The sequence below is a fragment of the Bactrocera neohumeralis genome, chromosome 3, assembly GCF_024586455.1.
Source record: "Bactrocera neohumeralis isolate Rockhampton chromosome 3, APGP_CSIRO_Bneo_wtdbg2-racon-allhic-juicebox.fasta_v2, whole genome shotgun sequence".
NCBI classification, from domain to species: Eukaryota; Metazoa; Arthropoda; class Insecta; order Diptera; family Tephritidae; genus Bactrocera; species Bactrocera neohumeralis.
This window is the reverse complement of record NC_065920.1, coordinates 5343760-5587552: the sequence shown is the minus strand read 5'-3', so window position 1 is coordinate 5587552 and position 243793 is coordinate 5343760. Positions and strand designations below refer to the sequence as shown.

The window sequence follows — 243793 nt, the reverse complement described above, 5'->3', positions numbered from 1 at the left end:
CTTCATACATTTACATATATATACATAATTACATATATACGGTATATATAGCAGAGTTCGCGTATGTGCGCGCTTGCCCCAAGTGTCTGCAATGAGGCATTGCCGCGTCTGAAGTTGTTAACTTTTGCCGCTGCTCTGTTCTGCGGTTTATGTTGTTGTTGTTGTTGTTGCAGCAATTGTAGACTTGCATAGGTCGCTTTGCCTGTTCCCAGTATTGTTTGTGCTGTTTTGGTTTTTTTCTGGTCTTGCAACCTCCACCATATGCTCGTATGCTGCAAGTTTGATGGGCCTGATAGGTCTTTGCCCTTTGTGGCATATGACTTTTGTGTCAAGTTGCACTTTTGATGTGAAAGTTATACGAAAATATCCAAAGTTGCCAGCCGCGCAAAATATGCGACGCAATCTATGTGGTTTGTCTATAGTTTCACCCACATTTCATTTGCTGTGATTTGGTGTCGCTGGAAACTCTTCCCTTCTTGTGCTGTAAAAAATGTGCGAGCGAATAAATGAGGTTGAGACGAAATATCTCCAGTCTTCCAAAATAGTTTGCGTTTTTGTATCTTGCCTACAGCGTCATTATGACTGGACCACCTTAAAAGTTTTCGACAATTTCGTCTATCCTCTGGAAATAGTCTTCATTGCCAACTGAGGAATCTAATGTGGAAACCACTTTTATAGCAATTCACGATAAGAAATCGTGTTTGCTGCTGGTATCCGTAGGTAAAGAATGCATTACTCAATGCGATAAGTCAATTGGTGTTTCGTGGATGGTCGTGAATTATTTGTGATCAGTTCAACTTCATTTGAAAATAGTTGTAATCGCTATTCCTTCTTTATTCTTGTTGGTCTATTGGTCCTGGTTATACTACTTTTATAGGGTCCTTAATGTCTCTGTAGTGAGAATCCAAAATCAGACATATCATCATACCCTTTCGGGATTAGACTCGACTGTCTGGATATAGAATCCAGAATCGTAGTAATTATATTTAAGAAATTAAGGAAGCAACCAAAAACTATGAAGTTTTCAAATATGATCCCAAGTAGTGAGGAAGGGTTTTGAAACAATTCTTCATCAATATAAGTTATATATACACTCATTTGCCATTATGCGAAGAGCTTTCACGTTGCGCAAAAAACTCGAGTTAAGATCTGAGTTATGACAGCATATCTTATTGAGAGTTTTAAGAAACTCTAAGTGATTTAAGTTCGCCATAAACTCGATTTAAGAGCTTAAGAGTTTATGAAAAGTTAAAAAATGCACTTAAAGGGATTTTAAGAAACTCTAAGTCACACACAACGCGCTGCAAACTCGAGTTTAATACTATGTTTTTATGAACAATTGATAAATTATCTTAGTGAGGGCGTTTAAGAAACTCTGAGTCATCTATAAGACATCATAAACTCGTGCTTTAGACTAGCGTTTATGAAAAATTGACGAATTGTCTTAAAAAAAATATTTAAGAAACTCTTTGTAAATATTTTTATGTAAGCAACTTTTATGATATACTTCTTCTTGGAAAGTTACGAGAGTTAAGCAAAAAAATTATAGAATATTTCGGGTTTGTGCTGGCGTGTGATGAACAATTTTATTATGATTGAAAGTAAAAACTTTTCCACCGTTTGATATCTCTCTGTTGCGACACAAGCATGCAACGTCAGCTAACTGCAACATAAACGATTTCCAATATTTAAAAGTACACCGAGTTTAAAACAGTTTTCATGTTTCAAATGCAATAAAAAATTAACACACCGACAAGCATCTGTCCAATCAGTTGATATTCAAAACTGAGAGCCACGATCGTGCGGGATTTTATTGCCGATAACATATGCATTTAAACATATTTATGTTTGAAAGTACATAAAGTGACAGTTTTTCTTATCTCTTTGTGTGTTGCTGTTGTTGCACATGTTCTGCTTAATATTTTTTTAAAAGGCGCTTAACATTAAAAAGTGCATCTGCTGCCGAGCAGTTGTTGCACGAATTTGTTGAAGTTTTATTGCCGCACTTTATGGGTTTGCGACAATTGTGCCTTTTAACAAGTTGAAAGTGAATTTTTAATGAGAGCAAAGAGGGATATATTGTCACGTTTAATGTGTTCTAAAAATGAAAAATGTGATCTGTCGATTCTCAAGCAAAGAATGGAATTTAGAGGGAGACGAATTGATATAGAAATACGCTTATAGTTATATAAAGGAATAGAAGTTAAAACTTGGAAAAAAGTTTATTTGAGAGAAAAAATGGTGTGTTTTTTTAATTTAATATTAAATAATAGTACACCTTACAAAAAACTGCTACTAAATACAATCTACAATCGGAGTGGGTAGTTACCACTATGAAAGAGGCTGTGTAAAAGAGTAATGTATCTACTGCTACTTTTATGGCAGACGCATTCGCTTAGAAGAAGCTGTAGTGGTCAGGAAGCCCAAAACTTTAGCTCATGAAAGTTCCCCACAGTGTATTTTGATCCGTCCATAAAAAAGCCTACCGCATATCTTCTTGAGCGCGTTCTTTCCTCCCTCGATTTCCTCGAAGTTATGTTAGCTGTGAAGTGACAGCCATAAGTTCGGCGACCTGCTAGTCCAAGTATTTTAAATAGAAATGTCCAGGTTCACAGTCATCTAAGTTCCCAGATTCTTTGAGTCTGAGGGAAGCTTTCACAATCATACATTTCATGGCTAAGTGCATCGGTGCTATATGAGTTGGTGTGGTTCATAGCACACCACAAATGCTGAAGGGAGTAGCTCGCTGAACACTCGTCAATTTTTTCATGCGTGTAGTCTTCTCCAGCGCATTCTACCAAACAAAAATTCCCCGTAAAACATTATCCGCTTAACTATGCTTTCATAGAGCCAAGGATGTTCAAACCCTTCAATACAATTTATTCAGAAGTCTAAAAGAAACTAAAAACCCTTAAAAATTAATAAAAACTTAAGTTTTTGCTTAAAGATAAACCCTTAAAACACAATTTCGTGAATAATAACTGGTAAATAAATGCGCCATAAACAAACTGTAAAGAAGACGGAAATACAAATATCTTTTGTATACGCAAAATGTCAGCGGCGGTGAGTAAAATGTAGGAAAAAAGCAATTTTCAAAACTTTTGATAAATGCCAAATATATAGACGAAAGCAAGTGTGAGCTTACCGAAGTCAAAACTCGTGTAAAACATAAAAAGTATCTGCCAAAAATGATTTCTCTGCGTTGAGTGCGCGAGCGAGCGGACATAACTATGCATTTTCACATGTTCTACACAAGCTAAATATATTATATGGTCATCTACATAAGCCATATACTTATACATATGTAGAAATATATGACAAAAGACAACAACAAAGAACGCCGCAGTAATAAGGCTCCCGAATACGCAGCGTCTGCCGGCGGAGGGCGCGCACACATGTCGAATGCCGCTGACATGCAACAGATGTGTGCCATCAACGTCAGTCGCAATCGTTTACAATAACAACAATCAATTTTGAGCAATTCGACGACAAATAATCGTGAGCAACAAGCTAGCATTGCACGAACAATTACGACAAGCAATGACTCCAGTGGAATTATCGACATCATCACCCACACCCCGAAAATACCGAATGTAAAAACCAACAACAGAAACAAAAAACTGAAATTAAACTCTACTGTGAAAGAGTGGCCGCAGCAATAAGTGCAGTGATAATGATCGAAGAGCAATTGGAACAATCATTTATACGCGCCTCCCATTCGGTCGGTCTTTGGGGTTCGTGCAGTGAAATAATCAAAATTACGTTGTGGAAGGACTAATTGTTCGCATTCTAATACAACTACAAACAATTTTTCTAATTGCTTCATTTTCTAAAATCTTCAAACGCACGTGTTCTTTAAACACACACACCAATACATTCTCATCACACTTAACCTAACTTCGACGCCAAGTGAGTAATTTGGGGAAAATGTTGCAGCTGCGTTGGAATGTCCTGTGTTGCACGTTGGTTGTGGCACAATTGCTTTGCCACAGCGTTGACGCTATGAAAGGTGCGTATGACACACTCGTATATACTTAGTTACTAACGCATATACTCATGTATTTACTTAGGCTTATCTTTACTATTCAACAGTTGCATTTTATTTATAGTCTCGATACATCATTGTAACCCCAAATAATTTCTTTCTAATGGGTGAAATCATAAAATTAGAAATTTGAGTGCTTTGTATGTAATAATTTTGTTGTAGAAATACTGGAAGACCGTGTTTTTAAGGTATACAATTTCGATGGTAATTGCTTTAGGGAAGAGGGTAAAATTTTTTTGATTAAGAAATTGCTTTCTGCTATGGTCTTCCAGAAGCTACGGCACGAACTCGAAATGAAACAAATGTTATGAATTAAAATCTCTTTTCCTTTTTGCCAGGAAGCCACATATTCACTTATATTGTATCAACAGTAGGCGCCTTCAGTTCATGCTGGATTGTAGGGAATCGAAAAAACTGGCAGTCCTTGCTTCATCTTTGAGAAGAGTTGATCATATGAGCCATTCACAAAGCTAAACTTTTTCTAAAAACTTTAGGATAATATTTCGCAGTATTAAAGTTAGTAATATCACGTCTCAAGTATGCAATTTTGTATATGTTTGGGCAGCATTACTTCTATAGTGTGATCCATTTCGAGGTTCCCTGCTTTTTTAAAGATAAAATACAGAAACTTCAAATTTAATGGGGAATTATTATTATCATTCGAAAGAACATTTTTTGGCATTTATTTTTTGAAGATGATCTCTTTCAAATGTTGGCCGCAGCTACGTCTCAGATGGTCCTTCCGTTGAGTCCAATTTTCGATGACTTTTTCGAGCATTTCGCTTAATTTAAAAATATTCAAAGCGGGTTTTATGTTAGTGCTTTGGTCTCACAATCCAATCGTCATACTATAAAACAGGTGTTCCCAACAACTGTTGTGAATGTGATGTTTAACTTATGGAACCATACGATTTTGAAGTTAATAAAAACTATAATTATGATCTCTCGGAATGGCCAAAGAATAGATTGATTTGAAACTTCTTATTAATTGGCATAGACACCGCTTACGCGATTATAGCCGAGTTAACAACAGCGCGCCAGTCGTTTCTTCTTTTCGCTACGTGGCGCCAATTGGATATTCCAAGCGTAGCCAGGTCCTTCTCCACTTGGTCCTTCCAACGGAGTGGAGGTCTTCCTCTTCCTCTGCTTCCCCCGGCGGGTACAGCGTCGAATACTTTCAGAGCTGGAGTGTTTTCGTCCTTCGGACAACATGACCTAGCCAGCGTAGCCGCTGTCTTTTAATTCGCTGAACTATGTCAAGGTCGTCGTATATCTCGTACAACTCATCGTTCCATCGAATGCGATATTCGCCGTGGCCAAAAAAAAACTCGCAACGTCGACTCATCAGTTGTTGACATCGTCCAAGCCTCTGCACCATATAGCAGGACGGGAATTATGAGTGACTTATAGAGTTTGGTTTTTGTTTGTCGAGAGAGGACTTTACTTCTCAATTGCCTACTCAGTCCGAAGTAGAACCTGTTGGCAAGAGTTATCCTGCGTTGGATTTCTAGGCTGACATTGTTGGTGGTGGTGGTGAAACTACTTTTTTATAATTAAATGCACTTTTTTAATTAGAAATCACATAATGGATGGAGTTCCTTAAACTTTCTTTCCGATTGCCTTTGATTGCAAATCAAAGAATAATAAGTAGAATAGAACAATAAACCTTCGTTAGGTAAATGTCGTTATCGTTACAAAAAAAAATATTGACAGAGGATAGGGTCTGTCTCACAGTTTATTCCTATTTACATACCCTTTTATCCCACTAATATAGTAGTAAGTCGAGCTAAGAAATAAAACCCCATTTACTTTTCTGTCTAGACTTGGTACAAAACTGCCGGATGTCGTTCAACTCATAATATGTTTGAAGGCCTTTCTGCTAATATTTTAGCTGAAAATATCATTCGAACTATTAGCGAAACCTAGGGATCAGATACATACGACTTTTCACGTAGAGCCAAAGCTTCCTGTTCTCTCACTTTAATTTCCATAAAATATGGAGCCTTCTCAACGTCGCTGCATTACAAAAAGTGCAGCAGTAGTGCAATTTCGTGACTTGTTGTTCTTCGTCGCTACCATTTCCATGTAAACAGCGCTGTGAGCATTTCTTTGTGCACTTCGACCAGACTTAATGCGAATAAATAAATTAAACCGCATCCAAGCAATTGTATTTGTTGGTGGTACGCTGTTGAGTTGAAAGTGGATGCGATTATAAGTAGGTACTTCAAAAGCTGAAAAAGAAACCGTTGAGGGGGTAAAAGAAATTAAAAAATATATATTGTTTGTTTATATATATTAGGGTGGGTATTAAATCGTTCATTGAATAGTTTTAGACCATCGTTTAATTAGAAGGGAAGTTAAAGTTGAAGGAGATTTTTTAATTGGACAAATTCGTAAACAAAAGCAAGAAAATACGAAAGGAAAATACCCTTCACAGGTACATTTCTTATAGCATATCTTTATCTGGATTTTGATCGATCTGTTTGTATGGCAACTATATCTTATAGTGGTTCGATCTGAAAAATTTCTTTGGTAATTGTAGCACTGCCTAGCGCAATAATTTTTCCAAATTTCCATACAAAGACTTCATTTAGATCAATCAGATTGTATGACAGTTCTATCCTACAGTGGTCTGAAACCGGCGGTTCATACAAATGAATAACCTCTTGAGAAGAAAAGGACGTTTTTAAAATTTCAGATTGCATATTTACAGACAGACCGGCATGGTTAAAGGCATTCAGCTCATCATGATGATCACTTATGTATATGTATACTGTATAGTCTCTGACATTTCCCTTTGGGTGTTATAAACTTCGTGGTAAATGTCGTCAGTTGATTGGTGTTTAATATTGAGACATTTGTTGTATCCAATACAAATGAATATTTCTTATAATGGATTTAATCATAAGGTCGTAGGATGACCTGTTAAGTACAATAAACAACCAATAGAATTTGAAAGTTGTCATGTTAGTTCAAAAATTCGACCACATGTTATCAAACCTCTCATGAAACAATTCAAAATATTTTGGTTGCAGGTTTGTGTATGAGTCGATACCGGGCTTAGAATATATCATCCTTAAATACCTGACTTATAAAAACAACATACCATAAATAAAAGTCATTGCTTGATACCCTCATTTACTAGATTTGACTGCTATTGCCGTCTCCCGGTTTCCGAAGCTAAATATCTGCTTCGAGGAAAGCGTCATAAATTTTGAAAAACATGGCAGATAACGATTTCAAAAATAAAATTGAGGTGAAAATAACCAGATTTACTTGTATATATATGGATATATGTATATCTATATGCAAGTCCATGAAATAAATAAAATCAGACTGCGCCACTGATTGCCAACATCAAGATTAGCCACGCCAATAACGAGCCTAGTTGCGATGAAAGCAAATATGCAGCAGACAACAAGCGTAGCGTTGCCACAGTTAGACGGATAGACAGACGTTGCAACAGATTAACATACAATGCACATACACACGTACTAACAGATAGACAGACAGCCAATCCGCTAGCGACTTAAGTGCTGTGACAACGCGTCGTGCGCTCGCGCATTTTTCACGCCTGCCATTTGACTTGGGGTGCACGCCACTTTCCACAGCTGCAACAAAGCCATGAAGACAGCAATAAAAATCAAAATGGCAATAACAACAAGCAACTGGCAGCAAGCGGCAAGCAACAACGCGCATTTGCATGCGAAATTTTCTTTAAATAAAGCGGCGAACGAGCGGCTTTTTACTGCACTTTTGGTGTTGTTGCTGCTTTCTTGTTGTACGCTACTCTTTTCTCCTCTTTTCCTGTGCATTTCATGCGGTTTTTTATGCCTTGTACATTGTTGTTGCTCGTCGTGACGTCACTCACCGCAACTGTGCGCTGTTCTATTGGCGATGAGTCATCGGTGTTGCCTACAAAAGCCAAAAAAAAGAAAACAACACTGCTGAAATCGGCCGGCAACAACTTGGCAATTTGGCGCGTTTCGGCCAACTTTCGAGTGCCGTTCCGGCCGGCTGTGCGAATTTGCACGTTTTGCCTGATTTCCTTTTAATGGTCGCTGCGGCGTTCTATTCTTGTAATATTTTTAATTTTTGGCAGCTGCCTTGTTGTCGTGTGTCTTCGTTTGTTGTGCTGTCAATTTGCTTATATTTTTCTGTGTGGCATGAGTGTACAAGCAGCCGAGTTTTATCTGTGTGTGAGTGTTTGTGTTTATGTTTTTTGTTAAATCAGCGCAGCGTGCCAATTTCTGCTGATGACCAAGCGGTCGAGGAAATTCGACGCGCCGCTGTTTATTGTGCTCTAATTTATTTATTTTCTAATATGATTCTAAGAGATAATAAATATTACTTAATGAATATTTTGCTTTTAAGTTGAGCAAACATTTTATAAAAAAGCTGTCACCTACATAATTTTTGTCATAATATTCATAAATAAAAGTTTTCAGTAGACCTTTCAACTAAATTTATGTTTTTTATTGGACTAACAACTAAAGTTCGTTGGACATCAACTCAGATTATGACGCTGCTACGCGAGTTGTTCGACGCATATTTTGTTGTGTGATAGATTTTTATTCAAATCTTGCTAAGCGTTACAACCCTTTTTGGGTTATTGAAGAGATACCGTTTTTTGTGGTAGAAGTCTGCCAATATTCGTCATATGAACTAATTGAGACTATGTTACACCACCTCCGTACATTATTGGTTAGAAATGCACACCAACACTTCTCGGGACATAGATTCGAGTCCTGTAACTATCAATACACAAAGTGCTGCTTCACCGCTATAAAAATAAGTAATTTTGGCATTGGTTTGCGCCTGGTAATGAAAATGGACGACCTAAAAGAAATTTGCGACTAGACACAGGGTAACAATTTTATCATCATAATAACGCTCGGTCTCTTGTTTGTAACATCGGTTAAAATTAACTGGAAAGCAATGACTGGTAAGTTCTTAATTACCCGCCATATAGCCCAGAACTTGCCTTTTTTAACTACTATTTGTTTTGGTCGATGCAGAACGGTTCGCATCAGAACAGGATATCAAAAATCCGCTCGGTTCATTCTTGGCCGCCAAGTCGGCGAATTTTTTTGGGTGGGGACGCAAAAATAAGCCTAAGACTGTTATTTTAATAATATTTACTTGTTTTTTGCTCTAGACTTAAGGAGATAGGCCAGTTTATGACTTAAAAAAACGATTAATTTAGTTTGTTGATTTAAAGTATAGTTTAGGATCCTAAAAACAATATTAATTTAGTACAAAAGTGAAAAAATGCTGCCTGCCAAAATAGCGTCGAAGAAAAGGTGACTGATCTTTGGCACTTTAACGAACTTTAAAGGAGATTTCCTCGAAACTAAGCAAAGGCGGCCGATCTTCGGCACATTAAGGAACCTTAGAGAAGTTTTCCTTGAAAGTGCTGTTTTCGAATAGGACGACGAGGCGATGGTACTCAGAAACTATCGCACGTATCCGCCGGATATTTCGACTGTTGTTTTCTAATAAATTTATCAATAATATAAACTATAGATAATATATTTATAAATAAAATGTGTAAGTACTCTAACTATATCCCAGGATTTTTAAAAGTCCACCGCTTTACGAAAAATGTATTTAAATCTTTTTACTCTCTTGCCTTTTTTAGGTAAAGATACCATTTCTTATTGCACTCACAAAACAAGTGTTTTAGAACCACCGTCGTTCTTCGATATATTTTGAAAGGCTGTGGCCGAAGATTGTCCAGGAATCGCTTTTAAATGTCAATAATCAATACAGCCAAATATATGTTTCATGAATCTTAGAACGAGCAAATTCTTTGCCTTTATATACAAAGTAAAATAATCTTTGTGGGTTCTAAACTAGAATAATCTCTTCAGGCATGTACCACAAATTGGACTGCAAGAATAGTTTACATACCATTTATTAACAATATATAACTTTTTATAACAATATTTACTTATACCTTTGAAAAAATCGAAAAAAATTATTCATATTGCTACAGAGGTAGTTGTCTTAGCTTAGCGAACATATCAACCAATGAAAAAGCTATAATATTCATATCATACACGATCTTTTGCACTATTCATGCAACGAACTTCATCGCAACTTGATGCTTTAATTTGCATTTCATCAACATTTTTCCTCGCTCTAAACCCAAAACTCTTCGTGTACTCAGTGATTTGTTAAATTATGCATTCGGTATAAAATTTTGTTGTTAAACGATCTTTATCTTTACAAATTAACTACTTACAACTTTGATATGTGATAATTTTAGAAAGTTAAACACTTATTGTGTATAAAATTAACGAGCAGAGTTTTCACTTTTTTAGTATTAACTAAATAAACAAACAAAAAACGAACAGAAGACATCTAGTATATTGTAGGCAGCTTAAAGTTGGTTGTCTTGCAGTGTCGCATAACATCCATAAATAGCTGGCAGATAAATAGAGATTCCCACAGCTGTCACCGGTAAGCGTGCTAAGCTCAAAACGCCGAAAAGTTTTGTTCACCATAATTGAGAAGCTTGATTTGGTGTGGTGTCAATGGCGTGACTGCCTCATTAAATTTTATGTGCAAGTCGTTAAAGTTGCACCATGTAAATGCAGGCAGGTAAATATATGTAAATTTGAATACACAAATGTTTGTAAATAAAATAAAAAAGTTGCGTATGTATTTGTGTCAGAATGCGTCTGCTGTCTCCATGTGTTTATTTCGAATATCTCAACTACGCGCACAATTTTCCAATAAAATACAAACTTTTTCGATGCTTTTTCTAAATTTAGCTGGCCACGGCTTGTAGAGAAAACGTGAGGCTTTTCCATAAAAAAGAGCAAAAGAACTGTCACAGTCGCTCCAATTTATTAGCCATGACTCAAGGCATTTAGTCGGTACAATAAATAAACAACTTTATATAAAAGCAACATATCTACCATTTTTGGTGCTTAATTAGCGACAAAACATTGTATGAACTCCGGCTGCTTATTGACAACAAAGCTGACACGTCGTGCGGCGCGTGAAAGACCAAGCTTTGAAGGCCTCACCATAATGTATGAGCAGATGGAGAGGCGGAAAAAAGAATAAAAATAATATCATAATTCACAGCTAAGAACATTAATTAGTGGCAGTGAGCAGGTACAGTGTGTGGCACATAAGACAACCATAAATACATCTATATATATACATATGTACATGCAACTGTATTGATATTTCTTTTGTGGTGTGTTGCTCAAACGTCAAAGTATTCTCAGAAGTAAAGGAAAAGTATTCAGTAAGTGCAGCAGTCATAAATATATTTAATGTCTTGCATATCGGTATGCATTTACGCTCCTTAATATATAATACATATAGAAATGTATGTGTGTTAGTATTTGCTTGGATATAGGGTAGCGAGACAAGTTCACAAAGGCTAATGCATGGCGCGGTCGGTGATTATGAAAAACGTCTTCTTGGCGAAGCTTTAAATTTTCATTTACTAGGAAAATCAACTCATATACATACATACATACAGACAAATACATATATATATATATATATATACTTAGGGCGCTTAAAAATAGAATAGCGGCGTTATAGTGACATACAAAATTTTCTTGAAATTATTTTTAATTGCTGTTCACCTGAATCATTTCACTCAGCTGCTTCCTAGGATTTTTTGTGGGTGTTTACTGCTTATATGCTTCGTATAAGGTCTAGTAAAAAGAAACACATTAGTTTTGCAATAGACGGCTTTAGCAAATTGTATCTGGGATGGAATAATTGCGATCGTATCACCAGTATGGCATGAGAAAGATAAGATTTCATACTAAAAAAAGTTCTCAGACAATATTATGACTACTACTTCGGGTATTGTTTGAGTACGCGGAAAAGATGGACACCATTTAAAGTAAAATACTGTTACAGCTTTTGTCTACAAAGCCGAAAACGTATCCCATGCACATTGCTTCGGAATGCCAATTGTCAAAAATAACGATAAAGTAATCAAAATTGTCAAGTCCGATCCTTATATGAGTGCTGTTTCGATTTTTCTGAAGCTAAACTTTGCACAAAAAGCCATTTGGAACCTTTAAAAAAAAAACCGATACAAAAATAACTTCGATGCATCAGCACGACACAAGTTAGGTTATGTTAAGGGCCGATCCTAGCAGGAATCTCAGTTGGATAGCTTAGAACGCCTGTCGGTTGTGTTATCTAGAACTCTTTGCAACACAAGTTAACACAAAAAAAAACCTCTTCGACCGAATTTCTGTCTGCTGAGTCGCAAAATCGATTCATTTCTGAGCCGTCTGCCTGTTGCTGGTGGATAAATGTGGCGAGCGCCTCAGAGTCGCGATCGAAAAGCGATGAACTAGTAGCCAACATACCTGGATTGTCGGTTAAGAAACATTGTTTGAAGGGATTGTCAGGAAATCATTTACTATGGCTACTGCTCTCTCTCTTAATTCGGACTAGTGTTTTCAGCGATCGAACCGTCTGAGGATTCCATCAACCACCTAAAAGCATCTAGCTTTGGTATTTAGTAGGGGATTTGTGTTGCATCATGACCACCCAGAAGCTCCAGGAGCTTGGTTGAGAATTTCTTATGCATTCACTTTATGGTCCGAATCTGGTATGAAGTGATTACAGCCTGTTTCTGTCGTTTTGGTGAAAATCTATTGTCCCAGTACTTGTTAGTTATTATCCAACAAAATGGCGTATCGGTATATACGTACCTTTGTAGAGGTATGCCTGTTCTATACATGATTTTAGTAATTTTTTTTTGTAAAATATTTGTGTTGCATACTATTTTCGTCAAAATGGGTCTCACTTATTATCCCTTCATTGTCGTAAAATTGCTTTCAGGAGGGCCTTTTCCAGAAGTTTGGGGGAAAAAATAACAGAGCCATTTTCAGAGACTATGATAAATGCAGAAGCATTCCGAAGTCAAATTCACTTCAACCGACCTTATCTAATTTTAAAAAGTTAATCAGATCTTAAATCGAGTTCGCAATAAGGAGTTAGTTCGAAGTTAACTTACTAACTCCATTTATACAACGTGTTTCTTATAACTCACATTGGTGGATGCTGCGCTTATCGTTAGCTAGATCAGTTAGACGGCTTTTTCTACACTTCAAGTCAAGTCTAAGTAGACTACTGCTAGGCTTAACCATTCAATTAAATATGAGTAACACTTTAAATTAAACAAACAAATGCTTTTCAACTTCAAAATATCTGTCAACTGTCAGTATATGCCTGCTCACTGCACCCACAACATCTATCAGCAGAGCAGAAATGGGACGCAAACGCAGCAGTCAACGTCTGGTGCAAAAACAACGATTTGTTGAAGTTGCAAACTAACATGTGGAACAGTAAATGCAACGGCTTGTTGAGTTTTTACACTGTAGTCTTTACGCTTGCCGCTCAAGCTTGGACAGCCGGCAGGCTGGGAGCCAGTCAACCAGGCAATGACAATTGCTTGCAAATAAATACACTCCACAGTAAGGCTAAGCGCAGCTTTCTACACATATACATTCATACATGCATATAAGTTATCGATATAGTACAATACATACGAATACATGTATATGCATGCAACTCCTACTGGCCGCTTGTTGTCTGTCCCAAGCCACTTATGCAAATTGAATTTATTATTTTGCCACTTCAACATTGAGAGTGGCGCACGCATTTCACGAAAATATTTCTCCACTATCAATTGCGGCGCGTCCAGCACTTCATTTGTTATTGTCGCCGTCACAGAGACCGCCTCGGCGACTGGTGGCGCGGGCACTTTTGTCACCCACAATGCTAACGCCAACACCGAAGTCGTCGTTTGAAGTGCACAATGTTGGAATTGTCAGTTCTTATCGTCACTTCGTGTGCCAGACGAGACAAAAAATGCATGTCGGTATGTCAATGCGAGTGTGTGTATGTGTGAAAAGTAACATGCACATTTGTGGTATGTGGCATGCGGTGTGTGGCATAGGCTTAGCAATCATTTCGCTAGACATGTGTCCTGCATATGGTTGTGAGGCATAGTTTGTGGCGTAGGAGAATCGGTATGTAAACCAAAAAATTTAGATAAATATGTTGCGAATTGCTCGGCAGCAAGTCATATTTCAAACTTGCGTGAGAATGAATGTGGTAGATTTCACATATTTTTTTTGCGCTCTGAACATGTTGCACAGAGTTTTTACCATCTATGTTAGTTTGTAGCATCTAAAAATATAGAGATAGATATAGATTTATGTATTTTCAATGATCAGGTTGGCAAATCAAGTTCGATTCCGGTTGTTGGTCGGTCCATAACTTCAACACGTGGCAACTCTCATTTAAAATTTATATAATAGGCCTTTTAAGCCCCCAAATACCGAATTTGAGGACCTCAATCCGTTGGGCTGACCTTATACTGCAAATGTGGGTCAATCTGTAGATATATTAGTAAAATGAAGTCGGCATATTTTATGCACAATAATTTAGTCTGATACTGAAAATGGTTCAATACTTTCCCTAGACCCCACATATCATAGTATAATGATTGTGGAACTTTCGTGTATGTCAGTAAATACTTAAGAGAACTTAGTAAAGGTATGAGTTACACCAATTACCCCATATAGGGATTTTCAACAGGGCACTACAAAAATATGCCGATAGGGACAACGAAGGACAACATATTTTTTCCCGCACTTTTGATATTTTTCTTGAGTAAGGTTTATCATTTTATCATGAAAAGATATACGATCCAACAACGAGTCGAAATCATTAAAATTTACCAACCAAATTCCGCGTCAGAGGCCTCAACTTTAAGAGCTACATACTACTAATAATGATTATCGTAACTCTAGTTGACTTCTTGTCGAATATCTCGGCTAAATAGCCAGTTATTTGAATAAAATTCGGAAGAAATATGTTCTAAAGCATTTTACTTTCGATGGCAAACGTACATCCATTTATTTGTTAGATTAGGTTAGGTCAAATTACATAAACAGCAAGTTTCGGTTATAAAATTCACTTTCAAGTAGCGAGGAAGCGATTTCGACTTGCGTGCTACTTATTGCTCTCATTAACAAGCTAAACAAATGCATCTACTTAATTTTGTGAAGTTTCTATTGTTGTACGCTTAACAAGCGACTCTCTCAAACAAGAATTGTTTATTTATTTTTGCTTTAATGTGGTATTTTAAAGTGTTGCATGCAGCTGCCTTATGCCACTTATGTTGATGCAGTCACTTCAGAGCAAATGTTATGCTGGTTTTATGCCGGCAAATGTCAGTGCAGACAAGAGTGTTTCGGTAAAGTAGCACGCAATGGAGAAAAGTTGCGAAATTTCGGCGTGTTACTTGAAAGCCGCGGATTAAGTGTGATTTATAGTTGTTTGCTGCAAAACACTGACGTAGCGAGGTACAAGAGATTGAATATAATTTGAATATGTATATATATAGAGAGATATATTTTTAGATATATCCTTATATATAAAAATTGCGTATCACGTTGTTTGTCCGCGATGGACTCCTAAACTACTGAACCGATTTTAGTAAAATTTAGCACACTGTGTCCAGTTCGAACCAACTTAGAAGATAGGATAGATATTTTCACTGGATAGATATTGTAACGCGTGGCCGGATCCACTAGTACATACATATGTATGTATATATAAACTAGTAGATCCGGCGCCACCTTGCTGTGGTGTATATTTTATACTATTATTCAAATAATAAACTAGTCAATACAGTGAAATTTTTATTTTCGAATAAAGGCGAACACGTTTTTAGCGGTATAAGAATCCAAGGATTTTTAATAGAGGTTTAATTTAAAATATATTCATACAAATAAAATTATATAATATTTCGATAAAAAAGCACAATTCGCCATGATAAAATTTGTGGTTCCAACCTTCATTTGCTTTCTGAAAATCTACTAGGGTTCTACTCGTTAGTTAATATATTTCTCGCTGCGTAATTTGAATCTGATATTATTCATTGCATCTCATCGAAATAGCTACCAGAAGGTTAATGCATCTGAGATGCAATCTTACCCTTGCCAAGATTAGCCCTTTATTTTGATTCGCTGAGCCAACGACATATTCGAGTTGCTGCTGTTTCTAGTTTGGCTTAGGTATTCTATCTTGCCTTAGAATACACAAAACGGGAAGCCAGAAAAAACTTCTGTACTTGGATCCCACGTCTAGACAAAGCGCAATGAACTCATCACTGATCACCGTTTCATTTCAATTCTCGCTAAATTATCTGGATGTCGCAAGCGGTGAGATACGCGATGAGTTTTTTAGCCGTGATTTTGCAAAGACCGGCCAGTGAAGGCATAAGTGTTAAGATTTGAGTGAGTTTTATCATCCATAGATTAAAAATTTTTCCGTGTCAACACTGGTTGATTCCAGGCCTAGGCCAGTTCACTTCAGTTGGATATCAGATGCTGTTAAATCTAAAGTATTTAACCTTGATAACGGAAAGTTGAGATGATTATACAATAAAAAATGAAAAGTCTCGCGGATACGCATAGGGTAATGAACATTTCAAATCCCTACAATTAGGGAAACGAGAATCAAATTGCGGACGTAGATCCAACTGAAGCACATACGATTAACCTTATCACTGATTACTATAAAAATTCAAAACTCTACAACAACAACAACATACACTATGTGACCTGGTGGGCTTTGGTGTCAAAAAAAAAGAGAACAATTAATGAGATAACGAGAAACTGACGATTATTTTTTCCCCAGAAAACTGGTTTTCGCACGTTAGCTCCCTTTTCGTAGACCAGGTCACATATTTACATATAGTATAGATAAAATAATATATTGTTCTTTAATATACGCTATATCCAATGCCATATCAACTCACTAATGGTAACTCTAACCACTTAACCATTTCAGTTTCGCTCTTCGGCGATGGCTACATCACGATGCCGCTACAGGAGGCCAAAATGTCCACAAACATACGCGTGAAGTTTCGTACACAACAGGAGAATGCCTTTCTATTTCTGGCCGCGGGACGCACCGATTACTGCCTCATGCGGCTGGAGGGCGCCACAATTAGCTTTACCTACAAAATTGACCGCGAAGTCATACAGGTAAGTTGGCATATGCGAAATTACCTAAATATATCACAATTTCGCTAAAATACTGCTGTCACTCCTACAGCTGCGCTCGCCAAAGAAGCAGCGTCTAAACGACTTGGAGTGGCACGATGTGGCGGTGCAACGCTATGAGAATAACATAACGCTGCAGGTGGATGGCAATATCATGCGCAAAACGCTGCCCGCCGAGATGTCCGCGCTGAATGTGCACTTCGGCACATTCCTCGGCGGGGTGGGCGATTTTCCCGCTGAGTATTTGACTGATGTGGTTGGCTTTCGAGGTTGCATATCGGATGTAAGCGCTTCTTAACTGTGTGTAATTTAACTTCTAGCTGCTACATGTGCATTGCTTATTGCAGGTATTTTACAACAACATCAATATCATTAAACGCGCCAAAGAGCGCACGGGCCACACGACCAGCATCGGCGTGACCTGGACATGCAGCAACGAATTTGATGGCACCATAAAGGATGGTATTAGTTTTCTCAATGAAGACTCGTTTGCTTTGATGTCGAAAGAGTCGAACGCTGCCGGCGAGTCGTAAGTGAAACTTGCGAACTTTATTTATATGCTTTTTATACAATCACACATTCTCTCTTTCCCAGTCTTGCAATGCAATTTCGCACCATGGAGTCGGCCGGTGTGCTCTTCTTTAATGGCGGCTATGACTTTGTGCTGCTGGAAATCGAAGAAGAGGCCATTAAGTTGACATTCAATAAGGCTGGCAGTCTCGTACAGCTTTCGCCCAATCAAAGTGTCTCCGACGGCAAGTGGCATCGTATTTTATTGCGTTACAATGCCGCCATGGCGGAGCTGATACTCGATGAGGTCGTTTATAGCGGCCTGCATGCGAATGATACTAAAGCCACCATCAATTTGGAGAAGAGTATATTCTTTGGTGGCGTACAAGAGGATATGCGTAGGCGTTTGCTGAATAAAGGTCTGCTTGTGAATGACCTCAGCTTCAAGGGTTGCATGCGTGGTCTTCAAGTAAATAAGGTGGACTTAGGTTTTCCGCAAATGAAGGTGTCACATCATTTAGCCGTAAATTGCGTTTGGAAGTACCCGTGCGTGGAGCACAGACCATGTTTGAAGAGCGGCATTTGCAATCAGTATGGTGTCGATGAGTTCATCTGCTACTGCGACCAGTCTTATTGCATCAAGGCTGACTATCAAGGTCCTTTTAAGGTAAATCGGAGCAAAAATTAAATTTTCGTACAAATATTTACTTTCTTCACTGCACAGATCTTTACCGAAACGAGTCCCGAGCTGGAGCTGCTCTACGTGTCTCCCATGCAATTGCTCGAAGGCGGTACCGTCTTTTTGTCGCCACATTTCATTGATGTGCTCATTGATAAGCGCAAGTATCCCAGCCTAACAGACACCTCGATTGCATTCCACGTGGTTCAACAGCCAAAATATGGCCAACTTTTACAGTTCTCGGTTGAGAAAAATAATTTTGTGCAGAGTCGCACCTTCAATTTGGTCGATCTCTCCACGGACAAGGTGAAATATGTGCACAACGGCATAGAGAACTTCAACGATCATGCTACGCTGGACATGCAGGTGTACGGCGATATACATAAGATACCAGAGAATATTTTAGGGAAACATCGCTTCCTTCTGCACGCCAATGTTACGCCCATTAACGATCCACCACAACTACAAATACCCATCAACAAAATTTTGCGCGTGATCGAAGGTATTGAACGTGTTTTGGATGTGGATCTTTTCAACATTGATGATCCCGATAGCGTGGCAACGGCTTTAATTTATACTATAATGCCTTCAACGAATCCCGCCGAAGTATATGGCCGCTTTGTCGTTAATGGCATAGCAACGATGAGTTTCTCACAAGCCGATGTCAATGCGGCGAAGGTCAGTTTTCTTTACAACTCAACCACCACCGAGGCGTTCAGCTATCAGGTGCTCTTACATGTCTCCGATGGCATTGAAACGAGTGATACTGTTTATTTGCCGGTTTCGGTACATCCATTGGAGCTACGTTTGGTCAACAATACTGGCTTGATCATGATACACAAGTCCGCATTGCCCATAAGTTCGGCCAATCTCTCGGTTGGCACCAATACTGCGGATGAGAACATCGACATACGTTACGATATAGTGAAGCCACCACAATATGGCGCTATACAGCGGTTGCGGCAGATCGATTCGTCTTGGGTGAATGTCGATTGGTTCAGCGATAGTCAAATGTTGCTTGGACACATAAGATATGTGCATGTCTCAGAGTTTCCATGGCAAGATGAGTTTAAGGTGAGTTGGTATAAATATTTACCCAAAACAGTGTAGAATGCGCTTGACATATTTCTCTCAAAGTTGTCTGAACCTCATCAAGATTTCGAGTTCAAAACTCCAAATTTCGAACTATTTAAGACCGACCATGCGAAAGATGGCGCAGACTTTTCAGGAGACCGTTAACGGTTTGTCTAAAAGTCTTTGCAAGAAATTTTCCCTTACAGCTTAGCATCTCACGAAACATTGCAGACTCAGAGTCTCTTTCATGGAGAGAGGATCGACTAAGCAAACACTTTTTTGTAGACAAAATTCCCTCGGCTGATTTTCACCTAATTTTATCTTACTTTATTAATTACTTTATTTTATCTTAGTTTATTGCATCTTACGGTTTTGTGACCACACAAACATTTGACTTCCGCATCACCTTTACACGTCTGCGCATAAATTCTGCGAAACCTTCAAGCGTCATGGTTAACGGCACGCGTGAATTCATATTGACCAGCGACGTATTGACCTATGAGACGGTGCCGATTGACACTTTTCCACGGAATATAATCTACAAAATAGTAAAACCAACGAAATATGGTGGAATCTTTGTCGAAGGGTCGCGAAAATATGCAAAGGTAGGTGGATACACAGAGTTTTCGATTCTAAGCGATATATGGGTAATTGCTTTTCATATTGTTTCCAGGAAATGGACTCCTTCACCCAACAAGATATTGATAAGAATCGTATACGCTACAAAACACATCTCACCAGCTATTCCAATTTCATAGATTACTTGGAATTTGTGGTCTCCGTTGCTGAGTGTGACGACGTAATCGGTCGTCTGACAATACGCTATGCACCACTCGAGTCGAACACAGATAAATTGACTTATCAGAAACGTGAGATACTGCTGGTGCAAGAAGGTGAACGCGCTCTAATTACTAAGAACCACTTTGAGATACGTTTTAATCTCTATGAGAGTCTACAATTCACCGTGACTGAAACGCCCAAGCACGGCACACTTTGCCGCTTTGATGAGCCATCCGCGAAAGTTATAACGATAACTGAGTTTACATTGGAGCAATTATTTTTGAATGACGTCTACTACTGTCATGACGACACTGAATCTACTGAAGACGCTTTCGATCTGCTCATACTCTCCACCGATGGCACAGATTTGCAATTTGTAGCCGACATTGATGTACGCATCAAATTGATCAACGATAATGCACCCTATCGCACGGCGGAACGTGTTTTTCACGTGGTGCGTGGTGGCTACCGCACCCTCAGTCCCGACGTGTTGCAGTACTTGGACGCCGATGTGAATACAAACCGTTCGGATATTTTGTACATACATGTTTCGAGCACGAATGGTGCCTTCTACAAGATGGGCAATTTCATAGACACCTTCAGTCAGGATGACATCACAAATAGGCGCATAGCTTTTCAGCATAAAGGACCCGATGTTGGCACGGCATCATTTATAGTGACAGATCGTCAGCATGAGGTGAATGGTTTGTTGGAGGTGCATGCCTCTGATCCATTCGTATCAATGCTGCCGACGAATGCTTCGATCGTGCAAGAGGGAAAATTTGTTATTTTACGCAATAAAGATTTTATATTGGAGACTAATTTGGACATGAAGTTGGATGAGATCTATTATGAGGTGATCAAGCCACCAGCTTATGGTATACTCATGTATTTGGGCAGATCACGAAATGGTGGTAATGATACTATGACGGGCCAATATAAATCAGCGAATCTGACCTCGCTCACTAATTTTACACACTTGGATATTGAGCGTGATCGCTTGGTCTACTGGAACACGGAGATTGCGTCCATGGACAAATTGCGGTGAGTAGTGATTTCTTAAAATCAATTCATTTTACCGAATTTGTTTCTCCCACTTCAACAGTTATCGCGTGCACATCAAAAACATCTCAGCTGAGGGTGAGGTGATCATGCGCATATACCCTTCAGCCTACTGGGAACCCTTGCAGGTGAAAAAGAACCAAACGCTTAATGTGGAGGAATCTACGAGTGTGCTGATCTCACGCGACGTACTGGAGGTATTTGAAGACAGTTGAACATAATTTATTTGGGTTATTAAGTATATATTTTCCTATCTTAGGTCGTTCATCCCAATATCTCTCCGGGTGACATTACATTCTTGGTTACTTCTTCACCAATGCATGGCTATTTGGAAATGCAATCCATGTCTTTCGATGATGAATACAACTGCAAGGTCTTCGATCAGTCCGCAATAAATACAGAGAAAATGTTCTACATACAAGCCGGCGTTAATCAGTCCATGGACTATTTTATGTTTGATGTGACAAATGGTATTACTTGGCTGCGGAACTTGATGCTGAAAATTGTCATCATACCAGAGAAGCTTTATATGCATACGAATGTGGTATCCGTTGTTGAAGGTAAGAGTTTTGAGAGGAGATGAAGAGGTGATCGCTTCAATAGTTTAGTTTTTCTCCAACGGTCTAAACGAGGATACTCACGACACTCATTTACCAAAGTCCGACAAAGTGTAGATTTTATTTTGCTTTGGTAAGACCGGTCTTTTTATGGCTCAGGTCCGTAAATGTATACAACAAAATTTTCTTCTTAATACCACGAGCGTTGCCTTAACGAAGACTTTGAGCTAATGTTTTCACTGAAAATTTTAAAGATCAGTATCTGAATTGTCACCACGCTCTGCGACAAGGGTTCCATACAAATATTTTTAGATTTGCCAAGCTGAAAACTTGAAAACCCAAAGTTTTGAACAAACTCTTTGCATTTTCAAAATCAATAAAAAGTGTCTTGTCGACAAATAAAAACATAACTTTTCTCTCTTTCTCAAAGGAAAAACGGTCCAGCTGAGCTCTTCGGACATCCAGCCTTTCTCCGAGTATTATCGTGGCAAAATACTGGAATACATAATAACTATAGCGCCGACTTCGGGCTACATTATGGCAGCCAATTCCAAGGTGAAACGTTTTACTCAAAAACAACTGGATCAGGGCAGCATACAGTATTTCCATAATGGCAATGAGAATGCGACAGATGTTATGACATTATTAGCTACAGCAAGGAATAAAGAGAGCGTGCCATTCGAGTTGGAGTTCTCCGTGGTGCCGGTCAATGACGAACAGCCGATGGTGGTTACAAATACCGGACTGCAAGTGTGGAGTGGTGGCAAATACATCATCAAGTACACAGATCTTAGTAAGTTTTTTAAGATTTTTTAGATATGTATCTCTAAAAGTATCTCCTTATAGTGGCGCAAGACTACGATACACCAGCTGATAATATAACCTTTATCGTCAATTACATTTATGGTGGTTATTTGGCCAAACGTGGCGATTTGCAACAAAAAATTGATACTTTCACTCAAGCACAAATTAACAACGAAGAGATTTGCTTCATACACGATTCAACATCGCGTCGCAACGAAATGTCATTTATGGTCACGGATGGGCTCTTTAACACCACCGATCAATTGTTGAATATCGCCATAAGGCCTGTAGAGATACTCGAAGAGCGCAACACGAATTTGCATGTCTTTCCGCTCACCAAAAAGCAAATTTTACGCGATCATTTATATTTCCGTTGCTCGGATGAAGGACGTGATATTTATTATAACATAACAGTACCGCCGAGTCTGGGACGTATAGTGAATGAATATTCAGATAATGGTTTCTCGAAGGAAGTTACCGGCTTCACACAGAACGACATCGATAATGGACGCATTTTCTACGAGCACACTTCGGTCATAATGGAGTTTCGTATAAACGATTCGTTTTACTTTGATGTGGTGGTCGATCGCAGCGATCGCTTGCTGGATCAAAAGTTCAATGTGGAAATATCCGTTTCTTCGGGTGGTCTACTGCGCTTTTTGCCCGTCTCGAAACTGCAAGTGGATGAAGGTGGCTCAGTGCCAATTAAATTGGACTTCTCTAAGATTTTGGAGTATTTGAAAACACGTGCTGGCATAAATAATCCCGAGTTATATATTGAGGCAACTCAAAAACCTATGCATGGCAGCATTGGACTCGGCCATGAGTTCAAAGCGATGCAGACTTTTCAGCCAAGCGACTTTTTGACTAAGAAAGTTTATTATATACACGATCACTCCGACACGCTGGATGATACGATTTTAATGTCGGTGTATCTATCGCAGTACTTAGCGCAAGGGTAAGTGTATATCTGAAAAATAAATTTTATGTCTTAAAAATAATCCAAAATCCATTTTAAATTTATCGCTCCACGTACAGAAACATTTTTCTCTGCAATCTCACCGTGCCGGTCTCCATAAAGCCGATAAACGATCAGCCCTTCACACTCGTTACACATTTTCCACAGATGACCGTAGTGGAAGGTGAAAACCAAACGATTACGCGCAATATGTTACTTACCGAAGACAAGGACACACCACCCGATGAGATCGTCTACGATGTGATGAGTGGACCGACGCTTGGTGTACTCAAGAAGATCAATAGCGACGGGCACGCCGAAGATTTGCTGGCATATTCGAATCAGTTCACACAAGCCGATATCAATAATGGACGCATTGTTTTTGTTCACTTCGGTACACCGCAGTCAACCACTTTCTGCTTTACCGTCTCTGATGGACAATTCAATCCGGCTTATGAGGTGTTCACCATCAAAATTGCGCCCATCAGCTTACTGCCAGCAGACTACCAATATCCGGTGCTGGTACCGCAAGGCGCCACCACTACCGTTATGAAGCTGGAACACATCTCTTTGCGCACGAATGTGCAACAGGCACGCCTGTCGTACAACATCACTAATTCACCACTATATGGCATAATCGTTTATAAGCACCAGCCCACACTGCGCTTCAACCAACAACAACTGGAGACGGCACAAATCAATTACATGCAAACGGATCTGAATCGCTCCAATGACACCTTCCAAGTGAGCGCTTATGTGCCGGGCACCATATATACCGCCACGGTGGATGTGTTGGTTGCCGTCGAGCCGGTTATCAAAATCACGAATATCTCTATGGTGAACGAATTGGGCAAGGTGCGCTTGCAGTCCGTGCTCGTCGCCGATAATCCACTCTCGCTGAAGTTGAACAAATTCAATCCGAAATTTGTCATCACACGCATGCCTATCACCGGCCAGCTACGGAAGATTATACGTAGCACTGGCCTAGCGCCCGAGTCGCAAAACGAACGCTCCACCAATACGTTTTCGTATAAGGAACTGCGCAGTGGCGTTGTCTACTTCGTGCCGAACGAAGCGGTGGAGCTTACAGTAGAGGATATGGATTACTTTGAGTATCAGTTACACATTAAGACCGTGCAACCGGCACAGAGCGTAGTCCATATTGAGTATCGTGCGCCGCAGGACACCAGTGGCAATAAAGTCACCATGGCCAGTAGCGAGTTCAGTTTCAATTACGTGGCGCTGTTGATAGTGCTCATTGTACTCATAGTCTGTATCTTGGTGGTGATGTTGCTACTCAAGATACGTTACCTGCGTCGCGACAAAGCCGACATTTCGAAAGATCAACCACCAGCTTTGCCTTGTCCGCCCGATTTGACTTCAGTTAGTCCGCAACATCATCACCACCACCATCATCATCATCACTACGCCAACTCGGAGGCTGACTCAGTGCCCGCTACTGGCGCTTCCACGCCACTACCCGGTTTCAGTAACATACCACATTGCAAGATTATACCAGTTGAGTCTTACAAACATGACTATCCCGACTATGATCCCGACGAAGGTGATGAAACCGATGATGCTCAGCAAATGATGTTGCCGCAGCGTTACAATCCCTATCACATGGAGAATGATACGTGGAGTTCATCGTGCGATATGGCCAATGATTTTGGTGGCTATTCAACGGTACCGCAAAGTAGCGCGCCAACAGCAACACCGCCCTCAGCGCCGGCTAGTAATCCGCTCTTGCGCAGAAACCAGTACTGGGTTTAAGTTACGATATATGTGAGGGAACTGACTTTAGAATTAAGGGTAGTACGTGCAGTCCATGGGTGGTCCAGTGCCTTTTGAGAGTTTCATAGTTATGTAATATAAATTATTCGATAATTGAGTACTTGAGTGACTAATAGCGTTAAGAAAACTTTGTAGAGCTAGAATTTTATACATATGTTTACAAATACGAGTATACTCCCATATTTATGTTGGCCATTTAACTTGCCAGGTCTTATGTAAACCCGAAAGAAGTGTAACAATAGTTTGTAGTGAGTTGTACTTAGCTACAAGTCGGCCATATATTCGAAACCAAATTTTTTTCTAGAAATTCTGTAGAATATACATTGATTGAGTCGAAATATACATTCATAAATATTTATATACATACCCATGCATACATATTTATTAAATAATAATTGTAAAATACATATTTTTTCGTACAAAAAATTGTCTCTTTAAGTATGCGAAATATTTTTAAGTACTGTAATGTTCGAATCTATAGAAAAGTAAGTTTATGACAATAAATGCATTTCTTTGTGTTTTCTTAAAAAAAATAGAAAATGGCTTTTACTTTAATCACTCAAACAGTAGATAACCGATAGATTAACCGGTAATGGAAAGCAGTTAAACCTACCTTTCTCCAGTTTTTTGGCCCTCGAACTTCGCTAAATATTTAAATGTATACTTGAAATATCTCGCTTGTAGCAGAAGTAGAATAACGATAGATTTTCAAACTCACTCACTCACTCACCCCACTCGGTGATAGGTTTACGGTCGATAATTTAACAGCACTCAATTGTCAGTCGACTGAAAGCTGCTAGCGAAGCGGCAGAATTCATAATGACAAAACTGAGACTTTTTCAATAGATTAGCTGTCCGTCAGTCCGTACAATAAAGGTGACTTAAATGTCCTGTTCCTCCCACGATGTAAAACCTTGCCGGTGGTTCCGTGCGAGAGTTTTGAGTTGGGAGTAGATTAGGTTAGGTTAAAGTTTCGCACTCCGGCTTTCGATGTTTCCTCCTACTATAAAAAAGTAAATTCATTTCGTGAAGCTATTTCAAAAGCCAACAAATCTATGACCTTTGACGAGCTCAGGGAAAACAATAACAATACGAACTTGATTGAGGTTGTGTTCAAGAAATACAATTTATAATGTGTGAAAAGCAAAAATAAATAATACAAATGTTTTAAGAATCAAAGACCGCTGTTTTCCAAAGTTATCAAAGTTTACTTACCGATATGAAAGATGGCGCTTTTTAGGGGTTTAAGCCACCCCCCAACTGTAAAGGATAGGTGTTAAGTTTTTCAAGTGTTCAAGTAAAATTTGATTAAGTTGGTTTACCCCAAAAAATTAAACTATTTCGCTTATATCGAGCTGAAAGTATTTATATTGAAGTTTGATTTTCTAAGAAATATTTCAATATTTACATAAAGATATTTCTATGTAATATAAGAAGAAGAAGAAGAAGATTTTTATACCAATCGTCGGTACTTTAATTTAGCAATGAGTCATATCGACGACAATGAGGGAAGCGAGAACTCGAGGTTTGGTAGTGTCGAGACTTTGTCTACTTCAATAAAGACCAAAATTAGCTATCTACGTGCGACACGTGTACACATACATACATATGTCAAAAAGTGTCTCTCATTGCATTTTTGCCTCGCTTCGAACGAATTAGTTTACGTGCTAACGCTGATAAGCAACTGTAGCAAAGTCGGAGTGAAGTAATTAACGCTCTCTTGTTGATTCGAACCATACTTTGATTATACTACAGCTGTTCTTACTTGAATGTCGTTCTGCTAGTGAGATGTCGTTTGTCATAAACGCGATCTTACTTTCTTTGCTTTCCTTTCGATTCGTCCGCAAAACGTCACTCGAAGCACGAGCCTCGGCTTTCGATCATTCCGCAGGTTATGCGTATATTCATGCGCGTCTTTTTAATTTATTTCATGTCTATAAGTCTATTGTTCCAATATACCGCTAGGTGCTATTGAGGCGATGTGATCCTTATTTCTAAACATGGATCCAGGGGCCTTAATCCTACGCCTACAGACCGCTTTACAGTCTATTAGAAGGTGTTCTGGTGTTTCAGACTCCAAGTCGCAGAACCGGCAATTTGCACAAGCAGCTAGGCCCGTGTTAAATAAATGCTTCTTGAGCTTGCTATGGCCAGTGTAGAAGGCGACAAGTAGCCTGAGTTTTTCCCTTGCGAGATTGATTACATACCTATAACATACCACATGCCATAACCTTTTGAGGTTGTAACCACCCATTGACCACTTTGCATGGCGCAGGCCTGGAGTTATGGCCAATGCCTCTCCCTACCCAATGCTTCATTATTACGTAGCAGCTCCTTTATGATGTGGGGCCAACCGCTATGAAAGGTTCCGGTCCTACCATGTTGGTGGATGCTGCAGAACGTGGATAACTGAGTATCAAATATGATAGCACTACAGCTCTGAGTTATATTTGGCGACCAAATTAGCAAGCTTTTGCTATTGTAAATAAACATAGTGATAGAAATTCTAGCTTCACTTTTCGATGAGTTTTTCGCGTTTAATGCCTAACTGTTAAGTACACAAACCAAAACTAGTAGAGGTATGTGTGACGTATATAAATTTACATATTTTTGACAATTAGAGCAATAAAAGAACTTGCTTTATGAATTTATTTGATGAATTTTGAATTTTCTTACGGAAAGTGCTAATTTTTTTGCAAAAGTCGTTCAAGCACAAAACTCATTTCTCATAATCAAAGAGTATAATTTTATTAAAATATCTGTTATATCTAATATATTGCTTATCCGTAAGTACATAGTATTTAAAATGGAAGCAAAACTTACTCGCTACTTTTAAAGAATTAATATCACTTACAAAATGGACGTGATGTTTTACAGTGCTTGATTAAATCAAATCAATATCTCGAACCAATACAAAAAATCGTTATTAGTCAGTACTTTTTGGGATTTACATCGATAATTTACTTTGTAAAATCCTACTTAAGTACTAAGTCAGTTGTTTAATACTTTCTCAATGATGTTTACGTTGCTAGTTCAATTGATATCTTCTCCCTTTTCCTTCATTCTTTTAAAACTAAATAAATTACTAACTTTAAGTACATGAGTATGTGATTAACGTCAACACGCCAAAATATGAGTCATCGATGATTCTCACTGAATTTGCAATAGAAAAAAATATTGAAAAATTTAATTATTTAAATATATGCTATGAAATTGCTTAGCTGAACCGCAGCTTCTATTATATTTAGGGAAATTTCAGCGATTATTATAGTCATAGATTTTCAACGGGTTTTCGCATTATCATCATGCTCACGATCAGTTACACGCTGAGCATTTGTGCGATTACTGTTTACGGCAAGGTGCCATCACTACCGTTCACTATTGCGATTTTCAAATATAGATACTTTTTCAATAATTACTTCAAATATGCAAAAAAAAATTTAGTATTGCTATTACAATACCGAAACTGTGAAGACCACTGTTCGATCGATGAAGATCAAATTTGTGCATCGCTAGAAGTTTCAGCATAAACAAAAAATGTTTGCACTAAGTTTTGAATATTGAATATAAATTACTTTGCCTTAATACAATTTCGACAACAACCACAACTCCCACGTATGTTAGATAGGATCAAAACGCACGCACACTGCCATTTGGTTTCTCCGAAACAGGCGTCACGGCGAGCGCCTGATTATCATATGAGTATTCACCCGTCACAGTTGTTGACGGAGTGCTGTTCTCCGCCGGATAGCGCGTACTCACTGGTGTAGTCAATGTCATAACCGAACCTTCGGCACCTAAAAAAAGGAGAAAGGTAATTATAGAAAAGAATTCAAATGAAAATTTCTAATCTCTCTACCTGTCACACTGTAGATCTGCGATGGCGCCCGCTCCATAGCGCCATTTATGGCCATCACATTCGGTATTGTGGCACCGATGACCATGTCTTTGCTGTTCACTCCAGCGCCGGCTGCTTCATGGTGTTTATGCAGCTTCTTTAGCAGCAGCGCACAGAAACGTTTGCGTCGCAGCCAGCATATACATTTGTACATGTATCGTGCAGCGATGAGCGTGAGCAGCACGATCAGCAGGATCAGTATGGTATTTTGCTGTTCGTGTATGCTGTGTATTTCGGCTTTGAGCGGATCGTATATTTTGTAATCTGAAGGAGATGAGTTGATAAATAAAGTGAATGTTAGTATGTATGGAGATACCAAAGGGAACAAAAATAGTTTTCAAATGAATTAGTGCTAAGTTGGTAGGACTGTCCTTAATTACTATGCCAAATATGAGCGCGATCTGTTAATCAGTTTGTTTATAATAGCTGCTTAAGTCGGCACACCTCACCTGAGTAGTGCGCTATCATTTTAACATTGGATAAAAATATCGGAGAAAGATTTTGATCCAAATTTCGTATTTCTAACCGAACTTCGTGTGTGGAATCGTTGCGAATGTTGGAAAGGCTTACAGGGATTCAGTTTTATCAAAAGCACAAGTCTATGAGTGGTAAAAAACCTTCAAATAAGGTCGAGAGATCATTGAAAAGATACCCCGTTCTGGACGACTTCCGACCTCTGATGAAAATATTAAAAAAGGAAGTAGATGGCGCTTGAAAATCGTCAGGCAAGATTCAGAGAGATGGCAAAATAGCTTGATATCTCTCGCGCGTCCGTTCGAATGGTTTTGGTGGATATTTTGGGTATGAAACGCGTTCTTGCTTGACTCGCCCCGATTAATCTACATTTTTAATTCAAAAAGATTACCGAACAGGTCTCTTTGGACATGCTTGATCGTGCGAATTCCAATTCCACATTCATGTTGAGCATTATAACTGCCGATGAGACATGGGTTTATGGGTTTAACATTCAAATAAGTCAGCAATCATCGGCATGAAGGCAAAAAACGAGCCGAAATGATGATTTTCGATATTCGCGGTTTGGTGCATCATGAATTTGTTCCGGAGGGACAGAGGGTCAGTAAGGAGTTCTATTTGGGCGTATTGGGGCGTTCGCGTGAGAACATCTGTCGAAAACGCCCAGAATTTTGGAAGAATAATTCACGAATTAAAGCGTTGATAATCGAACCACGATAACCGCTATCGAATTTAAATCCAAAAATGCAATAAATACCATCGATCAACCACTAAATTCAGCAGATTTGGATCCGTGACATTTTCTCGTGTTCCCCAAACTGAAATTGCCGCTTCGTGAAACCCGTTTTTATTTGATCGAAGAGATAACACAAAATTAGTGGAAGGCGATCTCAAAAAGTGCTTATGAAAAGTGGGTGGTCATCTTTGAAGACACCAAATAAATATTGATGAATAATTAAATATTTTGCTTGCTATACAAACTGACCGACCAAAATCAAGTCCTTGTATTGAAAACTATTTATTATAAAAAATGGAGTCAATTGGGCCAAACTTCGGATTTAGGATCACCATCGGTCGCATTGGGTTTTCTGAAAAAGTTCTAAGTTGCCTCCAGTTTCCACCATAATATCAACAGTTTTTTTTCAATAACTCTAATATATATTTAAATGAGCCTGAAAACGTTAAAGTTGATTGCTTTTGCCTAACTCCCCGTTTAAATTAAATTTAGACGATTTTACGACTCAAGACTTTTCCACTCCCTTATACCATCTACAGTTTAAGAAATGGTACTATTTTTCAAAATCAGCAATTATTTAGAACTGCTGCTAAGTTCAACTCAGCTTCTACTATATATTTATAAAAACGACTTCCGATTTTTCACACCTGTAAACTTCGCTTCCTCACTTTGCTGCACTTGCAAATTCTTTCGTCATGATGTCATTTGCTCTACCGGTTTGGCGCATGGTTTTTTTTATTGTTTTGTTAACAGATAACGTCAGCCGTTGCACACAATGAAAAGTCAGTTATTAAATTAAAAATAATAGTAGCTGTAATTGTTTTAAAATACAAATGCAAATTGCAATTTACACACTCCCAAAGCTCTTCTGAAGAGTGTTCTGCGAAGCGTTGTCGTGAAATCATAGAAAAAAGGTCGCACAATTTTGCTTCAAAAAGCATGTTTGCATGTATTTATAAAGCACACCTATCCACTATATACAAGTATGTTTGCTTTGTTTATTTGTTGTTTATTCATGCACTTGCATTTACCTATGACTTTTTGTTGTTAACGGCAGCTCAAATTGCATTGCACGCCAGGCGGCAATTTGTTTGCTTTAGAACTTATTTTTCCACTATTTTTTATTTTATTTATATAATTTTTTATCAAGCCGCATTATTTGATTTGCGCTGCAATAAGAAAATTGATACAATGAAATGTGAATTTTTTCACGTATTAAATTTAATTAGATTATAAGGCATTATGCACGAAATTTAACGCTAATTACCTCGAGATTTCATAGGAATAAGTTTTAGTTGTCAAAAAAAAAAGTTACCTTGTTAAATTAAAAAGTTTTCCAAATAAGGACTTGAGTTTGATGGATCAGTTTGTATGGCAACTATATGCTGTAGTTGTCCGATATTGGCGTTTTCGACAAATAAGCAACTTTTTGAGGAGAAAAGCACAAAGAATGAAAAATTTCAGATTGACATCTAAAAAACCTAGTACCTCAGTTTTTCAGATGTCAATCTGAAATTTTTCATTCGCAAATATAGAGACGAACGGACTGACGGACAAATAGGCGGATTGACAGGCAGAGTGTGCAGAAGACTCTGAACACGTACTCTATCATTGCCCTCGGTTCAATTGAAAAGCTGAAAAGTACACCTGGAGGTAGTCTCACGGGGGAAAATTTGACTGCACTTATGTGCGAGTCCTCTATAAACTGGAAAGCTGTCAGCGAAGCGGTAGCTCTAATTATGACAAGACCTAGACATTTACAACAGATTAGGCGTCAATCAGTCCGTACAATAGAGGAGACTTAAATGTCTTCTTTTCTCCCATGAAGTAATGCTTAATCCAGTGGTCAGTGGGATAGACATGAGATGGGAGCAGGTTAGTGCAATAAGAGCTCCCTTGGATTTGCCAAGCGTTCGAGACAAGCAAATCGAAAATCGGTAACAATTTTTCAAAGGGAACGACACCACTAGCGAGTTCTCAGGCGCATGCGCAATTGTATTGCCCTACTTTGCCTTTTTTTTCAGACCAAAAAATATTACCGTAATCTTTTGGTTTCGTGCAGCGTCCATACAATTATTCATATTATGTCATTCAAAATTATGAAACTGATCAAAAATCTGTAAAACAAAACTGGACAAAATTGAAGAGAACTAATATACTTTCTTCTGACTACTGAAACTAAAATACATTGCAAGATTTAGCGTGGATACTTCCACATTTAGAAACTCATAAAAACTTTAACACGAATTTCTGGTAACGGTCTCGGATAACTAACATGTAACTTAACCGGTAGTTGACTTTCAAGGAAGCATCCATTTATTTTTTGTATCCTCATCAACACGCTAACTTAGTTTTGCTTTCACATAAATATTTTTTGAAATAACAGCAGCGCTTGAAGAAAGCGAAATGAAATGGTAACTCCTTAACGATCATTACTGCGTCCACCCCTTTTTTACACCATCGAATACATATGTAGGTATGTACCATATAGTATATGATATTACCGAAGGTGGTATGACTGATCTTAAACGCTAGTTAAAACCTTAGGATACATAAATTAAGGATCAATCTTTCACACAGTCGAGATGGGAGATCTTCAATGCCTCAAAATCTTCAAACTTTAAAGAAAATTGACAGCTGAGTTTCTATCCAGCTTTAAAGGAACCAAATTTAAAACATTATTATTTCCACATATGTAAGTCCACTTACCGGCACATTCCCTTGCACAGGTGTCTGCATGGAAATTTTGCGATTCCGGATTACAGATGTATTCACATTGATCACAGCCTTCGAGGAAGTTCGAGCAGTACTCTTCAACTGGTCTACAAATCTTGCCATGACAATCCTTGCTGGCAGCCGTTTTGCCACCCGAAGCTGCCTTGGCGACGGCCAACGAAGTCGGCAGCAGCAGTGAGGCAAAGCGCAATGCCAGCGCACTGGCACTACAACCGAAAGGCATGTCGGCAGCACGAGTTTATTTATGTTCGCGTTTTATTCGCTTTTACTATGCTTTTTTCTCACTCAAGTGTATTTCCGTTGTGGGTTGTTGGTTTCTCATGTACTTTTTTGTATACTTTTATTTGATTTCTCTATTTATTTTACTTTATCTGTTTTATGGCAATATTATTTTGCAACTTTTCTAAAATGGCAACGAAAACAGCTTTTACGATTTGTTTACTCGCACCTTAACAGCCAACAAATAATTATTAAAAGAAGTAAAATGTGTTGTTGTGCGGCCTGTCACGAAGTCAACTTGCACACTTACAAATGTAAGTGTTTTTTCTTTTCAGTTTTTTCTGTAAGTTTGTTGTTGTTTTTGTATTCTGTTACGTGCACGCGGCAACTGGTTAGTAGAGAAATGTGTAAGTGGTTAATTGGTTGGCTGTTAAACAGCTTGTTCGGGCCGTTGTTGGTTGATAGCAAACCGGCAAAGATGTCGATGACTCATATGCAATGATCAGTGAGTGGCGAGCATTCTGAAGGTCTGTACACACGCATGGCGCATAAAAACAATGCTATGCTGCGGTTTTACCAATTGGGAGGTGGTTTTGTATATGCTATATATAGGTAAGTATGTAGTACAATTCTAAGAGCATGTTTAGGTATGTTTGTGAAAGGCTGAACGGATTTATGTGTAAATTAGATATTTCGGGTGCTCTAAAATCTATTTTTGCAAATTTGTATGGTTTGAAAAATATTTTGAAGCTTCTTTTGAAAAGAGTGCAACTTGATCGGTTACTAGGTAATGGTATTGTAAGCAAAAAAAAATTCTGTATTAGAGCTGTTAACAGTGTTAGGTGATATCAAGAAGATTATAAAAAAATATTAAGAAGGTTTTGCTAGTAAATTTTGAGAATTTCTTAGGCATTTTCCATTTCTTCTTAATAAATTTCTCAGATTAAAATGATTTTGGATTTCATGGTAGAGTAGGACTGTAGAAAGATCGATTAATTACGATCGAAAAATGATTTCATCGAAATTCTTATTGCTTCTGAAACACTTAGTAATCTTAAGGGCTACAAGTAAGAAGTTAGTTACATATTTTTCATACTTCTAGCTTAATTGCATGCATCAAATCTTCTCTAAGGAGAGTAGAACTGTGGTTAGTATTTATTTTTATGAACATTTGGATGATAAATTTGATAAAGAAGTCAAAAAGATGTTGTTGTAGTTACTGTTAATAGAATTTCGAAATAGTATGTTTTGTGTGTTCAAAAAACGATAAAGTCACCAGGGGCGGATCCACCGGGATCCATCATATATATCCAAAACATATTCTGCGAAGAAAAGTACTTTGAGTGGTAGGTACAAAATTTCATGGTTCGATCACAAAAAAAAAAATTTAAAGAAATTATTTTCTTAAAATAATAAATTATTAAGATCTTTAAAATTTAGCTATTTATAAAGCACATTTCCTCACTCAGAAGCACGTTTACTTCGAAACCCATTCAAATATATATACATTTGTGTGATATGTATAGATTTTCAGCGAGATGAGGTGAGTCCAATTAGTCATATCCGTCTGTCTGTCTATCTCATTTTTGAGATATCAATCTGAAATTTCGAGTACGTGCTTTTCTTCTCAAGAAACTGCTCACTTAACGAAACCACCGATATCGGACCACTATAGGGCATAGCCGCCATACAAACACTTTATTTCTTATATGGAATTTTGTTTGGCGAGATATTTTAGCAAAATTTGGCATGAATTATTTTCCAAGGCAACACTACAATCTCTGAATATATTGTTCAGAGCCTGCCATTACATGACATTGCTGCTTAAAATCAAGTTTTAGTATGGGAATTTTTTATTTATGAAGAGTATTTTAGTGCAACTGAAATTTAAGTTTATTTTATTTGTTTTGAATATAATTATACCGAAATTGTAAACTTAGTACATTTTAAATTTTTAATTAATTATTTCATTTTCACTTATACATTTTACATAATTAATTTTTCCACCTTCACGCACCACTGGCTACTTTACATCGCGCATTTACGCAAAGCAGAAACTGGTTTAAGCGGTTAATGGCGAGCTCAAACGCACTGCCAATACACTTAGCCAACTTGCTTGTACACATAGGACCACTTTTCAAGTTGGAATTCACTAATTCAGAGTAAAATAAAACTTGCGCATTTCAATTTATTTTTCGGTTAGATTTTAAATCTTTTAATTTTTCAAATTAATTATTTCTTTTATTAAATTATTTTTATTTAGGTAATTAAAATTAGTGGTTGCTAAAATTTCTGTCCACACATATATTTACACACTCACATATTGCACGCACTTTATTTACCCGCTACTAGTGCCCACTTTGAGCCAAGCTCAGCCAACAACTAAAGGTGTCGTATTTAAACAACAAAACTTCACTTCTCTACCGACTTTTGTTGGTTGTGTGAAAACATACATACATATCTACGAATCTTACGAGTGTAGCGCTCAACGATCGCTTGTTGTTTTTTTTTTATTTTAATGTGGTTTACTAATACAAACACATATGCGCAATTGAGTACCCTGTAGGAAATCAATCAACTGGCATAAAACGTGAAATGATCTGCTCACCAAAGTGTTCTCTCAGTAAATCCATTGACTAATGCGATGTGCAATAAGTGGCGCCGTCTTGTTGAAACCAAATGAAATCACGAGCTTCAATTTCAGGCATTAAATAATCGGTTATCATGGCGCGATAACGGTCGCCATTGATGGTTACGTTTTCTCTCAATTTTGCAAAAATGTGGACTGATGTTTCCATCGACCCACAAACCACATCAAACCATTTTTTTTTCTGGATGAAATGTCAGCTCTTGAAGCTCTTCAGGTTGCTCTTCGTCCAAAATGCGGCAATTTTGCTTGTTTACATACCCATTGAGCCCGAAATGGGCCTCATTGCTGAACAAAATATGGCTCGAAAGCATTGGATCTTCTTGGAACTTTTCAAGAGCCCTTAGAGCGAAGCGATGTCGCTTGCAAAGGCCGAGCGGTTCCAGTTCGCGCACAAGCTGCATTTTGTACTCTTCGTTTCATACGTCAGTCCGTGTTGCTTCGAACGGCGTCGAATCGACTCTCCACTGTCTTCGTGTACACTCTCAGCTACGGCTGATATACCATATGTTCTTCACTGTGTGCTGGACGGGGTTTATTCGGCTGAATATTATCCAATAATGAATGCTTGGGCTCCAGATGGGTGAAGGTGTTGTCAATAGTACGCTCAGTAGGTCGATTATGTTGACCATAAGAAAACTGAACAAAAAAACCTGACAGTTGGATACGACTCTCGAGTTATCTGTCTAAAAAGGCTATTGAAAAAGTCCTTTACTTGATTAAAAACATTACTATTAGAACACATATTTACGCATAAATAATATTATTTCACTGAACAATAAATAATCATAAAAAATATTATGAAATCTTTCCTACTAAGTGCTTGTAACTAACATTCATTACTTCTCCTCTGCATTTCCTAAAGAGCATCTATGCATTTGACGTTTGTTTGTCAACAACAATAGTCAGGCAATACAATCGGTTTGCTGCCAATTCTGTCGTTAAACGAGAGTCTACGGCCTTTAACGGCCAAGTGTTTCATACATATGTTGGTATGCTGTTGTTTATAGGTAGGTAAATGTCTACTTGAAACGTCAATGCGTTTGAGTAACTTTCATTCGTTTGAGTTAGTTTTGAGCTCAGAGAGAATTTTATTGAAAAAATCTGTATATACATATGTATATATGTATGTACTGAGACTACCTTATTGACTACCTGTTGCTTAGTGCATAGCAAAAGAGTGAAGTACTTTGAAAAGACAACAAGTTGACTCACTCAATTTCAGTTGAAAGTTAGTTAGTGTCATTGCTAGATTTTATTATTTGTATGTAATAAAAGGCGGAAGAAATTGATAGGACTTTTCTGAGAAATTATTAAATTACATACATATTTTAAATAACTTATAAATAACTTAACAAGTGATTTTTTTTACTTCAAATTCTTGTGAATACACGAGCATCTACAAGTATGATATGAGTAGTTACAAATGTAGAGGAGTTGGCTGTATGCCTCCTTTCACTCAAAACTGGTTTTCTTTAAAAAACAATGCAAATGAGTTTAAAACCATGCACAATATATACATACATACATAGTTATTCATATATAGAGGTAATGCCAACAATTATGAAAACAAATAGGAAATGGAGACAATGGCCGCACCACCACATACGCATTTGCGTAGTACACTCTACTCCAGCGCCAGTTCAGTGCTGCCAATGCCAAAGCCCGTTTAAATGGTCGTCTAAAATGGCATCATTGCATTAAGTACAGTTTAGAAAGCCTTTTATTAATAGGTAAACGAATCTTCTATAGTGTTTTCAACACACAATAAACTAGAAAGCGTTTTAGATGCACTTCTACACAAGTTCCCTTGTAATAATTTTATTATAAAATTTTGGTAATATAAATATTAGTATTTCAAGTCATCAGCACAAAGGAAATTTTGTTATCAAATAGCTGAACGCATTACATTGCCTTCCAAACTGTAAAATTTTGTTATAAGTTCCACTGACAGTGCTCCCACACTACTCTAATTTGATTAATTTTGATCTTAATAGAAATAATAATGGCGGAAACTATTTTATAAATTCAACATTGAGCTGATAAATATTTTTAAAATGTACTTCGAAAACTGAAACTGTATATACATAATTATGTATCTCAAGTCGGGCAATCAAAATTATATATTCTGGGTCGAAAGCCCCAGCAGCCAGTTCCCTTAGTTTCCGAGTCTGCCTGTAACTTTATTTACAGCTCATATTTAAATAAATAAATAATATTATTTTTTATAAATAAAACATGTCGTTTGAAACAACATGCAGAAACTTGCACTGAAATTTTGATTCAACAAACTCTCTAGTCCAATAAAGTCATGATAAAAAATTCATAGTTTTAGTGATTAAACTTGGTGTATAAGGCTGCGCAAACTTAGGAAAGAAATCATTTTACAAAAATTTATAAAAAAAACTATTAAGTGGCAACTCTGTGCAATTAAAGTGGGCATTTTTCTTTCTCTATTTACATTTTCAAATATGTTTATTTTAATATATAATAAAAAATGCATCGCATGAGAAAAAATTATAAATTAAGTGGCAACTCTGTGCTATTTCGGAAGTCAAATTTTTCTCTCTAGCTCTGTACTTTCAAATATGTATCTTACTGTATTTAATTAGAAATCTAACGCATTAGAAAAAAATATAAATTAAGTGGCAACTATGCGCCATTCCAGAGAGCAAATTTGTGTTTCTCTTAATATTTTCAAATATGCATCTTATTACTATTTTAAATAATGCCAACATTTTATGTTATAATTTTACTCTATCATATCAGAAAAAAATATAAATTAAGTGGCAACTCTTAGTTCTTCCAGTGCACAAATTACGCTCTCTACACTTTCAAATATGTATGTTATTACTACATTAATACGACAACAACAAACTTTCCAACGACAATACAATTCACAACACACACACTTACACATACACATTTTACTCATTTTCTTTGTTGTTGTTGCAAAATTCTTGTGCCTATGTTTTTGTTTCGTTCAAAACAACACTCGCGTACACCATGAATACACCTCGTTTGTATTTGAGTTAGGCACTCACTTAAGTGCTTGTTGTTGTTGGAATTGTTGGCAGTTGGGGCAAGCGGTGTGTGGTGACGGCGGCGGCGGCAGTCAGCATAGCGCTGAGTCCACCGGCCATCCATCCAACCATCGCCGAGCATTAATTTGCGGACGTGTGAGTGAAGTGGTGGCACAACGGTAGTGGCGCGCTAGTAGCTGGCGAGTAAAAACAAAGTGCATTAGAGCAACGGACGACACACGGCGAGGAATGCAGCTGCTGCGTTACAGCTGTGAAAATACCTCAGTGATTTCGTTTGAGTTTCAAGAAAATTATTTTCATATTTTCTTCTTTTATTTTTGATTGAAATAAATGCGTTTGGTGCAAGTGTGACGGGTTTAAAGCGAACTTTTGTGGCAGAAGTGCTGCGAGGCAAAGTGTAAAGTGAAGAGTGAGTTGAAAGTTCAGTGATGAAATTAAGATTAATTGAGAACCATACGCACTTGATTGAAGCAATTGCTGGATAAGTGTGTTGTTGTTGTATTTATTTTTTGTAAGCGGCCGTTGCCTTGGTCGAGTGCATGAACGCTTGAAATTGGAACCGGGTGAAAAATAATGAAAACATTGCTACCGTTAGGCGCATAAAAACGCAGCACGCGAAAAATATAACGCTAAATTCAATGGAAAAAGCAATTTTGAAAACTAAACAACAAACGTTTGGCGAAAGTGTGTGCAGCGTAAAGTGCAAAGCAAAGCGTTAGAGACGGGCGTGGACTAATTAAAGAATAGTAAAAGCAAGAAAACACCCTACACGGGTGCACTCCTTATAACATAAAAGGGTATAAGAAGATCTTAAACTAGATTTTGCACTGTCAACTTGTATGCCGACCAATTTGCTCAGAGATAATATAGCATTGTTTAAGGCAATAATCTGTGCCAAATTTCGTAAAGATATCTTTCCAAATAAAAAAATTTTCAATGCAAGAACTCGATTTTGATCTATCAGTTTGTATGCTATATGATATAGCGGTTTCATATTGTTGGTGCCGAACAAAGAGCAGAAAAGAACGTGTGCCTAATTTCAGTTGGATATCTCAAAGACTGAAGAACTAGTTCGCGTGTATACAGGCTTACAGACAGATATGCAGAGAGACAGACATTGTTCTGTTTGATCTTTATTTTTTGTTGTGTTTTTTTTTTTTTAATTTGTTGTTAGTACTGCCATTAAGACCATATCAACACAACATAAACGGCGCTTGTGCACAAAGCCGTTAAAGACACTTTAATTTCACATATTTACACGCATTTATACATACATACACATACTTACGGCATTTATGTAGCGATTTAGTTCAACAGCAACACTTCCGTTGCTTCCAATTTCGAGATTTTATAATAACAACAGCAACAAAAACACATGAACTGTGGCTTCCAGTAAACACCTGGCTTGTTGCGGCGATAAACCGCCCAAATACATACATACAAGCAAGCATACATGTACCCATTAGACGACAAAAACAAGTTCATTTATAAACACTTATAATATATACAACAACAACAAAAACATGTATTTATGTATGTCGCGCTCCACACTCAAGTCGCCCTGCTTTTGCACGCTCAGCGTCGCTTTGCTTTGCCTTTGAGTGATAGCTTTCAACAAGTCGGTAATATCTGCTCTTATAATCAACCACACACCGGCCGTGTGTTCTCGTGCGATTAGCATCTCTAAGCTCGCGGAGCGCCGCATTTTTCCTACATTCGTCCTTGAGGCGAATCGCTCTCAAATTCAAGCCACAACACAAAACTGTTTTGTGTCGCTATTTTTTTCAACGTAAGAAAATTTGTATTTCTCTATATTCCTTTCCAGTTCTTAACCTGTTTTCTAAAACACTACAACTAAGTCGTTTAATTGTGCGAGTTGTTGTGCAGCCGCATACATATCTATATGCTATTTGCTTTAATTTTGCTCATCGCCGGCGAAATTGTGTATGAAAGCTTGAAACAAAAAGGTGAAAAATGAATAACTTGACAAAAACCGAATTATTACCAAAGAGCGGGCATGTCAACGAAGGTGAGTGGATGCGTAGTATATTGTATATATTTATCTCACAACAAATATTGAATCACTTATATAAAGACATATGTATATCATAAAGTATGATTTAGAAACTTTGAGATTAACAAAAAATTTGAAAATTTTAAATAATAAGCTTTTTCCACTTTTTTGCTGCCCTCTTGAATCAGACCTCTACAGATTAAGCTGCTTCCTTAAAATAGCAAAAGCTTTTTTGCTTAATCTGACGTCTGACCTCCAGGTATTCATTGACGCCTCTCATTATAAATGCATTATATGGTTTCCCAAAAGAGTGTCGTTAGCCAAAAAATTTAAGATGTTTTCTTTCGAACCGAGTGTAACAAGTAGAATAGGAATAAAAGAATTAAAAAAAAACAAAAGCCATTAAATGATATAAGTTGTGGTTAAATCACTCACTTCTCAATGGCTGTGCGAGTTTTTCAAGACTCAATGAAATTACTACCATTTTAAAATTCCTAATCCAAAATAAAACAGAAATCTGCGGTTTACGCTTTATGAATAAAATCCACAAATATTTATGTACAAATAAAAAATATGAGCTTTCTTTCTCTTTTATTAAAATATTTGACATTTTAAATATTTTTTAAATCGTTTAACTACTCGCTTTTTATAAGTTATTTATGCCAGTCTAGGCGATTTGTACCAGTTAAATGTTCGATTCGCTAATAAACATACATAAGAAGATTATTTGGCAGACCTTCTGCTGTCCTTAATGGAATATTTTTGGTATACCCAATACATGTTTATGATTTATACCAGTTGAATATTCGATTCACGATCTTTCATGACAGTTAATAAACAAACAGAAATAGATTATCTGCTTAAAACTTTCATTTTGTTAGGTTAGTCAGGCGGTTTATATATGTAAGTAGAGTGATTGATTCACAATTATTCTTCAGTTCAGAAGCACGAACAACTGGATTATACATATTACAAGAGATTCTATTTTCTTATGCCAGTCTATGTGATTTATTGCAGCTGAATGTTCGATTCAGGATCATCCATGCCAGTTAGGAAACATGCACAATTTGGTTACCTGATAAGAGCAACTGTTGACATAGCTTGATATGAATTTTGTTATACCACGTTATGTGATTTATACCAGTTTATGTGATTTATACCAGTTTATAATTCGCTTTATGACTCATCCTAAGACCAATATATCTAAATGATATATTTGGTGATTACAGTTTATGTTATTTATACCAGTTGGGTGTTCGATTCACGATCTTTCCTTGTAGTTAATACAACTAGATTAGCTGTTTAGAGTTTATGTTGTCCTGGCATGAGCTATATTTGATTATACTAGTCTATGTGAATTATAACATGAAAATTTTTGGGTGAACCCAATATGTGATTACGGTTTATACCAGTTTGGGTGTTCGATTCACGATCCTCCATGCTAGTTAATTCAACTTGAAAACCTGTTTAGAGTTTATTTCGTCCTATCATGAAATATAATTGATTATACCAGTCTACGTGATTTATACCAGTTTTTTTCGATCCATTTACTTCCGTGGCAGCTGATACAACTGAACTCGATGCCTAGTTCCCTCATTAAAATATGGAAATTCAGAAATGTCCATCTTAATAAGTCGACTGACGGTCTCCGCTTAGTGAAAGTTATACCTCAAACTCATTCAGCCGTTACCATAACTTCCAACTGCATGAACTTATCGTCGAATCATATTCGTATAAATAGGGTCTCTTGCTCTCACTCTCTCCCTAACCACGCACTATTGTTCGAACTGCATTTAATGAGCCTTCCCTTTGAACTACATACATATTTTAATGCCAACACCTCTTCTATCATTATATTCGTACAACAAAAACTAGTAGCTCATAATTGCATGTGTAACATTTTTATCAAATCACAAGCGAAACAATCACAAAACATAACAACAGTTAATAACGAAAGACTGTTTTGCAACTTTCACACCGCGAACAACAAAAGATGTGATACTAAAATTAAACATGTATGTTCAGATATTTATACGTATGTATAGTATATACTACGTTATATACAAGTTGTATATGAATATTTACATATTTAATGAAAGTGTAGACTTAGGCAGCCGAAAGCAATTGGAAGCTGCCGGCGATGGAAACAAACTAACCAAAAAGTTGTTTGATGTTTTTTAAAAGTACAACGACTCGAAAGTACTGGAGGCTTCATTAAATATGAATATGAGATTGCGGAAATTTTGAAGATTGTAGAAAATTTTGTTTACTTCTTGCTGAAGTTACAGACAGCTGAGTGAATTAGCGAATTAGTTACCCTGTGTTTAAGTATACATACATACCTACAATATATTTCAATTTATGTGAATAAATGGGAAAATCATACCCAAATTCGACTTTTATCTCGCAGCTGTTTATTTACATTCACATACATAACAAATTTTTAACAAAACTCCGTAAAAATTGAAAAATGTATATACCATTTAGTATGTATGCATGTATGTATGTATAAAGAAAGAGTAACGCCAAGTATACAACTTTCCATTTGAGTATTTCAACACTTCTGTATATATATTCATATGACTATTTATTTATTTATCCCTCTATAGACTGATTTGTTTGTTTATCTGATTGTAACAAGCGGATTCATTGTCAGCTTTTCGCAATCGTTTGTTGAGTTAGCTGTTTTTTGAGTTTTTATTCCAAATCAAATACGCTAGAAACCTCATTAAATTGTGCGAAGAAGAGGCGCACAAACGAGAAATGATGATAAATACATGAAGCAGGTACTAAAAAGCAGAGAAAAGGTACAATCTTCTATAAGAGCGTACAGCTGCCTTAACAACCGCGCCGTTAGTTTCGCTTTCTCCAGACTGGATAAGGAAGCGAAGCAAATAGGTCTGGTAGTGAACGAGGGCAAGACGAAATATCTACTGTCATCAAACAAGCAATCGTCGAAATCCAATACAGAATAACTCTTTCCGACGGGTGTTACTTCGGACCGAGTAGGCAATTGAAAAGTAAAGTCCTCTCTCGACGAACAAAAACTGAACTCTTTAAGGCACTCATTACCCCATACTATATGGTGCAGAGACATGGACGATGACAACATCTGATGAATCAACGTTACGAGTCTTCGAGAGAAAGGTACTGCAGAAGATTTATGGTCCTTTGCGCTTTGGCCACGGCGAATATCGCATTCGATGGAACGATGAGCTGTACGAGATATACGACGACATTGACATAGTTCAGCGAATTAAAAGACAGCGGCTACGCTGGCTAGGTCATGTTGTCCGAATGGACGACAACACTCCAGCTCTGAAAGTATTCGATGCTGTACCCGCCGGGGGAAGCAGAGGAAGAGGAAGGCCTCCACTCCGTTGAAAAAACCAGGTGAAGAAAGACCTGGCTACATTGGAATATCCAATTGTTGGCAAACAGCGTGAGCGTACGCCAATAAGGAAGAAGAAGGTACTAAAAAACGATTGCATATACATATGTTAAAAATAAATAAGTATATGTAGATACTTTGGAAGATTACATGAAACGTAAAAACGATCACGTTATAAGATCGATCCATAAAAACCGACAATGGCTTGTTTCGCATCATCCACCTAGCTACGACTAACGTGATCCAATGAAGCTTAAAAAATGTTGGCTTAAGATACTGGAAACCAGTTGAAGATAAGCGAGCTGGCTGAGTCAATAGGCTTATCAAAGGCCTTGAGGGTGGCATTCTCCTAAAAATACTTGTCGTGGAAATAAAAATGGAGCGTTAAGAGCAATCCGAAAGAGTTTCTATGCCTTTTGATGAAAGTCCAAGAAACATAATTCCATTATTCCAAACTCCAGACATACTTCAAGCGGTGAAGCTCTTCCGAAAAAGATGAAGGCATTTCTGTCGGCCAGAAAAGTGGTGGTCATCGTTTTGTGGTATTGACAAGGGCAGATCTAAATCGATTACTTTTAGAAGTCCACAGATGTTACCTGGCGCTATCTTCAGATATGGATCAAGTTAGAGATGACACCCAATTTTAGTTATAGATCCTCATACAGATACCGATACATATCGTAGCTACATACATATATACACCATTTCAGCACCACAGCTAACTTAGAAAAGCTCCGGCACTGCCGCGTGTGGAATGTTATTTTTAAACTAATGAAGTCGTGCGATGAAGGCGCCAATCAATGCCATGTGGCACACACGCACACTAGTACCACTACTAAATGCCTGCCTGTGCATGGTATCTACAGCTGCTTGCTGCCATTTTCCGCCTCATTTTGTTTTAATGCAACAGTTTTGTGCACTGAACGTAGCGCTGATGCTGCTGCAGTTGCTGCTACTGAGGCAGTTGCCACAATTTGCTGCAAAGTGCAGTGGCACGAGATGATGTGTCTACAGCTGCCGCAGTTGCTGTTGATGGCTTTGTCGTACTCATCAACATTGTTGGCGTTGCTGCCACTACCGTAGTAGTTGTTTTTATGTTTGTTGTTGGCATTGCTGTGCTCCTATATTGCTAGTTGCATATTGCGGCAACAAATGCTTGATTTGCTGCCAAGTTGGTGTGCATGCGGCGCACCGCTCGGCTGACGGTTACTTGTTGCAAACAATGCCAATAATTGCTGTTTCCACCGCCAACAGCAACAGCAACAACAGTGTGTGCATAAATGGTGGCAGCCACAAAAAGTGTTGTGTGCTCAACGGACACTGTACAGTTGTTGCGGCAGCATCTGCTGTTATTTACTGCAATTACTGTCGCACATATGTGCATGTGGTTGTTGTTGTTGTGTTTTTTAAAGTTCCCTATCATTTTGTGGTTGCTGTTGCTTTTTTTTTTTTTTTGCTTTTTCGACTTACTTTGGCCGCCGCTGGTGCAACGTACTGCCTCTGCAGCAGTGTTTCAACGGCTGCTGCATTTCATAGTCCACACGTTGTTCGGGTTTTATTGCATGCAACAGCGCGCTGCATTGGCTTAGCGCTTGATTGACAGTCCCTCTTGCTGTTGAACGTCCGTCCAGCTAAGCGACCCACTATGCCCACATGCAACATGCTTCACTTACGGCGGCAACGAATGATTCATTTCAACACTCCCGTTTGGGGTTTAGCTAGTTTTTGTTATTATAATTTTTATTTCGGTCGCAACAAAGACGATTCTACATTTTGCTGCACTTTCATGCGCCTCACCATAGATATAGTACATCCCTTACACTGCTCTGATTTAATCTCGACGAATTAAAAGCATCCACATGTGCATAGAAGCATGGAATTGATCAAGAAGCTTACATCTGATGTTAATTTTGAACTTCTGCCTTCAAAAAACATCAATCAAATGACGTATCTGGAATTCTTCGAGTGAAAAAAGATCAAAATAAAATATTTATAACCGTTAATTTTTATATGTTTGCCTTAACCACAAACAACTTCGAAACATCAATCAAATATTGTATAGAAAAAATAATTTTCTGAATTTTTGGTAAAAGAAGAGGAAACATTGGCTTCAGCTGCAGCGAAGCGATAATATCTTTCACATGTGCATATGTTATAGCAACTATTTCTATAACTTGTTCTGAAACTGGTGCCGGTAACGCCACAGTCGCTAAACAGCTAGAACGTGTACAACGCGCGGCTCTCGTTGCGGATCTCAATGGTCCACTACGTACGACACCACCGATCGGACTGAATGCCATTCTACATATAGAACATCTGGCTAACAGACTTCGGAATCCGACTATTTATATATCATCTCGGAGAAGAGCATTTCGAAATCCTCTCACACTTGGATTACATTCTTGGCAATTTAGACCACTCCGCGCTCATATGTAGCACCGAGGGATACGTGGGTGTGGCGGAGTCGGTGGAAAAAAGAACAGTGAACTTTTTCGCGGAAGAATTGATAATCAAGAGGAAGGTTGGAGGAGGAGTCTTCTGTCGTGAGCTTTCAATCAACTCTTCTTTCAGACTATCAGATCGCGGTAGTGCCTTTTAAGCAGAATTGGCAGCTATTAAGGTAACAGCAGCGGTACTTAAATGAAGTGTGGACTCTTTTAGGAAAGCATACATCCACTCCGATAGCTGAGCTGCTATACAGACCTAGAGCTCGCTGACAGTGAGCTCAAAAGTAGTCAAGAAGTGTATGATCTCACTAGCTGTAGCATCAAGCTAATTCCATATTAAACTTGTCTGGGTGCTCTCGCGATGAGGCTAAATATTTTGAAGGAAGCAATTTGTCAAAGTTGCATACAGGAAGTTGAAGTCCAGCTTTTGCCAGACTAAGGTTGAGGCATCTCGGTCGCCTTTCCTTCTACCAACCTGCAGAATTGGCTGAAGTAAACATAAGCCGCCTTAATACATTTATGGGTGCCTCTAGGCGGTTTGTAGAAATGCGACGGTCGTTTTGACTCATATCTATGAGTTCTTGGCATGACTACGGACAGGCGTCTCTAACTTTCCAAGGGTAATTTGTCCTGGTCTCATGAAAAAATAGCGTTTTTACCCAACCTAACCTTACACAAATATTGCTATATAAGTTAAATACAAGACCTAAATGGGGAAGAAAAATTTAAAGAATTCGCTAATACCAACTCCGGTCATTTAAGTCATCTAAGTGCTTTCCTGAGATACTACATGGTAAGGTATGGAACCTAGACGAAAGTACTGTTACCTCTATTTACATTTAAAACAATTTAGATTGGTGATTGTGTCGAGAATTGATGTTATCTATTGGCATTCCTATTGGTACTTAATAAAAGAGACTGTAGGAACATGATCGGAATACTAACTGGTCACTGTCTTGTGGCGCCCAAACCCGCAAGGGGCTGACAGATCGAGAAGACTGCAGGAAATTCCTAGAACAGGGCATCAGGGTATTAATGGAGTATCTCTTGTGCATTTGTCTCGCATTGGAAAGTCGAATATTTGACCATTCGCTTTTTAAAGCAGGCAAAAAAGACAATAGCAAAAAATTTTTCGCTTTTCGCAAAAAACAATAGCAAAAAATTTTTTCGAACAAGGCTATTCCAGCATTTCACATATCTACATAAAACGCTTAGTACGCTGTATTCTGTAGGTATTAGTATTTAAGTATGTGCATTAGTCTTCGTCGCTGCAAAATAAGAGGGCAAGATGTAGAATTCTACTAGCATTTGTTAATCGATTGCCATAACCCATTTCATTGAAATGCCTACCATGGCTGTCACGCTGTACTTGACACTTGCCACTTGCCACATGCCACATTCGCATTGTGCGGCTTTTCAACTAAAACTGAGTGAGAGCTCTCGCATTTGTGCAGTGCAGAAGTAGCAGAAGGACACACTTTTATCGGCCACATAAAGATAAAAGCGAAAATAGTATGATAATTAAATGACAGGAAAAAGTCGTAAAAATATCGAAATATTCTTGGCAACAACATACAAGTAAACTGAGCGCCCATCATCCTTCTCAGCACAGCGCCAAGCGGCATGTGGCGTGCAGTCATTTCATAACGCTAACTAATTTTAGAATACTTATGTACGTACGTATATATGTATGTGTGTGTGTATGTGTATGATATGTGTGCTTGAGCATTTCGTAAAATTTATTTTATTAACAGTTGTGTGCAGTAAAACTGTCAAGCGACATTGGCGCTCATCAACTTGCTGCTGCTGCACCATTTCCAACGCGCCATTCGCTCGCTTTCATCATGGTTAAGGTCATTGTTAGCCAGCGCGGCTGCCGCTCAGCCACTCAGCTAGTTAGCTAGTCAAGCAGGCTGCTTGCCTGCGCGAAGCACATAATTATTTATAAATTTTAATGCATATCTGTTGCAGCACTCCTCATATAAATATATATGTATATTATTCATATATATGTCAGCATGTGTGTGTCGAAGCAGTTGTTGGCGTAGCTTCTTCATCGGCCGATTGCAGAGCGCATTGCCACTATTAATAGCCGGTTTTTCGGCGTTCATCGCCTGCAAGTGTTGTTGGTGTGAAATAAATGCATTTATGTGTGTATGTGTGTGTGTCTACTCGCTTACATCAACCTTGAGTCAAGTTTTTCCACTTTCGTTGTTTGACAACAAACTCCATGAAGTCGACGGCAATGACTCCGTACAATTCATCTGCTAATTTTTCCATTTTTCCTCATTTCGCTTTTGCTGTTGTTTTCTTTGTTGGCTCCAGCACCTGCTGCTCAGTTTAACGCTTTTCAGCAATTTTTTTATTATTATTAAATAAGTAGCTATGTATTATACATGTATGTATGTGTTGGTATTGCAATCAAGTGCAACTTTCTAATTTTTTCATGCCACGCACACATACATATATATGTACATATATAATTGCATGTATGTGTGTGTTATCTCATATCTCCTATGCTTTTGTAGTCAGTCTTTGGCGCTTCGATTACAATTAAATTTCATTTTAATCATTTTATACGCTAAATTTGTTAGTTTTGAAAGTAGCGCCGCATTGTGGCATGTAGAGCATCAAGCGTTAATAACAAATTTTAATTATCGATCACACTAGTGTGAGTAACGACTGTTGCTGAGTGCAATGATCCCTTATTGTTATCTCTCGTTATTATCAGGATATTAATAGCTCCTATAGAAAAGCCTGAAAATTATGAAAAAATAGTTTGAATTTTTTGCTTTTCCATTTCGGAATTTCAAGTATACTTCTGTCATGTTAAGGTTCCTCCATCAGGGGTTCGGAAATTACTTCAATTTCATACATAACAAATTATTTATCGGAAATCATTTAAATGCGCGCAAATCTGACTACAAAGACGATTATGAACCAAATGGGATCCGACGACAATCTATTCCATGTATACGGAATGGATCCGGACTTTTTCGACTAAGTATTGTCAACTCGGCAGCATCCCTCAAAACTGTTTGGACAGTGCTTTCTAGATCTGTAACAACTAGAACAACTGTGGATATTCAGATATACGAGTGTATAGTGTTCGGATTCGGTTACTTAACCGGAATTTTTTAGCTGGCGAATTCGATTTCACGTAACCGGAATGAACCCGAAATTTTCACCAACCAAGAACTTTCAATTCGATACCATACCCCAATATTATTTCGAAAATATTTTCTGGGTCTAAACAATAACAACATTTTATATGTCTGTGTAATTACATATTATTTGGGTGACTGGAACGAATGGGAAATTTTATTCAGCCGAAAAAATTCATCAAAAGCTCCATTCAGGAAGTCATCATGGCCAAATCTTTGTGGATAAAATGCTTTTCGGACGAGAAAAAATTTCTTTTTGATATCCACCACTTGGTGAATAAAAACTAATTTGTTGTGGATATTCAACACGTGGTGAATAAAAATTAATTTACTATGGATATTCACCACGTGGTGAATGGAAACATTTTTTTTAATTTTCATCAGGAACACCAGGTCTCATTCGACGATATTTTCTATTTTATCAACTTCATCTATTTATTTGAAAAATACTAAAAAAAAACAATAATTTTTCATATATTCACATGTATGTATGTCAACAATAGTGCCGCTTCAATAAGCTTTTGTATCTGCAACATGTAACTGTAAACCTGTTGTTTGTTGTTATTATACAGTTTCAATTTACATTATTAGAAAAAGTCAAAGACACACATGCACACACACACCAAGGGTCAATTGTATGCGCCGGATATGCCATATCAAAAATGGAAAATATTACATAAACCAAAAATGCAACAACAAAACTACAAAAAATGCAATGCAAAAGCATACAAACACTGGTGAAAGAAATCGTGCATTGAAATATCATTCATGGAAACCACAAAAGTGCTGCTGCTCGCTGCGCGATTATGTGAAATCAGGCTTTCGACCGTGTGTGTAGTGGTCATGTGCATATTTTTTTTGCAAAAGCTCATAGCGCTTAAGAAAATTACATGTTGCTCTCTGCTGGTATTGGAAAAAATCTCAAAAATGCAACATTTCCGGTAGCAATTTCAGCGCGGCACCAGTGTGTGGCTTCATGCCTGTTTCAGTTTTAGCGGCAGCGTTGCCACTTGGATTAAAAGTGTTTGCTGAGTTGCTCGCTTTGTATTAGCAACGGCTGGTTCCCACGCTAGCCACTCCAATTGCCGCATGCCTCGCACAAAAAAAAGGAGAAATAAATAAATAAATTGAATCAGTGCCTACTCAAGTTCGAGCTATGCGCCGTGACGCCTTATAAACAATCGTGCAGAGCTAAGTATTTCGCTTCACAAAGCCAACTGACCAAGTAAACAGTCACACACATGCGTGGAAATAATCTGAGGTTTAGTATTTATTCTTACTCAGTTTCAAGATAAACATATACATACATACATATTAGTATGTGGGGGGTTTCATGTGTTACATATATATGTGTTTATGGTATGTACCCTGTAGGAAAAGTGAACGGTTAAAATATTTTTTTTTAGTAAGTAAGTTTCACTACTTCCATCAGTGTCTGTATAAAGCATGTCTCGCTGTTATCGATTCACCATTTCTTTGCTCGTCCGCTTTGAGCGTTGCTCTTTGGACCAAAAATTTATCTGCAAAAGCAGCAGTAAAGTTAGGGAGTCGAATTTCATAAAAGAGATTATGTGGGCACCTCATCCAAAGGTCTAATTGTTTTACAAATTATATACTAGTTTTCTAATATGAGTGGATAACAGTAAAAAATTACAATACGGAATTTACTATTATACAAAAATTATTTATTTATGGTTTTTACAATCTTAAGAGTTCAGTCATGATATATTTTTATATAGAAGACTGAGACCAGGGACGCTTCTCCAACCCGTAAGCTTAATAAAATATTGTATTTTTTGCGTGGAGAGAAACGTTTCTTCAGTCTCTTTCCTTCTCCAGTCTGTCTATTTGAACAACTGGTCCGGTTTGTTCGATTCGCTACTCTCCAACGCTAGGCGAATGAATGACTACTCTAAGCGCGGTGAAAATTGCTTCGTGAATTTATATGAATGGTAAATTCTCACGACTGACAATCCCTACAGTGTACAGCGCAAACATATGAACCTTCATTAGAGTATACAGCTGTGTATGCTTGCTGTGGCCAGCACAATCGCATTTCCCAGCTGACCGTTGGCCTGCATGCATATATTTCTGTTAGTAGGCGCACATGCAAACCAGCATGAATACATACTTATATACAATATGGAGGCGCGTAAGTGTGTGTTGATAAGCATTAAAGTGTGTAATTTTCACAACATTGGAATTTATGCAATTTTCTGTTATTTTCTCGAGACGTCTCGACGCTGCCACATGGCCACTTAAGAACTCGCCATTACCTTTTCATTGTTTCCCTTCGTCACTAACACTCAAAGAGGCACACAAACACTTCATAAACATATACATATGTATGTTTGCTTGTATGTACTTTTAGGTAGTCTTAACTGCAATTGGCGAACATTTACAAACAAATACACAATGGTGCGCTTAAATGCAATGGCATAAACAAATTTTTGTAATTTAAATGACTGCGAGTATTTGCTTATATAAGTATGTACATATGTATGTATATGATTGTGTATATGTCTAAATGCATTTAAAATCGTTCTGAATGCCAAATTGCAAAAATTACTACGCGGGTCACTTTTTTCCGCAGTTTGTACGCTCTTGTTTGTATGTTTGTTTTGTGTGTGTTTTGTCCATGGCGTAGGCATTGACGTGCATTTTAATTTCAGGTTATTGTACGATTCGTTAGGGCATACAGTGAAGGTCATGTAAATTGTGCCGGTTAATTATTGGCTACTTAAGTTGGAAATTATATTGATTTCCTGCAGAGCTACCAACTTGTTATGGGTTCCAGTTTCGATTTTTGAAATTTTGGAAAAATAACTTAAAAATATATTTTATTTCCGAAAAGCAGTACCCACACAGTAAAGAAAATCTATCAGGCGTAGCTGAGACTGTGCACGAAAACCGTGGAGAGTCGATTCTGCGCCGTTCGCAGCAATTCGGACTGATTTATGAACTGACTTGGCGCATTATACGTCCATATCCTAAATTCCTTCCTAAGCGACATCATTTACCGCTATGGACTTTTGAAAAATTCAAAGAATGGGTATGTAAACAAGCAAAAATGGCGCATTTGGAACGAAAAGCAACTTGAAGATATTCAAGAGCTGCCATTTCATCCCGAAAAAATAACGGTTTGGTGTGGTTTGTTGGCTGGTGGAATCATCGATCTATAATTCTTCGAAAATGATACCGGTGAGAATGTAATCGTCTATAACGATCGTTTTGCGCCATACTAACCGACTATTTGACGCCTGAAATTGAAGTGCGTGATCTTGGAGACATTTGGTTTCAACAAGACGTTGCCAATTCATACACATAGCATCAATCAATGGATTTATTGAGAGAACACTGCGGTGAGCATACAATTTCAGGTTTAAGTCCTGTCGATTGGCCACCAAGATGGTGTGATATCACACCGTTAGTCCTTTTCCTATGGGGATATGTAAAGTCTAAAGTCTACGCGGACAATCCTGCTTCGGTTCAGGCCTTAGAAAAAAATATCACGCATGTCATTCGCCAGTTACCAGTCTAAATGCTCGAAGGAGTTATCGAAAATTGAACTTAACGGATGGACCATCTGAGATGTAGCCGCGGCCAACTTTTGAAGGAGATAATCTTCAAAAAACAAATGCGAAACAATGCTCTTTTTTAAATAAGTCAAATCGTGGGTTCCACATAAATATTGTGTAACAAGTGTGGAGATTGTTATTAAGTTAGACTAAATAAGAACCCAGACGTACATATACCATTTACTATACCGATGATTTGAACCGAACCAAATTAAGATTCTTTCGATTAGCAATTTTGACTATTTCCATTATGTTCAATGACCGCCTCTGAAAAAAATATTATAAATCGTATTTATGTAAATACCAATTATGTGTTGGCTTAAAAACTACAAAATATTCATCTTTCCACCAAAATATTCATCTATCCACCATTACAACTTATTTTCTGCCAAAAAGCTGAAATTAAACGAAAAGTTTTTACTTGCCTACTACATTTCTAGTCAAGCTTTAATTTCTCACCAGCGCGCTAACGAGCTTAATGTCTACTCTCTCTCTCTTTCCTCAGCTCTCTCTTCTTTCGAATTTTTTCTTATAAAAATTATATCGGACACATTTTTTTAACCTTTACTGTAAATTTGGTGAACTTCACGTATTTGTTTGAATTATATCACACTCGCCTCTTCAGTAGTACCTTTAAACGATCAAGCAGGGCTTAGTATTTAATACACGCTTCATATTTTTGAAGACACTTATGTAAGTATATACTTGCATACATATCCGATTTCAACATTAGGGGGATCGTCTTGTGTTTATTTAATCGATTGAAGTGCTTCATTTAGGTCAATTTTGATTGACAAGAATATGTATGTATGTAATTAAATTAATTATTTTTGTAAAATTTCAGCATATAATTTCCAAAATATTGCTATAATAAAAATTGCTATTTTGAAAGTAGTAATAGTCTGATTCTAGCTAGCATAGTTTCAGAAATATTCTACAAAAAAGTCCAAATATTCTAAAAAAATATATATCAATTTTTATTACATTAACTTGAAGGAACTTACCTTCTGAAATTTTTGTCTATCAGTATAATGTAAAAACAAATTTTAAAAACGTCGATTAATCGACACACGGGTGGTGGGTGCACCCTAGTAAAAATACTATTCTAACACTTTATTATCGCTTGTAAACTTTAATATATTTTTTTTTTGTTTTCATTCAAATATCAAAACCCCAGAATCGTATTTGATGTTCTAATCGATTTGTGTTTGCCTTTGCTTTGAAGCTTCTCTTCGAGCGGTCAAAGTAAGAAGTTCTCAACGTCAACGCTGATTTTTATGGCTGCCGTGTTTTTTTAGTTTTTATTGCTATATTTTTAAACTTTTTGTAATATTTCTTTTGTATACATTATATATGTACATACATATTTTACACATTTGCGTTTTCTTTGTTTATTTCCCTTCTCGCTTTCCCGTACGAGTTTTGTTTATAAATGTGCAAGTTCATGAAATTCAATCAGCAGCTATAGCATATGCATAAATTTAGAATAAGAGTGGAATAGAGAGAGGAAAAAAGTAATAATTTCATTTGTTTTTGTTTCAGTTGTTTGAATATACATATAATATATATATGTATGTAGTAATATGTGTTATTCTTTTGTCACTTGATTTATGGCAATTTTTACGACTCCACATTATGGTTTACCCGCTCCAGTAGCTACTCCATTCTAAACACTAACTTTAAATGGGCGTTTCTTTGCGCACAAATTAAAAATAATATTTTATAAGAAATCATAAATAATGAGCAAAAAGTGCTTTTATGGTTATGGGTTATATGACGGAAGTTAGAAGTCGGAAAAGACCGACCATAAAACGGTAGTTTTGGAAAAATTATGAAGGTATGAAAATAATTTCCACATAAAAGTGTGATAATGCTTAGCAGCGCGCTGGTCTTTGAAGTTGTATACGTAAGTATGTATATGTATGTATGTATGTATGTATGTATGTATATACACATGGAGTCATGAACTTTCACAATAAAAATCTCGCGCGCTGACAGGAAATTATTATTGTCTAAGCCGTGTAGAAGTTATGACAATAATTGCGTTTAATACAAGATTATTCACTTCTTCAAGTTAGAAATATTTTTACTTAGAATTTGCATAAAAATTTAATTGTAATAAATCGGGCTTCTAAGCGCAATGAAAACTAGCAGTGATTTGAAAAATTTTAAACTAGTAAAGCGTGATTTACCTCACATATGAATGCCATTTGCATGTGTTTAATATTCAACCTGTTTATAAAATAAATATGTATGTAAAAATTTTTTAATGAGTTATCAATCAACCTTTACTTACATGACATGATTGGATTGTTGAGAGCGCTTTCATTAAAATTACGAAAATTATTAATACAAGTCATGTTCTTAATGTGGTGGTTACAACTAGTTATGTACTTAATACAGGGCTTTGGTTAAGAGAGCTCGCAACCTATGTATGTATGTATGTATATCCTCCTCCGGTTAATATTGAAAAAGTTATAAAAATAACAACATACATAGTAAGTATGTTTAAATAAAAAGTGAGTACACGTAAAACAAACTAACTGATTACTAACTAACTGATACTTGTTGGTGAGATTGTAAGCATCAGAACACAAAATTTCGAAGGTCTCTACAAAGTATCATGAAAAATAAAAAACACGTTAAAAGATACACCTATACATTAATACACACTAATATAAAAATTTCCACATACCAATTTACCGTTAACCCGTTTTAATGTGGGTGCTGTCACAGTCATATGACACTTAAAAATGAGTGGTAAACATTTTAAAAATTTCGTGCCCATTCATAAGATTTAGTCATGCCTGCACTCATGCACACTCACCACGAAATACATACATACATATGTACGTGTGTGGATAAGTCGCTCCATATTAGTATGAATGCCTGCTGTTAAGCCACAGCAGAATGCAAGCGTCATATCTGTGGCGCGATATGGGTCAAATATGTGTCAGTTGACTTTTGCAATAAGCAATTCGGTTGTACCAGGAAGATAACCATGCGCGAAGCTGGTGGGACACGCGATAAGTTCTTATTCATGCACATAAAAGGCCAGCTAAGTGTTAAACAAAACACATAAAAAAACGCTTATCGTTTGGAAAAATAATATAAATAAGAATTGTTGTTGTTGCGGCACGTTTTGAACTCGCTGGCGGCGGCGCGAAAGTACACATGACTGGATATGACAGTTGAGGAATATGTTATATAATCTGTTAGAAACTATATTTGTATGTATATGGTATACAAATGTAGGAAGTACTGGTATACGTATAAATGTGCATACATACATATACATACATACATATGTTTAGGAGAAGCGTGATTTTTTCTAATTACAAATTATTGATAAATTGGTCTTGCTATAAGGTAACAAGTGTCATAAAGAGAAAATATAAACCTAATAATTATTTCTTAAGACTTCGGAATGCTACAGATTAATTAGTATATTCTAGTTTTATATTCACACAGGCTGCCCAATCTATTATTTGATATACTTATGTATGTACCTACACCCTTTGACGACAACACAAAACATCCTACATGTTGGAAAATTTTTTCTATGACTTTCGCTTTTAACGACCCATAATTAACAACAAGCAGCCTCGAACCTCACAGTTTCGTATATAAGAACTGTCCTTAAAAAGTAACCAACCAATCTTTGTCTGTGGATTAGTAAGGTTCTTCATTCATCAGATTATATCCAGTCGGAGAAAATAATTGAAATGATTGTAGTCTCAATCAAAAGCGTCAGAGAAATATCCAGCCCAGACAAACAATTTGATTTTGGGGACTATTTTCCTCCAGAAAAGCCGCTTTGATTACTCATGAGTTATTACACTTTTTTTGCGAGTGATGGGAGGAGAAATACCTTCCTCATCATCAGTGCCGTCGTCACAGCAACGGTATGTGTCACTTGCAGGTCACTAAAAACCCCCATTTAAGGAACCGTCGCCCACTCTGGGACCACATTAGCATTACTTCAGGGTGGCGTTTCATTTTTCTCATTGAGAGATATATATCTACGTAATTGCGTCCAGGTCCTGCTTTTTGCTACGTAGCAATATTGCTGCGAGTTTCTTGGTAATCATCAGTTTGCTTCACTCTTCTGCATGACACTGATTAAATTGTCAGCATTTATTGGGCTAATCAAGATCACACCACATCAAAGAAAGTGGTCTTCTGTACTTTTTGAAGTATCCGTGACCGGATAACAGCTGGGTTGTGTAAAAATCGATTTCTCCGAATTTACGGCGTGTCCATAAGTCTAGATCTTGTATTAGTCTGGCAGTCCATCTGCTGCGACTCTCATTCTCCCCCCTTTGTTACCATGTCCTTATTGTATCTTTCTTTATTTGTTCTATTACGCTCTTGTTATTTTCGGATATTTCCGTTAGCTCCCACAACTTTTTCTTTTCATATGCTTGAAGGTCGATTGGGGCATTATATCTTATAACTAATATTGCATTGCTTCACATTGTTTGGTAGGCTGATATAACTCTGAGGACTGCGGTGCGGTGAACTCTGGCTAATAGCTTACGACGGTTTTCTATTTTAAGCACATTTGCGCAGAACTCAGCTATATATAATAAGAATCTGATTGTAGTAGACATTAGGAGCTTCTCTTCCCTTGGCTGGAGCCCTGATGTTGGCCATTAGTCTGCTAAGTTGGAAGGTGATTTTCGCTGCTTTTCCTGTGGCGTGCTGGATTTGTGCCCAGAAGATTAGTCTGGAATCCAGTCTTGCGCCTAGGTAGTTTACTGCTTTTTGTGTCCTAAGAATATCTGCAATCGTTTGCACATTTTTTCGAGGGATATATTGTATGCTTATTTGTTAGCAGTAGTAGCTCTATTTTTTCCATAGCGAGCTGGAGATTGTGTGAGTCGAGCATTGCTTGCGTGCGTAGCATGACCTGATTAAGCTTTCTTCGCGCTTCTTCTGTGTCTTTTGCTGTAACTACTGCCGTAATGTCGTGCGCGTAGCCAATTAAGTGCGATTCGTCTGCCAGTTCGATTCGAATATACGGAGACAAAGGTTTAACGTTAATCAATGAACTTTTTTAATGACATTAAACCATTTCAATATACAATTACTGAGGTTAGCATTTTAAAAGAAAAAAATAATTTTTGATTTGCGCTCCTCCATAATTAGACAAAATCATTAACTCCTAATGATTCATAATCAAAGTGGTCAATAAACTCAGAGCCACTCTAAGCGCACAAATAAATTCCTAATCGCTAATTATGTTAATTTAGAAATCTCAAATTGTTCACAGAAATTTTTAGCTCGTCATGCACCAACACACACACACACCACGCATTCACTCACTCACATACTTATGTCTACACTCACTTTTCACGCAACACGATCAAATTACGCACCATTATTTACGAATGAATCTCTTTTCGAATGAACTTGGCGGAGCAAAAACAAAATCGAAAGGGATTGAAAGAAAAACACAAAAATTATGATAAATTGTTAGAGGCAACACAGTGTTGTGTGACAGCCTGTCGGGGTCTGCCTCTGCGCTCGGCGTCAGTGCCACTCAAAATGCGGGTGAAAACGCCGAAACACCAGTCATTCGGCAGTTACAATGAATTTCAATCAAAAACTGTTGAGGGGGCAACGCTTGAGGAGCATACCTTAAGCCATACTTTACATGGTTGTTACATTCTTGAAATTGTTAAGTGGCTGAGAAAAAGCAGAGATCGTTAAGTAGTTGCATCCGATTGTCCGCAACATTGTGGCAGGGTGAGTCACGCCTGTGCAGCAGTGCATGGTGGAAGGCAAAAAGGTTGCATGTATGTATGTAGGTAGAAAAGCTGTGCGTAAGGTAAATGAGGCCAGTAAATCAAACAAAGAAATTCCTGGATAATGACCGACAGCAATGATGAAACTTGTGAGGCAGTCATATTATGGCTTCGGGGTAATAAAATACAGCAGTCAAACGCGATCGCAACAGATCACATCGAAATGCAGCTATAATGTGTCAAATATAAAAACAAGGCATTTGAAGAATATCAAAAAGTATGGTATGACAGAAGTGTGTTTGTGAATAGAAAGGTTTATTGCTCTCAACGCCCTCTTGCACCGAAGAGCAAAAGAGGCTTTATTGCATCAGACCGTGCGTGCTAGAGTGACCTATGTTCTAGTCACTTATCACTAGTCACGCAAGACACACAAATACTCGTAAATATAGATTTATTTTATATTTGCTATGTATCTTATGTAGATATGTTTGTAAAGGCAGGTTTACGTGATTTTTTACAAATTCTTGGCTTTTACGACGCACCATTTAACGATCGCCGTTTTTTCTTGGCTTTTAGCGGTACTCTTATTTTCGCTTTCATATTTTTTCTCATCGCTCGAATTGCGGATGTGATCTGACGTTGCATTTCGCAATATTAGCCACAAGAATGTTGGAACGAAAAAAACTAGAGAAAGCTGTTTCAACTGCCTTGACTGTTGTCTGATGACTAACAGGATGTGATGATACTCAATACGAGAGTAAGCCTCGCTTAGAAGTGGTCTAATGTTTCCGTTAGAATATGCGTGCGCACATATTTATTACATATTTTCTCATTTTAGTTGAAGACTGGTCTTTAATTTTCTTTTTCATGTGAAAAGTTAGCCGCCTTCTACTACTGCAAACGATGAAAAGTGTTGAATCGAACAAGTAACTGGTATAAATCATAAAGATGGGATAGGCTATATAAGGTGGTAAACATAAGCCTTTATAATAATAACAGTTATAAAAGTAACTACATACAAAAGTGGAAAATCAAACAAAGAACTGGCAAAAAAACATAGCAAAGAAAGTAGCGAGTTCTTGCAAGTTTTTAAAGGTATAAAGTCCAACAAAAACTGGTATAAATCTATGAACTTTCAAGTTTGAGGAAATAGAAGCTGGCTTTGATGCGAATAAACTTTTAAAATGAAAAAGGACATTAAACATGGAAAAGTGTACAAGAAAATAAACAACTAGAACAAATTGATCGAATTGCTAAATCCTTGAGAGTAGCGCAACTGGCAAAGAGCTGTTATAAATTACATAAATTGGTAGATCCAAATTCTGCTTTCAACAAATCTAGGAGTCCAGAGAAGACCAAATAACTGGTATAAGTTAAAGAAACTGGTATAATAAGTTATAGACTACATTTTTTGCTTTAAATTTCGAGCCCAGGAAATCGGTTAAAGAACTAGAGTGAATTACACAAACTGGTCTAAATCATATAAACTGGCACAATCAAATAAAAGTACCTTCTTATTTCGACAAATTAAGGAGAGTAGTCCCGAACAGACTAAATAACTGGTATAAATTAAATAAACTGGTACAATAAATTTTAGACAGGATTCCGTTCTTTAAATTAAGAGCTTAAGTAATCGGTTAAAGAACTAGAGTAAATCTCACAAATTGGTCTAAATCATATAAACTGGTATATTAAAATTAAAATGCCTTTAAACAACGAAAAACATATGACGAAGTATGAATATAGGGTATAAGGAAGTATTAGATATTCAATATTGGTGTTAACCTGAAAATTCAAGGAAATATTCGGTTTTCCCTGCCCCTTTTTTACCCAAAGCTAACTATAACTACAGAAGTTATTTGTCTGGCTTCACAAAGGATTTCATATAACAATCCAAGTGTGATCTACCATTTGGCTGAGGGATCAGTCATTTAACATAACCTAATCTAAACGGGTTTCTTTAATCAATAACCTTAACTGTCTTATAGCTAAACCATGACCACCTTATAAGGATACCTACCATGCCATTTCTGTATTCTGTATGACTCATTACCTTAGTCTTCACATTGTTCTATTAAATTAAATAATAATTTCAATTCTTTCTCCTGTCTTTTATTGCAGTTTGCAAGGAATGGCTGGTACGTGAAGACAGCGCACTGGCCTATAAATTGCAGTCGCAAGAGAGTAAGTCTATATAACCCACATATTACATATATAAACATTTTATGACCGGCAACACTTCTCCACCAGTAAATGACTTCTACAAAGGCAATCGGCAGCGCAATGCTGTGGTACGTGAAGACTTTCCGACAGCGCTGAATGAGCAAATCAAAGAGAAGGAAGAGGCGGAGAAGCAAGTGGAAATGTATCGGCGACGTTTGCTCGAGCAGTAAGTGCAATAAAACGGCACTCGTTGGGAGTAAATTTGAAATTTTTATATTACCACAGGGAGGCACATGACAAGCGTGTTGCGAAGGAGATCGCCGACAAATTGGAACGTGACTTGCAGGAGCAACGACAGCGCGAGTTGCTGGAGAGCGAAGAGATGGCGCAGCAGATGCAGGCAAGAAATATATCTCGACGGAAATATATATATGTTTATGCTTAATTTAATTTCATTTTGCACTCACTCTAGGAGCTGTACGTGAATTTGCCGCCACCCACACGTGGCAAGGCGCAACTACCACCGCCACGTCCAGCTAAAGCAAGTATCTTGCAACAGAATCCAAATGAACCCTCAACATCGAATGGTAGATATTTTGGTGGTAGTAGTAGTAGCCAGCACACAAGTCATCAACAATTGTCACAATCACCACAAACACCACAACAGTCAGCATTTCAACCATATCACAAGCCGCAGCAACAACAACACGAATTGCCACAAACATCGCCTGAATCATATTTGTTGCAACAGAATCATTTCTCACAAACCGATTGTTATGTTGGCATAAGCATACAAAAGTCACCCTCGCTTACAGCAACGGCAACCGCCACCAGCGCCGTAGATTCACCATCACCACCAACATCTTCAACACGCAAAACCGCTAAATCACAAGCGAACGGCAGTAGCCACTTATTGGTGAGTCTGTCAGCACCAAATATTATGAAACGGCTTGCACCTGACTTTGAGCTCACCAAAATTAACATACTAACAACTTCATTTCATTTCCATTAGCAACAACATCAACACTCATTGTCATCCATTTCGACGGGTTCGACATCCTCGGCAGGAGCAGCAGCACCGGCAACAGTAATGGCATCGCCAACCGCTTCGGTACAGTCATTCTCATTTGCACATCAACACCCACACCAGCACAACCACCAACACTTGCATGCACCAGCCGCACTACAACAGCAACAAAAACGCAATGCGCTCGATATGCACCACCCAACACATACACCCTATACTAATCACTCACCAACACACACAACAACAACAACAACAACTGGTGCGCACCAACAACCGCTACACCAACATCAGCACTCAGTTGAAGAGTTGGTGGAGTACTCGGATGTTGTAGATAACATACGCCAACTGAATGGTGAGGCTGGTGGCCATACACCTGAATCACCACCAATACACAACACTTTCAGTAATAATCACCCCAATCCATCAACTGGTGCTTTGAGCAATCGCCTGCATTCGGTTTCCAATGAGAATTTGCTTAGAAATGAACATAAATTTCAGAAACTCTCACCGGAGAAATACGATCAGCTGGTGGGTAATGATGGCAGTGGGCGTGGCGTGCCAAATGCCGTGGCCGCCGAGCGGCACATGCAAGCGCACGCTGACGATATCGAGTTGTATGTGGATCCGTGTGATTATGCGAGTTTGAAGGAGATCGGCCTGCCCATGGAGGAGATCAAGGAGATGAGCAAGAAGCTAAAGCAGGAGCAGAAGGATGAGGTGAACATTTTGCAACTCTCAAATTTAACTCCAAACAATATAACTCTTTGAAATTTCAGCTGCTGGCGCGTCGCTTGCAGCAAATGGAGGCGCATGACGGACTCACACAGGAAGAGCGCGATCGGCTGCTAGCGATCGAGGCGCAAGACAAAGAACTAGCGAAAATGCTGCAAGATCGCGTAAATTATAGCTACCCATACAATTTATGTAAATATTAATTATCCATCGTTTTCCGCAGGAGCGCGCCAAAGCGAAACGCGCCAAAGAGAAAGCGCGCCTGCGTAAGCATCAACAAAAGGATGGCAACACCACGCTCTGCTCCTCCAATGGCAGCTCGTCAAACGGGCTACATTGCGGTCCACTATTACCGTTACCACAGGATTGCCTCTCATTTGGCAAACACTCGTCACATGCCGCACACTCGCCAACTGCGGCCGCTGCCAACAACTTCGCTTACGCCCCACAACCGGCCGCGCGCAATGGCCTACACATGCAGGCGGAGGAGCAGGAGGAGGCGGACATAATCGATGTGGAGGCCTACTCGAATCCCATCGATGTGCTGCACAATCAACAACAACGCCAACAACAAAATGGCACACTCACCAACGGCAGTCTGACGCGTGAGGGTGGGCGCCGCAGCAACGGCAGTCAACACAATGGCATCGGTGCGCATCCGAACAGCATGTTGCTCAATCGCGGCGAAGATGACATCTACACATTGCCGGTAGACAGCTGTCGCCCGGGGCAACGTCCAACGTCGCTGAACATTAGCGCAACCAGTGATGCGCATCTGTTGCAACACAACTCAATGACTAGGTAGGTGTGACGCTGCATGCGTTTCACCAGCAATAATTGTACAATTTTCTATACACATTTTGTTGTTGCAGATCTGAAAACTACTCCATCGATTCGCATGATTCACTAAGCAGACACGAGCTGGCTCCACGCATGAACTACTCTCAGTCGAGTACTTTTGGTATATATGTATTTGGTTGTCAGCCTAAAGCGTGTACATTTTAATGCTTACTTTCTCCGTTTGCCTTGCAGATAAAAGCTCAAGCCCCACACCGCCTTATATGCCGATTCAGGGTACGCGACGCTCAAACTCAGGCGACGAGCGGAAAAAGAAATCGAAGGATAAGTGTACGCATCAGTGAAGCGGCCACAAATTAGTCGAATTGCTCATTTATATTACATACACATATACATATGCATATGCATATACATGCAAACACACATATACACATACATATGTATATTAAGTAAATTTACATATCCTTGTTATAAACCTAGGGCCATTTGTATGGCAATAAAACTGCATATATTCACCTATACATATTTATTAATATCTAGTATGCATACACACACATACATACATAATACGAGTACTATAGAAATTATTCACCACACTCATTAAATAAAATCTTTCTAATTCATATCGATTTGTCCATTCACTTCTATATACACATACATACAGACGTACTTATTTGTTGAAGCAAGTATTGCATGACATATTAATAAGGGCAAGAGTTAACAGTTAATAACTTTGTGTAAAGTGGCAAACAATAAAAAAGTATGTATTTGGTGCGCTTAAGCATTTATTATAAAAATATCTCACACACAACTACATATAAATACACATACATATATAGTTATATAAATAAAGCTACTACAAACACACAACCAACATATATACATATGCATATATTATAGTATAAATATATACATACATTTAGTAGATATACTTATGTTCAGCTATTGTGAAATGTTTACTCTGAAAATCTATTTGCAAACTTGAATTAAAAATTAATTTAAAAAATTTTGTGAGTCATTATTTCTTATGTATACCGGGATTATTAATTACGTTTCCATTCCAAATCGTCAATGTCTCGGACTGGTAACTATAATGCTTTATGTACTTTTCCCAAGCCCATGTGATAAGTGCTTAGTTCTTGTGTGACAGATGTGGCAATCTGTTTCGCTAGCCGGCATTTGTTTGTGTTCTTCTTCCTTAGACTTCTTACGCGGTTACAACCGATTTTTCGTTGTTTGGTGCCAATTGGAGATTCCAAGTGTTACCAGGTCCTCCTCCACCCGGTCCACCCAACAGAGATTTTTCTTTTCCTCTGCTTCCCCCAACGGCTACTGGTTGCTTGAATTACTGTGGGCAAAAAATAGTAAGACTTTTTAATTGCAATTTTGCGCCAAGACGCACTTATAGAAATATTTATTTTTTAGGTTGATATGACTATCACTGATATCTGTGCCAAATTTCACATCAAAATAATCACTAGTGTTCAGTGTACGCTTGTCTTTCTGAAGTACATAAGTGCGATTTTTACGATGAGTGAAATTATTCAGCAAATTACATTAAATTTTGTGTGCGTAATCAAACCTCTGGTGCTGAAACGTTCAGAGTGTTGCAAAAGGCCTTCGGTGATAATTGTTAGTCGCAAGCAAGTGTTTTTGATTGGCACAAATTGTTCAAAGAGGGTCGTGAACGCGGTATAGACGAAGCACGTTCTGGATGGCCAACAACATCAACTGATGATCAACACGAAAATTAAACAAAGGAATTGGTACTTGAGATCTCACTGACATCATATCGAATATCGAAAGGATTAGTGTAGACCATTTTAAAAGATCTTTTGGACCTAAGAAAAGTGAAACCAAGATTGATTCCAAAATCCCTAAATTTTTTCGAAAAGCAGTGTGGTGTTAACATCTGTGAAAAAATGCTTTCCGACTACCAGGATGTCATGAAAAATATTACTACTGGCGATGAATCTTGATTCTTAGCTCACAACCCGGAAACAGACGATCAATCGGCCAAATACCGTGACTTTGGTGAGCCGCAGCGGAGAAAACCACTCAAAGCAGGTGAAAAATTAAGGTTATGTTGACAGCCGGCCCAACTGACAACAAGAGATAATATTATGAGATTTGTATTTGAGTAAGAAGCTATTCGTAAAAAGAGGCCGGAATTTTGGGCCGACAACTCTTCGGTTTTTGTACCACGATAATGCACCGTCGCATTGATTCTTCTGTTGCGAAGATTGGAATAATCGTTGTCATAAGTATATTGTGGCCAAACGGGATTACTTTGAGGGAGACAACATAGATTTTATAGAAGAAATTAAGAATTTTCAAATTATGAACAAAGTCTTACTATATTTTGCTCTTAGTGGAATATGTCTCGGATTTGTAGAGAAGGACTCTCCTGACTTAGCGAACTCGTCTGCTTTTTCATAGCCAAAAATGTTCCTATGACCGGCAATCCACATTATGTATAAGGCGAGTTGACCTGCTGTAATTCTTTCTCGCTTTGTTTATTACGCTGGATTTGATCTTTGGCGACGACAAAACTGGTAGTGTCCCCTGTCTGGCTGTGTGAACGGTCGCCTTCTGTATGCTCCTGTTGTTGCACAATAGAACTTCACCTCGGCTTGGAAAAAGATAGCTGAGTTTGCTCAACGGAAAGATGCAACTGACTAACCAGTCATCACTTTAAATATAAAAAATAGTTAAATTTAGCATGAAGTATGCATTATGACATATGTATAGTTATCCTGTATTACAGAGTTTAAATTAATTTGCAGTGACCAACGCTACAGTTTGTCTTACTTTGTCTATGAGAAGGATTATTATCTGTTTGCACCTTTAGTGATTGCCTCGTCCCAAAAATAGCTTCGTCTGGCGATATTTGCAGCCAGCAATCAACCTTAGTTTTCTTTTCTTTCCATTGGAGCTCTTCTGTATATACGGACCCATTGAAAAGGGCTCCATTCCTATCGGCTTGGTTGGGGCCCCTTCATTAGCTAGATTATCATTCATCTCATTTCCTTTGTTCTCAGAGGAACTAAGTTCATATGTGTATCCTGAAGAAATGCTTGAAAATTCATGTAAAAAAAATGAAAATGAAAAAAATTTTTGAAGACAGGAAATTATTTGTATTTGAAAAATTCGTTTTTACAAATTGCGATATTGGATATATTAAGTATATAAAAAAACTGGTAATTAGATAAAATACAGCAAATTGGATCCAGTGGCTGACAAACAGTAGCTGCTTACCAGGTCTAATACCATTTTTTGGGTGATAAATTTTATGTTTAATACAGCCACATACAAGTATGCCAGTGCGCCTTCGTCTAGGCAAACCTTTTTATATTTTTCGTTTCAGCTGCCATTGTTGATATTTAGCATTAAAATTACATTTGTATTGGTTAGAAAATAAATTGAATTCTGCAATCCTATTAACAGCACTTCTTTAAAATTGAAATATATTCTTATATTACAACTTTTTCGATTATATATGTATACTCACATATACTTTGTAGGACGGTTGTCTACCATAATGTGGACATGTTTCTTATAACTTAAATGACTATTATTATTATTATGTTAGCATATAAAATGCATAAGTTACTAGAGTCATATGAGTCACTTAATGAGCTCGATTAACTCGTTAAACATATATATTTTTTATATTTGGCTAAGTTATTTGAATCGAAAAGCTTTTACCTTGCTTTCACTAAAATACGGCTATTAAACGATTTGTTAACAAATATTTTGATCATTGGAGATCGCTAAATATTTATTGCTCTTAATATGGTCGTGTTACTTAGTAACGATGAGCAACGATGCTTGCATCTTCCACTGCGGTGGTTTTATAAAAACTGCTTATAGAATTACAATGAGTTATATATAAATACATTTTTTAGCTCTTCATACAATTTCAATAGAGAACGAAGATCATCAAAACGGAGATCATTAAACTGTTCTATTCAGAATTCAGTCAATTATTCTTTTTTGAAGATATTTGCATATAAAATTCCAGTTGCCAATCTAGCTGTCAGCCTGCTTTTACTCTCAGAAGGTATCCATAATAATGCCATTTCAACTGCTTTTATCCACATTACCATTTATCCACGACAACTCAACTTTTCAAAAATTTTATGTTGAACTGTTGTCGTTATATCACATTACATTAATTTACACTATAATTGGAATTAGTTGTCGTGATGTCAAAAAAGGGTTGAGTTGTTTCAATTTCAACTCAACTTAGTCGAGTTGTAATTCATAATATGAGTATTTTTTTCTCAATTTTTATTAGTCTTTAATATTTATTTAAATAAATTTCCAAAATCTTACTTTTCAAATAATAAATTACCCTAACAATCAACTGCTTAAGCCATTGAAATATTATTTTCATTTTATTAGCGAAACAACTTTTCAATATTTTTTGTTTCGTTTTTGATGATTTTTTTATACTCGTATTATCTAAACCTATGCTACAGTTTCTAAAATACAAGTTCTAAAAATTCAACAAATATTGCAATATACGCTGGCTGTGTTATTATTCTTATCTTTCTCAACCTTAAATCAACAAATGAACAATTACAAGCACACTCCTACATATATAGTTATGTATATGCATTGGTTAGATGACATGAAGGATGTATGTATGTACGCAAATGTTATGAACGGTAATGCTGGTATGGTATTACGAGTTTCACACAAAAACAGCAAGTTTGCGGCCAATACCGGAGATCAAAACTTGTGAAACTGATGTTAAAAGTCACAAGTTAGGGTCTCAGGGAATCAGCCATACAAACACATCTTAACGCAAAACAAAAACAACTTAACTATTATATATAGCATACATATGTATCTATTATAATTAAACAACAACACTATGCGAGCATTACATACAAACTATTTGCTGCTCATTACAAATAACGCAAAAAAATTTCAAAAATTTATTGAATTATTTTTAAGCACTTTTCAACTACAACTACAGTTTGTAGAGAGTTTCCTTTTCATGTATTTACTTTTTTCACGTTTTCAGCTCTTTGCACACTCAAAACCGCTGCTTGGTGTCAAGCAAAGAAAGCTAGCACGTTGTATAGCATGCCGTTAATACTACTATACAACCTACTACCTCAATTTGCCAGAGAAATGTTAAACTACTGGAACCAACCCGCCCACAGCCCACTAACTGAAGGTCCGAAAATGCTATGTATTTCTATCAGAGCATAAACCTTACTTTACTTTCTCTTTTTTAGCCATTTGTCCTTTGGTTTTTGTTTTTTGGTTCCTTCAACACGTTGTTTACATTGACAGACTCCCATAATGCCGGTCTTGCAACACAAACAACAGCACAAGTTCGGATTTACGGGTTTCTGTTAATGGTCCATAGACAAGTATGCACCATTCTGTTTCAAGTTGTATTCGTAGTCATCCATTTGGTTGAAAGTTTTTGTAGGTTTCTTAGTCTGCTTTATATTTAAATGTAATAATTGTGTAATTCGGCAGATTTTTGTTCTTGAATATTATCTTATAGGCGAACACTCTACCATATGTTGATGAGATCTATGTCGAATATTACCAGGAACAGATCTCTGATTTGAGTGAAGGAATTTGTTAATTGTTTTGGGAATTCAATTTAGGACAATTATATGTCTCAGTATGATCCATCATACCTCAAGATGGATCTAATAACCAGACCGTATAAGAATTTCTGATTGTCCACATAGGTTTGAAACAATCGTAAAGATCACAACTTTTCAAAGCGTAAAATTGGATATATAATCTGAACTTTTGTGTATTAGAGATGGATCAGCTTGAAGTTCTTATGTCGATAACGATAAATAATAACGGATAACAAACCATAAAATAAAATTCATTTCAAGTACAAGATTGTTACGTTAATCGGAGATATGATTGTCGTTTTTGGGTGATATACATGGTTGTTAGACGAGTTGTTCAATTTTTATTATTTACTAGTATATAACCTAAACTCAAAAGAGCAATCAGCACTTTTCGGAAATTTTAAATCGTTGAAATTTCCTTGTATGTTGTTACAAGACCAATCAGTCAAACCGCCTTTTATAAATTCTTTTTACATTCATGATGTCGATTTCTACTAGCTATATACTCGTATACTATATAATCGGCTGTAATCGCGAAAGCGATGTCTACGCCAATAAACAAGAATATACTCGTACAATGTCATAATCAACGTAGTGTAGTATTTAGAGGTCCAAATTGTCATTGCGATGAAGGAAATATTTGAAAAGGAAATATCGAAGAACTTTTGCCTTCTCGATTATCCTCACTATATGAGGAAAATCATGTCTTAAAAGAGAAGCTTTCATGATAAGATTAATAAATGAGGAATGCACCGCGACCTTAGGTCTATTGTGCTCCAACTTTCATGATAAACGTTAACGTAAAATTCTTCAGCTGGTCTCTTGAATCTTTCTTGTCCACCTGGCCTTTCACTTCTCGAACATTGTACAATATATAATTGTAGAAGTGGACAAACCTACAACTCATTTGTGAATGTCAACTAGCATGCTTAATTTATACAGTTCTAAGCAATCTGAAGAATTTACGTTATAAGAAGATGAACTTGGTTTCAAAAATATCCTTTTACACATTTATCTGAATACTTCCAATTCCGTCATCTGGAAATAATAAACAATATATTAATAATTATCTCTTATATAATATTAAACAACTAATACTTATAACAATTTTTTTTGCTAGTAGTAGTTAAAGCACAAAGCAACCCTCGAAGCTTTGATTTATTCAGGTTCCATTCCTCCTTTTTAATTTATGCAAATCTGAGACATACCGTTGAACCAAGGCTTCCAAATCCTTACGAATTTAAAGACCTGCAAGTAAAAAACAAAGTATATTTATAATTATTTGTAAGTCCTTTTGAATACCAAAAAATCTTAAATGTGTATATGTTATCGATACATACAAAAATATATATGTAGAGCTCCTTTTCAAAGAATTAGCTCTTCTGGTAGTTGCATAAAATCCCTTGAGAATTATAAGTAAATTCCTAACCTCTAGAAACTATAAGCTTGTCTCTTCTCGCAAACATTTTTCTTCCTTAGAATCATCCAAGCATAGAAATATATGTTTGTATATAACTACATATAACTGTGTATCCATAAAAATAACCGAAAAATCGTTGCTCCTTTCATTGTTGCAACACACTTGTGTGACTGCACATTTGTTGCAACTGTTGATGTTTCTATTACGGCAATAGAAGGCACATTAGCAACATTGTTGCACAGCTATGTTTGGCAACATAGCAATGACATTAGACTGAATGTTTGGCTACATTGTAGCGCTGAGTGCCTGTGTAGCCTGTGTAGGAACATATATTTTTATGTGTCTGCAACAAAGTCTGTAAATGTGTTGTAGCCGACTATGCGCCATAAATGAAAATGTGAGTAAATATGAATTTTTGTTGTAATTTCGTAGAAAAGGCAAAAAGCGCAGGGAAATTCGAGTGTGAAAACAATGGTAGGAAATATCTGATTGAGTTGGGTAATAATATAGCAAATGTTCTTTGTTTATAATTTAGTGTAGATGTATGTACACATTTATAAAATATATTAATATATATTACTAGCTTGATATATTTTTATAATATCTCTTTTAATTTCACTCGAGGGTCAAAGTCTTTAACGTTTTATAATACGAATAGGCACAAGCTTGAGGTTATATAGTACCTGGTTCACAAAAAGTTTGTTTCCACATATATATTTTTTCATTATTTGCCTGTTATAATCGCTTATTCAAATACAAAAAATTGGAATTTGACTTTATAATTAAAGATTGACTTAGGTGATAAATACTGCAGCAAAATCAATAATATTTCTCGTGTGTCCGATTTAGTACAAATATATAGATATCTATGACAGACCAAATATCAGAACACGCTTTCTTTATATGTGAAGCATAGGCTTTTGTGATTTAGCTTTTTTACCTACAACACAAATTCAACTAAAACTGGGGTAATACAGATTGCTGTACTCAGTCCCTTACAGAAAATATTATTGAAATATAACTGTTAACCTTTAGAAAAACAGTTCAAACATAGTTTTTCCCACTAACGATTAAAAATTATATAAAATATGTGGAGATTATATTCTTCATTCTTGGTAACAACCTTTCTGAGGGTACCTAAGAACCAACATCTTCCCAAGTAGAAAGAGAAATATTTAATATTATTAGGAAATCTAGAAATTAATATATATATATATATCCATAAATATACCCTTGAAATTCTAAAACAATTGATATATAGAAATCGCCTCTTTCTAGGCTGTGACACTGACTATGAACTTAATTCACCAACATAACCCGCAGAATCTGTTAATAAAAGTTTATATAATGTATAATATAAGCTAGAAAAAGGGGTTAGATCAGTCTAGCATTAGAACAAAATCGATCCTCTGGCGAAAAAAATTTATGTGATTGGTGTAATACTGAAAAAAGTTGTCCTACTCAATCCGTTGTATAATATTGTTGAAGCTTTCGTGTCAGTTAGTTTAAGCAGCATAAAACAGTGAGCAGGAACTAATCGAATTTTGTATGATGCGCGATTGGACGCTTGATTGGAGCGGAAAAACTTCAAGTAGTGAATTCACCATATTCGCTGCTATTTAGTTAAAATAATTTAAAAAAAGGACTGTTTACATACAGAAGATCAGAAACAGATCTGAGGATACAGAGGAAGCCTAGGATGCACCTATCCGTTGTTTTAATTACTCTGGTTTAAGAAAGTACAACTTTAAAGAGATTTTTTCGTAACTGCATTTTTAAAACCGCCCAATAATGGCGCTTGGATACTATTACACGTATTCTCATGAAAATTTAAGCTGTAATTCCACGATTTTGTGTTTTTATTTAAAATTTTTTTTTAAATAATTTTCTGCTAATTTTTTCTATTAAAATTTTAGCATTATAAGTCCTCTTTATAAGTCCGTCATTACTTGATTTTAGATGTTTTTGTATACCTAAATGTAAGAATAATAATACCCGGAGAAGAGATATTCTCTCATCACAGAAAACATTCATTTTGCTGGCTCTTGATTGCTTGTACCAATTTCATATAATTGACAATTAAAAAGACCGAATATATAAATTGAATAAAATATTGCATAGCGATTATTTTTGTACCATTAACAGCGTATATTAAGTTTGTCAGAAAAAAACCTCGAAAACCCTATAAAATATACACAAACTCCCTCAGCTTTTGAGATATCAATTTGAAATTTTGAACACGTCCTTTTCTTTCTAAAAAGCAGCTCATTTGTCGAAACCAACGATATCGGGCAACTATAACATATAGCTGCCATACAAACTGAATGATCAAAGTCAAGTGCTTGTATGGAAAACTTTTTCATTTGGCGAGCTATCTTCGAAAAATTTGGTATATATTATTATGTAAAGCAATGTTATAATCTCAGAAGAAATCCTTCAGATCGAATCATTAAAACATATAGCTGTCATACAAACTGAACGATTGGAATCAAGTGTTTGTATGGAAAACTTTTACATTTGACGAGCTATCTTCGAAAAATTTGGTAAAGGTTATTATCCAAGATATTGCTACAATCTTCGAAGAAATTGTTCAGATCGAACCATTAAAACATATAGCTGTCATACAAACTGAAAGACCAAATTTAAGCTTTTGTATAGACGAGCTATCTGCAAGAAATTCGGCAAATATTATGATCCAAGGCATTGCTAGAATTTCCAAACATATTGTCCATACAGCTTATAGCTGCAGTTTAAACTGTCTGATCAAAATCAGAATAAATACATTTCTATATTATAGTATGCTATAAAAAATGCAACTGCGAAGGCTAACGTTTTTTCTTGTGTGGCATTATATTGAATAAAGTGGTGAAATTCCTACAATGCTCGTTTAAAATGATTATGATTGTTGCAGGAAGCATCGGCAGACTAAGAAAACAGATGACTGTGTTTACAAGCATATGTAAAACGAAGAACTTTTCTATACATAAATACATAGTTCTGCACATACACATGTGTACTCGTACAGTGCATATATGTATATAGACATATACATTTACATACATATGTATATATATCATATATGTATGTATCAAATATCAAATTTATAAGTATTTCTTATATTTACATTTGCCAAATGCATAGCAATTTATGAATAAGCCTAAGAATTGTGCATTTACACATATGTACGAACTTTTATTTACATTATATGTATATATAATTACTATTACATAGGCATATATACATAAAACAAACACATATCTGTGAACTTTAACACGCGTATGCAAATAAGTTCATTGATTTAAATTTTCAGTGTAGAACTCTTGCTATTATCTACACGTAAACACACAGGCACACACACACTTATATATAAATGCTTTTTTGCACTTTTTTATATATTATCACCTGATTTACTATGTACAACTATATATTAATAAACATAAAACAATATAAGTTGCCCTTCGCTATTTTATGGCTCACTGTAAAATGTATATTAGTATTTTTGCACACACACACACATAGCTAAAGCGTTAATTATTTACAAGACTTTACGGCGGTTTTCTTGATATTTTACATCTACATATAACTATGAGAAACAAGTTTATTTTTGTTGTTATATTGGGTTTTTGTTTTAATTTTTTCGTTCTTTTAGTTTTTTTTCTTTAGAATATTTTTTCTATATCTAAATTTATTTATTTATTTTTTTTTGTTTTTCATATATTTTTTAGTATTTGTAGTATTTTATACTTGTAGTATTTATTTTTCATAAATTTTTTCGTTTTTAGTTTATTACATTTTTTTATTAGTTTGTGCTTTGTTGTTGTCTCAGTATTCTGTCTGGCAATCTGGCATCTTGGGCCACACATCGCTCGCGGATGACTAAAAGTGTTGCAAGTGTGCTATTGCTGCTAGCCATTCATGCTGCCAAGCAACGTTTATACTGCCAATGCGTTCCTGTCACGTTCATGGTGTTCGACAACAATAGCAACAACAAGCCGGTACATAGCTACCCACGAATACATATTTATATATCAGCTATAAGCATATTAAATATATATTATTTGTTAGGTAAATACCTATGCTGGCCGCTTTGTTGTTGTGTTTGATTAATTGTTGCCCGATTTCAGGTGTGAATGATTTTAAAGTCACTTTACAGCAAGCGCAAATTATTAGCTGCTCTTTTTTAGCCGGCCCTAATTTTTTTTTCATAGCTCAGTTGCCATATTTTCATGTGTAACTCACTGTCTAACTGTTGAACTGTTTATTTGGCCAACTAACTATTTAGGCGACTGTCTATCATTTACTCTGTCTAGTTATGAAATTGGCAAAACTACCTTACTGCCGGCTGGTCATGCAATATATGCGCTTTTTCTCCGAAATATATATTTTTATATACATACATACAACACCAACAAGTAACATTGTATGCAGCACCTAAAAGGGGTGGTAAAAGGGGTGCGCAACAACAGCTTTGTTGCTGGAACATAGATTCATACATATACATAAGCGTAAAAGCCGGCCGGTTAGCTGCCTGTTTATCTATTATATATCGAAAAGCTTCCACATATACATATATACACATATGTATGTCTGCACATCATAAATAAAGCTATATACATATATAGATATATACGAGTATAAGCAACATAAGATGTGCAAAAGCATGTTGCTGTCATGTCTGGCTGGTTATGTGCCTCTTGTCTTGTTGTTTTTGTTTTCGTGTTTGTTTGTGTGTCTGCCGCTGCTGCCGGTGCTGACTGTTGACTGCTTCGAGTTCGTTGGCTGTACCTATTTTTCGTTTGGCCAGGACCTACCTCAACAAAGTCGCATTTCCACAAGTACACATCGCACACACACTCACACGCACACACATCAACTCTGTATGCGGCGTATGCTTTGCGCAAATACTACACATTTTTTGCTTTGTTACTTGCTTCCTTCCTTTGTGTCGCTGCTTCGTGCGCTGCCACTGTCACTGCCGTGAGCTTCGTGGCGGCTGCTGTTGCGTTGTTGCTATTGTTGCAGCTGCTGCTGTTGCTGCACGACCTGCTGTGCTGCTCAGCAGCTTAATTTGTTGTTTCTGTTGTTGCTTTTATGTTTTGGCTTGCATGCCTTTTCTGCGCTTTCGCGGCGCTCTTGCTATTGCCACAAGTTTTTACGTTTGTTATGTTGTTGCTGCCGGCATGTTTGCCATCTTACTGCTTTCGCATGTTCTCATTGTGTTGTTGCCGTTACGTTTGTATTTTGTCATAGTTTGTTGTTAGTGCTTTTGTGGTGCTTTCTTTCTGCCGCTTTATAATTCCGCTGTTATTTCAAAAGTTTAATCCGGTTTGTTGTTACTTTTATTGTTATTTTTGTATTCTTGTTTTCGCTGTTGCCTTCACCAGCGTTGTGTCCTTAACTGCTGCAGCGCAGCTCGCTCTCTTTCTCTGTATCTCTCTCTCTCGCTGTTTTACTCTTTTAAGGAATAATCTTACTTGCTCTCTGGAATCTGTAATTTCTGCAAATAATGTCTCTCTTCAGTAATTTCTCCTCCAGCATAAATAACAATTGGATATTTGCTTATGAAATACAGTTTTGTGCAACCAAATAGGCACACTGGCACTGAAATTGTAATTTAGAGGATCATATGATTCATGACATTTGATTTGTGTTTTAGAATTTTCTGTATTTATGGGTTTTTTTCTCAGGATACTAATTTCAAATATAACATTATTCTTCAACGCCTTAAAATATGCTTTATTTTGTATGTGCTGTAGTCATTTTGCAGTCAACATGCAGCTATTCAATAGTAACACCATATCGACTGTTCCGAAAAATGAGTAGTTTCTTAGAGAGAAAAGAATGTGCGCCAAATTACTGAAAGATATTTCAAAACTGATAATTACATGGTCTCGGATGTTGATCGTAGAAATAATAGCAGAATTTTTCCTTCCAAAAAATGACAAGCAGTCGTTAATTCTCATTTTTCATGTTCCTCTAGAGGTAAAACCTTTACCGATCGGTATTGGTAATGAGGAAAAAGTTATATAGGCTTATAGGAAAACGTTTTGTAAACCCAAGCAAATTGCTTTTACAGTTGTAATAAATTTATTCCAACCCTGTTCGCCAAGATAAACTTCAAAACACACAACAACCACTTCCGTGATTCATTATTTGCGCCACACCAAGTGAGCTTGGATATCTAAATACATACAAACACATAAAGCCATACACACAAATAAAATACACACATACATATAAACTGTGTTTTCTATGAATTTCCGAAGTGCTTACTTGCGGTTACATCATTTACCTGCACTAAGTTGCAATTAAATGCGGATTTTCTATGAAAGCTTCCGAGCATAAGTATGTTTTATGATTATTTCTACATAATCTACTTAATGTCTATTATTTTTGTTATTACTTGGAGAAAAAACGTCTAAGAATATAATAAGGTGGAATTTGATTTAAGAAGACCATTTTCGAGTCATCAAAAAAACCTAGTTTTCGTCATTAATTGTGGTAGAAAAGGAAAAGAAATCATATTTCTTTCTTTCAGGCGTTATTAAAGAAATCTTCGTATGTGTAAAAATTTATATTGGTAAACATTTTTATTGGTATTTGATCTAAAATAATCGACAGTGAGTCCGCAGAGTCCAATAAAATTCGCGTCAAGCGCAAGCATCCTACTTGATGACTACTCCTCTTGGACTTAGCAAGTGAACTCCATCTGGTATCGCAAAAAACCAAACTGGTCTATGTGTGGCTTATTGGCCTACCAGATTAATCTAATCTAATCTTGATATAAAATAGCAGCCACTGGAACAATCTTCGGCATCAACTCTTCCAAGAGGGCCTCTATGGCTGGTTCTAAAAAATGCAGTTTAGAGAAAAATGCTTTGAAAGTTTTATGTACTGAAGTTGATAAGCCCAAACGCTTCAACAAAACAGCGAATTGAGCAGAAATTTTTTTTTTCTTTCTAACTATTATAACTATAACTATTAATGTTTTTGGCACCCAACTTAGTACATCAAAGTATAAATATTTTATAATCCTAAGCTGGTCTCACAACTTTTTCATACCTTTGGTGAGGAGAGGTTTGGAAATTGTGTTTGGATTCGTGCTCAACATTTTGGAAAAGAATACAAGAGCACATAACATATAGTAAGTTTTCTAAGCAATAGCTCACTATAGTGTAAAAACTGTTGGCATACAAATTTCGTACACACGCATTTTTTTCAAATTCCTCAACTAATCTGCCGATGACCGCAAATAGTTGCCTTAATTAGTTTTCCATGAACAAATAAATCAAGTGGGAGAGCATAAATGGCTATGCGGTGGGAACTGAGAAATGGGGATGTGTAGAGAGCTTTGTGCTGACCACAAATCAGTGCGTTTTCATGCTCTACTTGATAAGTAAAATAAATAACTAATAAAATTATGCTCGAAGGACAATGGCATCGTTGTCGTTGAGGGTGTGGGTGAAGGAAAAGTGCTTTGCTTCAAAAATTTTTAAAGTATTGATAAAAAGACAATTTCAAAGTAATTATAATCATGTTTGCCACGAAGTTTGATATCAAGCAGCAGAAAATGTTGGATAACTTTTGTATATACGCGAACTAGTCCAACAATTTTTTAGTTATCGGTCTGAAATTTTGCACACATGCTTATATCCTTTAAAAGCTGCGCATTTGTCAGACACTCCCTAATCGGACCATTATAGCATATAGCTGCCATACAAATGGATCGCTCAAAATCAGGTATCAGTATGGAAAAGTTTTTTATTAGACAAGTTATCTTCGAAAATAATGGCTTGGAAAATATCACTATCTCCGAACATATTGTTCAGATCGAACCACTGTAGCATATAGCAGTCATACAAACTGACCATTTAAAATGGAGATAAAGATTTTTTATAACATTTTATGTGATTAGGAAAGCAAATATGATGAGTATGTTTCGGTGAGCGGTAAGCCATAAAATTGACCTTTCAAAATGGAAATAGAGATCTTTTTATAACATTTTATGTTATTCAAAATGCAGCTGTGAAGGGTATTTTTCGGTAATTTTTTTTTTCAATTTTAATTATAAAGGCATGGGCCTATCTTTCAAAACTGGTGAAGAATTTAATACTTTTTTTAAAGTTCTACTACTTAAATATTAACAGCAATAATCCTGAAACCAAAACCAAATAAATATATAACAAGAAAATTAGAAACAAAAAATTATTTAGTTGGTTATGTCACATCTGCATATGTATATAACACCAAATCTAAAATATATTAGCAATATGAACCCACAGAAAACCCACTTCTCTGCATGAAAGCATTGGGAACATCGTACACAACTGCACAGCAGCAAAAACAAACAAATAAACATAATTATAACAGCCAAAGCAAGCACTCATATTAATGACCTTCCCCTCCATTAAGGTGTAAGTGCACCTACATTGCAAAATTGATGCAACATTTATGCTTCAAACCATACAAATGTGCAAACGCATACATACATGAACATAAACACACACCTACGCATATGCTGGCAACAGCAAAATCCATACCTGACAGGTACTACCCCAACTGAGAGCTACCTAAGGTGGCACCGCTGCGTATACGTAACATCTGCGCACTTGCCATTGTATGGCAGCGGGAACAAGTCAGCAATTTGTGAAGTCGTTTGCGTAGCTTTAGTAGGTGCTGCACAACCGCTATTGACAACAACAGTAACAACAACAATAAAATGCCAGCATAAGGCTGTAGCTATAGTTGACGTTTGGAGCGTGCTCAGAGAGCCAACCAGTGTGCCACAAAATGTATTCTTCGTATTAAAAAATTTGATAGTAAGCTACTCATGGGAGTAGCAACTCACTGTCATAATAAAGTGTCATTTTTGCTGTTAAAAACTGTGAAAGCGGTTCGTATTGTTGAAATCTACTCTCATACTCTTCAGCTCTCTAATAAAAATTTTTCCGCTCTCAAATAATTTCTCATACACCTCAACGCGCATACTTTGTAGCATATTTCTAGGCAGATAATAGTTTGTAGCTGTTGTTGTTATTGCAATTACTATTATTGTTGTTGTTATTATGGCATTATGAGCTGCGCTCAATGCCATTGCCATGGAGCAATGTGTCTCCCTGAACTCCATTTTGGGAGTCAATGTTACTCGCTGCTTGGTGCTACAACAACAACACACCACATACATGAGCACACACATAACTCCGCACTGGGAGCACTGTTTGGAATTCGCGCAGCGCACATTTATGCTGGCTGCTTGCAGCTGCCACTGCTACTAACTCTGCAGCTACTGTTGCCGCTATCGCTGCTCTTGTCGCTGCCGTCGCTTTGATTGTTTGTTGTGTTCGTGCACATTCGCATGCTCACACATTCCACCATTTACTATTTATTCCATCAATCGTTTGCCGGCTACATTCGTTACGCTGCTCAACGTTGCTTTGCAGAGTTGATTAACCTTTTGCCGTTATGTTGTGCCTTGCCATTCGTGACTTTGTATTCGCGCCGCTGCTGTATGGTATGTGCTGCTCCATCGCGTCCATCGTGACAACCGTTGCTCCGATTTAAAGTTGTGGTTTCGTGGGATAGGACGATTTCGCTCGGTATGCTGTTGGTTGCCCCGCCTCGCCTCGCTTCGCCGTTTCGTTGGTTGCTTGTTTGCCGTTTTGCTGTTTTGAGTGATTGTTTGATTATGTTTGTCTCTGTTGTTGTTGCTATTGTTCTTTATCGTTGTTCTTCCTATTTGAGCAGCAGTCTTTCTGCTCGTTGCTCATGTGCCGTTGCCTCTGTGTATATCTATGTTTGTGTGTGTTCGAATTTCTTGTTTGCTAAAGTTGCTGAATGTTTGTTGTTTCACTGTTGAGTCCTCTTCCCGCTGCCACTATACGATGCTTAGAGTATACAGTTGTTGCTCGCATTGTTCTCGTATGCACTACTATTTTCGTATATGTTTGTAGCCGTTTGGATGTTGTTTTCGTCTACGTTTCTTTTCCATGCTCCTTAGGTCTTATTTAATTTTTGCTCTTTTTATGTTCGTCAACAGAAATCTACGTGTATAATTGTAAAAATATACATATGTATATATATATATATATATATATAACTGAATGCGTAAAAATAACTATTTCCTACATTGTATTCGTCCATTTTTACGATGCTTTTGTTGCAGTTCTTTTCAAATTAAATGTTCTATGCGCACTAAGCATGAGAAGGGAAGCATTAATAATTATATTATATCCAGATTTTTGTGAAATAATGAATTTTGGGTTTCTAAACTGTGAATGTTGGCTTTAAATATGGATCTCATGATTATATTTATTACATTTGTTACTCCATTTTTTCAGCTATTGAATAAATTCAACTTATTCGGCAGAATAGAACTGTGCCTTTTCCCTTCCACAGTACCTTTTGGATCCTTAGCCTCGAATAAATTCAAGAATTGTGCTTGGAAATAGCGAGAACAAGCATTTCCTATAAAATTTTAGAAATTAACTTCATCCTTCAGTGAGTACCATCAAATAAAAAAAACAGGTGCTCTTGAGTTTCTGCCAAACTGTGGTAGAATAGGCGGAATAATCTGTATAAACTTTTGCCAGAATATTGTGGTTAAGAGTGTTTCCTAATATTATTCCCAGAGAGGTTTATTGTTTCATTAAATCTATGTGATTCATATGATAATAATACTTTTTCTACAGACGACTAATTTACAGCTACTGAATGTTTTCTTCCATCCTTTCTTCCTTATGCAATTTCTACTATATGATTTGTGAACTCATTGCAAGTAAGGCTTCTGGCTGCCAAACAAGGGAGGTCTTCTTCACTTCAGAAGTTGACGAAATGCAGAATTCAAAGCTTGCGAGAGCAATTATGGTTTACTGTTGCTTCTAAAACACCGAGTATCCTCAAAGAATAACAAATCTCTAAAATTATCACGCCATTTAGTATAACAACCAACCCTTGGCAGTTGGTTATTTAAGTAAATAGTTCAATTTTGTTCTTTCAGGAACCTATTTGAAAGTTAATATGGCTTAAGAAAAACACCCGGAAATTGTAATTAAATTTCCCAGGTATGAGATATTGTATTTTGCTAGGTTGGTAATACTGAATTTTTTTAAAATTGTGTACTATTTGTAATAAATTTTCGTGTACAGAATCATTGGGAATATTGGAAAAAGCTTACGGTGATTCAGTTTTGTCAAAAACACATGCCTACCTGAATCTTCAAAGACGGTCAAGAGATCGTTGAAGACATGCATCGTTCTGGACAACTTTCGACCTCTTCAACTGATGAAAATATTAAAAAAGTGAAATATGGTGCTTGAAAATCATCAGGCAAATGACAGAGAGATGGCAAGAGAGTTCCACATCTCTCGCGAGTCTATGCCAATGAATTCGAAGGATATTTGGGCCATCCCAAAAAGCGTTAATGAAAAGTGTTTCGAAGACTGGAAAAATCGTTGACATAAGTTGACTATATCTGGTGGCAAAAAAATAAATATTGATGAATAACTAAATATCTTGAGTTTGATTTACAATTTTCGGGTACCTTTTTGTCGCAAAGTACAATAAAATTAACTAGTTAGAGGTCCATTAGAGTCATATTTCTTGTTCTATCAAATTTTCTGCTGAGTAAGCATATTTAAATATCTAAGCTTATTTCAATCGATTTATTGAGTTAAGATGGTATGTTACTAAAAAACACAGGTAAATCGCCTAAAAGTGTGCCACGTATACATATATATAAAAGTAAAAAAAAATTATATATATTAAAACTACGAAACCAATAATCACTTAATGCAGTATAGTAATTAAATTTGCAAATGGAAATAAATATGAACTTAGAGCACCGTTCAAATAAAGCTAACTGTAAAAGATATAGAGCTCCTTATATACAATTTTAATAAACGTACGTTGGTATTAAATCTACATATCTAAGATATTCATGTACACCTATATATGTATATGTAAATGTATGTATGTAAATATGTATATATGAATCATTTATGTACCCCCACTTAATGGCGGTCTGGTAATTGTAATTGAAATTCGGTGATGAACCGAGCAAATTTCATAGTTTAACAGTGATTGGCGGTGCACCCACTACCCTACACAGCTACCCACGAACTCCAGCCCCACTACCGTAGTATATCTACATCTACTTCTACTTGTAGGCGAGCGTTTACCAATCACCCATACAGCTGCATGTGTGTATGTGTGGTGTCTCTGTGCTTATGTAAGTCAGTCAAGTGTTGTTGTTCACTTACTTCACGTTGAGCGCAACTCTCTCGACTACAACAAAAATATAAAGGAAAAAAGTTACTGTTGTTTTTACGGCTTAAAATGTTGTTGTTGCTATTGCAATATTGAAGTTGTTGCCGCTTTTGTTACGACGCCGTTGCAGTGTAACTCAATTTTACGTTGTTTTTGTAGCGCGTGTGCGAGTGTATGAGTGATGGAAAAGCGCTAAGAGCTAAAATGTGGGGAAGTGTGAGTGTTTGTGGGCGTATGTGTGCGTGTAGCGGTGTGCTGTGTAGATTTGGTGTAGCACTTCCGAATTCGCATGCGGTTGGTCGGCTGGCATTGGTGTGGGTCATGGTCTGCATGCGGAAAAATGTCAGCTGAATATTTGAAGGCAGGTAGTAGAGGCATACCGAAATATACAAACACTGCTATACACAATTATGTACCTATGTATGTCTGTGTGTGTATAAAAAAGCGAAAATATGTAAGCTGGAATATGTATAAGCTGATTTTGGCCTATGCATGAGTGGCGTTTGCCAACACATCTGTTTGTGTGCGCTTGTGTGCTCTTGCAAGAATTGACAATCGTTTTGGATTTTAATAGTTTTTCGGCATTTTTCGGCAGTGTTTGCTATGAAGTGTTTTTTCGCCTTATTCTTTGTTGTAGAAAATCGCATTTCTTTGTTTTAAGACTTTTTCCGTTTGATGGCCTTTTTATAGATTTTAAATACGATTTTATACAGACATCTAGATATATGTATATATTTATATTTCTACATTCTACATCTGTGCCAAATGCCACATCAAAATAATCGTTAGTGTTTGGTATACGCTGATCTTTCTTGCGATGAGTGAAATTCGTCGACAAAAACTGGAAAAGAAATTGGAGCTTTAGAATCGACAATTATCAGTCAAAGATCTTACTGCCATCATCGGAATATAGGAAGATTCATTGAAATTATTTTAAAAGATCATTTGGTCCCAAGAAAAGTGAAAGCACGATTGGTTTCAAAATTACTCAATTTTTTTGAAAAACAGCATCGCGTTAATGTCTGAGAAACAATGCTTTTCGACTACCAGGATGTCACGAAACGTATTGTTACTGGCGATCAGTCTTGGATCTAAGCTTACGACCCGGAAACAGACAATCAATCGGCCAAATATCGTGGCTTAGATAAGCCAAAGCCGAAAAAAACACGTATAAGCAGGTCAAAAATCAAGATTATGTTGACAATTCCTTTCCTCGATTATCGAGATGTGGTGCACTCCGAACTCCTTGAACAAGAGCTACAACCCTATCTATATGTAGCGAGAGCTCGGAATTATGGGTTAATTTTTAAATTATGAACAAAGTCTTACTATTTTTTGCCCACAGTAGTAAATGCATATATATGTATACAATATGTGTGCTGTTTTTACTCACCACCTCTCCACCTTTTGCAACTCAAGTATAATTGCGGTTCACCATTTTGTATTCGTTTGTAGATGGTTAGTTATCAGTTTGTCAAAATCTTACAGCAATGCCAATTAAAATTTCATCGATAAAAAAAGCATTGACAGAAATAAATATCAAATGAAGGAGTAGCCAGCATATAATATTGTTGTAGTGTTTGTTGTTTGTGTGTGTTTTGAAGCATATTGTGGAAGTTTCTTTATTGCATTTTCGTTTTTAAGTTTTTTATCGGGTCATCGCTTGGCTTTCTTTAATTTCGTTCAATATCAGCAGTTGTTAAATACATATGAAAACACATACATACATATATACACTTTTTAGGGTCAGTCACATGTTCTTTTATTTCTAATTATCTAAACTCTTATTCGTATAGTACAATGACTTTTGTCCAACGGTCCAACTGAAGCCTGTTGTTTGCCAGAGAGAGGCAGAGATGTCAAAAAAAAAATATAAGAAACCTCCCTTAGAAAAAATTTTCTATTTAGTGTGTATGATCGTAGCTTAAAAGATAAGCCCCAAAGAATGAAATCGTATAGCAGCGGTTATATCGAAATGGAAGACAGGCATACTGAAGGCCTGTCAACTGCAGTGCGGCAGAGATCGCAAAACGAGGAAACTTTCCTCATAAAGAATTATCGTTTTAGATTTGGGTATGTATGATTGTTGCAAAGAAAATATGCCACGAAGAGTGGAATCGGAGAGCAGTGCTTATATCTGACCGTCTTCAAGGTGTAAGAGAGTCAATTGGGATCACGGGATGCCGGGGTGCTAATAAGAGATTGGTATGGTTATTCAAGGAATATGTAGCTCATGTGAGATTTGAAAACGAGGAATAGACTGGAGTTTGGAAATGGCGCCCTTGGTGCTATGTTGCTTCCAATTTAACCCTCTAACTAAGAATTAATCGAAGAGATTTTGAGATATCCCATTCTTTCCCTCCCAATACTGACTCTGCCCGGGTTCTTCGGATCTTGCCAACGAATACCAAATGATGTAGATCACCCCCAGCCTCGTGAGATGTCAAAATAAAAGGTAGGAAAACTTAAATGGTCATAAAAGTGGACTCGGCACTGGGATTTCAAAGTAAAAGGTAGAAAAGCTCATTAATCATTGAAGTGGAATTGTCAGACTTCGTTGGACTTATAAATAATAGATAAGAAAGCTCTTATGATCATGGAAGTGGACTTGGCACTGCCAAACTCGGCGGTTCGTTAATCCACGTCTCTGTTGTCAGAGTCCTTCAGCTGTTTAAGGGGGATTAAATTGAACAAGATGAAGGCGTGAAACTTGCACTTTCCGAGTCAAGATTGGAGGATGAAATGGCGAATGAAGAATAAATTCCCTTCATATTAGTCTCCAGAACTAAAAGGCAGCTTCCGTTTATCTTCTGCTTTGTCTATTAAGAGACGAAGACGCCGTTGCATGCACCTCAGAATTAAGGATAAAAAGTGGCAAGCTTCCAGTCTTTACATCACTAAACATTATTGCAATCACATTTTTAATAAAACAAGCTTCAACGCCAATTACCCCCACACACATACGTATTTAGAGATCTACTTACGTAAACAATTTCTTTATCACACACATAATGTGCGTTAATTAAAATTAAAGCACAAAAACCGACATTGCAACAGAAGGGCATAACAAAGCAACTAATTACAAAAAAAAGTGAAAAAGTTAAATTGAGTGGGAAGCTGCTGCGATGCAGTAGGAAGCAGTTCAAGGCGGCACCACGGATGCGCACATGTCTCAACGGATTCGGCAAGGCGCTACCGAGAAGGGTAACTGCTGGAGCGCTGGGAAGCGCAAGTTGTGTGGCATGCCACTAACGAAAGACGAGATATGAATAAAGATATAGTTTTGTGCAGGAATGTATATAAGAAATGTGAATTAAGAAACGCACTTTATGTATGTATGTGTGTGTGTAGTAAGTATGTATATGGTATATATGAGCTGCAATTCTTTATTCCTATTATTAAGAAGTTGAAGTTGGGACTGAGGGGAGGTCAATCAAAGTCGTGGAAAAGGTGCACGACATACAGTACTGTGTACAGTGGTGAGAAAAAATATAGCAATTTATAGGAAGTCATTATTCAGACATGCCTCTTGCATCCTAAAATATAATATTTCAGAAGTAGTAGATCCAGCATTATCTTTTTTATACCCTGAACGTAGAAGACCTTATCAAAATATATCTGAAAAATCAGCATAATGAGCAGAGTCGATTTAGTCATGTCCTTGTGCCCGTCCTTCTGTATATGCGCGAGCCAGTGCCTTAATTCTTGAGATATCTTTCTGAAAAGTTCGGAACCGCCGATATCGGACCACTATAACATATAGCTGCTATACAAATCGAACACTCGACCTCAAGCTTGTATGAAAAGCTTTGTGGCTTAACGAGATATCATCACCGAATTTATCATTGAATTGTCTAAGACGACGCAGTAATCTCCGAAGAAATAGTTGAAATCTGATCACTATAGCATACAAACTGACCGATCAAAATCTTTTAAGTTCTTGTAAGAAATCTTTGTATTTGTAAAGCATCTTAAAGCGTCGGTGCAACAGAAGTAGAGGGTCTTACAGCGCATAATTTTGCATCTGTATATCTTATATTGGGCAGTCGATAAAGTCTTTTCGTATTTCTAATCAAACTTCAACTTATTTTTTATATTTATAATGAACTTTAATGAACAAAGTATGTACCATTTTGCTCGACCGCTTTTTGCCAATTTTCCGTTAGAGACATTATTCCAACCGTGTAAAACTTTTCTGGTTTCTCGGCGAAAAACTGCGACAAGCTACTTTCACAGGCTTCACTTGTAGCCAACTTTATCTCCATTATGGTAGTTCAGCATTGTCTGAAACAAATGGTAGTTCGACGGTGCAAGGTCAGGGCGATATGGTGGATGCAACAAAACTTCCCAACCAAGCTCTCCCAGTATTTGTCGAGTCATCAAAGATGTGTGTGCTCTAGCGTTGTCCTGATGGAAGAGGAAACCCTTTCTTTTGAACAGTTCTGGCTGTTTTTTTCGATTGCTTGCTTTAATCTCATCAGTTGTTGACAGTGAAATGTTGAATAAATCGTTCGACCAGGCTGGAGCAGCTCATAGTGGATGATTCCTTTCCAATCCCACCAAAAACTCAGCGTAACCTTTCGAGGTGTCAATCATTGCTTTGCGATCTTAAGTTGATAATATTTTTTGAAAATATGTTAATCAACTATTTCTCTTAATAACCGAACGTCTGTTAACCCTAACGAAATGAATTCGAAATACTATTAACATAAATATTTCTAAGATGCTGCTATTAAACCGCACACCACTGTCCTTATAGAAGTATATACGCATATGTATGTATATACGAATAAAGGTCGGTTTATTTTTATTGAAAAATAATGCCATAAGTTGTCGAGCAAAGCCAACAGCAGATCAGCACATATTGCGGAGGTAGGAGCTAAAATTATATATATAAGCTTATATGTGAGAAGCTGAGTACATACAAACACGCATTTACGTGAGTTTGCTTATTGTGCTTGCTTCAACGCTGCACTGAGCGCACACATATACATGTACATATACATACATATAAGAATGAACGCGTGTGCGTCTTGAATGCCGAAGAACATCGAACGCCCTTGCCCACCATTGCTGCGCGCCACTTGCATCACGCTTTGGAGCAGGCAGCGTAGAGTATCGGCAAAGGCACCACACAAGCATGACAACGATGAAGCGAAAGAGTTGCAAGCGGTAAAGGGGGCCAAAACTGATATTTGCAGAGCACAGCTGCGCGTATTGCAGATGCAAAGTGCCACAGCAGCTATTCGCCGCCTCGCATATAGCTTCCACTGTGTGCTTAACAGCACACATACATATATGTACGTGCATATAAGATGTGTTTGTGTGTAAGTATGCGCGGAAGCTTATGTAGTACATACGAGCGCAAATATGTGCGCGCCGTGGCTGGTAGGTAGGTTGTATGCGGCAGACAAGATGCAATTGCAAAGGTCAATGACATAAACGTGCAGCATCGTTGGCAGCCGCAGCAGCAGCAACGGCAGCGAACGCAGCATCAGCGGCAGCATGTGCAGAAACAGCAACAACAACAATCTCGCGAAAGCACCGGTGAGTACCTCGAGCTACCAAAGTTGTGTGGCAGCGCATCGATTGGCATTGAAAGAGCGTAAGGCATCGGAGCGCTTGCAGAAATGAGCGACAGCAACTCTCCGCCGCACACATACAAGCACACAAGCATGTGTGGGGTTCTGGCTTTGTATTGGTAGCTTTTAGTTGAGCTAAACTTGCAGGCACGTTTGCGGCACACAGTTATAACTGGTACAGGTATGTCAGTACATATACACTTTGTGTATATGTGTGGATGTATGTGTTTGTGAAAGAGTTGGCACTTCCCCGCCACACAGTGACAACGAAAAGCGCTCATTCACACACGCACGCTGAAATTGTAGTGCAACTGCACTACCACATGCACGCATACACATATTTACATGCAAATATTATTCACACACATACAGACATAGCATTTGTAAGCAACATTTATATTCGCAAACTTGCAATCACCTTTGTTTATTTCTGCTGACGTTTGTTTCTCCTCTCCTTTTGTGTTGTTATTTTTGCTTAATGCACACACATACACATATAAATATATAAAAATCTATATGTGTGTATATAGAACCTTTGTTATCGCAGCCTTTGCTCAAGGGTGCATAGTGCTGCCTTGCACCGCCGCGTCCGGCTGCATCGGCATGCGTTTCTCGGCTAAGTAGCTTCGATTGCCTACTAATGCTTGGCTTTGCGGTGCGTTGTAAATGTGGCACTGCTAATAGTTGTGTACTGGAGCACGAGTCTTTGACTCTCCTCCCAACACTTGCCTATCTCAGTTGAGCTTAATTTGACGCTTCACAGTAATAAATGGCGCAACTCCACGGGCACATAATCCCTACGGTGCATGGTGTGCGTGTGCGTGTGTTGATGACTCTTGTTTACAATGTAGCTGCTGCTCTAATCCTACTAATTACGTAAACGGCTTTGAGGTTTTTATGGTCCACAATATGTTAGTAAATGTCTTGTCATAATTTTTGGGAGCCATGAGCAATTTGCTAAAAAATTAGCTTATAATAGCAGCTAAAGAGGAAAATAGCATAGAGAGCTTGTAGCCATGCTCAAATAGATCAGATGGTTAGGTATAACTAAGAAAGCGGGCATCTACAAAGGCTGTATGTGTCATATCGTGCATGAAATATTGGACACGAGAGAACTATCAGCCTGATGGAATACGCTGTTGCTCACTTCGGACAACAAGCGCTACCGTGGGAATGCTTCACAGCGGTGTTTGGCACTATTTAAGCGCGAGCTGTAGAAAATTCTAAGTTTTTGTTGTTTTTGTGGTGGTGTTCGACTCCATTTAAGCGCGATTCGGTGGAAATTTTAAGTTTTTGTTGTTGTTATTGTTGCTGTGTTGGTACAAAGCATGCCTGAAATAGTTTGGAGAAATGCTACCAAGTTGTTAGTCCTTGTTCGGTTAAAAATCCGGGTACGTTCCGGTTATGTGGACCCAGTTGTCGTAAGAAAGGTGCTTCGTCGTTTAATGAATATCGATGAAATACGAATTTGCTAGTACGCAACAGAAACCAAGGAACAGCCGTAAGAATAGACATCGTGTACGAACCTGTTTCGAAGAACGTGAATACCATCACATTGGTCAGAAATGGGTTCGTAAAGAGTTCGCAAGTCTTTACGCTGCCGAATTATTGAGCTGATTACAAGTCAAGTTGTATAAATTTTTTGCATAGAAAAAATACAATATTCGGCTCACATTTCTCCGGTCGTATGGCACATTGGTTGAATTAGGCTACAGCTGTTCCATACAGCGTATTCTCCAGATTTAAGTCCTTGTGCCATGATATTGTTTAAAAGAAAATTGAGGCCAATATCGCGGCAATTTTGTATACCTCCAAAAAAGTATACTTTCGGGTTAAAGAAGAAGGTGTATCCCTGGTTAAAAAGCAGGAGAGGTTATGTTGCGAAGTAAATCGTTATTTGTCCAAAATTTTCATTTTCCCAAATCGTCTTATGCGGCTACATGTTTTTTTTATTATTAAATTCTACAATATCTGTAGAAAATTGTTCTAAATTTTCAAGTTAATCCAAGTTTCGGGAACACAGCCTTGAGAACTTGTTGGCTCGAGGCTAGTTAGGCTAAATGCGCCGTCTTTAAACGCGTTTTTCTCGAAAGTGTGTTTTTGAAGTCAGTTGGCAAGATTTCTCGAGAACTACTCAACCGATCTTCACGAAATTTTACATAGGTCTTTGAGATATAATTCTTAAAGACTTGGGCCAAGTATTTTTTCTGGAAATTTCTACTGAAATTTTCATTATTTGTAAAAATGTTTGCGAAAAATCCAATTTTCAAATTTTTTCCTTCGTCCAAGTTCTAAGTTAAGGTTTCAACTAAAACACATATTTTTTCATTTTAGATGATCCTGTAAGGAGTTATTCTGCCAACGCGGGTGCATCTTTTTTCCGAGGGGTCACCGGAAATGGCGCCGCAGTGGCCGAAATTTTACAAAAATTTCAGAATTTTTTGGTTAATAGTGTATGCTTGTAACAATATAAAATTTGAATAAAATATTTAATTTTTTTAATTAGAAAAAACATGTTGAAAAACGCTGCTTTTTTACCCGAGGAAACCCATGTAAGCCTTTATTAAACTTTTACTAGGTTTGTGCTAATAATTATTTTTACTGGCAGTGGAATCGAAACTATATTTTAACCCCATCGTCACCTTGAAGGATTCTTAGCGAATTACCAGATTTGAATTTATGGAATTTAATTCGTTTTTTTACTATTAAAAGCGTATCCAAGCATTATGGTAACGCGCTTAAAGTGTTCGTACTAAATGAATATAATTAAAAATAAATCGATCGAAGGCATCCGATATTTGTCACTACTTTCGATTTTTTACACCGTTCTGAAGGGTATATTTTTCATCTTCTTTTTTTGGAAAGCCGCTATTTTGTCAAATATAAAAATTTTGACTAGTTCTTCGATTCTTAACGATACTCATCTATATTAATAACAATTTTCTTTTCTTTTCAGATATTTTTAATTTGAAAAATGTTCTAGAATACCTTTTTCATAAGTCCTCTTGGTAACCAGCCACGGGAACAAGCGTATTCAAATTTTCAATATGAATCACCGATATCCAGAGTACATTAAATTTTGTAAATGTACATTTTTTTAATATTTTATAAATAAACTATTCAGAAAACCATCTCCGAATTATAAAAGAAACGCCTTTCTGACTTGCAAGTTGTTATAACCGCTAACAGAATCCATTTGCTATTTGAATAAGGTATTTTTCTGTTAAATAATACATTTATTAGGACTTTCTGATAAAAAAAATATATATTTTTTTTTTTAATTATCACAGATTTTACAGTTTTTCCTTTATATCCAACCATAATTTCTTTTATTTCAACTTCATTCTAAATTAACCACTGCCTCAATAAATATTTAATGGCAGTATTATTTTCTGTACTGAGCTGCCACATATGTACATATAAGAGAATATTTTAATTTATTCTCTTTTTTATTGTTTAACCACTCATTTTTAATTTCTTATTCAAATATAATTGGCAAGTTCAAGTGGCAGCAGCAGCAATTGCTGGAAACTAGTTGCCGGAAATGCAATCTGACGCTTGTGGGTGGTGATACAGATGCATATATTTACATACATATTTATAAATATATACTTTTTTTATCTCTCTTAAGCTTCTTCTGCAGCATATTTCTACAAAAACATTCGTATGCATGTCACTGCACTACATTGCTTCCCTTGAATGCGCTTCCGTCTTCGCCGTTCGTCTCATTATTCAGCAGCGTTCTCATTCACATATATTTGCATCTTATCTGGCGAGCACATTTCTTTTTATATACTTTACTTTTATTTTGGTTTTTGTATTTTTTTTTTGTTGTTGTTTGTTTTTATTTGTATAAATGTGAGCAAAAGGTGCGCCTATAGGCAGCTTGTGCTTTTATGCTGACTTATTTATTCATTATTTATTTAACAAAAAGAAAAATTATCATCACTTTGCTGTGTACTCTTCATATCTGGCTACCTTAGCCAGCGCTTCGCAAAATGCTGCCCCCTCGTCCACACTTTTGTGTATGAATAAACGATTGGCTCTGCCTTGCGTCGCACCACCGCTCGTAGCATTCCAGCTGTATGTGATGCGTGTGTATGTAGTGGCTTTCGCCTGCCTTCATGTTTTTGCAACTGGCAATCTGTCTATCTGCTTGGCTGCCATTATCTTGCCACTACTGATGTCGTCTGCCTTTTGCATTGTTCAATAATTTATTTTGCATCGTTGCATCGTTTGGCATCTTAATTATCTGCATTTATGTCTGTATGCTCTGTTTGTGTGTGTGTGGATGTGCAAATGGCAAATGGAAAGATTGCCATTAAGTGATATTATTTATTTGTGTTATGTAAGAGACATTAGGGCATTGGTGTCTATACACAAATATTGTGAGAAAATGACTGACTTCGCAACATTTTGAAGTATTTCCAGAATTTTTCCCAATTAGCATTTTATATTTTTGTTGTTCTTCAGTTTATATTATAACTACAATATGCCCAAATTAATATATGGAAGTTACCAAATGTTCTGTTGCTTGAAAATTTATTTTGAAGTAAACCCCACAGTTTTCAATATTATTTTAAAAAAATAAATAGCAAGGTTCAAGCTCAACACTCAATACTAAGTTTTGTATACAAAAATTCCTGTGATTGTTATAATTTTTGGTCAATTTACCACCAACTTCAACTATTTTAATGAAAACAGCTTGCGAGATAAACCCCATAAACACCAAACCTTTCTAAAACAATACTCAATACACTTCATTAGCACTAAAAACTGATCTTTTATAGATCATAGCCTTAAAAAAAATTTACAATATAAAAAATATTTAAACATACCTCATTAAGGTCCTCCGGTTTTTGTTTTGCTGTAAATAAAAATAAAGCAGATTCAATTATAATACAATTCAAGTAAATGATATATTATATATATACTATCACTCAATAACTGAATGCTATGAATAATAAATTTTGGGCTCCGAAGCATAACAATATTTTTTAAAAATATAGTGCTCTACTATTGTTGCTTATAAGAAACTACTTTGATCCCATTCAAAAAGTAAAAAGCTATATACTTCACTTCCATAAGCACAAAGTTTCATCCTCCTCTCATAAAACCGTATTGTTTTAGTTAATAATATTATAATAATTTTCAACAAATAATCCCAGAACTCAAGAGTAAGTTGTGAGGCATATGTGTCGGACTTACATTGGGTCCGTTCAAAAATTCACATTTGGGCTTAAAGTTGGCTAACTTTGATTGCCTTTGTATCTTTACCATTAACATTTGCACCGGCCATTTAACAGAGTTCGGAAATAGTCGAAATCGTGCGTCAATTAGATAGATACGCGAGGGATTCGCCGCGAGCTTAGGTCTATTGTGCCCTCCTCCTAAATCAGAAAAACTCATCTGGCCCCAGCATATTGATAAAGGCCAATACATGAACTGCTGGGTGCTAGCGAAGATCCCTATCTGGAAACATGAATCCAAGGGCTTTCATCCTGCATCTCCAGACTGCTATGAACTCAATTAGAATATGTTGTGGCGTTTCAGGCTGCCTGTCACACAAGCGGCAATTTACGCAAGAAGCTACCCCCTTGTTGTATACATACATAAGTGTTTCTTCAGCTTACATTGGCCAATATAGAATGCGACAAGTACATAGTCTGAATTAACCCCTTAGATGGTTGATTACATATTTATACCTGCTGAGCTTGTAATCTCCTATTAGCAACTTGGCATGGTGCATGCCTTGGAATTGTTGCCAATACCTCTCTCTGCCTACTCCTACTTCCTTGCGGAGCAGCTCTTTTATAGTATGGGGACCCACCGCGATGATGGGTTCAGCGAAGCGAGCGAGCTTATCGGCCAGATCGTTTCCGGCTATACCTTTGCGATCGGGTAGCCAGATGAGGTACACTTAGTTACATTCTGGTTTATCTCTATTTACTGACTTATGACAAAGACTTCTGCCTAAAAAATGATCGAAATTTTTCCCATAAGTATGGAGAGTTTGGTGCGTGCTCCTGCGATTCCTACATCTATTCCCTCTGTTGTTTTCGAGCCGTCAGTTTACCACTTGGTTGTACCATCACTAAGCAGTAGCTCGAGAGTGAAATCATCCAATTCAGCTTTGTTGCTTAACCTTAAAAATCTTGGTGAAGTTATAGTGTCAGTTGAAAAAACGAGTTGAGGTCCGAGTGTCCATCTGTCGGTCCGTCTGTTCGTGCAAGCGATAACTTGAGTAAAAATTTATAATTTGATGAAACATAGTACACAAGCACCTAAAAGGGATTTTAAATTATTCTTAAGAAGTGGGTGTAACCACGCCCTTAAATAGCTTTAATTTAGATATCTCCCAAACCATTTAAGCCAAATTAAAATTTCTCAAAACAAATGCGTTTTTTATCCATAAATAAATGCGTCAGAAATGTTTCTCCTCTATTGTCCTGCTTTTGCCAGACTATGGTTGGAACATCTCGGTTAGCCTTCCCATCAGCAAACCAGAAGACATAGCCGAAACCGTCATTAACTGTCTCAATACATTTGGGGGAGGCTCAAAGCGCTTCGCCGATTTGTAATGGTCTTACCAGCCAGTATTTAGGAGCTTTTTAAGTACCACAACGGCTCGGCGCTCTAAGCTGTTTAAGCGGGATCCCTGTTAGGATCGAGATCTTAACCTAACCTAATGTTAAACTGTCAGATATATTATTACAATTCGTTAAGAATTTAGCCGGTTTTGATTTTCGGCTACACCCGAACTTGGTTCTTCCTTATTTTTATTCTTCTTCTTCTTTACTGGTGTAGACATCGCTACGCTGTTATAGCCGGCTTAAGTTCTTCCTTATTTGTTTTTATTACCAGTCTTATGTATTAAAATTTATTAGTCCGTCTTATTGCCATGACTTGATTCCGATGACTTTTCACCTAAAGCATCCCTTTATTTAAATCTCATTAAAATGTTTATGATCACATATTTAAATCTATAATTTCTTTAATGTTTGCAGAGACTTCTTCAGTTCATTTAATTTTTTGTTTTTTGCATAATCAAATGAGCAGAATTTATTTGAAGGAAACACCTGCTTAATCGCCTTAAAATATGCTAAGCGCTCGCATGTATGTATGTAAAAATGTGTGTCAGCATCTTTTCATTGTGACTTTACATATTTAGTATGCTTATGTGTGTGTTTGCGTGTGTGTGTGCGTAGACACTTCAAATTAACGCCCACGGCGATTCACAAGCGACTAAAAGGAATCGCATAAAAATAATGAACAGCAAAATTATGGCAAATATGAACTAAATAAAAAACCAGACAACAACAAAAGAACAACAAAATTTCACAAAACAATAAAAATGCACTTTTAATCGTTTGGCATTATTATTTTTAATTTATTTATTCTTTCTTTTTTGCTTGCCACCAAATGCCGCAAAATGCACAACAATCGTAAAAGCTCGAGTGTTGAAGTTGTAAAGTTGTGTTAGGTTATGGTCGGCTGCGCCGGCACCCAAACACACGGCACACCGGCGGACGGATAGACACAGAAGCACAAATGCTGACACACACATACATAAATACATGCATGCATTTGTTTTTGTAATTATATGCGCATATGCACATTTGCAGTGTTTAGTATATTTTGATAAACATATTTACAGAAGTATATACATACATATATAGGTATATGTAAAAGCAGGCATGTGAGCCGACCACAACAGCGACGAAAAGTTCAAAAGCCTATGCGCATGCTGGCGGCATGTGAGTCCGTTGAGCTATAAAATCGCAACGCGAACGAACGCGGGGTGGACGAACCCCAGCACAGACAGGCAGACAGACATACCAACGGCATAGACGCATACGTTTGTGCCAATTTGTTTGTGTATTTTGTGCATGCCTGCAGCACACAGCACGTCTCACATATGCCACACACACACGCACACATACATATATATTTATATGTATTAACTGTTTGAAATTATTCGCGTTGCTTTTGCCCGTGGCAGCACTTGGCTGTGTGACGCAGAAGCCGACATACCAGACAAGGCAACAACACAACTTGGCTTAGCTTGAGCTGACTAAGGCATTCTTGCGCCAGTCGGCCGACCAGCCGACCTACCAATGTAACAGACCTTCGGCGGCATGAAGGCATGGACTTAGGCCGCGCGTCGCTGACAAAGCCGACTACGGCGCTGAAGCCTGAAATGGTGCCGACAATGTTAACGACAACAACAATTAATACAGCGGTTCACTTTTTGGCTTGGGCACTTCAGCTGAAGTTCTCATTTTAGAAAGCGCTGAGCTGGCATTGCAAGCTGCAACAGTGGGACTGACATTTTGGTTGCGCCAAAGTGTGGGTGTTTAGTACTTTTGCGTATGGCATTCTTATAATAGCCTACACAATAACGGCACGATTTTGTAGTAGAGCAACCAATGCAAGCCAGTCTAGTTTGGTCAACTTCGGGAGGTATTAACCGAGAGTGGCACGCAAAGCTCTAAATGATTAAATTCAAAAATGGCGCTGTAAATTCTATGGGAAAACCACCCACTGGTGATTCACCTATACTGACACATAAACAAGCACACCACTTTTATTCAATTACTCTCTTTGAAATTGTCTCCAGCTATATGACAACCAAAAAAACAAAGAGTTAGACAAGTGAGTAGCCCGAATGTAAAGAAACTGTTAAAAATTGCAAATGCAAAGTTTCTTTATTTTAACAAATGTTAAAGTTTGTTCGAATCGCTGTTATCTAACACTTGGCCAATCGAAGATAGTCAAAAGAACATTTTCGAAGCTACTTTTCTTCAATATATTTAGGTTCTTCTTTTCTGCTTCTGAAAGCTCAATATATTTCCTTTTGTAACATTTTCGGCAATCGGTTATTTTTCAGTAGTCTAATAAGACTTTACCTATCACCTACAATTGGAAAAGTTTTTTCAGAAAATACTCTAGAATTGTAATAAGCCGTTTTTTATCAGTAGTAAACCTTCCCGGTAATTTCAATTTCATTTTCGAGAAGCTTCATCAAACATTTGAAACGGAGCTCCACTTCTAAACCATTACATTAAGTAGATTCACACTAGTAGTATTCGAAAAAGCTCCTCCAAATATCTCGCAAGGATTTAAGGTTCAAATATCTAAAAATTTACATCCATTATATCCGGTTTTGAAAGCATATTCTATTCACAATCGAGCAAGCTCCTTTCAATTGACTCGTATACCCATCATATATTGTATAGCTCACCCTGGGTTAACAGGTTTTGATTTATTAATGCAACATCTGTGTTGCTTTTTTTACATTTTCCTTACAGCTTTTACATTTAGCCTCCCATTGTGGCTCAGAACAATTGGAATTACTTCACTTTGTTTATTGGTATATTGCCGGTATAGTATAGTTCTCCACTTCTTTATTGCTGCCTTTTGTTATTTTGTTTTACTCGGTTTTTGTTTTAGTCCAGTTTAACCAACAAAACAAATATTTTCAAAACTCTTATTTCGTTGGCTTCTAAGGCAATAAATAAATGGATTGCTGGCAAGGAGTGCTTTGATACCCCTGAATACCGATTTTTTTTTTTAATTTCGTTTGAACGTTTCGTGACTTTATGGACTTGCTTTGCTATTCAACCTGGAAAACTACTTGACAACCCTTAACTTTAAATTATTTTCTTAGCTTTGAAGGACGATGATCGATCGAAAATTGCTTCAAAGTATTTAATTATTTTATTTAAAATAGAAAGGTGTTCATGGCGTCTTCAGTACGCTCATAGTTGGAAAGATTAGATTGCGAAAAAATGCATATATTTCAGCTGGGAGTTACCATTTTCCTGGAAGATCATAAATGAACTGTACTAAACTCAAATGATATAAAGGTAACCATTTTTAACATTTTTTAACAAGACCCTGACATATGACTCTTGTATCTACTGTATTCATGAGTTGCCCATTTTCACTACATAAGGCATTCCATTTTGACGAAATCTGTTATGCTAAGGCTGAACAAGGAACCGAACAGCATTAATTAAAGAAGTCATGTTGGAGACTCATCATAACTAAAAATAAAGCCACAAATGTGTGACAGTAAAGCTAGAAATCCATACTATGTTTTAGACTCTACGGCATTCAGAGTTCTATTCAGCTATCACTTTTTGAGCTGAATAAATTTCTTGGCCTTCACCGCTGAATTCAGCTTTAATTTGCTTTAGCTGAATAAATTCTTTGGCATTAAGCACTTAATTTAATTGAAGTTTTCTTTGGCTGAATAAATTCTTGGACAATCAGCTGTCGTTCTCTTCATTGATTATATAAGGATGGTGGACCTTTTCTTTGCTGTGACCCAATAACATGACGTATGTGGTGGTTTCAATTCTAGTCTTTCGTAATTAGCTATATTTCTTCCAGATCACTTCTCTTCCTAGCACATTGAAGCCCTCAACTCGTCATCAAATACAAACAGAACGAGATATCTCCTCAAAACCGAAGGAACTCACCGCTGCGGGTCAGAACTTTAAAATATATATTTGTATGTCTACCTGTCAAAGCAACAATTGAATCCGGCATTGAAATGTAAGCCTAAAGTGGTCAAAGGTACAAAATTGTGATAAACGTTTGTCATAGTGGAGCTCAATAAAAGGTTGGTCAGGTTGCAGGTTCGACTGACATATGGAATTGTCAGGCACACAAATGTCAATCATTTTCCGTGAAACAAGAACCGTCTACAAATACACATGTAATCTATACAAATGTATGTATTCGAAAGCGTGGCTCCAGCAGCTTCATGCATTTTTAAATAAGTGCAATGCAGCTTATGTCGCAGCAATTGCAACATATAGGTACATATACTATGTGATTTGTGCAAATACATCGAATATTGTGTCGTTGGCGTAGTACCGCCATGATTATTGTACAATCTGAATTTTAAAAATTTCAAGGCGAATGAATAAATTAATAATATTGGGTATAAAATTTATAATACCGATTGGAACAAGGGTCGATTACTAGCATATTGAATTCGCGGTTTTGGAAAGTAAGAAAAGACAGGGTTAGGCATTTTTTACTCCGATTACGTCTTGAGTAAGTGAGTTTTATCGACGTAGAACGTTAGATAAGTTCAGATTTCGATGCTAATTACTATGACTCTTCTACTTGTACGTGATACCAAAAAACTCCTGCGAAAAGATCTACAAATTCTCATGTACCGAAAAAGCGTCTTGGGCCGAACCAATCCGTCCGAATGACTGAAGGTATGAAGACCACAACCTCAAATTAACATAAGCAAGCTGTTAAGATATTTCTACGAATAATAAAATAAAATTTTAATCTAATGTGCTCTTACAAGGCAAGATCAACCTTGTTTAGGGAGAGTGGTGGAATAGATCTCTTGCTTTATACTCTAGATCGGAAGGATCTTATGGTCGCCCAAGTGCATTCTGGTTGTTGACTAGCGTTCACTGAGCCTGCACGAAGTCCAGCCGTCTATTGTTACGGACAACTGAGCTCCGAGCCCAGTCAGCAAGTTTCGATATCAAAGTGACACTTTAATCGAAAGCGGGCTGATCTTTTAAGCGTCCTCAAAAGGTTTTAAAATAATACATAGTGCATTTCCATCGTTTGATAATGAAATAGAGGGGCTAATCTGATATGGCAAGGAGTCTCCTCCGAATAGCAATCCTTCTCCCTCCGCGTACTTAGTCCTTGAGTCATTCCGGTATGACAAATTGTAACTAAAAATTTCGATAAAGGCTTGAATTATTATAATTTGCTTAATGTCGCAATTAGTGTAACCGCAGCAACATGTGGCATGCGCAAATCAAATTCCAGAAATGTAAAATATGCCAACTAATAACACAAGCCAATTAATTTCGCACACAACAAATTGTATGCAAAGTCAGCAGCAGCGGCGTCCACTGAAAAATGTGCCACAACCAACTGACAACTCGTTGCAATGCGGTAGCGACTGTTGCTGCGGCGGCTGCTTGCTGCGCTGTTGCAGTGGCGCTGACAAACGAAAGCACGCAATAAAATCATGGCCGCATTCAGTGCCACGGCCAAATGCAGCATGTAGCATGACTGTGCACAAAATAATGTTGCACAAACGGGTTTGCACAGCATGCCACAGGCGGTGTCACGCAACGTGGAGCGACAGTGCAGGCTCCGCTGTGCACAAAACCAAGCTACAAATGAAACAAAAAGCAACAAAACAAATACTCAAATGCAGTCAAACTTGCAATACGACGACAACAAGTGCAACAAGCTGGCAGTAACTTAACCGTGTTGCATGCCGCGGCCGCCATATTAGTGGCTGCCTAGTTGTACGCGCTGTTGCCTTGGCCACCAAATCAGACCGACTGCCACAGCAGCAACCTGTCTTCGCGGGCACCGGACTCGTCAGCCAGCATCGCCTGGCGCACCAGCAGCAACAACACAGTGGAATTTTTGCTACGCTGTTGCAGCGAAAAATCTTGTGTTGCTATGCATTTGCAATATGAATACCCTCCGCTTGCCACTGCAGCGCATTTAGCGGCAATATTAGCCGCTGCAAGTTTTTGTTTGTTTAACTGTGTGTGTGTGTGTGTAATAATGCACTCAAATGCGTGCAGCTGCAACGTGTGGCAGCCAGAGCGATTGCTTTTGAGCAGGAAATTCGTGTTTATTATGTTGTTGTAGTTTGGTTTTTGCTTTTGTTTTTGTTTTTGTCGCCTGCGTTATTAACTTTGTTGTCTTGGCTTGCATTTCTCTTCTCGTTATTGTTGTGTTACTTTAGCCGCTGGCGACCGCAAAAATTGCACCACGTTGCACCGTTATTGCTAAGTGGCGGCTAACAGCCAGCGTTCGTAATGCTTTCAACCAGTTCTTCGTCAGTTTCTCAATTTCCAACATGCAACTGTGTCCGATAACGATGCGGTTGTTGTTTTTGGCATGATGTTTTTTATATAGTTGTTTATTCCCATAAATGTGGTTTTCCGACAGATTCGTGTCGACAAGTGGCAAGTTTTGTGATCTTTTCCTTTCCATTTCTTGCCGCAAGTGTGAGAATTGCTCTTTCCCATAAACAAAATTTAATTCAATTGGGAATCGCTGAAACGGGACATCTTTCTGTCGAAGTTTTCAATTAGCTATAGATTAGTTTTCGGCTGAGGAATGCCATTAAAGGGTATAGTGTGCATGGAAGATGATAAAAGTAGTATAAATATGGGGCTGAGGAGATTTTCTGAGTTGGAAGTGTAGGTCAGTGATTACACTCTAATTGAAAGACTAATCGTTTGCTTGTTTATAAAAAAGGTCGAAACCATAACAGATCCAGTGGCAGCGAAAATCATGAATCGTGAATATTTTGTTACAAAAAACGAACACTCTTTCTTCCGAAACTCTCTTGCTTGATCCCGATATAGTTTTACATCTTTGAAATGTGCAGCAACGGGCACAAATATAGTAGTCGTTAGACAACCGTATATAAAAATGTACATTATATATGGCAACTGGCTACTGATCACAGGTAACTGAGTGAACAAGGATTTTAAATTTCATAGAACCTCATTGTTTTCATTCCTTTTACGAATTCTAGTACTAAGCGGTATTAAACAATGCTGGCAATTACCTTAAACATTGTTTTTCAGAAACATATAATCAAGGTTGTTGTCCTTGTTTCAAGTATAATCCGGTTAGTAGCCAGAGTCATACAAAATTGTAATATGGAGTGGTGTTTAGTAGGCTAGGAACCATACATCAGTTGCCTTACATAATAGGGGTGTTAGTCCTAGAGATGTTTAGCAATTGAAGAAAAGACAATACTGAGCCAAAATTCCCAGAAAATGATCCCGTAGATCAGATATATATATTGAACTCTTCCAATGATTTGACATTACTTGAGAGTGAAAGCTCTTTGCAGCTGGTAAGATTTCTTTCTCATTATCTCTAAAAACCCGAAAACACTTTTATTCCGAAATAAAAGTTGGAATCGGAAAATCCGCACACAATCGAAAAATTAAGAGATTTTGGACATCTAAGTGTCCACGACTGATACAATTTTCAATCTTATATCCGCCGCAGTTATAAATCATTAAACGGATTTCAAATTTTCGCTTTTAAACAGAGGTAGTTGTTTTAGTGGTGACGTAAAATATACCCAAATATATTTTCAGAATGCTAAGTGGTTGATTGGCCTTGATCAGATAAATATCTGTGTCAGTTCTGGTTAATCGGAGCCTAGTGTGATGGGTTGATCATCTAGCTTGATCTTCTTTAATAACACTAATGTTACAATCAGAAGACTCACACTTTTATCGTCAAGTTGAACATTTTTGATGTGGTACATACTCAAAGCGTGTTGACATACGAGCATTATTTGTGTTGTTTACAGTAACATAAAGTATTCATCTCGGCTAGAAAATGGAATTAAATGGCGAAACTTTTCGCGCTATTATTATTTTTTACAACTTTCGACGTGAATTAACTCATATCGATGAACTTGATTCAACTGCCGATGAAGCTCCACCAAGTACCACTGTTTATCGATGATATGGTGAATTCTATCGAGGTTCCAAGACGAATTTCGTGAAGGTCGTCCCAAATCAGCCATTGTTCCGGAAACTTTTCATGCTGTGTGCAAACTGAACCAGCTGTCTTTCAAGAAATCAGGAAAGTCAGCCGACAAAGACGGATCACTCTTCACCTTGACAATGTGAGTTCTCAAAATCGATGAAACAACTGCATTTTTGAGTACTTATAATATCGATTTTATGAGCCCTACCACGTATAGTGCTGATTTGGCACCGAACGACTTCTTCTTATTCACGTAAGTAAAAGATAAACTAAGAACTCAACGTTTTTCGTCATGTGAAGAGACTCTTGATGCGTTCAGAAGGCATATTTTGAAGATACCTTAATCACAGTGGCAAAGATGATTCGACAATTTCTTCAAACGCCTGCAAAATTATACAGATCTTAATGGAGAACATTTTGAAAAACAATAAAGTGATTTTCGATTACTAATATTTTGTTTGCTCTCTAATTTCGAAGTATAAAATAATGTGATAACGGTATCAAGAAAGTATTTTTGAAATGAAGAACTCGCAAAACACGCGCAGCTTTTTCGAGAGTAACCTAATTTGCTATAAACCCAGCCAGAGCCAGATAGGAAGATGTATGGATTTCTCACCGTCTTCTGCTTGAACAAACTTGATCTCCGTTATACACAAAAACACACACAAGCACAAAATGCAACAATTATGATAATGAAACTTAAATCTCCCGTCGTGTGTCGTCGCGCAGATTTATTACATACCATCGGGTACATTGTGTACCGAAAAAGTGTATACGAAGAAAAAATTAATAAATCTCCATTATTTGATATTGAGCCGCCGCCAACACAGTCAACAACACCGAAAAAAGCGGCTATTCATCGCCATTGCACACACAATCTGCATATTGCGATCGGTTCATGCTCATTGCAATCTCGCCTTTCGACGAAGACGACGACGATGCGCACTTTCATTGGCCCGCTGTACGAGAAATTTCGCACAAAAGGTAGTCAGTCATGCGCCTCCACAGCACAGCTGCCCCGCCGTTTGTCTTGTAAGTCGTTTTTGCTTCGTTTATAACTGAATGTTACCAAGTCGCCGTGAATTTTATTTGTGAATTAAATGCGCACAGCGACAGCACACGTTTGCATAACTGCAAATTTAAGTACAGTTATAAAGATTAAAATGCGCCGAGCGAAAACAAGAAAAAAAACGAAGAATATATAAAATGAATGAATATAAAAAATGTTTCGAACCAGAATAAGCTGCCAGGCGAATGCAACTTGCTTTCCTGGACACCGCTGCTGCTGCTGGCGACATTGCGTTGCATGCATTCCGTAAGGGAGAAATTGATATAATGCAAAAGTAGCAACAAAACGAAGTTACTGTAAGTAAAAAATTGAAGAAATACGCGTGGGTATGAGAAGTCAAAAAAGCAAAAAAAAAAATGCGCTTGGTCAACCAAAACCCCAGAAGGGAGCGGTGCATCAAGCGACGCACGAAAAGAATGCAGTGAGGCAAGCAAGAACAGGAAGCGGCAAAAAGTGTTCCGTTGCGTCGATCGTAAACGCCGTTGTAATACGGTGCAGTGCAGCGCGCGACGCCACCACCAACAACGTTGAGGCCAAGCGGGCTCGCCTTCGAAATTCGCAGCCGAATGAATGACTCTGCCTGGTTCCTTGAGCTTGACGCATTGTTAGCAGAAGTTTCTCAATTTTTTTTTATTTTTACTTGCAATTTAATTCTTGCTGGTAATTACGCCTTTCTTTTCTCTCGGCGCTGACTTGCACTCAAGTTGCGCGCGCATTTTCACTTTTCGTTTAATGCGAAATTACTTGTATGCGTGCAACACACATGCTGAACCCATTTATATATTGTGTATATATTTATATATGTATGTGTGTGTATGCATATATTTACATTTTCGTTGTTTACTTTGTTGTGTTTTATGCAAGTCATCCAGGTAAGAACTTTGACTTGGCATTTTAATCGATTTTCGCCATTCGTTTAAACATTTATAACTTCGGCAAATATTTGATTGACAGTTGTGTCAGCAGTGGACACAAGATGTCAAAACGACGGCAGTGATTAACACGTCACAAAAGCAATTCTCAAATCACATTGGTATTATTGTTATTAAATTAATTACATGCGATTGCCACATGGATGGAGGATGGAGCCACATGTAAAAGTTCATGCAAGTGAGGAAAGTTCTCTAATCGCCATTCACTTGGGAATGGTCACAAACGATTCTTTTAGATATGGCTCAAGCAGCTCACGACTTCCGGTCTTAGGCTAAGTATCCTCTGAGTGGCTAAAGAACATCCGTTTGTAGGCGAGCTAAAATGAGACCATCCCACCCCAGTGTTGTGCGCTGGGCTTAGGACTCGCTACGTAAAATACGCACCCAATGAAAACGACTGCTATAAACTCGACCAAAGCAACTACGAGCATGACAACGTGTGTCATACAGGGTTTGCCCGGAAAGTAAAAGGACTGATTTTCTTCTGCCGCGACTGTACTTCGGAGCATGCGCGCGCTCACTAGATTTGGTAGAGGACGTTCCTAGCTAACGAAAGAACTCAGTTGTTGAGGTCGGTTGTCTCCAAGCACCTGTAAAGTCAGGACAAAACATTTTCGCGCGACGTGTTTTTGTGAGTGGTGCAAGCCGAAAATGTAGCGTTCGTTAGAGCTGAGGTACGCGATTAAATTCTGTGTCGATCAAGTAGTTTTGCCCAGAAGTTCCTTTAGTAAGAAGTAGTGTTTTTCGGTGGCACCAGACCTTTTTGGAGGGCCGGGAAGAGGTCGCTGATGAAGACTGTGCTGGGAGACCTGCGACTTCGACAAACACCGACAATGTGACTCGTGTGCGCAAAGTTTTGAACTCAGACCGTCGACTAAGTATTCGCTTAATTGCCCAGATGTTAAATTTATCAAAATCTTTGGTTCATGACATTGTGACGGAGCACTTGAACATGCGGAAAGCGTGCGCGAAGATGGTCCAAGAAGTGCTCACTTCTTTGTGAACAGCCATCTAACCAAGGCCGGAATCTCAACGCATCCGCAGCCGCCCTGTGGTCCAAATATGAACACCCCATACTTTTTTTTGTTTTCTTGCCTGAAAATGTCGATGAAAAGGCAAGCATTTTGTGATGACAGAGGGGATCCAAGCAGCATGCACCACGGCTCTCAAGGCTATTCCGGAGACGCCTCCAACATTTGGAAAACGCAATGGCAGCGCTGCATCGACGCAGAAGGAACCTGTTTTGAAAGTTTTTAATTTTCAACCTATATAATATTAAGACATTAGGGTGATCTGAAATTTTTCCCATATGAGTAATCTATATATTTATAGTATCTATGGTTTAAGCTTCTCCTTTACCAAAATGTATCTATATAGTGATTTGCGGGTTGAAATTGAAGAAAGCCGATAACGTTTTTTTCTAAAACTAACAGGATTACCTTAATTGATGTATGATAAATAAGAATTCTCTTTGTAGCAATTGCCATACAACCTTTTAAACGATTTCCTAGCAATTATGGGTGCATTAGTAAATTATAAACGAGCACTTTGCACCCAAAAAGCTAGAAATTAATGAAGGCTCCACAAGTCGTTCACTATAAACGATGAGCCATTCACAATAATAAACAATTAATGCGATATTTACATAGCAGAAAAGACACATACACACATTTGAATAAAAAGCGCTATGTGTTTTGTTGTTGCAACGGAAATGTTGCAGCGTGCATTGTCCAAACTTATTGTCATCACCGGAATCAGCCATAACAACAACATTAGCCGTGACGGCTGCAGCAGTTAGCCGGCCACAGCCACAATAACTGCACTAACAAACCGCTGTTGGTCGTTTTCAATGTGAATGTTGTACTTTTTACACTAACAAAAACAACAACAAATTACATGCGCACTTTTTAATGGCAAAGTGTGTTGGACATGGAATGGCCGTTAATTGCAAAGTAACTTTGTGTGTGTATCTATATAAAACTGTATGGGATATATGTAGATGCACTTGCAGCACATATGATATGCTTACATACACATATGCATACTCTTATGTATAGGTGAAAGTAGTTGTGTTCATATTTGCACTAAATATAAGCACATGCCTTATGCTCTAGTTTCTACTAAGCATATGTGTGTAAGTATGTAAGTAAGTGCAAATATGTATGTATATGTAAATATTTGCATAAATTTGTTGTTACTCTTGTACAGTGATGACATAATTTAAATTAAACGGATGGCAGCCATTAAAAATAGTTAGCTTCTTGGCACATTGTGGCACAGTCAAGAGCTCAGGATATGCTCAAAACACATATATACATCGTAATATAGTACATATGTATGTATTATACATATATCAAAATTCATTAAATCTACATAATTACATACACGAGTATATAAAGTGAAATATTTACAATAAATCTGTTGCAATAACAAATTGAAATGCCATTAAGGTACAAAAAGCACTTAAACTAAAATACAAAAAAAATGTAAAAACAATAATAAAATAAAGTACATTTGAGTAATTAACTTATCATGTAGAGTAATGCGACTTTTAATTACAAACACAAACGCATGTATATGTGGGTCATAAAGGTGAAATTTATAGCTGTAAAATAGCCTTTTACATTAAAAAATAAAATTTTGTTTGTAGGAGAAGCAATAAGTCATTATTCACGTAAATATTACAGAATTATTTATTTTACAGATTCCGTTATTGCCTACACGCGTGCAAAAGTTCAACGCAAAAAATTCATCAAAGAAATTTTTATTTTTGCTCTAACGGCGATGGCTTAAAATTGATTTAAAACGGAGCACAGCAAAAAAAATAAAGCCAGTTGTTGTCGTTGTTATGGCAAAAACGCATTCCAAATAATTTTAAGAAATTCGGTTGAGTTGACACACCTTAATCTAATAAAAAATCGGGTTCGGTCCAGTTACATAGACCCAACTGTCTTAGGCATGGATGAAATATGGTTATTATTGCGGGTTTTTGCGTTAGACTATGCATTGGACTTGCTCATAAAAGTTAGCCGAAGCATATATCGTGGATTTTTTTTAATCTCTAAACTGTTTCTGAGAATCTTCAAATGTTATAGAGATATTTATCAGATTCGTTTTGAGCTCAAGCAAAATTAGGCAGAAGTTTCAGTTCTCTCATACATAATATTTGCAACTAACTACACCATAAAATAAAAGAAACAACATATAAAATAAACAACAAATGTAATAACGGTGTCAAATCGCACGATCGAGGCGGCCAATTGACTGGGCCATTTCGTGAGATAACACGTTCACCAAACTTGGTTTTCAATAAATCGCTTGTGACATTCGCTGTGTGGACTGTGGCGCCGTCCTGTTGGAACCATATATTGCCCAAGTCCATATCATCTGACTCGTGTCGTTCTTGATGGCTGCCTGATCATTAACGCATATTTTGCTTATTGACGAAGCGATTCAGACAGTAATGAGCCTCATCACTGAAGATTATTTTTGATATTAAAATCCGGATCATTTTCAAGTTGTTGCTCAACCTAATTTACGAACATACGACGATTCTGATGGTCAAGCGGCTTTAGTTCTTGCATCAATTTAATATTGGAAATTCGCCACAACGACGTCAGAGTGATGCCCAACGCTTGAGAACGACGTGTGAGAGACTGATTTGGGTCTTCCTGAATTTATGCGCTAGCGGCAGCAATATTTTCGACACTACGGGCACTTCTTCGTCCCACTTGGAACGGAAACATTTTGCACTGTGTCTGTGGAGTCTAATTTTTCCATTAGATGCTCAATTGTCAATCTGACAGGACGATTATGACGACTATAAACCAAACTTAGCGCTTTTAAAGTTGAGGCCATTGACCCCGAATTTCGATAGTAAATTTTAATAGTTTTGACTCGTTGTTTCAATGATGATATAACAAACCTTACTGAAGGGAACTGTTAAAAGAGCGGGGAAAAATGGCGTCGTTTGTTGTCCCTATCGATCTATTTTTGTAGCGTCTTGAACGTCTATTTTGTAGCGTTTTGAACAACTCGTTTTGCACATTGCTAAAAAAATTTTTTCCAAAAAGCTCATCTGGTAATAAAATAAGAATATGTTCATTATCCTTGTAAAACTTTATCTCAAGCTGCACTCAGTTTAAGGACCGCTTTCTCAATGTGTGTTTAACAGCCAACTTTCAGTTAAATGCTGATTAAAAACAGGTTCTTTTCCGAATGAAGGAGTCTTGGTTAAGTTAACCAGAACTTAACTGACAGATGGCTGCTAACCAGACAATGAGGAAACGCCGTTATGTAAGTGCATTGAAAATATTAATTTATATATCCAGCAGCTTTATTATCTTTTCAGAATGAAATCATGACTTTACGAGTATTAGATGTACTTATTCATATATATACATATATACCCATAGATGAAACTAACTAACATCCATATACTCCATATATGTATATAGATGAGTATATGGTAGATGAGCTAAGGAAAGCTTTGTCATTGTTTCACATTCATTTTTTATTCGTTTATTAATTTTTGCATTCGCACAGGGCTCGTGCTTCATTGCTGTGTGCGTTTTATATTTGTCATCGACCGCAGTCTATTTTTTGCCTGCACTTCCTATTATTAATGCTGTCATTACAAAATTTACATATAGTATATTTGAGTTGTTGCTGTGGTTGTTGTTGTCTTTGGAACGCAGCAGACAATGAATTGAAAAAAGCAGACAAATAGACAACTAACGGATGCATTTCATTTCATTCATTTGTGCGCCATTCAACCAACCAGACAGACAGACGGGCAGGCAGGCAGCCAAAGCCACAGTTGGGCTCACACACTCACACATAATTACACACACATACACAGATATTAAATGATATGGTGAAGCACACATTTGCTTGCAGTCAGTGTGTCAACCGTCAACCGAGCTGACAGTTAGCCAGTTAGTCGATTAGACTGACATTTATCAAGTGTGACTGTGTCAAGGGATGTCAATACAGTTCAGCGCATCCTACGTACACATACTAATAGAGAGCACAAAAAAGTCTTTTGTATGCAGTTTTTTCTATATTTTGCAATATTTCCATGTATGTATGTATGTATGTGTTCTGGCGAAATTTGTGTCGCCACACATATTTGCATAGAATTCAGTAATAAAATGGCAATTTAACATTTTTCCACACTCGTTCCAACAACCTCAACCCACATCACCCGCCGCTTAGCATTTCCTCTTACTCATCTCATTCGTTCGACACATTTCAAATCACCCATTTTTAATGAGCGCTGCGTTTTTAAAGCAAAAACTAAAAACGCCGAGATGATGTCATCGCCATCATTCTCATCACTGTCAATCAGTCAGTGCTGTCAGCGTTGCGCCTCACTGTATGCACCCACCTATTTAGTGAGCTTGTCCATTTTATTTCGCAAGGGTGTAGGTTTGAGTACTGCAAGTGTGCACATAATTAATTTCACGGAATCAATAGCAGAACACATTTGAATGGCTACATACAGTTTGAGAAAAATACCTATAAGTCATAGAGAAAATTTCAAATATAAGTCTGTTCTAAAAATGATCTCGTAGTTTCAGAATCCGTCTGATAACTTCAATTTTTTTTGAAGTCCGAAGGCGCCCAACGAATGTGAAAACTATATACACTTTGTTCGTTAGTGACCTCGGCTAATGGTTTCCTTTATTTTTTTTTTAAATTAACATCTTGACATTTTTAGAGCGATTTATTCAGACCAAAGTAGAAAAAAATAATTCAGATCAAAGTAAAAAAAAAACTATTGGTGCTTATATAAAGTCATATGTTCAAAAAATATCAAAAATTAACCTATAAGCTCTGAAGAACCGAATATCTCTGTTGACCATCAAATATTGGCTCGGCTAAAACTTCTTCAAATAGTCGAATTTCGTAAACCATAAGCCGGGTTCGTTTCAGAATTTCAAAGCTTTTGATGCAATGAGCTTTTTTCGACAAACTGAGCTTTCAGTTTAGGATCCGTTCCAGCAAATAATTGCATATCCATATTGGCTTTCATAGTTTCAAAGTTTTTGATGCAATAAGCTTTTTTTGACAAACTGAGCTTTCTATTTAGCTTGGTTTGTTTACTGGAAAGAAACAAATAATTGAAAGAATTTACTGTAGACGTCACATTTACACTTCATTGTAAAAGTTCTTAGCGGTGAAAGCTCAGTCTATTTAAAAAAGCTCAGAACGGTGAAAGTTCAGTTAGTCTAAAAAAGCTCAATTAATCTAAAAAAGCTGTGTTAGTGTAAAACAGCTCAGTCACTCTAAAAAAGTTCACTCCGGTGAAAGCTCAATAATACATATAATAAAACCGCCATGTTACACATAAAATATTTGAAAGTTGAAGGTAAAAAAATTACTGAAAAAAGATCATTCTACTTACTTCTCCAACAGTTATTTATAAAGCTTCAAATTATGTGTAAATCAAAGATGTCAACTAACTAACAGTTAGCTTTGCTTGCTTGAAACGATAATAGCTTTATGTCCACTTATAATTTATGGCACTAACATTCCTTGTCATCAATTTTCCCACACTCACAACTTAATTACAAATTGATTGATTGTCTATACAATTTTTACATTTTTGTAATTATTTCATTTGCTAGACAATTTTATTTTCTTTTGCTTTGCTTTTCTTTTGTGTGACAATGACAAGTTTTACGATTTCCACGCTTTCCGAATTTTTCACGCTTCCATTGAAGATAACCGATTTCAATCAAATTCAATTATACACTACTACTTCATACACTCGTTCGCCGCACTCGCTCACTCACTTACACATGTGTGCATGTATGTGTGATGAATAATTTTCGCGACTCTCTTCGATGCAATTCTCCATTAAATTTTGCATGACTCAGACAAATGTAATGCGCCACAAAACGTTTGAGAACGCCAAATGCAATGAATGGTGTGATGAGGCAAAGAGGAAGTACGCTCGAGCGATATAAAGAGCATATTGAGGAAAATTGCGGAACAAAGAAATCAGCGAAAAGTCTGCGGGATAACGGTGCAGAGGAGTGCGGCAGGAGGCGATATTGCAAAAAAGTTCTGATATAAAGGGACGAGGGGAGGAGATATAGAGGAGGAGAGGTGTTAAAGGAGAAGAGCGGTATTATAGTTGAGGAAACGCGCACGAAGCGCAGCAAAGTCAGAAATTTTATGATCTAAAACGTTCACGCTTGACTAGCCAGTAGTTAGAAAAGCATGAGAAAGGCGAGAAAAGGTCTATAAGCAGAAGAGAACTGCATTCACTGCATGTATAAGTAAAAAATTTAAATGCCATAGCTGTTCTTGTGCTTGAACTTGACAACTCTCGAGTCAGCGTCAACTATTCCTTGCCGCCACGTCTCCTTTGCTGCATTTTTCTACATACTAATTGTCTGTCTTTACTTTATACTCTGCACTCACCAGTCTTCGTATCCCACTTTCATACATTTCATTGCCGGCAAGCACTTGTCTGCCTCTACTGACTGCGCTAGATTCGCTCAACACGCCATTTTCTCCACACACACGCGCGCAGACATGGCGCCGATCGTACAACGAAGCCGCGATCGGCCAGCGTATATATGTGTGTGTTTGTTAGCGCATAGGAAATAGCAAAATGTAGACTTGTGTGTGTGTAATTGTGAGCAGCGAAAGGCGAATTTGAAAAGCGACCACAGCGAAATATGCTTTTGCGTCTGCATGCTTTGGTGGCTGGGCAACAATTTATGACATAGCAACAGCAGCACCACTTTGGAGGCATGTACATACAGATGTTGCCATGGAACGAAGGCACTGCAAAACCGGCTAATAGCTTTCTACGTGTCTGTAAGCGGGGATATAAGTGAGTATTTGAAGAAATTGCTGATCTGGCTGTGAATTTCAAAAATATGTACACATATACATATGTATGTACGCCGGTATGTAGATATATATGTGTGTTATGTTAAACTTTTATGACTATATAAGAAGTGGCAGCATCTAAGTCGCTAGACTCTTTCTTTGTTACCCATTCTAAGCCATGGATTTATAGCTTAATGCTCATATACAAACATACAAACATTTATACATATATTGATGTCTACAAATGTGAGGCTTTACTGTCCGCTAGCAACACGCCAGCAAGACAGCAGGGTCTGTGAAATGGTGAAAGCCGTTAAAATTTCAAATTTCGTTAATGTGGAACGCTGCCACAAGGAATAAGCAAATTGGCAGCAAGCAGCGCCATATATATATTTTCATATACTTATCATGTAGTTGTGTATATGCAAAACCACTTTTAGAAGTTAGAATATTACCGCTTTTAGATTAGCAGCGTGAACCGTTAAAAACATTATATTTCGTGTGCTAAATAAGATTTATGCTCAAAAATGAAGTAAAATTTATATACATATATTCACATAATTAACAGTTCAGCTCCTAAAATAAGTTGCAGTAAATACAAAAATTTATGTTTAGGAAACTCTATTAAATTATTTATGATCGCAACCTACTTTCTTAACGTCCATTACTTCAGTCGCTTCCTTGACGCTTTTAGATATTCTTTTTTTCCGAGCGGTTTATTGTTATTGTAATAGTTGTACACTTAAATTTATAGCGCCTTCCAGTCAATTGGTTTTGCTACTGAGCGCAGACGGAAATGTCGGAATTAAAAGGAGCAAATTTTTACAACAACAAGGGCGAATTATTTTTGAATGAAAAAGGTTACTTTCATTGCTAAATCGATTGAAAACAGTAATTGAAAAATTGCAAAACAGAATTTTTCTCTACGATTTCATACCATTTTTCCTATTTCTTTCAAAAATAATTTTCTAATTTTTTTTTCAAAAATTCAGTTTCTTTAATTATTTCAAAATTCAAAACCTACTAACTTCTTAACGGTATTCATTTTGGTTTTCCAAATATTTTTTTTTATTGAATCATAGAGAAAACTATTTTTTTCACTATTCGAAAACAATTTTTGAAAGCTTAAAATAATGAAATAAAATTGTTTCGAAAGGCAAAATATAATTTTCATCAGACTGTATTTAAAATTTTTTATTTTTTAATTTTTTTTTTTTTTTGAAATAAAATTTTTTTGATTTAAAATTTGTTTTTTTGAAATGTAAAATAAACTTTTTCAATTTTCTTCAGACTGTATACACAATTTGTTATTTTTAATTTTTTTTTCAAAATTTTTTTATTCAAAACTTTTTTAAAATATGAAATTAAATTTTTCTTCAGACTGTATACAAAATTTGTTATTTTTTTCTCTATTTTCTGATTAAACATTTTTTATTCAAAATTTTATGTTCAAAAAACTTTTTCAAAACCTTTGTTCAAAAATCTTAATATAAAATATTTCTTGACGATTCTCAACTATTTTTTTGGAGACATGGTTTTTTGAACGCCTAAAATAAAATTTATTTTTTAATGACTTGAACTCAACTTTTGTATGTTTCAATTTAGTAACAAATTTCTAAATGTCCTAAAAAGATAATTATTATAAATTTTCCGAAATATTTTTTTTTTCTTATTTTTTGCATATTATTTTTCTACTTTTTTCAGATTTCTTTTTTTTAGAATTATAAAACTATAAAACAAAATATTTTTTAAGGAAACCGAATTTTATTTTTCACATATTATTTTTTTCATAGAGCATAAAGAATTTTTTTTTTTAATTTTGGAAGATTCATATGTTTTAGCCTTTCAATGGTAGTTATTTAAAAAAAATATTTATTAATTGAAGGTTGTATTTATTATAAATGTATTTTTTGTCTTTATAATTTTTTTTATTCAAACAAGATCCCATTGGAACTGAGTAGGGGATATATTACATATTTCCAGCTATATCTATATCTTTAACGCCTCTAAGGATTTTCGAATAGAACACGTCTCCAACCAAACTATTTCTTTTCACAGTGAAAGCAAGATAATATTGTACTAATTGTACAGCTCACACACACACAAATACGAAATTGGTAATTTGATGCCGAAATCGCATTGTGGAACACTAGAGAAACCATGGCAACGTCATCGATGGCATTAACTAGTAACCAGTTTACGTTATGGTTCCGATGCATGTGTTTAGATAACTGGCTGTATATACATATATATATGCATGTGTGCACTGAAACTGTGTGTGAACGTCAGATTTTCTCTGGATTTAGCAGAATTGGCAACAAGCGCTAGTCCATTGTTAGCCGCAGCATCGCATTTAAACCCCATAGGCACAAATACATATGTACGTATTTGTATATGTACGGCTTAGCGAGCATATAATGGATTTCCATGTATTGCTTCTTGCTGGAAATTTCTAACGATTCTAACAATCTACAAGTAGTTCGTTCATAAAGTTGCATGGTAAACTCGAAAGGTAATGCAGTGACTGTACAATAATGCTAGCCGCCAGCATTAATATTGGGTGACTGTTTGTGGATTTCATAGAAGGTGCTGCTGGTGGATATACTCGTATTGCTGGGAAGTTATATTCTGTTAATCTCGAAAATTAATTTTTAATCTACTTTCAAGCTGCGTAACTAACTTCTAATTGGTGAATATATTGTATGAAGCAAGGGTAATATATAAATTCTTTCCTAGAGAAAAATATAGGACTTCATTTTGAAAAAACTACAGCTTTCTGTTTCCATACGCCATAATTTGTACTTTTGGTGTACATTTTTATAGCTTACATAACCTCTTCTTCTTCTCTAAGCCGCAACCACAAATTTTTAATTATTCACAAATATTACTCATACGCACTGTCGGTCCGTTGTGGTCATATGATTGTATGCTGCGTTTTTACCTTAGTATTTCTTTCCAGTAAACATTATTTGAATTATACAGAGCTATATTTGTGTTCAGAATTATATATAACACATATACATATATCAACAGAGATTGCCAGAGCGATCACCAGGCGAGTTTATATTGAAAGAAATTACAGAAAATAATTTTCTTGTCTAAATATTTTTTTTATTGAAATAATACGCATAATAATAAATTTAATCAGATTTTGAAATCCCTCGGTCATTACTAGGTTCAACAATACACAAAAATGCTAACCAAGCAAGAACCAATTATATTACCAGTTGAAAATACTTTAGGTTTTTAAGATGAAAAGGAATTATGCATTTGAAAAATGGATTGATCTGAGTTCTGTAGCATAATAGGGGATGCTAGTCTTAGATTTTCAAAAAAATTTAGTTTTTTGGCTTTATGTATGCTTTAGGGTTCAAAGAACATTATATCATCTTTTTGAAAAAAATAGCGAAAAAATTATTTATCTCTTCTAATCGTCGTAATATTTCGATCAGTCAGATCTAGCGCTTTAAATGTGCTTTTCTCGAATAGAATTTTTAAATCTGGCTCTCGCTGGTACTCGAAAGCGTATCGGAAAGAGAGAATTTTGATTTTGGTTTCACAGTAATCTTTACGACTTTTTGTTCTTATTGCATATTTTTTTATAAATAACGTAATTTATGCAAAATTTTCGTGTTAAAAATTGTACATTCTTTTGAATTTTTGAATTCTTTTGAAGTCCGCTATTCTACGAAAAATTTAAAAATATAAAATCATACGCTATCACTAGTAAGTCGTTTGTACGTATAAGTAACATACAATTTTTCATTTTGTTTCAGGTAGCAGGAGTTTCTAAAATACACACAAAAGCCTAAGAAGTCTCTCAAAAAAGCTGGTTTCGAAGACGCCATGTTGTTTCAAAATGTCAATATAAACATTTTTTTAGTTCCAAATATTTAAGAATTTAAATTTATATTAAAAAAGCCCGAGAGAGTGATATTCGACTACTTTTTCTTTCCTCTCAGAATAAATAATCAAAGTTTGATTTTAATAGAACTGTACATTTACACCAAAAAAAAATAAATAAACATTTTAATACAAATTGCTTTCAAAAGTGTTTAATATATCAATTAAGGAAAAATATTCGGAAGAGAAGATTTGTAAATTCAAAATTTATTTGGATATATACCTAAATATATGTATATACTTTTATCGTTTAATTATCTTTTTGAATATAAATTATTATTTATTTATATTAAATTCTTATTTGAATAAAAAGTATACTATCATATTCCTTCATTATCTTCTAATAAAGTCGAAAATGGCAAGTGCTGCCAAATTTTTGGCATCAATTAAATTTCGGGTTGGTAAATAAGTGCTTACCTACCTCAACATGTCCTTATTGTTTTGTGCATTGTTATGCTGATATTATTTAATTAGTGTTTCGTTCCTTTCCACCATATATTCGAGCATACTTTTAAAAGAATTTCGACGGCGCTTTCACCCCCACAACATCCATACATAGAAATGCAACAGTACTGGTATATAAATGTGGTAGCTGCATTGGTGGAGACTCAGCCTTACTCAAACGCTGCACAAATATGAGTGCAACAACACACAAACCAAACTGCATACATATGCAAGTCGATGCATATATTCAAAGCCTTCATATGTGTGTTCTATATATATGTAAATTTATATATCTATATACACACATAGGTATATATACTTTGGTATGCACATAAATATATTTCCGTTCGTTGACGGCATCCTCTTTGCACTTGAACTATTATCCTTTGAGGCCATCCTTTTTCGCACACGGCAAACTTGTACACAGTAGTTGCATTCGCCGAGGCCTTGTCCTCGGCCAACGTACGAGTCATCACGACTAGTGCAGCGTATTTACGAAGTCACAAAATTTTTCAAACTAACAACGAATAGTTCAACGAGTTAACGAAACGAGCGTCCATTTTTGGTACACCAGCGTTAACTTAACGGTAAATAGTAGTGACGAAGGCAAGTAGTGTAGAGCGCTGCATTGCGTTGCCTCCGTAGTTGTAGAAAAGTCCTTGCCGTACGTGTAGTACAAATGTATGTATGTATGTAGTTCGTGGCGTCCTCAGCCATTATTTTAATGTAGTTTTCGTTGATGCTTGTTCTAGTTATAGTTTTGCCGCACAGTTCGTTGCTCGACTACTCGTTAGTTCTTTGTTCGTTGTGTGTTTATGCTTTTTGTGTTGTTTTTTTCTCGTTTTCTTCACGGTTTAAGGGTGGTTGGGGTCTGCATGTTAATTTTCACCAAATACATTCGGAAAACAGCATTTTGTTTTGCCTTCACCCAGCTACGTTGGTGCTGCGCATGTGCATAGTTTTTGTTGCAATTTTTGTTGGCAGGGTCAGTTTTTTGTTGCACTTTTCTATATGCACCATTATATGGGTATATATAACTCTTTCCTTTCTCTACTATTGAATCGAATCAAATATTTGATGCACATAAGCTTTAATTGTTTTATCGTAATTGCGTAGTAGATTTTAGTTTGGTTGATCAATTCTTCACGTCCCATCGGCACTTTGCAATTGTTTTGAGTTTTAATAAATTTTTAGTCATAAAAATTTTATATCTTTTATATAGTATATAATTTTATTATAGTTTTCTCATATGTATATGGTTAAGTTAGGTTGAGTTTTCTTTTAGTTTTGTGAGCTTTATTCTGGTTTGTAAATTATTTTAAAAATTTAAAGTTAAATTTTTATTATTTAATGTTATTAATTTGACAGTAATTGTTCTGGTATTTTACCTACAATTTAGTGAAAAAAAAATACGAGAAAGATGGATGTTGAGTTATACTGAAAGGATAAGAGCAGTACGAGTCTTTCCCCCTTTCCCCCTTTCAACATGAAACAAATAGAAAAAAAATTAAAAGTTAATCATCAGAAACACCTTTAAGTTCTGTGAACAGTGAAACACCATTTTTATAGTATTTCTTTATACACAGAGAAAATTGTATGCTCCCTCTTCACCGGGGGTACCTATCAAAAATTATATCGGACAGCAGGGTGAAAATTCTTTTATTTCATAATTTCTGTATTACAAACTCGCCCTTACATTCCATAAGGCTGTCAAAAAAAACTTTATTTCACGATTTACGACGTAAAACTCACCACATATTGCAAATTCACCACTAGTTGAAAACTCACCACATATTGCTAACTCACCACGAAAAACTTTATTTATTATTAGTGAAGCCAAAAAAGGAGAATAAATATTGTAGGAGATTATTTATAGGACTTTCAGATAAGGCTATGCAAATATAGAAAGTATGGGTACAACGTCAATAGTATTAAGAGCTTTGCAAAAAAATACATTTTCGGATTTCGAAATTAAAAATTCACCACTTTTTACAAACTCACCATAGAAGCATTTTTTTATTATTAAAGACAAAAATGTGGAATGACTTTGCAAATAAATAGATTTCCGGTTTTCGTAATTAGAAATTCACCATGGAAACATTTTTTTATTATTAAAGCCAAAAATGCAGAGTGGTCATTGTAAAATATTAGTCATAAGAGTCCCTAATAAGCCTATGTGCTACATGTTGAAACTATTCGAAGTGCTACAATGGCGTTAAAAGCTTTTTTCAACAGGTACATATGCAATCAATTCTCATAGAAATATTATCCATGAAGCAATCAAGAGTATCAAAATTATAACATTTCCGGAATTCCGAATCAAGAACTCACCATAATATTTGATACTCTTTAATATCAAAAAGAAAAATCATTTTAAGTGACTTATTATAAGAGTTTCGGAGCCATCTATGGTATGTTAAGCAATATTCTAACGACGTTAAAAGCTTATGCGAATTACTGGTTTCTCCATTTTGCTGGAAGACATATTTCATAAAAGCATGCAGAATATGCCTTTAAAGTAAAATCGAACGATTGAGATTTACTTAACGCATTTCCTATTATGGAAGACTTTGAAGTTTTTAAGTCTCGCATAAAAAATATCTATAGTCGCAAGAAAGGTTAGTGATTTGTAGTGGAGATCATGTCTAAAACATATTAGAACTCACAACTTTAAACATCGAGATGAACAAGCGGGAATGGAAATAAAACTTCAAAGTTGATTTGAAATGGGTTCAAGGTGCTATACGGATTAATGGAAACCAACTATTTGAGTTTTGCAGTTTCCTAAAGGACTATTATTCATAAGTATGCAATCGACTATAGAATCGACCTTAACATAAATACTGATACCAAATATTTCATTTGAAAGATATAGTTCCTTATACAATACATACATATATGTACGTATGTTTTATTTACTACCCAATAAAAGCAATAACCAAAACATAAAAATAAAAATAAAGCGGTTAAGTAGCCGCAATCGCAAACTAACTTCGCTTAGTCTGATTTGATTATCATGTACTTGTCATAACTTTTTGGTGTTTTGCCATTTTTTGTCTTTTATAACTTCTACTTGAATTACTTCCTTTATTTCTTGGCAAAACATTTCACTCATTTTGGTCCACCTTTATGACACCAAGGCTATGAGAAAGACTCGCGCTTACCAATTTCCCACGGTTTTGTGAGCTTGGTTTTTGAGAGCTTAGCATATGTTCTATGACGAATTTGTATTTATAACTTCCTGTCTTTCTTTGCGCCATTAAAAATTGTGACTCTAAATATTATGGACCGTACAAATTTGCATGAGAGCATGTATGCTTGCATATAAAAGTGCATTTGCAATGGTAGTAAATGCTAGAAAAGCAGTTTAATTTACGAGTGTGACAGGTACAGGTAGACAATGTTTGATGGCACTTCATAAACGTGAGCTCCAAAAATTATGGATATCTTGTGTGATAAAAAAGATGTTCTTAGAGTAAATAAATATGCAATATTTTCAATCGAACTTTTAGGTAAAAAAAATATTGCAAGAAAATGCTAAACAAAAGTATTTTTGATTGTTAGGTGATAAATTAGACAAAGCATTAGTTAAAAGCCAATAAATTAGGGAAACTATGTGAAGAATTTTCGTGTTGCAATAGTTTTCTACTGAGCCTTTTCTGTAGGGGCACCAAAATGGATAAAATGGGTGTTTAGTACTATGAAGTCTCTCAAAAATGGCTGGTGAACATTCTAACTGGTGGAAAATGTTTATCATAATATACAAAATTTATAGAAATATTAATTTCTTACAGAAATTATTATAAAAATTAAAAATATCACTTTTTTTGCATTGAAAATTTATTAAGCTTTTAAGAGACATTTTATTGGTAGCAACTGACAGTTTGAGAAGTCAGTAACTAATGAGTAAACACAACATCCCGAAGACGTAGGGACCTAAGAGTACAAATAGAAGAAACGTAGAGTTAACTTTCAGAGCTGTTTCCTATTGTATCGATTTGAGAATACTTAAAGCTCTTTATACACTGAACATCTTCGCCCTGCCTGTCTGTATATACACGAACCATTTTCACAGTTTTCAAACTGAAATTTTACGCACTCTGCTTTTCTACTTTCAGATGAGTGTGGAGTGGTCAGAAACGATTCTATTACATATGGTTCAAGCAGCTCAGGACTTCCGGTCTTGGATCAAGTATTCTCTGGGTAGCCAAAAAAGCACGTTTGTGTATACATATATGGTTGCCATACAAACTGTCCAATCAAAATCAAGTTCTTGTCAGAAAAAAGTTTCATTTGACAAGTTATCTTCTCGGAAATGATTACTGTCGAGGTCATTGGAGCAGTCTTCGAACCAATTTCTCAGATTTGGTCTTTTAGCTCATAGCTGCCATACAAACTTCTCGAGCAGTATAAATTTCTGGTATGAGCAGCTTTTTATTGGCGCGGCATCTTTCTGAAATTGGGCTTGGATTATTATCCGAAGTATCCGAATGATTAATATCCAAAAAAATTTGGTTTTATACCCTTTAATGCTATACGAAAAGCACCTATGAAATGTATTATAACTGCTTTGCAAACGAAGTTAAGCGTTTTTCTTGTTCGCATTGGATTTATCGGAACTTTTTTTGGCCTTTTTTTAAATTTATCAGTTTGAATGAATTAATTATTTTTTTTTTTAATATTTATGATTTATACAGTTTTTTCAGATTTTTTTGTTTTTTTCATAACTTTATTTCTCTTTATTCTCACATTTTAAGGAATTTATTAATAAATTTCAAATTTAATTTCTCAAATGAATTATAAGAACTTTTAAGTTAACAAAGGACAAAAGTTTACGATAATGCAAATGCAACAATATCAACAAACAAACACTTCACTCGAAACAACAACAAAAAATACAAAAGCATACATATGCATATGCACATAAGCATCGACACCGCCAACGGGCCTTCAGTTTTGGCCACAGTGTTCATGCGCGTTGACAGCCAGTCGCTGCGGTGTGTATACGCCAATTTCTCGTTGTTGTTGTTGTTGTTGCAAAGCTATGTCTTATGTACGGCTGCAATGCTGTTGTGAGCCTATATGTTGTTTTTTTCTTGTTGTTGTTGTTATTGTTTGTTGTTGTTACTGTTCATGTTGTTGTCATTATGTGGCTGTCGCTTGTTGTTGTTTCAACAGCAAGTGCAAAATTTACGCTTACGCTAGCGCGCTTGTATGTGTGTGTGTGTTCATGTGATGTGCTTTTGAGTATTTGTTGGCACACAACCCTTTGCTCGCTGTGTTGGTGCGCATCTATGGCGGTTGCCTATGTATATTTCATAATATCGACACAAAATCGCATATGTGTTATGTGTTTGTGCATGTATTCGGACATACATGCATTTGTGTGCGTACGTTAGCATATACATAGCTGCCAGTGTATTGGTATGCCTTCCATGTGCATTTCAAAGTGCGCAAGTATGTGTGTGTGTGCGTGTATTGGTGTTTGGCTTGCAACTGACTTCATTTCCTTTGTCGTAGGTCAACGAAAAAATTCTTTCACTGCTTCCGACGCGAATGGAGTTGGTTGCAACGAGTAAAAATCTAAGAAATTCTCTACCAAACGGTGCCTATATGTGTGGCATGTGTGTGTGTGTGTGCGAGTTGCCACTTTGGCAGATAGTAGAGGACATAGTGAAAAATTATGTGTCTTTTTTGCAAAAAAATTGTTTATATATATATTTTTTTTAAATCTTATGATATTTTTAAGAGAAGTTTTAATTAAAATTTTGTTTTTAATTTTATTTTTATTTGGTTTTAATTTTTTCGATATTAGTTTTATATATATGCATATTTATACATTTATATTTTTTCATTTATATACTTTTTATTTGTATTTATATATTTTTTTATTAATTTTAATTATGTATATATATTTAAATTAATTTTTGTTTAATTTCTCATTTTTATTGTTTTTTTACGTTTTCGAATATTTTTTCCGCATTAAAAAATAAACTAACATTCAGCAACCTATTTCCCGTAAATGTTTATAAATTTGTCACAACCTTTAACACATTTTTCTTAATTTTTTAAATATTTTTTTCACAATTTTCTTGCTCAAACTTTTTGCAGCCAGTTTTTCGCCTTTTGCTCTTTCGTCTAAGCACACTTTTATCACATATTATATCAATTTCAATTTGCAGTTTTCCGTTACTTCTGAAAATTTTTTTTTTTTGTTGTTACTCACTTAACATTGCACTTTGTACATATGCTGAAAAAGCATAAATTCGCGATACATTTTCTTTTGTGTTTTTATTCTTTTCAAAAAATTTCCGAGCGTTTGCAGGTCTGCCCGTGTGTATGTGTAACTTTTCAATCAACCTTTCGTGCAGACAACCTGCCAGTTAGCTGGCTTGTGTTAAGTTCATAGCAGCGCACCGTCACTGTCAGTCATCGTATAGTACTTAGTCGCCTAGTCAGTATAGTCAGTTCGTCAGTCGAGCGCTTGGCTAGTGAGTTGGTTTAGCGAGCAGCTGGTGCAGCGGTGTGCATGCACTTTTCGTATTAGTTCAGTGCCAACGTTGCAAACGTTTCAAAGTCGCGCTCCATACTGAAAAAGGGTAGAGAAATTTTTCGCATTCGCCTCCAGGTTAGCCAGCCAAACAAACTCACCAGAGACCCAGTGACAGCGCCTGTGCCGGTGTCCGGGACGGCGACGACGCCAATGCCGAAGACAGAGACAGAGCTGTTGAGCATTGCAGCGCAATGCCAAAGCGGTAATGGAGCGCTGACGATGGCAGTAAGTAGCAGAAATTGTTTTGAGCGTGCACAGTGGTTAGAAAACGTGGAGATGTTGATAAATTAAATAAAAAAATTATAGTTACAGAAAATTATAATTGTAGTAAGAGAGTTGCTTAACATACGCGCTCTCAAAATGTGCAGCAACCTCGAACTACACCTGGTACATCCATGGAATTTGGACTTGGTTCTACAAATCAGGTCAATGCATATTTTTGTAAATATATAAATCAGCAATACAAGATATTGTGTATAAAATATATTATACTTTTGCAGTGTTATGCCTCTGTTCCAAGGGAATCACCCTTGATCTACTTCTCTGAGAACAATTTTAGCTAAACGAATAACCGATAAATCAGTTACTTTTGACTTTTTACGATATGAGCCTTGACCTAAAATTATTGTTAGCTAAAACGCATTAAGAGGTTAGGTCGATCTAGGGGTTTGAAGCCTCGATTATTTCTCTGTAACTTAAATAATATTTTGGGGTCCCAACAACATTATGCAATAATGGAAACAATAATGGAAAGCACAACCTTTTCTTGAAACTGAATTTTTTAGAATGCCTTTTTTAACAGTCTACTTTTTTTGATCAAATATTGGTCTTGTTTTCTAGTCTCTCGTTTTTTAAAAAAATTTTGTAAAGCTAAAACAATACCTTGTTTAATAGCAAATATTATTTAGATCAAAATCCTGCTCATAATTATTTTTCAGATCTTAAGAGTTCATAGATCTTCTTGACAGAGTGACTCATGAAGCATGAAAGAGAAAAAAACGATTGTTTATTCCCTTTTCCAAGAATAAATTGTTAAATTCAAACATTTTTTGGGGCTCTTGACCCATCTAACCCCTTAAGCGGCCTTCTATGCGATTATGATCGTGAACTAAATCAGACAATTTGAACTCGAAACATTTCATTTTAGCTGTGAAAGCTCATATTCTGATATTTGCGAAAGAGCAATCATAGAATTCTCCATTCTTCCAACAAACAAACAAGTCCATTATTATGTTTATTAAAATTTTTAGTTCCAGAACTTCCATCCCAGCGATTAATGCTAATATTATATAAAAAAGACAGAAGAAAAGGCAACAATTTTCAGAAATAAATATTTATTACGCATCACTGTAACGAGTAAATGCAAGCGACAAAGCAACGAAGCGAGCGACGAATGCGAAAAACAACACCAGCAACAACAACAACAACTGGGGTGCATAGCCACAGAGGAAACGGAGAGTCGTTGACGCTCGAGACCGAGTGACTTTCGAGCACAGTGACTATTCAGCACCAGAAATGACGAATTGCAAATAAGAAATGAAAGGGTGGCAAAGAAACGAGCTAAAAAGCAAAAAAAAGTAACGAGTGCAAGTAGAAAAACGGAATAGACAACTAGACAGACGGATGAACGAACGAACGGTTTTGCTAAATGAACGGATATATGGACTTACGCTTGGATCGTAAAGTGTCTTGGTTAGTAGCAATATTAAGCAGGCGTAGTGATCGAAATATGTAGGTATGCGTGTAGATATGTATGTGTGTACCTAAGAGTACAAGTTTATCGAAATGTTTACTGGTATGCAAATTATGCGAATAATTAGCAAGTATATTAAGATAAATATATATATTTATATACATATACTCAATTATATATATATATGTATATATATGTATATAGATATATAGCATCATATACTTGCACACAATAATGCAGATACAAGCGAACTATTGCCATTTTTAGTGCACTCGTGCATCGATTATCAAGAGCGTCAGAGAAAAGAAACACAAAACAACAACAACAACGTATAGAGCGGCAAATACAAATATGGCAGAATTGAAATCAAAGCAACTGCATTGGTGCACCAAGTGCAAGCACACACTCACACCAGCGCGCACATCACTAACACTTGCAACGGCCGCTACTCAAGCGTTCGCTGCGACGCGCACACGCACACAAATGCAAACAGCATAGATACACGCGCTCATATGTGCAATGTTTTGGCGCTTTGTGGGTGCATTGCTCCGCTCTACGCGCTCGTTCCGTGCGCATTGCTATAGAGGCACAAGAGCGACGCGTCGCAGCAACCGCCTACCTCCACGCCGGCAGCGCCAGCGGCAACCTTGCGACTCACTCGCACAGCCGCGCCTCGTCTAGCATCCAGCAACATCACCTGACTAGGTGCCACCCCACGCGCCGCTGCGCGCTCTAGCATGCATTTGTACGCCACTCGCCGCTTGCTTTTTTTCGTATTTCAATTGTGGCTCTCCGTACGAGTTGAGTGCGCAAATTGCAATTCTTCGCCGTTTCGCTGTACAATTGTTCTACCGCCCCTCCGCTGCCGCACAGCCGTCTTGGCCAATCGCGTGTGCCGCCTCCATCGCAATGTGTGTTTGCGTTGTGCCAATTGTGCTCAACCCGTTGCATACCCTTGACTGCTGCACTGCATTCCATACACAAACACACAAACAAGCGCGCGCGCACTCACACACACACGAACTGTATGTGTTCGCCATTTAAGTGCGCCTGCTCTTCGGCGCCCGGTCGTCATTATGGCAGAAATAGCAATGTTGCTCGCTCGTACGACGCTTGTTGTTGCTCGAAGTTCCGTGCTGATAGCGCTCCCGCTCGGTGGACTCGGTAAGCGACTTTTTTCCTTACATTTGCGTTGTTGTTACATCACTCAGTTCCACACCGCCAATGCGCAGTTAGCGTTCTGCTGCTGTTGTTATTGTTGTCATATAGTTTAATTATTTCTTGTTCTCACTGTCGACGGTCGACTGTCAGTTGTATGTAGTTGGTTCGTTGTCTTGTTGTTGTTGGCATTGTTGCTTTGCACTTCTACTATACAGTTACTAGTTGTTGTTTATTATTGCATTTATTGTGGGCAATAATTGTTGTTGTTGCACTTCCCTCATGCATTCATGCATATTTTTGTTCTTTGTGCTTCGTGTATCTCTGTTGTTGCTGTTGTTGTTAATGCTATCAATGTGTTGTTTTAGTTGTTGGTTTTCTTTTAGTTTTATTCGATTTTTAGCTTTTTGTCGTCTGCATTGCGTCGTAGAATATCTCAGAGGTACTAATGCAGATGCACATACACACATATGTACGTGTATTGATACATAGATACATACAAACATTTTCATACATACATATGTATATTGATACGTTCTGCACTTTGTGTCGTTGCAATTGCAAAAGCGCGTACGCTAAATATATTCAACATACGCCGACAATGAAATCACCATTGACGACAAAAGCAGCGTTGCATTTTCAATTGCATGAATTACGCTCGCATTATGACTCTTGTTAATCACTGGTGTATCCACCATGTGTGTACCGTCATAAAAATTTGTTCATAAAAAATTAATATGAACTAATGATTATTCCAATGGATTTATGAACTAAGAGTACTTGTAATTATTATATAATATTATGGGTTATTATGAAAGTTGTTCGACAACATTGTTATTTGGTTTGGTTCCGATAGCTAGTTCATGATTTTAAGACTTGTTTCTTCGCTATTTGTACTCAGCGAGGTTTTACTCTACAGCCATCTACTGGATTAGAAAGTATTCGAGATTGACATGTCGTCGTTTTTACTGAGAAATTACCTATCAAAAGTTCGGTGGTTTGTTCAGAGATGACTTAAGAAAAATTCTTCTTTGTTTTAATAAAAACCATATAAGTTCTCCTGAAAAAGAAAACACTTAGACAGCTCATTCGAGCTCTCTCGATATATACTATAAAAGAAAAAGGTCTAGTATAGAAAACCCCGATATTTTACAAAATATAATATTTATCTACAATGGTTTAAGAACGGATACGGATCAGGAATAATTATAACGTACTAAAAGACCTTCTCAGACAGTTTTGTGATTGTTTGACTGAGAATTGTTTAAGCAAGTGCCAAAGATGAGTGAGAGCGTGTTCAGCAAAAAAAAATGTGCTATAGCTTACAGTTTTTCTTCGATAAAGGCGAAAATCGCAAGCCAGTGTTTATGGTATTGATACTCTAACATCCAATCTTGAATAGGAGGTAAGCTTGGTATAAAAACCATTTGGTACGATTTAAATATGACTGAACATAGAAAGAAGCTCAATGTATGGAAGTTATAAGGCGTTGCTAGGACAAAATAGACCTAAGGTCGCGATGAAATCCTCGTCTATCTACCTTATGGATGTCACAAGAGCTAACGCACAAAATCAACTTAATTCGAAACACTCTGAAGCACAACACACTCGATGCAAATAAAATAGTAGCTACCTAGACCTATTATTTAAGTATGAGCCCAAAATTGCATTCCTCTTAACTGTATTTACTTTGATTGCTCGGTTGAGGCCTAGAATATACATTATTTGAGACCAATAAAGCATTAAAATATAGCCTTGCTCTTATGACAGATTTTCTAATATTATCCTAGTAAGAATCATGTTAGTTTCTTGCCATAAAGACACTGTTTCGAACGCAAGGCATAGTCACGAAGAAGTAGAAGTGATCAGCATTCAGACGTTCTTCACGAATATGACAAAATTGTGCGGAATCATGAGACATCACACTAAACTACAGTTTTTGTTTGTATTTTATGGATTGAATTTAAATCGTCTTATTCTTATGCTCGACAGAAGCAGGGTGAAGAAAATCAAAACCCAATGGAACAAGTTACCAGGGTACAAAACTGCAAAAGTCAAGTGCAAAACATTAGATCGTAAGAACCCAAAATTCCTATTGGTCCCCGATAGAAAAGACTTTAGGAACATGATGGGAATACAAACTGGTCACTATCGGGTGGCGACACACGATCGCAAAATGGGGCTGACAGATCAAGAAGACGTCAGTAAATACCTAGAACAGGGCACCAAGGAAACACCGAACATCTCTTATGCAATTTTCTCACATTTTGATTGATACTTTCGACAGTGCAGTTGCAGAGTTTGTTAAAAAACCATTGGCCACCAGATTAACATAATGTTCATTAATGATATATGGAATCTGTATAACCACAGCATATTGTTCCGTGCCGGTTATTGCTCCGTTGCAAATTTAGGTTCAAAGGGAAATAACGGTGGATCAAAAAATTAATTTTGATTCATAAAGATTGATAATGATAAGTTCATCAAATAAAGGTTTTTTAAACTCTACATTAATTGCCCTTACGAGGTCCATTGTGATACAACCGGAACTAAAGTCCGCTAACTTTATTGACTCCTGTCTGAACCATTCGGTGTTTCTGTTCAAGTTTATCAGTACGAAAAGTTTTATCAGACCGATGTCCGAGACGTCGTCAAGAAACGTAGAGTTTTACAATCGTATAGAAGATGTTTGATAGTCTGCTCCTTCTATCTTCTACCCCCTGACAGCTTCTACAATAGTCGTTATAGGTTAGGTTCGGTTATATGGCTGATGAAAGATCGCACGTGGACTTGTGAATTTAGTCATTTGCGAAGCCATTGAAAATAAGAACTCCTGTGTTCGGACTTGCAGATTGGCAAAACGAACATAGTAGCCAATACATATTTTCGGTGGATGTCTGAAGGTATGCGCCTCCCAAACGCAGGACAGTTAAGAAGAAAGTGCTGAGTTGTTCTACCGCATCTTCTTCCAATAAGCTTCTGCAGACTGCGTCTGGTAAGATTATCAATCTGACAACATGTACGCTAATAGGGCAATGGCCTGTTAAAAGCCCCTTATCTAGGGAGAGGCTAGTCTTACTGAGGGCAAAGAGATCGCTAGATCTCCCACGATCAATCTTGGGCCAAAAGGCTGTTTCGACTGCGCAAGTACCGATAGTGGCCTAGCGTTGGTCAAGCATCCGCGAGACCCAGCTATCCAGTAGAACAACACAAGAGGATGCGGAAGCACCGACCCGCTCCCATTTTACCGATAATGATTCTAGAGTGTCTTTATTTGCTAACTCATCAGCTTTGTAATTACCTGCGATTCCGCTATGGCCCGGCTAAACAGTCGTTATAAAGCGTTCCTACTCTATATAGTATAGTCTTATTACTCCTACTAGTGTTATTATGTATATCATTCTTTTTAAATTTGAATAGTCGATATGTGCGGCCCATATTCCATTCATGCCCACGAGACTCAGATACGTTTATAACATATTTGTCAGTAAGATATCTCCTTGATTAGATATCCTGCAGGGTGGTTCCTGTTTTGGCTAGTTCATCTGCTTCACAATTCCTTGTAATATCACTATGTTGTTTAACCCATTGTAAGCTTATCATGAAATAGTGGATCTAACACCACTAAGAGATCAAGACATTGTTTGACTAAATTAGATGAAACGATATATAATATATATACATATATTCCTTGTTATGAGCACATTCCTTGTCAGAACAAGAAGGCTTTCTTTAATTGCTGTGATCTTCGTTTGGAAGACATTATACGCAATTATCTAGTTTGAAGATTTGGATGTGAAACGATGTGAATGACGGCTTGAATTGATTCGATAACTCTTCACCTTGATCTCATAAACCGAAAGCAATGATTCTCTCTCTTTGTTCGGCTTTTTTATTTTTCCTAGCAAGAGTTACCAAATCAGTCTAGAAATTTCAGAAAATATAGTTTTTTGACTTTAAGTACACTTGAGGGCACTAAAACATTATAAATTTGGCAGAATAGTGAAAAAAATGTGTTCCAATCACGTCCGTTGTAGCCTCAAAGGAAAGGGTCAGCATTTTTCAAACAGATTCTGAAGTTGGTCGCATTTTTTAACGCATTTTCAATATGAAATCACAAATATATATTTAAAAATATTGGAAAAAGGAAAACCGATCCTTTTTTTTATTTACTCCCAGAATAACTGATCAATATTGGAACCTTAAGGGAGCTCTAGATTGGTCTAACACAGAGAAAAAATTGTATTTCATATAAATACCTGATTTTTTTAACACCTTTGCACTTTCGTCATATGTTTATGCCGCCGGCGTTGACAATTTTGTTGTTAGCTTTCGTAAGCGAATGCTCGTGCCAATCATTACCGAATGCCGTCGCCATTTCTTGTATGCGAAAAATTCAATTAACTAAATTGCACGAAAGCGCGTACTAAGTACGGCTATAATATATTTTAAATTAATGTAAATTGCATTTCAAAATTAAAAATTTGCTTCCTAGTGTATGTGCACATACACTCAAACACATAGATTTTGCAATGAGCCACTACTTAGACCTTAGTCCGTAAATGCACTCGTTTAGTATAGAAATTCACTTGCGTACAGTCGGTATACACATTATTTGTATGTAACGAGTTGCATTGAGGTAGGGTCCAAAAGCGTCGAAGCATCGATCGGCGAACCTGAGTAATATATTTTACATATATGTATATAGTGTAGATAATATATATGTATATTCGCCGTACAGATATTCTGAGCTTGCACTTTTGCACTTTTCTCATTACACTTTGCTTTCAGCTTTTCGTAAACGAAAATTGGTTTATTTATGCGAGAATTTTCATTTCATAATTGATTGTAAACTTCGCTGAACTGTTACATATATATATATATATACACTATATGCTTATGTTTTTGTTATCACACGCAATGCTGGCAGCCAGCGGCGTTTATACGCTCTACGCACTTCATTACGGTAATGTTTACGTCCGCAGTATTCCGTGCTATACGATTTTACATGTTTTGACTTTTCCACAATTTAATTAATTTTTTTGTGCACACATTGCTCGAAACAGTTATTTATTTATTTTTTTTTAAGTTTTATTTATTTTTTTCAGTTTTATTATTATTTTTTTTTTTTTAATTTTGCTCTCTTCATTTATGCAGTCAGCGAGGTCGGTGAAAAGCGCCGCGTCGAGTGCATTGCTACCGGACGACAAGACGGCCAAGAACTTCAAATTCGCCAGCAAAAGTATAGCGAGCGGCAGCTGAGCGCGCCACTGTAGGTGTGTTGGTGGCACGAATATGTATATGCAATGGCTTATCGCTTGAGTTGTGGGGTGTGCGGCACCTACGACGGTGCGCGCTGATGCTAGCGTTGCTCACAAGCGCTCCCGCGCGTTGCGAGTGCAAAAATGTGTACGCTGAGCGGCTGCTATGTAGCAAGAAAAAAAAATCTCCAAGACCAGCGTATACAGTGCAGGCGCAACGCAGAGAAAAAAGTGCAGCGCTGCCGTTTGTCTTTGTTCGCAATGTGAAAAGCGCTCGAATGCAAGCGTCATGCTAACTCACTCACATGACGAACTATATTTAAAGCGTAAAGTGACGCGCTGGCGTTGCCGCAGCGCGCTGTGCAATTTGTAGTGAGCGCGCAATGGCTGAGCGCATAAATTTTTGCAAAACTAAATCGGCACTCTTTTGTTATATATTTATTTTCGTTAGTGTTATTTGTAGAACCTGTTCAACGGCATACGCGGCGCATAGTGTTCTAACAAAATACACAAAACTAATTGCACGATAACATTTATTTTTGCAAATATTTTTATTATTATTATTTTTATTTATTTCTTATATTTTTTGCTTTCAATTAACTAAATAGCATGAACGCGCCGCCGTACAAACCGAACAACTAAACATGCGCTTGCATCAGACGCGTTTGGTTGACGCATTGCGCTCGCTGTAGTTGGATTTAAATGTCGTGCCGCCGCACGCAACAAAGTCAAAGAACAGTGGCAATATGGCAATGTCTGCAGTGACAATAACGATGACGCGCTGCTGCGACGTTGACGCGACGCACGACGTTCAACGACGGCGCAATGAACTGCAACGCGGATCATTGGTGGATTTGCAAGCGCACACAAGCAAAACGTGCTCACCAATACGCACAAAACACATATGCACGAAAGCGCGTTGGTGTAAGTGAGCGCTTGGCATGCATGCATTTCGCAGGCGCTCAACAAAAAGCTGCACACACACTTTGACTTTTGAGTGAGCAAGTTTTTAGCTGAGGCGCCGCTAAGCGCAACTTCAGCGTGAGTGAAAATCGCGCAATAACTCATGTATATGTGTGTGTATGTGTGATATATGTATGCATGTATATACTGCGTCGGCGTTTTACCCCTTTTATACTACAGTGCGCGCGAAAGCTATTGGTGTATGTGGTTAAAAGCATATATATTACCCGTTATGTACCACAAATGTATAGTTGGACTTACACAAATAAAGCTAAAAATGCGTGTGTGTACTGGTAGCATTGAAGTATAGCTGGCAACGCTACTGCGCAGGGGTATTTCTTTACTAAAAAAAAAGGTAGAAAATGAAACGCAGCTTATTAAAAAAATATTTGAGACAAATCATATTAATTTATATTCATTACATACATATATGTATATATAATGTAGCGCGCATGATATTTACATATACATACATACAAGTAAGTATATACAAGTGCAGCTAGACATATGTAGTTATAAGGTATATAGACTAAATACATATAGTCAATTTTAATTTTCTATTTTATTTATTTTCATATTATTCACTAAAATAAAAACACTAAGTTTCAATATATTGTTTTTTCGAACAATTTCATAAATAATATCGCTTAACCGTTACTTGTCACCTAAATTTATATATATGTATATATATTTAACATAATTAAATTCTTAAAAACTTGGAGAGAAATACCAGTTTTTCCATTAATATACATATATACATAAGTAAGTTCTATGAGTTAGGCCTAAACATATACAAATTTGGTATAAATTATGTACTGTATGTCCGTAATTTCTTTAGATATCGAGTCTTCAAGTTGGTGAATACACCTATTGCTGTCAGTGTAGCCGTCGATTATTAAATGGTGTGCGTATTTACTGGTTGTGTGTCTTGGATAAGGCAAAGGTACAGAGTGTAGTGTGAAATTTTTTATGTTAGTGATGTTAACTCATCATATGATGTGGTGATGTCACATATAAATGAAAAATTAATTAATCTGTATTGTGTTTAGCTTACAAAATTGTATATTATGTCACTGACCTCATGACATAACACACTGCATACATTTATTTCTGTATTTTACTGGTTGTGTGTCTTAGATAAGGCAACTGTGTAGAGGATGTGTTGTGAAATTTTGATGTCAGTGATGTTAACTCACCGTTGACATCATGTCAGAACACACTGTTCAGATCTATTGTTGTATTTCAAATCACATAGAATTCTGTGATCGATTAGAGGCATACAAGGGGACGCTGGACGTAACTCCTTATTTTAGCAAATGTCTTGCCAGAACTTAACCAAATTGATAGAAAATTATGAGGCTACTCAATTCTGCTTAACTACTGCAAATAATTTGTCATGGACAAGAACAGATAGTAATCATTTCGTTTTAGATCCGGAGTTTCTGGTAAGTCATTAGGGATATGTGTGGCTTGACTTTGCTCTAATGGAACACAATTCTTCTTTTATTGGCCAAAGCTGGTCGCTTCTGGGCGATTGTTTCCTTCAGACGGTCTATTTTATGACAACAGAGGTCCGAATTAAGAATTTGGCTATAAGGGGCAGCTCATAAGCGATGATTGTCTGTCAAGCTCACAAACATATAGCGGGACCTCCCTGGCCGTCAATCCAGGCTTGATCATCTCGATATGACCGCGACTGCTTTCGATTGGCATTGTCGTAAGAGACCGGATAACTCATCGATTTTGTTGTAATTTATATAAAGAAAATGCAATCCAATTAACAAGTTTCCAGTTAAAAGTTAGTCCTACGATAACTTAAGGAACGAAGTTTATTTACTACTGCTTTGCTTTCGCGCGATAACATAAACACAACAGCCAAAGAAGTTCTCTCTAAGACGATACTTTGGAATACTTAAACCGGTTTAGGTTCAAGCAGCTGGGGTATATTTTTACAGAATATTGCCCAAATGTTATTATCTTAGTCAATATCATTTTTATACTCTTGCAACATGTTGCTACAGAGTATAATAGTTTTGTTCATTTAACGCTTGTATATATCACCTAAAACTAAGCGAGATAGATATAGGGTTATATATATATATATAAATGATCAGGACAACAAAAGGAGTTGGTATGGGATAGTTTTAAAGGAGCCGGGGTAACAGTTGGACAATGAGCGTAGAATCGCCCCGCTCCGGACTTATAGGTGAAATTACATATTTTGAAACCCGCCCCACCGAAATCGAACCAAAACTGTCCAAGCCTCTGGATACCGAATATGTGGACCCAGTGCTTAAAATTAACTGTTTACCAAAAACATTGGTCAAAATAGATATATGTGACCTGGTCTACGGAAAGGGGGCTTAGGTGTCAAAAAATCAATTTTCACGAGAAACTGACGAAACGAGTTGTTTATTTTTAACAGCTGTTTCCCAGAAAACTAGTTTTCGCACGTTAGCTCCCTTTTCGTAGACCAGGTCACTTATATGTAAATGAAACTGAAAGACAAACCTTTTCTGATAGTAATATGTCGGCATGTTACAAATGGGTTGAATCGGGTCATTACTTCCTTTAGACCTATATACCTTATACTATATATCAGCCAATATGTGAATCATCTTAATAAAATTGAGATAGCCTGTTTTCCTTATAACGGTGCATATTTATGCTTAGAATGAATAAAATCAGATTAAAACTCACAAAACTCAACTAACAAGCCTCATGTACCCGAAAGTACTTCCTTGGCTTTATTCCATGCAAGCTGCAAGCGTGTGAAATGCTCGACTATACCCGAACTTCGCTCTTCCTTACTTGTTATATACTATATACCAATGTTTCAATTGCAATTTGGTATTTATAAACGAAATATTTACTAACACAATAAAACATATATATGTTCGTTGAACATACTAATTGATTTTTAATCAATGAGATACGATATATATGGAACGCACCGATTGCAAGCCCGAAGAAAATCCTTTTACTATGTTAAAGACAAGTTAAGCCTAAAGAATCGTGCATATGAACATATGAAATTACTCACTCCAGCGCCCACGAACTTAGGTTGGCCTCGTTTCGAGTATAAATACTTTTTCGCACATTCGGCCTGCAAACAATTGTATATGGCACAGCGTGCCTTTACCAACAAAGGTAGGAGATAACAATTGTATATTTTCATTTTACTCAAACACTAGTTACTTAGAGTTTTATTCTTTCGCCAACAGCAACAAAATGTTCAAATACATTATAATTATGGCAGTCATCTCGGCGGTGCAGTGCGCTGATGTCGTACGCATTCCGCTACTTAGGCATGAAAAGAGTCACAGAACGTTGGCAAGTGTACGCGCTGAAATCGCTGGACTTCGTAGTAAATACAATGTGACAAAGACGCAGACGCAGAGTATCGTCAAAGAAACACTCATCAATTCAGAAAATATGGGTTATTATGGCAATATTAGCATCGGCACACCGCCACAATATTTTTTGGTGCTTTTCGATACGGGTTCTTCGGATTTTTGGATACCCTCAAGTAACTGCCTAACCAAAGATTATGCGTGTCACGACCATCATCGTTATAATAGCAGTAAATCGAGTACTTATATACCGAATGGCAAACGAGCTGACATGTTGTATGGTAGTGGTGATATGTCTGGTTACTTCTCCACCGATACCGTACGCATTGGTGGTTTAAATATTACAAATCAAACTTTTGTTGAGGCGACACAAGAACCGGGCAATACATTTAATCATAAACATTTCGATGGCATACTCGGCATGGGTTATCAGGCATTCGCATCGGATCGCGTAGCACCACCATTCTATAACTTGTGGTCGCAACATTTGATTAGCAAGGACATATTCTCCTTCTATTTGGCGCGCAATGGCAGTTCGCAACAAGGTGGTGAACTTATATTGGGCGGTTCAGACCCCAAATATTACCGTGGTAATATTTCATATGTACCAGTTACTCAACAAGGCTATTGGCAATTCAAAGTCGACTCTATCGCGGTTAATGGTACCACCGTGAAGCAGAACTTTCAGGCAATTGCCGACACCGGCACCAGTCTTATCGCTGTTGGCGATTATGAAGCTTTCGTGACATTGAATGAGAAAATTGGCGCTAAACGAGTCAATGCGGATAACTTTTATGTTAATTGCTCTACAGTAGCGTCATTACCGAATGTTGATATTAGAATTGGTGGCAAAAACTTCAGTCTCGCGCCAAGCACCTATATACATCACTCGAATGGTTTATGCTTGTCGAGCTTCTTCTATATGGCAGATTATATATGGGTTTTGGGTGATACCTTTATTGGCAATTTCTACACTGAATTCGATTTGGGCAATAATCGTGTGGGTTTTGCGACAGCCGCTTAATTATTTAGATGAAATTCCGTATTAAATTGATGATTTTATTGGCTGTCCATAAATCTCCGTTATACGGATGCTATATTTTCTATTAAATATCGAACTGTAAATATACGAATGCATTTATCGAGTAAAATATATAATTTTTATGAAAGGCGAAAGTCAAATGAATATGTATACAGCAAGCATGAGGTTGGAACTATTTCGTTTTGCGCTAAAAGTATGCAATATTTCATTTTTAGTTGTTCAAATGGTATAGTTATAGGCGCAAAGCCATATTGTGTATATTTAGGAGCAAAGTGAAGAGTCTATTCGGCGCCGTTCACAGCAACTTAGACTGACGTATAGAACGACTTGGCGCAATTTACATCGACATTTTAAATTGAAAGCGTACAAGAACTGAGGCCGCTCGATCTTCCCAAGCGACATCGCTTCGCTCTATGGGCTCTGGAAACGTTCCAAGAAGATCTGACGTATTCAAGCCAACTTTCGTTCAGCAATGAGGCCCATTTCTGGACCAACGGGTATGTAAAGAAACAAAATTGCCGCATTTGGGAAGAAGTGCAACATAAAGAGATTTAAGAGCTGCCATTTCATCCAGATATAAATAACGGTTTGGTGTGGTTTGTGGGCCGGTGGAATCATCGGTCCATATTTTTTTAACAATGATGCGAATGAGAACGCTACCGGCAATGGCGACCGTTATAGCGTCATGAGAACCGACTATTTGAAGACTGTAATTGAAGCTCGTTATCTCGGCGACATTTCATTTCAACAAGACGGCGCCCACTTCCCACTCATTGCATCAATAAATAGATTTATAGAGAGAACAATTCGGTGAGCAGATAATTTCACTTATTGGGTCCGTCAAATAGCCACCAAGATCGTATAATATCATATCGTTTGACTTTTTTTGTGGATATATGGTTATAAAGTCTAAAGTCTATGTGGACAATGGAGCAAACCATCATGCGTCTTATTCGCCAGTTACCAGTCGAAATCCTCGAAGGAGTCATCGAAAATTGGACTCAACGGATAATCTTTAAACAATAAATGCCAAAGAATGTTTTTTTTGAATGATAATAAACATTCTCGAAATGGATCACCCTTTAACTTCGGTGTAACCGAATCAATGTTTTTTCTTGTTTTATTTTCTTTGTATGAGGCACACACCGAAGTCCACGCTGCAAGTAACCGAACTTTAAAATTTGAGTTTAAAATTGTTATGATTGCCAAGTCCGCACACCATTAAACTAAAATAAAATAAAGATACACTAAAGCATAAGTGATCAATCAACGTACTAATGTCATTGATAAAAGTACTACCCTCCAGTATACGTTATCAAATTGAAGTTCGTGGACACAAATACACTCACATGATAAACAGTGGGCTTAAAGCGAATTATATTGGATACAAAGTAAATTTTCATTCTTACAAAATAAGAACAACTATTGCTTACTACCTTTGTGCCAATAGTTTGGATATGTGCTATATAGTGTATGTACATACATACTCTTATATTTATTTACCAATTTCATTCTGAAACAAAAAAAAGTTAATATCGTCTTCACCGAAGCTATAATACCCTATAAGTAATGGGCTAGTTCGCGTGTATGGTATGGACCCATACTATATACTGGTTCGCGAACATGGCAAAACCGATCAGTCTTAAATCTTGATATACAAAGAGTGTTCAAAAATTACTGAGATTTCTGTTTTTTGAAAAAAAGCTACTCATTCGACTGCCAATGTTTTCGCCTTCAAAATAGTCCTTATTCGATACACATGCCTGCGCTTTCTCCAATTGTCGAAGCACTTCTCACACTTGACTTTTGGCATAGCCTTTAGATCTTTCAGAGATTTTTATATGTATGTATATCTTGTAAAACCCAGCTAACCTAATATACTATGTTCAGGGTATACCATAAAATGAACCTCTTGATTAAGACTTATTTTGTGTGAAAAAGTAACAGAACCTTTGACTAAGAACCCCTTCTCTCTCATACCCAGTGTATGCCCAAATATAGTGAGAACGGACGACTGGACGTGAGAGAGTTAAAACTTTATTTCATGTGTGGTCTGATTGGAACTTGTTTTAAGAATTACGGCAGCCTGAAACTAGTTCGTGATGAATTTGTTCAAGAAAATAAGGTTTGGCAACGCCATAACAACACGCAAAACAAATTCCTAGCATTAGTGTTCCCAATAATGACGCTTACTTTTTGACCAAAGAATCAAATAAACAAAGTCATTACTCATAATTGATTATTATTTGTTTGTATTAAGTAGCTTAAGATCCATCGATTGCAATGTCGCCGATAAGACATTGCACATATGAGTGTACCGCATGATACACACGCAACATGTTGCACAGAGTAGAATTGATTTGTTATTATTTGTGACACCTTGAAGTGAAGGAAATGTATAGATATAGACGACGCTGAGAAAATCCAGTTATTTTGATTTAATGACTTTAAAAAAGTGGACGTTGCTCCGTCACCAAAACATTTAATTTATATCTCACAAACCTCTAAAGTTTGCTAGCCAAACTCCCTTCAAAATTCTATGATATGAACATTTTTGGCAACTTTCCAAGTTTTTTCAATGAAATTACTATCCACAAGATTATTTGCTGTCAGTAATCGGCCCCCATATGCAAAATATAAGGATTTTCGTCCATCTGTGTGACTTGAAATCATAAATATGGATTAGAAGTACAATACCTAGATTTAAGAACAGAAATCAATAATCTCGGTTATGATAGAAGAAGTTGAGAATATACATAATATACGGCTATACTCGAACTTATCGTTGCCTTACTTGTTATGTACTCGTATGGATAGATGCGGTATTCCACACCTGCCGGTTGTTGGGCCGAGCTTCTCAGACATATTTGGGGTTGCTTTTCGACAAGGTGAAGAGTTTACAAGTATTAATCCACCTCCCTAGTAGTACAGTCAAATTTCTGAAAAGCCTTTTAATGGAAAATATAAATGATTTCAACAAAAACATCTTGTATTTAAAATGGGACCGTTCACCTGTATTTAAGCTACCGCAAAGTCGCTTAGAGGTCACGCACTCAATGCTTCATTATGGCACCCCGAAAATATAATATAAGCGAATTCAATATCCAAAAATACTATAAAAAGGGCATTCATTTAAGGAGGGCAAAACTTCGAAAATATTTATATTCCACATATCACCACTGCCGTGTGGTCCAATCAAAATGCTTAAGTTTACCGTGCTAGTTTTGTGTTTGGCCTTGGTGGCAGATGCCGCGCTCGTACGCGTACCGTTGAATAAGCCCAACAAACGGCGCTCGATTAAAAACTACAGCACGAACCTCGCCGTGCTGCGCAGCAAATACAACTCGAATTTCGTCGCTACCTCCGAGCAATTGAGCAACTATCTGGACGATCAATATTATGGACCCATCACCATTGGTACACCACCACAAAATTTCAACGTGCTTTTCGATACAGGTTCATCAAACTTATGGGTACCTGGAGCACCGTGCGCTTCCGCCGATGAGGCCTGCTTAACACACAATACCTACGACTCCAGTGCATCGAGCACATACCAGGCGAATGGCCAGAGTTTCGCTATAGCATACGGTAGTGGTAGCCTGACGGGTTACTTAGCCGTGGATACAGTCACGTTTAATGGTCTAAGCATTGCACAGCAAACATTTGCTGTAGCTACCTCTGAGCCAGGCACTACGTTTCTTTACTCCGAATTCGATGGTATTCTGGGCATGGGTTATCAACAGATTGCGGTCGATAATGTAGTGCCACCATTCTACAATCTGTACACGCAAGGCTTAATCGATTCGCCCGTCTTTGCATTCTATTTGACTAGTAATGGCACTTCCACTCAAGGTGGTGAACTTACACTTGGCGGCGTTGATACTAATCATTATGTTGGTGAACTCACTTATGTGCCGGTGGTAAGCGAAGGTTACTGGCAATTCAATATGGATTCGGTCATCATTAATGGTGAGGACATATGCTCTGAGTGCTCAGCCATTGCCGATACGGGCACCAGTTTGTTGGCTGTGCCGACCGACATTTACGAAAATGTACAGAATGCTATTGGCGCTCAACTAAGCAGTGATGAAGCATATTATGTGGATTGTTCGGTAGTGAGCAGTTTGCCAACTATTTCGTTTGGTATTGGCGGCACAACCTTTAGCCTTAGCGGTTCCGATTACATTGTAGAGTCGGATGATGAGAATGGTGGTGTCGTGTGTATGTCCGCTTTCGAAGATGCTGGCACGAACTTTTGGATTCTTGGCGACGTCTTCATTAGCAAGTATTACACGGTCTTTGATATGGGTAATAATCAAGTGGGTTTTGCTCCAGCAACCAGTGAAGCATTGACTGATGACCCGAGCTCAACTTGCAGTTGCGCGTGTGAGTGAAAATTATGGATATAATGGAAGAGTTATTAACGAAACCAATTTAACGCTTATTCTTTTACTTTTGTTTAATAAAATATTATAAAAATAGCGATCACTGCAAAAATATATACGATCCACAACTTGTTTATGTGTTTGGCTGGAATTATATGGTTTACAACAGGATTAGTAGATAGTTTGGAATAAATTTTATTCGGGTTCTGAAGCAGGTGTGTTACCAGCCCTTAAGATGATATACATATATACATATATATATATGTATATATGCATGTATTATTTGTGACTTTTTCGAGTTTTACTTGAGCAGTTCCCAAATAAAATATTCATGTTGTATTTTAGGTACAGGGACGATTAAATCGAGCTGAAGCTGTGGTATAAAAGGAAGATCTGTATATCTTGGGCATGTGTTATCGCTTCAAAACATCGTCCATTATAAATGGTGCTGTTTAAACAATGATACATTAGGTTCAAAAGCTTTTATAGACAGTCTTATCCAAAAGTTATAATAGACGATATTTGAATGTATTTGAACGAATGAATTCTCTCTTGTTAATAAAATGGCGTGTAGCTGAAAATAAAAACAAACGATTAGTTAGTTGCAGCGAGTAGTTAGTTTCAACGAGCTTTACATATCTACATACTCGCATAGCTTATTCTACTACTTCGTAAAATTTATACTACTGTTAAACGCTCCATAAATGAAAAAGCTTTCGGTTGAAGAATTGCCAAAGAAGAATTGCTTGAAGAATTGCCATCCTTACTTTTTTTTACTCAACGACAAGTGATTATGTTCAATTAATCGACTCATCGTTTTACTCATCGTGACTGTTTTTCCAACATTGTACTAAACAGCGACAGCAATGGACCTTGTGATGAAGGAAACTTTAAGCTCCAAGTAATATGAGTAACTTCTGATAAGGGATATTTTCTATATATTAAAAAGGATCCCACGGAAAATTATTTGACTATATTTTGAAACAGCAAAATAATTAGCACAAACTTCGAGATCAAAGCAACGACCCGATCGAAATCGCTTCGGGAATTGGACTTCCATGCAAAAAGAAGAATACTATAGCCCTAGAATATACTGTAATTTTAAAAGAGATCTTCACGTCGCAGAGCATATAAACTAGTAACAAACTCGTTACTTTTAAGACCGTTACTTTTTGGATCCATTTCTGCCTTAAGCTCCAGGAATTAGTTTCGTTGCGGTTAACGCACTACATATAGTCTATCAAGGTCCAACAAAGCGGTCATGAGATATCGAAAAAATTTCAGGCATTTACATACATATGTATTAGTGACATTCTTCTATATCTTATCTTATCTTGACTATCTTTTTAAGGGATTTTGCAACATTCTAAATTATGGAATTTCATCAGAAATGTGTAACTTGGGCTTTATATTTAAAAGTAAAAGTAAATATGTGTACATAAGGGTGAGTAAAAAAACAACCTTTTCTGAAAGATTTGTTGATAGACACCTCTAAGAAGAACTTCTTCTTCTTCTTTTTGCAATGTGGTGCCAATTGGAGATTCCAAGAGAAGCCAGGTCCTTCTCTACTTGGTCTTTACAACGGAGTGAAGGTCGTCCTCTTTCAGAGCTGGAGTGTTTTCGTACATTCGGACGACTTAGCCAGCGTAGCCGATGTATGTTAATTCGCTGAACTACATATGTCAATGCAGTCGTATAACTCGTAATGACAACTCATCAGATATTGTCATCGTCCATACCTCTGCAACATATAGCAGGACAGAAATAATGAGTGACTTATAAACTTTGCTTTTTGTTCGTCGAGAGAAGACTTTACTTCTCAATTGCCTACTTAGTCCGAAGGAGCACTTGTTGGCAAGAGATATTCTGCGTCGAATTTCGAGGCTAGCATTGTTGTTGCTGTTAATGCTGGTTCCAAGGTAGACGAAATTATTTACAACTACTACAACCGTTGGTTTTGATGACAGGAGATATGTCGTCTTGCCCTCGTTCACTGCCAGAGACATTTGCTTTGCTTCCTTATCCAGTCTAGAAAAAACAGAACTAACGGCGCGGTTGTTGAGGCCAATGATATCAATATCATCGGCATACGCCAGCAGCTGTACACTCTTATAAAAGATGGTACCTTCTCTATTTAGTTCTGCAGATATAATTATTTTCACTAAGAGCAGATTGAATAAGTCGCACGAAAGGGAGTCGCCTTGTCTGAAACCTCGCTTGGTATCGAACGGTTCGGAGAGGTCCTCCCGATCCTGACGGAGCTTTTGATATTGCTCAACGTCAGTTGACACAGCCGTATTAGTTTTGCGAGGATACCAAATCCAGACATAGCGGCATAGAGGCAGCTCCTTTTCGTGTTGTCAAAAGCAGCTTTAAAACCGACGAAGAGGTACCGTGTGTCGATCTCCCTTTCCAAGATTTAGCGCATGGTGAATATGTGGTCAGTGTTGATTTTCCAGGCCTGAAGCCACACTGATAAGGCCCAATCAGTTTGTTGACTGTGGACTTTAATCTTTTTCACAATACGCTCGATAGAACCTTACTATATATGCGATGTTGAGGAGACTTATCCCACGGTAGTTGGCGCAAATTGTGGGGTCTCACTTTTTGTGTATTGGCCAGAGCACACTTAAATTCCAATTGTTGGGCATGCTTTCGTCTGACCATATTTTGCATAGAAGCTGATGCATGCTCCTTATCAGTTCTTCGCCGCCGCAATAGCTCAGCCGGCAATCCATCGGCTCTTACCGCTTTGTTGTTCTTCATACGGGTAATTGCTATTTGAACTTTTTCGTGGTCGGGCAATGGAACGTCTTCTACTTCGCCGCCGATTGGGCAAGGCGGAGGACTTACCCATTACTATTACTTTCTAAAAGAAGTCTATATACCAATTTTTCAGAGTACGAAAGGAAAAAAAGTCAAAACCTTTTTTGACGCACCCTAATGTATATATGTATCAGCAACTTTGTAAGAATATATCGCATATTCACGGCGTTGTATTAAGCAGCTTAAAAATATTTGTTATCTGTCTACAATACGCCGATAATTAGTGTGTTATTAGGACTTAAGCTTACGCATAGTTCGTTGTCAATATAAATTTAACTGTACTTCTCAAAAGATAGTGTTTTAAAACTTTGCGGTCAAAACTTTATTAAATTTAGAGAAACTATTTTAAAGAGGGTATAAGTATAGCCATAATAGTACAAGAATGATGAAAATACAGATGACGACAGCTTCGACGCGTTGCCTTCCTTGATAAGCCTTAACAAGCGTTTAATAGAAAAATATGTCAGTTCGTGACATCATAAACGAAGGCAGGAAAAGCCTTGTTTGCAATTACTAAATACTTTTGATCGTTCGTTTCATTTATGACGTAACATATCAGTATCGTAGAAGCAGAAGAAGTATCGGTATCGTCATCTAGCATATGTACATCGATACTACGCGATTGCCATTACGAAGCCTTATGTAAGATTGTGGCATGAGTACGTCGTGTTATGCACCAAATTTGATAGATATAGCATACTTTCCATTAAGAAGAAAACAATTTTCTAGATTTACAATCGAGTATGGAAATTGGACAGGCCAGCCACTTAGTTTTATTGCATTTTTCGGCACTTGTGATAATGATTTCATTAAATAATATTTAATAGATAAGCAGTATAATTATTTTACAAACATTTGTATGTACATAGTGACATATTTTTTATCATTTAATGAGGCATTTAAGATAGACACATTTGGAGTGCGCCTTCATGAGTAATACCACAATATTGATACGATGAACGTTAAGTCCTCGTTATTTATTAATAAAGTTCCGAAATTTTGATAGTAGAAGTAGAAGCGTACATAAATAATTAATTACTACGTATGGTGCAGTTCAGTCCAAATAGACAGTCGCAATGTTGAAGTCGGTGATCGTGGTTTTGTGCCTAGCATTGGTCGTCGATGCCGCGCTCGTGCGCATACCGTTAACTAAACCCAGTAAGCGGCGTTCGATTAAAAACTACAGCACCCATCTAGCCTTGTTGCGCAGCAAATTCAATTCGAGTTTCATAGTTGCCAACGAACAATTGAGCAACTACGAGGACGATCAATATTATGGACCCATCACCATTGGTACACCACCGCAAAATTTTAATGTGCTCTTCGACAGCGGTTCATCGAACTTATGGGTACCTGGAGCACCGTGTGCTGCCAACGATACCGCTTGCTCCACACACAATACCTACAACTCCAGCGCATCGAGCACCTATCAAGTGAATAATCAAAGCTTCGCTATACAATATGGTACCGGCAATTTAACGGGCTACTTAGCGGTAGATACCGTTAATGTTAGCGGTTTGGTTATAACAGGACAAACTTTTGCCATAGCGACCTCGGAGCCTGGCACCACATTTGTCTACTCCGAATTCGATGGCATTCTGGGTATGGCTTATCAACAGATTTCGGTTGACAACGTTATACCACCATTCTACAATATGTACACGCAAGGCTTAATCGATTCGCCCGTCTTCGCTTTCTACCTGACCAACAATTCCGCTGATGGTCTATCTGCAAATGGTGGCGAGCTCACGCTCGGTGGTTACGATACTACGCATTTTATTGGTGATATAACTTATACACCGGTTACTCTAGAAGGCTATTGGCAATTCAATGTGGAATCGATTACTATTGGTACCAGTACAGCCATATGCTATAGTTGTTCGGCGATTTGTGATTCTGGCACTAGTCTGTTAGCCGTGCCGACCTCACTTTACACAACTGTACAGGCTGCGCTTGGTGCTATATTGAATGCAGATGGCGTGTATGTGTTCGATTGTACCCAAACAAGCAGCCTGCCGGTAGTTTCGTTCAACATCGCTGGAACCATCTTTACTTTAGACAGCAGTAATTATGTTTATGAAATGGAGGGAAATTATGGCAATATATTGTGCGTGTCGGCTTTTGAGGATGGCGGCACGAACTTCTGGATTCTTGGCGATGTCTTCATTATGAAATACTACGCAATCTTCGACATGGGCAACAATCAAGTCGGTTTCGCGACGGCTGTTAGTAATTCCAGCAATGTAGAAGTAGTAGGAGGCGGCGCTTTCAATTTGAGCCCTAACTTTTTGGGTATCTTAATACCTGTTCTATTGGCTTTCTATTTTAAAGCATAATTGGGTGTTGCACGTGAGATTTATATATGTCCAAATTATACATTGCAACACATTTTACATAGCTTAATTTAATTAATTGTGGAAATTGTAAATGTAAATGTTATTGTTGTATGTAAAGCCTATGTATTTATATGTGGTATATGTATATGACGCCACTGTAACCTCGTTATCAACGTGGACTTTCGATTTCATTTCAATTAGATAAACAACATTTTTATATAGGACACCCATGATATATTACCTGCAATGAATCGACTCATCCATTTTCAGTTTTTTGTATCAAAACAGTAATAAACGAAAAAGTAAACAGAAAAGCAAAAAAATTATTGAATATTGCGATATGACGAATTGGTTCAAGATTTCCAAGAAACTAAATCGAATAGCGTCAATTAGTCACTCCTTTGGCATCCACAAATTTTAATCTAGTAATTTGACGAAAAGAAAAAAATATTCCGTGGTTTTAAAGGCAAAATTTGAAATGATTAATTTGTTGGTTTTCTACGGGTGATTTTTGATTCGCGAAGCGACTCCGGAGAGCGAAAATTCCGTTTCCTCTTCTATGAATGTTTTATTCAGATTTTCCGAGAAACTCCAAATTTATTCCGAAATCGAAGACTTGAAAATATATATAGTTCTTTGTCTAGAGGATACCAGATCTTTACTCATTTTGCGCGACATTTTTACTAGCTTTAGCACTTCACTTTTCTGTCATACAAAGGCTCGGCATTAAGGTGGTGATTATACTTCGACAACTTCTCGACTACTACGATAGTCGGCATCAAAGAAAAAACTCTTACGATGCACTCCGTACCAGAAAAACAATAGACCGTCCTCTGTCTGTCCGTTGTTTAGCGCTTGTTGAACATACATGAAGACCATTTGGTTAAGGGTAGATCTTACATTGGGAAATTTTAAGTGCATACAAACATTTCGTCCAACTAAATAACACGAGCTAGACGAAGCACTTAAAAAAGCATTTATTATGATCTCATTAGTACTTTGTTTCTAGACTAAAGATAATTATGCAAATGATTTAGTAATGTTACGGAGGAGGCTTCCACATATAGCTATAAATTCATTCGATAATTTAAAAATAAGGAAGCTCAGAGACCCTGTTTTCTAAGTTGAGCGCTTTTCAATGAATTGTTATTTTAAGTTCATGAGTTATGTTACCGCGCCACTTGAAGCTTCGAATAATTTCCCCGTACTGGTATTTAATCATCTATATGACTGCGGGTGTTTTCTAATAGAATCGAAGCTTGGCTTCCGAGATTTCCTATTGGGCAGCCGAGATACTTTCCAATATTTATCGGTAATTACAACCTCAATTACCGATAAAGCTTCTCCTAAGAAGGAAACCAGGAAGAAATACTCTACGATAGTATAAAAAGCTACTCGCCACATAAAAGCTCATCATAGTACGACTACCTATTATCGTGCTAAGTTTTACTCTCCAACCAAAATGTTGAAGTTTCTCGTTACGGTAACGTGCTTAGCGTTGATCGCACAAGCGACTGTCGTACAAATTCCATTGAATAAGAACAACCAAAAACGCTCCTTGAAGAATGTCGCCGCACAATTGGCGGTTTTGCGTAGCAAATACAATTCCTTGCCACGCGCTACAGACGAGCAGTTGCACAATTACTTGGACGATTCATACTATGGTGCTATCACCATTGGTACACCACCGCAAAACTTCCAAGTACTCTTCGACACCGGTTCATCAAATTTGTGGGTGCCTAAAGGACCATGCTCAGGTGATCCGGCTTGCAATAACCACAACTCATATGATGCAAGCAAATCGAGTACATATAAAGCGAACGGCACAGAGTTCTCCATCCAATATGGTACTGGCAGTTTAACCGGTTATTTAGTGGAAGATACCGTATCCGTGGCGGGTTTGGCTATAAACGATCAAGTATTTGCTGTAGCCACGACGGAACCTGGCACTACTTTCGTGGATGCCGTATTCGATGGTATACTCGGTATGGGCTACCAGGAGATCTCTAATGATAATGTGGTACCACCATTCTATAATTTGTACAAACAAGGTTTGGTCAAAGAACCCGTTTTCAGTTTTTATTTGACACGTGATGGTACCTCTAGCCAGGGTGGTGTCTTAACTTTAGGTGGCATTGATAGTGATCACTATGAAGGTGATATAACCTATGTTCCTGTCGCAAGCAAAGGATATTGGCAATTCAACGTTGATACGGTATACATTGGTGATAACGAGTTCTCTTACGAAGATTCGGCAATTGCTGACACCGGTACTAGCCTTGTGGCAGTACCCTACTATTTATATGGATATCTACAGGAACTCATTGGTGCTGAACCCGACTACGAAGGTCAATACTTTGTAGATTGCTCTCAAGTATCCAGTTTACCAAAGATCTCGTTCACCATTGCTGGCACTAACTTTACATTAGAGGGTAGCGACTACGTCATTGAAGTTGACTCTGAGAGTGGTGAGCAGTTGTGCATGACTGCTTTCGAAGATGGTGGTACTTCTTTCTGGATTTTGGGAGATGTTTTCATTGGAAAATACTACAGTGTTTTCGATTTGGGCAATAATCAAGTTGGTTTTGCTAAAGCCAAATAAAATATTCAATTTGAAAAAAAACATGCAAATAAAAAGTCATAAAAGAATATTTGACTAACCTCTGCTGTTTTCATAATTTAGTAGTTATATGCGACGGAGCTTTGTCTATTTTTGTAGCTGTCTGGACCTCTCTAGCCCATGGGCTGATAATGAATATTTTATGACATTTTTCGTGGTAGAACTGTATTCGAAGGTTCGCAATTTAGCTTTAATGGGAATCATATCTAGTTCAATGTAGACGACAATGCTGCTATACCTATGCGATCGCAAATACATATATACTATACTATAGGTTTCGAAATATTTGAAAACTCTAAAATGTTCGCCATTCTCTTCTGAAACGTTGGAATTTACCTTATTTGAATATTTTCATCAAAACTTCCTCTATCCTTATACACGAGAGTGGTTTAATAGTTGTTTAGTCTAAAAAGGTTTAGTCTTTCCGAAATTAACATTCTTATATCGGCTATACGTTCTAAACCCAACTCTGGCTAAAGGATTGAGAGTGGACGGTCTGACAAAGGAAAGGCAATAAGACATGTTGGAAAAATTGTTGGAAAAGCAGTACTGGTGATCGTACTTCGCCAGCTTCCAGTCGACTACGACATGAAGATCAAATAAATCTGGTTGCACATTCAAAAAAATGCTAACCAGGTACTCCCCAGGCAAAGTTTTATCTAAAGAAGGACCTATCTTTGTACGCGTAAGAGGTCGAGGGACTCCAAAAAACCTTATCACAGAACATGGTCTAACTGCTGTCCAAAGCGTGTTAAGCACACGTGAAGATCATTTGTTAAAGAGCAAATCTGAAGAAGACATAGATACCGGTTTAAAGTACATACAAACAGTTATCTAACTAAACAATACGGGCTAGACGAAACACTTAAATAATCATTTATTATGATCTCATTAGTACTTAAAACTTTGTTGCTAGACTGGTATATGCAAATGATTTAGTAATGCGACGGCATAGGAAGCTTCTACATTCAGGGTTTGTCCGGAAAGTAATAAGACTGATTTTCTTGCGAATGTACTTCGGAGCGTGCGCGCATCGACTGGATTCGGCAAAGGGCGTTTCTAGCTAACGAACAAGTGGCTGGTCAGTTGTCTCCGAGCACCTGGAGAGTCAAGACAAACATTTTCGCGCGACGTGTTTCTGTGAGTGGTGCAAGCCGAAAATGCAGCGTTCGTTAGAGAAATTCTGTGTGAAACTCGGTAAATCTGCGACAGAGACGTTTGATATGATCAAGCAGGCTTACCCAGACGTTGTTTTAGCAAGAAGTGGTGTGTTTCAGTAGCCACAGACCTTTTTGGAGGGGCGAGATGAGGTCGCTGATGAAGAGCATGCTGGGAGACCTACGACGATGAAAACGATGCTCATTGGCTTTTTTGACATCAAAGACATCATCCACCATGAATTTGTTCCTCCTGGACAAACCGTTAACACCAAGTTTTACGGGTCCGACAAGACATCGCAGCCGATTGGAGGTTGCATCACGACACAGCCTCGGCTCACGCCGTCTTACTTATGAACAGCTACCTAACCAAGGCCGGCATCCCAACGCTTCTGCAGCCGCTCTACAGCCTAGAACTTTTGTTTGTTTCCTTGCCCGAAAAGGCCGATGAAAGGCAAACACTTTGAGACGGAGAATGTCTTCCATGACGCCATCAATGCTTGAAAATCGCGTTGGCAGCACTGCATCGACGCAGAAGGATTTTAAACGTTTTTAAAGAGTTGTAACGATTGGCTCAATAAACTTTTTTAAATCGACTCAGTCCTCTTGCTTTCCGGACAAACCCTGTATAGCTACTTTACTTTGATTTTGCTTCTTTAAACTCATGGGTTCAGTCACCATACCCCTTGGACCCTCGCATTATTTCCTTGCAGTGACAATTTATCCTTCTATCTGCGACTATTTTCTTATTAAAGTCGAATCTTATCTCTATCTTTCGTGGTTTTCTAGAGGATAGCTAAGTTATTTTCAATGCTTATCGGTAATTACAATTAAAATTACCGATAAAGCTTTTCATACGGAAGCAACGTTAAAGTCAACACGAAGAAATACTCCACGATAGTATAAAAAGGTACTCGCCACATAAAAGCTCATCATAGTACGATTATCTGTTATCGTGCTGAGTTTTACTTTTCAACCAAAATGTTAAAGTTCCTAGTTACGGTAACGTGCTTAGCATTGGTCGCACAAGCGACTGTCGTACAAATTCCATTGAATAAGAACAACCAAAAACGCTCCTTGAAGAATGTCGCCGCACAATTGGCGGTGTTGCGTAGCAAATACAATTCCTTGCCACGCGCTACAGACGAGCAGTTGCACAATTACTTGGACGATTCATACTATGGTGCTATCACCATTGGTACACCACCGCAAAACTTCCAAGTACTCTTCGACACTGGCTCATCAAATTTGTGGGTGCCTAAAGGACCATGCTCAGGTGATCCGGCTTGCAATAACCACAACTCATATGATGCAAGCAAATCGACCACATATAAAGCGAACGGCACAGAGTTCTCCATCCAATATGGTACTGGCAGTTTAACCGGTTATTTAGTGGAAGATACCGTTTCCGTGGCGGGTTTGGCTATAAAAGATCAAGTATTTGCTGTAGCCACGACGGAACCTGGCACTACTTTCGTTGATGCCGTATTCGATGGTATACTCGGTATGGGTTACCAGGAGATCTCTAATGATAATGTGGTACCACCATTCTATAATTTATACAAACAAGGTTTGGTCAAAGAACCCGTTTTCAGTTTTTATTTGACACGTGATGGAACTTCTAGCCAGGGTGGTGTCTTAACTTTAGGTGGCATTGATAGTGATCACTATGAAGGTGATATAACCTATGTTCCTGTCGCAAGCAAAGGATATTGGCAATTCGGCGTTGGCACGGTATATATTGGTGATAGCGAGTTTTCTTTCGGTGATCCGGGTATCGCTGATACTGGTACCAGCCTTGTAGCCGTTCCCTTTTACTTATATGGATATATCCAGGAACTTATTGGTGCTGAACCTAACAACGAAGGAGAATACTTCGTCAACTGCTCTCAAGTATCCAGTTTACCAAAGATCTCGTTTACCATTGCTGGAAAAAACTTTACATTAGAGGGTAGCGACTACATTTTTGAGGTTGAGGCTGGCAGCGGTGAGCAATTGTGTATGTCTGCTTTTGAGGATGCTGGCACACCTTTCTGGATTTTGGGAGATGTCTTTATTGGAAAGTACTACACAGTTTTCGATTTGGGTAACAGCCAAGTTGGTTTTGCCAAAGCTAAGTAATATTTTAAATTGCATAGGATTTGCAAATAAACAGTTAAGTACATATGTTTATGAATATTTGACTCAACTTTCTTGTTTCCAAAGTTTATTCGACCAAGATTCGAAGCTTTTTTTAATATCTGTGTTTGTGGATATCTAAACATTTCTACTCTTCAAGTTCAATTAGCCAAGCCACGTTGTCTTTTGCTGCTCTTTGAACTTATTGAGATGTCATCATTTGTACCAGACCAAGTTTGAGGTAAGCTTTGGTTCGATATACTTGGTCCAGCGTTTTTCCAACTTTTCTACAAGTTAGGAGGACCTAGCGCTTCGAATTCGCTTTCAAAACCAGAACCGAATCACCGACCCAATCTGCTTTTTTCTAAAATCCCCGGACACGATACGTACTTTCACAAACGGTCGAAGTAAAGCTACTGTTATAGGGTCAGAACGTATGAAGCGGTGTGTCAGATGTGTAGGGTTAGCTGGGCACACAAAGAGGTGTCATGCTTTTAGAGGGGCTCGTTGAATGTTGGACATATATTTGGTATGTCCGGGTCGATTCTGTACAAATAGGAGTTTGACCTGCTACAATATCCAGAACGAAATTGTGCAAGCGACACTCTCCATTCTCGCGGCAACTCGAGCTCGACGTCTGCAATGGATGATGGTTTGACTCCATGTACGCCATTCACTTAGGGGGAGTCGGTAAAGGTGTTTATGTCTCCACTGTAAATGGCGATTAGTGCATGAGTGAAGTTGGTTGCGTCTGAAGTCTGGTCGATGTAGTTAAGGAAAGACCTATTGAAGTTCCTAGGAGGCGTTTCCGCTTCAAGCAGTCAACTGCAGGGAAGGTTTCTACGAAACTGCTTGGAGATTAGTTCATTAGGCTCCTTAACTGAGAGCATACCAGCCTCACTGTGTAGATGTTCGATCGGAGACATCAAGGGGCATCCCGTTATAGTCCTGAACTAATAGCTTGATTTGGCTTAAATTCCGACAGTAATCGTCTACGGGAATCTGTTCAACAATATTTGTTTCATTGGGTGGGGTTAAGTAATCAAAATCTCCCCCTCATATAGCTAATTACACATATAAATTTGAGCATTTTAGTAATATTTTTATTGTGACCTATTTATTTTTTTAATTCAGATATTTAATAAAAATGATAAAAAAATTTCAACAACGAAGAGGAAAGGACAACTTAGCAACAATAAGAAATCTAAGAATAATCATGGGAACCTCATAAATCATTCAATGGGGTCACATTATCTTCGTTGCCATTGGCGGCAATCGGTGAAGGAACTGGTGGAGATTTTACCAGCATATCAGTTGCGTTGGTAACCATTGCCGCTTGACGCCCACATATGTTAAGTCCCGGTATGTTGTTTGGCGACGGCATTGTTTGTGTGGCAGAATTTTGGGCACCTGAAATTTATAGGATTATAATAATTAAATGAATCACGGTGCAAGTGATTTTGATAATTAAAAGGAAGACTAAGAAAAAACAGCATTGGCAATGCCGCAAAGGTTGTAACAGCTGATATTATTTACATTTGGTTACTCACAAGGGGTTGTTGCTCCTCCACCACCATTGGTAGCACGAGTTGGACGTGATTTATGGAACATCGCCGCTACGGCAGCAGCTTGCTGTTGTGTTTGATGATAGATTTGCTGCTGCAGCATTTGTGCGTAAACAAGTCTTTCGTAAATCCCAGTGGTTGTGCCCACAGTGGTGCCCTGTGTGGTAGCACCACTTAGATATTGAGTTTCCTTGAAAAAGGTATTTAGATACTGTTGTGTAGTTGTGGTGAGCATCGGATTGGAGTAAAGAATAGTTGGCGAAGTAGCCAACGCGGCGTTAGCTAAACTATTCGAAATAAAATTAGTAGTTGTAGAGGAATGTTGGTTGTAGACAAGTGGCGGTGCTGCAGGAGCAGCCGCTACATAGGTAACTTTGTTGCCTAAAAACATGCCATACGCAGTGCTACCAGCTGCCGGACGTACTGAAGCCGGCTGCAGGCCATTACACATCTGATAATAAGCAGCTGTTGCGGCAGAAGATGCAGCCGAAGATTGCTTCTGAAATGAATGCACAACTGAAATTAGGCAACGCACAGAGAATATATAACGCTTACTTACACTGAGATTAGCAAAACCAATGCCGGTTGTTGTCTCTGGTGCTTGCGGTGTGGGATACAAGCCATTACCATAGGCGGAAACAAATGGCACAGCTTCTGGCGGCGTGGATGAACCTTTCACGTTAAGCAGTGGCGTAAGATTCTCCGGAAAGTCGAGAAAATCTTTACCATAGATGGCATAATTTTGTGCAGCTTGAAAATATTCAGTGCTATCGTTGGGTGGATGGCCCGTGGTGTCACCATAAATTGCGCGATTTACTTCTTGTACATACGTGTTGCTGCTGCGACGACAATTAGATTCCAATTTCGAATTCCAATCATTTTCAACATCCGCCGACTCACATTTCCCAGCCGGTATGTATGATTGATGCCAAATTGGATCAGTAAGCTTTTTTGAAGTGGGCGCTGTGCAATTGAGCATTACCATTAAACGTTAAGAATTTAATTGTTTAAATTACGATATTGTATTACCAATTTCCTTTGTATTCCAAATGGGGAATTCGTTTTTAATTTTTGACAATTCTTTGGCAATCGAGTTTTTTGATTTTCGTTCTTTTTTATTTAACCTTGATAACGAATTACCTGTATGCTCTTCCGTACGCACGAAATTCTCATTGGTGCTTTCATACGATTCTTTAAGATTACCCTGTTCGCTTTTCATATTGTTGCTATCGTCTTCGTCCTCACTCGTTGCTGAAAAAATGAAATTGTTTCGAATTTATATAATTTTATATATTTTTTTACGCATCTGCGGAAAAAGAAATCACGCAGATTTTCTTTGGTTATGTATTATTTGAAAAAAAAAAGAAAAAATTTAATCACAATTATGGTTTCGGGGAAATTCATAATTACAATCTAAAAATTCCAGCATGTCCTCTATGAGCTTTTCTGTTTGTTGAGTCTGCTGTGTTTCCATGCTTTTTTTGACCTTTTGTTTATATATTTGTTGCGCTTAAGCGCTGGAAGCACTCAAACCAAAAATAAAATAACAAAAGAATTGCACCAACAGTAACGTTTGTGTAACGGTTGCTTTCTTGTCACAGCTGCCCGTTGGGATTCAAATTTCACTGTATTTGACAACAATTTTCTATAATCGATATTTTTTGGCCTTTTTCCTACAAATTTTCGACCGTGTTGCTTTCCGATCTGTCTTCAATAGATTTCTTAAAAATTTAGAATTTTGTTTTATTTTTCAACAGCTTGTTACGATTTTAACCCACTTAAACCATTTGCTTAGGTCAAGTTTAATTTTTGAGGTTAATCGCAATGCAATTCTTTACACCCGTCAAGGCATACTGCAGGAGTAATTTGCAGCGGACAGTGTTATGAGATTTTTACTTCTTCTCATAGCCTACATTTTGGCGCTGCCATCAAGTACATATTTACATACATATAAAGCACCACGATAATAGTAATTAGTAATAGTTGCAATTATTATATTTTATTTTATCACAAAATATTTACGAAAAGGGATTTTATATTTGAGGTGCACACAAATGCAAAAGGACGTAATATTTTTAAGTGCTTCGTTCGGTAGGCACTTCACAAATTGCATAGCAAAATCCGGCGCCAGTACCAGCGATTTTGCAAGGTCCGGGGAGTTGAATTCGCGTAGGTGAGCATCTAAAGAATTGACTTGTTAGCATGTTAGAACTACTTTATAACATCTACTTACAGGTTTTCCGTGCCATCATTACCGCAGTTACCATGTTCATTCCAACCCCATGTGTACACTTCACCATTCGTGCTACGTAAAAGACCATGTTCAGAGCCTAAGTGTAAACGTGATTCTATAATCGAACTGGGCAAATCCAATTCCTGTGGCGTTGCTTGATTTTGCGTTACACTACCGATCCCCAATTGTCCGTAACAATTACGTCCCCAGGTGAGTATTCTATTATCTTTTAATGTTACTGCATTATGCGTCCAACCGGTAGCGATTTGTTTAATTTCTTCATCAAATTGAAATGAATTTGCTTGCCCAAATTTATTGTCACCTAATGCAATAACACGCTTAGCACTGTCACCATATTCCAAATCAATCACTTTAAGTAAAATGTGATTTTGTCCACTTACAACGCCTATAATGCGTAGTTCACTAGGTTCGCTGGCTTGAATTTTTATAACAGGTGCACAATTGAGCGTTGTCGATGTTATACACAAGTCTGAAGGTGGTTCATCACCTATACGTAGACGACCGAAGACATAAACCTTATGGTCGGCTGTAAGTATAGCACAGTGACGTAGTCCGAAACTTATGCGTGCTGGTGTATCGTTGCGTGGTAGTATGACAGCTAGTGGACGTCTTACTGCATTGAATTCACGTTGACACAGACCTAACTGTTGAAAAGAATTCGAACCCCAAACATACAACTTTTTTGTTACTGTTATGCAGCCAGATATATCCCAACCACATGAGATGCTCTCGACCGGCACATCCTGTATATGCGAATACAAAAATTATAAAATAAATAACCAATAAATAGTTAAGCAGTAACGAAAGTACCCCAAAATATTCGCCTGGTATAGTTTGAAATGTATTAAAGCACTCCTCGGTTGAGTTTAATCCCAACTGACCGCGACCATTCCAGCCACATGCGTGTATGCGCCCATTTGCATCCAGCACAAGTACATGACCGCCACCTCCACGTATGCGGCGGACACTATTCGGATTAAACGTGTACTCACGAACAAGTTGTGGTGACATGCATAACTCCGATTCAAAGCCAAGGCTAAGCTGTCCGTGCGAATTTGCCCCCTGTTAAGGCAAGTCGTTAAAATAATAATTATTAAATGCTAATTAGTTTGATATGCAAATTACTTGCTTACCCACGCATACACAGACATGGCGTTCTATGCACAATCGCCACTAGTTGCTTTTCCGGCGCACGACAATATTAAATATGTGTGTAAAATCCGTCAAGTGCGTTAGCCGCAGAAATTGCTTTCAAGAGTCTTGCTTGCCTGGATGTCAGTTACCGACTGTTGTGCGAAAATTGCATTCGCCTACTTTTTAACTTATATCTTGAGAAAATATCCTTCCTTATGCACACGTAAAGTTTTATGGCTAATTGCATGTTTTTACCAAATTAAAAAGGCTTGCGTTGATTTTTAACTGCTTGCGGATGTTTAGCTGGCAGCAGCTGATAGCGCACAGCTGACTCGTTGGGACACAGGGTGTTGCTAGAAAATGATTTCCAGCAAAGTAGCATGCGATATTTTTTGAATGTCTGTTAGAAAAATAAATTAGTTGAAATTTTATTATAGTTACAGCTAGTGTTTCATAAAAGAAAATGTTTTAAAATAGAAAGTTAAAAGTTGTGTTTACTTTTGAATGTGGAAGTGCATATAGTGTTAGTGTAGTATTTATTGCAACCGTATATAGCAAAATGAAAAAATATCTAGGAATATTTTGAGAGCAAATTCGAAATACTGCGACTCACGTACAGACGCTCTTCTGGAGAACAATGGATTGGTGAGTGTATGTTCAAATCCCTCAGCATCTATAAGTATATTTCAGTTCTAAACGTGTGATTAATATACCCCAGGGATAATCTCTGATATACCCTGTTCACGGCATAAAAATGACTCCAAAAGGAAATCTCTAAAATTGCTGGCAATCGGCTTGAAAGATCTGCGCTTGTGCTGTGCATGAAAATGCACCTGAGTCCCTAGTAATAAGCAAAAATAAAACAATTACAAGAAAGCATGAAGTAAAAATTAAAATACCAAGCAAGTGCATTTACTACAAACGAAAATAATACAGGAAAACCGCACAGCACGAGCTTGGAACCTGTCGCGCTGTCTGGCTGCCCTCAATGTTAAGCATCTAACTTGGTCGACTTGATTGCCTCATTGCTTGCGGAATGCAGCAACAAATGGCGCACAAATAATGATGATAGAGTTATCCACCATCGCTGCAACGGTTTGTGAAAACAACTGTCGGATCTGTCCTAGACTGTCTAACAATGCGAAGTTAATATCAAAATATTGTTGGAGAGTTAGCTCCAAATCTTAGTATTGTAGGAAGTATAGAAGCCAGTGAAATGGTTTACAAATAACAACAACAAAAGCGGCACGGACTAAACAGTTACGGCACAATTGCTTAGTCATTGCAATTATCGGTGCAACAAAAGTTTTTCCTTTTCTCCACAAACTTGCCCCTACACAAAATGCTAGTTTGTAATTACACATACATACATACAAATATGTACTTATACATTTATGAAAGTGCTTCTTTTTTCGACAAAATAGCAAAAAGCTTCGTTGATGGGTAAGCTTGTAACTCGAAAAATAAACTTGCAATGTTGCAAGTGCATCTTCAATTAGTTTGACAATAACAACAGAGATTATAGGTTTTAAAGGGTGATCCATTTCGAGGTTGCCTACTTTTTTAAAGAAAAAACACAGAAACTTCAAATTTATTGGAGACTGTTTATTATCCTTTAAAAGATCATTCTTTGGGATTTATTTTTTAAAGATTCTTCTTTACTGGCGTAGACACCGCTTACGCGACTATAGCCGAGTTAACAACTTGCGCCAGTGTTTCTTCTTTTCGCAATGTGGCGCCAATTGGAGATTCCAAGCAAAGCCAGGACCTTCTCCTACGGAGTGAAGGTCTTCCTTTTCCTCTGCTTCCCCCGGCGCTGTAGTGTTTTCTTCCATTCGGACAACATGACCTAGCCAGCGTAGCCGCTGTCTTTTAACTATGTCAATATCATATATCTCACACAACTCATCGTTCCATCGAATGCGATATTCGCCGTGGCCAACGCGCAAAGGACCAGAAATCTTTCGCAGGACATTTCTATCGTAAACTCGTAACGTCGACTCATCAGCCGTTGTCATCGTCCATGCCTCTTCACATGACTTATAGAGTTTGGTCTTTGTTCGTCGAGAGAAGACTTTACTTCTTAATTGCTTACTCAGTCTGAAGTAGCACCTGTTTGCAAGAGTTATTCTATGTTGTATTTTGAGGCTGAAATTGTTGTTGGTGTTAATACTGGTTCCAAGATAGACGAAATTATCTACGACTTCGAAGTTATGACTGATGACAGGAGATATTTCTGCTTGCCCTCGTTCACTACCAGACCCATTTGCTTCGTTTCCTTATTCCGTGTAGAGAGAGAAGAACTAACGGCGGTGTTGAAGCCAATGATATTAATATCATCGGTGTACACCAGCAGCTTTACACTCTTATAGAAGATTGTACCTTCTCTATTCAGATCTGCAGCTCGAATATGAAGTCGCCTTGTCTGAAACCTCTTGCGGTTTTGAACGGCTCGGAGAGGTCCTTTCCGATCCTGACGGAGCTTTCGGTATTGCTCAACGTCAGTTTACACATCCATTATTAGTTTTGCGGGGATACCAAATTCAGACATATCGGCATAAAAACAGCTCCTTTTCGTATTGTCAACAGCAGGTTTAAAGTCGACGAAGAGGTAGTGTGTGTCGATCCCCTTTTTTCACGGGTCTTTTTCAAGATTTGCCTCATGGTGAATATCTGGTCAGTTGTTGATGTTCCAGTCCCAAAGCTACTCTGATAAGGTCCAATCAGTTTGTTGACGCTGGATAGAACCTTATAGGCGATGTTTAGGAGGCTTATCCCAAGGTAGTTGGCACAGATTGGGGGTCTCCCTTTTTATGGATTGGGCTTAAATTCCAATTATCGGGCATGCTTTTGTCTGATCATATTCTACAAAGGAGCTGATACATGCTCCTTATCAGTTCTTTTTTGCATCCTGACATCTTTGGTCACATCGTCCTTCTCTTCCGTTGGGGCGTGGGCGCAAATCAACGATAAGTTAAAGAATTCGCTTTGATATGGATTTGGTTAGACGTTCATCCACCGAGGTGAATGACAGTGCGCGGCGACAGAGTCTCTCCCCCACCATGAGTCCCTCACCAAATTTACGCTTCCTTATTTGGCCACTGAAGTAAATGCCACAAGGACCTACTCGTCTCAGTCCTTGTCCCGTCCATCGCATGTCTTGGACGGCGGTGATGTCAGCCTTTACTTTAACTAAGACATCAGCCAGCTGGCAGCGGCACCTTCCCAATTAAGGGACCGGACATTCCAGGTGCATGTCCTTAAATCATAATCCTTAAGACGTTTGCAGGGGTCGTCATCAATGTTTACATTGGTAGGGTTTTTTTTACCGGGCGGGTCTCAAACCTAGCTCACAACCCTGGGGAGGGGATGTTTCGCCTTCTCTTTTTAGCTCGCCTTCAAACGGATGTTTTTTGGCTACCCAGAGGATACTTGATGTTGACCTCTTGTATTATTTTTTCCGTATGAGAATAAAAAGTAGTCATTCGGTAACAAGTCAGCACTACACGGCGGATATAAAAGACAATCTATTGTATTCCTTTTTTATGAGCTTACTTTTTCGTGTTATTTGAGAATATTTTACTTGTAATTTATCGAATTGGTCCACTTTTTGTTTGAAATCAGGACAATAGTGTGCTTCCAAAATAGCAAAAAAGGAGCTCAAAAATAATAATTTAATTCAAAAAGCAAAAAAAAAAAAATTGAGAATTATTGCAGTAACCATAAGTTGCTGATTACAACGCGGTAACCTCAATCTCTAATGACCAGATGAGCTTCGTCTTCCAGTTAGGCTTACAGCAAATGTGTACTACAGTAAAACAAAAGTGTGAAAATGTGCCAAAAATACTAGAGCGAGCATATGTAGGGCGATTTAATATAAGTATGTATTACTATATACATATATGTATGTTTGTATGTATTAATACTTTAGTGTTTCTTAAGAATATTCACACTTGTGTATGCTGGTATCTAGAGCACGTGTGCTAGTCAAGCTTCTGGGTGAGAAGTCACATTATTTTCGCAATTGAGTTCACGTAGAAAGAATGGCGAAATTACAACAAAATTTGACTTTAATCCGCAATAGAATGGCTTCATCATGTAAAATTTGTTGAAGTTGTAGACGAAATGGCTAAGCTAAGTGGACAACGAGTTCAAATTTAGGGCGCTTCGTTATGTTTGTAGGCGCAATAAGGTTTCTACGTTTGATAGCTTTGAGGTCAGTGCTTTTATTAACATAGATGACTATATACATATGTATGTACGTATAAGGTTCTATATGAGACTAATGTCATTTTTTTTCGACTGAGAAAATATTCTAAAAAATTATTCTAAAAATTATGAATTTGAAAGATCCAATTAGGTTGTCCACCACAACTTTAAGTAAATAATTTTATTGATACTTCAAGACCTTATAGCAGAAGCAAAAAAGCTATCACACAAAAATTTCTCTAACGCCCACCTGCACCTGAAAATACGCCAAGCTTCTGCAAGCGGAATGCCTAAGCAACGACGACACCTACTGCTTTTCTTCCTCGACAATAAATCGTAAATTCAGCGTAATAAAATAAGAAACTGAGCAATAGCAAAAAATTCTAAATTTCGTTACAAAAACAAAAAAACAACAACCGAAAACCACAAAAAGAATAAGAACAAGCATTGAATACAATAACATATTGGTTAAAAACCGTCAAATCCTCACTGATCAAAGCGACAACGAATGGCGGCTGCACGTTAGTGAGTGCGCGGCGCAGTATGAAGGTGACTGAATTTTCTCCCAATTTTGGTAGCTTGATTTGTCACGAAATTCACAAAGCGAAAGAGCGCACAACAAATTGGTCTGTAGTTGAAAATTGACAAGAATTTCGTGACTTTGTCACCTTTGTCTCGGTGGTGGCACCCCACACCAACACACCAACACACCACCACCACTGCTGGTGCCAGTGCCAACACAAACAACAGCAGCCAGTGTAAGTTTGGCCAACTGCAGCCGAATGATTGAGTACGGTCTGTGATCTGAGGTGGCTGCTTGTTGGCCTGGACGGGCGGTGTTGGTGCATCGCTCAGCGCTGCCCACCGTGCAATGCCGCGTTGCCGCTTGTTGCGCGTGCGCAGAAACACCAGCGTTTGTGGTAGTGACGAGATGGCAGCGGTCGGCAGCAAGCGCGCGCTGCTTTTGCTTTGATTTCCGCAGCGCAGGAAATTCAAATTCAATGTTGTACCTGCAGTTACACACATTGGCTATTGTCAGTGAGTGAATTTATTTTAAATTGTTGTTGTTGTTTTTTCGTTTTGTAAGAACCACAGCAATGAGTTAAAGAAATGCTTACAAGCATTGGAAATAGACGACATCACTTCATCATCATGACTTTAACGCTTCGAGGCGCTTCTAATGTTGATTTTAATGGCCAACAACAACAAAGGCGACGCTTGCTTAGTACGAGCACTTCCTAAATGCCGCTTTTTTCAATCACTTTTGTTGCTAAACTCATTTATTTTTAATTCGGTATTTTCGTTGGGATTTGATAGCTGTGTTTTTTTATTTTATTTATTTTTTATTTTTATACCCTGAATAAGTTTGCCACGAAGTTCGTAACATCCTGAATTTAACGTCGGAGATCCTTTAAGTGAAGAGTCAGACGAGCTGAGTCGTTTCCAATTTTTGAGATATCGATCTGAAGTTATGAACATATCCTTTCCTTGCCAAGAAGTTGCTCATTTGGTCGAAACCACTGTTATTGGACCACTATAGCATATACATACATAGCTGCCATACAAACTGAACTATCAAAATTAAGTTCTTGTATGGAAAACTTTTATATTTGATGAGATATCACCACGAAATTCGACGTGGCGTATTTTCTAAAACAACCCTACAATATCTGAAGAAATTTTCCAGATCGGACTTCTATAGCTTATAGCTGCCATACAAACTGAACGACCAAAATCAAGTTCTTGTATGAAAAACTTTTATATTTGACAAGATATCACCACGAAATTCGACATTGCGTATTCCCTCAAGCTGCTCTACAATATCTGAAGAAATGTTCCAGATCGGACCACTATAGCATATAGCTGCCGTACAAACTTAACGACCAAAATAAAGTTCTTGTATGAAAAGCTTTCATATTTGACAAGATATCACCACGAAATTCGACATGCTTAGTTTTCTGAAGCTACATTATAATATCTGTAGAAATTTTCCAGATCGGATCACTATAGCATATAGTTGCCATACAAACTGAACTATCACAATAAAGCTCTGTATGGAAAACTTTTATATTTGATAAGATATCACCACGAAATTCGACATCGTATTTTCTAAAACAAAAATATTGAAATTTTCCATGGACTTCGTATGTTACAAACTGAACGACCAAAATCAAGTTCTGAAAAACTTTTATATTTGACAAGATATCACCACGAAATTGAAGAAAATTTATCAAGATCGGACCATATAGTTGCCATACAAACTGAACTATCACAATAAATATAGCTGCACAAATACAAATTGCCAAACAAATTGAACAGTCAAAATCAAGTTTTTGTATGTGAACTTTTTTAATTTTTGAGGGTATTGTAGTTTCGTTGCAGTCGTAGTTAACGTCATTCCTTCGTTTATTATTTTTAGCCGCCCCCAACCGCTTGCTGCTTACCGCTTGTCTGTCGCTGATCTCCGACGCGCTGGTGGGCAACAAGGCGACTAGCAACTTTGTACCTGTAACCTTTTGCACTTGGAAATTGTGCCTACATTTCGTAGCGGTCGCATTGACAGTTACTCGACAGCAACGAACAATGCAAGGCAGTAACAACAACAATAACGGCAACAAGCGTTGGGCAGAAGAATTGTTCGAAATACACTAGTAACACGCTTTGAACACGAGACAACGGTAACGTGCCACCTATTTTACATGATTCAATGCAATGTACCAACCTATTTCAATACTTTCAGACAAACAAACAAACTATACATACATATATTTTAGTTCAGCGGTCGCCAAATGTTTACCAAATGGGATAAATGTTCTGAAAACTGTTGGAAATCGAAAGAAATTGTGCAAGGTAAGTGATTATTTGAATTATTTTTATTTAGTTCACAAGTTTTGGGGTTATGAAAAACCGGCTCTGCAACCCCAGTCAGTCCTTATCATCGAGAGAGGGTTCAGGGATGGGACAAAAGTTCCAATATAAACGCTTTCGAGCAACTTCCAGATAATTTTCAAGTAAAAGGATGTTGAAGATAGTAAAGTCAATAAATTTTCCTATCCTTTATTCATCCTTTATCCAAGAAATCGCATCATTTACGAAGTACATAATTATTTTCTAAGGTCAAAAAGTACTCGTTCTCCTTGTCACAAGGGCTCCTACTTATAGACAAACCCTGACACCTTACTTTATTACGAAAGAGTTTCCTTGCAACTATCCCTTTTCGATCCTTCACTGGTAGTGGAGACCATAGCTTGCAAATATTCAGTTATATTCGAAACTCAGAAATTGCCATTAGAAAAACTCTTCTGTCGGCTTGAATATCAGCTGTCCGACATCATCGATTCGAACAGCTTCTTGGGGAGAAAAGGATATTTGCACAGTTTCAGATGAATATCTCACAAACTGAGGCATTCATTCGCATATTCACAGACATCCAATCTCCGACGTTCCCTTCTGGCTGCTACATACTTCGTGCCAAAGTTAAAGAACCCTAATCAGGGCATAAAAACAGGCTTACCATACCGCCAAGTTCACTAAATCCCCTGTTTGCTCACCACTGAACGCGCATTGGCGACCGCTGCCAACTCTACTATCAGCTGCGCATGCGCTTGCGACTATTTCAATGGCTATTGCGCATTTAGCCACAGCAAGTGTTGGCGCACTTGGGAGGTACGTTGCCTGAGGCTTGTGCGCTTCCACATCTACACCACCATCATTCGTCTTCCGATCCACTTTACAAGCTTAGGATTTTCTCTCCGAATGTAGGTATGTGTGTAGTACGTGCTGTTGTTGGTACAAAAAATTGACACCATGTACCGTTGTGCACTGTGCACGCCACCACGTCAAATCCATCAACCGCACACAGCAATTGCCGCATAGAAGAACGTATCAACGGTGATAGACGACAGGCAATGTCGACAAATCGTGCATCAAAACGCTCATTGATTGGCTTTAATTATACAAATGTGTCTGCGAGTGAACACAAATCGACTGTTGAATTTTAATGATTTCAACACAAAAATAAAATCTACACTATTTACTGTAAACATAAGCGGTCATTAGCTTCAAAATGTTGAATGGTCGAATGCCTGATTTTATTGACTTGTTTTTGATGGGGGGTATTGAAGGTTTACAGGTCTATAATTAGGTGCGGGTTTAGGGCAATGCCAAAAAAATATTATATAGATACTTAAATTTAATCCCAATAGAAGTTAAATCTTCACAGAACCTTAAAAAGGTTCCGATTTAAAAAATTCTGTTTAGAAGATAACGCTTTTAAAGTTTTATGTGCTGATATAATGTTTTTAGGAACTCAATTAGAAATAATATATTTTCTAGTGCCATCAAAAAGTCAAAGCTCTGTAGAACAGTCTCCGAATCATTCCTCTTTTTTCTCTTTCTTCAGAAGTCTTACCATCTTTCTATCGATACCTAATTGTTCATACATATTTTATTTGTCCAAAAACGACCCTGGTATTTTTTCGGTGGAGGGAAATATATAAAATTCCCTTAAGACTCTTTACAGTTTTGTCTGCACCAAGATGTGTTTATTAAACTGCTTATTAACTGATGAGCGACGCTTCGTATTGTCTCGATCAATATTAAACTCAGTTCACAGGCCTTAGCTTCGACGATCACCTCTTCATTAGCCTAAAATTTCTTCCAGCCAGCATTATTTTGAGATCTGAGAACGGAATATAGTCGCTGGGAGCCAAATCTGGAGAATATAATGAATACGAAAGCAATTCGAAGCCCATTTCATAGATTTTTGCCATCGTTTCCACCGGCTCTGTCTTTATGAAAAAGCACTTTTTTCATCAAAAGCTGCCGTCTTTCGGCGATTTCGTCCTTTAAATAACAACATGTCATCGTCGTTGTTGATGTTCCTTCCTTTTTCGAGGTAGTCAATAAAATTTATTCCATGCGCATCCCAAAATACAGACGCCATAACCTTAACAGCCGTTTGTTGCTTTTTTCACGCTTTGGAGCGGGTTTATCGTGTGCAGTTTACTCAAATGACTGTCAATTGGATTTCGGAGTAAAATGATGGAGCCATGTTTCATCCACTGTTACATATCGACGCGAAAACTCCTGTTTGTTACGTTTGAACATCTTCGAACACTGCTCCGAATCATCAACTCGTCCTTATTTTTGACAAAAAGTTAGCTCGTACGGCATCCAATTTGCACAGAGCTTTCTCAAACCCAAATATTCTTGAATGATACGATGTACACGTTCAGTTGATATCTTTAGAGTGCCTGCTATCTCGAACAACTTCTGTTTGCGGTCTTCCAAAATCACTGCGTTCACAGCCTCTTCGGTGCTCATTTCACCACGTCTAAATTCCAATCCTTGATGGTTGATTTTCCTGGGACAGTGTCCGGAAACTCGCCATCAAACCAAGTTTTTGCTTCAACTGTATTTTTTCCCTTCAAAGAGTAATTCACGAAGTTCCATTTAATCTATTGTTTTCACGATAACAAAATTTACTTCACTCAAATTAATGTTATTCACAAGCTAACGATCCGAGAGCTGTCAAATTTATACACATACCTTTTGGAGGCTAGGACTTACTAAAAATCATATGGATTTTACGTCATCTATGTGTTAGTCCCGGATTTTCCTATTGACCTTTTTTTGAATTCTTCTGTCAGTTATTTTGATTCACTATTTAAATTTAACGAAATTTGTTCGGGAATTTATTTTCTCTTACTGGACGAACTACACAGTGTTGCATGGGAGATTCAAAGCAAGTTGCAGGTTAATTGTCTGGCAATTAGTTAATTGGCTTCCGTATGTCCACACGACAATTTAAGGTACTCTCTTTTTTGAAAAGCTTTCACACACTCGAAAGCTGCCAAAAGCTCCAGCTGTAATATTTTATGTACATTCAAGTCCTTTGAGAATTTAAGTTCACTTTGAACAGTTAAGCTCAAATTTAAAAATTTACTTAACATTTTCAATTAAAGTATTTTATGTCAACAGTTACTGCATGCATAACGGTAATTACATGTTTGTGCAATCAAGCGGCACGTGCAACATGCGAAGTAAATTCTGAGCGCAGCGTTGCTATTAAATTATTATAAATTAAAAAGAAAAAAATGCTTAAAAAATATCAAATGAAGTCACATTTATTTAAATAAGTTGCACAAACCTGCGTGCCTAGAAATATTTTATAATATGCGAACAAAAAAGGCGGAAGTGAGCACAAAGCGAACGAAGAAAGTTCAGGGTTAAAAGCAAAGGACACGATTAAAAAAGGAATTACATGCCAATTAAGTCATGTAAGTGGGTTGCACCGCTAATATGTTGCAGGATGTCGCCGATGTTATAGTGTGGCACGCATAACGGTGCTTACTTTTTAAGAAGTGTAATGCTATAACAAGACTGTGTGTGAATTAAAAATAGGTGTATGTGTGGCAAACAGTTAGCGGTAGCCTGGTGAAAGCGCATTGTTTGATACTATGCTGTAAAGGGTGTTTCAATAGTTTTCACTTTTTTTGAAAAACTTTTGAGTAATTCAATTTTGAATTCTAAGTTTTGAAATCTGTATTAAGAAAAACAACAAAAAAACAAATATTTAATATATAGGGTGTTTCAATAGTTATCATTTTTTGAAATCTTTTGAGTGCTTCATTTTAATGAAATGGTATGAGATATTTTTGATTTTTGAAATCTATAATTGTAAAAAACAACAAAAACAATAAAAAAACAAATATTTAATATATAGGGTGCTTCAGTAGTTCTGCTTATTTTTTAAACTTTTTGGAATATAATTTTAATGAATTGGTATGGAATATTTTTGATTTTTTAAATAACAATGAAAAACAAAACAAAAATTAAGTTATAAAGGGTGTTTCGAAAGTTACGACTCTTCAAACTTTTTGGTATTTCATTTAAAGTAAGATATATCAAATATTTTTAACTTCTAAAATACTAATTAATTTTTGCTTAATAACTCTTTAACTTGCGCTCCAAAAGCATCACCCTATAAAACTGTGATTTTTACGTAGAACTAAATAAATGAATTCATAATGCATACATATGAGTTGCACTTTGAAGCCACGCTGCATTTCTAATCGTTACCGAACATGCAACCAAAGTGCGCGAGCGCCAGTGATTATCCTTCAAAGTAACAAAAAACTGCTTTATAAAAACAATTTCGAATGAAAATAAAAGAAGCGCATAAAGCGCACCTTTCTAGAGTGTCGTTATACCCACGAAGTAACCGTAGAAGCTTAAGACAGCGAATGAAAACTAATGATTTGCACTTAAGCCGCAATGGTGTCGCGCTGTGCCGGCGGCTCAATGACCAGAAGGACCACCGTAGCACGCGGTGCACGCGATGTGGCGAACTACAAAACCGAAAAAAGTAGTACGGCAATAAGGATTAACTGGCGGCAAGTGCAGTAGTGTGGCACACACATATATTTTACACACGTTGCAAGGCTCGTTTACCGCAAAGGGAAGGCACCTTGCGCCGACTTTACCCAGCACAGGTCGACTAGCAACATGTACGGTATTTGTTAGGTAAAAAATTGTGAAAAACATTACATAAGTTTAAATTTATTTGCGTGTAACTTCTTCAACATTAATCTAAAAACCATAAGACTAAAAAAGCGGCGCGCTAAAGTGCATCGAAATAAAAAACATTGAGGTTAGAAGGCGAGGACACACTTGCACAGCATAAAAGCACATTAAAATAGGGCAACCGACCAACAAAACCATTCTAACCGCTTGTTAAGTCGTCGAAATCCAATACCCAGGCTTATTGAGCGCTTTTTGTGGCAAGCACCTAGTGTGGCGGCCGGGATGGCCCTCAAGTAGCTCAGTTATTGACAACCTGCCATCGACATCGGCTGTCTAACCGTATTGTGGACTATTTTCATGGCAGTTGTTGTTGTCTAGTGCCACCCGCTGGGCGTTGCCTACGACCACATAGTCCACCTGTGTGCTGAACGCCTAGCAATGGAGCTTTGGCGCTTGTGTGGTCGCTCACATGCAATGCAGTAGCGAACGGATGCTGTGTAATGAACCGATGAATGGTTCAAATTGAAGCGCCGTGTGCCACATGCAAGGGGCCGTGGAAACAGGGTGTGAGGTATGGTATTTCTGGTAAATTTGGTGCTCTGTAGGTTTTGAAGGAACTTCGATTGCAATTTTTCATAATTGACGTTTTGACAGAGACTTGGCATTGCTTCACGGCAAACTTTATGGTATTGATTATCTAATAATGTTATAGCGAGTGGTGTTTGGGGATTTGGACCTGTTCTTTCGATTGGAATAATTCATACTTGACGCTTTGACATTGACTGGGCTAGTTCACGGTAAGCCTTAAAGTACCGAGGATCTAATTTAGTATAAAATGTAGATTATGTGGAAAACCAAACCTTCGAGTGCTACAAAGCATTCAAAGACGGTCGAGAGATGGTTGAAGACATGCTTCGTTCTTGGCGACCTTTGACCTCTTCAACTATGGTGGTTGGAAATTATCAGACATGAAAGAGAGATGGCAAAAGAGCTTAACTTCTTTCGCGAGTCTTTTCGAGATTTTTAAAAAAGAGTACCGTAACTCTTAGTTCCCTTTGGACATGCTTGATCGTGCGAATTGCGATCCCAAATTCATGGAGGGCATTATAACTGCTGATGATACATGGATTCATGAGTTTGACATGCAAACAAGTCAAAAATCATCAGAGTGGAACACTTTCCCAGTCGATCGAAGAGATTAAAGAAAATTCGCTGAAGGAAGTGAAGGCCATTCCAAAAAGTGCTTATGAAAAGTGTTTTGAGGCCTGGAAAAATCCTTGGCATAAGTGGGGATTACTTTGAAGGTGACAAAATAAATATTGATGAATAATTTCCGGGTGCTTTTGGTCACAATGTACATCAAACAAAAAAATTCAATGTATATCGGAAAAAAGCAAGTCTAACCTAATCCTTTAAGTCATTACTAAGTTTCTTTTTAATTTTTTTCTCCGCCAACACCCTGTACCGGCTTTAAGCTGTGTTCGCATCGACAACTCTCGCTGCTGAAATGTGAAAAATTAACAAGTATGAAATGTGTAATTAAAGCGCATAATTTGTTCATTTCTTGTGCTTGTTTTGTGCCGATCGACACAAGAAACATGCTTTGTTGTTGCTTGCATTGACACGGCAGGGAATTTTGTGAGCAATTATAGATTTTCCAATTCGGTTATATAAGTGTGGAGCAAATATACACACACACATACTCACACGTGCACAAATACAAACCGCGATCGCTGCAGTGGTCAAGCGCTCGTTCGCTTCCTAGTATCTGGTTGCAAGCAAGCAAGCGCCGTCAATTCATTTCTAGCAACACTGGCGGCTGTACACTTTCCACCAACTTGCCACGCCATCGCCCAGCCAGATCAATTGTGCCTCCTGTGCGTTGCAATGAAGATCAATTGTCGTACAAATGTGGCGACATGCCACATGCAACGTGCCACAGCCGTAGGTACTAGGCCACGCTAGTCGCGCACTCCTTGCACACACGCACACACACACTCACACACAGGCGCGTTGTGTACTCAAGCAACTTATTGATTGCTGCTGCCACTGCCACTGGTCTGCTCGTTGGTGGCTGCCGCCGACTGTTGACTTGGTGTGGCGCAGCCATTCAGTCAGCCAGCCCGTTCAAGCGGCAAATGCTGCGCCAGCGGCGTGTCTAATTAATCTCGCTTTAATTGTGCGCCTTTTTGCGTTTATTGAGACCCCCTTTTTAATATGGAGCAGGAACATGTGCGGATTCTCATGCAGACACATATGTACGTGTATTTATCTGTCCCATTGCATAGGGAACTTGTTGCAAAGACGACGCAACATATGTTTGTGCCTGTGTGTGGCTGCAACTAAATACTGTGAAAAGTGAAAAATTGCGGCGAACGCGGAAAATAAATGAGTTGTTGATATTTTTTGAGTGTTGCCATTTTTAATTGAATTATGGCCTCAGGTGGAAATCGGATATGCAATTCAAGTGTGTGGCGGTACCGGTGGTCGCTGCGATCAGGTGTGGGCTAGCTGTAATTAATTTGAGTAACTGTTTGCTTAAACAAAAACAGAAAAACATAATATATCGAAAAAATGTGCTTTAAATAAATAAAATCATATAAAAAGGTCTCAGAAGACAGATTATTTCAGAATAAAAAATGGATTCTGCAGAATAGCTGCTCATACCGTTAGCTGAACGAAAATTATAGAAATGAATTATTGAAGAATTTTTGAAATGAGTGGAAATTAAGTCGAATGAGGAATGCTATGCAAGCTGAAAAATTGTATCATTCTTTGAGAGGCGTAACTAGATCTGGAACAAAAAAGGGTTTGGGATATCAATGGAATTTTTTATTCCTGTGAAAGAACATTCGATGCCATTATATATGGAATTCGATTTATTTTGCGTGGCCACCATAGGCTCGCTTGCAGAAGTTCCGACGCTGAACCCAATTTTCAAGCATAAATCGGTCAATCAATCGTCGCTAGCTTATTGACATAGGCCATAGACCTGACGCAACCCACAGGAAAAAGTCTAACGGCGTCAAATCGCACTACCAAGGCGGCCAATTGACTGGACCATTTCGTGAGATAACACGTTCCCCAAACTTGGTTTCTAATAAGTCGATTGTAAAATTCGCTATGTCGCTTTTGACGCCGTTCGGTTGGAACCACATTTTATCAAAGTCCATATCATCCAATTCGGGCCAAAAATATTCGGTTATCATTAAGCGGTAGCGATTCCCATTCACAGTAACGTGTCGGTCTTGATCATCACTGAAGAAGTACGACCCAATGACGCCGCCAGCCCGCACACCGCCTCAAACCGTAATTTTTTGGGGATGCAATGGTGACTTATGGAGTACGTGTGGATTGCTGCCTGACGAATAACGCATATTTTTGACGATGCCATTCAGCCTGAAATGAGCCTTATCGCGAAGATGATTTTTCGATGACAATCCGGAAAATTTGTGCGTAGTGCTCTTAAAGTTGAGGCCACTACCACTTTCGGCAGTAAATTTTAATAATTCCGACTTGTTGTTGGACCGTATATGTCCCTATTGGGCTACTTTCATAACATCCCTATTGAAAACCCCGTTACACTATCGAGTTTATTAAACACTATTGTTAATGAAAAATTGGTCCTGATACCAAAAAGAGATTCCCATGAATGTTATTCTGAGGCCCCTTTAGGTGAATTACTCTAAGTATTTTATTAAATTCCATACGTACCCTGTTGACACCAAGGATGAAAAGTCGAAACGAGGAATGTGTTGAGCAAATCATTCATTAATATTTGGATAATCGAAAGCTCTATCCTAAAAGGACACCGCAAACCATCACAATCCGCCAACGGCAACATTTGGTGGAGATGGCTTGAAGGTATTCACAAACATAAATTTTAGTGTCTATATGAGACTATTGAAGAAACATGGCTCTTAGACCCAGCATTCTCTATGTAACTAAAAAAGATCCGTTTGAAGGCGAGTGAGAAGGAGAACCATCGCTCCACAGGATTGTGCACTGAGTTTGGGACCCGCCACATAAAAAAGACTATCAAAGAAAAGAAGAAGAGACGGATGATGTGATTAAAGGTGTCTGTTTTCTATGAGCGCTTCAGCGCACTTTTGAAAGCGATGTTAAAATCGTGCTTGGCGACTTTAACGCCAAGGTTCCGAGGTCCTTAATAATACAAAAGTTAAGTTTGCCAAAAATAATGGTATGATTCATCTGAAATCCTCATTATTCTTTATTTCCGACCATAAAAAGTGTCTCTATAGTGCTTACCGACCATCTAAGTAGCTCCTCCAGCAGATTTTTTAGAGTTCTGAGCTCTTTATCCACTTAATGGGCAAAAATTCGTTGTTTATTTAACAATTTTATTATCATATGGGCATTCTGGTTTTGAATAGACCTTTGATCCAAATTGGTTCTATTTTTGAGACCCTGATTCACTTAACCTCGTTTTGCACACTTACTTTTCGCGAACAACGAAATATCTCATGATTGTTGCAAGATCGACAAGCGATCAGTATAAGCTTTGGCAACAACTCAAGACCTTCCCAAAGAGCAATTTCTGTAAATCAAATTAATAATAAATTTATTACATTTACTTTTGATACCTTAATTCGCGCAAACAAAACGCCTCCCCCGGCAAATGGCCACATAACCATTGGTAAGGCTTTATTTGCAAGCTCAGCCACTGTAGGCTCTTAACAGGGCTACTCCACTTTTGCACCGTACCACCCATTTAAGGTATTACACTTAGTAAAGCTGGCATTTTCCTTACACAATGTGCTCAAACAGATAAATTATTTTCTAAATAAGCGAAAGGAATCAATGCAATCACTGCCACATTCATTGGCCACTATAATTACGGACTCAATAAAACTTGTGGCGGCGCAAACTGAAGGTGCCCATTAAATAAGGTTGGCCAAAGCGACCAGCGCAATGAAAAAGAAATAACAACAATAACTATTGAGTGATAGTAGCAAGGTAGTGTGAATTGAAAACAAAAATAAAACTCTTTTGGATTACTGTTTGCAACCTTGCAAGCACCGCATGCCGCAAACTATTTGCAACACCAGCGTGTAATCGCGGCAGAAATCGTTCGATAATCAAATCGGCAAACAAAATATCTCAACTTGTGTGTTTAACTTGGCATTTCTGCTTAACCTGACCAGGCAGGTCATCACGTGCCGCTTGTAAAGCTTTTCGGATGAGTCGGCCGCAAATCCGCGCCGCGGCATTGTTGCAAGCGTATTTCCCAATTGCTAACGAATTAGTGGCGAAAATTATTGAATGGCTTCACTTTCGTGCTGGCAAAGCAACAAAAACAAGTGTAAACGCCATAAAAATGTCTTAATTTCTTTGCAACTTTATTGACTGACCGCCCAAATGACTATGAACGCGACCACGACTGTACTTGCAACTGTAAGTTGACGGCTGTTTGTCCGTTGTTGCCGTGCGCTCTATTTGCCAACTAAAGTGCGGCAGCGGCGCTGTAATGCAATCCCTATAATTTGCATGCCGGTTTTATGACCTCAAAATGGTATTGGCTTTCAGGTGATTTTTCACGCTGAATTATTTGATTTGATTTTAATTTGGCTACTGTACGTAACCATTGCGCCTATTTATGCTTAAATGGCGTACGCTCGCCTGCAATGCAACGTTGCTTGCCGCGGCATTGCCTTGAAGCGTGTGTGTTGCATGTGGCTAATTGATGGCTTGAAGAGTTTATTAGCGACGATTAAAAAGCTATTTTCAAGCGCATCGTAACTAGTAGTCTCGTTTGCCACATGAAATACGAGATGTGGCAAGCAGCACTTGGTGTGCGTGTGTGTGCTTCTTATATGATCTGCAATGAATAAATTAGCATTGCCATTACCGTTGTGAAATATAAAATGTATAATCGACCGGTGTTTAAATGAGTTAAACGAGTTTTTAGTCAGTTGAAGCGTGGAAAAAGTGAAAATATGGCTTGTGCGGAATTAAAATAGCACTGCTTTAATTATATTTAAATATAGCAGTAGTAACTAGCAGAAATGAGATAGGAATGTGTTCTATTTGTAAATATTTTCTACCAGCTGTGCTGTCGCTATAACTATAGCAATTATAGTGAAAAGTTAGACATTTTTAATACCATTTTTGTACCATCTACATTTCGAAATAATATTAGGACTTTAGCTTCAAAGAAGGTCTCGGTCTCAGTCGATTTCTTTTCAGCAAGCAATTTCTAGAAGTCTGGGGAACTAAAAATGTCAGTGGAGATCAGATTCTGAGAATACGTTGGATGAAGGCGTAATTCGAAGCCAAAATCGTACAACGAAACGTCGTTCTCAAGCGTTGGCTTCTCTGTGACGTCATTGTGACGAATTTTACAAAAAGATCATGTTCTACATCCTTACAAGATCAAATTGACGCTAGAACTGAAGCCACTTGACCACCAGAATCGTCGTATGTTCGTGAATTGGGCTGAGCAACAACTTAAAAATGATCCGGATTTTCATCGAAAAATCATCTTCAGCGATGAGGCTCATTTCTGGCTGAATGGCTTCGTCAATAAGCAAAATATGCGTTATTGGTCAGGCAGCAATCCACACGTACTCCATGAGTCACCATTGCATTTCGAAAAAATTACGGTTTGGTGCGGTTTATTGGCCGGTGGCGTCATTGTGCCGTACTTTTTCCGTGATGATCAAGATCAATATCAATGATAACCGAATATTTTTGGCCCGAATTGGATGATATGAACTTGGGCAATATGTGGTTCCAAAGAACGGCGCCACAAGCCACACAGCGAATGTCACAATCGATTTACTGAAAAACAAGTTTGGTGAACGTGTTATCTCATGAAATTGTCCAATTAATTGGTCGCCTCGGTCGTCCGATTTGACGCCGTTAGACTATTTATTATCCTCGTATAACTCATACAGTTTGTAGCTACATCGAATGAGATAGTCGCCGTAGCCAACCATAATTCATCCGGACCATAAACTCTCGAAAACTCGTATCGTCAACTCATCAGATGTTGTCATTGTTCATTCCTCTTCACCATATAGCAGGATGGGAAATGTGAAGAACTTATAAAGTTTGGTCTTTGTTCATCGAGAGAGGACTTTGGCTCTCAGTTGCCTACTCAGTCCGAAGTAGCAACTGTTGGCTAGAGTTATTCTGCATTGGATTTCGTGGCTGACATTGTTGATGTTAATACTGTTTCCAAGATAGACAAAATTATGTACGACTTCGAAGTTATGGCTGGAAGCAGTGACGCGGGAGCCAAGTCGCGAGTGCGACGACTGTTTATTTGCGGACAGGAGGAAAGGTGCTTCCCGATCCTAACGAAGCTTTTGGTATTGCTCAACATCAGTTAACACAGGCGTATTAGTTTTGTGAGAATACCAAATTCAGACATAGCGGTATAGAGGTAGCTCCTTTTCGTGCTGTCCAAAACAGCTTTGGTGTGTGTTAACTCCTTCTGTACGGGGCTTTTCCAAGACTTGGCGCATGGTGAATATCTGGTCAGTTGTTGATTTTTCAGGTCAAAATTCACATTGATAAGGTGCAATCACTTTCTTGAAGGTTGGCTTTAATATTTCACATAATACGCTCGATAGAACCTTCTATGCCATGTTGAGGAGACTTATCCCACGGCAGTTGAATTTGCCGATTTGTGCAAAGTTCCATATCTCAGCAACTAGTAAAACAATTTGAATGCAATTAGTTGTGAAACAAAATTCAGACTTTAACCACGCCTACTTACCATATAACCTTACATTAAATTTCCTCAGGCTTCCACAATTTAAAAAGAAAGACCAGAGAGGAAGCATGCCTCAAAGTACAAATGCAACATAGCATCTCGACCGTAACAGGGCTTGCAATTATTTACATTTCCTTTAGTGGTAGTAGTTTTGACAAACACCTACATGCAAAAACAAAAATAAATGAGCTGCTGTTGCAACACTTTCGTACACAGCTTAGCTTCCAAACATATTTACATGGGCAAGTCCGATTTTTTACACTTTTTTGCGGCGCGCGCGCGCCAGAAATGATATCTTTAATCCTAAATAATGCGCAACATTTCCGCGCATCAAATTCGCTTGATTACACCCCCACAATGTGGCAATAGCTAAGGAAGAAGAAGAAGTGCAAAAAATAAGACTTTTTCACTGCCTACAAGGGCCTGTTGTTGTTTACAGTTGATCTTGCATGCAACAGTGATGCGCTCATTCGTTTAAGACGCACGAAGCACAGCAATGAGTTTGATTTTGATGTGGCTCATGTCAGGCTGCACGTTTTCCGTACTCGCTTACAGTCGCACATACATATGTTTGTATATCCCTTTTTAATTTCTTCTTAGCTACACCTTTTCTGCCTTCTCCTTTCGCTGTTGCCTTCTGCGTTCGGCTGGCAGCTCAAATCCCAATGCTTTCACGCTTAAATGATTTAATTTCGACTCTGCCATTGACGTCGCACGAACAATCCGTTGCATGCAGGCACGCATGCGCGCATACCACGCACTGCTCGCACAAAAGCTTTTAATTTATCCTTTTTACCGCTGGCAGGTAAAATACTCATAAAATTCGAAATGAGGCCGCAGTCGTCTGTGGCTAAGGCTCGACGTGTGTACGTGTAAGCGTGTGCCTTCGAGTGGCGTTCGCTGCAGGATGATCTTTCTGGAGCGCTTGATGAAATGCATCCTCATATGAAGTAATTAATTCGCAAAAATGCGACACCCAACAACAAACAACAAAGCCTCCACGTCACATACACAAAGGTAATGTTTTCAAAGAAAATAAGTACATTAAAAGTGGATGTGTGTTTATGAGGGAGGGAAGAAGCTCTTTGAATGGGTTTGGAGAAATTGTAGGTTGTTCAGGAAATGCGTAACGCTAACTGTATGCAGCGCTGTGTAGAGGGGAGGCACTAAACACTGAGAAAAATTTGAGTCAGCTGAAGACAATTTCTTATACTTGCTTAGTATAAGTGTTATTAGTGTTACATAATAAATTTTGTCTGTTGGATAGGGTCTGGTATGAGATCGCATAAAGTCATGATAATCATTTCCCTTTAATTTAGATCCAAATGGTGAATGATCTCATAGGATATGTGTTCCGTCTCACCTCTGAATCCTCTTCGTGTGTATAGAAACAAGAAGTCGGACTATGTAACCTCAGTAGACTTACGATTATAGATGCGCGGGTTTGCTGAGACCGTAAGTGGCGCAAAAGATCGCGTAGTTCATATCCTACATAGGATTGAAAGAGATGGAGGTAGCTGACTTCCCAAAGACCGCGTGGGTCATATCCATCTTGCCGGTGTGATATTCACTCCGGACAGCAGGCACAACCATAAGATCTCTTCACCGCAGCTGACGAAACATTGCTTTACTGCAATACACCAGAGACTAATAATAGGTGAAATAAGGGGCTGCACATCTACTCTACTTGTTTAGAAGGTGAAGACTATCCCATACGGTTAAAAAATGACGACCTCCGTTTTGTGAAAAAAATCTCCAAAAACCAAGTCGTTCATATCTTGCACGAAATATTGCGCTGCTCAACCGCTGGTCCCTTGTACAGTAGTGTTTAAGTGCAAGCTGAAAGAGTTTCTGCGTTGTTTCGAAAACGTCAACGAAAATCCACTCCACTCGTATATGATCCCACCAGAGAAAAAGTTGGGACAAGGGACCTCCGTTACGAACTTGTGAAAAAAAATCTTCCCACAAAGCGTCGTCTCTAAGATTTGACCTCGTGTTGCTTTCATATCTTGAAAGAACAGTGGTCAGACAAAAATTTAAGTAGAATGACGAAATTATCGTCACCTCCTGTGCTGATGTACAGAAACGATTTTGTCAGATGAGCTAAAGAATTTGAAGATTCAAAGACAAGGAGTTAAAAAAGAATTATTTTCAGAGATATACCGTCATCCAGTCTCTCAGAATTTGAGATATCGGTCTGAAATTTTGAACACGTCCTTTTCTACCAAAGAAGCTACTCATTTTTCGCAACCGCCAATATCGAACCACTATAGCATATAGCTCTAATACAAACTGAACGATCCGAATCAAGTGCTTGTTTGGAAATCTTTTTCATTTGACCAGATATCTTCAAGAAATTTGGCGTGGATTATTGTTGTTGTTGTTTTAACGGTTATCAATCCCCGCTAGGATGGTAAGGGTTATCTGTGTTGTCATCGACGTCATCTAACGGGAGGCCCAGGAAACGTGCAGGGTCGGACCAAAGGGAAAAGGGTGTTAGATGAGTGGGGTTGGTAGGGCATGCAAAGGGGTGTTCAGTGTCATGCGAAGACTCGTTGCATGCAGGACATACATACTGTCATTATTGTCTTAAGCAATGGCGCAATCTTCGAAGAAATTGTTCAGATTGGATCACTATAGCATATAGCTGACTTGTATGGGATCTTTTGTTTTTGTGGGTATTATAGCCTCGGTTCAACTGAATTTAACGTTTTTTTTGTTTATAAAATCTCTGGCCTGTCGCTTCTCTTCACAGTGTATTTATGCGAGAAAAGTGCGTGGTCGCTGCCTTCAATAAACATTTTTATGCCATTTATACCATCTCTCCATTACCCACTTGCGGCGGGCATTTAGTTTTGCCACATGCCACACAACACCATATCACACCAAACTGCAGTGGAGAACAAAAGCACTTGCAACCGACTGCGCAATTGCTGCGCCTACGTCACCAATTCACTCCATCACCGGTTGTCTGTCGGGTTTGCGTGTTGTACCTGTTGTACGTTTACGTCGAGACGAATGCTCTGAGGGATTTTTTAATTCTTTGCGCATTTTTTACTGGGTGTGTTGCAGCGTCATGCAGTTCGTTTTGTTGGCTGGTATAGTGTGGCATTACTTAAGTGTATTCCGCATTATTCGTTTCACCTACGCCCACTGACCGACCGACAGATCAGCCCAGACGCAGCGTTGCACAGCGACCGCACAACTGACGATCGAGCGCTGTTGTTGCTTTCTGGTTCTTTATGTTTGTTGCGATGGTTGCGGTGGTGTTGGTGGCGTTAACGTCAGTTGCAACGTTGAGCCGCACCAACGACTATAATATGTGTTTGTATGATTGTATGTATGTATGTTTGCAATGTTGAAGCACTTTGAATGTTTGTTTATTTTCCTGAATGCTCGATCGCTTTGCGATCATTCACCACTGAATGTTTTTGCTTTTGTTGCAGATATCTTTTTGCCTTCAACTGCTTTTTGCTGTGGCAACGTCACTGCCTGCCAACGTGTAATTATTTTATTTTGTTTGAATTTGGGAATTTTATATGGCATCGTCTGACATGCTCAATTGCCAAATAATAAATAATTAGTCTTCTGCAGTGTTGAAAATCCAAAATCCGTAATCTGAAAACTGCAATGCTGCACATGCGCAAGCCGTTGCTTTTTGTGCCTGATTTTTCGGTCGGTTTGCTTGCCCAGGCCATTGGGGCGTCAGCGTGTTGACGTGATGTTTACTTTGGCGAGTAGCAGGCGAGTAAAAAATAAGAAAAGCCAAAAACATTGTGATTGTGGCGACAGTTTAACAGTGGCTCAAATACATTATAACTCATTAAGAATTTATAGGAAATAAATTTCGTATTAATTGAAATGGTATTTTCATAATTTTGTAGGAAGTCAAGTTCTTAAAGAAAGATCGAGTGCTTATAATTTTATCGAAATGTTCTTAAGATCTGTGCCATCATAGAGCATAAAAGTATTTAGTTTTTCTTTACACAAGGCAAGAGTTTCTTTTCCAAATTTCGCGTTGTATTTCGGAAGAGTGTTTTTTCCACAACCATTTCTGTTTTTTATGGGGGAAAATGGGAAAGGCTTGAATATTCTCTGCTTTTAAGAATCAGAAGAGTAATATTTTATTCCTTAATAACTTAAAAGATGGATGCTGGATGATTCTGTAATGAGTTTTATAACACACTGAATTCGAAGAACGTAATTAGTAGCTGCCTTAAATTCGAGTTTGAAAGCAGAGAATCGAAAATGTATACCAGTTGTGCAACAAATTGGCGGCACTGAAATGGAACTGTCGAAAATTACATTTATTTGGAAGCATTGCATTTATTGTTTGGCACCACTGCGCTATTTGCCAGTTTATAAAGAAAAGGAGATTGTACTGAAAAGGATATTGAACTAATCCAGCTAAGGCTAAGCAGCCTTGGCAGAGGAACTCTTCTATTCACGCTAAATAGCATTTCAATAACTTGACTTTGTCTCCAGTAACGTCTATGCCCTAAATTTTTTATTTTATTTCGCGTATTAATTTATTAAGATCAAGCGTTTAGATAATTTCGACTGTCACTTCAGCCATTCACTGATATTTGCTCGATAACTTCGTTGTTACTTTCATATGTGAATTTCTTGACAGAAGAGCAGCTTTCAAAGTAAGCGAACAAATTAATGGCAAATCGATGAAGTATTAGTAGAAGAAGCTGGTACCAGCTCGTTGTTGTTGTAGCGGTAGAAAACATTCCTGAAATAATTTCAAGGAGTCCTTGACCGGATAAAATCCGGGTCCGTTTCGTTTACTTAGACCCGAATGTCGTGGAAATGGCACATTCGTCGACACCATAGCTGCGAATAACTTGTTAGCCAAGGCATATTTGTGAGACCTAACGGTTTGAGTAGACTTCACCACAACATGAATATTACTATGTTTAAGATATTGGTCACATATAGAGAGAGATATGTTCTTGTACTTTTAAATGTATGGTTTTGAGGGATTACATTTTTGTTCCAGAATTGATTGAAGATTATTATCTTGTTTAACAATAATAGTAACATTGTTCTACAACTTGCTAGCAAGAGAGCGAATCTTAGAAAAAATTAAGAAACATAATATATCATCATATGCTGAATGAGTTGTTTATATAGAAACTATTTCATTCTCTATAAATCCTTTAATAAATTCTTTCATAGAAATATTGAGGAAAAAAATCACTCATACGCCTCAGCAACAAATTTTTTTCTGGTATATTTTTAGCGGAAATGCACTTATGAATACAAATAGTTTTTTCGGCAAAATCTATTTATTTTATTCAAAATAGTCTCTTCCTGCTTCAACACAGCTTTTTGCACGGTCCAAAGCATGTCGAACGTGTGTTTTAGCTCGTTGGCCGGTATGGTCGCCAGTATGCCTGTGAAAGCCTTTTGAATGTCCTCTACGTCTGCATAACGCTTTCCTTTCATGGGCAAATGCATTTTTCCGAAAAGGAAGAAGTCGCACGGTGAAATATCAGGTGAATACGAGGAATGGTTAATAGTTAATATGTGATTTTTGGTCAAATAATCGGTCACAAGCTTCGATCGATGAGACGGATGCTGAGCAAATTTTGGTCGTCAGTCAATTTGTGCGGAACAAACCACGCACACACCTTTCGTAAGCCCAAAATGGAGATGTTCAATTCCATTTCCATGAATTTCAATAATGATTTCGGCTGTTTTTTGATGAATTCACGCACAGTTTTTTGATTGGCCCACATGTTGATCGTCATTTATGTCCTCCTTTCAAAACGTTGAAACCACTCGTGCACTTTGCTACGGGATAGACAATCATCGCCACAAACTTGTTTCATCAATCAAAGTTTAACCAATTTAAAAAGAAAAATTAATGTTGGCTCTTTGTTCGAAGCTCATTTTCGCATCGATAACATAAACATATTGACACTTAAAAGGCAATAACTTCACTTCCAATCAATGAAATGTCATGAACTTCTCACTGGACAATCGATAAAGATAGCAGATTATAATGCACCAGAAGTTATTCGAAGTTATCGACATATAGATGGCGCCACCAGTGGGCGCTAGATTCCAAAAGTCCTGTTTACTTTGGAACGCACCTTGTATACTTATACATATACATATATACTATTTATAAGTCCAAAATTAATACTTTCATTTCCAACTTAGGCAAACATAGATTTATATACTTTCTGCCAATACACTTTACTTCAAGAACCAAATCAAGTTCTTGCTTGCTAAGCACTTATTTATTATTTCATTGCTCCATTTGAGAAATATTTCTGTTAGAAATAAAATACTTGTATGTGCTAGAAAGTTGTCTAAACCTAAGCACCACACTCTCTCTCTCTCTCTCTCTCTCTCTCAAGCAACCACCCACTCACAATTAGAAGTAACTTTTTCAATTAATTAAATAATGGAAATTACATCTATTAAGCATTCTTGCAACAGAAATGGTCCACTGTGCTACTCTTGAGCCATGTGTTTTTTTTTTTTTTTTTACTTATTTCCGACCAATGTTGACGGCTTCAACGTAAAAGAGCTGTAAATCAAATATTTGCGTTTGAGTTGAAGGAGGATAACCGTTTTTTGGGAATGAAATAATTATTTACTTTCTTCAACAACTCCACGATGCTATTAACTGCATACCAGACACAGAGCTTTGAAGGATTGCGTGCGCATAACAAAAATAACTGAAGGGTGGGTAAAGCCGCATAGTACATACATATAAGCATTGAAGAGAGAAAGCGACGTTGACCTATATAACGAGACTTATTATGCTAAAATCTATACAAAGAACAAATTATATAAACTATATATACCACTTTGATGCACTCATCTTAGTCAAAAACTGAGCAAAGCACAAAGAAATCATAATTCATTCGGCTTTAAGCCAGCAAATTTTCGGATTTCCGCCAACAGCAACACCAACAACAACAAGTGATACGTATTACGTATTTTAGTAAAAAAAAAAAAAAACAAATGCAAATCGCATTATGTAATAAAAATGCTTAAAAGTAGCAGCAGCAGTAATAAAATGTTGCTGGCACTCTCAACATGACAATTGACAACAAGCAACATTTGTTGCTAGACGCTTAATATTTATGAGCATGCGCTGAGTCATGGCAGCATATGTAGGTGGGCAAGTGCTTGCGTCCATACACAAACTAAATGCATACAATTTTGTCTGACCTTAAGCCGAAATAAATTGCTCAAAATCGCATCAGCTCCCCGCAACACCCTCCAGCTATGTTTATAAACATTTGACGCTGCTTATTACGTGTGGCGGGCACAAAATGCATACATGACGCGGACAAAATAAGGCAACCAAAAATGTGCTGCTTCAACGCAGTAACATCAGTCCAACTCCAACTCCAACAACAACAATATGTGTAAGTGTTGCAAGTATTGTACAAATGTTGCGCATACAAATGTTTGGTGCGAGCGAAGGGGGCTTGAGTGTGTGCCTAAGTTTGGGAGGTGTGCGCACTTATTGTTGTCGTACAAGTAAACAGCGACAACGACAACTGCAATGCCAACAATAATAACATCAACAACAACAACTGCAACAACAACTGGTAAACAGCAATATTAACAACCGCAGCAAAACAATTGGCTTATTCTATTTGTTGGCAACATTTTCACAAAGGCATATGTTGCCATTAAACCTATACACATGCACATATGCTGTTATGTGTGCAAGTGTGCGTTTGGGCTAGTCAAACAAATGACAACAGCAAAATCTATTGTAGTACAACTCGTGTCGCTTACCAGTTGCCAGCTTTTTGCTATTGTTATGCACGCTACTGTTGTTGTAGTTGTTGTTGTTGCTATTGTTACAGCTGTTATATTACTGTTTTATTGTTGCTGCCGGCTGCTGTTGCTGTCATTCCTTTGCCGTCGCCAGCATTCGCATGGCAATGCTTGCCCCATAGCGCTCCTGTGGTATTGTTGCAACTTTATGTTGCACACAATTATGCGCTCATATATGCAAATTTTCAGCGCATTGCCAGCAACAGACGCCTTGCATCTTCGACTATTTGTTGCATTTGCATAAATTTTTGTTTGTCTGCATAGCAACAACAACAACATGCAGTTATTTATTTTTCGCTGTTTATCTACTTGCCACAACGTCATACAGGTTGTTATTTGTGCAGCCACACTGTGGTATGCATGCTTGTTTGTATGTGCGTGTGCTTTGTTTTGTCTGGCACTTAATGGCCATGCATTATTTACTAAATGCCGCAATTTGACTGGGTAAAAGGGTCTGGCCTTGAAAAATTTATAAACTCATTCTGATTGTTGGGGCAGACTCTGTAGCAGCGCTTGCAGTGATTTACGAATTCCTTCCATTTGACACGATTTTGACGTTACAGCAGAAAGGATTAGCTCTAAATTCCTGCAAGCCATACACCAGCTGATCTGGCGAATATTGTACCGTTTATTGATGGAATGCAATCATGCGACGTTTGATTTGACATTTTTTCTTTTATATTTCGATTCAAATATCTTCTAAGTATAAATCAATACAGTCAAACCTGAATAATATATTTTCACCAACCGAAATTTTGAATAATCTTCTGATTTTTTTTTCGTGGATTCTTGGCTATTGTGGTATTATATAGCTGGACCGATCGCTAGTCATCACAAGCTGTGATTTTGGCTTAGCTCCGGTACCATCCGACATCCGTGTATAACTGTGGTGGACCTGGATTATTTCATAGCACTTCCAGCGCCACATTCGTCAGAATAGCTTGTACCCATTTCTAATGGACTCAGAGGATTTTTTCTTCGGGATCTCCCTCATCCAACACACCGATGATAATGAGATGCCGGACCACAGCAGTAGACGATATTGCGGCCGTCATGGACTTTGTATTCTGATCCTCTCTTGCTTGGCTACCACTGCTGGTGGTTCAACCTTAAAATAAGGCAAGGCTTGCGCACTCAATGAATTTTTGGAGCTCCTTCGTAATCTCCTTGTTACTTGGCGGTTGCTGCTGTAGCATCATGAGTAGGCAGGCAGTCCGTCGCTTCTCCGCATACCTTGCCTTCACTGGGTCATTGACATTTAAGTTAGGCCATTCTTGCTGTTGTCTTCCTGGAAGCAGTTTTAGTTTCAATTCCCTTGCTAGTGCTAGCCTTTGCACCAGCTTCCTCCGCCTTTTCTTACAGGAGATCCGGACTCTTTCAATTGTATTTTATTATTTTTTGTATTTTGGCTCATATTTTGGATCCACGAGTGAATGGGATAGTATGTTCGCTGTTCATGGCTCCCGTAAGCTGTACTGTTTAAGCGCTCTTAGTTAGGTTTGTCTTTGGTACGGGTCTCATTGCCCTCAATCCAGCCCTTTCTGTACCCCCATAGTAAGACCCTCCATCTGGATGCTCTGCCACTGAGGAGCAACAAACACCTAGGTCAGACCTTACCTAGATACCTCTTAACTACGACAGGAACAAACTGTTACCAGCCCGTCTTTGCCTGCGTCGTAATACTGTGTCTATTACCAGCCGGCAATCTCTGGGAGCATTCAGCGTGGTTTTTTGCCAACGTCAACTAACTTACATAAAATTTACCAAATTCAGGTAATCTTAGGGAGCTTCCGTTCTGTTTAAATCGAATAATTATGATGGCAATCCATGTGCTCTCTGTGAAATATAACCAAAACTTTTGTACACATTAGATGGGCACTGACCTCTTAACTCTTCTCGAAAAATTCATGAATATTTTTGCCACAACGTTCTTCATATAATGTACAGGATTTCTCCGGAAAGTAATAAGACTGATTTTCTTCCGCCGCGATTGTACTTCGGAACGTGCGCACACCGACTGGATTCGGTAGAGGGCGTTCCTATCTAACGAACAAGCGGCTGGTCAGTTGTCTCAGAGCACCTGGAGAGTGAGGACAAACATTTTCGCGCCACATATTTCTGTGAGTGTGCAAGCCGAAAATGTAGCGTCCGTGTGAGCAGAGATACGTGATTAATTTCTGTGTGAAACTCGGTAAATCTGCGACAGAGACAGGCTTACCCAGATGTTGCTTTAGCATGAAATGGTGTGTTTCGGTGGCATTAGGTCCTTTTGGAGGGCCGGGAAGAGATCGCTGATGAAAACCGTGCTGGGAGACCTACGACTTCGACAAACACCGACAATGTGACTCATGTGCGCAAAGTTTTGAATTCAGAACGTCGACTAAGTATTTGTTTAATAGCTTAGATGTTAAATTTATCAAAGGCTGTGGTTCATAACATTGCTATGGGGCACTTGAACATGCGCAAGGTGTACGCGAAGATGGTCCCAAAAGTGCTCACAGACGACTAGAAATTGCGGCGAGTGGAAGTGCGTCAAGACGAACACGTGTAAAATTTAACCCCAATTTTGTAATCCTAGTGACGAGATATGATCCCCCCGGACTTTTTTTGTTTAATTGCCTGAAAAGGCCGATGAAGAAAAGCATTTTGAGACGACAGACGGGATCCAAGCAGCATGTACCTCGGCTCTCAAGGCTATTCCGAAGAATGCCTTCCGTGACACCTTCAATGCTTGGAAATCGTGCTAGCAGCGCTGCATCGACGCAGGAGGAGCCTATTTTGAAAGTTTTTAAAGAGTTACGACGATTGGTGCAATAATTTTTTTAAATCGACTCAGTTCTGCTACTTTCCGGACAAACCCTGTATGGGCCTTACGGATATTTCCGTTAATGTAGTTTGACCTGAATAGACCAGAGCTTAGCAGACTTACTTTGGCCCAAAATCGAATTGAAAACACCTTTCTTATCCACTAACCTGGACTTGTAGGAATTGGAGCTAAGTTCAACTATTTCACTCAGTGAAGATCGGGAATGATCGTTTTGTCCTTTATGTCGTTGTGCCCTTTATGTAAATTTCCTATACAAAATACAACAATAATAGCAATGTGTCTATTATAAGTATGTCTATTAATATGCATAATTATTCTCGCAGCTTCGTTGATCTTTGCATGGGGTGAGGACGTTTTAAACAGTCAACGTACAGGCAATAATTTTTAAGAGCTTACAAACACTAATCATATACAAATATTTAAATAATAATATAATGATATACAAATAATTATCAAATTATCTTAAAAAATAAGCCGATCTAATATGAAGATGGATGAATGGATTTAGTGCTGATAAACTACGAAAAGTTTTCGTAACAACAATAACAAATCAACAAGTAATGAAAGTGAGAGCCAGTGAGCATAATGATGTAGAAATACCTTATCAACAAAAAACAACAACAACAAGATCATCATATTCTCCACTTGTCTCCAGCGACAATAAAAGCGACTGCTGGCACGCAAACACATTTATACGCTAGACAACGAGCCGGACGAGCGCCACATGCGAACAAGTGTATAGCTATTCAGTCAGTACTCAGTGTTCGACAAGTGCGGAGCGCAAAAATACAAAGTTCATATTATCAGAAAATAGTACTCAATTATCGGCAGAAAAATGTCCAGAATTGTGAAGAAATTGGTCAGCACCGCCAACGCCGCCAAGCCGGTGGCACCGTACAAGTATGTTTTAGGGAGTTATTACTGCAATTATCAGCGCATTGGTGGCGACCAGCCAGCATTAAGAACATATTGACACTTGTCAAAATAAGCCATTAAAATTATTAATCTTATAAGCGAGCGTTGACCACCAGCGCGCCACCAAATGCACTTACGTATGTATGTGCACGAACATTAATTATTCTTTCTGCTTCCAATGCAGTCAAGCGGTCATTGCCGATCGTACTCTCTATGTATCCGGTTGCTTAGGCCTGGACAAAGATACGATGCAACTGGTGCCGGGCGGCATTACGCAACAAACGGAGGTGGCCTTGAAGAACTTGTTGGCTGTCTTGGAGGCCGCCGGCTCGAGTGTGGATAATGTGGTCAAGAACACGGTATTCATAAAGGATATGAATGATTTTGGCGCGTTCAATGACGTGTACAAAAAAGGTGTGTACTCACGAGTGTATATATAATTTTTATTCCATTTTCTTATCACCATTTTTAAGTAATCATTAATTGTCGCTTAATTGCCGAAAATCGAATAACAAATATACTTCAGCTTATCAGCTTGATCTATAGTTCAATAGTAACAGCATTTAGCGCAACTGTTTCGACTTGCTTATGAACACGTTTATTTATTTATGACAGCCGCTTTCATACGAGATTACAATGTGTGTCTCTGCTGTCTCAGTTTCTGCGCTCTCGGCGGCAAATGTCTCCACTAATTTTAACTCTCCACTCATTGTTTTTGTTTTTTTCAGTTTTCTGCAAAAACTTCCCCGCCCGCACCTGTGTACAAGTAGCTCGTCTGCCACTCGATGCTTTGGTCGAGATTGAGAGCATTGCTTTGATCGGTGATGTCGTTATTCAGTCTTAATTTTTAAATTCGTTACAAATTAAGTTTTAAATAAAAATTAACTCTGTTGTGCAACGAATTTAATAAACACAAAGTTTCTAGCATTTTTTGTCTATATTTCTGTTTCACCTTTTCAGATGTGGATCCAATTCAATGCTCCCATTTATGTTGACTTGCTGGTTAGTTGAACTTTTTATGATCTCTGTCGTGCTCTAAAACATGTAGCTTTGATAGTTCTCTATAAATTTCGTCGATTATTAGTTTATGTAATTACCTCTTCCGCCCTCCTTAATAGATAAAATTGAAATATCGGTGGTTATTTTGACTTAAGAGAAAAAATTGTTTTTTACACATACATACTATGTATATTAGAATATAGTGCTTCATATGGGTCATATGAAGGCTGAGAAATTATAAGCGCCAACCTACACGGATTCTCTCACATGTGTATATCTAAAATTAAATAAATATTTGTATATTACCGAATAAGGTGAAAAGCTGACCTAGTCATCGACTCGCAGTAGTAATCCTTCTATTAACAAATATTTACATAGTTATTGGCTGCTATTAGAGAGAATTGCCTTAACTGATTTGCTATCCGTTAATATTAGGAAACATGCCTAGCAAATTTTTAATGCAAAGACAGCACCTAGGTATGGTTAGTTGGTTGAAAAGGGAGGTGCGTGAGCATCAGACCGAAGGCGGCCGCACTTCCACACATCATTAGGCCCATTTCGCTCTCGACTAGTAATCAAATTAAGCCTTATCCATCAACTCAGTGGATTTGGTAAAAAAACCTGATTATTTTTCATCCCATATGTTCCGTCTCACACGGCTGAAGGCTTGATATTCGCAAGGATAATGTTTTAGCGTCTCTTCATTCTCCGCGAATACTCTGAATACTTGATCTCAAGCATAGGTGCTCTGTGATATAGGTAGGAGCTTTTAGGTCTGTTCACTATCAAAACTATTTCAAAGTAATTTTGTGGTATGCTCTGTGTTGTTAGTGTTCCTCCAGGGGTTTATTGCTTCAAACTATCCTTGCAGTAGCTGAACAGTCTGGGTAGCTTAGAGGAATTGTGTCTCCAAATGCTACCGAGTTAGCCAGCTCCATCTGCAATTTGATTTCCTTCTATTCCCCTATGAACGGATACCGGAGTAGGTATAAATAATAATAAAAATACCTTTTTACTAAATAAATATACCCATTTTTGACCATTTGCGGTTTTTTTCATATAAAACTGTATGAAATTTTAATTAAATATTCGTTTTCATAATGCCTCTGGGTTTATTTTTTGAGCTGTTATATAGTTCAGTGCTTACTAAATTGGATTCAGTGTGATTAAATCTATAAAATTTTTGACAGTTCTTTGACAGTGGCAGCGCTCATCTGTCTGAACAGCTGGTGTAGTGGGTTCGATTCGCCACTTTCTATGTTTGGCGAATCAAAGAAAGCTTATGTAGATTTATGTTACAGATTTAAATTTTAATTTGGCTGCCAAGCCTATCCTATGGATTTCTAACAACTCCTTGAAAAGATGAGAAATAAATGAGGAGGAAATAGAGAATTTGTCATCCTAAAACTTGTAGAGAATTCTTACGGCAAAAGTTATCAAAACCCTTTCATTTTTTTCTATTTCTCTTTCGTCTCTACAAGTATGTATATAAATAAAAGTACATATATTGGGTCGTCTAAAAAATCTTTTCGTATTTTGTCAGTAGATGTCGTTGCAGTCGTATATCTCCAGTGCTACCAATCACATTGTCTCATATCATATAGTGTTGGTAAGGTGAGATTTTAAGCATCATAAAACCAAAAAAAATTAATTTCCTGGAAGTTGAAAAAAAGTTACAGCTGTACAAAAATGAGTAAAAATAATGAAGAAATTCGCTGTATTTTGAAGTTTTAGTATAAAAAGGGAAGAATGCCACGCAAGCCACCCATAAAATTTGTGAAGTTTACTGAGACGATGGTGTATCAATTCGTGTATCAATTCATGTAAAAAAGGCTGGCTACAAACAGAAGAATGATGTTTGGGTCCCACATGAATTGTCTGTTAAAAATTGAATGGACCGAATTAACATTAGCAATTCTTTGCTGAAACGAAATGAAATCGAACCATTTCTGAAGCGAATGGTAACAGGAGACGAAAAATGGATAAAATACGACAATAATGTCCAAACATGGTCCAAGCGTGGTGAAGCTCAACAACTGGTCGCAAAGCCAGGGTTGACGCTTCCTACGGTTATGCTGAGTGTTTGGTGGGATTGGAAAGGAATCATCCACTATGAGCTACTGCAGCTTGCTCGAATGATTGGTTCTACATTTTACTATCAACAACTGATGAGACTGAAGCAAGCAATCGAAAAAAACGGCAAGAACTGACCAACAGAAAGAGCTTCGTCCTCCATCAGGACAACACTAACCTACACACATTTTTGGTGACTCGGCAAAAACTGGATAAGCTTGGCTGTGAAGTTTTGATGCATCCACCATATAGCCCTGACCTTGCACCGTCGGACTACCATTTGTTTCGGTCAATGCAGAACTCCCATAATGGAGTAAAGTTGGCTTCAAGAGAAGCCTGTGAAAATTACTTCTGGCAGTTTTTCGCTGAGAAACCAGAAAAGTTTTACAGTGATGGAATAATATCTCTAGCGGAAAAATGGCAAAAAGTGGTCGACCAAAATGGTACATATTTGGTTCTTTAAAGTTCATTATAAATATAAAAAAATAAGTTGAACTTTGATTAGGAATACGAAAAGACTTTTTTGACTACTCAATATATGTATGTATGTGTTTATTTCTAAATCAAAAAACTCCAAAGCAAATGCCTATAGCTTTCGGCATTGCCTACACTTGGCAAAATTTCGACTTTCACAGCCTGTCGCCGCCTGCGAAATTATGGCTTGACACATTAAACTGAAATGTTGAAAAATGCGAATGAAGCCAAAATATGCATTTTAATGTTGTAATTAACAAAACTGTTTACATGCGTACAATATACAATGTAATTAATTTAAATCGCCGCTTTAACTTGCAATTATGTTCCATAAATATGCGCCGAAACATGCGAAACACATTTGCCGAAAATTTCGAAAAGTTCGACACAGGAAGCTTAAACACGCATGTGTCGTGTTGTTGCGTGTGTTTCTCTGTTTATGGATGCCTTACAGCGCCCACACAGTGGGTGATCGGTAAAAAAAAGAATAAAAGCTTCAAAAAATGAAGAAAAACTGAAGATGTCCTAAAGGTAAGAGCGTGGCGAACACAATGAAGGTTGCACCTTCAGTGAAACTGATGCAACATGCTGTTACCGTTGTCGCTGCAGCACTTTCATTACGAAAATAAACACAAACACTTGCGTGTTTTGTACAAAAATAAAAAAAAAAAACGAAATATAAAAATTTCAATGATTTCGAGGACTGCTTACATTTTATTCAATAAAATTTTTGAAATTTTCTTTATTTTTTTGCAATTTTTTGGCGACTTCAGCGTGATATATGACACATTGCAAACGTTGACAATGATGATCTCTTCACCCACAACCAATTAATTTGATCATTACGTTGATATAGTGGACGGGCAAAAGGATATGACAATGCGCACAGTTGCCAGCCTAAGAGGAGCATGCATGTTGATGGCGAAGAATGAGAAATAACTTGGCCGACTTGTGAGCATTTAACTAGTATATATTCATATCGAATACACTTATTTATATGCATGTGTGTGCGTGTGTCTTCACATGCAATCTTTGGAGCATTGGGATAACCATTGCCGAGGCTGCGAGATATCCATGGAATTTTTATGATTATGTTGGCTGGTGAAAGTGCACATAATTTACAAGAATAACAACGGCACACATGTACGTGCGTGTGCGTGTGTGTGTGCGTGCGCCGCAAAACAACAAACTTGCAATATGCACAAATGAAATGTGAAGCCCTTGACGTGGCATACATATATACATACATACAGGCATTTGTACATAAATGCCATAAAACGTCTTATCATTGCGCATAAATTGGTGAATTGTATTTACTGACATTCGAGCGAGAATATTCGGCAAATTAATATTGAATTAAATTTTATCGGCGTTTACGATCCGCTTAAGTAACACATTCGCCTGCTGCATGCATGCCCACATACGCACATACCCACATTTGAACACATGTGCCAAGCTTCGTATTTTATGCTCGAAAGTACTGCCGAACACAGGCATGAACGTGTAATAAAATCCCAAACACAAGCATCGGCACTGCCCAGTAGCCTTAACGTTTTCCTGCTATCTCATCAACCGATCTCAAGCAGTGCGATTGCCGCACGAACAGTGTTTTGAGCGCCAGAAATTTGGTCGAAATTTTTTTTAATTTTCGAAAATTTTATAAATTTTGAAGTAGACTTATGTTAACTCCAAAAAATTTTAATAAGAATACATTTTTTAATATTTAGATGCTTTTATAAAATTGGAACTGGTCAATTATATGAGAGAGGTTTTTTGATAAGGATAAATAATAAGATCTTATTATGTATAAAAAAGCTAAATCAATCCAATATTTAAACTAGACAATTTAAATACTTGGAATTTGAGATCGTAATACGTCACGTCAGTGTGGTTTACCGGTGGTCTTTTAACTAGTAATCGTTTCCCAAAAATTTTAAAGTCTTATGTAGCAGATTTTCCTACGCAGCTTATAGCTACCAAAGGTTTTTGGTTTCACCTCTTTATATATTCCGAAACTCTTATTATCAAGCTACTTCATTATTAAACTCGTTTGGGTGCCCTTTCACAGCATAATCACTGGCAACTGCAAAGCCGAAAGCCGATGGAACCGAGTTCGCGTCTTGCATTTCAGCATCGGACCAATGAACCTCGAGTCGGCTTAATAGACGTTGATCAGTTTATGTGCGACTGCGAGATCCTTTTGATCTAGATAGAGATCACTTTACCGCAAGCGTAGTTCCTATTGTGCACTGTCCAATTGGTATACAGGTCAAAGTTTTGTGGGAGAGGATGATGTGGAAACATTCTGGCACTTTTTTCTCCATTGAACTCTTAACTATGGCGATGCAGAAGAAATAGCCGAAAATGACATTAGTCATCTGACTAATTTGTGAGAGGCTCAAAACGCTTTGTCAATCTGTAAGGGTCTTACATATTATCTAGTATATGTATATGAGCTTTTAGGTACCACAATGGACCGGAGTTCTAAGTTGTCCCAGTGAGACTCTGAACTTTCTTCAAGATGTTTAAAAGTGTATATGCTTTTTGATATAACCGCTTCATTTATTCCAAACCTTTTTTTTCTGTCTTGCCATTCTTGTCTTTGATTAATGATCAAGAAGATTTTGATGGGTTGATGGGGTTGGCAGGAAATAATTTACTATGAGCGGCTTCCCTACAACCAAGCTCTTTATTCGAATCTGTACTGTTAGCAATTGGACCGTCTGATGAAAGTATTCGCCCAGAAGCGCCAGCCAATAGGAAAGGAATTGTGTTCTGTGAAGACATCGGCAAGCCACACAGATCGATAGTGAACAGCCATAACCTCGAGGAACTTGTTAAGAAAGTTCTTATGTTCTTAGTGCGTATTACCTCTTCCTGTCTACGACGAATGATTTTACTGGTGAAAAATTCGCCTCAAGAGAAACTTGTTGAGCTTGAATGCGACGTTTTTGTTAACAGAGACGAGCATTTCTATGATAGTGTGCTACTTCGGACTGAGTAAGCAATTAAAAAGTAAAGTCCTCCCTCGACGAATAAAGACCAAACTGTACAAGTCACCCCCCGTCTTGCTATATGACGCAGAGGCATGAACGATGACAACATCTGATGAGTCGGCGTTACGAGTTTTCTAGAGACAGATTCTGTGCAAGATTTATGGTCTTTTACGCATTGTTAACAGCGAATACCGCAGTCGATGGAACGATGAGCTGTACAAAATATACGACGACATTGACATAGTTCAGTGAATTATGAGGATGCGCTGGCTAGGTCATGTCGTCCGAATGAATGAAAACGCTCCAGCTCTGAGAGTATTCGGCGCTGTACCCGCCGGGGAAAGCAGAGGAAGAACGCCATTCCGTTAGAAAGACCAGGTAGAGAAGGACCTAGCTACACTTGGGATCTCTAATTTGTGCCAAAGCAGTGAAAAGAGAGAACGACTGTCGCGCTATTGTAAACTCGGCTATAACCGCGTAAGCGGTGCCTATGACAATAAAGAAGAAGAAGTTACTATATTAGTACTTTTCTGTCTCCTCTGATATGTGCTCCTCCTAAAGCTTGGGAGTCCTAAAAAAGTAGATTATTGGCGAATCATTTTCTGTTTTTCAACTGTGAGAACCCACTGTGCCGCTTGACCCGGCTGCTACTCAGTCCTCGAACCCTTTGCGTGCACACATCCGCGAGTGTGTACACATGTTTGTGCAATTGTTTACTGTTGCACTGCCATTTTCGCTGCCTTTCATTGCTTTTGTAAGCGATCTTTGAGATTTCACTGTTTTCTCTTATTTTGCGGGCAATTTATTTATTTGCACGCAACTCTTTCGCGTATTAATTTACAATTCGCCAGCAACGGGCCGCCGCCGCTTGTCATAATTAAATTATTATTAATAATTTGTGGAGATTACGTGAAGGCTGCTCAGGTGCGCCCCACAATGCCGCGTTGTATGCGGTGGCAGCAAGTGTGCTGTGCACTTTTTAGGACCATAATAAATATATGTATGTATATGTGCATATGTGTGTATGTGGAGGTATGCAATGCGGCGTAAGTGCTTCGACATATCGATGTCCACAATCGGAGGCAGGGCCGACCACGCCAGCAATATGCATATTTAATGCTGACATATGACAGTGAAAAATTTTTAAACAATCACAAGTTAATCACTTTTTATTAATTTCACTTAATTGATTTTTTCAATCTGTGTGTGTGTGTGTGTTTTCAAAACCGAAAACAGCAAGCTGCTTGCAACATTGTCAGCATACATTGTAGCTGCAATAAATTGCGGAAATTGAATGCACTGCTTCTGTACGAGTGTGTTGTGAAAATACAACAACAACAACATTTACTGTCTACAACAACAATAAGCAGCGCCAAAATCAGCTTTGTTTCGCAAATCAACGAAAGCAAATAATGCCACAATCGACACTTGTGAGCACACACACACACACACACAAACATAAATATTGTATATATGTGTGTGTGTGTTTGTGGTTGCCACCACCAATATGGGGCAATGGTAAAATCGTGCAACTTGCAACTTGCAGGCCCAGCAAGCGCCTACTTGCCTCGCCGCTGTCCTCATGGCAGCGAGAGATTTCTGTTGAAAGCGCCTTGCATTGTATTGTAAGTGGCTCACCAGCAGCAGCAGCACGATTGGCGGCTACCGTTACACTATGATGCATGCTACGGCGCATCAGCGCGCGCAAATGTTCACAACAACTAGACAAGTAGTGAATAGTAACTAAGCCAGTGGTGGCATGGTGGTGGCGATGGCGGTGGCAGTTGCAAACACCGGCACCAACCAACAATCACTTTGCCGCTTAGCTAACGCTGCTGAGGTGATGATGATTTATGCAATGGCATCGTTGAAATTTAATATCAAAAACGTTTAACAGCTTCCTGTTGTTGCAGTGTGAACAGGAGCCGCCGCGGCGTTGGCAATGATGATGATGGCATCGCTACTGCCTGCCTGCCTACCTGCTTATTGATGTTGCTGCTGCTGCTGCTGCTATTGTTGTTCTTGCTGTTGCTCCAGCACAAAGTTGCGCCGTTGATTTCTCATTTCACCGCGCTGATTTTGAGTGGGAATATTGAAAAAGCGTGATGACGCGTAACGATTTGATAAATCTTTGTGCAACATACTAGTTTCTTACAAAGAAAAATGTTTGTTTGTATGTGTGCTTTATATACATACATTTATTTCTTTGTTTTTAATAGTAAGTCAGAGGCGCGCGACAGCGCATAATCCTGGGAAGGGATATTTCGCCTTCTCATTTTAGCTCGCCTTCAAACGAATATTCTTTGGCTACCCAGAAGATACTTGGCTTAAGACCGGAAATCCTTGAGCCATCTGTGAAAAAATCGTTTTTGGTCACTGCCAAGTGCATGAGTCTCAGAAATTTTCCTCACTTGTATGAACTTCCACTCATGACTCCATCAGCAAGACAATTGGGGTCTCCGGATGTTATGCTTGCACTGCCATTCAGCAAGTTGGAGAAGTGTTCCCTCTATAATTTCAGTATGCTCTTGCTCTAGGCATCAATCACTAAATCACCTCTGGAGGTTCTACAAGAGTATGAGGTCTTGAAACCTTCTGTTAGTCGTCGCATCTCTTCGCAGAATTTTCGAGCACTTTCTTGTCGGCCAGCTTGTCAAGCTCTTTGTACTCACGCATTTCGGCCTTCCTCTTTTTTGTCTGTAAATGTGTCTCGCTTCCCTCTTCAGCTCTCGGAAAGTATCGCATCACCCATGTGTTGTGGTCAGTCTGTTTTCTCTCCGCTGCCTTCACGGAACTCCTCATCGTACCAGCTGCTCTTTTGCATTTTCCGAAAATCAACGATTTTATTTGCAACTGTATATAAAGAGCTTGAAATGCCGTCCCACAGTTCCTTTATATCGAGTTACTGATAAGTGCTCTTAGATAGCAGGAGTGCAAGTCGTTGTGATTGCAGCTTCTCGACATCGAATCTTCCTTGTGTTTGTTGACGTGCTTATTTTGGCTGCATTAAGATAGTGGTCTGAGTCAACGTTAGGACCTCGGAGCGTACGCACGTCTAAAACACTGGATACGTGCGTTCCGTCTATCATAACATGTCCGAACTGGTTGGTGGCTTTTCAATCCGGAGACAGCCAGGTAGCTTGGTGAATTTTTCTATGCTGGAATCTAGTACTACACATAACTATCTGACCGGCGAAGTCGATCAGCCTCAACCCATTTGGGGAGGAGGCTGAATTGACCAACCGTTACAGAGATACCTTCTTTGCTCACTACTCGACGACGAAGTCTCTCTTGCACCACGAATCCCACACCGAATTTGCGCTCTTTTATATGGCCCCTGTAGTAAACGCCACAAGTACCTACTCGCCTCAGTCCTTTTCCCGTCTAACGCATTTTTTGGACGGCGGTGATGAAAGCTGGGCAGCGGCACCTTCCCAATTAAGGGACCGGACATTCCAGGTGCATGCCCTGAAATCGCAATCCTTAACAAAGGGAGTCTCTCATGTTAAGTTATTTTTGACAGTGGTCAGTAAGTGAACAGCTGGTATGAAATTTATCTATGTTCGATTCGCTACTATCGGCAACTAAGAAAATCAATTAAGTAGGCAGAAAGCAAACTTCAAAATTTAATTTTTGACAGCAAATACATGCTTTTATATTAAAAATGTATATTAATGTTAAAACTCGAACTATTGGTCGATGCGCCTGTCATTTTGTTTTCAAAACTTCAACTCTTTACACGAATTTAACGCCGCAAGAAATAACAAAAATTCCCATATCATTCACAAATCACTCCCAAAAATACCACAATACGTATAACACATTAATTAGCTATGAGCTGATATGTCAAACAATCAAAAGCGAAAAGAAAGTCATGCATGCTTTCGTTGCTTTTACAACTCACTCGTGATGAACGTCATGATTTCCATGCAATAACCGCGCTGCAGCACTTTTTTCTAAAATAAAGTCGGAAAAAATGTTGCTTACAATTAAGCCATATGCGCCTTAAAATGTTTCGAAATCTTTTACAAATCTACAAAGCTAGCCAAAATACTTGTGAGAGAACCCTGCCGGCTATGTTGCCGCCTTCCTAAGCAACGAGTCAAGCCACCAAGCAAACCAGCATACCGAACCCAAAACAACCTGCGGCGATTGCTACACCTGAAACGTTTGAGCTAATTAACGTGCAACACTGACAAGCAGCTCCCCACGTTTTCCTAATCCTTAAGCTTCTTTTATTTCTTCGACAACAAAAAAAAAATTCAGCGCAACATTGTTGTTGCCATTAATGTATAAAGACAAGCACAATCAAGCTTGACTTATAAATATGTTTAGCTGAGCTTGCATGTAGTTAGTGTTGTTGTATGAGGTGTAGAAGGAGAAAACGAGCAGCGTAAGTCATCGCTCGCATCAAGTGCAACCACGAAATTATACAAATCACTTCAAATAATTTTTCCTCCAACAAATGAAATGTAGAATTAGATTAAATCATTTAAACCGCAAATCACGATTTTAGATTCTCTCGTCTATTGTGTGTAAGTAATAGCAGAAACGAGCACAAAACAACTACGATAAGAAAGACATAAGTATAAAGCTTACAACAGATCCAACAACCTGTACGAATGGCTGAACTGTGCTCACCATCTGTCTCGCCAACTCGCAGACGGTGCTGCACATTACCCACGACAGCTGAGGCTGACGTCTTGATGGATTTGCTAGCGAGTTTTGGGCGTAATGGCTGCGAAATCACTGTGGTTTCGCCAGTTAGCAGACAAAAAATACGAATATGTAAGTTTTTATTTATAGATATAGATATGTGCTTCGTGGTTTGAAAGAGAGATATGTTATTTTTCGTAAGATATTTGAGTACTTAATATCGCAAATAAAAATATATTGTAATATGTAACAATTATTTTAAGAATCTCCGAATGGAGAGTAGTGAATCGAACAAACTAGACCAGTTGTTCGAACAGTTTGGCAAGACTTGTGAGGCAACCTTGCACTAAGTTATCTTCTGACTTCTTTCCGCTATTAATCACACTTTAGAAATCAAATCTTAGCTTTTTAAAATAAATGAATTGAAAACATAATTGCCATCATAAAAGACATGGATTTTGAATTACAAAATCGGGATGTTTAGTATTCGACTGGAATGTACGGAGTTCCAGTTAAAAACAATACATACATCTTGTGGGCCGCGGAGCTCTTCTCATCTTTCAAACAACTTATTCAAATTCCCAAAAGCTCTTAAAAAAGTTCTTGATATATCGAACCGGTAATCATTAGTCGAAGGCTGAATTAACATGCAATATGTATATCATTTATTTATATAGTTTATCTTATAAATTTACTTGGGATCCCAAACAATATCTTCAAAATGCACAAAATCACTATTTAAAACAATTAAGCCAGCGTTGCCAATCCAATACGTTTATTGGCCACATCGAATTCGGTATAAAAGCCACTCAAGAAAGAGTCTCCTAAAATCCAATAATCCGTGGTACTCTTTTGAACGTCGACCAGATTTGAAGGAAGTGCATAGATCGTGCCGCCAATCACAAATACCATATCCGGCAAAGATTGTGTGGAATTTGCGAAAACTTCCATGAAAAGCTTGTAAGCGCCATCAGGCATAAGTATTACACTGCTGCCAGTATCTACAACAGCTTCACAACCATCCTTGCATAGTAGACGTTCACCGAATTGCACAGTATCCATTTTGATTTGCCAACGATCCTTCTTCGTGAGTTGAACATAGTTCAAGTTGCCTTGGTAACGCGATGTGTCTGAGCCACCCAATATAAGCTCACCGCCTTGCGCAGAGGAGCCATTTGTTGCGAAATATAATGAGAATACTTCCTGTTCCACCAACTTTTGCGACCACATATTGTTGAACACTGGCGTAACACCGTCCACTGCGAGCGTTGGAAAGCCCATACCCAAGATACCGTCAAAACCCAGTTGAGTAAACGAGTCATCAACCTCAGTTACGATTTCGGCGAAAACTTGATTCTCCACAACTATACCAGCCACGCGTACAGTGTCCTGAGAGAGATAACCAATTACGCCGCCTTGACTATAGTCCATATAAAAGCCTGTACCGTTGGCAACGTAAGTGCTGGACGCGCTAGAATTGTATTTTTGTTGGCTAAGACACGTTTGACTGCAGGCGCTGCATTTGACCGAAGGCACCCACAAGTTGGAGGAGCCGGTATCGAAGGACACGAGGAAATCCTGTGGCGGTGTGCCGATCGTAATTTGTCCATAATATTGCTTATTGGCTTGATTGGTTAGTGTTTCATGGCCTACACTTGCATTGCTTGTGGTGGTGACTGCGTCCAGCGCATATTTGGCGCGCACGATTTCCGCCTCGGCCGCGGAGTTTGCGGGTGTTCTCTGGTAGTTGGGATTCCTATAGATCGGTATGCGCTGCAAATCAGCCGCGGCTAAAGTTGCACATAGCGCTAGTAGTAAAGAAGTCTTTAACATTTTAAGCTTTTGCTGCGGCGCAAGAAGAAGAAAAGAAAGAAAAGTTTTAAGTTTTTCTGTGTTAATTTTTGAATTCTGTCACCTTCAAGCCGTTACTCTTAACAATCGAAACAAAATATGCAGCACTTCTCAAGTTCACCGCTTTTATATACTTCTTGTTATCGATTTTTTTCTTATCATTTAAATATTTTCTGTATTTATAAACGAAAATGTCACAACTTTTATAATGGATGAGGCTCCCATGGTTGTTGATTATAGCTAGCAAGAAAAAAAGAAGGCGTGTGCTGTTTAATCGATGACCTGTTTCCGATTAATCGTCTAATTATAAATAGTTGATAATGCAAAGACTATATTATATTCGATGATTATCGTCACTAATGGATAAAAAAACTCTCAATTTTTTTTCCAAATTTTTTTTCGTAAATTCATCATGTGTAATACCTTCAAGTTGAATTTGTTTTATAAAATATATAATTAAATTTCTTATTCCCTTATAAACTTAGTCTTCCAAGGAAACCATTTGAATCTGGAAATCCTTATCCTTTTCATAAAATTTATAATTAACTCTCTTGTTCCCTCTGTATACTTGATCTACTAACCAAACTAGTTGAAGCTGAAAATAAACCAGTAGAAAAATATGTATGTCTACCGATTTGATTGATCACTTTTCGATATCTTTTATAATAAAGTTGAAAGATAGTGATAAAAAGTCGAATGCTTAAAAATATAATGATAAGAAAATGCATTTTGAGTACACTTCAGTTTCATTTCCAATTTTAAAGAGTTTCGGTGACCGATGGTCCGAATTCATAAAACCAAATGATGAATCGAACAAACAATTCTTATTTTGACAAAACCTTTGTGCAAAAAAAAAAAACAAAAATAAATCAAATTAAATGCATATTAAGGGGGCTTTTCTTTATTAATGAAGTAAAAATTAAACGAAGAAATATTTAGTAATTAATAGTAAAGGTAAAGTAACTAGGAATCTTAAAAAAGTATTAGTAGCTAGGAGGGTACGAAACTATGATATGATCTAGGAATCTAAAAAGTAAAATAATTATTAACACACTTATTGTTGACTGACGTTATTAAGAGTATTAAAATTTCTAATTTTTAAATTTCTGTTGTGTATGGCTACTGGTGTATATTTGTCGGTCTACTTTTGACGTTGTTTTTCCCTACAGATCGCAGTGAGCTAGAATCCCGTTTAACAACCCTGAGCTCTTATATTTGGAAAATATTCTTTAAAATATTTGGAAGTTTTATTAAAATAAGAAGAAACAGAAAGAACTGAAATGAACTGTACTTAGATCGTCGGGAAATTACTAGAAATAGTTCCTCAGTTTTTGAAATATGGATTGAAATTGTACACACTTCCTTTTTCAACAAGAAACTATTTATTTGTCGAAACCACTGATATCGGGCTCCAATAGTCATAAGACCTGATAGACCAATACAAACTCTAATATGACATTTGTTTTACTTGACAAGGTATCTTCATTAAACTTAGGAAAGATTAATATCCAAGAGAAGGCTACAATCTCGGAAGAAATTGATCAGATCAGACCACTATAGCATATATGTAATTCAAACTGACCGATCAAAATCAAGTTCTTGCGCTAAAATTTTAATATAACACGTCAATTGAAAATTCCCTGACACATAGATGGTGCCACTAGAGCTAAGTCCATATGATTTTTATTTAGCCTTAACCTTCAAAAGGCGCTTTATCAATTTATAAGCTGTTGGATCATTTGTTTGTGAATTATACGAGTATTATTTTGAATGAAGCAACTCTTCTTATTATGAAAAAATTTGATTAAAAATTAATTTCGAGTGTTGATAAAATATTGATTTTTGAAGAAAAATAATACAGTTGAAGCAAAAATTGGGTTTGATGACGAGTTTTCGTACACTGGCCCAGGAAAATCACCTATCGAGGATTGATACACTAAATTTAGTACATACTAATGAAATGATCACCGAAGATGGTGAACGCAGTAGACGCCCAAAAGAGGTTATTACCTACGAAAACGTCCACAAAATAATTAACAAGCACACTAAAGACATCAACTGAAGGCGTACATCATATCATTCACGAATGGTACTATATAAATTTGTGTCTCTTATGACCAAAAATCACGAAGAGTTGAGGAGTTTCGGAACAGTGTTTGGAGATGTTCAAGCGTAATAGACCCGAGTTTTTGCGTCAATATGTGACCGTGGATGAAACATGGCCTCATCATTTTACTTCGAAGTCCAATCGAAGTGAACTGCACGCAAAGAACCCGCTCCAAAGCAAGGAAGAACGCAATATTTAGCTGTCAAATTTATGAGGACTGAATAATTTTTATTGACTACCTTGAAAAAAGAAGGATCATCAACAACCACGCATTGTTAATGGGCCGTTTGAAGGACGAAATCGCCAAAAATGAGCACATTTGAAGAAAAAGGAAGTGCTGTTTCAAAGACAATTCACAAGTTAGAGCCAAAATTCCATGAATCGGGCTTCAAATTGCTTCCGTATCCACTATATTCTCCAGATCTGGCTCCCAGCGACTATTATTTGTTCTCAGTTCTCAAAAGAATGCTCGCTGGGAGGCCTATTTTGAAGCGAAGGACTAATCCTACTACAAAAACGGTATCGAAAAGTTAGAGGGGCGTCACTTTGGAAGGGAACTATGTTGACTAAAAAAACGAATTTTGCCAAAAAAATTTCTTTTTCTATGGTAGAACGAGACTTCTCAATTTACATGTTATGTGAAATATATTATGGCTTCGTTAACGTTTTTCTTCATTTTATTTTATTTAGTTTAATTTTTTTACTATATTTTTATTTTTTGTTTTATATTTCTTCTTTAATTTGCTCTATTTCCCACATTGCTTCGATTCCCTTATATGTTGGCAAGTAATCTCCAAATTTATCGTGTAATCTACCAAATTGCTTATCAGTTATCAGATATCACGATCAAAAATTTCTCACCAGAGTTACGATAAGTGAAATAAAGGCCAAAAACAGAAGCTCTAAAGCCAACGCCACCCACCCAGCCATTTTCACCGCACAACTAAAATCGCCTTTATGAAACCGATCAGCAGTTCAATACAAAAACAAAAAAAACAACAATGAATATGCCATATTTGGTGCTGCGAGGTAAGTAGAACAAATAAACATGCGTATGAGTGCATGTATGCAACAACAACAATGCTACTTGCCTTTTTGTTTCTAAAGCCAGCAATTTATAGCGTATAGCCGCACAACAACACCGACAACAACATTTAATAACAATACAACACGATAAATTTCAATTACACTTTATTGCACTTTTACTCCACTTTTGCGCCTTACCAAAATAGGCAGCTAAGCTATGCCAGTGGAGCTTTTACGAATAAGCATAGTTTCACTACTCAAAGTGTGGTGCATCAATTGATTTATTGATCTATCTATCGGCTGTTACTGCGGTTGCTGTTTGTTTTAATTTTATAGCCGAATTGCAAATTCCATCAAAAGGAAACTTAACGCTTTCATTCGGCTATGCATCCAGCCACCCAGACGCCCAGCCAGCCATCCATCTAGCCATCGATTTATTCCAACAACTCTGCATCTCAATGCGCAGCATTCACCGTTGACCTCTTGAGCGAAATTTTATTGTAATGTTAGTAGTTTTTATTGTTACATGTATTTGGGGGTACCGACATATTCAATTTTCTTGAGCATTTCAAACGTGTGCCTCACCAACGTCCATCGTACCGTTGTGAAAAAATATATATCTTCATATGTACTGTAAATATTCGACCACGTAGGAAATTAAATTGATTTCAAAATCTTGAGCTCTTGTCTCAGCAAAATATAGAGGTTCTTGCGTTCTCCCTTATCAACAGAAGTGTGCGGCTTAGAACCGCCGGAGATCACAGCTCTTTTACTAGTTTAGACCGTTGACATCCAGGTTCTTTATAATACGAAAAACTATTATGTTACATTTGGATTCTTATCTATTAGCAAAGAATTTTGATACTATTTAGTTTCTTCGAAGGTATGAGATCTAAAATATTTCAACCTCAGTCCAGCGAAAGCGGGATAATCGAGGAAAAAGTTTAAATATGTTTCTATCTCACTTTTTATGAGACAACTTTTCCTAAACCTCTTTTCGATCGAAAGTGAATCTGTCAGCCACGAAGTGCTTGTAGTTGATCCATGATGACCGAGCTCATGCGAAGTCCAACCGTTTAGTGTTAAACCACATAAGAACACCGGGGCTCTGATCAGTTGGAAATTTTATTATATTTGGATGATTGTGTCCTTTCTTGCAGATTTATGGGATATATTGTTTCCAGTTGTATCACAAATTAGTTCGATTCAATTATTAATGACACTAAGAACTCTATCTTACATACAGTCAGCTAGCTCAGGAAAAGTACAGTCAGCTGTTATTGAAGTGTCCTTAGCAAACTTCATAACATTTCCCATTGGGTAAATCAGCGTTTTTGTAAACCTAGCTCCTCATCAACCTAAAAACGTTAGCGTAGTTGGGCGCACATGTGTGTTACTTTGAGTGTAAACTGTTGGACGCCTTTGAAGCTGCGCCGATACTGGGTCAGCGCCATAAGTAGTGGTAGGCAAAGCAAAAATAACAAAACACAAGTCCGTAAGAGGCATACGCTGCCGCACATTGACGAAGGAGACAATGTGGCAGCACGTAAGGCAGTTGCCACAAAGCCTCACAGCTAAGCTGGACATGCGCAGTCAAGCGATGAGAATGAACGCTGGCTGATGGATCATGTTGATGGAAAATGAACTTAAAAGCGAATACGCATAGAACACATGGATATACAAAGAAAAAATATATACTTATAAAGATGAGAGAGTGGTCCAATAAGTACTTAATCTCACTGCCACTATCGTAAGTCAAATTTAATGTAAAATAGAACATTCTCGCAGACGGCTACTGTCATAATTTCAGTCTCGAACTCGTAATTTTGTCTTGCCAGGTCGAGGATTCGAGCCACATCTTGGATTAACAACTGAACATGAGAAAGTTTTCGGGTTAGACCACTTCACCGTTTGAGCAATCTATGAAATAATTTTTGTTTGTACCATCAAGGAAACATTGATCCACTGGATTGCACCAGAGACTAAGAAATAGTCGCAGCTTCTGCTGCGGAACGTGCTCCAAAGAAGGGGAAGACAGTCCTATCGGCCACAGTTTTGATCTATATCGGCTACCTGAAGAAGAACTAAACTGCTGCAAGGCTCTAAATTGCGACTGAGACTGTGAACTGCCCTCAAGCAAATTCTTCTTGTTTTATACTTGAAACGGTTACTCGCCGGTTAGAAATTTTAGTCTATCATGGATGCCTGCTTTGCTTATTTCCAGAAGTAGCCGACCTAGGACAAGTGTATTGAGGTAACAGGAGTCTTTGTTGAGAGAGAAATCGACAATTTTCGAAAATTTCGTTCTTCTTTTGGTGGCTAAGTACTCATCGGACCGCCCTCGAACACAACACTTTGTTTGTATGTGAGTATACGCGGGCACTTGCGTATGGCTTAGGAATGCGGTGATTATTTTGAGTGAAATATTTTAGAAAGTCTCAATGCGGCTGTGGCCGGTGACGGCGGCAATGTGTCATGACATGGAAAATCAATCATGTCACAATTTCTCAAATAAGATGTTGACAACAATTCGGATGTCAGAAAGCAATAATGTTGCACGGTCGCATATGAATGCATGTATGAGTGGGCTCTGATTTCACAGAATCATGCATTAGGGCATGCATACGGCATAACGGCGAAATGACTCACTCGAGCGGCTGCTAGTTTTGTAGCTCACTTTTTATGTGTGTGTGTTATACATTTCGCACTTTGCTGAACCAGAAATAATCAACTGGCGGCAGCGTAACGAGCTTTTAGCAACATGTTGCTGCGTGTGTTGACAATGCGCACGTGTGCTGTTGCTGTCGAGAGACAAATGTCAATTGCTTTGGATATGGAAAATTATGCCACCGACCGCAATATAGGGTAGCTGGCGGGAAGGTTGTAAGGCAACAGCCGTCGGCCACACCCAAAATGTGCCAGTGCGCCACTTGATCCTGGCGCTTGCTGGTGGGCCAACAGTATTTGCTGTGTGTCTACGAAGTTGCTCTATATTTAGCCGCCGTCGCGGTTTGTTTGTCGACAGTCTTTGCCATGATTTAGTTTTCAGCCATTATTTATTGTGGCTGTGGCACCCCATTGCGTCATCCTGGTGGCAGTGGCACTCGCTGCCTGAGTAAGGCAAAAGCGACAATCTGCAGCCATATCCAGCCAGTCACACTCAGCGGTGGGTGGTGTCTTATTTTGATTTTGTTGCTGGCATATTGTTTTTGTTTTCTGGTCAAATTTCAATGTGCCACTTGCAACTGTAACGGTACACGACCGGCTGTTGCATGCAGCGTATAACTGGTTACTTTTTAATTGCACGAAAATTATAAATCTAACGGTTGTTGTTGCTGCTCCGGCAGTTGTCTATAGTGAGCGGAAATTTTCGGTTGCCTGAAAAACCCAAAAATTTGCAGTCTAAATATTGTTGTTTGTAAACATATAAAAATATATAGATATGTATGTAGGCGCACGGGTGAAAAATCAGTCTGACACCGCCTGCCAAGTAGCCGCGGAAACAGAGATGTTGAAGACCACCCACCGCCGAAAATCTCAACAAATTTGCACTGCTGCGCGATCGGCGCAGGCTTCGGGTGCAAAGGGCAAACGCTGCGACGATATTGGGTATGTGTGTATCAGTTATAATAAAAAACCAACAATAACAACAACAAATGTATTCGAATAAACAAGAGTTTAAATATCTGTCTTTATGATTTATAAATATTAGTGACAGACCAATTTTTCCATCATAAAAGCTGAGCTCTGTTTCTTAAGTGATTGATCGTCGATCGTGGGATTGTTATTGTTGTTGTAAATTTATTAAATACTAAGAGAATGACCGATGATTTTACCGGAACGTAATTCGCTTGTTAGTTTCTTATTGTATGTTGTATTGTGTTTATCAACTTTGTTAAAGGAGAATACAGAGGATGAGTTAGCCATTCGTATCCTATGTCGGTCCAATAATTCGCTGTAGTAGTGTTCTCCACCATCTTGCCGATGAAGATCTACCCAACAGATGAAGATCTAACTTCTACAACCCCAAAAAATAGATGACCAGAACCTTCAGGGAGCAACTGGGGTAATCACGGAGTCATTAGGAGGCGTTGATTTTTTGTCAGTTGTAAGAGAAGCAGTAACGTTTTTTAACGGGTACAGGGAATACCTAATCCTCTCGTTAATATTAATAAATCTTAAACTGTGCTAAATCTTTCGGATTCTGTGGCTTCACTCAGTATTCCAGGTTTCTCAATGAATTTTGGTGTACCTCTCTGGTCCATTCCGCATAAAACAAAACTTAATCAAAATAAATGTTCATTTCCATATGGTCTTTTAGAGCTTTGGCTTTTAGTGCTTTATTAAGCTATCATTCTTTTAAGTTGTATAAAAGTTGAAAACCAAAAGGTGAGGAAAGTCCGTTACGAACTTTAAGCCTTAGAGTCAAGCCTTTTGACTTGCCTTTTCCAAATTTCTTCCGATGAGCTTTCAGTAGCCATCAATCAGCTGATGAGCTTCCATAAAAGCTTTCAAAAGTTCGGTTTAAATCAGTGTTTTAAGCTTAGAGTCAAGCCTTTTGACTTGCCTTTTCCAATTTCTTCCGAAAAAGTTTTAGTGGCCATCAATTAAATGATGAGCTTCTATAAAAGCTTTCAACAGTGTGGTTTAAATCAGTGTTTTAAGCTTAGAGTTTAAATCAGCCTTTTAAGCCTTAAAATGCTTTTTCCAAGTTCTTCCGATCAATCAGTCAGCTGATGAGCTTTCTTAAAAGCTCCCAAAAGTTCTAATTAAAACATAAGCAAGTTAAGTTCCGTTATCATATTTTAGCTAAGCGAAATCATTCTTCGTATGCTTCTTTTTCTAACTTATCAAACTTCCTTGATTAGTATAGCTCCAAAACTATTCGGATTTGTATAAAACTTCGTTTTTCTCTTTGTATACTTGATTCCAAACAGCTTCCGTCAATAAACATTTTATTTTATTGAATTATTGATATCTTGAAAGCTCTTCACAGAAACCAATTGCTTACAAGCTCTAATTAATGGACCGATTGCTGTATTGAGCATTTGCTGAAAACAAATTGGCCAATAGTAAATTAGTCTACATGTACTGCAAGTAGCCATAGATGACCATTCCTCTCACATGAATATGTATATTTTTATCTGCATTGCCTTTGTAAAGGCGCCCGCAAATTAGTAAAACAACACCTGACTGGAGTTGGCTGCCAAATCACATAGTGGTGGGCGTTTCAAGTGAGTCCAAGCGTAAGAAAGAAAGCTGGCAAGCATGTTAAGTTGTTTACGATGCAAACGGCTTGAAGAGAGTGGGCGTAACCGCCGCAGTCATATTACAAACATTTGTGGAATTGACTTGTGGCAGGGGCATCGATCGCACATGTGTTTAATTTGTGTATTTAAGCAACTAAAATTACGGTAAATTAATTCATTCTATGCCGCAAGTAAAAAAGAAGAAGAGGTAGAAAGACACCATTGTAGCTGCCTTTTTCCCGATTTTCCAAACACATTCCATTTTTGGTAGCACATGCTTTTTGCTGCGAATGGCAATGCGCTCTCACGCTCACGCTGCCGGCCTGCATGGCATGGCGCAGCATATGCACGTGATCTTGACCACCAAACAAATAAGCATTTGTGAAAACTAGGCGAGCATCAAGCAGGCAAATGAAAACACACGCGAAAACTAAGGTGCGCGCTCTACAAAACCCTTTTTATGGCATGGTCACGTGTGTGAACCCAGCACTCTTTTCAGCTCAACTTCGGTCTGCATATTTTGACTATTTTTTCCTTTTATTTGTCTATACTTTTTCGATTTGTGATTTGTATTTGTTTGTTTTTGTATTGCTATTTGCACTCTTGACCTCGGCATCATTGTGTCACTCAAATGCGGATTTATATTAATTTCGCAATTAGGTTCTTATTTCTTATTTATTCTTATTTATTTTGTTTGATTATATGATGGTGTTTTTGTTAACCTTTAGTCAACTACCATAGGAGAATTACGTTTTTTGAAGTCAGTAACGTTTTTGTTTACCTTAAGCGAGGTCAACAACCAAAGGTCAATAAAATTTTTGTTTATCTTCAGTGAAGTCAGCAATCCGAGATCAACTAATATTTTCTTTACCTTTAGCGAAGTCAAGAACCCTTAAATATGTCAATGGGCGTTGAAGAATTTGACTACGCTTAGGGTCGTTGACGATTGCGTTAAAGTTTCTGACTTTTTTGTATTATATGCCTTTCAAACATAATTGTTTTCTGACGGGAGGTTAGTTTTAAAAAGACCTCTTCATTTAATTCACTTGAAGCAAACGAACGCTTTGACATTATGGTGCATTGGGCAGAGAATTTTTTTCACCATTCGCTGATGTCCCTAAAACTCTAAAATATACTTTATGTAAGCCCATGTATAATTTTTTCATCATTAACTTATGTTTCTAAAGCCCTAAAATGTTCCTTAAGCTTAATACAAGTATATCGTTTTTTTTATATCCTAGACTGCGCTAACTTCTCTATGTACAATATGCCAAAAATTCAAAAATTACTGCCTTATGTTCTTTATTAACACATATTTACATACTCATGAGCATTTATAAGTTGAACAATGAAGAAGAACGGTGCATTTACACAAAACAACAATATTCCTGCAAACAAGTGAGCGGCGTGAGAGCAATGCATACAGTCGTCACATAATTTTCTCATTGGAATATGGAAGAGTGCCGCTGCAATTGACTTATGAGCAGATGTAAACAAAAGTGCGTGTGCAAAGATCAAGTGAAATCGAAAAGTTAACAAAAAGCGCGAATTAGATCGTAGTTTATTAAAAATAATGTTGGTTCCAAGTAAATAAAAGAAATTGTGAGATAAAAACATCAGAATTATTTGTGAGTGCTTAAAATGTGCTTTGCTGAATAATTGCGCTTATTGCTATTGCTGCTGCAATGCATTCGGTTCGGTTCTGTTTGTTTTCGTGCAATTTGCTCGTTTTTTAAATCGTTGGTACGTTTATGTAAACAAGTCAAAAGTGAAAATAAAATCATTGAGAATTTTTAAACTAGTTACAAGCGAGTGATGTTTTTTGCTTTAGTTTAATTTTTAATTCAATTAGTAATTATAGAAATTAGTTAAATGCTTTTGCGTTTGTGTTTTTTGTGTTGATTCATGTGTGTTTAAACGCGATGGATGAACGAAGTTGACTGAAAGGAAAACCAACTAGAAATTAATTCACTGCTGAGAGGCTGGTGAGTACGCACACTTATATAATATTTATTTATATTTTTATCATACAACAGAACTTAAACTAAGTATAAACTACTAAAGCCAAAAATTTGTAGATGTAATAAAATATTATAGCTTTTATAAATATGTATATCTGCACATAATTATATATTCTACACCAAAATTGACTGTCTTTATTATTATTTATATCAATCTCATGATAGTCGTACGAGTGATGCTGCTAGGTTAAGGCACAACAGCATTTTTTCAACAATTTTTTTCTCATATAAAAAAGTAATATTTTGTACGAATTTTCTATTATTACAAATATACACTATTAACAAAGAAATTCCGAAATTTTTTGAAAAAAAAAAATATTTTGAAGTCGCCCATTGCGCTGCCATTTCCGGTGACTCCTCGGAATAAAGATGCGCCCATGTTGTCAGTATAACTCCTTACAGTATCAACTAATGTGAAAAAATAAGTGCTCGTCGAAGTCTGTGAGAATTATATTTCAAAGATCTGTGTAAAATTTTATGAAGATCGGATGAGTATTTCTCGAGAAATCTTGTCAACCGACTTCAGAAACCCAATTTCACAAGTTCTCAAGGCTGTATTTCCGAAACTATTACTTGGATCAACTTAAAATTAGGACAATATTCTAGAGATGTTGTTATATTTAAAAATATGAAAAAAAAATGATTTCTGAAACCCGTAAACCCATGTAACCCCTTAAAATACTTTGGTACAACCTGGGCTGAAGTCAACAAACTGCCTTTTTTTACCCCTCTAGGAATAAACCATACTTACTTCGTTGCATATTTGAGATCAGTAACCAAAAGTAAATGAAGACCTCGCGAATGTTCAGCAAATTTGAAATTTTTTCGAGAAAACATATAAATTGAATCTGTTCAACACTTTTATTACTTTTCATTCATGAAAGGAAATAATAAAGAACATAGAAATAACATAGGAATTCTTTCCGTTCGAAAAACCACTCATACGCCTTGGTAATTAGTTCAGTTTACAGCCATTGATGTCATAGAGGTTGTGTTTTGGTCATTTTGGGTAGCTAAAACCGAAAATGATAGAGGAATTTCGTAACTCGTATACATTTTTGTGTTGTTGTCAAGGGGTGTAGGTGTCAAACCATCACTATTTACTAAAATGAATGAATGAAATGAAATTCTTCAAATTCTAAGAGACATTTATTCGGCTTTATCGCAGTTTGATGACAGTGCACAATATACAAGTAATGATCTGTTCCGTAAGTTCATAAATTTAAATTGCTCTCTTTCCTCCATACCTATAATTTGAGGTTAAACTCAGACCAAAAAATTTATGTGTTCTATTAACTAAATTTTTTTCTACAAAATTATTATTTCTACGCTTAGAAAAAGTCGCCGAATTTCATTTGCATTACAAGTCATTACTTCTTTCTAACGGTATCAATGCCACATAAGCCCCATAAACTCCGCTAATACGACACACAACTCAATTTCATCACGATAAAGTGTATTTGACATTAATTCACACTTGTGTGCAAAATAAGTGCAAATAAGCACTAACAAATATGTGGCGCAGTAAAGGACAAAATGCCCGAAATAGACGAAATACCAAAAAATCAGACTATCGGGCGATCAAGCAAACGGAATGCACGTCTGACGCGCATACGGGGCACCACAGCGCAGAGAAATGATGGTGCAGCGTGCATGGAAACATGTCAACACCAGTTGTCAACAGCAATTACAACGCCAACAGCAGTTACAATGTGCAAAAGCGCCCGCAACAGAAGTTGCAACAGAAGCTGCCAGGCGACAGACACAAAAAACTGTTTGCCACAAAACGAAGAAACGCTAATAATACTGTAAGCAGACAAAATGCCGGTGGACTGACTGACGGACAGACTGCCAGCCATTGGTGACACACAGATATGTGCCGACTTTGCGCTTGAGTGGCGGCTGAGTGACGATGTGGCATGCATACACATACGAGTATGTGTGTAAATGGCGCACACGGTGGACAAATGGACTGTGCCACAACATTCAGCAGCATGTTGCATGTGCACAAACTTGTTGCTGCTGTTGTGGATGCTAATGGTGGTTAGTTGATGGCAATGCTGATGACGTTGGAGTGCTGGAGTGGCGTTGGTGGGCGCCGCCACTCAGCCGCAAGTGACAATTATTGGCTACGGTGGTAGCTGATGAACGGCTCGGTGAGCTAAAGTGTAGCAGCAAATGCTTTCAGCTCTTGTTCTTGCCTCAGCCGCTGTGTTGGCAGCCAGGTATTAATTAAAGTGAAATGGTCGCCACCGCCTCCGGCCAGTTGTTTGTTAGCCAGGCAGGGCCGCCGGTGTTGGCGTCTATGGCAAATGCGCCATGAAGTGTGTCTCTCTAGCGTTAATTTATGCAGGCGGTGGGCCGCCAGTCGCTGCTGGCCGCATTTCCAGGCCTCGAGGCTGTCTGCGCATTCGGTAGCATTTGGTCGCAACAAATCATTCAAATTGATCGCGCGTTTTTGTCAAATTTATTTATATGGCCAACACATCTACTTGCTGGTATATATGTGTGGTACATATGCGGCGTCGTACCTCACACTTCGCAGCCACATCGCTCTCGTGATGCCGTTCGGTGATATTGTGAAAGGTTGGTACGCCATGGCAATCGATTTAGCATATTTTCGCTTCAAATTATTGCATTTGTTTAATTTTTTACTAATGCGCACAACATGACTGTGGCATGCAACATGCCATATGCCATATGCCACATGCCACATATAGTAAATGGCGTGCAATCGTTACATTCCATTTAGAAAGTCTTTCCTAGTTCACTTGCTTGGGTGGAGCCATAGCCGCCGCCGCCATAGTAGCCGTAACTTGCCACACTTGTGCGGCAACAACTCATACATGCCTGACGTTCAATCTGCCAATGTCAATTTACATTCCAAGCGATAACCCTCGCGATATGGCACGCAATGTGTCGCAAACGATGATATGCGCCAAGTCGCACACGCGCATGCGCATTCACATATCTACAAACTATGCAAAGAAGGTGTATGCAGTTTTTAACGGCATCCCACATTGTTGCAACATGCCCATGCGCCACCGTTGCGGCACGTGAATAACTGGGTCATTTAATAAATTTATGCCTAGTAGTGATTTTATTATTCTAATTCCGTCAGTTACAGCGATGACAGCCCCCGCACGTGTGCTTTTGCACTTGCGGCTGGAAAAAATGCCTTTCTCTCTCTCTGCCAGCGTTTGTACGCACTTTTGCACAACTTTTCCTTTTGAGCTTTCGATTTCTCCACAGATAAAAAGTGAGCATAATAAATGTACCCACTGGTTTGGGTCAAAAAAGGCTGTGTTGAGTTCAAAAGGTATCAGTTTCTTTTCAAAAGGATGATATTTCTGACACATGAAGTGAAGCTGAGTATGTCGCTTCTAAAACAGAAAACAGCTAGAGTGTAGAGTTGCTCAAAGTGTATGGTCCCTGTTTCCGGGAAATGTGATCCTAATTAGAGAAAATTTTTCATAAAGTTCATCCCCAGTAGCCTTTTCGGCTTGGGCTTGTATGACCAAATATTTATTGAATTAAGTATATAAAGATATACATTTTTATTTTCTTCTTCTTTGACACTACAACCGTGGGTCAGTTTGAGCCGAGAACACAAAACTTCGCCAGTTGCCTCTATTCTTTGTGAGGTCACGCTAGTACATCCCAATAGTACATCCCACAGACAGGTCGCTATGCTCTTAATCCATCTATTGGATGCGTGGGCGGCCTTGTTTCCGTTGTTCACCCATGGGTTGTACGAATTTCCATTTTCCAGGATTTTGCTGGAGCATCATCCCTGCAAATGGCGTGGCTTAGCCAGTGCATTTGTTGAATTTTTATGCGCTTATCGATCCCAAATTAGCACCTGTTGGCTAATGGCTAATGAGTTTCGAAAGGGAGACTAAATTTAGATATGGCGTCGAAAAGACAGCTCCTATTAGTGGTGATAATGTATTGTGATGGTGGATATGCCAAGTCTAAAGCCGCGCTGTACAGTCAGTACACTTTCTTACAGGAAAGCAAACATATTCATCTCCATGAAATTTTTCAAAATGTCTGGATAACTGTAGCAGTACTGTTTAATGCGGTCTGAATAACAGCGAAACTCTCTAAAGAGAGTTTGTCCGGAAAGTAATAGGACTGAATCGATTTAAAAAATTGAATAAACGTTACAATTCCTTAAAAAATTTCGAACTATGCTCCTTCTGCGTCGATGCAGCGCTGCTGGCGCGATTTTCAAGCATTGCAGGCGTCAAACAAAAAAGTCCGAGGGGCCATATCTGGGCTGACGGGTGGATGCGGAAGCGTTGGGATGCCGGTGTGGGTTAGGCAGCTGTTCACAAGAAAGGCGATAAGAGCCGGTGCGATGTCGTGGTGCAACTTACAATCGGCTGTGTTGTCTTGTAGAACCCGATTGATCCTTCGTTTGAATCTCTTGAAGACTTCCACGTAAAACTTGGCGTCGACGGTTTGTCCAGCAGGAACAAATTCCTGGTGGACGATGCCTTTGTTGTCAAAAAAAAAAAAACAATGAGCATCGTTTTCAATTTGCATTTGCTCATTCTTCCGGTCTTCATCAGCGACCTCTTCCCTGGCCTCCAAAAAGGCCTGTTGTCACCGAAACACACTACTTCTGACTAACCCTCATCCAGACCCTCGGGTCTGGCCAGGCATATTTTGTTTTTAAATGTTATTTAAATATATTTCCAGGTAGCTTCCTAGAATTTTATTGTCTATAGAATTCAGAAAAAAAAAATTAAGGATATCGTATCGAAAAGGACGAAAAAAGGATATGAGATTTCAAAAATGTATCTATATTGTAACGTATTTTACAAATGTATGTAAACTAGCCTAGGCCTAGCCAAGCACCATTGGTCTCGAATAAGTGTATCAGACCGTTGGTCTCGACCAGGGCTAAAGCCACAGCTGGGTAAGCCTGCTTGATTATATCAAAGTACCTCTGCTCTAACTAACGCTCGGAGACAACTGACCAGCCGCTCGTTCGTTATCAGTCCTATTACTTTCCGGACAAACCCTGTATGTAGTTACAATAATACGAAATTAGTTCGATTACCGGTTGAGAAGGAAGAGATCTGACACCAAACACCATTATAATTTCTGGTATTCGAAAATATTACGAATTCCTTCCAAGATGTTAAAGAATAACTGTTTAGAAAGAAGACATACTCTCCCAGTAATTTGGCAGATTTAGGAAAAATATAGTTCTTAGTATTGATTTTAGCAAAAAGAAAAGAATAAAAAATCAATTAAGTTAAACTGGAGAAAGAAGGAAAGACAGAAACTTCTGCAAACCGAGCTTGCTGCTAGTTTTGAGGTTCGCGAAATTTAGCTTGACTAATTAAACGTTTTACGACATTGGGTGTTGGTTTTTGGATCTATGAAGCGCTGGTCATCCTGTTATACATATAATGATAAATAAAGTTAATTAAGATATACTTGTCTCATTATATAGTACAAAGAAAAAACTGATTTACCAAAGCACGAGAATATTGGCAAACCATCTTAGACTCTACCGTAGCTCGAAAGCAGTTTTAGCAAGCCAATTTTTGGAACTCATATATGGATTAAGAACTTAAGCCCCTCAAACAATTCTTTAGTTAAAATTGTGTGACATTTGCGAGAATTCTGCACTAAACAGCAAGATTCCTTTGTTTAAAAAAGTAAATTTCAACAATTCCTTGCGCTGCCAAATTAGTCTCATCTTGTTAACTGCGCTTCAGGGCAACTAAGTAATGTGAACGCATTGCTGTTGCACGTATGGGTAAATTAGCGCGCGGCAAGTTACTTTGCGTGCCGCGGTCACACTGTCAAGCTGGCGTGCCCCGTTTACCTGTGACTTCCTTGAAATCATCTCATTTTGCAGCAATTCGTTACAGCTCATTTGGGCGGAGCGCGCGCACAAAATACCTACAACATTTAGCGGCTAAATGCGCTGCAATTCCTTTGTTTAGTTAAATTTGTATTATTTTTTTGAAACCACAACTCCGAAGTCTTTAAGTTGCGCTCCGCTTAAAAGAATAGGCAAATGCTGATTTCGGCATAGCTTGAATGGTGGATGTGTATTTGGTATGGGGTTCAGTTGGGGTTGGCCATTATCAGGTGTTTTCTGTGTCTCACGAATTGGTGCCGACACACATATGTATACGAACTACGTGTGTTCGCCGGCATATACGCTATTCGTTCGGTATTCATTTATACGCGACGTGTCACCGATTAACTTTGCCGCTACGCCTGACCAAATCTTGCAGCTTTGAGCTCGCAATATAAATGCAGTTGAGTTGTGCTGCTGCAACCAGGTCGACTGTGCGCCTGCTTGCCTGATTCACTACCGATTTGGCTATTTGGCAGGCATGAAAATGGATTTCCTTTTGCTCGAAAGCGTTTGGCTTGCTCCGCTTCATTTCGTTTGCTAGCGCTGCTGCGCTCTTCGCTTTTGCTCAACCGCCTCTGATGGTGGGTGATAAATGTTGCCTAGAGCAGCGGTTTAGGGTCTCCACCTATAATCACATGTGTGTCGGCAGGTATGTATGTGGACTAATATATGTAAGAGTATAGTTTCTGGTCTAAATAGCAAGTTACAGCGCAATGTTGCTGTGCTGCAAGTTAAAAGCCTAGCACTGCCTTCCGTTGAAATTAGTTATTCACGCGCGCCTCGTTTAGGAGACAACATCCTTAAATACTATACTTACTGTACGCTGCAACGGCGTACGACGTGTATGTGTTTGTGTGCATTTATTGTTCTCTGCTTTTGTTTCAATGGGCAAGCCGTCGCTGGTGCTGGTGCAAATGCTGCCGCTGATGCTGCATCAGCTTTTAGTGGCACATATGGCACCCATTGTTGCCTCCGCCATATATCCACATTGACTAAATGCTACTTACATTTAGCTGTGTGTGTTTGTTTGTTTGCGCTTGTGTCCCAAGATTTTACTCATTTGCTCATGCCGACAATGATGATCGTGCCGCTGATGCTGACTGCTGACTGCTGCCTATTAACTACTAGCTACTTGCCTGCCCGTTTTTGCCCTAGCAGCCTAGCTGCTGTCATTGCTGGCTTATCAGCAGCCTCCATGCAATGCCCACAAGCTGTGCCGGTTGCCTGCTCTACTTGCCACATGTTGCATGTATAAACATGTGTATAGATGGCGGTGCATATGTGCACCCACCATTTGCGCTGCCTTTTTGCACACTTTTGGGCCGCCTTTGCTTAATGGTTAATGGCTTATTTCCTTGAAATGCGCCTCTCATGCGACCGAAAATGCCGGGTAATTAACCTGAACCATGTTAATGAACTTAACAAAACATTTATGCAGATTTAACTGCTGTTGCTGCTGCTACCTTAGCTTCGCCTGCTGCTGCTGCTGCAGTGTCACAATGTTTTAACGTCAACGCTTGTTGGTTTTGTTGTGGTTTTTGCTGCTGTTTGCGCTTAATGCTGCCGCTCGTCCTTTTCGCTAATGTGCGGACACATTTGTTGGAAATGAGGTTGTTTTCGTGTTGTTGACAATCTAATTAGAATACGTGCTGCACAAGTTGTTTTTGTTGCTGTTACTGTTGTCTTAACTACTTTAAATAATGTCATTTTTGTTGTGGCCGCTTAATTGTTACTGTTGTTGGTCTATTGCCTGCTGCTACACCATTTGCGATTTCAGGTTCATGGTGTTGACACATGTTTCCAAACGAAGTTCGTCGATTGTCGGCAGTTCACTCCGACCGAGAAATTCTGTGGGTGTGTGGTGTTGTCATTACCGCAAATAGGCAGTTTTGGTGGTGTCATTGTCATTAGATGTTTCATAAGGTGAAATTTAACCATCATTTCATTTATATACATCATTGTAGTCAATATACGTACATATATATTGTGTTTTCTTCTGCAAAGTTAACCTGATTCAACTGCTTTGGTCATAGAGTCGACCCTACTAAAAGCCAGTAGGTTGTAGTGATAGAAAAGCCCTGTTTGCTTGTGGTTCGGTTTTTTTCTGCAAATCGGGGTCGTGTAGGGCTTAGTGAGCTTTTCTTGGGTTACATCTTGTGACTAACTGGTCGAAGGACACTCTGCAGGCCGGTAAAAGAGCTTGTCGCGATAATCTCTGTGGAGCGGATATCAGTTCTCCTGGGTGTGTCTCATCAAGAAGAAGAGAAAACATCGTCATCGAAGGAATAGAATCACAGTATCCGAGCGCTCTTTGATTTCACTGAGCGGTATCCCTTTTGACTGAATTCAGGCTCTTAATACGATAATAAACTGCAAGACTGTTTTCTTGTTTGCGGATTTATGATTTGTATGAAATGATTATAACTTTTCTGTACCGAATAATGAGATTTCTTAATTAATTAGGTCTCGCTTATGGCTCTAAAAATGGATAAAATCGTTCCAGCCCTAATCATTTTCATACTTTCTATTGACTTTTTACCATATATCGAAGTCGATATCCAAAGCATCAAAATAGAAATTGGGGATATGCTTTCTTGAAAGTAGTATAATTCCTTCAAAGTTTAGTAGTATTGGTTTACCCTTAATCCTAGTCCCCATAAAGCCCTAGTATTATCTTCTTCTTCTTTATTGGCGTAAACACCGCTGTTATAGCCAAGTTTACAACAGCGCGCCACTCGTTCTTTTTTTCGCTGCGTGGCGCCAATTGGATATTCCTAACGAAACCAGGTCCTTCTCCATCTGGACTTTCCAGCAGCTGTACACTCTTATAGAAAATGGTACCTTCTCTATTTAGTTCTGCAGCTCGAACTGGTATCCAACGGCTCGGAGAGGTCCTTACCGATCCTGACGGAGCTTTAGGTATTACTCAACATCAGTTTACACAGCCGTATTAGTTTTGCGGGGATAGCAAATTCAGACATCGCGGCATAAAGGCAGCTCCTTTTCGTGCTGTCGAAAGCAGCTTTGAAATCCACGAAGAGGTGGTGCGTGTCAATTCTCTTTTCACGGGTCTTTTCCAAGATTTGGCGCATGCTGAATATCTGGTCGGTTGTTGATTTGCCAGGTCTAAAGCCACACTGATAAGGTCCAATCAGTTTGTTGAAAGTGGGCTTTAATCTTTCGAACTTTTTCATGGTCGGGTAATGGAACGTCTGCTCCATCATCCACGATTGGGAAATCAGGTTCGCTGAAATTTCACTGCCATTCCGAAAGCTGGAGAAGTGTTCCCTTCATAACTTTAGTATGCTCCGGCCATCAGTCACTAGATCACCTTTAGGGGTTCTTCAAGAGAGACTTATAAACCAATAAAATTAAAAAGGAGTCTTGTTTCTCATTAGTATTATATATGTAACTAAAATTTTATCTCAGTCAGGCAAACATATGCTATAACCACATATCCTTTCGATTTCACTTCACAAGTAATGATATATGAAATTCACCCATATTTGTCCATATAGCACCACTAATCCCCATATTAGCCGCATAATAATATTGCCTTTCGAAGTACTAATATGAGCAAAAGATAACTACTTTAACATTCATATACGCCGTTGTTGCATTTATGCTTGCAACATGAACTTTCGCTGCGCGTGCAGAGGTTGCTTCAACATACCGTCTGCCTACAGCTGCGCCTATGCCGCTGACATCCATAGTAGCAATCGAAATTTACGACAATTTCGTCTCAAGGCAGGCGACAGTAAACCGCCTTCGCTCAACCGTCGTCTGTCTCCTGTCGCCATCGAAAATGGCGAAAAAACATTAGCCCCAAAAAATCTGAAACTTTGCTTATCCGTTAATGCGAATACAACGGTAATAATATAATTTACAAGTGGATTTGTTGTAAATCCGTTAAAGCCAAGCGAATAAATTGTCTGTGACCGAAGAGGTTGTGGGTTTTATAGAGAAGACGAAAGCAGAGCGAGAGTGCTGCAGCTGAAGCCCACAAGTGAATCGCGTTAAACTTTTGAAGAAAGCCAAGTAAGCCTCAAATGCATATAATGTCGTTATTGACAGTTGTCCAATTGACAGTCGTATAACAGTTGAAACTGGCAACGCCTGCGCTCTGTGCCGCGTTGCATATCCCCAATGCCAATGTCAGTGTCAGTGGTGAGGTACTTTGATTTTTTTCTCTTTTCTTATTATTTGTGTTTTTATAATTTGTTGGCCGCTGACGGCTTTGGCATATTGTTGTCGTCGTTCATATTGTCCGCTTGTCGGTCGGTCGAGCGCTCGCTCAGACGGTTGTTGTAGGTACTTTGTACGGTCGTACACCTTGCCACACATGCGATTTTGATTGCATTGTTTGTCACCACTGGTTGCTGCTCTCGAATGTGGTGGCGCTCTGATCGACAAGCAACAATAGCGAAATTGTTGTCAAATGCCAAATCAAAGTGGTAAAAGTTTTTTTACGACAATTGTCATTGACATGAATTGCCGCATGCCAATTGTGGTGGCGTTGCACAAACGCAGATTCTTTTGTTGCCTAGTTTTGCTGCCGCCTGCTTGTCTTTCGCGCTTAAAGTTGGCTGCATTTGTCCATCGATATCATTAATGGGCTCATTTTGTCTGAAAAGTACTTACTTACAATAAATAAATTATTAGTCATGGCGGATGATTTTATCTATTTATTTTTGACTACTAATTATAAAAAAACCACAGCGTTCATGAGATTTGTGACGATAAAAGAAACTCGAAAATTAATATGATTATATATGCAGAATTTTTCTGGTGTATTGAGACTTGTATAGGGTGTAGGGATAGTTTCTTTGTACATTTATAAGAATGAGTGATGAGTGGGTCTTTATACTTCTGACGTTGGTACTGAGTAGTTAGGCTTTCCCCTCATGTCGTTTAAAATAAATACAAATATTCTTTCAAAAATTTGATTTTTTTAATTCAACCTCAAAGCAACATATACGTGCCAATAGCGATAGTATAACTTTCCGAATTTCCAATTGAATTTCCTTTTGTTTTTAAGTAAACTTCTGTCTTACTGACTACCTCTTTATTGTCGCTAAATCTCTCTCCATAGAACGTATTCTTAGATTCTGAGAACTAAAAAATTCAAAAGAGGTTAAACCAGGGAAAATGATTGATGCGAAAGCCACTCGGAAACGAATTGAAGCAAATTATTTTACGTTTGCATTGAATTGTTCTTCGCTGGATTGTTTTGATGAAATAGCACTTTCTCTTCTTCGAATAGGACCACTTTTCGGCAATTTTCTACAAAAAAATTTTCAATGACTTTTGTTTGCTGATTATGGATACCCTGGTTTTAAAACTGACAATCAAAATTAGTCCATCCATGTTGCATCTCACGCTTTAGATTCGGTTTATCGTGTATCGTCCACTCAGAGTTGTGTTTCATCCATGATCAAATTGAGGCAAAAATTGTGTTGCTTCGGCTATCGAAGAACTCCGATAACTCCACTGTAGTATAGGTTAAATCACAGAGCATGAAGCACAATACGAGCTTTTCACTCACTGCTTTGTTTTCTGGAAGTTAGTATCTCAAGTTGGTGTCTCTACAATAAATAGGAGCCTATTAAGACATCTGATCTGCTTTGCTAAAGTTCCGTGGTCCACAATCGCTTATAAGTATTTTTTTTGTTATTTCAACGACCTCTGAAAGAAATATTTAAGAAATAATGCTGTTTCGGATATAGCCAATGCTTTATTGAACTTCATTCTCTCAGTTGGGCCTCTGTCTTGTATAGCCTTTACCACAATATATTTACAAGATATTTACATTTCCTTGGCGTTGAAGTAACAAAGTTGTAACATTAGCCGAGTTTCAAATTGTGTCCGTCGTTTCGAAATTTGGAGTGTCTAGATATTCTTCTTCTTCTTCTTTATTGGCATGGACCCCGCTTACGGGCCAGTCGTTCTTCCTTTTCGTTGCTAGACACCAATTGGAGTTTCCAGGTGTAGCCAGGCCCTCCTCCGTCTTGTTTTTCCAATAGAGTGGAGGCCTTCCTCTTCCGCTGCCCAGCGGGTATTGCGTCGAATACTTTCAAAAATGGAGTGTTTTTTGTCCTTCCGCTGTTTTTTAATTCGCTGAACTGTGTCAATGTCGTCGTATATCTCGTACAGCTCATCGTTCCATCGACTGCGGTATCCGCCGTTGCCAATGCGCTAAGGACCATACATTTACCGCAGAACCTTTCTCTCGAAAACTCGTAACGCCGACTCAACAGATGTTGCCATCGTCCATAATTCAGCACCATATAGCAGGACGGTGATGATGAGTGACTTGTAGAGTATAGCCTTTGTTCGTAGGGGGAGAACTTTACTTCTCATTTACCTAATCACTGTAAATGGAAATTTGTTAGAGCATTATATACTTGTCTGTAAGAGTTTTTCATGTTCCAGGTTAGATCCAAAAGGTGGCCTTTCAAGAAACTTCTAGATAGATGTTTTCTTTAATTAAAAACTTCGCAAAGATCCAATGAGTTTATGCTTTTCTCATTCTCTCTTTAATCACTTTAGTTACAGAAATACCTTCTTTACATTCATTGGGTGAGTAGAGTAAATAACCAGTACTATACAGCCTATATAGCCTTAAAATCTTTAAATTCGCTCCATAATTCGTAGAAGTACGGTATTTTTGTGTGTTTTGTACAGAAAATGATTCGAGGTGGGAATTCCGTTGTGCTTATATAATAACTTGAGAAAGATTGCGTGGAATGTCGTTATGCTTTTACGGTATTTTATCCAAGATTAGTACTCTAAGATAAGGGTAGAAATTTTTTGTTGGTGGTGATGTCTGTATAGACAGTAGAATATCCAAATGCAGCCTAAAGGAGTAATATTCATTTTTCAGCTTTAATGAGACAAAATCAGAAAATCAAGAGAGATCTTTGTATTATAATATTTCAAGAAAATCTTGTATATTTACAACTAGAAAGACCTTAGAATTAAGATAAAGTAAACCAATGAGAACACTCAATGCAAATGCGTTGTAGGCTGCTTAGAAGAAAGTGCACAAGAGTTCGAAAACAGTTCGAAATGAAAAAACATTAAGTGAATGAAAACAGTTAGTAGGTGGTCTCGCTATGTCTTCAACTAACGGTTGTTGCTCTAAAACACTTTTCATTGATTGCGCTAAGTTGACCCAGAAATCGATTGATTAATTACATACAACTCGCTTTAAAAACGAAAAATTTACTCTTCTAATGAGCACCTGAAAGCTCCCACTCACCTCCGTTCCGTAGTTGCCGTTCCCACACTGTCACTCAAATGCATATAACATCCATCAAGTGCTTTCTAGATGTATCTAAAAATCATGTTCACAAACAAACACATCCGACTAAAGTGCGATATATTCTAAGCCATACGAAAACAAAAGCTCCCGCAGTCGATTCAGCCTAAAAGCAACGTTTATAAAACAATTTATTTGTGGCTCATTTAAGGCACTAACGGTGTTAACACCTTTTCTGTAGCTTGTACTAATTAATATTGAGTAAAGTGATTGCTGGGGAGAGAGAGCGGCAAGTAGCGCTGTTGGTGGGAGAGCAGGAGGTGCGTGTATTGGACAAGGCACGCATGCGCGTCGTAGAATAGATTTCCAGCAGCCGCACTGTGTGTGGCAGCAACAAAGTGTAGTAGAAGCGCAGAGACGAGTAAATAAACGGAAATCGGTCAGTGGGTATTTCGGCGCACAATAAATGCGAGCAGCGCGCAGTTGGAAGTGCGAAGCAGTAAAAAGCTAACTGTTTTCACACACACACACACACACATATATATGTTTTTTACAAAACTGAACCAAAACGAAAGAATTTCTTTGGCCACAAGCATTAAGGAGGTGGCGGCGTGCCGCAGGCTTACATTGGCGGCTGCCAAGCGTAGCTTTAAAATGAAAATTGTGTTTTTCTGCTTTTGAACAAAAAAGCTAGAGCAAAAAACAACCGAAAAAAATGGTAAAAGAAAGCGCATCTCATATTATTGACGTGCCTTTGTCGACTGATTGACTCGCTTAGTAAGTGACCACCTTCATGTAAACAAATGCTCATTGGCTTGTATGTATGGGTGTGACTGATTGCCGGATAGGCGACGTGAGTGCATCATTGATTGGCTGACTTTCATTTGCCTACACACAGTTAGTTAATGCCTCATTATGTTGCATCTGTGTATGTGTGTAGGTGCGTGCAACAACTCCACAGCATGAATGGTTGCATTAAAGAATGAATGCAATCACAGTCAAAAACGATTAATCAATCAAATGCTCATTGCTGCCAGATGGACACAAACAAAACGCGCTTCACATTTATATATACTATACATGTGTTTGTATGTACTTATGTGTATTTGATTTGTTTTATAATCTTCATTTAAGTTTTGTAAAATAATACTTTTTTCTACGACGCTGACGACCGTTTTGTGTATACGTGTTGACACGGTTTTATGCCCAACACCTAAAGTCTCAAGTATGATTTATGCTTTTAAAATTTTATGCAATATGGCTTGATTCGAGTTCCGAAAAGCAAACTAAAAATATTAAAATTCCAAGTGGGGTTTGTGTCTTGGCTTAAAGGAACTTAGCTGGAATATAATCGGTGAAAATAACGATACTCACAGAACAGGTCTATATCAGAGTTCATATCGAAGGTTTTCTCAATTTGTATATGCAAATATTTTGAAACCAGATAATTTTGTTTTTTCCAGAAATAATTCAGTATGATTACGAGCCAAGTACAAGCTTTTTCATGATCTTGGCTGTCTGAGTTGTCGAGGAACCTCATCAAGTCAAAATAGTTTTCTTTTGAAACTTTTTTTTTGTAATTCGAATGCTCTTTAGTAATATATTGTCACATCTGAAGCCCTTTGTTATCACTTAGCGGTCTACAATCGATTTTAATTGAGTTTTTTTTCCTTCCAATGATTTTTGACAGATTAAGGTTATGAGAAATAATTCTGTTTCGGATATACTCAATCCTATGTTGAAATTTAGCCTCTGAGTTGCATTTCTCCCTGGTTTGGCTTTAACCATAATATTTTTTATCAAAATAAATATAGTCACATTTGCTGTGCCAAATAATCAGTGAAGTGCCACGAGTATCATACTGCGTCTTATGTTCCAAAATTTGTAGAGTCTATATATAAAAGTAAGTATATTAAAAATAGCATTATCTAAGAGACCATTTCAGACTTGTCTTATGAGGAAATTCATGGAACATGTGACAGTAAGATATCGCCCATATGAGTTCATTAACAACCAAGACAATAGAATAAACAGATTTCAGTTTCAAGAGAGAACTCTCTTTCTCTTTTCTCGCCTAAAATTTAGTGGAATAATGTAACATTTTGAAGAAAAATTTATTTTTTTTCTTTATAAAGTGCAATTAGATCAAAAAATTGTTCACTTGGTTTGGAATACGACCAATTGATCAATAAATTTTCTGATTTCTTCACAACATATATAAAAAAATCTCCTTCGGGATCCGAATAATGTCTGACCATACAGATTTCCAGATTTGACTGATTTTTGTGAGGTTATCTAAAAAGCTAAGTAATTGGCAGTAATTCTTGGAACATTAACGAGCTCCAGGCAAAATTAGTGCCAAAATCTTCGTTATATATATATATTTTACATCTGAATAGAGTTCCCAAAGGTAATGAGTAAAAAAAGCTAATATTGCTGTTAAAATTTCTGATACTCGAAAAGGTAATCAGAAAATAAAATAAACCATATAAATCGTCCATTTAAATGCAAGTAAAATGAAAAAATCTCAGATATAATCTTCTCAAAGATGAGAATACGACATCCTTCTTTAACCATATTTGACCTCTTCCTCTCTATACCATCTCTACTACTTATTTGAGGTTTTTACTTCAAAATTGTACATATCATAGGCCTTATTAAGCAGAAAACCCTCAATCTCTTCTATAACTATTGCTCATAAAAATTTCGATTCCACTCGTTGTTTACACCCACTTACGCTTTTAAACCTCGAGTGCACTATCATGCCACCATGCCATACCAACTTTGCCTCCCCGTGAAGTAGGCAATTTTGTGCGGTCAGCGGGTGTGCTTTGCGTCGCGCATTGCGTTGCACTTGCTGCTTTGTGCCCTGTTGTCTTGTTGCCGCAGCAACGCCAACTCACCACAACTCATTAATTGCTGAGGTGCGGCATGAAAACTGAACGCATCAATTTTAGAGAAATAATCAAATGATGCGTTAATGAATTGGGCGTCAAATTGTTGTTTAACGCTTTTGTACGAGTGCCACAAATACCACGGCGTATATGTGAGTCTCCGTATGTTTGCGTGTGCTTATGACCTCTTTGGGAGGCAATATTTTTGTTGGCCATTTGCAGGTGTTTGAAAAATGAGTGAGGGCTTTATTGCATTGTGCCACTTTTCCTTTGAAGATTGCACTACGATTAATAACAAAAGCTGTTTGCTGCCTATCCAAATTGTTGACTCGAAGACAACAGCTCCATGAATACAAACTAATGAATTGGTTGGCTGGTAAATAAGAATTAAATACCTTGTATTTAATATGCGAAATTGTTAAAAACAAGTGGGGGAATTTTTATTATTTTTTTTGGTTTATTTTAGTGGATTAGATTAGTCTACAGGTATGTATGGCAGCTACATATATGCTATAGTAGTCCGATCTGAAAAATTTGTTCCGAGGTTATAGCGCTGCCTTTAGTAATTATCTTTGCCGAATTTCGTGAATATATCTTGTCAAATTAAAAAGTTTTCCATACAGAAACTTGCATTTCAGCGATCAGTTTGTATGGTAGCTATATGCTATAGTGATCCGATCTGAATAATTTTTTTTGGAGATAACACTATTACCTTAGGCAATAATCCGTGTCAAATTTTTTGAAGAGATATCGTCAAATGAAAAAGTTTTCCTTACAAACACTTGATTCCGATCGTTCACTTTGTATGGCAGCTGTATGCTATGGTAGTCCAATATCAGCGGTTCTCACAAATGAGTATTTCCTTGAAGAGAAAGGGACGTGCGCAAAATTTCAAAGCGATAACTCATTAACTGAGGGACTAGTGCGCCTATATAGTGACAGGCGGCAATAGATAACTCGACTTAGCTCATCGCGATTTTTCATATATTTTTTGCCCAAAGATGTATTATAAACAAAACAAAATAAAATTCTAATAATCCTAAACTGCTCTAACCCCCAAAAAGAGCACGCAATATTAATAAATTCACAACAACTTCTGATTTCTTTAGCGATTTTTTTTATTTTTTCCTCACACTGGTTACAAAATTGAAATAAAATATGTCAACGAATGCAAAACTGTTGAAGCGTGCGCCAAGCAGTCACTGATTGTCCACAAGTAACCAGGAAATAGTGTGAAAATCACTGATACACAAAAGTGAGGTTAATTCGCTAGCGCAAGCTAATCAGCACACAGTAGCAAATGGCGTGAAATAAAATGTCGAAAAGTTGCAGACGCAAGCACAACCGATATGTAAATACTCATTATATTTATGTCAATGAAAAAGTTGTAAAAAGTTCGAAATTTCTGTGACAATTTTCAAAAACACCCGCTGATTATAAGCGTGGCGCATAATCTGTGTCAGAAAACCACAGTAAAATCAGCGCAGCGCATGTTGCACGCAGCCGCTATGTATTAGTTGTTGCTGTTGTTGTTGCCAACAGTGTCAACCACTGTTGTGATAATTAGTCGCACACACAGCATTGTGGCGCATGCGTGTATGCAACATGCGCAACATTTGTGGCAACTTGTCTCTGGCTTGCTCTCGTTTGCGTGCCTCGAAAAGCCGATTTTGGCTGCGATTTTCTTTATTTTTTTCGAATGTTTTTTGTGTTTTGACCATGTTTTTTTTTTTTTGCTTTTCGTCAAATTAGGCGCATTAGTTAGCTAATAAATTTACATTGTCAGCGGCGTGTTGCATAAAAGCGCATGCGCATGTGCTAAACACACACGATTACTGCGCGCTGCACTAATTTAAATGGCAGGCGGCGGCGCTGAGCGTTGTAACATTCAAATGCAGTTGACAATTTGATTAATTTATATTTATGTGTGAGTGTAGATGCAGCGGCACTTTATTACCCAATCACTATTTGAATACATACATACATAAGTGTACGTAATACTTTTCTTGCTGAGCGATTATATTTTTGCAGCGCCGAAATATTGGAAACTTTTCTACTATGCACATAAAAAAAAAGAGAAAAGCTTTTTCTTTACGAATTACGCGGTTACTGGGTCAAATATTCTCAGATCTGGAGTATTTTCATCCATACGGACGGCATGACCTAGCCAGCGTATCCGCTGTCTTTTAATTCGCTGAACTATGTGTTTGTTCGTCTAGTTTGAACCGAATCACCTGCTGGCAAGAGTTATTCCGTTGAGTTTGCAAGGTTGACATTGTTTTTGCTGTTAATACTGGTTCAAATATTCAATGGTCGACTGTCAACAGTGATTCGCGAGTGCGACGACTGTTTGTTTTTGACAGGAGATATTAGTCTTATCCAAAATATTTGCCAGCAATGAGATGAGACTAAATTATTTCCACGCTGAAAGTCACAAATCACTTCCAAGCAAATAATTGGATATGTCTAAACAACCAGAACAATAAACTTTCAGTGGCACCCAATCATTTATATGCCAGTTGTTCTTTCAAGAAATTAGGAAAACCAAACCGCCGAAAATGGATCTCTCTTCCAATGCTACATCGCACACATCGACTGAGACTACTGAATTTTTCACCACTCAAAACATTGATTTGATGAGTGATCCACCGTTTAGTACTGACATGGCACCGAATGACTTATTTTTATTTCTGTGCAGAAAAACTGCATTTTGTTTGAGGTTGACCTCTTAGTGTCAACACTTTTAAACACTGAGAGGCGGATGAAGCATCCAGAAGTGGTAAATGTGCTTCGACAATTGGTTCAAACTTGCAAAAGTGTATAGATTTAAATGGAGAATATTCTGAAAAACAACAAATCGATTTTCAATGATTAAAATTTCCTTTTGTTCTCTTTTCCAAATTATAAAACACAACCCTCGTATATAATATTTATTGCTTTGTATATAGTAAATTAGTAGTTAACCACGAAACTCTGTGCATTTTCGGAGTGCCTCATGTTTTCCTCGTTCGCGATACTTCGTAGTATATTAAATTGGCTTAAGACTCGCAGTAGATTGTAGAATGATTAATTAAATCCCTTATAAAATGAGCAAAACGAACCGTGTTGAGGGACGTAGAGCTCACCAAACTTCTTAATAAATCTCAAAATGTCATCGATGTTTCCATTCTACTGACGGTGAGAGTTAATTGTCTCTGCTTACACGCTCATCACCCATATAAATTCCTTAGATTCTGGTGTGACCAGATACCCACACCAGTCTTATCATAAAGTAACATGATTTCAATAATAGTGAAGCTAGACATCCTTTAAGGGGTTACATAGATTTCCAAAGGAAAAACAGCTTTTTTCATCAAATCTTTTCTCATATAAAAAAAAATAAATATTTTATTAGACTTTTTTATTGTTACAAACTTGCACTCTTAATAAAGAAGTTCTGAAATTTTACGAAAAAAAATATTTTGAACTCGGTCATTGCGACGCCATTTCGGGTGACCTCTCGGAGAAAAGATGCTCCCGCGTTGGCAGGGCAACTCCTTACAGGATGATATATATGACGAAAAAATAAGTGTTTTAATTAAAACCTTAACTTAGAACTTGGACGAAGGATAAAAACTGAAAATTGGATTTTTGGCAGACATTTTTACAAAAACAAATTAAAATTTCAGTGTAAACTTCACGTCGCTTTTTCAAATCGTAATCGAAAAAAGCGTATTTCAAGTCTATACAAATTATAACTCAAAGACCTGTGTAAAATTTCATGAAGATCGGTTGAGTAGTTCTCGAGAAATCTTGTCAACCGAATTTAAAAACACAGTTCTTAGCTAGCCTCGAGAGCACAAGTTTTCAAAGCTGTTTCTCCGCAACTATTTCTCGGATCAACTTGAAAATTTAGAAGAATATTCTAGATATGTTGTAAGATTTAATGAGACAAAAAAAAATCGATTTTTTGAAACCGACATGCGACATTTATATCAGAGTTTGTAATTATTTGTTCTTTCCACGATATTTGGCTGCCACGAGATAAAAGAAATATCTCCAAATTAGCGAGTGCTGCTATTCCCGATTCTGCCACCAGTTCTTTTGAGGTTTAATGAAACACTAAAGATATCCAAAGCTCCGATTACAGCTTCCAACAGTTCCCTATTCAACGCTAGTTGTATATGTTTTTTGGTTTAGGATGTTTATCATCTGCTTACAGCTTACTTATTTAATGACTAAGTCCACGGTTTCCATCAGGAGAGAAATGGATATGTTTAGAATTGAGCCACTACTTTAATAAAGTGGTCAAAGGAATGAACAATGGAGGAGGAGCTCTGGACAAAAATTACGCGTGCTTTAGGCATGAGCGCTACTACAGTCAACAATTAATCTCGAGCCCCTACGCATGATCGCCTGCAACATTTAAGTCGATTTCAAATGCCACACGCCCGCTGCTCCGACGTTAGGACGACTGTACAACTGTAATGCAACCGAATTAACAAATTTATTGTGTCAGGCGCGCAGATATCAGCGCTTATCGCAATTCGCTTGACATTTCTTGCGCTTTTCGCCGCAACATTATTGCGCAAGTTGTTTGCAAATAAGAATGAAAACAACAAAAATTGTGCAGAACGCATGGCAAAAGCCAAAGATTAAAGAAAATTTGGTGCGTTCGCAGAAAAGACGTTTGCAATTATTTCCGAGCAGCAGCGGGCGTAGACGCGCTACCCGGCAAAGTGCATGTGGCGGTAACTTCTTGCGCTTGCCAGCCAGCGCGCCTTTTGTCAATACAAATATGTGTGTGCTTTGGTGCATGTGTGTTGGTGTTGGTGGCATACAATTTATGCAACACTGTCTGACATATTTTTTAAGCGTCCAATGCGACGCTGCTGCCGCTTTTTACAGTGCGTTGTATCTCTGGTGAATTGGCGAGCGTCCCGTGACAGCCGAACGCAGGTAAACCGCATGTGTCCCCACCAACACCCGCTCAACCAACACCAGGATGGCCGGCATGCGGGCCACCGTTGTGTACGTATTTGGCTTAGCGACTGAAAAAATCGCTACAGTCGATGTTGCTGTCACAAACGACGCGTGTGTGTGTGTCCACACATGCGTTTGTGTGTGTGGCACTTTGCCGCATTTGCACCGCTGAAAGCCAAAAAGGTGAACTAATGTTTATGTGACATGTTGCTATGTGATTCTGCGCTATTGTTGTTATTGTTGCTGTTGTTGCATGCTTTTTTTGCAGCGCACCTTATTTCCCCGGCTAAGAGTCATCGCTGGTGTTGGCTGCTGGCCGCAATCGTGCCGGCTGCGACTGTCTGCTTTTGCCAGCGTCATCTGTGTGCATATACATATGTATCTGCTGTACGAGTGTGTTGCATGTGCTGCAAGTGTTGTAAGTGCGCTGAGTGAGATATCAACTTAAGTTTACGATGTAGATTCGCAAATGTGGAACAACTTTATTGCTTGTAAAATGTGTTGTAAAGGCGATGGTGACAACAACTTTATATTAAACAAGCGAAAACAGCAACAGCAACAACATATGGCAACTAAAATTAACAAAAAAGGAGCGTAGCATCTCAAACCCATAAACAAACAAACAATAGTAGAAACTATGTGGACAAAGATAAGCAACAACAGCTAAAAGAAGATATAAATACATTTTTAAGTAGATTGTTGCATGCAACATAAAACAAAGGATCAATTGAAATTGAAAGCGAAAAGTAATTGTGCCGCAATTAGTGAGAATTCTGATTCTGTAAATATGTAGAAAGTTCTCTTGCTCGTTAAACAAGAGAAGATGGTCGAATATATAGTACATTTCACATTAATTAAGAAGTAAAATAGCTCAAAACTTCCATATTTCATCAAAATTTTTACCAGGTTAGGACATCCGCATATGGGAAATGTTTTTGGATATAAATCTACTGAAAACAACACTACGTTTTCATGAAAAAATAATACTTTAAGGCTATAAAAAACTCTCAATCTCTCATCGTCGCTCTTCCTATTGCTATTAGGTCACCCTTTCACTTCTCTGTTAATGCCCTTGTTGGTGATCGTCAGCAGCTTTCGATCTTTTGTCGCCACAGCAGGATTTGAGCAGCCACAGTGCATGCTCCGGCCTTACCGTGCTAACTAGGTATAAGAACCTTCGCTTTCGGAATGAACGGAATGTCATTTCAGTTCACTAATTGTAGAACGACGTCCTTTCACAAGCCTTAAAGTTCCGGAATCACTTCCTTTACCCATACCAGTGAAGAGTTGTCCTCAATTTTTAGGATCTTAACTCCATTAAGTCAGCACGGAACATCGAAAGTTGCGAAGAGTGTATCCAGTAGTTTCAGCACTAACGCTTTCCATTTATCCTCCGTAATTTATCTAAGTTGATTGATTCAAGGAGTTCCGCGATTAAGTATCTTGTGGCTATCTCGCTGGCCGTCGTTGACGCCTTAGATGTTAAGGGTTTTTGGTTTAGCCGGCACCAGTGGTTGGCTCTCAACGGACCACCGCCTTTTGGATGCAATCCCTTCCTAGAACCGGTTGCGAAACTAGAATCGTGGAATTGCGGTCGCTATGCATAGTATGCTCGTCCTGATTCCAATTTCGCTGTTGGCCATGCAAACCTTTGCTCTCCCTTCTTCGTCCTGTTGAACTTGCAGATAATCCATTCGTGGACTTTCACCACCGCTTTGTAGGTCGCCCCCACCGACGTTTGCGTTGATATCCCAACCCGCTTTTCTTTCTTGTTGCCATTCATACTGAGTTTTGTTTTCAGGGAACCTTTACACCTAGTATATTGTACTTACTGCTAGGTATCAAAATGGCAGAAGTAGATATAAACCCCTTCTTCTCTTATGCAAAAAAAAAGGAGAATCGATACAAACCTCTGGTCACTGTACAAACGAGTCTATAGGGTTTGTCTGGAAAGTAATTGAACTGAGTCGATTTAAAAAAATTATTGAGCCAATCGCTTCAATCGTTTAAAAACTTTCAAAATAGGCTCCTTCTGCGTCTCTGTCGCAGATTTACCGAATTTTACACAGAATTTAATCGCGTACCTCTGCTCTAACGAACGCTGCATTTTCGGCTTGCACCATTTTACACAGAATTTAATCGCGTACCTCTGCTCTAACGAACGCTGCATTTTCGGCTTGCACCACTCACAGAAATACGACTTGCGCACTCTCCAGGTGCTCGGAGACAATTGACCAGCCGCTCGTTCGTTAGCTAGGAACGCCCTCTATTGAATGCAGTCAGTGCGTGCACGCTCCGAAGTGCAGTCACGGCGGAAGAAAATCAGTCTTATTACTTTCCGGACAAACCCTGTAGATACCAAGCCGTGCTGGTGTCAGCAGTGACGTCCGTTGCCTAGTCAGTACCCGCGAGGAGGATAAAGCTAAGAGAATTTCTGTCGACCAAAAGCAATAATGCCATAATATGAAAGCTATGGACAATACTGTGTTTCTTGAAATCATTGTCAATACCGATCAATTTGCGATATGGATATTTTACCACATTTATTACAAGTAGATGTCCTCATAAGGCTAATTTGATTATTAGTATAGGTGGCTGGCTAACCAGAATAACCTGACCTAACCTAGGTATCAGCTTCATATGAATACTTTTTTATTAAAATATGAAAGAACTATTTAAAAGGAGGTAGATATAGTTACAGTCAGGAAATCATCTATAAACTAGGTTTTTAAATTGGAGTTTGCAGACGTTTCAAAAAGTTAATGTACAAATTTTAATCACATTTTACTGCTGCTCCAATTTATTTGACCGCATTTTAGTTATTTTATGAATCACACATCTATACTTTTACTGCTCTGCTGCTCTTGTTAGCGTCTGGCATTGCACCGTCATAGCTCACTTTCCATGCTGCATGTAGCAACCACAGCTAAGGTGGCAATTTCGTTTGGCTTTTTAAGAGATTTTGCATTTTACGACACTTCCCTGTTGCACTCGACCGAATTCACTGTTAGCCCTGCCATTATTTCGGTTATTACATTGGCTTCAATGGCCGCTGTTTGCTTTCGTAGTTTCAGTTACGCGACTTTCCTTGCCACAAAAAATTTGCTGCGGTATTTATGAGTGCTGTCAATCCGAAATGTAGTTCGAAGATACCAGTTACAATAGCCAGACGCTTTGCATAAATAATTCCGATTTGAAGGTGCAGCTGCAACAGTAGGTGGGTTTAAGGCAACAAATAACAACAATATGTGCTTATTTGGATTAAAAAATCACGAAAGCATACACGTATGTGGGGTAATGAGCGAGTAATGTAAAAAAAAAAAAATAATAAGTTTTAGAAGTAACATATATTGAAGAATTTTTTCATTAAAAATAAATCCGGCAAGCTTTTTAATAATTTTAATATATTTGTATTGAATTATTGTTAAAATCAGTATATTTCTGGTATGTCTACACCCATTACCTACATATACCAAATATCTTACATTCACATTTTCATACACATACACTCGAAAACTTTTGTAACACATATTATGGCGGTACATTGAAGACGCTGCCTTCTCAAAAATTTTAAGAAATTCCACTGTGCCACACATGTCAAATGCAACAAATTTATGTGTTGACAAGCACAGGTCAAGTGAAAGCCCAAAAAATGAATGGCAGAAGCCGCATACAGTTAAGCTACGCGTTTATCCCAACCATTGGCTTAACCGTTTTTTTTTTTCACGTGTCTGCAACTTGGCCGCCAGTTTGGCCTTCCAGCCTTCATATTAACTCCGTTCAGCCCAGCATTTAAGCCACTACTCTCATTATTCTTTGACTTAAGCCAATTGTGCTTCTGTCCTTTGCATTTATTTCATCCTCATTCCTCATACTTTTCGTACCATCCTCTGTTATTGTGTTGTTGTTGCTGCTGCTGTAGGCAAGCGAAGCTTAAAAATTGAATTCACCCATAAACATTCTATAAGTGGGTAATAAAAATGAAAAATAAAAGTTCGCAACAATGCAATTGAATAAATGTTCGACTGGAAGCAATATAACTGATGGTCACGGGGCGGCTACCATGACATGGTGCCATATTTTAAATGATCATACATTAAAGGCGGTGGAAAATTCAGGTTACATCGAAATCAATAATGTGACTGCCTTATGTCCTTGTCTGCTGCACAGTTCGCTTTTAAGTTTTCTCTTATAAAAGTTACTTATGTCACTGACTTTTTTTGTATTCCACATCTGCTGCTTATAATACATAGAATTCTTAAGGAAGTCGCCTAACGAATGGTCAAAATGATTACGGAGATTTTGAAAACGCTTTGTGAAATTTTGGGATATTCAAAAAGTAGGTTGAAGAAGTCACACGAAAGGTAGTCGCCTTGTCTGAAACCTCGTTTGGTATCGAACGGGTCGGAGAAGTCCGTCCTGATGCTGACGGAACTTTTGGTGTTGCTCAACGTCAGTTTACATAGCCGTATTAGTTTTGCGGCGATACTAAATTCAGACATCTCGACATAAAGGCAGCTCATTTTCGTGCTGTCAAAAGCAGCTTTGAAATCGACGAAGACGTGGTGTGTGTCGGTTCTCTTTTCACTGGTCTTTTTCAAGATTTGGCGCATGGTGAATATTTGGTCAGTTGTTGATTTGCTAGGCCTAAAGCCACACTGATAAGGTCCAATCAGTTTGTTGACGGTGGGCTTTAATCTTTGAGGAGGCTTACCACGGTATTTGGCGCAGATTGTGGGGCCTCCACATTTTTGATTGGGCAGAGCACACTTAAATTCCAATTTTTGGACATGCTTTCGTCCGACCATATTTTGCGAAGAAACTGATGCATACTCCCTTTCAGTTCTTCGACCATATTTTACAAAGAAACTGATGCATACTCCTTTTCAGTTCTTCGCCGCCGTGTTTGAATAACTCGGCCGGCAATCCATCGGCCGCCTCCGCTTTGTGTTCTTCAGGCGAACTTCTGCTGTTCGAACTTCTTCGTGGTCGGGTAATGGAACGTCTGCTTTATCATCCACGATTGGGAAATCAGGTTCGCCTTTTCCAGACGCTGTAATTTCACTGCCATTCAGCAGACTGGAGAAGTGTTCTCTCCACATTTTTAGTATGCTCTGGGCATTAATCACTAGATCACCTTTGGGGTTATACAAAAGTTTGCTCCGGTCTTGAAACCTCTCCATCTTTCTCGAGCATTACCCCTGTCGGCCAGCTTGTCAAGCTGCTGTTTAGGTATCGGAATAGAACTTAGAACAAATAATTAACTTCAAAAATGGTACCGAAAACGGACTATACCTTTCGAGGCCCAGATATCGGTTACGAGATGTTCTATGCCGTTGGCGGCATATAGGTGTCTGTGCGATTAAAGTATCTAGCGAAATTAAGATATACATTTTTACTGAAAACTGTCCAGATCCTGCTCTAGTCGCCTCATACAATATACCAATATACAATATAAAAGGCCCAATATAGTGCCTTGGTGCCTTACAGCTCACTCATTTAGTTTGTATTTTACTATTTGTCCAACGGTAGACCGCCAATGAAACTGCTCGTGGCTGCTCCTGTTGTGCAAACTGCCCGCTTTACCACATTACACAGCCATAAAACTAATTATTATTGCCACACTAATAGCGCTGCTGTAACAGCAGTAAAAATTTGTGAGCACCGCCTTACACCAAAGATCGATCGTTTGCTTTGCCGCTTGGCCGCTATGGTCGCTGAATGGAGCAGAAGTGGCCACCTTCTATGACAGAAGCTGGAGTAACAAAGCGCTTCGGTTGGCGTTTTACTTCACTATTTGTTTTCCTTGCTACTAATTTGTTTGTCTGCGTAAGGCTGCTTCTAGATTTCCAACTTTAAAAATGCTACGTTTGTTTACCGTCATAAATACGCAATTTTCGAGCACTGCAAGCGGTATGGATAGAACTTTCCGGAGAGTACATAAAACTGCAAGTTCAGTAGTTAAACGAGCTGAGTGGACTCACCGCTGCGACTTATTCAACCTGGTTGTGCCACATTAAATGTGTTAAACATAAAATGCGCCATTGTGGTACGCAACTTTTCCAATTTCAACGGATACTTCAAACAAAGCGCCTGCGCAGTCGCAGTTTGCACTTTGAACGCCGTCTTCTGCACAGCGCTTTTGCATTCGCCTCCCCAGTCTGCTGCTCGTATACGGGGAGGTTATTTTTAGCGCTTCTGGCGTTTGTTTGTGGGTGCTGAGTTGCACTCAGCGGTGTCTTAGATGAATAGGCTAAGTTGGTCATTAGCTGCTAATGTTTTGTGGCTGTTCCTCTGCGGCCACTTTCGTTATTGCCACTCTGTTTACTTGCACTGAGCGCGAGTTTTATTTTTGGCGACGACTTGCCTTTGCACTTTAGTTGTTTAGTTGCATCTTGCACAGGTGAATAATGACTGTTGGGTCATTTATGTCAGCTTTGGGCATTCAGGTTAAGTTTGTTGCTGGAAATACAAAAATACACATCGTATACTCCAAGGATGGTGGATTCGTAGTTTCATGTGGGTAAAAGGCACTTTGGAAGTTGTGGGTATGCAATGTGGTCAAAAAGAAAAACAAAACTATTTTTTTTTATTTAAAAAAAAAATGATATTAATCGAGGATTAAGCAGTTGCTTTGACCTTGCTGTTATTGCGAGAAGAGCTCGCTTAACCGGTAACGTTTTTAAGTAATATACTTTAATATTTTCTATAAAATAATCTCATTTCACAATATTTTTCTACATAGTTGGCCTTCACGAGAATTGATTTCCTACCTTGGTATAATATTAAAGCTTGGGGAATATATCTCCCCTTCTGATTAACATCATAAAAGCTTTTTATAAAAGCTTTAGAAATAAAAGGTTAAGGTATTTTTCTGCCTTAAAAATCAACTTCTGTCCTTGGAGCTCATAATCGACCACCGATTTGAATATGTTGATGATTCTGAGAAATATTTGCTACTTCTCAATCCTGGAATAATGCAATATTCATTTGAAATAGTAATGATCTCCATATATTGAAATGTGTGAGTAATGAAATCGTGAAAAATTAAAGTTTGAGTTAAAGCAAAGTGCTGACTCCAGCCTTGATAAATTTACACAAAGTTAATGTTTCTAAATACATCCTTATTCATCATATTCTCTAGATCTGCCTATCAGCAAATTTTTGCTGTACTCACAACTCAACACAGCATTCGCTGGGAAGAAATTTGGCAATAATGCAGAAATAATTGCTGAGATCAAAGCCTATTTTGTGGCGAAACTGGTGTCTAAAACTTGAAGAGTCACTGTAATCATCACATCCTCATTCACCATATTCTATAGATCTGCCTATCAGCAACTTTTTGCTGTACTCACAACTCAACACAGCATTCGCTGGGAAGAAATTTGGCAACAGTGCAGAAGTAATTGCTAAGATCAAAACCTATTTTGTGGCGAAACTGGTGTCTAAAACTTGAGGAGTCTTTGTAGTCATTCTATATCTATAGAAACAAGTGGTCTAGACTAATTCCAATTGTACTCATTAACCAAGCTATACGAAACTAGCTGAAAGCTCTGGATAAGCAAATAACTTGACAACGATTGACCTCGACAGACAATTTAAATTGGCGAGTTTTCGTCTGGAATTTCATCAGTCGTAGTGGAACCTTCGTTTTAGCGAAAAGCTTAGACTCACATTACGTCTGTTATATGAGATATATTTTCTTATTGTAGATTATATTTTGACTAACAAATTACGATTATAGCTCGCTCATTAGTCGGTCAGCGACAAGTGCACTTAGCATATATGTACATATAACACATGGTATGTAGACCCACATATTACTCACCCGCTAGACTAAAACAATTGTGTGCAAAAAGCGTGATGTTAACATATGAATAACATCGATCATTTCTCACAACAACTTCTGTGCCCTGCGTCACACTCAGAGCTGCAATGTACTACTGACCACCTAAACACCGACCGTAGTGACCGCAAAAGAGCAAGTAATGCGCCAAAATGCGGCAAATTTGCGCTAAATATGCCAGTGTGGCATGCAGATGACGTTGCCACAGACAACGCGAAAGCAATTATTACCGCAATAGTTGAGTATCAAAGGCTGGCATGATGAATGTGCGGAGGCAGCCGAGGTGAAGAGCAGTGCTGTCGCTTGTTTAAGCACGAACATTAATGGCGCAATGTTAAGAGCATTTTGTTTGGCTGTGAGCTTTACAGTTGGCCGCCGTGCAAAGTGGACGATCGCCATAGCTTGGTTCGGCTTGGCTGCCGACAAAAGCGGTTCTATCACTATCTGCCAGTTGATGGCGCGGGCGATAGTTGCAGTGGTCCTGCTGCTGCTGACTCTTATGCACCGGCTTCCAACTTGACTCATAGCCTTTGACTGTTCACAAAGAATATTTTCTGTTTTTTTTTTCTTAATTTGGTAGCCGCTGATCCTGTTCGTGCAGCGAGCACAACGCGAGCATGATTTATTGCCACTCATTCGTTGTTTAAGCATTTTATGCTGTACTCACCAGTTTGTATTCATTTCTAAGCTAATTTTTTGCCCATTGCCTATTGTTGCTGGGTTTTTGTTTTTTGTTTGGTATCGTTTTATGGAATTTCGCGATGATCTTCGCTGCATTGCAGGTTGGTCAGTTGATGGCCCCGTTAATTTGTGAACATGCACTTTGTACTTGAATAAATCATTTTCTGCAGAATTTTTATGGTTGAGAATAATTGGTATTTTTTGCGAGAGTGTAATACAATTTTTTAATAGACTGCATATTGTTTAGTGTTTGATTGTGAGTAATAAAATGAATAAAGTGGAATTTGGAGCACTGCTAGTGAAATATTTAAAGAGAGTGTGCTTCGCGTTGTTTTCACGCGGAATACTAACTCTTCTAATTGTATTAAGATCTTGTGTGTACTCAAAGTATGTAACCGAAAACTTTGGTAAGTACTGAATATTCGCATAGCGTCTATTTATTTTCGAAAAAATAAATTTATACTTTTCTTACATCGAAATAATGTTTATAAGGATCTTCAGGCTTCACCTATATCATATTTGGATTTCAATCGGGCACTGCCTTTATTTTGCAACATATCGAATATCACAGTATTGATTTTTTGGTTCTTTCCACCATTCTTTTAACCTATTAATTTTCTCTTTCCGAACAATCTTCGACAACGGAACTTGTCTTATACAATTTTCTGACTCCTTATAAGCCAATTCCGATATAATGCTATACATTTTCTGTCTCATTCAAGCAGTTCAATCAATCAATTCAGTCATGCCAATATAGTATATCATGACATATGTCAAGATTGAAGCTCTCATTAGCTCAATACAATAGTCTTTTATAAAGAAATTAGTCTTAATTATGATCGAACGAAGGCTGTTTTTAGCCGAGGAATCGAGGAAACCCATGTAAGCCTTTAATTATAGATACCAAATTTCATAAAGATATCTTGACAAAAAAAGTGTTCCACACAAGAACTTGATTTTGATCAATCAGTTTGTAAGAGAGCTGTATTTTATAGTGGCCCGATATCGATTATGATAAAGGAGTATCTTTTTGGCAAGAAAAGCACGTCAGCAAAATTTCACATCGATACCTCTAAATAAGAGGGTTTAGTTCGCTTCGAGATGTACGTGGTTGAATCGACTCTGCTCGTCATGCTGATCATTTTAACTTTATGATAGTATTTATTATGCCAGATTTACTTAGAAACTCTATGTTCTCATCATCCTTTTTGGTTTACCAGCGGTCATCCGGTTAGGATTTTTGCAACCTTAGCAGTAAACAGTAGAAATAATGGCAAAACTTAACTTATTTTAAATCCCCTTGGACAATATCTAAAAAAAATTAATGGCGAGAATCAACGAAAATTACTTCAGTGATGCGCTCTTGAACTAAATGGTCAATGCACTCGTTTTTTGTTAAGAGTATGAGTCAAAGCTTGCTCGTGTTTACATTGCATTATTTACATACTATAAATCAGAAGTCAAAAGGCGTTTCCCTATGAAACGAATATCGCAGATGAGATCAATTCTCATACCTTTAAATATTTATTCCATGCGTAAACGCACGAGTAGACCAATTTGCATACCAATGCAAC

General features: G+C 37.9%; 12 protein-coding genes and 4 long non-coding RNA genes across 33 annotated transcripts; 10 read left to right on the top strand and 6 right to left on the bottom strand.

Annotated features, from left to right (window-relative positions):
* Positions 1–2940: 2940 nt before the first annotated feature.
* Positions 2941–25929, top strand: LOC126752834 (chondroitin sulfate proteoglycan 4). Its single transcript, XM_050463828.1, has 13 exons — positions 2941–4009; positions 16907–17103; positions 17174–17404; positions 17469–17650; positions 17716–18298; positions 18356–19384; positions 19738–19989; positions 20058–21208; positions 21270–21423; positions 21486–21786; positions 22214–22576; positions 22630–23545; positions 23626–25929. The coding sequence occupies exons 1-13, from the start codon at positions 3928–3930 to the stop codon at positions 25316–25318; spliced, it is 7134 nt and encodes a 2377-aa protein (XP_050319785.1). The 5' UTR covers positions 2941–3927; the 3' UTR covers positions 25319–25929.
* A 2132-nt stretch (positions 25930–28061) lies between these two features.
* LOC126752487 (protein grindelwald) lies at positions 28062–35785 on the bottom strand. Of its 12 annotated transcripts, none has more exons than XM_050463308.1 (4): positions 35723–35785; positions 33157–33631; positions 29199–29501; positions 28062–29136 (listed from the first exon to the last, which is right to left on the bottom strand). In XM_050463308.1, the coding sequence occupies exons 2-4, from the start codon at positions 33404–33406 to the stop codon at positions 28970–28972; spliced, it is 720 nt and encodes a 239-aa protein (XP_050319265.1). In that variant the 5' UTR covers positions 33407–33631; positions 35723–35785; the 3' UTR covers positions 28062–28969. The 12 variants fall into 12 exon arrangements, with proteins under 12 accessions (XP_050319265.1, XP_050319272.1, XP_050319273.1 ...); XM_050463315.1 differs by having other exon boundaries at positions 33157–33586; positions 35745–35785; XM_050463316.1 differs by having other exon boundaries at positions 33157–33586; positions 35736–35777.
* Positions 35786–39234: 3449 nt separating this feature from the next.
* Positions 39235–65167, top strand: LOC126754089 (uncharacterized). Of its 4 annotated transcripts, XM_050465986.1 has the most exons (12): positions 39235–39502; positions 40919–41122; positions 61559–61621; positions 61688–61826; positions 61886–62000; positions 62073–62516; positions 62613–62711; positions 63126–63344; positions 63404–63523; positions 63583–64160; positions 64232–64328; positions 64392–65167. In XM_050465986.1, exons 2-12 carry the CDS (start codon positions 41068–41070, stop codon positions 64515–64517), a joined length of 2055 nt encoding a protein of 684 aa, XP_050321943.1. In that variant the 5' UTR covers positions 39235–39502; positions 40919–41067; the 3' UTR covers positions 64518–65167. The 4 variants fall into 4 exon arrangements, with proteins under 4 accessions (XP_050321943.1, XP_050321940.1, XP_050321939.1 ...); XM_050465983.1 differs by having other exon boundaries at positions 62613–63344; positions 64232–64320; XM_050465982.1 differs by having other exon boundaries at positions 62613–63344.
* Positions 65168–65209: 42 nt separating this feature from the next.
* Positions 65210–70656, bottom strand: LOC126754123 (uncharacterized). Its single transcript, XR_007666257.1, has 2 exons — positions 66514–70656; positions 65210–65505 (listed from the first exon to the last, which is right to left on the bottom strand). It is a non-coding gene; the product is annotated as an uncharacterized LOC126754123 (long non-coding RNA).
* Positions 70657–70668: 12 nt separating this feature from the next.
* LOC126754126 (uncharacterized) lies at positions 70669–133026 on the bottom strand. 2 transcript variants are annotated; one of them, XR_007666261.1, is made up of 5 exons: positions 124005–124191; positions 117756–119079; positions 93880–93908; positions 70874–71023; positions 70669–70813 (listed from the first exon to the last, which is right to left on the bottom strand). It is a non-coding gene; the product is annotated as an uncharacterized LOC126754126 (long non-coding RNA). The 2 variants fall into 2 exon arrangements; XR_007666262.1 differs by lacking the exons at positions 117756–119079; positions 124005–124191 and adding an exon at positions 131442–133026.
* Positions 133027–136327: 3301 nt separating this feature from the next.
* Positions 136328–137928, top strand: LOC126754105 (lysosomal aspartic protease-like). The gene is made up of 2 exons (XM_050466012.1): positions 136328–136556; positions 136631–137928. Exon 2 carries the CDS (start codon positions 136638–136640, stop codon positions 137781–137783), a length of 1146 nt encoding a protein of 381 aa, XP_050321969.1. The 5' UTR covers positions 136328–136556; positions 136631–136637; the 3' UTR covers positions 137784–137928.
* A 3022-nt stretch (positions 137929–140950) lies between these two features.
* Positions 140951–142302, top strand: LOC126754103 (lysosomal aspartic protease-like). Its single transcript, XM_050466009.1, has one exon. It carries the CDS (start codon positions 141002–141004, stop codon positions 142193–142195), a length of 1194 nt encoding a protein of 397 aa, XP_050321966.1. The 5' UTR covers positions 140951–141001; the 3' UTR covers positions 142196–142302.
* A 3783-nt stretch (positions 142303–146085) lies between these two features.
* Positions 146086–147650, top strand: LOC126754115 (lysosomal aspartic protease-like). The gene has a single exon (XM_050466026.1). The coding sequence runs from the start codon at positions 146089–146091 to the stop codon at positions 147346–147348; it is 1260 nt and encodes a 419-aa protein (XP_050321983.1). The 5' UTR covers positions 146086–146088; the 3' UTR covers positions 147349–147650.
* A 1125-nt stretch (positions 147651–148775) lies between these two features.
* LOC126754107 (lysosomal aspartic protease-like) lies at positions 148776–150008 on the top strand. Its single transcript, XM_050466015.1, has one exon. It carries the CDS (start codon positions 148811–148813, stop codon positions 149948–149950), a length of 1140 nt encoding a protein of 379 aa, XP_050321972.1. The 5' UTR covers positions 148776–148810; the 3' UTR covers positions 149951–150008.
* Positions 150009–152073: 2065 nt separating this feature from the next.
* On the top strand, positions 152074–153301 carry LOC126754108 (lysosomal aspartic protease-like). The gene has a single exon (XM_050466016.1). It carries the CDS (start codon positions 152107–152109, stop codon positions 153244–153246), a length of 1140 nt encoding a protein of 379 aa, XP_050321973.1. The 5' UTR covers positions 152074–152106; the 3' UTR covers positions 153247–153301.
* Positions 153302–154416: 1115 nt separating this feature from the next.
* Positions 154417–156695, bottom strand: LOC126754100 (uncharacterized). 2 transcript variants are annotated; one of them, XM_050466006.1, is made up of 5 exons: positions 156219–156695; positions 155838–156059; positions 155368–155771; positions 154794–155307; positions 154417–154653 (listed from the first exon to the last, which is right to left on the bottom strand). In XM_050466006.1, exons 1-5 carry the CDS (start codon positions 156280–156282, stop codon positions 154469–154471), a joined length of 1389 nt encoding a protein of 462 aa, XP_050321963.1. In that variant the 5' UTR covers positions 156283–156695; the 3' UTR covers positions 154417–154468. The 2 variants fall into 2 exon arrangements, with proteins under 2 accessions (XP_050321963.1, XP_050321964.1); XM_050466007.1 differs by having other exon boundaries at positions 154794–155304.
* Positions 155621–157137, top strand: LOC126754129 (uncharacterized). Its single transcript, XR_007666265.1, has 3 exons — positions 155621–155720; positions 156837–156981; positions 157044–157137. It is a non-coding gene; the product is annotated as an uncharacterized LOC126754129 (long non-coding RNA).
* On the bottom strand, positions 156782–158563 carry LOC126754106 (secretion-regulating guanine nucleotide exchange factor). 2 transcript variants are annotated; one of them, XM_050466013.1, is made up of 4 exons: positions 158196–158558; positions 157873–158124; positions 157042–157805; positions 156782–156989 (listed from the first exon to the last, which is right to left on the bottom strand). In XM_050466013.1, the coding sequence occupies exons 1-4, from the start codon at positions 158211–158213 to the stop codon at positions 156884–156886; spliced, it is 1140 nt and encodes a 379-aa protein (XP_050321970.1). In that variant the 5' UTR covers positions 158214–158558; the 3' UTR covers positions 156782–156883. The 2 variants fall into 2 exon arrangements, with proteins under 2 accessions (XP_050321970.1, XP_050321971.1); XM_050466014.1 differs by having other exon boundaries at positions 156894–156989; positions 157038–157805; positions 158196–158563.
* On the top strand, positions 157152–165249 carry LOC126754125 (uncharacterized). The gene is made up of 3 exons (XR_007666260.1): positions 157152–157251; positions 164825–165083; positions 165146–165249. It is a non-coding gene; the product is annotated as an uncharacterized LOC126754125 (long non-coding RNA).
* A 23776-nt stretch (positions 165250–189025) lies between these two features.
* Positions 189026–190160, top strand: LOC126754118 (rutC family protein UK114). Its single transcript, XM_050466029.1, has 3 exons — positions 189026–189218; positions 189418–189647; positions 189962–190160. Exons 1-3 carry the CDS (start codon positions 189154–189156, stop codon positions 190075–190077), a joined length of 411 nt encoding a protein of 136 aa, XP_050321986.1. The 5' UTR covers positions 189026–189153; the 3' UTR covers positions 190078–190160.
* Positions 190161–201141: 10981 nt separating this feature from the next.
* Positions 201142–202264, bottom strand: LOC126754109 (lysosomal aspartic protease-like). Its single transcript, XM_050466017.1, has one exon. The coding sequence runs from the start codon at positions 202262–202264 to the stop codon at positions 201179–201181; it is 1086 nt and encodes a 361-aa protein (XP_050321974.1). The 3' UTR covers positions 201142–201178.
* Between the last annotated feature and the right edge of the window lie 41529 nt (positions 202265–243793).

Coding starts and splice junctions, on each gene's coding strand:
- LOC126752834 (XM_050463828.1), top strand. CDS start 3,928: ATGTTGCAGCTGCGTTGGAATGTCCTGTGTTGCACGTTGGTTGTGGCA. Junction 4,010..16,906: donor CAGCGTTGACGCTATGAAAG/GTGCGTATGACA, acceptor TAACCATTTCAG/TTTCGCTCTTCGGCGATGGC. Junction 21,787..22,213: donor TGTGGTATCCGTTGTTGAAG/GTAAGAGTTTTG, acceptor TCTTTCTCAAAG/GAAAAACGGTCCAGCTGAGC.
- LOC126752487 (XM_050463308.1), bottom strand. CDS start 33,406: ATGCCTTTCGGTTGTAGTGCCAGTGCGCTGGCATTGCGCTTTGCCTCA. Junction 29,502..33,156: donor CTGTGCAAGGGAATGTGCCG/GTAAGTGGACTT, acceptor CATCTCCTTCAG/ATTACAAAATATACGATCCG. Junction 29,137..29,198: donor GCAGATCTACAGTGTGACAG/GTAGAGAGATTA, acceptor TCCTTTTTTTAG/GTGCCGAAGGTTCGGTTATG.
- LOC126754089 (XM_050465982.1), top strand. CDS start 41,068: ATGAATAACTTGACAAAAACCGAATTATTACCAAAGAGCGGGCATGTC. Junction 61,622..61,687: donor TAAATTGCAGTCGCAAGAGA/GTAAGTCTATAT, acceptor CTTCTCCACCAG/TAAATGACTTCTACAAAGGC. Junction 64,161..64,231: donor CAACACAACTCAATGACTAG/GTAGGTGTGACG, acceptor TTGTTGTTGCAG/ATCTGAAAACTACTCCATCG.
- LOC126754105 (XM_050466012.1), top strand. CDS start 136,638: ATGTTCAAATACATTATAATTATGGCAGTCATCTCGGCGGTGCAGTGC.
- LOC126754103 (XM_050466009.1), top strand. CDS start 141,002: ATGCTTAAGTTTACCGTGCTAGTTTTGTGTTTGGCCTTGGTGGCAGAT.
- LOC126754115 (XM_050466026.1), top strand. CDS start 146,089: ATGTTGAAGTCGGTGATCGTGGTTTTGTGCCTAGCATTGGTCGTCGAT.
- LOC126754107 (XM_050466015.1), top strand. CDS start 148,811: ATGTTGAAGTTTCTCGTTACGGTAACGTGCTTAGCGTTGATCGCACAA.
- LOC126754108 (XM_050466016.1), top strand. CDS start 152,107: ATGTTAAAGTTCCTAGTTACGGTAACGTGCTTAGCATTGGTCGCACAA.
- LOC126754100 (XM_050466006.1), bottom strand. CDS start 156,282: ATGGAAACACAGCAGACTCAACAAACAGAAAAGCTCATAGAGGACATG. Junction 155,308..155,367: donor TTGGTTTTGCTAATCTCAGT/GTAAGTAAGCGT, acceptor CATTCATTTCAG/AAGCAATCTTCGGCTGCATC. Junction 154,654..154,793: donor TGGAGGAGCAACAACCCCTT/GTGAGTAACCAA, acceptor TATAAATTTCAG/GTGCCCAAAATTCTGCCACA.
- LOC126754106 (XM_050466013.1), bottom strand. Junction 157,806..157,872: donor TACCAGGCGAATATTTTGGG/GTACTTTCGTTA, acceptor TCGCATATACAG/GATGTGCCGGTCGAGAGCAT. Junction 156,990..157,041: donor AATGATGGCACGGAAAACCT/GTAAGTAGATGT, acceptor TCAATTCTTTAG/ATGCTCACCTACGCGAATTC.
- LOC126754118 (XM_050466029.1), top strand. CDS start 189,154: ATGTCCAGAATTGTGAAGAAATTGGTCAGCACCGCCAACGCCGCCAAG. Junction 189,219..189,417: donor AAGCCGGTGGCACCGTACAA/GTATGTTTTAGG, acceptor CTTCCAATGCAG/TCAAGCGGTCATTGCCGATC. Junction 189,648..189,961: donor CAATGACGTGTACAAAAAAG/GTGTGTACTCAC, acceptor TGTTTTTTTCAG/TTTTCTGCAAAAACTTCCCC.
- LOC126754109 (XM_050466017.1), bottom strand. CDS start 202,264: ATGTTAAAGACTTCTTTACTACTAGCGCTATGTGCAACTTTAGCCGCG.